Source organism: Tasmannia lanceolata, unplaced genomic scaffold (assembly GCF_043159265.1).
Source record: "Tasmannia lanceolata isolate RefF3 unplaced genomic scaffold, GAP_Taslan_0.1 ptg000005l, whole genome shotgun sequence".
Taxonomy (NCBI): domain Eukaryota; kingdom Viridiplantae; phylum Streptophyta; class Magnoliopsida; order Canellales; family Winteraceae; genus Tasmannia; species Tasmannia lanceolata.
This window is the reverse complement of record NW_027518682.1, coordinates 14,556,024-14,767,002: the sequence shown is the minus strand read 5'-3', so window position 1 is coordinate 14,767,002 and position 210,979 is coordinate 14,556,024. Positions and strand designations below refer to the sequence as shown.

At 39.8% G+C, this 210,979-nt stretch overlaps 11 protein-coding genes across 15 annotated transcripts; 6 read left to right on the top strand and 5 right to left on the bottom strand.

Moving 5' to 3' along the window:
- Positions 1–4,111: 4,111 nt before the first annotated feature.
- LOC143877628 (Phototropic-responsive NPH3 family protein) lies at positions 4,112–15,713 on the top strand. The gene is made up of 4 exons (XM_077379780.1): positions 4,112–4,625; positions 7,006–7,075; positions 9,004–10,212; positions 14,207–15,713. Exons 1-4 carry the CDS (start codon positions 4,576–4,578, stop codon positions 14,783–14,785), a joined length of 1,908 nt encoding a protein of 635 aa, XP_077235895.1. The 5' UTR covers positions 4,112–4,575; the 3' UTR covers positions 14,786–15,713.
- A 1,815-nt stretch (positions 15,714–17,528) lies between these two features.
- LOC143877627 (aspartate/glutamate/uridylate kinase family protein) lies at positions 17,529–30,920 on the top strand. Its single transcript, XM_077379778.1, has 7 exons — positions 17,529–18,530; positions 25,212–25,356; positions 25,503–25,556; positions 25,697–25,788; positions 29,634–29,869; positions 29,975–30,145; positions 30,228–30,920. Exons 1-7 carry the CDS (start codon positions 17,656–17,658, stop codon positions 30,323–30,325), a joined length of 1,671 nt encoding a protein of 556 aa, XP_077235893.1. The 5' UTR covers positions 17,529–17,655; the 3' UTR covers positions 30,326–30,920.
- Positions 30,921–31,871: 951 nt separating this feature from the next.
- On the bottom strand, positions 31,872–35,928 carry LOC143877626 (Leucine-rich repeat protein kinase family protein). The gene is made up of 3 exons (XM_077379777.1): positions 34,855–35,928; positions 33,644–33,991; positions 31,872–32,749 (listed from the first exon to the last, which is right to left on the bottom strand). Exons 1-3 carry the CDS (start codon positions 35,840–35,842, stop codon positions 32,085–32,087), a joined length of 2,001 nt encoding a protein of 666 aa, XP_077235892.1. The 5' UTR covers positions 35,843–35,928; the 3' UTR covers positions 31,872–32,084.
- A 4,151-nt stretch (positions 35,929–40,079) lies between these two features.
- Positions 40,080–82,526, bottom strand: LOC143877625 (phosphatidylinositol-3-phosphatase myotubularin-1-like). Of its 2 annotated transcripts, none has more exons than XM_077379775.1 (19): positions 82,339–82,526; positions 82,153–82,224; positions 70,783–70,857; positions 69,140–69,211; positions 63,653–63,719; positions 62,277–62,326; positions 61,793–62,082; positions 59,104–59,177; positions 58,925–58,988; positions 58,656–58,721; positions 55,991–56,090; positions 55,782–55,895; positions 48,592–48,761; positions 46,317–46,401; positions 45,037–45,246; positions 44,802–44,861; positions 44,625–44,689; positions 42,405–42,684; positions 40,080–41,161 (listed from the first exon to the last, which is right to left on the bottom strand). In XM_077379775.1, the coding sequence occupies exons 1-19, from the start codon at positions 82,384–82,386 to the stop codon at positions 40,643–40,645; spliced, it is 2,481 nt and encodes an 826-aa protein (XP_077235890.1). In that variant the 5' UTR covers positions 82,387–82,526; the 3' UTR covers positions 40,080–40,642. The 2 variants fall into 2 exon arrangements, with proteins under 2 accessions (XP_077235890.1, XP_077235891.1); XM_077379776.1 differs by having other exon boundaries at positions 82,153–82,221.
- A 1,690-nt stretch (positions 82,527–84,216) lies between these two features.
- On the top strand, positions 84,217–123,842 carry LOC143877623 (AP-2 complex subunit alpha-1-like). Its single transcript, XM_077379774.1, has 27 exons — positions 84,217–84,656; positions 90,392–90,523; positions 91,023–91,148; positions 92,307–92,369; positions 92,507–92,604; positions 92,694–92,901; positions 97,296–97,367; positions 97,455–97,547; positions 101,116–101,217; positions 101,369–101,466; positions 102,805–102,886; positions 103,174–103,262; positions 109,901–110,006; positions 110,126–110,191; positions 116,069–116,175; positions 116,266–116,370; positions 116,516–116,636; positions 116,926–117,108; positions 117,214–117,456; positions 119,721–119,801; positions 120,103–120,267; positions 120,374–120,460; positions 120,557–120,682; positions 121,953–122,033; positions 122,112–122,183; positions 123,109–123,188; positions 123,268–123,842. Exons 1-27 carry the CDS (start codon positions 84,525–84,527, stop codon positions 123,401–123,403), a joined length of 3,054 nt encoding a protein of 1,017 aa, XP_077235889.1. The 5' UTR covers positions 84,217–84,524; the 3' UTR covers positions 123,404–123,842.
- A 953-nt stretch (positions 123,843–124,795) lies between these two features.
- On the bottom strand, positions 124,796–140,327 carry KDTA (KDO transferase A). Of its 4 annotated transcripts, none has more exons than XR_013250688.1 (14): positions 139,793–140,327; positions 139,317–139,410; positions 139,144–139,186; positions 138,092–138,214; positions 136,215–136,334; positions 136,023–136,101; positions 135,637–135,753; positions 135,039–135,136; positions 131,267–131,357; positions 129,758–129,877; positions 129,593–129,663; positions 126,017–126,324; positions 125,486–125,622; positions 124,796–125,363 (listed from the first exon to the last, which is right to left on the bottom strand). XR_013250688.1 is itself a non-coding variant. In XM_077379772.1 (12 exons), exons 1-12 carry the CDS (start codon positions 139,995–139,997, stop codon positions 126,136–126,138), a joined length of 1,350 nt encoding a protein of 449 aa, XP_077235887.1. In that variant the 5' UTR covers positions 139,998–140,327; the 3' UTR covers positions 125,811–126,135. The 4 variants fall into 4 exon arrangements, 2 of the variants coding, with proteins under 2 accessions (XP_077235887.1, XP_077235888.1); XR_013250687.1 differs by having other exon boundaries at positions 125,486–125,612; XM_077379772.1 differs by lacking the exons at positions 124,796–125,363; positions 125,486–125,622 and having other exon boundaries at positions 125,811–126,324.
- Positions 140,328–141,824: 1,497 nt separating this feature from the next.
- LOC143877620 (DDT domain-containing protein PTM-like) lies at positions 141,825–171,393 on the bottom strand. The gene is made up of 9 exons (XM_077379771.1): positions 170,286–171,393; positions 169,478–170,182; positions 166,124–167,333; positions 150,090–150,390; positions 149,497–149,621; positions 148,618–149,078; positions 144,473–144,501; positions 143,889–144,365; positions 141,825–143,765 (listed from the first exon to the last, which is right to left on the bottom strand). Exons 1-9 carry the CDS (start codon positions 171,005–171,007, stop codon positions 142,678–142,680), a joined length of 5,118 nt encoding a protein of 1,705 aa, XP_077235886.1. The 5' UTR covers positions 171,008–171,393; the 3' UTR covers positions 141,825–142,677.
- Positions 171,394–185,638: 14,245 nt separating this feature from the next.
- CYP76G1 (cytochrome P450, family 76, subfamily G, polypeptide 1) lies at positions 185,639–188,401 on the top strand. The gene is made up of 2 exons (XM_077378088.1): positions 185,639–186,541; positions 187,766–188,401. The coding sequence occupies exons 1-2, from the start codon at positions 185,639–185,641 to the stop codon at positions 188,399–188,401; spliced, it is 1,539 nt and encodes a 512-aa protein (XP_077234203.1).
- An 8,716-nt stretch (positions 188,402–197,117) lies between these two features.
- Positions 197,118–199,395, top strand: LOC143876379 (protein FAR1-RELATED SEQUENCE 5-like). The gene is made up of 3 exons (XM_077378087.1): positions 197,118–198,029; positions 198,545–198,670; positions 199,279–199,395. Exons 1-3 carry the CDS (start codon positions 197,118–197,120, stop codon positions 199,393–199,395), a joined length of 1,155 nt encoding a protein of 384 aa, XP_077234202.1.
- Positions 199,396–200,459: 1,064 nt separating this feature from the next.
- On the top strand, positions 200,460–202,388 carry LOC143877619 (cytochrome P450 76A1-like). Its single transcript, XM_077379770.1, has 2 exons — positions 200,460–201,588; positions 201,683–202,388. The coding sequence occupies exons 1-2, from the start codon at positions 200,668–200,670 to the stop codon at positions 202,292–202,294; spliced, it is 1,533 nt and encodes a 510-aa protein (XP_077235885.1). The 5' UTR covers positions 200,460–200,667; the 3' UTR covers positions 202,295–202,388.
- A 3,266-nt stretch (positions 202,389–205,654) lies between these two features.
- LOC143876378 (uncharacterized) lies at positions 205,655–207,391 on the bottom strand. Its single transcript, XM_077378086.1, has one exon. The coding sequence runs from the start codon at positions 207,389–207,391 to the stop codon at positions 205,655–205,657; it is 1,737 nt and encodes a 578-aa protein (XP_077234201.1).
- Positions 207,392–210,979: the final 3,588 nt, after the last annotated feature.

The window sequence follows — 210,979 nt, the reverse complement described above, 5'->3', positions numbered from 1 at the left end:
AACCAAGTGTCGAGTACCCTAGTTTTAGTGAACTGGGTTTCCAAGGAGCTTTGGTTTTTGCATCCGGACTGGTCCCGGACCAGGAGTGGGCTCCCGGTCTTTACGGAGACGAGTCGTGGCGAACCAAGTGTCGAGTACCCTAGTTTTAGTGAACTTGGCGGCGGACTTGTCTGGTGGAGCGGTGAGTTCGGTGCTCACCATGGCGTCATGACTCCCCCCGGTGGACATCTGGCCTCTCTTGGGCAGGTCGTGGAGCTTCTGGAGGCGGTTGGGGAGGTGCCTGGAGTAGATGCTGGTACTGCTCGACGAGAGTCGTCATTTGCTGGAAGAGAGCTTGAACTTGCTCTGGAGTGGGCAGGGGGTTCAGGTGCTCCGAGTGAGCAAGGCTCTGCTCGGCCGTAGCGGAGGCCGCCACTACTAGCGAGGCAATTCGCCCGCTCCGGGTCCTGCGGGGCAGCACGTCTTGGGTAGTCCGTGCAGTGGGGATGCGCGCGCTCTTGCGCCCTGCCATTTTTGTTTGTGAGGGATCTGAACAGCTTTTAGTTCTGGAGTCCCACGGATGGCGCCAATCTGTTATGCCCAAAATCGGTTAACAGATATGGCAGTGACGTAAGAGCCGAGCTGGGGGGAACTAGAGTCCGGATGAGCTGTGTGCTGCACAGGAGCAAACGAGGTCAGAATGACCGACCCGGAGTGTACTCCGGACAGGCCCTTCGACACTCAAGTCAGTATGAGCCGGAGTGAAGAGGGTGTTTTTAAGAGTGGTGGGTGAGAATTTCAATACCCTCATTTATGAGCTTTGAAGGCCCCTTTTATAGGGAGAAATTGGGGTAGTTGGGGAGTTAATGCTCCAAGACAGGTGTCGACCAGCTATAGGTTCAAGCTCACCTACTCTGTGTAATTACCAAACTACCCCTGCTGACGCGGGGTCTGCGGTGGGCCCCTCTCGAGACATGTGTCGGCAGCTAATAGGCTGGTCCGCGGCGAGCCCTCCTTTAGCCACTTGTCGGCAGCTAATAGGCTGCTGTGTTTTTACACCCCATCAAGTTTCATCACAAAATACTAGGATATTGAAATCTCAAGTCAACCGATGAGAGCTCGGAACACTTTGGACCTTTGTTCGTGCTGATCCTCCCACTATTATTTTTTGCGGACACCATCTTTTATCTCTTTTCTTTCCTTATCTATCTATTTTTCTTCTCTACAGTTTTCTCTATGTCCTAGAGTTTGCTATTCAAAAACTAGAATCATCCTTATTTTTGTAATTGTATAGATTTTTGTATAAGTAAACTTGTACCTCTTTCTTTTTTTTTCCTCCGTAAACACCTGAATTTTAGTGAAATATTTTTAAAAGTATGTATATATATATATATATATATATATATATATATATATATATATATATATATATATATATACAGTGGGTCCACAATGTTTGGATGATCCAAAGCATTCATTTGATAGGCCCTGACATAGATAGGGTGTGCCCAAAAAATCAGCTCCATAGGACCATCTTAACCCTTCGATTTGTGGAGCTAAAAATTGGGCAAATTAGTGAAGTTTTATACCCATCTATTTTAACCTCCACAAATCGTAGGGTTGGGATGATCCTATGGAGCTGATTTTTTGGGCACACCCTATCCATGTCAGGGCCTATTAAATGAATGCTTCGGATCACACAAAAACTGTGGGCCCGCACTGATTCTTTGGCGGACGGACTAGAAAACTTTTCTAGTCGGCCGACTAGAAACATCAACCCCATATGAGAAAAGTGTCTCTAGTCGGCCGACTAGATACACTTTTCTCATATATATATATATATAAGGAAGTGATATTTACGCCCCTTTTGATCACTAGGGACATCCAGCGTCAGTGTATCAATGGCAAAAAGGGAGCTAATGTACTTTATGTCAGAAAAATCTAGTGGATTTGATTGCAAAGTACACTGACAAAGGGGCGTGAATATCATTTCCCTATAAATAATATTGTCTTATCCTGACTACATATGTTACTTCTTCTTTTTTTTAACTCAAAGCAATATATTTAACAAAAATCAAATTTCTTTCCTTACGTTTCCAGAAGCAAACTAACACTTGCCTCTCCCTTCCATCTTTTTAGATTATTTATGCTATTTTAGCAACTCTGTCTCTCTCTCTCTCTCTAAACAAATCATTCTCTTGCTTCCTCTCCGAGTAAAAAACACGAGATTTTATATGGTGTGCGGCCATATAATCCAATATTTTTTTATCACTTCATTGGATGATCCAAACAGTCCATTTGTTGGGCCACAACGTAAATAGGGTGTGCTGCCACAAAAATCAATTATATAGAAGGACCCTAACCCTCTGATCTTTAAAGGGACTGCACATCAAGGAAACCTTTATGAGATCGAAGCCAAAAAAAAAAAAAATGAAAAAAGGGTGAAATTTTGCTTGGAATTCTTTTTTTTTTCTTTCTCTCTCTCCCTTGGCTCTCTTGTCTCTATATCAGTAATGACACACCCCGATAACTACTCTACGAAGTAGACAACAAAACACTTCTTACCGGTGACGAGCGTTCGAATCCCCCTTCTTACCCGATGCGCGTGGTTTCCGGGTGATTGCACCATCCGTAGAGAAATATAGTCCTACCCCCAAAAAAAAAAAAACACTTCTTGCTACTATTTTATGATGTAAGTTCTAGGTAAATCTGTTGTTTGATTGCTCCATGTTGACTACTTACACAGCTAGTCTACTAGGTAAATTACCTAGAACCAAAACTCCCACCCTTCACGATCATTGATGAAAAGAAATCATGATTGCCCAACATGGCCTTGGTTTCTGGAAAAATCCATGAAAAATAGTGTAGAAAATATTTCACTAGTTCGAAACTTTGTGCTGGTGATCATCAAACAAGCGGCACTCGTAATTTTTTTAAGAAAGCTACTTTCTGAAGCACCTTTTTTCTTTTCTTTTTTTAACCTTTTCTTCTCTCTATTGCAACCATGGGACCCATCATGGATAGGCCCCTGCCTCAAAAAACCACAGCCTGTGATGCTTGACCGTCGGATTGAAGGGCCTATAAGTTGTTGAATGTGGACCACTACTCCCTTTTTATCTCTAATCCCTAAAAATACTCGATTGAACCGTTAAGATTTCCTGATCTATGATGATACCTACCGAATAAACAGTCCACATAGAGATAGAGAGAGAGAGAGAGAGAGTCGGGGTGCAACTCGGGTCGTGTTCAACCCAAAAAAAAAAAGTCGGGTCGGGTCAGGTTGAGTTTGGGTCGAGTTTTACCAACTCGAGTTGAGTTCGGTCGGGTTCAGGTAGGGGTGGACATGGTTCGGTTCGGTTCGGTTCGGTTTTGAGGTATACCCAGAACCGAACCATATATAATCGGTTCCCTGAAATTGGAACCAGAACCGAACCATATATGTTTGGAACCGAACCGAACCAGAACCGTATATGATCGGTTCGGTTCGGTTCGGTTCTGGGTTTACCCAACCTTCATCAAATGTAGATATTTTGCGTAATCGTATTTATAATCGGTTCGGTCCTGTTTATATATGAACTACAAACACTAATATATATGAATTTGGAATAATCAGGCACAAATTTGCACAAATTTGAGCAATGCAAAAATTATATATGACCTACATGCACAAATTTGGAATAATCAAGCACACATTTGGGGGGTGAATTAATATTTTAAAGGGAAAGCGATGTGGCATTAGGTTTTAAGGTGAGGGTCGGTTCTCGGTTTCAGGATCCCAAACCCAAAACCGAACCGAATTTCCATCGGTTCCAGAATATCAGAACCGGAACCGAACCATATAAATATGGAACCGAACCATATGTGCAGGTTCGGTTCGGTTTCTCGGTTCGAACCGGAACCATGTCCACCCCTAGGTTCAGGCAACCTGATCCAACTGAAAATAGGGCTCCTCGGGTCGGATCGGGCCAGGTCGAACTCGGGTCGAGTTGACCCGAGTTGCACCCATTTGAGAGAGAGAGAGAGAGAGAGAGAGAGAGAGATAACGTGAGTGTGATGGGCCCAGCAGCATTAATGGTTGACCAACCCCAAGTCCCCAACCCACGCACTCCTTAGAAAAGCTTTCATTACACGCCACGCTCTCAACCCACATCCACCCATTTCAGATTTTTCAGTGCGTAATATCATCATATACCTTGAGTGCCCAAAAAATTAAAAAGAAAAACAAACCAAACTCACTCTCCAATGCCCCCTAATCTCCCTACTAGCACCCCGGGTATTGTCTACTTGAGCCCGATATCCCCGGCTCCCCACGGTATTTTTTTGTACTCCACTTAGAAAACTCCGAAATTCTAGTTAGAATATTGCTTTTTGTTGGGTTGTCTTCGTCCCCACTCTTTCTTCTTTCGCCGTCCTTGTCCTTTATCCTTCCACTACTTTTTTCATGTCGTTATGGTTGCTGTTGTTATGGGATTTTGCTGGAATTTCCATAGCCAAGGGCAGACCCTCATCTTTGTTACGACCTCCCGATTGAACAAAACATCTCTTCCTATTCCATTAGTGTCATTTTTCCTGCTCTAGATTGATTTATAGAGGAGAATGAGTCTAACTAGGAAAACCTCTGGTTTTTATCGCGAAGGCAAAGATTGGTATGTGGGAACCCTCCTCTCTCTTTTTTTTTGTCATTTTCTTGAAGTTTTGTATCTGGGTTTTAGTATGTACATGTTATTGTGTTATTTTTCTGTGTAATTGAAATGTGTGGTAGAAATAACCTGATTGCGTTTTATGGCTTACTTTTGAGAATATGGTTCACATTTGTCTCAGATTTGTAGAATTGGATATGAAACATATGCTTTTGTACGAGGTTTTTGTTTGTAAAGCTTGATGTTGTATGATTTATCACATATCATGGGAAAGGGAAATTATCACACATATTCAAGGACTGTGGAGAGACAATTTACAACAGTTCATTAGCTGAAGCTATGGGTTGGTGTTAAAAAGCCCTGAAACTGCCTTTGTTGGATTAATTACTGACTTTTTCTTTAAGCATTTTATTGATACTAACTTCCCATACTGATTGTCAACAATCACAATAGGGTCTCTGCAGGAGATTTTGTGGAAAACCAAAACAGAAAATGGGTTCAATGTCATTGGGGTATGGAGAATGAGTCTACCTTCATTCGTTAGCCCCATCCTTGGGGTTAGGCTCATTCAATTATGGTTATTGTGCCCTATAAGCAAAATTCCTGCAAAAAAATGGAAATACGATCCATAACAGAACAATCTTATCATTTCTGGCTAATAATAATTCAGTCCAATCTTGTGACATCATAACACCGATGATGTAGTGCCATACCACATCTTCTTTGTAATATGGCTTCGTAAAAAGAATCTTAGGCATCGAATCTCATCTCTATATCGAAATCTATTATAATTTCCAGCAAAAGAAGTATACATTACTCTCTACAACCCTTGCTTAAGCTATTAATCCTACCCTTTTGATCTTCTAACTCTGAGAGACTTCAAACAAGTTTAGAAAACCCATTTTTAGATACTTCAAATACAAGCAAACCAAAACCTTTGTAAAATTTGTAAGGTTCTTTGTGAAAACAGACCTGAAGATGATGTGGAGAGAAAGAGAGGAAATAGAAGAAGACAACCACTTGTGGGGACAGAATTGTTTCTCTAACTTAAAAAATGACAGCACATTGGTATTTATACAACGGTAGAGGAACTAACTACCCTACATGTTATTTTCTAACAACCGTCAAGCTAAAATATGCCATCGCTTTGATCAAGCTATGATGCTAGTCTGAAATGAGTCTTTTCATTAATATGTTTGCGGGCTGATTTTGACTAGATATATGCAAAGGAAGTACTTTACCATTCTCAACTTTCTCTCTGGTAAAGTGGTAATCGATCTCATTGTGTTTAGTTAATTAGTTCTAGCATGTAACACAGGATTATGAGATATCTTGATTGCACTTTGATCGTCGCACAGAAGAGAATATGCATTTGAATTCAAGGAGGTTAGGATTGTAAATGGAGTAGCCATAGGATTGGAGGAGGGGTAAAAGGGCTGCATTGAAGCCACTAAAACAACAGGGAGGAAAATATAAGGATGAGTAATGGGAATGTGATCAGGGGAAAAATTGATATGGGAAGAAAGAGAAGATCTATTGGGTGATCTCAAGAATGGGGGAGAAGAGTTAGGGTTTCGAAGAGAGGAGGAGATTGGGTTTTAAGGTTTGAATGGAAAAAGGAAGAAGCTGAAAATCATAAGTTTGTTTTTTTTTTTTTGAAAAAATTGTGGAATGATGCTAACTTGCACCTTTTTCTTGAGTTGGGTGCGAACGTGCACCCAACTTAAGCTAATTGGGGTCTTTGTATTTTAGAAAAGTCACTTAAGGCTTTGTCTGGTTGCCACATTTTCACTGGAAAATTGTTGGAAAGTGGCCAATCTCGCATAGGCTTTGTTTGGTTCCCACATCACCTGACTGGGCGATATCATCTCAATGACTGATGCCTTGCTATGTTGATTTATACTGGTTCTGAGTTTTCCCTCTAAAATGGGCTTTGTTGAAGAAGGGATCTGCTGTTTTCAAGCACAGACCACTGCAAGAGTTTGATCAACCCCCCTCTCTATCTCTCTAATTCTGTTGGTTGGAAAACTGAATGAGACAAAGTATGAATCAGACAAGGATATCCCCCATTTTGGTCATTTATGAAGATGGCCTCAAGTATGAATCAAACAAGTAAACTGGGGTGGAATGACTATTAAAGGGGTCGAAATATCATTTCCAATAAAAAAAAAAAGTCAAGTTCAAGTGCTTATAGTATATTACAATATAGATGTTCAGCTTGTAGCTCAGTTGAAATTTTCTTATTATCATTATCTTGAGGCCCCGGTTTGAATCCCATATTTGAAAAATTCAATTATTTTTCTTGAAGATCAATTTCACTCGTTACTATGCATTTCTGCCAAATTTAAGGGGGGAAGGAGATAATGACACTTTTCATGGACAACAGGTTTTGTAATGCAGCTTTGCCCAGTGATATCACCGTTGAAGTAGAGGGAATATTTTTTCATCTTCACAAGGTACGCCGCTTTTTTTTGTTGTTGTTGATTTTGATATCTAGTTAGATAAAGTTTATCTTCTTCATTTAAGTTCAGTCTTGGTTGATGCTTAATATGTGCCCTTTTTGTGCAAAATATTAAATGGATTTGTAAATTCTACTTACTCGCATGCTTTATGGATGGGGATTTTGTTCTTACTTGTTTAGGTTGGTTCTGTTCAGAGCTGTAGACATATGTTCAACTAGAACCTTGCTTTGCATTCAAAATTACTTCTAATGATCAGTCACGAGGCCTAAAACTTCAGGGAGAGGGAAGTTGCATTAACCAAATGAATCTTGTATGTTCCAAATGAGGATAGTTGCAGCCATCTATCAAATATATCTGGTTGATAGTGACTGATTCCCTGAAATAAGTTCGGACTCCCACTGTGGGATATATCTAGGATAAGAAAATGGAATGAGAGAGAAAGCTAGATGCTGATGCTTTCTCCAAAAAAAAAGAAAAGATCACTCGTCAACAAGTGTTTGCAGAGCTAATTGGGGTTATCTAATCCCTCTATAGCTCTTCAATTGATAGCCATAGTTGTGCTCCTAAAATCTCTAGTCATTAGTATTGAGCAGAATCTCTTCTATATGCCATTAATAGACAAACAAACATTAGTTGGAAGCATTTATGGTACTGGCACGAATAAGCAAAGCAAGGGTGGAAAGGGGCTGGAAATATCATTCGCCACCCTCTTTTGAGCATTTTTGTCTCTTCTTATATTGGTACGCACACATAACGGGAAAACTTGGGGGGCCAACCGAGGTTATTTATAACCATATAAATATAAATTCCCATTTAGCTATTCAACACTTTATAAATGTAATTTTTTTTAATAGCTAATAGATATCCTGTAAATATAAATTTCTCTATAGTTATTAAGTATCTTAACTCCCAGGGAAAACCAAAACAAAACATTCAAAAACAATTAATATCTTATAAATATATATAGTTTTGTATAACTATTACATTAAATTCCTTACGTGGCAGAGATTAATTGGAGGAATTTATATAATAATATATACTATTTATAATGTGTTTTAAATGTATGAAAATATTCTACACGTGGCTGCAAATGATCCCCTAAAAAGAAGAAAACTTAGCTATATACAAATAAAAATGAAAAACCTAGCTATCCTACAGTTTAAATCCCAAGATTTTTGGTTACACACAAAAATGGTAAAGAAAAAGAAATAAAGGAAAAAACAAGGGTGGCTCTAGGCCTCGTGCATGATCAAATCCTTTGAACCGATAGCAACCACAAGTCTATCCCATAACAACGGTCCCAGTACAATTGGATGGTTCTAAAACCTTGATCAAATAAAGCATTTTTAGGAGTGCACTTAAAGAAGTTCAACAGTTGATTTTTTGTTGACGACGATCTTAGAGATGGGGCATTCATGTGGTGTGAGACTAGGAGCATGTAGGTCGCCTCATGGGGATTCACCAAATCAGTGGTCTCGATACCACATGCATGCTACCTTGACGATGGTTGTTTCGATAGTGAACCCATAATTTAAGGTCTCGATTCTTACCGTCTCTATTTTTACCTCCTAATAATTTAGTCATAAAGCACATATTTTTGCACAAACAATGTTTGCGGATGGCACGCATTTTTGTTTATCAATAATTGATTTCCCTCAACCTTGACACCCATTTGCATTACTTGCTACAATGTGGCCGTATTCTTTTTACTCATATTTTCTATTGATAGGGCTTGTGTCCCTTTACCCTGGTAGAGCTGGTAAATATCTTCCCTGTTAAGTGCCTTGGTAAATAAATATTTGAAGTGAGATTTTGCCATATTTGATCCCATTTCTTGCTTTACCTTTTGCTTGATTAAGAAAGACTCATAATGGACGTTCCCTAGTGTGTAGTTTGAAACAAATTATTATTTTGTTGTTCAGTTCCCTCTCTTGTCAAAATGTGGGAAGATAGCACATTTGTTAGAAGAATCTCAAAGTATGGATGGAAAGACATCCTATGCCAACTTAGTTGGATGTCCTGGAGGGCCTGATGCATTTTTGTTTGTGGCAAAATTCTGCTACGGACTCAGGGCGGAATTGACACCAAAGAACATTGTGATGATGTATTGCATATCATATTATCTTGAAATGACAGAGGATTATGGGGAAGAAAATTTATTGGCTAAGGCAGAGAGTTTCTTTCATAAGATTATACTTCGTAACTGGAAAGATTGTATTTTGGCTCTTCAAAGTTTGGAGTCTATTTTCGCAGAGGCCGACAGTCTCCAAATCGTGAACAAATCTCTGAACGCTTTATCTATGATGGCCTGTACAGACCCAAGTTTATTTGGATGGCCTATGATGATGTATGGTACCTTACAGAGCCCTGGTGGAAGTATATTATGGAATGGGATAAATACTGGCGCAAGAATCAGAAGCTCGCAATCTGATTGGTGGTTTGAAGATGTCTCATACTTAAGTGTGCCCTTATTTGAGAGACTCATTCAGACTATGAAATCAAGGGGTATGAGACCTGAAAATTTAGTGGGTGGAGTGGTGTACTACGCAAGAAAGTATCTACCTGGCCTTGGTCGATGGCAGGATGGACAAGGAGGCAAACCAAGAAGTGTTGCAAGTTTTAGCATGACACCGGCTGTCGTTGATCAAAGAGTTCTACTTGAAAGCATTGAAAAGCTACTCCCCACAAAAAAAGGAAAATCTTTCTGCCATTTTTTATTGGGACTTTTACGAGTTGCAATGATACTAAGTGTTTGCCAATCATGCAAGGACTCTCTGGAGAGGAGAATAGGCATTCAACTGGAAATGGCAACCCATGATGGTCTTTTACTACCCAACTATTCTGATTCTGATAATCTATATGATACCGATTGTGTTGGACGGATTGTCAGGCATTTTATCTCCTCAGATCCGGGTATATCGGCATTTTCCCCATCATCACCAGAACTGGAACCATCCCCATCGTCTGTTCCTTTAAGAAAAGTTGCAAAGTTAATAGACAGCTATCTTGCCGAGATCGCTCCTGATGTAAATTTGAAACCTGAAAAGATGCGTTATCTTGTGGAGGCCCTTCCAGAATGTTCAAGATTGTTAAATGATGGGCTTTACAGAGCACTGGACATCTATTTTAAGGTTTGAATTGTTCTCTCTTCTTTTCTGTAGCATGGATTGATAACTGCCTTTCCATTCTATAAGTGTTTCGGTTTTGTAAGTTTAACTTAAACAAATATCATGTCTAGGCTTTCTATCTGCTGTAGCTGGATTCCCTAGCATTTTGATTAATGATCTACTGTTAGCTCCAGTAATTAAAGAAATTTTTGTTTGAATCATTCTAAGTGATAATTTTCCATTAGTCGAGATTCTTTCGGTATATTTTATCCGTCGACATATACTTTCAGAATTTGTAACTGATTTGCCCTAGTAAAAGGGGTCATTTATAGTGGAAAAGGCGACGGATTTAAAGCCATTTTGCACTCTTTAGTTTAGCAAATAGAGTGGATTTAAAGCCATTTTGTACTCTTTAGTTTAGCAAGTAAGAGTACTGTGACTTCTGACTTGATTTTGGAAGTTTTTGGATTGAACTTGTGTTGTGTTTCTTTAATGTAGAGTGTTTCCTTGGAAAATAAACAAAGCAATACTAACTTTATCCTCTGAATCTTTTGGTGCTACTATACATCATTGTATTACTTCATTGCAACAGAAGTTTGGAAATGATAGAAATAACCCTGTATTCAACATGAGTTGCGCTTGTTCAACATATAATTCACTCTATATATTACACTTTGTTATCAATAGGGTTTAGTGACTTTAGTCACGCCTAAGTTAATTTTGGTTTTGTGATTTGACTCTCTATTAGCTAATGTCTGAACACTGCTCCTGATGTCAGGAGTATGAGATTTGACTAATAACCTTTCATATTTAATCACTAATAGTTTTTTGGGAAAACTGACACATTCAACTTAACCCCTAATTTTTAAAAAGTTACAAGTAGATCCCCTGTGGTTTCAATTTGTGTAAGGTTGTGGTTTCAATTTGTGTAAGGTAGATCCCCTCAGTTGACGGTTCGTCCACAGATTGAAGGGTTAGGATGATCCTATGGAGCTGATTTTTTGGGCACACCCTATGTATGTCAGGGCCCATCAAATGAACGCTTTGGATCATCCAAACAATGTGGGCCCACTGTGTTTTTGGTAGTGTTTGGATTCCGGTATGGGGTTTGGAGGGGTGTATGGGGTCTTCATTAGCATTGATAGTGTTTCAAAAGAGGGGGCCTACCTTATACAAATTGAAACCACAGGGGGTCTACTTGTAACTTTTTAAACATTAGGGGTTAAGTTGAATGTGTCAGAAACCACAGGGGGTCTAAGTGTATTTTTCCCTAGTTTTTTGGAGGTCAAGAGAATTTTACTCAGACACAGTTTCTAACTTCATGGGAGTGGGGTGCAAATGTGATAACTAGTGTTTTGGGATCGTTCATTGGTGTTGTTTTTCAGTCCTTTCTGTCACACACACATTACATATAATATTTTGTGTATATTTTATGTAGGCCGGGCCAGAAAGAAGGCAATCGCAACTGTATCTCTTTGGAAGCGACCGAGATCGATAGAAGTCCCTGTATGCTTGCCTTTCCCTGCCCTAATTAGGGTTTCAGTTATGACTGACTTGTAGAACCAATCAAACCTCCTTGCTGCATTCCGTCCCCTTACTCTTAGATGCCATGCCTCGCATGACCTGCCTATCAGCAAGGCTTGGAAAACTCGTAAAGCTCACTTAAGGTCCAAACCAGCTGGCTCATTTTTCCTCTATGAGATCTCGGCTTTTATGAATGGTTGGGGAGAGCCCCACCTCCTCTTGTTTGTTAGGCGCCGGGCCCAAGGGTGATGGGACTGGGACTACTTCCTGAAAGATCGTTTCGTTCCGGCCTGTAGGGGGCTTTTATAATAAGTGAGGATAGCTCTTCGATCTCTATATTCTTGCGATAGCGAAGGATCAAAGAGCGGAATTAGAACTGTAGGTGGCGAAACCTTTAGTCTTATTGTTTTGTTCCGAACAACGATCATTCATATATATATATATATATATATATATATATATGTTATATTCTATATTATTATATATAATGTACCTATATTGTGTTAGCTTTTGGTAGAATTAAGCCTAGCAAAGGGAGAAGTTTATAGGGGTTTAGTGTCTTTGACATGGAATTATGGGAAATGGCGTAATTGATAGAAAAAGGCTTAGGAAAATAGCTGTTGGAAATAAACACTTATATGTATTATAATGGTCTAAACGTCATTAATGGAAGATCTAAAACTTATGTGTTTTCTTCCATATAAGGGTGGTAAACATCATTATAATAAAATCTAAACTCTACTACTAGTTTGGTCTCTTCCCTCTCTTTATCTCTAATTGCATCTCAGATTATTGCAGCTTTGGCATGGTATTGGAGACAAGATGATCAAGATTCAAGATGCACAACACTTATTATTATTGTAGGCCACATGCTATGTTGGTGGGTGCTGTCTTGGAAATCTAGGGCTAGCAGTCACAGGCTGATTAATGGGAGATAGTGCAAAGGATAACTAATTTAGCCTTTTCAGGTCCAGTAGGTTTGAAAGATTCCAACAAGGTGAAACCTTTTGCCCTTCAGGAATTAAAAGCTTTTCCCTCCAAAACACCAACCCAATCTTGATGGAAAAAGCAGAAAAAGTTTCATCTTATCGCGACAGTCGAGGTTGAGGATGGCTTGCTTAATGTTATTAGACAAGTGAGAACTTGTTTAAATTTCCACGGAGATTGGCCAATACCATTAGAGTGATTCTTGACTCATGCAGCGGCAAAAATCCAGTACTAGCATTACCAACCTTGGTTTGATTCCATGGGTCTGGGACCGTCTTGCTCTCACTTTCCTTAACCATTAGCATGCTACTAGTGCAAAAAATAGCATTCAAATAACCTAAGGAAGCGATGTTTTCGACATTGATATTTGCATTGGCATTTTAATTGGGGTCACTTGAAGCAAAGGTTATTCCATGTTTCCCATTTAATAATCTAAATTATTTTTCGCCTTACACCAGTATTGACCTGGTAAATAATATACTAGTAATCTGTATAGGGGAACATGTGTCAAACTCAAATTTAGTCATGTACCATTACTGTAAACCACATGCTACTTTGTTATGTAATACTCAAATGCCTGTAATTATTATCTAACAGGAAAACACTACCTTAAAATTTCCTTGTTGGATACTTGGATGCATGCCACAATTAGGAAGAAGCCATGATTTATCTATGGGAATGATATCCGTACTGTGTGTTTCAGTGATGGCACTCCTCTTTTCATTTTGCACTTTTTCTAATTGGCTTTTAAAAGCTGTTACAATTCCCTATAAGATCAACAACCAATTACGAAGTATTTAATAAAGTGATGACTTCCATTGCCAAAGAAAGGGAGTGCAAATATCGTTTCCATTTTATCTATTTTTTTGGGTAATATTTGTCAACTAACTTCATAGGATTAATGTACTTCTAGTCTCTACATATCTGCTCACGTACATTTCTCTGTGCTATTTTTCATCCAACTCTACTTTATATTCATAGATGTGTCTGGTGTCAGGCTTCCAGTATCATTATGTCTGGCACCTCCCGTTCACATCTTACACCGACACGTGTCATTTACACTGTACATAAATAGCTGGGCTACCCGTCTGTTCCAATCTATGTCACAAATATCTCCGATATTTTCAAAATATAGCGTTTTGATCGTGACATTTTGATAAAACGACAAAATCCCAAAATAATCCCAAGATTTAAAAAATATAGCGATATTTTCTTTTTTGTCATAAAATATCACGATATTTTTACGATATTTTTATTTTATATTTTTTTTTCATAAATTTCATATATTTATATATTTTTTAAATAATTTATTTTTATCGTTTTTTTCCCGATATAAACCTGAAAAAAAATAAAAAAATTTAATATATCCCAAGATTTTCCCTTGCCGAGAAAATTCCGAGAATTTGTGACACCGGTTCCAATTTGACATCAGTTTATTTGTTGACAAATTTGATGGCTAATTGATGTGTGTAGCTGATCCAAGCTTTCATTATTTTATGTTGTGAAGGCACATCCTTGGCTTTCGGAAAATGAGAGGGAGCAACTATGCAAGATCATCAATTTCCAAAAGCTCTCCCTTGATGCATGTACTCATGCAGCACAGAACAAGCGCTTGCCACTCCGAGTTGTCGTTCAAGTCCTTTTTTTCGAGCAGTTACAGTTGAGAACGGCTCTTGCCGGCTGTCTCAATGTTTTAGACAGTGACAGCGGCCCTACCGCCGGTGCTACTGCGGGGCCTTCTACTAATGTGATGGCAAGCCAGATCCTACAAAGAGATGGATGGGTTACTGTTGTCCGAGAGAACCAGGTCCTAAGAGTAGACATGGAGAAGATGAGGTCCAAGGTCAGTGAGCTGGAACACGAATTCATTAGCATGAAACAAGAGATACAGAGGGTGACTAAACTGAACGGTTCACTCAGTTCTCCCCGCTTGTTAGCCAGAAAAATGGGGTGCAAGCTAATCGCAAGACCAAATGACACACAATCAGATACCATCGAATGTGTTGGTCCTAGCCCAAGACGGTCAATGGAGCAAAGACACACTCCCCGGAGTTCCACACATCGAAGAAGCTCCTCTTTGTTCTGATTATAGATACCAAAATTTGCCCATTTGTGTGGATTGTATGTTTTTTCTCAAAAATCTGCACTAGGGTTCGCAACATAGGATGCTCTCTACTTGCATTATTTGATTGGGGTATAGCTGAAGAAATCTTCTAGTTAGGGTTTTGCTCTCTCATTGGAATCTCGTGATTCTCAGATGTTTTGGGTACTGAAGTGGTTCATTTCTACTCCCTCTTTTATATCTGCTGTTGGTTCTGATAACCTGATAAGGTCTTGCGGTATAAGAATCTCAATATTTATAGGGTAGACACCGTTCATCACGTGCAATCAAGGGCTTCAATTTGTATAACTGCGTTGTACTTCTTGACGTAAATCTTGGATCACTCTAGATGACAAATTAAAAAAGAAGAAAATATTGCATGGAAGAATGGGAACACAGATTCTAACAAGCACGGCTTATCATTGTTCTCCAAACTTAGAAGTAGCCATCACTAGCAGTTTGAGTTAAAGGGAGAGGCAGCTGAGTTGAAGGGTTGGAAGTGGATCATCACAAAGATACAATTGAAGATTTGAAAATGAGATTGAGGAGTAAGTTACCTTTAAAAAAAAGAGAGATTGGGGAGTAAGTTTGAAGTTCTGCGAGCCATTTTGAATGCATGTGTAGGACAAATTGAACAGGCACTTAGAAGTAGAACAGAGGCAAGCCCTTCATCGAGACCATGCAAATATAAATGGAAGAACAACAGCATGCTGCATAAGATGAAACATTATATACAAGCCTTTGGACTTTACATGACAGTCTCATGCATAACCCTGAGAATTGACATTGGTATCTTCATGGCCTTTTTTGTCAAAATTTTTACTCAATTTAATAGAAAGTACACGGTATGTAACACATTGCTTTTCCACTCATTGGTGGGCTATATCTTAGGCTGGGAAGTGTTTTTAAGCTATACTTACTCCGTCACTGCATACTTCAAGCTCATTAAACTTAAACATTCACCCTCTTTACTGATGGATGAGTCAATCATCAGCTTGCTCTAATCAACTTAGTTTTACCATGGCAGAGTTCAAGTCTGAGTCTGAGTTTTTGCCCGAGCTCCTTGACTCACTCAAGTTAAATAAAAATTGACTATGCCAATCGTTAACTTGCCTGATTTGGCTCCCTTTTACCTTAGCTGAGTTCTCTCCCAAGTTCGAGTCCGAGTTTCTAAACACTGGATGGACGAAACATTCCTCAAAACAGCAATTGTTGAGATGGATTCTAGATTCTGAGTATAAAGGGCGGCCCAGTGCACGAGGCTCCCGCCATTGCAGGGTTTGGAGAGAGCTAGATGTACGCAGCCTTACCCCTGCTTTGCAGATAGGCTGCTTCCGTGACTCTAACCCGTGACTACCATGTCACAAATTCACAATGGAGCAACCTTACCGTATGATGTCAGAAATATCATTCAACAAGTTTGATATTTTTGTCGTTGGAGAAACCGACTTTAAAGCGCAGGATGGTCCATGGTTACCAGGCTACTGAGCAGTTCAAACCAGATTGATAACCTCAAGGTTCTGCCACAGAAGGATGCCAGGAAGTGTTGATGAAGATGCTGGATAGGATTGTGGCTTGCATGTTTGAGAAAACTGATTGCTCTTATCATTTTATTGTCAACCACCATTAGATTTCACCACCTTAGAAGGGTAGCTTAGGTTTTAGAATTTTGTTACATTCTTGTTTTTGAATTGTTGGATGAGATCTAAAATGGAGATTGCCTTGCTAATTAGGATTGAGTGCAGATTATGATATTGGCTTTGTTTGTTCTTTTTGTATAGACAAACTTTGACTCTGAGCGGAGATGAAGGTGATCTGCATCCGCTAAAGTCCTACAATCTTCCAGTAATTAGCTCTGGACTCTAAAGCAATTCTCAAAATCCTAAACAAGCAGGGCCCAAATGATCCGAGTCCCATCCCTTCCATGAACAAGAACCTGCAAATCATAATTTAATGAGTTTTTTTCCCTATAAATTACATGGCCCTGTTCGTTTTGGAATTGATTTTGAGTCCAATAATCAAAATTATATGCAAGACAAGAATCAATTCTCAAAATCCAAAATCAACAGGGGTCATCTTTCAAAGTGTTTTTCTAACGGTGAGAAATGGGTAAAATGTCGAACTTGTTAGTAAATATTTCCAAAGGTTTTTAAATTCTACACCAAATGATTGTTAACAATAATGGCCTTTAATAAAATTTAAAATCAGGATTTTTTTAATTTTTTGGATAAGATTTTGAAGAACTGATTATAATTATGAGAATCTATTATTTTATAATTAATTCGTGAAAAATCAAATTTGGCAAAATTGATTTTGCTTTCAGAATTGATTTTGGAGTTTCAAGAGCTAATTAGGGCTCTTTATTTTGATTTGTGAAATAAATATGAGTGTGGGCATAGAATTTCTCATAGATTTCAATGGCCCTTATCATATGAAACATGTGCAGTGTGAAAAGTCGATGCTAGCAAACAAGAGAAAGGAATCCTTATTTTTTATTTTTATTCTTAAAAGTTAAACCTTCATTTACCTTCATTTAAGTTAATAAACACCAAAACCACGTAATACGCACATTCAGGACCGAGAGAGAGACAGAGGGTGGGGTTTATTATTAATTTATTATACCCTGCGCGGGTCCCACCCACTCATAAATCCCCTATTATTAATTAACGGCACCGTAACGCACCGTGACGGTACACGCTTCAATAAGTAACGCCCGTCACTCACCGTTACACATTTAACCCCTCCACCTCAAACGATCCTCTCCTCATCCCCTAACGTCGTCTACCTCCCGTCCCTTCCGTCTCCTCCAGCTTCGAAAACCCTAACCCTAAAATCCCCCACCCCCCCTTTTTCCCATGGCCTCATGCGATGATGATTTTGCCCTTCTCTCTGACGATCCCCAATCTCACCACCACGACCACCACTCTCACCACAACCCTAACCCTAACCCTAACCCTAATCCTCACTTTCACCTTCACCAACCCTTCCCCCCTCATCGTTTTGCCCCAAAACTCTCTCCTTCTCTTCATCCTCACTCTCTCCTCGCCGGAAGCCCTAAAAAAGTCGTCTCCGTCGCCGGAGTAACTGACGCCGGAGAAGATCCCGACGATTACAGCGACACTGGATTCTGCTCTCAGGCAGACACAAAATGCCCTCCTTCATTCCACAACGTCAATCCTTTCGAACAAGATCCAAATCCTTTCGCGCACGAGGATGAAGAAAACACAGATCAGAAATCCAGATCTCGCGCAGATAAGCGTAAGGATCGCGAAGAGCTCAGTGATGGTGGCACTGATTATTGCTTCAAAAAATCTAAGCCTGGAAATTCAGGAAACCCTAATACTGGTGATTATAAGAAGGATAGGGAGGAATGGAGCGATTCTGCGATCGGATGTCTTTTAGATGCGTATACTGAGAAGTATGTGCAATTGAATAGGGGGAATTTGAGGGGGAGGGATTGGGAGGATGTGGCGGGGATTGTGAGTGAGAGGTGTGAGAAGCAGAAGGCGTGTAAGAGCGTTGAGCAGTGTAAGAATAAGGTGGATAATCTGAAGAAGAGGTATAAGGCAGAGCGACAGAGGCTTAGTAATGGGAGTTTATCGGTTAGTCATTGGCCTTGGTTTAAGAAGATGGAGCAGATTGTTGGGTCTTCAGCTTCTTCAAAGGCGCTTTCGGATGAAGATAAGTCTGTTGGTGGGAGCGGAGGGTCCGTGCTTAGGCAGACCAAGAGGTATTTGTTTTGTTTCTCTGAGAATTTTCTCTTTGAAGGTATATATATATATATATATATATATATATATATATATATATATATATATATATATATAGATTACTGTCTGTTTTTTGCTGGGTATGTGCACTTGCATCTTTCTGTTTGTTAAGAAAATGGGGTGCTTTTTGTGTAATATCTTTTAAGTTATTGATTGTTGGAGATGAAATCTTCTTTATTTGGACGCTCAATTGCTGTATTCTATGTTTGGAGACTAGACAGGTGAATGATCTCTTCTGGGTCTGGAGGGTGTAAGTTGTAGCGTGGGGGATTCATTTAGGTTCTGAGTTCAATGGATCCAATGTTACATTTCAGTTGCGTCTTTTAGATGGGAAATAGTCGCTTGATCAAGTTTTTGGTCTGTGTCGATTTTCTGTTCATCAATTGATGGAGACACTAAGGTTCGAAATTTAACATGGGTTTAGTGGAAGGTGCCTTCCTGTTTAGGAGTTCATGGATCGTTCCCTAGATGTTTACCAATTGGCATATGTTTTTCTTATCGTGAACATGTGAAGATCAGAATAAAAGACCAGTGAAGTCCTCTAGCTGTTTAGTTGAAGTCAAACTTGTGTTATTCTTGGAAAAATCCATAGAGTTGACCCATGGCCAATGAGGCTGTGTTTGAGATTTTGTGCTCAATCTAATAGAGACATGTGAAGGCCTAGTAGGGAGTGCTTGGCCTGCCCATGGTTGAATTGCCTTCTTAGGTGCAAATTAGGATTGTTGAGTCCACATCGTTGCTTATTCATAGGAATGCTGGAGTTGGTGGGTGTATGCAAGATGGTCAGTTTCTTGAAATTGGTCGGTGACAATTGCTGGCTGTTGAGCTTTTACTCGATGAATTCATTACTCCTTGAATAAACACGGAAGCTTATTGAGCTCTCTACGCTGACATTATACTTTTCTCTATTTTCTTTTTGGGAAATTTGATCTTTTTCTTCTGTATTTGCTATCAAAGTCTTATTCCTTTTCCATCTTTGTAGTGACTTAATGAGAAGCGCAACCAGGTTTAAGCATGTATCAATTGGACTATGTTCTTTGCAGGAACCTTGAGGTCGACAGTTCAATCTAGTTTGCATGTTTTATTTGAAATAATTATAGCAGCAATATGGATGGTGATGGTGGAAATATGAGATGTAGAGATGTATCCATGTTTTATATTTCACAAAGCTCTGATTCTCATGGCGACTAAGGATCTCTTGAGCTGTTGGATGTAGTGATGAAAATCCATGAGCTATGCCATTCTTATTAGGCTTGGGTTATGAGTATATGTTTTTTTGGTAGGTACATGTTTCTGCATGGGTGCATTTAAATTGGTTGAAAAACCCAAAATTTAGGGTATGGTGGTACAACCATATACTTGTGCCAGATAGAAGTATGTTGTTTCCTTTGTCCAAAGGTTAGTAAGCCCCATGCATTCATATTTGAAACGTAAATTCTCCCTTACAAAATAAATTAACTTACAAAATTTGGGTATTTCTTCCTTCATTTGTTCCAACAACGAGGAATGTGGTTTGCGTCAAGGAGCACCTATCTACTTGCTAGGAGTCAACTAGATTATTGCTAATATGTTGGTGTTCAGAGTAAGTTCTTTGCCCTCCATGATCTAACTCACAGGCTACATGGTTTCTCGAAAAAAAAAGAAGAAGAAATCCTTTTTTTTAAAGTGATAGCCAATTTTATTGAGAAAAGCGACCGAGGTGGTCAAAATTACAGAAGAGAAACGGGAAAACAAAAATAGTACAATAGATGAAGAAAGGGCTCGGGGGAAGAGAATAAAAAAGAGCTAGGGCATCCTTAGAGGCTTCCTCTCACGCAAGATGGTCAGCACTTGGTTAGCAGAGCGGCAAACATGATGAAAGGACCACGAAAACTAAGCCATCCAATCAAACATTTTGTCAAACAAATTGTCAAACCGCCGTGGTGGATTTTGTGTTTTCTTGAGCCACCTTATGACATTCATAGAATCTCCTTCTACTAGCACATTTGCCACCTGATCTCTAGGTCATTCATTGATGGACTGCCTTCACCTCCGCCTTCGTTGCATCAACGACCCCAATTGGACTCCCAAAAGCCTACAAAACCTATGCACCACTATTTCTTAGGACCCCACCAATGCCAGCCAGGCCCGAGTTGCCAAAGCTTGAGCCATCAAAATTCAATTTTACCGTATTCAAGACCGGTGGAACCTACTCTTGAGCCAGTTTTCGCCTCGTGAGTGCCGATCCTCACCCACGAAATCGGGAGCACTAAAATTGTAATAAATAGGAAGTTCGTGTTTTGAGAAACTCCTTTGAATACTCTAGCATTCCTTTCCTTCCATAGCACCCAGATAGTAGCAGCACCCAAATAGTAGCATGGAAAGACACATTCCAGAGGGTTTTTTCTTTTTGTTTCCATGGAACGAGGGACCAACATTGGAGAAGATCGACCAGCTTTTCAGGGAACACCTAAGATGTACCGAATTTGCCAAGTTACTTGCCCCAAACCGCTCTAGCCACCCATGCAGTGAATAAGGAGATAGTCTGTTGTTTCACCTGCCTCTATACATAAAGCACAATGATCAACAATGATCATCTGCCTTTTACGGAGGAAATCTACCGTTTGGATTCTACTCCTAAGGGCTGCCCACCCAAAAGAACATACTCGAGGAGGAGCTTGGAATGACCAAACTCTACTTACCTTGAAAGAAGCAGGGCAAACCACTAGATTGAAAAAGATGTCCTTCAAAGTAAAATCATTGATGAACATTTTGATCTTGGTGATTTGGTTTGGGTGCAAGGTGCATTGGATTTGATGGGTCTGTTACAACTCAAAAGGCTTAGCACTAAATGTCTATGTTGGAAAACTAGATGATAGAGCTGAGTGGAGTTTTTTTTTTCGCTCCTCAAATGATTTGATGGTGCCTTTGTTAGCATGTATCTACAATTAGTCTTTCTATCTCGATTATTAGATTTTTTGTGATGTCTCCTATCATCTTTAGGGCCTATTTGGTTGGCAGAAGAGCATGGAAATGAAAACCTTTTCCAAGTTTTCACCACTTTGTTTGGTTGTGCAAGGAAAAGCTTTTCAGGGGTGGAAAGACCTTTGTTTCCCCTTGAGAGGAAAACACCCATTTTTTGTCCTGAAGTTTTCCTACTTGAGACCCCGGATGTGGCTTTCCTTTCCGCCTCGAAAGAAATGTTGGGCAGCATTCAGACATGTGGGGTACATTGTTTTTTGGCCATTAGTATATGACTTATTACGAGTCATTCAACAATGTGCATGTGACTTATTACGATGTATGCTGGCCCATTGGTTTTTGGCTGTTGGGCCTTCATTAGTATATCTTTGATTCATATCCTTTGGGGGCCCATTGTTTTTTGGTTATTATTTAGGCCCTCTATGTAGGCCCCATTATTTTATATGGGTCCCATTGGTCTTTTTCTCTTCCTGTTAGACCTCGACAACTTAGATTACTGATAGTATACATGTGGGCTCCATTACTTCTTTGCCCTTTAGTGTCTCTTTGCAAGCCCCACTAATTTATAACTTATTATTATACATGTTGGCCCCATTAGTTTTTGTTCGTCAAGGCTAATTTATATTTCATTATTATCTCATGTGACTATCTGTTGCACCGGCTGATAGGCCAGGTAGACATAGGCAGTGATGCCTGGATCAAAGGTGAAACTCATATGGTCCAGTTGCCCATGGATGAATTGAACATGCTCCCTTAGCCCTCAGTCAGACCTTTTGTAGCCATTTGTTTCTTCGTGGTGCATGATCACCACGTGATTCATCTAGGCCTAGTGATGACCTTTTCAATTGTTTATCCTTGCCGTTATGAGGATGCTTCTTTTGACCATGCTGACCTCGCCAAAGTAACTGAAATTTTATTGAATTTAGATGAAATTGACAGCATGAGGTGTACTTAGCTTAGTTTAATGTTAGAAACTGAGATGAAGAAGAAGATAAGGCCTTCTTGAGCAGGAATTCTCTTCTAACATCAATCTAAGCTTCTCTTACAAGTGTTTTCTCTCTTCCAAGGCAAGAGTACAAGCCCCCCAATTCAAATCTCAGCAAAAAGTCCCTCCAAAATTCAAAAGGGTCTATTTGTATGGGGGGCGATGCGTAGAGTTATCATATTACAAGAATGCCCTCACTACATCTCTCAATTATATGAATGCCCCTCCTATTAAAAGAAAACACATACACCTGTACTACAAGAGAAAATTGCAAATGAAATGACTACTAATGCCTTACTACAACTATAACCCCCTCTTCAACTATTTCCTTCACTTCTTTTCACCTCTTACTAGAAGCCTCAAACCTCGTGCCACATGCCAACGATGGTGATCCTTATCAATTAGCCACTAGTTGGTTTGTGGTCTGTTGGATCTTGGAGTTGGAGATCCTGCCCAATCAACATTACAATATCTCATGACCTTCAGATGCCCATGATTATTGTATTAGCGACCTTTACCTGGTGACACTTTGAGATAATGCACTATGCGGAGTGCAACTTCCTAATGATGAAGGCAGAGGGAATGCATGAATTGAGAGACAGAAAGAGGTTTGCAAGGTCTGCTCTATGGAGTTCCCAGCTTTGCAGTCGGATGTGAAGGTTCCTATGTAGGACTTACATTCTTGTCTAGGTTATGGTGTTAACACTCTCTTGGTGTTGTGGAGGCTTTCAAGAATGTTTATATTGGACCAATGGTGAACCTGTTCCTGTTGGTGCTTGTTATTTTTAAGGAGATATTGCTTCTATTATTGAGGCGGTTACTGTGTCCCATGGGCTGATAAGAGAACCTAGTGTTTGATTACCTTGTCAACAATGGGTTAGAAAGAACTGGATTTGCATCCTGGGGCTTACCCTTCTTTGGATCTCAAATGAAATGCATAGAATTGAGGTTCATTGAGGTATAAATGCAATACTCAACTAAGCCTTTGTCCCAAACTAGTTGGGGTCGGCTAATGAATCCTTTAGAAAATTTTCATGAAGAAACACAACGCAGTTGATAATTATTAGTGTTGGTTGTCTCATTTTGTATAAGCTATTAGTGAGCGTTGATTATTAGATAGGTGGTGTTCGTCATGTGGCACTTCGTTCAACTCTTTGTCCCTGCCCTACCCATATTTTTGGTGCATCAGGTTCTATACCTGTCTATCTGGAAAGAAGAAAACTCAGCGGCCTCCTACTGCCACTGCCAAACAGAAGTCTCCCTGCTTGCATCTGCCATTGGTGTTGCTTCCATTGCCATGCCAGTCCATGATTGTTGCGTTCACCACAACAAATTCCATTAAATAGACTGAAGAATGTTTCCTAGGTAACTACATACAATGTGTACTTCGAACAACATTAATGTTCACCTTTATGTACTTTAAGCTATGATTTGGCCGACACTTTGGATTTGTTGCTGACACACGTGTCGTGTCGTGTCCGACACGACACCCGTGTCCACACGTGTTGACACTCCTTTAGACACTTTTAAATGTATTGCTAGAAGTGTTAGCAACTTTATATGTGTGTGTATGAGTGTGACACTATTTCTAGTTTTTTAGGGGTTTCCATGTTAGATACCTCGTATCTGTGTCGAAACTTGGTCGAAACTCGGCACACGAATCCGTGTCCACAAATCATGAGTATATGTACTCTCTATTTTAGCCGTGTCCCCGTTTCTAAATTTTGGGAGTTTGCCCTGTCCGACACCCCGTGTCCATGTCGAGATGTAACACTCGTGTCCGTGTCCACAAATCATAGACTTTAAAGTTTAAACAACATTTCCTGAGAAGGTACTCTCTTATCTCTTATATCACTCTATTTTTGTATTAAGTATTAGAATTATGAGTATAAATTATCAGCACAGGTATAAGTGATTATAAATTTATGGAGCATTAATAATTAGAGCCTCCATTGTAGTCGGCATTTTGAATTATCAGGTTTATATAATTCTTAGAGTAGAGGTGTTTTGCTCCCAATGCCTCCGTTAAATTAATGGTAAATATTGTAAATGGAGAGTTGATGTTCCATGGGTGTTTTGTTTCATTAAATGTCATCCTATTTTAATGGTTTGAATTTCACTCCAAAATCTTGTCAAATTCTGATCTTCAGCTATAATTTTAAGTGGTTAGGGACCCATGTTGACATAGATGAATTTGGTGTCTGATCCACAGAATTTGGTGTCGGATTCCTCTTGCTAATGTAACAATAGAGTCAAAGAGAAGTTTTTGGTTTTGGGTGTTCTTTTCCTCGAGTTCATTTTTTTTTCCTTGCTTTTCTTCTTTTTTACTTTTCTGTATTTTTGTTTTAATTTTGTACTTTGTTGTTCAGCATTAATTTTTGATTTAGTAATCCATTCACTAATTCAAAAATGAGAAAAGAAGGGCACAGCATAATAAAATATACAAGCGGAAATATTGAATAGTGTCATTCCTACTCCGGATAATACCTTGGAAGCTTTTTTTGTGGCTATCTTGCCCTTTCTTGTAAGTCCTCTTTAACTGTTCATCTCTCCTGGTGACTATATTATAATGATGGCACCTCGCATGATTAAAAGTTATAATGCTATGCTCTTTTGTCCACTGTTTTATGCATGCTGGGAATTGCAAGACATTATTAATTTGTGTTTTAGTTGAATTTATGATCTGTATTGCCAGATATGCGGCTGCCACACCAAGCCCTGTTGGGTTAGCTAATAACCTGAAGACAAAATCACTGTCTAATCCAAGATGGCGGAGAGTTGTCTTCAAAATTAGTGGTGCAGCTTTAGTTGGGAACGGTCCTCAGAATGTTGACCCAAAGGTGCATTGTTTGTTCCGTAGTTAAATGTTATTAAGTATTAAGATGATTTTAGCATGATTCTCAACTAGATAATTGAATTGATTTCCACATATAATATACTGTTCGGAATGGAATCAATAAGTTGGATTGCTTTTGCTTATTATCAGGTGACCTCGCTAATTGCCAGGGAAGTTGCAATGGCCAATCGGCTTGGCGTGGAGGTATGCTGAATAAGCTACTTGAGGTTTATTTAAATGGACAACCAATGACCTCTTGGTTATCCACATTCATTCAATTATCTTTACAACATAAGTGTTAATTTTGCTGTACAGAGTTCTTATTCTGGGTATTTATTAATTAGGTGGCAATTGTTGTTGGAGGTCGTAATTTTTTTTGTGGAGGCACATGGGTAGCTGCAACTGGCCTTGACAGAACTACAGCGTACCAAATAGGGTAATGTGATTATTGATAAATCACTTGTGGAGGTGCATCTTTTTCTTCTTTCTTTCTGTCATGCATTTTTGCTATGAATTTTTATTTTCCTCTGATTGTTTTTGAGCGTCGGTTAAAAAGCTACCACATCAGGAATGCCAATGGATGGGATCTTTTCGTTTTGAATATGAAAAAAAAAAAAAAAAACGCTTTGAGAAAAAGAAGGCGATTTTGGAGCTCCCTCCCTAGGTTGATGGAAACCCTAGGGAGGGAGGTGTTTTCTTCCCTATTTCGTCTCTCTCTCTCTCTCTCTCTCTCTCTCTCTCATCTTTATCTCTTCGATCTATCTCCCTCTCTCCTTTCTCCCCTTCTCCCCCTATCTTCTTTTCTTTCACTTTTCTGATATCTTTCTATTCTCTCTCTTTCTGCTTTTTCTACTCCCCCTCTCTTTCTTCCTCTCTGGTCTCTCTTTCCTATTTTTTTATCTTTCCCTTTCTCTCCCTTGATGGGCAAGGGAGGTGTTAGTGGCCGGATGATGCCCGGAGTTGGGCAGACCTCACAGGGGATGCAGCAATGGTGGCTGGAGGTGTAAAATGGCCGGATCTGGGTCCGAGTGGGCCGGATTTATTGGGGAAAGGATCGGATTTGGGTTGGGTGGATGGAGAAAGTGGGCTGATGAGTTGTCGGAAGTGGTGGAGTGGCAGGAGTGTAAAAAGGGTGGCCGGATTCGGGGAAAAAAGGAAGAGGTTGGATGTGGAGGGTAAAGATGGGGTTTGATCGAGGTGCAAGGTTGGGGCTAAAAAGGTAGGATTAGGGTGAACAATGGCGGGCTCTAGGATTACGTGAAAATAAGGGTAGGATTAGGATTTTCGGTTCTGGTGAAGAAATGGGCGGTGGCGCAAGGTGGAGGTCGCCGATGATCGGATTCGATGGATTGGCTATCGTGCACGGTTAGAGGCGTACAATAGCTTTAGGCCTTTGAGCGGGATTTTTAAAATTTGAATTAGCCGGCTAGAAAGTGGTGGCGCAGTCTGAGTGTCGTGGCAGATCACAGCTATGATTTGATGGGGTCCACAAATATGGCACTTTCAAATGAGACCATTGTGCAATATAAAGGAAAGTGAGGGGGAATGATGAAGGCATTTTCAGCTGCGGTAGTAGATGAAGAATTTGAAAGGGAAGTGAAATAGGTATTTGGCAGAGTGGTAGCGCATGGAAGTGTAGAACTCGTTGAAGTGATTGACCCAGAAGATCTTTTTTGGCTTTTTACTGGTCTAGGAGCATGCTCCTAGCCACGCTTAATTGATTCTATGTAATGCAAGTAGGGACCCTTGGTCCCCAATGTAATCTTCATAGTATCAATGAAATTGTCAATTTTCCAAAAAAAAAGTTACCACATCATGTTCTTTGTTGTAATATGCCTAAAATTCTGATTGTTTGAAGATAGCACTTTAGTTCTTATTATTTATCTTATTCTGTTACTGGGCTTTTCTTTTGTTGATATAGTTCAAATTTCATTTTAGTACCAGTACTGTAGTTGTGGTATCAGTTAATACATTTATAATATGCTTTTGGCCAAAGCTTCCTTGCAATTTGTGTAATTGTTGTCCAAATGGGGTACCCTCCTATCAATGACTTGTTGGAATTGAGGCATCTTTATATGTTCCATAATGTAAAAATTTTGGCACCTTATTAGCAATTCCTTGAACTGAGTTCGAGTATGCTGGGTACTGGTGATTTGCACTCTTGCCTCTATGCACTCCTGAATCTTTAATTTGCTGACAATGTTTTAACAATCCCTTTTAATTCCATAGTCTCTCGATGTTCTTGTTGTAAATCTAGTAAATCTTTCAAACGATAATTGTTTACTTGATTCCTTATTCAGAGAGGAACGGAATTTTACTTTGTCCCTACGACATCTGCAGATTTCATCTTTCTGCGGCATTTGATAAATCTCCTTGGTTGGATGCCAATGTTCTCCTAGGTCATTTGTCACAAATCCCCAATATCCATAGATTTCAGAATGCAACTGATACTAATCTGGTTCACCACAAGTAGAGGTAAAGATTTCCCGCTAGAATTGAGTGGATAAAGAGAAGAATTGATTGGACTGTTTGTGTAGTCTCCAGCAACTAAAGCATACGTAAGGAAATTAAATTGTATATATGAAAACTCTAGTCAGAGTATAGTGACTATTAATCTAACCCACCTACTGTTTGTGGAGAACTTCTTTATCCCGGTTCTTTTTTTTTTTAATTCAAAAACCTGCATCTAATACCATTTTAAAAAAATCTGCATCTAATGCAACATAACCGAAGCATCTTCTAAATCATGGGATCCAACTTTCCTAAAAGTGAACCTACTTAGTCTGATATCCTGGGTCTTCTAAAAAATATGAAAACTAACTGCAAATCACTATATTTGTGAGATAAAAAAATCACTATAGTTGTTAGCAATGTTACCGCCCCCAGGGATTGAGCCTCTAGGTCAACGGTCAAGAATTTGTTCTTCAACCGAGGTCAGCAGTTCGATCCCCCCCCCCCCCCCCCCCCCCCCCAACAAAAAAAAAAAACCCACACACACAAAAAGTTACCGCACACCAAAATTTTAGGCCATTCATACCCCTGTGTGGGTTCTTCTGGGAACAATACCATAATCGTCAATGGGACCGAGTTTCTGGCCTTGTGCTTCTTGCAGTTTGTCTTAAGAGAGAGGAGCTTTGATTTTGTAGGGACTGTGGCTCTCTTGAGCTGCTCATCATGGCAATTGACACCCCCTGAGCTGCTTTTTTTTTTTTTTTTTTTGAAAGTGGTAACTAAATTAAAGGAAAAAAAGGATTACAAGTCCACTTCTGGGGGTAATGGTGGACCCAAATACTAGGATTCCCCTAAGTACTCCCAATTTGGAGAGACGATCGGCCACGACGTTTGCACTTCTAGGGATGAGTGAGAAAGAAAATGATCTATTTTTACACAACTCTCTGATCTCATTTATGACATGGTGTAGTCTCCACGAGCCATCTCCCTTGCCAGATGCCCAAGTCAAATGGTTGGAAAAATCGCCTTCTGGGAGCGATGATATAGCCTATTGGTCTTGCAAAGCACCAGATGATAGAGCCCTTGGAATCACGGATAATGCCCCCTTGCCGCGGTTGCCAAGGGAGCAACCGTCGACATTGAGTTTGAGTGCGCTCTTCAAGGGAGTATTTCCATCTAGCAGTCGCTTTGAATTTTGGTGTAGAGCTGTTGATAATCGTTCCCTTGAGCTCTTGAATTATCCCATAATAAATAAATGTCACTCGGTCTGCTGACAATCATTAAAGAAACTCCCTTAAAACTAATCCACAAAACAGAATTGCTTAATGACACCATGTCTCAATCAACCACTGATCTTGTTATTTTGGGTTTGGGTATTATGTCTGTTCTTTAAGACCCCTCTGGTTTGCATGAGGCATTGCAATCTCAGTTCATATTTTACACCGCATTCAATTCCCATATGTTCATCTAGGATAGCCTGTTGAGACCTTCACTACATTTTGTAGAAAACTTACAAAATTAGTGCTGACATATGTTTCCCTTCAAAAAAGAAGTGTAACATTCCTGACTTGAAAAGCTAAAAGAGTGCTGAGATTGTTTTATTGCTTTTGTTTAGCAAGAGTGCTTTCCCCCAAAAACCACTGGGAACTGGCAGTGGTAAGACAAATTGATAACTTGGTTGGCTTTCTCAAATACACTGAAGATTGGTTGCATGTTTTTTTTTCTTTCTATTACTCCTACTTTTGCCTCGAGATTCCCAAAGTGATATTTCCTATTTATTCCGAGTCGATTTGTTAACCTAACCATATGGTAACATGTAAATGGTATCAGGATGATGGCAACTGTAATGAACTCCATATTGCTTCAGGCTTCTTTAGACAAGTTGGGTGTTCAGACCCGTGTCCAAACTGCTTTCTCGATGCAAGAGATTGCTGAGCCATACATCAGGCGACGGGCTATCCGGCATCTTGAGAAAGGAAGAGTTGTTATATTTGGTGGCATTGGTGCTGGGACGGGAAATCCGCTATTCACAACAGATACAGCAGTTGCCCTAAGAGCATCCGAGAGTAATGCCCCTTCCCTTAATCCAAAAGCATAAAATCTTTCTTTAACCTTGTCAAAAAACCAGAGCCCAGAACGGCAAATTGATTTGTTTATTCATTTTTTTCCAGTTAATGCAGATGCAGTCCTCAAAGGCACCAATGCAGATATTTATGAGTGCCATTCCAGGAACAGCAACGGTGTGGCATTTGAGCACATCTCATATAGGGAGTTTGTTTCCAGAGGCTTCACTGCCATGGACATGACTGCTTTAACATTCTGTGAGGAGAACGGTATCCCTGGTTAGTTTCTTCAATGCTTTTTTCATTCCGACCTTTACCGATGTGGGATTTTTCTTCAAGTGTTATCGTCTTTTTCTTGCAGTTGTCATCTTTAATTTACTGGAGCAGGGTAACATTTCACGGGCATTATGTGGAGACCAAGTTGGTACCCTTATCGATCAGTCTGGGAGGATAAGTTAACAATGACTTGTTTCTTTCAGTTGTTTGTGCTACATGGTGTAAAAACCCGAAACCACAATGGGATGACTTTCAGGAGAACGGGAAGCAAAGTGTCGGTGTTCTCTGTGCATACCTTTTTGGTTGGCCCTTGAGTCTAGCCAAGAAAGGGAATAATAACGTGAGGAAGTGGCGAGGAACCTTCTGATTTTCACAGTGCCTTTTTTAGTCACAGGCTATATAGCTTGATTGGTTATTTGGATATTCAGAACATGTGCTTAGAATACTCATAAGTCATAAGTAAGGGAGGCGCGTCTTGTTCATACAGATGAGTGTTGAGACTTGAAACTGTCTGTCGAACCTTCCCTTTTGTATCTAATGTTTTTTTGTAAAGTATTTATATTGAGCCCTTTAGAAACGGATTTAATGGGGAAGGGTAAGTGAAAGAATTGAATAGAAATTTATGCGGCAGTACAGGATGCTCTGTCTAGAAATGTTTATATGTTTATGATGCGCGTGCTCTGTCTAGAAATGTTTATGATCGATGGGCTTTGTATTGGCAATGGATCAAGAAGTGAAATATACTAAAACCAATTATATAGATTATTCAGATTTCTCATTTGTCTTGTTTTGTTTTTGCTTTTTGTGAATATGGTACCTATGAGAAGCCTTATAATGAGAAAGTGCATCACAAAAAGCCACTCATATGTAAGTCTCGGCCATGATGCGGTGTATAAAGAAAGGGTCTCGACTTCTGTTGTTTTCACTTAGCCTTCCTGGTCTAGGACCTTTTTATTTGATTCTATGTAATGCAGGCTGAGACTCTTGGTCCCTAATGTAATTTTCATAGTATTAACGAAATGTCATCTTTCAAAAAAAAAAAAAGCCACCCATATGACATGAGTGTGATCGATAGCCACAAGAAATTGCACTTATAATCACAATTGCCTGATGAAAAGTGCTAAAACGAGTTGTTAATGGCCCTGGTTGTTAGGATTCTGAGAATAGATTCTTAGTCGAAAACTGATTAATAGACTCAGAATTGTGTTGAATCTTATCATTTTTTTGGACCCCTTATGTGCCACAAGCATGGTTTCAAATTTCGGCCAAAATCCGACGAAACAATAAAAACAATATTTTATCTCATATGAAATTTTGAAAAAATATTAAATAATGAAAAAAACGAGACTTTTTGTTGAATTTCCTTAAATTTCGGGCGAAATAATGTAACGTTCAGGTATTATGGATTTCGAATTCGATCTCCACCGTAATCCGAAATTTCAGATTTCGATCGAAATTTAAAACCATGGCCACTAGGACATGATCGGCTTCATTACTCGTATCAGCTAACACAAGTTCGGGCAATTTAATGTTAGTCCCCAAATTGTTTAGATGATCCTAGCCCCTTGATTTAGCAAACCTTAGGGATTCATTAGAATGGGATGTCTGTTCTGCAAGGTTTCAGGCCCATGTGGGTCACCTCATGATGGGTACCTCTTAAATTAACTCTCTAGCTATTTGAGATGGGTACCTCTTAAATTAAATTAAGTTGCATGGTTAATCCATGGTAGAAAGAGAATCCAAAACATCCAAACTCATCTAGAAAATAACAGCAACTAAACAACAATAAAAAAAAAAAAAACACAAATGGATGATATAGCAAATCATCCCATAAATAGCTTAACAACAATTCAAAATGAGGGAGGGAGGAAGGGAGGGAGAGAGATTCTTCTACTTTTGTCTCCATCTCATTGTAGACAAAGAGATGGGTGACCAATATATATTAGTAGCTAGGACGACCATCTTCAGTTGGGGCAAGAGAAGGAGAAAGAGAGGAACGAGACTCGTCCAAATCCTCAGCCAAAGGAGATTGTTCCACCCTAATCTCTTCAATCATCTTCACTACCTCCAACATAGTAGGCCTCTCCTCTGCCTCCTCTCCCACACATGCGAATCCCACGTGCAACATTGCCACCAACTCCTCCTCAATATTCTTATACCTCAGCAACTCCGCATCGAAAATCTCAGCCGTCCATTCCTCTTTCACAGTCGACCGGACCCACTTGGGCAGATCAATCCCATTCTCATTACAACGGGCCGGGTAATGTAGTGATGGAGCTTTACCAGTGAGGACTTCTAAGAGTAAGACGCCGAAGCCGTATACGTCGGCTTTCTGAGAGAGCCGCTTGGTTTCTAACTGTTCGGGCGCTCTGTAGCCACCGAGCCGAGCTGTGGCGTGAGCTGGATTGAGAAGCAAAGCCAAGCCGAAATCAGCAATGCAAGCCACTCCGTTCTTGTCGAGAAGGACATTGGACGATTTGATGTTGCCGTGTGGGATCTTGGTTGCGCTGTATTCGTCGTGGATCCAAGCTAGCCCTCGAGCTGCTCCCAATACTAAGCCGATCCTTGTCGTCCAATCCAAAGGGGTTCTTCCTGGTCCTCGATTCCCTGATCCATGGAACAGTGTTGAAGTATAAATGATTATATAACACCAATTTTGAGATTATGACAACCGGTTGCCACCCCCAATCCAATTATTGGACCTAAAATTAAATGTAATTTTGGTGAGTGACAGTCTCAGATGAACAGGGCCAAACTCTTTAGGCCCTATTCGTTTAAGATTATGCCAACCGATTATGAGTCCAAATCCAATTATGTTATGCCAATTGATTGTGAGTCCGTTTAAGATTATGCCAACCGATTATGAGTCCAAATCCAATTATGTTATGCCAATTGATTGTGAGTCCAAAACCAATTATTACACAAGTAACAATCTATCGGCATAATTTTTAAAGAACAGCGCCTTCCAACTTAACTTTTGGAATAACTGGTTGTTTCTCATGGCATCACCATATGATGATCTAAACCGTCCATTTCATATGCCATGAGGTAAATATAGATTGTGTCCCATAGGATGACCCAAAACCTCCTATCTGTAGAGGATTTCACTATAGATCGGAGGGCAAGGATCATCCTATGTAAGTGATTTTTTGGTCACAACCTACTTCCGTTGTTGCTCATCAAATGGACAGTCTGGGTCATCCTATGGTGCGAGCCGTAGGGTACTTTTTGAAAAATACCTGGACGATATCCACTTACACCAGATAAAATCTCTGTAGGTCAAAACAAAAAGGAGGCACTCATGTGCCAGGCCAACCCAAAAATAGAGGGGCCACACTTGAGGGGGAGTGTTGAAGTATAAATGATTAAATAACAACAACTCTAAAATTACGCTTTAGGAGTAATTGGTTGTTTCACAAGGATATTTACAAAAAAAAACCATTTCATAATTAAATAGCCGGATTACGAGGAATAGAAGGAGAGATCGATGGTTTAGAGTACCGTGTAGAAGAGAATACAAGCTTCCATTGGGGAGATAGTCATAGACAAGGAGCTTCTCTTCCTTGTTGTAGTAATACGCCCTCAATCGGACCATGTTAGGATGCCGGACCTTCCCAATAATGTCCATGTACCGTTCGAAATCCTTCCTTGAGCAGGGATTTGCATCTTTCAGCCTCTTCACAGCCACAGTAGACCCATCTTCCAAAATCGCTCTATAAACAGTCCCCAAACTCCCTTTCCCAAGCATCTCCGCCGAGGCCTTGAGCAAATCCTCCAGCTCAAAATGCTTCTTCCTATCAAAGAACACCAATTTGCTTCGTTGCTCCATCATCTCCTCGCTCTCTACTCCTGTGTTTATAAATGATTAAACAAAACCAACTCTTAACAACTAACTTAATTCATGAAAATATTCCAAAGGATTCATTCGCCGACCCCAACTAGTTTGGGACAAAGGCTTAGTTGAGTTGAGTAGAACTCTTAACAACTTTAGTGTTACAACCTGCTGTGGCTTTTGGAGTAATCAGTTGTTTCAGTGTTAACCACGTGCAGTGGCTTTGGGAGTAATTAGTTCTTTCATATGGGATCAGACCGCACTTTAAACGCTCGAGTGTTGCAACCTGTGGTGGCTTTTGGAGTAATTAGTTGTTTCTAATACCATAGCTCTGGGAGTAATTAGTTCTTTCACATGGGATCAGAGCGCACTTTTAACAGCTCAAGTGTTGCAAACTATGGTGGCTTTTGGAGTAATTAGTTGTTACAGATGGTATCAGAGAGCACTTTTAACAGATCAAGTGCTGCAGCATGCTGTGGCTTTAGGAGTAATTGGAAGTTTCATATGGCATAAAGAGTATGGAAAAAAGTGTTGAAATATGGAGACCGAGTGTGAATCACGGAACCTAACAAATCCTCACATGCCAGACTGAAAAAGCCAAAAATCAAAGGAAATATTGCTAATGTGTTAACAAGCTATCTGTTCGGTTCCACCTTTACCATGTAATTTCTCTCATTATTAACCTATCTAGCCTTTCTGTGTTTAATGGGCTGTCAAAAGGTTATTACATTTCCATACTTATCATCTCCCTAGGGTCCCTGTAGGATAATCCGCACCCCTGTAAGTTGCCTTTTCACATCAAAGGGATGCGAATTATCCTACAGGTGTGCGGATGTATCATCTCCCTTCCATAATTAAAGAGCAATTAGTTGTTACACACCTCCATTAATTGCCGACTTCTTTTCATTAGAAGAAACACTACTTCCACCCCTTTTCTTCCCGTCGGCATCTTCTTCTTCTCCGGCATACCGGCCACAATAATAAGCTACGAGGAACGAAGTGATGACCAATAAAACAACGGCATCCGCAACCACGATCCCAACAATGGCACCGGTGCTCAGTCCCTTTCCCTTCCCACCCTCAATTTTTCGGTCGACCGAAATCGCCGAACCTCCAGGAATTGAGCTAGGGTTAGACGGAACCACGGTCTGACCTAACGGTGGTATCGGAAGTGAAGAAGAATCTGTAAACGAACATTCCGGCAATGGACCGGACCCACACAACCCCGCATTCCCAACAAAACTCCATTGCCCGAATTTCCGCCATAGACCGTCCGGAACCTTCCCATAAAGCTCATTATTAGACACATTCAGTTCCCGGACTCCAATCAAATCCGGTAAATTACCCGATAAGGCATTGTTTTGGACTCTAAGAGTGACTAAACGGGTTAGTCTGGAGAGTCCAGAGGGAATAGGGCCAGAAAGATTGTTATCTGAAAGATCCAGACGAATGAGGCGTTTCATGAGGGAGAATTCGTCGGGGATTTGGCCGGAGAAATCGTTACCGGAGAGGTAAAGGAGTTTGAGATTGAAGCATCGGGAGAGGGGGAGGAGGGAGCCATTGAGTCTTCGGTTTCCATGGAGGTCTAAAAAGCGGAGCTGGTCGAGGGAAGAGAGAGAGTCGATGGGGCCTCGGAGAGAAAAGGAGGGGAGAGAGAGGGATGTGACTCTGCCGGAGGTACACCGGACGCCGAGCCAGGCGCCGGAGCATGCATCGCTTGAGGTCCAGTTTCCGGCGAGAGTTGAATGGGTGTCGGTTTGAGAGCGAAATATAGAGAGGGTTTGTGTGTCGTTTTGGAGAGAGGAGATTGTGGGAGAAGAGAGTGAGAGGAGGAGGATGATAGTGGTGAGAAGGAAGAAGAAGGGCATTGTGGTTTTTTGGTTGAGAGGGAAAAAGGTTTCAAAATGAGAGAGAGGAGAGTGTGTTTGGGTTCTATATAAGTGGAGATATGTGAATGTTTCTCTTCTCTTTATCTGCTAACTTATGTTATGATAATGTTTCTGATTTCTTTTTCCTTTTCTACTTTCTTACCTACTGACTTATGATTTGTATAAGGCTACTGATATTGGCACTGCCATATTTTGATAATTGCATTAAATCACCTTGTCAATTGCTTCTTAGTTGGCTTAATCTTGAGAGCTTTTGGGGAACTGTAGTAACATTTCACATCTGGTTAAATAATAAAAGACAAGGAAAGGTAAGGAGAAAGAGAAAGAGGACGAGTGTCTTTTAGGAAGGAACGTAACAGTACCTTTGGTTTTACCGTATTGTTATCTGCCAAAGTATGATTAGTATGATTAAAGTGAAGAGTGTTTATGTAAAGGCAAAGGCAAAAGGGAGGGTGCATTTTTGCATTTGCATGTTCTGTAAAATGCGTTGAATGATTGCTGCTCTCCACTGAGTAGAGTGAAATGAGTGAAAAAGGGGTTTCGAAATCAAATCCGCCCCCCCCCCCCTCTTACTTTTTCACCTTTTTTTTTCTACTTTTAATGCAGCGTGATCAAACGCCATTGAGGACCTCTTCCTTCGGTGGGGACCACAACTACCCTCCCCTAATTGTTTCTACAAAGATTCCTCAAATTTATAATGGGAAATGTTAAGGTGACAAGTTCTTCACATGAGTTATAGTTAGAATCTTTGTGATTGGCTCATCACAGGGCATCAAAATGATCTGAACCATTCATTTATCCGGTAGCATCCTGATGGGTCCGAACTCAGCACTGATGGGTCCGAACTCAGCAACCAATTGGCTGTTGACACGTGGCTCTCACAGGGACCGCTGCAAAGCCAACACCTGTCCCTGCTAAGTGTGACATCTGGACCAATCAGGGGCTTCCACCTACCCTTCCTAGGTATGAGACCTGGTCCATACAGAGGCCACCACCTGTCCTGGACAGGTGGCTCAGAACTACCATCTGTCCTGGACAGGTGGCTCAGAACTACCACCTGTCCTCGACAGGTGGCTCAGAATCACTATAAATAGCCTTCACTTGTGCTAAGGTGAGGGATCTGAAAATCAAAACCCTAAGCTTTTGCTTTGACATTGCTCTGCACTCCTGCTCATACTGACTTGAGTGTTGAAAAGCGCCCGTCCGGAGCACCACTCCGGATTGGTCCTTTGACCCTTTATCTTCTTGTCTGTGCCCTTGTGCAGCGCAGGACTCCACCAGCCCTTCAACCGTGGTGTGTCAGATCAGCCTTTCCGGCCCTACCATAACCTGTTACCAATTTTAGACCTAACACATCCCTCTATACTAACCTTCAATGGTGTTAAGAGTCAGCTTATTAATTAAGCCAAGAGAGTCAACCAAGAGATTAATTAAGCCACTAATGTGAGTCTAAAACTTATTTAAACGCAATTTTGAGTCCAATAATCAGTTTTAGACCGACAATCGGTTCTCAAATTCTAAATTTTGTTCTTAGAGTATGACAACTGATTGTGGAGTTCTCAACCTTGGGTGTGATGTTTCTCTGCAGTGGCAAGCCAAAGGCCTGCAAACCTACTACGAAGACTTTTCCTTAGTAGCAAAAAGATGTAACTTTTTTCTGGGTGTACTGCCTTAGACAATTTAGACAGAGAGATTTATTTTGCCTGTCGCGGTTCCCGGAGGGGGAGACTAGGAAAAGAGAGGACATGGGCATATTAGTTATTTACTTCCACTCCAAACCCCTTTCTTTTGGATATATTCACCCCATCACTAGTCATAATCAGTGACCCAGTTGGAATTTGGAAACTGCAGTAGAAAATATGTTTGAGAAAACATCTATCTACAGTCTCTGACACACATCTAAAATACTAGAAAACACCTACTTTATAGGAGTTCTTATAAGATTTTCCCACTTATATGCAGAAATTTTTTTTAAAAAAATAGTGGAGCCCACATTATCTGATGATCCAAACCATTCATTTGTTGGCCCCGACACGAAATGGTCATTCCCTGAAAATAATCTCTATAAGACAGATCCTAACCCTAGGATCTGCAGAGGGTGCTGATCCGAGGATTAAGATCATCCTATGGAGATGATTTTAGGGTGCCCAACAAATGAATGATCAAAAAACCTGTCGAGAACAATTTGGCCTATAGCTAAGAACAACTATTAAACCAAATCAGACCGTTGATTTTGGCTTATATTTTTAAATAATAAAGGATAAAAATAGGGTCTTACGGAAATTATTTAAATGTATAAAGATTTGAATTATCGAGTACCGATTGCAACATAAAACCTATTGGCTCTCAATTACTCGATTATTTGTTTTTTTGTGTAAGAAATAATAGATTTTTTAAGTGTAATTAGAAAGCAAAGCATTTCCCACAAATGATGAGCAATGATAATTCCTTGTCTTAACAGTAAACTAATCATCATTTCTTTGAGATAAGAAAGCAGATAGGCCCACTTTTCTATCAAGCATTAGGTAGGAGTACCAAGGTTAGAAAAGAGGCCCAATAACTGAGTCGACTCGGACTCACAGGCAAAAATTAAGATCATGATCTGAAAGTTGGAAGTTTAAGAAATATTTTCCCTTTTCAAACTTTTCCACAAAATTCCTACAATATAAAGAAAAAGAAGTAGAAACAAGAAACTAAGGAAACACTGGTGTTAAAATCTGCCTTCATGGTGGGCCCATCGTACACCATAATTTCAACACTCTAGAGCTCGGCCTTCACGAGTCACGAGCCATGTCGGAGAGAAAAGAGAAAAGTGGTTTCTTCTTTTCACGCTTTGCTTTGACAAAAGAAAGAGGACAGAGGCAGAAGGAATTGAAGGCGGGATTGACGTTCCAAAATTCTCCAACTTGCTTTCCCAATCGAAGCATTCTGACCATACACTAGAAGTGTTTCACCAGATAAATGGTATCACCACTCCTATGTTTTGCTAATTGGACTCTCGTCTGCATTTTACACTTTTTTTCTAATTGGGTGCTTACACATAGTTATTAAGGTTGGGAAGTCGATGTCTATCTATTCTACAAGAATTCCTGGCCCATGCTATGCATTTCTGCATGGGTGTAAGATGGTGGGCCCCACCCCCATCAAAGCATGAGATGTAAAATGGTGGCCCCATCCTCCTGAAAACATAAGGTGAAAATGGGGGGCCACTCCCCATCAAAACATGAGGTGCAAAATGGAGGTCCCACATATGCTATGTATGATGCGTAAAAACATTTCATTGACAATAGTACATGCATGATGTGTTGCCATTCTTCATATTTTAGATAGATAAGTAGAAAACTGCAATACTTAATACTTATGGAAATCTATCCATCCATGCTATATACAATTGGAAAACTAGGTGCATCATGAGCGATGCCCTCATGTCATTTAGAGCATTACACAAAATCTGACCAAGCTATGGTTAACTATATATACATGGAAAAACTTGGGCAGTTGTGCCCTCCCGTCAAGGTTTTTTTTTTTTTTTTTTGAAAGTTGACATTAATATTCATAAAACATACTTATAGGTAGTACATGAGAAAGGGACCAGGAGTCCCCCATCATGAGGACATCAGAGCAAGCTCTATTGTCAATAAAAAGAAACCTTAACCAGGTCAGGTCAGGAAAGTACTGTATTTCTTATCTCTTGAGCATTCATTAACAAAAGATTCACACAACTCCATTGCAACTCCCCTCAAGTTATTTAAAACCTTATAAATGTAAATATCAATGTAACTATTTAATAAATTATAAGGAATTTGACAGGCAATTTTGCGGAGAGACATTTATAGGCTAACTTTTGCATGAGTGGACAGCCACAGGCTCACTTTTCAGATATGTATTGTGTAAGGGAATTGCTAGCGTCCATCGCAAAAGGCATTTCGCGGCTGGTCTGTCGCATGTGAGACCAGCCACCTCGTGATTTGTCTCCATTCACGAGGTGGCTGGTCTCACGTGCGACAGACAAGCCGTTAAATGCCTTTTGCGACAGACCCTAGCAAACCCCATTGTGTAAATAGGAGGGCCCCAGCCAGCTCAATGGTAGCTAGGAATGTCAGAAGTGGACCAGACCACGTGAGGCCACAATAGAGAAGGCCATATGATCCAAACACATGCATTTGACTCACACAGGAAGCCTAAGCTGCACCCTCTACATTGTCATAAGAGCATCTTTACTTGAACCACTGCCACCAATTTACCACTAATTCATTCATTTTTAAGTTGCCTCTACAAAAAATTAATCATTATTGAGAGGGAAAAAACTTACAATCACAAGCTTCATCACAGTCTCCCGCGTTCAGGCATAAAAGTGGCACTACCTGGGGTAGATTATGTACAGAATATCCCATATCGGGGCTCCAAATCAAAAGCACAAATACCACTGAAAGGACCACCAATGGCAAGTGGCTTTGCCAAAGCCATAAATTTTTATCTCCTTGCTAAGGCTTTTACCATCTGTGCAAGTTTCTCGTCCTTTGAATCATGTATGACAACAATAATTGAATACATTTCTGTGAATCATGGACACTTTCGAGTTCTACCATACTTTGTTTTCCACCCAATTGTAGGGGCACCCACTCCCTGTTGGCTCTGGTAACTGTTAGCCCAAAACTTTTGAGATTCCCATGATGCTCGGATTGATATAACTGATTGGTAAGAGAGTGGTCACCTTAGAATCGAAGGTTTGATCTTGTCTAAGGACCTCTTGATGGTGAATGATAAATCCCAAGATTTCTACTCAGACCCAAAATAACCATCGTAAATTGAAAGCCGATCAAATGCATCAAAGTTTGCCTTCAATCCAACAAATTGGCTTCCAAGCTGTGCACATCCAGCATCTGGCCATTTGCAACCCTCCCTGGTGCGAAATGGGCATAGAGTTTCACACATCTGGTTGTCCGGACTGTAAGATGCAACATTGTCTGCCACAACCGAAATAGACACGGAAAGGTCTGATTTTTCTTCACTCTGCACATCATCATCTGGGTCTTTTCTGGGAGTTTCATATATGAGCTTTTGTTTTATTTCCAACGGTGAGCTTCCCATGTCCAAGGCACAGTCACCACTGCCTGAGAAATGCACCTTGCATCCAAGAGACTGTATCGCCCTCTTTATGGCTAGACTCTCCCTACACGCCCTCTTTGCCAAGTCCATAGCTGAGCTGCTGAGCTTCTTCTCTTTTAATAACTCTACGGTTAGAGACTCCATGCTGGTTATTACATCTCTAGCCTTCACTTCTGCCATGTCTTTTGCCTGCAATTCATCAACCAAAAAAAAAAAGCACGCATATCATGGGCTGTGCAACAAGCACACTCATTTTAAAGAAAAAAAAAAAAAACTTGCAACAAACAAACAAGTGTATCTTTTGGTCTCATAGAGAGAGAGAGAGAGAGAGAGAGAGAGAGAGGAGTTCCTACTCCCTAGAGTAGATAACTTATCTACTCCGTAGCTTAAAATACAGTGGGGGGCACATTGTTTAGGTGATCCAAACCATTCATTTGATGGGCCCCCACATAGATAGGGTGTGCCCAAAAAATCAGCTCCATAGGATCATCCCAACCCTACAATCTGTGGAGGCAAAAAAAATGGGCAGATTTGTAAAGGTTTATAAATGTCAATTTTTACCTCCACAAATCATATGGTTAGGATGATCCTATGGAGCTGAATTTTTGGGCACACCCTATCTATGTGAGGGCCCATCAAATGAATGGTTTGGATCACCCAGACAATGTGGCCCCCACTGTATTTTAAGCTAGAGAGTAGATAAGTTATCTACTCTAGGGAGTAGGAACTCTTTTCTCGAGCTCAGAAACCATTTCCTATATAAAAATGGGCAGATTTGTGGACAAACAGCGTGAGTCCATTTTTCCCTCCACTTTTGGATGGGGGTTAGGTTAGGATGATCCTATGGATCTGATTTTTGGTACACACCCTATCTATGGAAGGGCCTTCCAAATGAATGCTTTGGACCACCCCAAAAATGTGGGACTGTGAGTGTGTGTTTGTATTGTTCTTTACACTTTATTTATCTACGTAGATACAATTGGATTTATCTAATTCATTTATAAACCCATACAATAATCTAAGTTCTGACACTATCCAATAACTTCACACACGTCAACTCCTCAGGTTATGGACAGGTCTTCATGTCTGACACCCAAATATGTTATAATGTATTTAAAGGGAAATGATATCAGCACAATCATGTTTTAATAATTGCACAAACTCAGTTTGTCTTTTCACTTTTAATTGGCTTGTGAGAGCTTTTCAAGAACTGTAATAACCTTTTGGCATCTCTTTAAATAATAAAAAACAAGATGAGTAGTGCCAATATCAAAACAGGGCTGTGGTGCTATAATTTCCCTATTTAAATTATCCAGTGTTTTAAATTAAATGGGACGTGCAAACCAGATAAGAAAGTTTCAAGGTACCCTTCAAAAAAAAACTTTCAAGGTAATTTTAATGCCAAATTTTGAATAGAAAATGAAGATAATACCTTCTGGATTTCAGAAAATCTTCTAGCCATGATGCGACATTGAGCTTCAAGTTCTCCAGCTTGTGCTTCTGAAGGACACGCCCACCGCAGATGAAATTGGGGCCAGAGGGTTGGAGCTAATGCTGCCGCAGGAGGTAATAGTGGACCATCATGTTTTGCAGGGTCATAGAAGAGGTTATAGTGCACATGAGAGCATCCCTCAGAAGTACGTGAATTGGCTAAGTACATCCACATGCACCCACAAGCATCGGAAACACCAGACTGCTGCCTTTCCTTTTCGCTGAGATTCAACATAAACCATCAAAGAAAGTATTGACATGTAATTTCGAAATCTCAACCAGCATAGAAAAATAGGCGGCGACGTAAAAATTTCAAACATCAGCAAAATATCGATCCTCGGATGCAGGGGAGAAAAGTCATGTAAACCATGCACTGATAGGGTGCTCTACCAAAAATGGTATGATAATTTGCTAAGGACTTTTGTAGAAAGGCATTTCGCGGCTGGCTGTTGCATGAGAGAGCGGCCACCTCAGATGAATTACATGAATAAGACAAAAATCTGCTGAAAAGTGTGCCAAGGTGGCTGCTCTCTCATGCAACAGCCAGCAGCGAAACGTCTTTCTGCGAAAGTCCCTACCAAATCCCCTACATTTTAACATCACTATTTTAAGATTATGAAGGCCATCTCAAGCAATTGGACCATAATCCTGTTAACTTCATGCAGCAAGGTGGTCGAGGCATAAATAAAATCGCAGAGACAACCAATGTAGCAGGAGTTTATGTGGATGTAGCAGCTATTTTGATAGATAGTGCAGGTAATTAATTACTCAGTTGACTTGTGCCATGATTGAATGAAAAATGCCATTTACTCAGCAAAAAACTAGTACATGGAAGGTGCAATGGTCACACTGCAAAAGATTCTTTTTTTTCGAGTGAAAATGAGAGAAAAATAAAAAGAAACTAGAAAGTAGAAACCAGTACAGCATAGATATGGTACAAAATGGTGGTCAACATATGTTGGTTTCAACCGGCATATGTCAACATCGGTTTTACTTTACATGAAATCCACAAGTGCATTCGCTACACACTGTCACCTACACAGGGAATCTTCGTTTTAGTGGATAAATTAGTATCCTTGATCAGCTTTCTCATCTTTGCTCTTTTATCCTCTAGTATTGGAGAGGGATTAGTTTTTTTTCCCCATTATTATTAATAAGTGAATCCTGAAGGGGACAACTAATTTTAATAACCCAGAAATCTTCTTCTGTTGCTTGTCTGAAACCACAACTATCATGCACATGGAGCCTTTTATCAGGTGTTAATGAGATCATAAACTTGCCGACATATTAGGCTGTTTTGATCTCTCACAATAACATCCACAATGACAACCGAGTTGGACTCAGGTATCTAATGGAATCGGGGAGGTGAATCAACAATTTAGTACAACTACCTTGATTTGGGCACCTCGGCACAGTCTTGATATCTCTAGATTGTTTTTTCTGCTTATAATCTTTTTTTCGTAGGAAGAAAGGAAACTACAAAAAAGACAGAGATTGCCCGATACATAAAACTGAACAACACCTTGACTACCTAAGAAATCTGCTAATTCATTTGCCTCACATGAAACACAAACAAAGAACACTCTCAACCTTGCATAACTAGCTTCAAGCCTCCAATAACCTTAACTCTTTTAAGAGTCCAAATGTTAGCATTGCTAGAATCCCCCTCAACTACTAAACTTCCTCCAAGATTCTTACTAAAGAACTCACAACCCTTGTAAGAGATCTCATTCAGCTGAACAGTATCCTGAATGGGTTTAATCCCACAGATGAACTGTAACTGTAAGGTCATTTTTGTAGCAACCATGAGGCTGCAGGTTCATTCCAGCTTATCTATGGGAAAGAAGGAAATAAAAAGAAAAGTAATCCACAAACAAGGATGAAATATATTAGCAATGCCATAATGCATTTTAGATAGAAAATAGGCAATCTATCACTGACCACCTCACTTGTCAGTTAGATCTGCATTCATATCAATTGGAAAAGTTTGAAGGGGATAAAAATATGCAACATTTTGCTATTCTCCACAAGGGTAATGACTCAAAATAGCCTGTACAATGGAACTTCTTACATAATGAGAGAATCCAGAGAGACCATGGGCTGTTAGATATGATATATATCATATGATGTATGTCAGGAAAAAGTTGAATGAAGCAAGTACCTGTTGCATAAAAAGTTCCCAAATCGGCAAGACAACATGCAGTCCAAGAACTCAACCAAGAAGGCCTGAACAACCAAATTAAATATAAATTAGCAAAGGGTTTTCCATTGGACAATGAAATAATGAGCAAACTTGCCATCAAAATGAGCAGAAATCTCATGGATTAAGTATACTTACCGAGGAGAACTCAAAAGCACATGGATACATCCGTTGTAACTGTGAAACACAATCAACCCACTGCATACCAACCCATATAAATACAATATCAAATTCTAGATGTGAAGAATGAAATGCAAAAAAATACAAATATAGTACCGTAAATAAAAACGCAATATTAGTTGTGCCTTCAGTGTCACATTCCCTACATGTACTCTAATATAGTCATCTAGCCATGGACTTCTAGCAAACGAACCTGCAAAAATATGGGAGAATAGTTGCCAGATGTCTGTCCATGTGATGAAGCACCAATTGAAGATGTGCGCATGGGTGACGCTGGAATACTCCCTCCGGAAGATTGACGAGATAATTCTGAAGACAAGTTACTAATTCCAGATATTGTTGGAATTCCCATGCGATCTGCAAATGGATGACCAAATGCAAGCCAATCTTTTTCCACCAGTGCCTGTAAGGTGATATAAAGAAACTTTTATGTTCCATGATTTCCATTTATTTTCAGTCAAGATCACTAGTCATATCTTTATTTGATTAAAGTGCAAGCAAATAAGGACATTATCTTTTGGTAATGGAGTTGCCACCCATAAATGTAGGCTTTTCCAATGATGTGGCATTCATGACATTAACCAGCCCCTTTGCTAATTTGTAAAGGGGAATGATATAAGGAGACGTGCTGGAGTGAAAATCCTACACCAGCCCACCCTGATTGGAACAGTTGTCTTGTCCCAGTTTATTTGACACATGCACGCACATACTTGAGAGATAATAATCATGCTCCCCAGTCAAGAAAATTCTAACATTCGCAAGTAAATGTATATTTGTTTGAGAACAAATTTATGAGGTGCTGCCTTTGGCACATTTCAAGTTTCCCAACTCCATTTAATAAAATTCACAAAAGGAAAGATATCTTTCACAGTAACCTATGATTCAGATCATTTGTTGAACGCACAAATAAGCATAAGAATCTAATTATGAATTGTATCAATAACCTAAGCTAAGAGCATCAGAATCAGAATATCATAACTAAAGATCTACAAAAGAATATAATGGCACAAATAAGCAGGGGTTTGTGATGCCAATAAAGCTGAAGCTAGAGCGCTTCTAATCGGACTGAAATGGTATGTGGATCATAATATCGGTCCCTTGATTGTAGAAGGAGATTCTTCGAACTTAATCACTTGGGCCTCTAATTTGTCGGGTGGATTGTGGCATCTCTCCTTTATTCTGTCAGAAATCCGGGACTTGGTATACACTTTACATCCCCAACTAGTTCATTGGAGAAGATCTGCGAACTGTGCGGCAGATATTTTAGCAAAAGAGGGTGTATTATTATCTTCCATGGTTGTGTCCTGTTCGGATTTATTGGATACTTTATTGTAAATTGTAAGCTGGGGTGGGCTACCGTAGCTTCTATTAGTTGGGACCTCTCGTCCCTCTTGTAAGTCTCTCTTTTGGAATAAAAGTTGTTATCTTTCAAAAAAAAAAGAGAATATAATGGCAGTGATTCAAAGTCAATACCTGAAATCCCTTAAACGTCCGATAGTATGGATCAAGCAGCAAACTAGCAAGTGAGACCAACTGAGTTGTTCTATCCCATCCATCACTGCATTAAACAATAAGCTCATAAGAACCTCATACAATATATGACCAAGAAAGTCAACTTGGTCGGGCTCAATGCTGGACAAAACACGCAAAGATCTTTAAATTTGCAACCACCAAGTAAGAATAAGATAGCAATGCTTCACAAAAGGGTAACTCATGGGCTCCAAAAATAAGAAATAAGCATATAGCGAGTGAAAGTGTAGTCCTGTACAGAACTCATCATTTACATAAATAGAAATATGGATAAATGTATCATATGTGGTGTGGTGTTTTCTACAAAAACAATAGACAATTCACTCTCACAACTAATCTGCCCCAACATCACCATGTTAGAAAAGGCTGCATAACCCTCATTGAAGGTGTTAAAGTATAAAAGATTAAATAACACCACATCAAACGGCTTAAGCTTTTGGAGTAATTGGTAGTTTCACATGGTATTAGAGCAAAGGTCAGAGTTCAAACCTCCTTGATGTTAAAAATCCACATGCAATGGCCAACCCAAAAGAGAGGCCACACGTGCCACGTGTAGGCCAACTTTAAAAAAGGGGCCACACCGTGAGGGGGTGTTAAATTATAAAAGATTAAATAACACCATCTCCAACGGCTCAAGCTTTTGGAGTAATTGGTAGTTTCACAGAAGGTATCTTAGTCCATAATCTATTCTAGCTTCCTATCGGATCCCAATTGGTCTGATATGTCAATCGATTTTAACCATAACATTCTTCAGATGGGCCGTCTTCATCGCCAAGGCGGCTCAAGTTACGCATGCAGGGCACGTCCAGAACAAGCTGAAATTCAATTCAGATTGCTTCGCAGCCTAGTGGTAGGCTCACATGATTTATTGTAGATGACCTTCTATTCAAAAGGAGGAACTTCATAGCTATGCATGCCCATCCTCAGCCAGTAAATAATTTGTGGTGAGCCTATATATTTTTCCATTTGGTTTTGCCAGAAACTTTCTTTCTCTACTTGTGCTTGTTCCTTGGATATTGCTAGGCCCTGGAGCAGGGTTCTAGTAATATTTACTCATCAAATCCCCTGATTTTTTTTATGCTGAATCCAATGCTCTTCTAGAAGACCTTGAGAATCAAGTTTACTCATTTTGAAGTTGTTAAAAAAAATTGGAAGTAAATTAGAAAGAGCTTTATTATATGCTCATTTGGAGGTTTGGAGCTATATGATTCCTGAGCTAATAAGCTTCAGGTAGGGATTAGATGCTACTCTGGATCCAATTGAAAGTGAGGCTACATAGCTAATCAAGGCTATGGATATCCAAAAGTTGTATCTTCTGGTCACCTTAAAAAAAATCTCTGTTTAATTTCAAGTAAAAATAAAATGAAATATAATTTCAGTTGATAAGACTAAAAGACCAATAGATAAAATGACTACCATCTAGACATTTTTTACCGAAAATTCCACAAAGGAAACATAGAGTGCGAGTGAATTTTTATTTGAATCAAATTTTGTTGGATCCAGGATGGTCTGATATATGGTCCTAAAGCAAGTGGGTTTAGATTCAAGCATCATGTAAAAAATTAAATTCAAGATCCGATCAGATGAGGGTCTGCATGGATTCCGCACGAGCAGATCTGGCCTCTTGGGACCTCCATCCACAGGCAAAAATTTTGATCTAAGAATATTTTTTGTTATTCCAAGAAATGCAAACTTATACAAAACCACTAGTGGACAGACTGGACAATATGAATGGCAAGAACTATTCCAGCAACTTAGAAGAGTTATAGCTGAATTGAGAAAGAGCTGAGATAACATCCTCTAATTAATGCAAATAAATGTCACTGATAACACATTAATCCTCATAAAACACCTTCACATCAGTAAGCCTACATGAAACATTTGGATAAATCACAATAAAGAGTTCAAACTTCAAACTGCCAAAATTTCTAAGAAAAGCAGTTAACATGGCAAGTCAAATCAGTGATAAGAACGTAATGAACCATTATCAAATGAACAAGTCATGGACATGTTCTTCAACTTATTACAAAAGTTAAATTATTAAGGGCCTGTTCATTTAAGATTATGGCAGCCGATTTTGAGTGCCAAACCATTGTTGGACTCAAGTTTAAACATATTTTGAGTCCAATAATTGGTTTGACACTCACAATCGGTTGTCATAATCTTAAACAAACAGGGCCTAAGGAATGAATAGGAATGCTGCATGGAGACTCCAAACCTGCAATGGACAAGCACCGAGGACGATTCCAAAGCCACTCGCGCGGCAATCCAAGCAGAACCAGCTAGGACACTCTGAACATGGATTAACCACCCACTATCTCCAAGGGTTGAAACAGAAGCGGACATACTGCTTAAGTTCCCCCCTCCCCAGGTCCATCCACCATTCCTCTGCCATTCAAATAACGTCAAGTGTTAAATTCATATGTGTGGCCCCTGAATGTAAGACATCAACAAAACCAAACATGACAGTCCAAAATGAATATATAAAAGCTAAAGTCAAAGAGACCGACATGCAACTCTGCAATACTTACGTCTAATTTTATGCACAAGGCCACAGTTTCTCATGTCACTAATGGTTGGTTTTTATGCTTATCTACGACATGAACACTCATGGAGCACATTTAAAGCAAAAAAGAAACTTACTCTAGAAGAATACTTCCATCCATAGTTGTCAACCCGTGACTCGATTTCTTAATTTTATCACTCGTGACTCATAACTTCGTAAGAGTTTTTGACAAGAACAAAAATTTAGTTGAAAAAAATATAATTATATATCAAAAGATGAAGCATGTGAAAAATATAACCTAATAGCACATAGATGAGGCATGTAAAAAATATAACTCAATAGCACATAGATAAAGCACTAAGCCAAAAATATAAATAATTATATGCTTGTAACTTGCATGCACAAAGATAATTAAGTTCCAACTTCCAACTTCCAAGTTTTCAACCATCAAAACAAGAAAGCCCAAGCCCGGCGACTCAACTCTACTTGTAAGAGTCTTATTTTTCGAGTCGACTCCTAGCGACTTGTGCAAGTCACAAGATGACTTGGACGAGTCTTGCCACCCATGCGACACGCCTCGAAAGCCCAACAACTCGACTAGACTTGGAAGTTGACACATACGAGTCGTAAGAGTTTGACAACTATGCTTCCATCAATTGAACATAAGAGACAACCAGATCCAAACTCTCAATAACTGAAATTATCCGTTAGATAATTGTTAACCCAAGAACCAGGCTTCTCTTGCAACATTATTGATGATGCCTAAAACATCAAGGATCTAAACTTTTATTGCAAAGGTGCCAAGGACATGATAGCCCGGGTATTGCAAGAATGCTCAAGAAACGGGTCAGCCTCTATTCCAAGAACACAGTTTAAGTAGAATAAATGATCTAAGTCCCCAGGTATTACAAGAATGCTCAAGAAAAAGATCAGCCTCAATTCCAAGACCACAGTGTTTAAGCAGAATAAATGATCTAAGTCCCATGGAATTTCAGAAAAACACAGAATTGCTTTCACACGCACTCAGTGATGGAAGTGTTTAACTTTCATCACTTCTTTATCAGTAATTCCACCACATTTAGATCACAAGAAATTTTGAATTATGCTTATTGTCCTCCAACTGTGACCAAAGTTCCTACTACAGTACTTACAGAAAGATCTGCTTCGTACACTGGATTATGATGCACATGGCATGGGTAGATTATGATGCACATGGCATTAAACTAAATGGCCAAGTCTTAAGAATTTTTCAGAAAACCCATATCGCCAAGGAGGAAGATATTCATTTTATGAAGGCTTATCAGTCAGGAATTCATTTTGTCCTTCCATGACAGTCTCTGAGGAGCAAATGAGATTGCAGACTCGTTAGTGAATTTATATCCAGCGGAGTACTGACAATGTTGTACAAATATTACAGTTTGTTGTTCTCTTCTTTTGTATCTCCTTGTATCCATTTCTCCTTTAGAAATAGTGTTGTCATTAAACAGGGGGACACAATGATCATAGCCTTTGGAAATATCGAGACCATGGTGGTTTAAGAAGCAGTAGTTTCAGAAATATAAATTAAAAAACAAAATTGAGAATAGGGACAGTAAAAGTGACTTCCAAGAGTTCAGACAACGAGACCCAGGTGGTTCAAAATGGGTGTTGTACCCAAGTCTAACAATACTATTTTAAGTGCACATGTCGAACCCATGATATGCAAAGCCTACAATTGCAAACACCTTTAAGACGATAGGATTACGAATTGAAAGAAAGGTGCATTATGAAGCCAAACCAAACACTACATCAGACAGCTAGTCAAAAGAGAATTTCCCTAAGAGCACTACCGCTCAACAATCCTTTTTCGCTATTCTTGTGGGAAAGAAGTGATCAACATGTTAAAGAATTGAAAATTGTCTACCCTTGCCAAAATGCTTTGGTTTCACTCCTTAACAAATATGATAAGAAAGTTCGCGCAAAAAGGGAACACTGTAACAAGAATAAGGCCAAAAGAAATCAAAGTCAAGCAATGTCTTAAAACTGAAAACATTATCAATAACTATACCACAGAATTTCTCATCATTATCAAAATCATAGGACGCATGTGCCAAGGCACCGGCAATTGCAAAATTTTGCAACGAATGAGAAGCTTTGGTGATGTGACTAGTTTTACTGTATTTCACCTAAGGGAAATTATCTTTAGAAGTTCTTTAAATGGCAAAAGGTAGGGTAATCACCTACGAAGCACGGGTACTCTCTCGGGGGTCCCGTACCCGTACCCCACACGTATGGGGTGCGGGTACGCTCGGGTACGTCCCGGGTACGCACCCCAGAAATTTTTTTTAAAAAAAGAAACTTTTGTGATTCGGGTGCGTGTCGGGTGCGTTGGGGGTGCGCACCCGACGCACCTGACACGTTTTAAAAAAAAAAACAGTGTGTGTGGAGTAAAAGGGGGGGGGGGGGGTGGTTTAAACTTTAAAAAAAGTATAAATGCACGATTTGGGTTTTTTAAAAACCCTAACATATCTCTCTCTCTCTCTCCCTCTCCCGACGGCTCTCCCTCCGACCCCGACGGCTCCCTCTCCCTCCGGCTCTCTCTCCCTCCGGCTCCGGCTCCCTCTCCCTCCGACGGAACCTCCGGTATTTCTCTCTCTCTCTCTCCCTCTCTACTGCTCTCTCTCTCTCTCTCTACTGCTCTCTCTCTGCCTCTCTCTCTCTCTCTCTCTCTCTCTCTCTCTATTCCTCCCATTTCTTTTTCTTTTTCCTTCCTCAGATTATGGCAACCGATTGTGTTCCCCAAACCTATTTCCTCAGATTAATAGGTTTAGGGCTGACAATCAGTTGTCATAATCTCCAAACTTAGGCCCTTTCGTTTGAGATTTTGCCAACTGATTGTTTTTAAATTTTAATCAAACCTATTTAGGGCTGACAATCAGTTGTCATAATCTCTAAATAGGTTTTGGGCTTTTTCCCTTTTGGGAGCACAATCGGTTGTCAAAATCTGAAACGAACAGGGCCTTAAATCTGTGTATCTCTGTCTCTCTCTCTTTTTTGGGGGATTTTGTGAATCTGTTTTTTTGGGGATTTTGTGAATCGATTTTGAGTCCAAAAACAGATTATTGGGCCCTCTTTCTTTTGGATTTTGAGGACAGATTGTGAGTCCAAAGCAGATTTTTGGACTCAAAGTCTGTTGAATCTAATTTTGAGTCCAAGAATCAGCTTCGGACTCACAATCTGTTCTCAAAATCCAAATCTGATTTTTGGGTGCAATACATGTTGGCTGTTGAGAGTCCAAAACTGAGTTTTGGGTGCAATACCTGTTGGCTGTTGAGAGTCCAAAACTGATTTTTGGGTGCAATACCTATTGGCTGTTGGTTGTTGGCTGTTGAGAGTCCAAAACTGATTTTTTGGTGCAATACCTGTTGGCTGTTGAGAGTCCAAAACAGATTTTTGGGTGGAATACCTGTTGGCTGTTGAGAGTTCAAAACTTATTTTTGGGTGCAAATACCTGTTGTCTGTTACTCTGTTGAGAGTCCAAAACTGATTTTTGGATGCAATACGCCAGTACCTGTTGAGACTTGAGACTTGAGAGTCTAAAATTGCTTCATTATAAATTTATAATTGCATTGCATTGGATTGCCATTTGCCATTTGCCATTTGCCATTTGCCACTTGCCTTTTGAATTTACATGGGTATGTTTGGTTGTGTAATGTGTATACAATTGTTTAATTTACATGGGTATGTTTGGTTGTGTATACAAATTTACAATTGGTGTTGCCTTGTAACCTTGTTTGTTTCAATTTGTGTAATTGAGAATTAGAGTCCCTTGTTTTGTTGGGTTGCAACGTTGCGTACTAAAATTGTTTTTGTTGTTTAATAGATTTTAGAATGTCTTCATCCGGTGCTAGTAGCGCCGCCCAAACCACACATACGTCTTCTACTGATGAAGATTTGTCGAAGCCTTTATGGAAGCATGTCTCTAGATTTGATAAAGATCCTAAGGGTGGAGGGAATGTGAGGTGGCAATGCAATTTTTGCAGTAAGAGCTTCAGTAGCTCCTACACAAGGGTTAGGGCGCACTTGTTGAAGATAGCGGGACAAGGAATCAGACCATGTTCTAAAGTGAAAGCAAGTGATCTACTTACAATGCAAAGGTTTGAGGAAGAATGCAAAGAGATTATGAAGCAAAATGCTCCCAAGAAAGTGCCATTGCCGCCATCGTCGAGTACTGGATCATTGGGTTGCACAAGTATGTTTGTGGTTGAAGAAGAGAAAGACAAGTGGAAATGTGAGTGCACTTGAAAAAGCTTTCAACATGGCGGCCCGTGATCAACTACATGCCGAGATTGCTAGGATGTTTTACTCCGGTGGCTTGCCCTTTCACCTAGCAAGAAACCCATACTATGCTAGTTCCTACACTTTTGCCGCCAACAATGCACTTTCGGGGTATTTGCCTCCGGGGTACAACTTGCTTAGGACAACTCTACTTCAAAGAGAGAGGGCTAATATTGATAGGTTGTTGCAACCTATTAGAGACACGTGGAGGGAGAAAGGCGTGAACATTGTTAGTGATGGATGGAGCGACTCACAGAGGAGGCCTCTCATTAACTTCATGGCGGTATCGGAAGGTAGAGCTATGTTTCTTAAGGAGATAGATTGTTCGGGGGAGACAAAAGACAAGCATTTCATTGCTAACTTATTGAAGGAAGTCATTAATGAGGTTGGACATGATAAGGTTGTCCAGGTAGTTACCGATAATGCTCCAAATTGCAAGGCGGCCGGACAACTTGTTGAAGCTCAAATTCCTTCCATATTTTGGACCCCGTGTGTGGTGCACACACTCAATCTTGCTTTGAAGAACATTTGTGCGGCAAAGAATGTGGAAGTAAATCAAATTGTCTATGGAGAATGTAGTTGGATCTCGGATATTGCGGGAGATGTCATGCTAGTGAAGAATTTCATCATGAATCATTCGATGAGATTGGCCATATTCAACGACTTCAATAGTTTGAAGTTGCTTTCCGTTGCCGAGACTCGCTTTGCGAGTGTTATTGTGATGCTTAAGCGATTTAAACTCTTAAAGCAAGGTCTACAATCGATGGTGATTAGTGACAAATGGAATTGCTATCGAGATGATGATGTAGGAAAATCAAAGTTTGTGAAAGAGAAGGTGTTGGATGACATTTGGTGGGATTCTATCGATTACATACTCTCTTTTACATCTCCTATGTATGACATGCTAAGAGAGTGTGACACGGATAAGCCTTGTCTTCATTTGGTTTATGATATGTGGGACACGATGATTGAGAAAGTGAAGACGGCAATCTATAGGAAGGAAGCAAAGAGAAAAGAAGAGTCTAGCTTTTATGAAGTGGTGCAAGAAATTCTTTTTGATCGTTGGAACAAGAGCAACACTTCGCTTCATTGCTTGGCTCATTCATTGAATCCAAGGTTAGGTGACTTCAAATTTTATTTAGATTAATAGTTATGTTCATTGTGAACTTTATTTCCTACTTTTAACATGAAACTAAATTATTTTTTATATTCTTGAAGGTATTACAGCGAAGAATGGCTTAGTGCCGGTTCAAATCGTGTTCCTCCACATAAGGATACAGAGATTTATGCAGAGAGGGTAAAGTGCCTCAAAAGGTACTTTCCCAATTCAGCAGATCGCACGAAGGCTAATGTGGAGTTTGCCCACTTCTCTATGAAGTCTGGATTATTCAATGACGTTGATTCTATCAAAGACCGAGCTACTTTAGAGCCTCATGATTGGTGGGCTGTCCACGGTACGTGTGCTCCTATGCTTCAAAGCTTAGCTTTGAAGCTTCTTATGCAGCCTTCGTCTTCATCTTGTGCCGAGAGGAATTGGAGCACTTACTCCTTTGTGCATTCTTTGAGAAGGAACAAGATAACTCCACAACGGGCTCAGGACTTGGTTTTTGTTCATAGTAATCTCCGTCTTCTATCAAGACGATCTCCACAGTATGCACAGGGAGAGACGAGGATGTGGGACATAGGTGGAGATTCATTTGACTCTTTTGAGGATGTTGGGGTGCTTGAAGTTGCTAGCCTTTCACTCGATGAGCCGGATTTGGAAGCCATTGTTTTTACCGATGATGTAGATGATGATATTGGAGATGAGGCGACGGACATTGTATCTAATGAATGATGCGATCGTAACATTTTGTACTTAAAGTTGGAACTTATGAAATATGGAGTAATATTAGATTTTGCTATTTTGCTGATGTTAATTGTAATTTGATTGTTCTTTAATTGTTTTTAATTTTTATAAATATATAATAAAATAATAAAAAATATTATTATATTTAACGTACCTGAACGTACCCGCACCCGGGTTTTTTGGAAAATCACGTACCCGCGTACCCGTGTCGTGTCGTACCCGTACCCCGCACCCGTACCCGTGCTTCTTAGGTAATCACTATAAATGGTAAAACGTAGTGAAGAGCGAGATTCTTCCCAAAGCACTTCAATTAAGTACTACAAGTGGCGCCCCTAATAGTAAGGCCCTATTCATTCACCTAATTAGGGTGTTTAAGAAGTTTCAACCCCCCCTCCCGGCCCTATTTATTAGTGCCCCTATTAGCCTGGGATCAGGGTCACCATCCTCAAAACTTGGTTGCTATAACCATGTCCTGTAACTAATGAATTACAGAAATGGTTGCCAAAGTTCATCTTCTCAGACAGCTAGACAAATTAAAAAGCATAACAATTTGAATAATCATCGACAATAAAGTATTCTAATTCTGCATAAATAAAATCATACCACGCCTTCCAAATTCAATAGTTTCACATTTCAAAAGTCAAAATATAAGAGAATCCTGTTTTCAAGAAAATAGTAAAAAGTAGATTATGCTGAGCTGCAATAGTCGAATATGAAGGGCTGTTCAACATCTAACCAAGAATGACGACATTCCATCTGATGAAGTGGCACCATGTGTATCTAGGTAGTCTCGGAGCCGAGCAAGACTGTCTCTCATGGCATGAATATTGTCGATCCCAAAGAAAACAACCTAAATGGCAATTTAACAAAAGTATATCAACAAATAATAAAGATGTCCGTTCTATAAATCCAACTGCAACTGTACAAAACAAATCTTAGACAGACCTCAGATTGGAAATAATTAGAAGATGACTCCGACCCGCCTCCCATTGCCCCATTTGCTAAAGCATTCTTTCTAGGCCTTGCATCAGCTATATAAAGCTTCCTGCAGAAAACATCACTTTTAGCACCACTACATAATGTGAGCATAAGAGGATCAAAAGAATACATGGTTAAAACTCTGTGGAAAGGATAAATCAGAGAACTGGACAAGGCAGTTGTGGTCAAGAAAGGATCATGAATGAAACATAGGTCCATCTGCATGACTCCTAAAAACGATTTAAGTGTACTGTCCAGGCAGAAATCAATAGGGGAGCCAGAGTTTAGTGATGCCGACAACCAGGCCAGGAGCACACACGGAGAACAGAAATTCTTAAAATAACAATAAGAGGAACACCAAGGAATCGTCCGTATGAAAAAAGATCTTAAAAAGATAAAATGTATCTCATAATGAATAAACAAATAGAAATTTAATTCTTCTACTGTGTCTGCTAACAAAAGTACAACAACATAATCAACAAATAGAATTGGGATTATAATGGAATCAATAAATGTTAAAATTGCATATTAGATAAGTGGCAGACTTAAGAGTAGATGATCTTGTTTGTGTTATGAGTTGGTTTCTAGTGTTCTGACCGGGATGGGGCTTTAAAACAGGGTTAGATCATCGAAATGGAAGATTTAGGAAGAATTCGGTTGGAAAAACTAATTTCCTCTCATGTGTATCCCTTTGAGTTTTGAAAGACGAACACGGGAATAATGGAAATATTTGTTTGATCAGAAGGTTATTATAAAATATGACTGGATTCCTGAGGAATTTGGAAATGGAGATATTTTGATTAAAAAATGATTTGCAGAATGATCTAATAAACAATTGATTCAAAGCTTTACTCAATGCCTTAGAAGAGCCTCCCATTCCACTTTTTCCAAACGCGGGACATGGAAGGGCGAACTATCTTACAGAACCACCAGTAGCAGCAGAAGGGAGCACATACTAAGCAATTACCTCCTGAATCAAATAGGAAGTGGGCACCTAATATTAAAGCAGCAAAAGGCATGCCAAAAAACTGGGGGATGCAATCAATGAATTAGGTGATTTGTTATCTCCACATCCTTCAGGGTGTCATGTGTCATAAGATCCAGCTCCTCCTCCACATCAAATCAATCATGAGATACTCTCCTACAACCAACCACAAAAGCAAATTCACTATCTGGACAAAAATGTCATTCCCCACACCACGATAGAAGGAAAATTAGTAGTTCCCTGACAAACAGAGCTTTAAAAGCCATAAGATTACAAGAGAAAATTCCACTAGGACGCTGTACACACGTTAATCAGAAATATTAGCAGGAGCATAAAACAGAATGACCAGCCCGCACTCCCCCAATGCACTAATAGAGTTAAAAGGATATCATGGTCAGATCCAGATGTAAGAGATCCTCTTCCAAACCAGCTAGACATTAACAGGACTCCCATAAGAGTAGACCTGGCCAACGGGTGGGCCGGGCAGGGTTTCACCCAACTTGTATGGGTCCGGGTGGTACGGGCCGGGTCCAAAATGACCCGGAATCTTACGGGTCACTATTTTGTGAACCCAGACCCCACTCGTATGGGCTGGGTGGCCCGCGGGTCACCCAGTTTTTTATACCTGTAAATGTTGCTAGCAACAACTCCGCCTGTGTTTTTCACAAATAAAGGAGGAGGGTTGGCGTCAGGTTGGCAGCCGGACGTAAACCTAGACACTTTTCTATGAAATGAATGCACCAATTGAGGAGAAGATGAGAGAGCACCGCTTAAGATGGTTGGGCATATCCAACGTAGACCTTTGGATGCTCCAATAAGAAGTGACTTATGCCAAGTTGATGGAGTGAAAAGAGGTAGGGGGGCTGAAAAACAACTTGGGTAGAAACAGTGAGGAAAGATTTAAGGGCTAGGAACATAACAGAGAACATGACCTTGGATAGGAAAGAATGGAAGAAAATGATCCATCTAGACGAACCCAACTAGTGTTCGGATTATACTTAGTCAATTTGAGCCGGGTAGATCCTTTCACCTTCTTCATGAAAATTTTCTAAAGGATTCATTAGCCGACCCCAACTAGGTTGGGACAAAGGCTTAGTTGAGTTGAGTTGAGTAAGTGTTGCTAGCAACATCATGTCTTTTTCATGCGGAGTCGGTTAAAGTAATTTTAATTCAGATTCCACTATGTGGAACATTTTGTGGAATGAAGGTGAGGAGGGCATATTCCTACCAGGTGTTGGGACTCACATAGGTTATGGCCTTATCCTTGAGTAAGTGCCTCAAGAATTGGTTGTCAGCATTGTGCTATAAAGAATACATCAAACATATACTCTCTTTTTTAAAAGAATAAAACATATGCTATTCAATTTCAAAGATTTTAAAGCATGTTTCATGCGTACTCGATTCATGGAATCTAGGTTCCATTAAAGGAGTTAAGTGAGTTAAAGTAGCATAATCAGGCCATAATCTAATTTGTAAATGGTTGCTTGAGTAATTCTGATGTCTTGAGCCTAGGCAAATAAGAGTGGTTTCAGATTTCCTGCATATGTTCTCAAATACATTGTATGCTGCCGACCAGCACTGGATCACAGACGTGAACTATGTAGAAAGAAAACAAACTTTTAATTACATCAACAAATAAAAGCATACCTTCGTGGTCCCCTGTCACCAGTGGTTTGAGTGCAAAGCGCAGCAACAAGATTTTCATCAGCATTGCTGCAGCACAATTTACAAACGGGTATATTATGAAAAGTTCATCCAAAGAACCCCCAACATAACAGAAAACTGCATAGCAACTTGATCGACGGTAAATCCACAAAACTTCTGTCCATATATACTCTCAAAGTCATAATAGTTCATGTTCTGTCAAAACTTTCCTATGGGTGACTGATAAGACCCAACTACTTGCATTAATTTACCTTCTTGAATTCATCATGAGGCCAACTAAAGGTTGGGATGAACGTGCAAGAACAGCTCCAGTGCCTACAACAATGACATGATTGCAAATATTGAACCCAGTTTGTAAACCTGACCATATCCTTCAGAGAAGCCAAATACAAAAAGCAAGGCAAAAAATAGAAGGATATTTAGCACACACCTGGATGACACCATGAAATTACAGGCAACCGGCACCTTGCACGAAAGGTAGAAGCCTGTACTACTTCTTCATCACTGGTGCCAGCAATATAGAAAAGGTATCACTTCAGGGTAGCGAATATCATGCATAGTTGTAAGAACCGGTAAAATAGATATATATATATATATATATAAATATAAAAATGGCCTCATAGGTGGGTAATCATCGGCCATTACTCATTTTTCCCAAGTTAATCGGGCATGAGGACATCTGGCATAATGGGGCGTACACGATTCGAACCCAAGTCTAAGCTAAGATTGAACGGCTTCCTACCACTAAGCCACCACCCCAGATGTCAACAAAAACGGAATAAATATATATATATGTTAAAATTTCCAATAGTCACTATTCACAATTACTATTCACAATAGTCACTATGCAAGATTACTATGCAGAAATACTATGCAAGTTCACTATTGAGATACACTATTTAAAAGTATTATTCACAGTAGGACCCACCGAGTACTATTTACAAACGGGTCCCACCATCAGTAGGTCCCACATCAGCGGGCCCCACACCCGCAGGTCCCACATCAGCGGGCCCCACACAAGTAGGTCCCACACAAGCGGGTCCCACATCAGCGGGTCCTACCAACAGTAGGTCCCACAACAAGTAAGTCCCACACAATAATTCAAGTTACTATTCATGCAAATAAAATAATAAATAAAATAATAATATAATAATTCAGGTTAAGGCTATAAATAGAGGCTCGCAGACGAGGAGAAAAAAAAAAGGAGAAAGAGAGAGGAAGAGAAAAAGAAGAAAAAGAAAAAGGAAATCTGAGAGAGAAGAAGGAAAAGGAAATCAGAGAGAAGAAGGAAAAGGAAATCTGAGAGAGGAGAAGGAAAAGGAAATCTGAGAGAGGAGAAGGTAAGTCTGTCAATAGTTATTTATTTACACAGTGAAATATCGGTGATATGGTTGGTTCTACCACCTATGGATAAAGCGTGCATATGAGGCGATAACTCGCTATCGATTATGCAAACTTTATCATCATATTTGAACGGTGAAATGCTCGCATAGTAACCGTAAAGTAAACTGTAAGGAAAGAAAGGCGAAGGTCAATAGTTATTTATTTAAACAGTGAAATATCGGTGATATGGTTGGTTCTACCACCTATGGATAAAGCTTGCATATGAGGCGATAACTCGCTATCGATTATGCAAACTTTATCATCATATTTGAACGGTGAAATGCTCGCATAGTAACCGTAAAGTAAACTGTAAGGAAAGAAAGGCGAAAAAAAAGGCGAACTGCTGAGCATAGTAGCCAAAGAATGGTGGCCCACATGAATAGTAACATGCGGGGCCCACATGAAGTAATATGCGGGCCCACATGAAGGAGTAACATGCGGGGCCCACATGAATAGTAACATACGGGGCCCACATGAATGAGTAACATGCGGGGCCCACATGAATAGTAACATGCGAGGCCCACATGCATAGTAATATGCGGGGCCCACATAAATAGTGCATACTGGACAGAAAGGACATGAATTTGATAAAACTTAGAATTATTTACAGGTTAATCATTCCTATTCTTGTTGGGACTTTTCGGTTACTATCTTCACTCAGAAATTAAAAAGGCAGGTGACAGCTAGACCTTGTCTTGTAATGGTATTCACTATAATTGTCTATGCAATGTAGCTCTGCTTATAAATTGCCTGATAAATACCTGCTTAGTGAATTTATACTCGCTTGCCTGGAATCAAATGAATTGAAATGAATGCAGGAAGAAAGGCAAAGGTAAGTAATTGCATACATGTTGCATACATGGGGAAAGTGAAGGGGAACTTAAGGGTGTGGTGGAATCATCCTGGGACCTAAGGTCCAAAGGCCAACGCGAGAAGCGTGTACTGCCTTTCGTTGGCAAACCAACCAAAAAGGGAAAGTATCCCCGAGGGATAGTATCCCCGGCTCGGCAAATGCGAGACCGTAATCCAAGTCCATAACGTCACTACCTTCAGACAGGGGTAGTGGGTAGCCGTGCGGCAAGGACACCGGCAGAAAAAAATAAAATAAAATGAAAAAGTCAGAAAAGAACTGACAGAAAAATAAATGGGGGAAAAGCCGGATGTACCTGGGGAATGTGCTGTCTCATAATTATTGCATGCATAGCATACATTGAAATTATTGTCATTCCTTTTATTTATATTGCCATGGGCATTGTAATCTTTATTATATTGTTTCTAGACATTATTGAGGATGTGGATTATATTGTATGCACTGTTATTATTGTCTCTTTTACTTTGCTCGGTCTCTGGATGACCCTGCTCTGACGTTGATTCCTCCACCACAGGGGTTGAGGCATTAGATGGCGGAGCATTTGCAAATGAAGGAACCATGGGATAAGGGACTGTGTGATCAGAGAGTTTGTTCCTGAGTTTTTACATTTTGACGCCTTGCGTCATTTACCATGTCTATCAATACTTTGTTATGATAAGACATCTTTCAGTTGTAATAAGATTCTATCGTGGTTGATGCTTGTATAAAAAAAAAAAAAAAAAAATAGTTACATGATTTTTGCTTTCTTTTGCTCGTAGCGACTCGTCGGAAATCGGGTCGTTACAATAGTGCCAGGAATTGAATTAATAGTAGCTATTCTCTAGCCACGTCTTTGTAATAAATTACCGTAAGTATTGAAACATACCTGATACATTTAGGGACAATCAATGAGAACGGATAGGTCGGGCACATCGTATAGTTGGAATTTACCCCACTAATTCTCCACGACTGATTCGATACGGAAAATGATCCATCTTCTATGGCACTACTTGACACGTGATGGGAGCCACTCCCGAGAAGCCGAAGATATTCATTCAATAACCGCACCTTGGGGTTGGTGTTGCTGAATTTAGAGGGTCCACAAGTAAATGTATAAAGATCCCATAAACGACCCGGCCTAGTACACCGGCACAATGCATCAAACACAGCTCGCCTCTGTAAGAGTTACAAGGTTACCACATGAAAACATGTAAGTGGTTCTATTATGATCAACATGGTAACTAGTTACTGAACTTGTACAAAGTACAAACAAACCCAATATAATAATACACATGAATTGTGACAAGCTAAGGACAGTCACATACAAAGCATGAAGCTAATATATATACAGAACAGGACCGTAGACTAACCTGCTTAGTTCGAGGGCGAAATCCAAAGACAATAATTCTCATGTCTTTACCTGCAAAAAAGAGGTATAGCCATGAGATGCATATAATGCAACAACACTAACTAATTCAATGATTATAGTCATTTACACTCCTTCCACTCAATTACGCCATAGATAGCTTCATATGCTTAAAAAGATTCCATTGCATAAAAAATACTTAAGTAGAGGCAAAATTTCATCTTAGGGAAAGGATTTACGACATGCAATTAAATATTCATAAATTTTTTTGTTGTCAACTGTTTGCTAAATTCCCCCAGTGGAAAAGTTGGTTCATTGACCAAGAGGGGAAAAAAAAGAGAGTTTGTAACCCTAATAAAAATAGTGAAACTCTCTTTTCCCATCTTCATGGTCGTAATACATTTCCGAACAATGTAAGTTTTGTGTTCTTGTTTTGTTTGTGTTTCTTGCATGTCATCTTGTTGTTGGCTGCACATCATGTTTGATACTACTTTGAGAGATTAGAGATCTCTTGATTTTCAACAACACAAATAGCAAACTTAGAGTTACATCACGCATGCATATACAAGTAGCCTCAATAAACAAAATTAACTAAATAAAAATAAAAAACGCACCATAACCGGTCAACCCATCAGGCTATTACAACTCGATTTTATTTTCTAAAAAGATACAACCCAAGGTGACCTCAACCATTAGGTTCTGCCTCATAGGAAAAACTAGGTTTGGTCAAAGGAGAAAGAACCATGGAAGCAATCGATTATAGATCTAGCCTAGTAACGACTAGCCATGTGGAAGACTATCTCAAACCTCCAAAGAATTGTTCACCTTTAACCACCAACCAATGTTAGTCAGACATAGTAAAGAGCATTCCTTCAAGATTTAGTCGAGCAGCTTGATGGATATGTTGACAAGTAGCTTCAATAAACCAAAATTAACTATAGCAGAAAAAACCTCCAAAATGATCCTCTGAGCATGTCTAACATGACCACGAATGAATTATTTCTACCAAAATGGAATGATAATAAATTATAGAAGGGGATTCAGTTCTAAATGGGAAAACCAAAAAATGGAATACCACAATGTCAATAATCATGCAAGATTAGCAACTTGATCAATTGATCAATTACTAATCTATGCCTCATTTATTAATTGTGGCATGCTACAATTTCAAAAATATTTACAATCAACAAAAGAGATGAGTATAAAATTGTATTCTTAGACTAAAATTGCTACAACTGTGAATCACAAATAGTCATCAACAATTCAACATGCAACTACGACATAAAATGTGGTAATAACATCATAGTTCGCCAATATATACATTTAAATGAAATGAAAGTAAATTAAATTCAATAAAAAATGATAACTCTAAGAGCATACCTATAACCTGGAGAAGTCGCCGTGGAGTTCTATCAAATTGACGGGGAGCCGGTGCAGGCTTCATAACCTAAATTTCAAGTTGGATGAGTAACAATACATATATAATACCCATGACAGCTCATATCAGCACTAATTAAAAATGAAAATTGATAAAAAATAGCACCAAGAGTAAATATTGGGTGAGCCTCACATGATATGGGGAACTCTCCCTTGTTTTGTCATATATCCCATTATTTGCTCCAATAGGAAGGAGTAGAGGACTATTTAGGACTGCAATGGACCCCTAAATATGCGTAGGGAAAGTCTACAACATTATGCACTTTTTCTTCTTGGTATCAGGCACTCTAGTTTGATACATGTTTTTTAAACAGTAACTAAAAAATTATCAAGCGAAGGATATATTAGGAGGACAAGATCGTCAATAACGACAAAAACAAACAAACACAGCAAAACTGCCAAAACCAAACCATAATCAAACTACAATTGCACATTATACATGTAAATGATCTCTCACGACTAACAACTAACGGCTCACATGTTAACTCCCTTCTTAGCCAAAAGTTTGCGACATCATAAGCCTCCCTCACAATAGGTTGGAAGCTAATCAGAAAGATTTATGCTGAGATCTAAAATCTCCTCTATAGGGTCAACAGAAGAATCAATCCCCTTCCACCACTAGCAGACAACTCGAAGCAGCATCCTACTTCAATACTTGAAAGAGAGCTAAAACCCCAACTTTTCTTGAGTCCTTAACCCCAATAGGACAAAAAAGACCACACAATTTGCCGACCCATGATCTCTGAAAATTGCCAACAATGAGGCAGGGCTGAGATTGGCAAAAGAAGAGTGGACAAAGTTGAACTTGAGATGATCCACAGGAGAAAGCTGCCACTCAGCCGATCTCTTCTTAGTAGGATCCTTACACGTTAATATATCAGCCCAGCACATACCGAAGTCCTCCTGCCTGAAGCCCTTGAATTCTTTCATTGCTTTTGCTCAAGAAGAGATACACATGATGACCATCTCCTTAATTATAGCCGCAGAATTGCTCAACACATACCCAATAGGGAGAACACATCAGTCCACAACCTGAGTGCATAAGGAAGAACAACATAAGGCGGTTCCCTCTCCTCCATACACTGCAAATGATACACTGTCACTGCTTAGAGAGATGACAACCACTGTGAATGAGATGATTCACCATCAAGATCTTCTTCAAGCTTATAATCCAACAGAAAGCACAATCTTGGGACGGCCCGCTCTAAGTCCTTGCAGAAAGATATATCGGGAAAAAAACCCACTGGGATGCCTTTTCCAAACGCAATAATCCTCAACCAATGGACAAAAACTTTATTTAGAAGAGAGAAAAACCTAACACAGAAATTAACTTTAATATCTAAGGAAACAACGAAAAATGGGAGTCCGGATGACCCTACAATCTCTCCACTCAAAACACTCTTGGACCAAAGGCATTTTATTCCTAGTAAACCTGAAGAAAGGCAACAGACTTTTAAAGGTGGCACACCACGCCATGGGTCCTCCTATAACCAAAGTCTATTGCTCACACCCACCCTATACCTTTTTCTATTGTCCACACATATTAAAAAGGAAAAAGAGGTTGAAGCTGTACAAATGCCGACAAAAGAGCACAGGAAAAAGATGCGGCTGAGCCTACACACACCAAGAGAAACAACCAAAACAATCAAGGCCCTGTCAGGCCAAAATTAAAGCAAAGGCATAGACTGCCAAATTTCAAAGAGTAATAAGAAACCCCGTGATTGGCTAATTTGTTCATTAAACCAATTCCTCCTCTAGGGACATGAGAGGTAATGCAATCAATCAAGCCGTTGAGGATAGCTCAAATTTTCATAAAGAAGCGACGAAGTTTTCAAGGAGGTGGGCTAGCACCCTTGAGCCACGCAACAACATTGAGAGTGTCATCTTAAATCCACAACTTTTGAACATCGCGTCGATTCACTATCTCTAGCCCATTCCATATTGCCAAAACCTCTGCATCTATGGCATGACTTTCCCAGCAAGGATCTGCAAGGGCAAGAATAACATTACCAATGTGATTCTAAATACTCCCACCACAACCAGCTCTAATGAGTCATGACCACAGCATTATTCTCAACAAAGACCTTGCTACTTCAAGCAAAATCATGGTTTTAAATTTCCACCGAAACCGACATGAACGACCAAAATGTTTCCATTTCCATCCCCACCGAAACGCATAAAAATAGCAAGTGTATTATTTGTATAATATATCGGTATATGCTAATTAATTATATTTTTATGAATTGCATGTTTATATTAGTTGTGTATGTATTATGTATATATTTATATGAATTGACTGTGATATGGTATGTACTGAATTATTATGCATGTGCACGTCGCACATGTCACTAGTTGTCCGAGGTTGTTAAACCTGTGGATGGTTGTCTTGCTTATGCGATGGCTTATAAGTGTGTATTTGTGCTTATTCTAGCATTTCCTGAAGTTTCATATTAAAATTATATCATTTAAATATGTTTCTATCAGTTTTCATGATTTTATAGGATTTCCACCAAAATTTCCGACCAAAAATGAAATTTTTCCATTTCTTTAGCGACAGAAATCGAAACCAAAATTTAAAACCTTTGATCAAAAGTTAGCTTGAGCTACCCAGGGGGGCTCCAAATGTTTGTGGGTTAAGTATGTGGGCACATAGTCAAATGAAACAAAAACCCATTCATGTATTATATCATGAAAATTTGTGCCCAGAAAATGCGTAGATTTTGGTGCTCGCTGGAAAACTTCAATTGTAATTGCTTTCATATTCTGACCTAAGAAAATTTGTTTTCCATTGAAAAACTGATTATTCTTTGCTTTCCAAATAAGACATATACAATAAGGAAAGAGCATTTTCCAGATGCACTGAAGCTTTTTATTTCCAAAGAGAGCATCCCCACTCCCATAAGGCCAAAATAGAAGGGAAGGAGTTGGGCACAGGGAAACATGAAAAATAGCAAAGAAAAATCCCTTAATCTATATGGTTCAAGGGTTTTTTAGGAGTTGATTTCTGGTGAGAATGTTAATATGCATAGCACTCCAATGAGATGCAATCAGCCTAATAGAGGCCAAAGACTTCCAAATATTTGGAAAAAGGGGGAGAGCAAGAGGCAAATGAGAAGTAGAGTTGTATGACTTCAAAGAGGCATGCCCTGTCGGGATACCAGAGAAGCTCACCCCCCACATCCCTGGGAAGGGAAATGTTTAGTCTCAGATCCGGAAAAAAAGAAGGAATTAACCGAAAGAACGAGACGGCTCCCCCAAAAGCAATGTAGGGGTAATTGATATTGTATCGTGCCATTTTTGTTAAGGTAGAAGGCCAGATAAGCTTTTGGAGTAAGGCCCTAGCAAAGAGATTCAGGAACTCCATAACCATTGTGGAATTGCCACATCAGGTATCAAGCCAAAAGAGGGTGTCCTCCCATTTCCAACATTACAAGATTCCTAGAGAAAATACCAAAGGCATTCACGATACGGGCACCGTCGGACTTTTATTCCCCAAATCTTAGGTTGCCATTATCCCTGTAGTATTATGCAACAATTATACAAGCCCAAAGATCCACTTTGCTGTGAAACAATCTCCACCACCATCTCGCAAAACAGGCAGCATTTTCAGCCTGAATATTCTTGATCCCCAACCCACCCACCATTTTGGGTTGGCAGACTTTGCTGCCAGTTTATTAGATGAACCTTCTTGAAAAGAAGAAGTGGAGTGATCATTCCAAAGGAAGCTCATTTGAATTTTCTCAATGGTTTCAGCAACCAACCCTGGAATGCGAAACATAAATAGAAAGCGGGATATTAGAACAGGATGACTAAAGAAGAGCAATCATGCCAGGTAAGGAAAGATATTGCCTTTGCTAAGACTCCAACATAATGCATATTTTTTCTACCATCGGATCCCGATCATAGGGAGAGAGGAAAGCATTCTTAGGGGGCAAGCCCAGTCATTTAATAGGAAGGGACGCTGTGGGAAAACCCCGGAAAACAAAAGAGGCCTAGAACTTGTCCAAGTTAATGAGACAAATGAGAGATTTTAAGCAATAGGTTTTGAGGCCGAAAATTTATTCAATGAAAGACAGTATAATGTTGAGATTAAAAATTTGGACATGGAATGCATTGTCCAAAACGATCATGCCATCCGTGCATTGGATACGGGTCACAGCAGGCCCACCAGGCAAGACATCAAGCCCCTTTAGGAGGTCATTATCTGAAGCCTTAGAAAGGATGTAGCCAAATGTTTTCAGTTGCAATGGCAAATAGGAAAGGGGAGAAGGGATCACCCTAATGGAGGCCTCTAGAGAGGGAGACGTGGCTTCCCTGGCCACCATTGAAAAGGATGGAAAATGGATTGAAGGGATGCACCGTTCTACCCATTTTCCCCATTTGATTCTCAACCCCATTTTTCGAGTGTCCACAATAAAATATGTGACTCGACCTTATTGTTGGATTTTTCAAGGTCTAGCTTTAAAATCATCCCTTTCTGATCACTAAGTATCACATAATCAATTACTTCATTGTAATAACAATGCTATCAAGGATCTGCCTACCTTTTAGGAACCTATATTGATTTTGAAAAACCGACAAAGCATGTACTTCTTAATCCTCAAGGATAACACCTTCAAAATGATATTATGGATCTCACTGATAAGGTTGATTGGGCGATAATCCTTAATATCATAGGCATTACTGGACTTGGGAATGCCTCAGACGATCCTAATAGCCTTCCAGGTCCCCGAACCCTATAGACCAAGAAACCCATTAGACTCCCAATCCCCAAAGCCAGCCCCAGACTTTTTCCACAGTTATTCACACATTGCAAATGTGACCCAGATTCTTTATTGGATGAACCACTTGCCAAAAGGTTAACCAACTAGACAATCCTAACCATTTAATCAAATGAATTTTCACTTATAGAACATGCATTGTTGGTCAGCTTTTTTAGCCATCTATTTGTAGCCGCTAAAAATCCTCTAATCGAGGGTTATGATTGTTTAATTTATTTGATTTTCAGTCTGTTGCCATTCATGATGGAACTTACCAAAGGAAAAGCCAAGATCATAGACATATGTATTAGAATAAAAAAAGAAAAAGCGAGGTAACATTGGATATTTTCCTGTGTCTGCATATTATTCATATATAGGAGCTGTCAATTCTCACCTCAAGTAGCATTGAATATTTTCCTGAGTGATCTGTCAATTCCCACCCTCAAGGGAGAGACTCATCTCTCGACTAAAGAGAAACCACCCCTTAAATAGGAAAAAGTTAACCCTCAACTTCATTAAATCGCACTAAACCCTCATTAGTTGTGAGCCTCATTAATTTCCACCAAAAATTTATGGATATTATTTGCATCTCCGAATCACCTTATTAAGCTAGGTCAAAGATACCATTTGAACATGAGACAAACTACATTAAAATTTAAGCACCACTTACTTGTTTGTTGAACTTCTCGATAGTTGCCAATGGTATTGTGCCAAGTGCAATGATGTTCCTAGATCCTTCACCCTATAAAAGAAAAAAATAATATTAAATGTGTCAAAAATCTACCTACGCTAATCATTCAAGAAATATATTTACCTACGCAAGAGCTAAGGTATTAAAAAACTATATACTGGCACAAGTACGCACAGAGTACAGACGCATGCAAACACATTAGTGAATGTCACTAGAATGATATGTTTTTGTTACTGTAGCAATGGCAATATAGTGAAACAATGCAAAACCAATGTAACAATTTGTGGTAAAGGCAAGTATTTTATGTAAATTAGAAATGATGGCAAAGGGTGACTTCAATCTTAAAACAGAATAACAATTATGCAGGATAAGTAATGTAAACATGCTGGAAAATGCAAACTTATCATATTTTGTAGATCCTGAACAAAATGTGAGTCCGGCAACCTATACCCATGCATCTAGAGATGTGACACAGCATTGGACATCTAGATACAAGAACAAGAACAAGAACAATCACAATAACAACTGCCTAGGGCCACTTTTGCATTTATGAGATAACCAGAGATCAGAGTCAAAGACAATATCTAACAAGTATTGAGTTAATAATTTGTCACTAACTACACATGGAGTCACTCTAATAACAACCACCTCTCAGAAGGTACCTATTAGGAACCAATTGGATAAAAAACAATGAGCAGGCTTCTCTAGGCATAACGTTTCTTACATAACACTCGCTTTATTTGCACATTGTTCTTCTTGCATGACTGCATAATATCCATTTCGTAAATTCACTGTTATATAGTTAATTTTTTTTAGACATCGCCTACAAAGTATCAACTTGTTATACCGGATAGCCCATGTCCGTCCCAAGACGACATAAGTTAGTTATAAAACTAGAAGTTTACGCTTGGTTGGAATTATAATATGTGCATAATTGTCGGTGTATTCATGTAGATGATGAATCATCTAGGAGGATCCGTCTTACATAAGCAAGGTTTCAGAACAATTGGGAATCATCAGAACAAGACAAGAAGATTGCCAAGGGTTGAATCATTGGGCTTACAATACATGAGTTTAAACTTGTCATGCAAATTAGAAGGTGACTGAACTAAGCCAAGCCACAATCTCAAATTTCAGGTTGTAAGTTGTTTAATAAGCAAAAAATGGCATCATACAATACAACACAGACCAACCAAATCATGGACCAAATCCCGATCCCCAAACTAAGATTATTGGTGCAGGACAGGAGAGGAGATCGGAGAAGCAACGGGATTAGGACTGATCTAAGGACTAAAACTAAGTTGAAAATCCTTTACGAATCACTACGATGGGTATTGAAACTAGAATGGTTGAAATTGGTCCAAAATTAGGATTTCAACCCCGATAATTCAAGGGAAATGGGAATTTGAAAAGAGAAGTAGAAGAAAAAGATAAAAGACAAATAATAAAGAGAGAAATATGATCTTACAATTGGTATAGATACTATTTTTGAAGAATGCAAACACAATAATGTCATAAAGTAGACAATAATTTCACTAGAAAATACATTAGCAATCCAAAAGATAAAAATAAGATTCTATTGAGGGCGTTGGTTCCCTGACAGTCAATATGAAAATGCTTACCACGAAAAGAAGGCGAAAATTGGTCACCAACAGGGTCCCTGCTTCATCGATATTGACAAGAACGACACCATAACCCTAATAAAAAAAAGTTAGAATCAAATGAGATATCAGTACACTAAAATCAAATGAGATATCAGTGCACACTTAAATAAACAGAAGAAAGAAAAAGTAGTTGAATCATCTTAGATGTGTTTCTATTGATAATTAAATGGGGTTTCCAAAAGAAACAAACTACAGCTATTTCACATCATTGACAAGTGTGAATCCACCCACAAATTATTTACCCGTGAAAATGAAACATCATGCAATAAAATCAAATACATGATGCAAACACCGACCAAGGTCTACAAAGGTTGTTGGGGAAACTTTGATTAGTGAGTCAACATTTCTATTTGATCCACTATGGAGATGATGAAAGGAAATTTCAAATTGAACATATCATGTATCTCTTCCACAACATCTGCTTGCCCCAAATTATTTAGTTGTTTCATTGTTGATCCTGACTCTTTACTAGGTTTAGCGTTTGGTGCAAGACTCTGATTAGAAAGACTATTGGTAAATGTCACTATATCAAGGGCCCATTCTAGTTCATATCAATTCATACCCATATTATTCTTTCCATTTATCTAGCCCCCCTCCCCCGCGCGCGCGTATAAATGGATAAAAAGCTCATGACTACCACTTTTGAAGGATAAAAATTAAAAATTGTTGGAACTTGTGATGCAAATGAGGTGGAGGATAAAAATTAAAAATTGTTGGAACTTCATAGGGGCAGATAATTATGACTTTCTCTTGTCCGGTTGGAACTTGTGATGCAAATGAGGCGGAGGTTAGAGCATTACTATTTGGCCTTCGATGGCTTCGCACTAACAATTTGGGATCCTTAATAGTGGAAGGGGACTCTTCAAATGTTATTGCCTGGACATCTAACCGTCGTGGTGGCCCTTGGCGTCTTGCTCCGGAGATTGATGAGATTCGGGATCTAGTGCATCTATTACAGCCGACCCTACAACATAAAAGGCGTTCGGCAAACTCTTTGGCTGATCGTTTAGCGAAAGAAGTGGTGGTCCTTCCGGATAATATTGTTGTATTTAACTCTTTAGTGGCATTGACCACTTGATACTTTTTGTTTTTGGGACATCTTGTCCCTCTTCCTGTATCATAGTTTCTTGGAATATATTGTTACTGTTACCTTTAAGAAAAAAATTTAAAAAAAAATTGTTGTGCTTGCATGTTTCTCACCAGATCAGCATTCTCAAAGTTATACAAGTCCCTCTAGGGCAATGTATGACAGGTATGAGGTAAAAAAACTGCAAACATACAAAAAAATAAGATCTAAGGTAGAATTTTGGAGCAATGGTGCTAATAATTACTTGAGCTAATAATACCAATGTGTCTAGGGAATGCTCCCCCAACATCTTTACGTTAACGGCCCCATTCCATCCATTGGTTATTATTGATGGTTCCTAACATGCTTAGATCAATTCCAGATCACGAGTTTGAATTATAAAGTTCATTCCCAATCATATAATTAAAAATGAATGTGCGGCCACACAAGGTTAGATAGAATTAACAATGAAGACATCCGTAAAAAGGTGGGGGTGGCACCAATTGAGGAGAAGATGAGAGAGCACAGCTTAAGATGGTTTGGACACCGCCAACGTAGGCCTTTCGATGCTTCAATGAGAAGAGGCGACTCGTGCCAAGTTGATGGAGTAACAAGACTCCTTTCACCTTCTTCATGAAATTTTTCTAAAGGATTCATTTAGCCGAACCCAGCTAGTTTGGGACAAAGGCTTTGTTGAGTTGAGTTGAGTTGAGTTGAGTTGAGATTCCCAATCATATAAAGTGTAAGCCTATGACTAAATGTAATACATCCATTAAAACATTGAAACACGATACCAGGATAATGTCGTGGTCCATCACTTCCATGACTTTTGTTACCTCCACCCTCCACGGTACAGTCCATTAAATCTCTCACTCCTCACTCATCTTTAAGAAAAGATAGCCAATATCATAAAAAGGTCCAACATAAACTAGATCTCAAATACGACTGATATTGTGTTTGCATATATGTTCCTCGCAAGATTTTAAATTTCGGTTGCGGTCATCAATGGAACCAAAACATTTCGGTTCCAGTACGGAATTTTGGCAGAAATCTTGTAAAATCACAAAAAAAATGTGGTTGAAATCAAAGCCAAAATGATTTCTCTTTTAATTTTTTGCCCTCTTTTTAGAAATATCTTAAAGGAATCCCGTGGGGTTTTTTTTTTTTTTTAATGGCCCGTGGTTCTTCTCTTTTCTGAGAGTGTAGTTGATTTTTGTCAAAGTTTTTGTTGACATTTCTTGTTTGAAAAGTTTCATGTTTCGCATATTTTGACCGGACCACTAATGAAATACTGAAATTCCAGGCAAAATTCCAAAATTCAAGGCAAAATCTTGTATTTTTTTCCAAATCCACTTGAATTTTGTTTCGGTAGTGTAAATACCCAAAACACCCTGCAAACGAAAATTCGTTTCTCCCTTTAGGGGAGGGATGTTTTTGTCCCTCGAGTTTTTTTCTTAATTAGGGCTTCGGAAAGCCCATAAATATAACTTTTGGAGGAGTTTAATCAAACCCTAAACTCGTTTTCTACAGCCCTAAGAGAGGATTTTCGTGAGAAAGAAAGGGAAGACGAGTTTTAGAATCGGAGAGCGAAGATCAAGGTAAGAACTACGTTGTTTATCGATTTGTCTTTCTAAACCAAGGATTTTGTGATTTTAAAAGACAAAAGTAAAGGTATGATTTCGTTTAAGATTTACAATAATTATGTGTGTCGATTCGAAGCGTGAAATCGGGTTTGGTGAATTCCTTTCGTCGTAAGGAGTCCATCGGATCGACCACGCGCGATTTGGAGTCTGAACGAAGATAAAAAAATTTGAAGTTCTAGGAAAATCGGGTGAAAAACTGGAATTCTCGCAGAATACCCAGCCCCAAGACTCAGACCCCCGACTGAGGGTATTCGGGCGCCCGAAGGGGAGTTCGAACGTCCGACTAGGACGCCTGAATGCATGTGACCCGAGAAACCGAGTGTGAATTTCCTTCGGAAATTCTCAGAGACTTCCAAAGGGGTTTCCGAAGGAGATGTTCGGACGCCCAAAGACCTTAGTCGGGCACCCGAACCCACCAGATTTTGTAAGTTTTGTTAGGGTTGTGGACTTTGGATTCTTTGTTTTAGGCCCACTTCTTGGGGCCCCTTATTGATGGATATGGTCGATGTGAATTAGGTATTGGTCCCTTAAGGTGAATTTGAAAAAGGAAGTGTTAGTCATTGGAGGTACGTAATTTCGTACTACTTTAGTGATATGATTTGTCGTTGAATGATATGCCTTCTTGATTTCAACTCTCTAATCTCTTTGAATATGTAAAACCCAGTGTTTAAAAACGCGGAACGCGGCCAGGAAAAATCCTTGTCGACTCAACGCGGACGCGGCCAAGAATGCGGTTGACGAGGTTGACGCGGTCATAACTTGGGAGAGTCGAAGGAGTTTAATGACTATGTAGGGCAAAACGCGGAATGCGGATGTGGTGCAATGCGGAACGCGGCCAAGGCAAAAAGGAGTCGACTCGGGGGAGTTCCTTGTCGAGTCAAGGAGTTTTTGAACACTGGTAAAACCTATGATTACCTTAGCCTTTGATTTAGGTCTTGCATGCTTATCCTTCATTGCATACGATCTATTGAATTTTGTACTCATTGCAACCTACGATTCTCATATTGAGTATGTGACCCTTTTGCTGTAAGAACCTTTTGCCTTTTTATATGCCCAACTATTCAGAAGAACATATGTGAAATCAATTTGAATCACCATCTTTGGAACTTTGTATATCCTTATGAACTTTGTGTATATATATGGACACCTTTTGTGGAAGCTTGGTATATATGTGAACTACAAGGGCCCGCACCAATGGGGGTTATACGTTGGCTTTGGGTCTCGTCAGTGGGTGCTATTCGTTGACCCTGTCGACGGATAAAATAACATACTTTTTGGGCTAAGCCGGTGACCTTTGGGTGGATCTATACCTTTTGATTACTTTCAGTAATCTCTTTAGACTTTGTGACTTCCCACTATTGGGACCCTCTTTGCTGTGATACTTTGAAATGTGACTTTGTGGGCTTTGTTTTCTCGGTTATTGTATTTGTATTAGTCTTGTTATAATATGTGGGATCCAAGGGTTGGATTGGGTTAAGATCTCACCGTTAGATCATCTTGGAGGTAGATTTGGTAAGTTGGGTAAACGAGGCAACTAGATAAATTAGGCAAGTGGATTATAAGAGGCAAGCAAGAGAGATTAGGAAAGTAGATTTGATTAGGATTATTTCCTTCTATAATTATCTTGATTCCATTCCATGTTTATCATGTAAGTGCTCTCCTCATGTGTATCTTATACGATCTTTGTTTATCTATTGACCCTCTCTATAAAGCAAGCTTTTGACCCCACTTTTGTAGTGCGTCATTATGTACTGAGCTTTTCAGCTGACTGTGGTTTATCATTTTTAGATTTTGACCCTCGTGGTGCGGACGAGGGAGCGAGGGCGGGACTTTTCAATTTTCCTTTTTAGGTGTTTCTTCTAGTTTTATTAGACAGTGAGTATTGTTTAGGCATTATTGAGATTATATTATTTTATTTCATCACTGGTCAGTGGGGAGAGCATAAGAAAGAGTTTAACATTTAATTATTTGGATCATTTATGCAAGTGTGGACCTTATGTATGCTATGATATGAATGGTTTTGTTATCGCTTTGTTAGCCCTGTACTCTTGTCAGGTTTCCTTGCAGGTGTACGGCACTGTTGTGTTCCCAGGCCTTATGCGTGCGGCTTGGGGGTGTGACAGGTAGTAACTGAGTGAATTCAAAATGTTTCAGCCGAAATTTAAAACCATGACTTCCTCAAGCTTCCCCAAGACCTTGACAACTTCAGTCTCATTTACAATGTCAAGAAAAGCGCCACCCCCCCCCCCACCCCCCACACACACACACACCCCCCAAATGAAAACTTGCGTGCACGAACTCACACCCAAACCTGTCTCATACTCTCGAATACAATCACCACATGCAGCTTCCAAAACATTTCCCTCTGGGCTCTTATGTGTTGGGTATATCATATAACCCATGTATGTTCTAATATAAGCCCAATAGGTAATGGACCAGGTGTAGTGGGCCCATTTGGGCTGGAGCCCATTAACCTCTTCTAACCCTAGTGTATCTCTATATATAGGGGCTGGAGGCAACAAACTTGGTATTCCAAACTAGATACCTTGGGTGTAATGCTTCAAGCAACCTCTTGCTTGACCTAATTACTCTAACAATCTTGAAGCATTAAAAATCAAACCCTGATTTTTGATAGTAGTCAATCTCTCCCGCACATACGTACGATTTTTTGGGCGTGGGTTTCTTCCAACAAAAAATCAAGATTTGGGCGTGGGATTCTTTTCTCGAATCAATTTGGGCGTTGGGTTTCCTCTCTCCCTCCTTCCTAAAAAGAACGGTGGGATCTACTGTCCTTCTCCCATCTCGTCTCTTTCTTTGCCTAAGAACCGTTTGAACCTTTTTTGGGTTCTTCCAGGGGCCTCATATTTCTGAGATTAGAATTGGTTTCAAGGCTTTGTCTTGATTGTTCTTCAACGACAGAGCCACAACTGTTGTTGGGCCCTCTATTGCACTGAGTTGAGGAAGAAGCCCGCATGGATTGGTTGAGACAGAAGCTAAATTAGCTTCTTCCAATTTTAGATTTGGAAGGGATCCTTCGATTGAAAATTTTGTTTTTATTGGTCGTGTGTTTCTCCGCAAAAGGCAACTTTCCTATCTCTCTTGTCAAAAAAAGAAAAAAGAAAAAAAAGGGCAACGTTCCTATCTCTATCCTGAACAGGCAACGTTCCTATCTCTCTCCTACAGATTGTCTTTTGATTTGGTGTAGCAGCAACCAACCAAAAAAAAAGAAAAGAAAAGAAAACGATCATTTCTTTTCCTTGCTTAGGGGTTTCATCTCTGACGCTTTGAATATAAAAAAAATTCATCTCTGAAATAGCTGGTCTGGTGGAGGTTGTCTTTTTGTTGGGCTGAAATTCTTGTTGGACGGAATTAGACTTCTGGTGGGGTCGAATTGCTTGGCCGACATTCGATTTTTGCTTGGCTGCAGATCACAAGCTGCTCTGTTGGGGTTTGTCGATTTGCCGAAGCCGAATCGACACTGAAATTTTTGCCGTCAACCTCCTCTTGTCGTCGGCCACTTTCTCGCCGCCGACTAATTGTTGAGCCGCTAGTTCTTATTTTGTTTCTTGGATTCCACTTGGATTGGGTTTTCGCGATTCGTCAATCAGGTGCACGCTTTCTAATTTTCTTTTCATCTTAATTATACAATGGAAAAGAATGGTATGCCTCTTGAGATGGTCAAACTTCAATCCTTTGGTGGATCTGAGTTTAACTCATGGAAGCGAAAGACTCAATTCGGTCTAAAATATATGAATTGTTTTTACACTGTTTTGAGTACCTTTGCTGAGACGGATGAAGACGTTGATGAATCTCAATGGCTTAGGGATGAGGATTTCTGCAAAGACTACTTGTTGAATTGTCTTTCAGATCGTCTTGCAGAAACCTATAGTAAATTTAACACTGCTAAAGCAATATGGGACAACTTAGATGCTCAATTCAAGAAGGAGGAGGAATTGTCCAAGACCCATCTTGTGGACAAATTCATGGATTTCAAGTTTCAAGAAGACAAGGAAATCACTCCTCAAGTTACTGATCTAGAAAATTTGAGATCTAAGCTGAATAATGAAAAAATAGTTGTCTGTGATTCATTTCTTGTGGGTGCAATTATATACAAGTTACCATCTGCATGGCACTCTTTCAAAACCGAGATGTATCGGAAAAAGGTGCAAGTGGGACTGGATGATCTCAAACGATTCATTCGAATCGAAGATGAGAATCGAGCTAGGAATAACTTGGAGATGGTTAGACAGCAACAATCTGCTGCTAACGCGGTAATATATCCCAAGAAATTTTCTCGAAAATCCAAGTCACCTAAAAGTGAACATCCCAAGTTGGAGGCCAAAAAGACTATCTTTCAGAAAAAGAAGGGCAAGTGCCACAACTGTGGGAAATGGGGTCACTTTGCTGCAGAGTGTAAACAACCAAAAAAGGCTAAATCTGACACACCACAAAAGGAAGCCCATATGATGGTGGGCAGTGCTGCGCCTAAGAATTTTATTGCCATGTTAGGCAATGGTAAGGCCAGTACTTCTTCAGACTGGTGGTTAGATACAGGAGCCACCTGCCATGTTTGCAACTCGAAGAAACTACTTACGGATGCTGTTGGCGTGAAAGAGACCGTTACAGTGGCTAGTGGAGCTGAGGCAAAAGTGACTCACACTGGAACTGCGAACCTGGTCCTTTCTTCAGGTAAAATACTAACTTTAAAAAATGTTAAAGTAGTTCCTGCTATTCAAAAGAATTTAATTTCTATTAGTCTTTTGGACAATGTTGGCATGTGGTCATCTTTTTTAGGTGGTAGAGTAACTTTAACTGTTAACTCTTATTATTTTGGCTGTGCTTTCTTAATCGATGGTATGTATAGACTGAGTTTAGCAAATGAAACCGTTAGTCAGGTTAGTTCCACTTTGATTGATCCTAAGTTGTTACACACTAGATTGGGACATGTGAACTATAGAAAAATGGTCAAACTTGCTAACACTTATAATATACCTTTAGATACATCGATTAGATTTGACAGGTGTGAAGTGTGTGCACAAACCAAGATCACTAGAAAACCCTTTCGTTCGGTTTCTAGGAGCACACACCTTCTTGAGTTAATACATTCTGACCTCTGTGACTTTAAAAGTTTCACTATTCGAGGTGGTCGGAAGTATTTAATTACTTTTATAGACGATTTTTCTAGATTTTGTCATATTTATCTCCTAAAATCAAAAGATGAAGCTTTTGATAAATTTAAAATTTTCAAGAATCGTGTTGAAAATCAATTGAACTTAAAAATTAAGCGATTTAGGAGTGATAGAGGAGGAGAATACACTTTGACAGAGTTCAAGGAATTCTGTGCCTCTCAGGGCATAATACTTGAAACTACTGCTCCTTACTCACCTCAATCTAATGGCATAGCTGAACGTAAGAACCGGACGTTAACTGAAATGTTAAACTCTATGTTATTAACAGCTGGCATGCCTACTAGCTATTGGGGAGAAGCAGTTTTAACTGCAAATCACATCCTGAATAGAGTACACCACTCTAAGTTGACCACTACTCCTTATGAGTTATGGCATAAACATCCTTGTAGATATGACACTCTTAAGACTTGGGGCTGTATTGCTTATGTAAGGATACAAGACCCTAGGAGACCTAAGGTAGGACCTAGAACCAACACTTGTGTTTATCTAGGTGGTGCAGAAGATAGTGCTGCTGATCGGTTTTTTGGATCTATCTACCAATTTGGTTATAGAATCTAGAGATGCAGTATTCTTTGAGAATAAATTTCTCAGAGATCATGGTTTGAACCTACCTGGCGATACTGAAATGGTTACAGAATCACATGTAGAGTTTGAACAGAATACTTCTGACACCTGTCCTACACTGATTTCTACATCAGAACCTTTAAGAGTTTCTACAAGAGATAGAGTACCCAAGAACTTTGGTGAGGACTTTGTGACCTACCATGTAGAGAATGATCCATCAACCTATAAGGAAGCGATGAGATCTAGGGACTTTTTGTTGTGGGCAGAAGCCATTGATGATGAAATGAGCTCTCTGCTACAAAATCAAACTTGGCAGCTAGTCGATTTGCCAAAAGGGGCTAAGACTGTGGGCTGTAAGTGGATTTTGAAGAAGAAACTTAATCCTGACGGATCCATAGCTCGGTATAAAGCACGTTTAGTAGCTAAGGGCTATACTCAAGTCAGTGGGATAGACTACTTTGATGTTTACTCACCGGTCTGTCATTTGGCAACGATAAGAATTCTTCTTGCTTTGGCTTCTATTGAGAAGTATGTTGTGCATCAAATGGATGTAAAAACGGCTTTCCTTAATGGAGACCTCACAGAAGAAATCTACATGAACCAACCTGAAGGGTTTGTCATGGAAGGTTTCGAGAACAGAGTTTGTAAGTTACACAAATCTTTGTATGGTCTTAAACAAGCACCTAAATTGTGGCATCAAAAATTTGACAAGGTAGTAAAGAGCTTTGGTTTTCAGACCAGTTACTCAGATAAATGCCTTTACTATCGTTCTGTGTCGAATAAGATTGCGATTATTTGTTTGTATGTAGACGATATGTTGATTCTTGGTTCCGATCTCTCTGCAGTGAGTGACGTGAAAACCACTTTGGCTCAAGAATTCAACATGAAAGATCTTGGTGTGGTTGACACCATTCTTGGTATGAAAGTAAGTTTTGAAAGGCAAGGGATTACTCTTAGCCAAGCCCATTATCTTGAAAAACTACTTTCTACATGGGGATACAGTGAGTGTAAACCGATTGAGACACCATTTGATTATACCAAGAAGCTGATCTCTAATGAAGGAGACAGTGTGAATCAGTTAGATTATTCTAAACTGATTGGTAGTCTCATGTATGCTATGAGTTGCACTAGACCAGACATAGCCTTTACAGTTGGCATGCTGAGTCGTTTCACTAGTAATCCTGGCCATGAGCACTGGGATGCCCTTATGAGGCTGATGAGATACCTTAAGGGTACTCAAGGATATGCTCTATGTTATACTGGCCATCCTCCTATCCTGGAAGGGTATTCTGATGCATCATGGGGATCAGAATTAGGAGACAGTAAATCTACCAGTGGTTATGTTTTTACACTGGGTGGAGCCGCTGTTGCATGGAAGTCAAAGAGACAGACTTGTATTGCTCTGTCATCTATGGAATCGGAACTTTATGCTTTAGCTTCTACAGGAGATGAAGCAGAGTGGATAAGAGATCTGATCCTGGACATTCCATTGACCCATTTAAAGATTAACTCTTTAAGTTTGTTCTGTGATAATCAAGCTACAATTACGATTGTGAAAAACTCACTCTTTAATGGTAAGAGGAGACATGTCAGGCTGAAACATGCCACGCTGAATTATCTTCTAGAACAAGGTATTATCACTTTGGTTGATGTGAGATCGAAGGATAATATGGCCGATGCTCTTACGAAGGGACTGAACAAAGATCGAATATTCAAAACTGTGGGGGAGATGGGGTTAAAGACTGTGTAGACGTGTCTTAACCTACATTCATATTATTTTGAATTTTTCGAATCTCCCTATCTTGGCCAAGATAAGCACTTGATATGTTTCAATGATGTTTACAGTTATCTTTATGTCATTCCACATTTGATGACATGTCCTTCTTGGGAAAGGTTGTTTCATTCCAAACTTGATGATACAGCTTAACTCAATTTGGATATGATGCCTGTAACATTCCAAATGGAAACATGGAATGGTTCTTTGTAAAGAAACTGTTTAGGTCTGGTTCTTGATTGAAACTTGACATTGATGCTTATTGATATTGATATTTACTTTTCAGCCATTATGAAATTGTACTAAGTTCTTCTGGTAGAACTAGATACTTTTAGTAAAATACACAAATGATTGGATTCATTTTTTAATGAAATTCATATTTGATAATTTACAGGAATTGGCGAAATTGGAGAAGATTGCCTCAATTTGGATCTTGATGAGGATGACTTACTTGATGAGTGAATCCTTATAGTGCAGTGGAACTATTATTTTCTTTTCCGTTGATTAAATAGTTCACCTACATATAAAACTGCTTATGTTTGAGTTTAGATTATTTCTAAAACTCTTGGTTATTCTTTAAAGTATTTTTGTTTTCAGTTGGATTACAAATCTTTATTGATATGGTGATATGGATGATTCAATAATTTTGTTTGGACATCACATTATCTATCTATTGGATTGTGCTATATGTAGAACATAGGAGGAGATTGTTGGGTATATCATATAACCCATGTATGTTCTAATATAAGCCCAATAGGTAATGGACCAGGTGTAGTGGGCCCATTTGGGCTGGAGCCCATTAACCTCTTCTAACCCTAGTGTATCTCTATATATAGGGGCTGGAGGCAACAAACTTGGTATTCCAAACTAGATACCTTGGGTGTAATGCTTCAAGCAACCTCTTGCTTGACCTAATTACTCTAACATTATGTTCCCAAAAAAATACATAATTGTGGTATACTACTCTCTATGGTTTGACCCCAAACCCTAATTAGAGCAGGACGAAACAAGAACCAGCAAAGAAGAAAAAAAGTTTTGCTGACCAATCGAGAAAACAAAGCAACAAAATTCACTGGTGAAAATGAAAATTACCTCGACAATAACTTCCTCCGCTTCCAATAGAAACTCCGCCATGCCATGAGATACAGATCTTCGAACAGGCTGCTGAAAATAGAGAAGAAAATGGGGTTTCAAAAAAAATAAGAAACAGAAAGACCTAAAGAAGAAGAAGAAGAAGAAGAACGAAAATAAATAAAAAAAACCCTAGAATTGACGAACCTCGATCTTCGTCCATTCGAGAGCGTCCCAACTCCCCGCGCCCTCCATTATTCTCTTCCTCTGAGCGCTCGATCGAAATGAGATTCGTTTATTGCGAAGCGGAGAAACGGTGAGAACAAATGTCGGTCCCACACTGCCACCCTCCGTTTGTTTCCTACCCCTTTCAAAGCTTCGCGCGGCCCCCACGCGATGCTCGCTAAATCATTTTATAAATCATGTAGAGAGAGTGTGTGTATCAAAAACCCATGTGTGTGCAGAGAAAAACAATTTGATATCCTTAGATCGACGGTGGATCGTTGATTTTTTTGTTGAGCCGCCCATGACACGTGTTCGTTTACTAGATGCGGAGAGAATATACCCCTAGTACTTTCCTCAATGTATTGTTGCCTTCGCGTAGGCCCGGTATTGTAGTATTCGGATACCAAACTTGGTGGGTACATTGACAAAAACACTTTCGGGGATTGGAACTGCCCTTCTCGAGGGCATCCGCTGGTCCATGATCCGAAAAAATTAACTATCATTGTCAAAAGGAGTTAAACATTGTCTTTGACACGTGCGTGATGGCATTTGACATAAATTTAACACTTCAAAAGGGGTAGTTTCGTTGTTTGAAGTATTACATTTATGGGTTTTGTTAACGAGTGCATTTTCAATGTAAATCTACACATTTTTTAAGAAAAAAAACTCAAAAGCCATGTAAAACTCTTAATCCCTGTGTAAATTTAGGGCGATGATATTGTCACCCCCCCTGCGTACGCATTCGCCCCCCTTATTAATGCTTTTTGACGTCAAATCAAGCCAAAAGGGGAGCGAATGCGTAATTTAGGGGGGGTGACAATATCATCGCCCTAAATTTATTGTAAAATCACATTTCCAGTGCACCTTAACTGCAACTTAACGAATGCCCCAGGACACTCGTTAACAAAACCCTACTTTTATTCAATTCAACTCGAACACATTTTCCACGATGTACAAATGCCCGTATAATTGAATGGTGATGACTTGTACAGATGCCCATACAGTTGAATGGTGATGACTCTCGCATTTCTATGATGTACGGACTATGGATCATCCACATTTAAGTGGAATGGAGTCGTTGGATCTTCTCACTGTCATACTTTGATCAACTAATAGTAATCGTGTGGGAAATAACCGTTGTGATTGTAAAAGTATTACGTGTCAGTGTATATACCCTGAGATCGGAATTTATGTAATAAATTATCCATTGATTAGTTGATTTCATGAAGGGAAGTGGTATATCAGCTCCTTTTCATTAGTTGGGACACTCAAATGTAGCGTATCTATGACTGCAAAGAGGCTGTTGTACTTCACATGGGAATGATTCAATGGATTTGATTGCTAACGTACATTGCAGCTGGGGTGTCCCTAGTAATGAAAAGGGGCGGATATATCACCTCATGAATGGAAACAAAAGCTTTTTCTCAATTCACGAGGCGGCTGGTCTGACATGCGACAGATCAGCCACGAAATGACATTTGATCGGGCGGTCCCACAATCTATACCCAAACCCATGCATATGGTAGGGCCACTATCTTGCACCTCATGCTGTGATAACGAGGGACCCAGCATTTTAATCTGTAACTTGATAGTCTGTCCAAATATTTTAAGAGGGATCTTGAATTTGAAAGAAGAGGAAAACAATAATAAAAGGGAATTGATTGAGCTCTACTATGTTTTAATATTTCCGCTGAAGCTTCTTGTTTTTCACTATTTAAAGGGCTTTCAAAAGGTTAATACAGTTCCCAAAATGCTCTTACAAGCCAATTAAAAAAGAAAAGACAGGCTAGGACGGTGCAATTATAAAAACATGGTTGCGCCGATATCATTTCCCTAATAAAAATAACAAGAGGGGAAAAGAAGAAAAAGATAAGAAAAAAACGATCATGGGTGGAAAAAATGATGTAATGGTAAAAGTCGTCCTCTGCAGCGGCCGACGACGGCTTTTCCAAATTTCCCAATCCAGCTAATCCCCCAAACACCACACCCTTCCCTTCATCCTCATCCGAGCTCTCGTTACACCCTTTCATCTCCCTTCGTTCTGTTATAGGGCATCGGATCAGAAATTTTATCTGATCATCCATCCCCCACTTTCTCCCTTTTGGACTTAAAAAAGAATCGTATCCGTCGAATCGTTCCGAGTTCGATCCGTCGCTGAATCTGAGGAGATGGCCTTGTCTGGAATGAGAGGTCTCTCTGTCTTCATAAGCGACGTTCGCAATTGCCAGAACAAGGAGCAAGAGAGGCTTCGAGTCGACAAGGAGCTTGGAAACATCAGGACTCGTTTCAAGAACGAAAAGGTTAGGGTTTCTTTCCTTTTTTTCTATGATTGATCATTTTTATCTGTTTCTTTTTTTATTTTTTGTTCATCACTGCATATACCAATCTCTTGCATTCGCTTTTTGATCTAGCTATACTGCGTGATTGTAGCTGAAGAACAGTTTAATGTTTCGGTTAGGGTTTAAGGTTATGTAGAATGCTCAACTAATGAGTGAAGGAATCTGAAACTCTATTGGTAATACTGCTTCCATGCCATATAACAGGGAATAAGGAGTGGTTGATGGAGAGCAAATTGCCAAGAATGTGGGATAGTCAAAGGAGTTTTTATTGGCTCTGTAGGGCAAAACATGGAATGCATTGGCAAAACACAGAACAAGGCCAAGGGAAAAGGGGATCGGGCGCAGGGGCGATGCCACATGAGAGAAAAGGGGGACAATTGCCCCCCTTAGTATTTTGGAAAAAAAATATATACCTTTATGTTTTAATATTTTTTTATCTTTACCCCCTTTTTTAAAAAATTTGCCCCCCTTTCCAATCCTCCCTAAGATAGAAAATAAGTTTAAAATTTTAATTTTACCATTTTTATCTCCCTTTTTGTGCAAAATTTACTATAATTTTTGCCCCCTCGTGCAAAATTTCAGATAGAAATTTTTTCTATCTTAAGTTTAAGATAGATAAAAAAATTACTATAATTTTTGCCCCCCTTGTGCAAAATTTCTGGCATCGCCCCTGATCGGGCGGGAGACCCAGACACTCATACTTAAATACTCCATGTGCTTGCCAGTAGCCCAGTACTGAACACAAAGAAAATATTGATTTGAAGTTGAATGAATTTATCGATATCTCATTCCAATCTCAGGGATTTGATTCGCGCCTAACTCGCACTGCTTTCAAGAGCTAGCTTAGGGAAAAGGGGTTTGACTCGGGGGAGTCCACGATGACGCGGGGGACTTTTAAAAATATGCTTAGTACGCCTGCCAATAGACAACACACAGCCAACCATTAGGGTCACTGCACCAATTGAATCCCCTCAATTATAGCTTTTCTCTCTCTCTCTTTGAATGGTAGCAAATTCATTAAATGAAAAAAGAAGACCGAGTTGGTCCAGCAAAGAGCACAACAAGAAGAAACGGAAAAGATCAAGGAGGAAGAAAATCAAACATCTCCAAGTCCAATTTTTAAACGCTCTCCCTAGCAAGCTTGTCAGCCACACTGTTAGCGGATCTTTGAACACGATTGAAAATAATAGATGACCTGAGCACCTGATAAAAAATCTCATAAAAGAAAGAGGCAAATCTCCACAGCGGGACTACCGATCTGCAGAGCCACCTAATGACGTTCTTGGGAACTCCTTCCACAATGACCTGATCCAATCACTCTAGGTCCAAACTTTTTATACCCTGTTATACGGCTCTTACCTCTGCGTCACCGGCATCGGCTACCCTAAACTATAGTTTTACAAATCGGCAAACCCAAAATTAGTGTTTCACCAATTCAAAAAACAGAAAATTAGATGTGGGAGTATAATGGTAGTAGCAAAAAAGGAAGGCTTAAAACATGCTAGATTGCTCTGATACCATGTCACAGTCAAGTGTTTGGCACTATGCAAATTATGTTATTTTTTGTAAAAATATGAAACTTACCCAGTAGAGACTGTACTTGGTGTATTAGCAAAAAAGGAAGGCTTAAAACATGTTAGATTGCTATGATACCATGTCACAGTCAAGTGTTTGGCACTACGCATATTATGTCATTTTTTTGTAAAAATCCGTAACTTACCCAGTAGAGACTGTATGGTGGAAGAACCAAGGAAGCAGGATTCTTCCCTAGGAGCCTTCGATTCCCGCTTTCAATTCCTGTTTCGATTCCCGCTTTCGATTCCCGCTCTGGCAACCTTGGGTGGAACCTTCCACCTCTTGGTGTCCTTGAATTCAATTTTGATAGGGCATTAGTAATATGGGCCTTGATATGATTATGGTATGGATTTCATCCATTGGAGAGGGCCTTGTGCCATATTAGAAATTTAGAATCTCTAAGTGTCCTTGTCTCTTCCATGGACTATGGAGATGAGGTAATTTGCACAGTGGACCCAAAATGTCTTTTCTTCCATATGACCATTAGTAGTATACGTTTTCTTGAACCAAATGACCATTTTTACTATCTTCTTTTGTGAGTTATTTTTGTGTCATATTCATAGGAAGCCAACTTGAAGGTATGGTTCTAAATTCCCATAGAAACCGACATGAAACGACAGAAATGTTTCTGTTTCCATCTGCACCGAATAGCATACTGAGAATGAAACACATAGTGCAAGGTCTGCAACTAAAACTGTAAGTGTATTAGTGGTATACTATCGGTAGGGATTTGCTAGCCAATTTCTCAAAAATCCATTTCGAGGCTGGCTTTAGCATGTAAGAACAGCCAACTCAGATGAATTAAATGAATAAGACAAATTATGCCAAAAAGTAAACCCGTGTGGCTGTTATCACATGCAAAAGCCAGCTGCGAAATGGCTTTTTGCGAAATTGGCTAGCAAATCCCATATCAGTATGCGTTACATAATTATGAATTGCATGTGAAATGTGGTGTATGCATTATGTATAAATATTTATACAAATGTGAAATACCGTATGTATTGAATTATTAGACCTGTGTGATAATGCATGTTGCTAGGTGTTCGACGCTGTTAAATTATTATGGATGATTTTCTTGTTTATGTGATGGTTTCTAAGTGTGCCTTTGTTCTTATTCTAGCATTTTCTGAAGTTTCATTTTAAATTCTATAACTTGCTTATGTTTTCATATGTTTATGTGATTTTACAAGATTTCCACCAAGATTCTCATCCGAATTTGAAATGTTTCCATTCACATGGTGACCAAAACCGAAATTTAAAACCTTGCTCCAAGGCAGATCAATTCACATAATTTGGTTTCGGTTGTGTGGATATTGTGTTTTGTATGTAACAATCCTGTTGTTTAGTGGTGCCACTGTTGGGCTTCTTTTCTTTGTGAATTAGTTTTAGAGGCTGTCATCACCCCCCTCTATCTCTTTTTAGGCGACTTATCATTCTTATGCGTCATTCTCTTGCTTTTATTCGATAGTTTGTTCTCTTTATAAAAAATGAAAATATCTAGGGCCAAATGGGATTGATGGTATTATTAGAGATCATGTGGTGAGCGTAGATTGATTTATTCCTGTGATATAGCTGACACTTTGAATTTATTGCTGGCACACGTCATGTTGTGTCCGACACGACATGCGTGTCAACACTAATTTCGACACTCTTAAATGTACTGCCAAGTGTTAGGCTTAATCTGGATGTGTCGACACATTTTTGTACCGTGTTGAGTGTGACGTTCTGTTTTATTATTGAATCATGTGTTTGCCTCTTTTATTATTGACTCTTCTTTTAGCTCTTCTTTAACTAATATTTACTGTTATATCCCCACTCATAAACCTAAAACCCTAAACAATCTCTTAGTCCAATATTATATTCGTTGTACACATTGGAGACGGTAGAGAACTAGATTAAATTGACGAACGCACTGTTATTGGATTATCTCATGTTTGTTTAGATTATTGTTGATTAATCCTAATATGTATTAGTCTGTTAAATGAATACTCTATCTATATTGTTGCAAATTATGATAGTAATAAGTAATTTTATATGTATATACGTGTATAGGCATGTCACAATTTCTAAATTCTCATGGGTTGCCATGTCATATACCTCGTATCCTTGTCGAAACTCAACACACGAATCCGTATCCACAAATCACATATATATATACTAGTAAAAAACCCCGTGCGATGCACGGGCTGACAAAGAACTGTACGGACCACATCACGGGTTGATCCAAACCGTCCATGTGATGGAACACAACATAAATAGGTTGTGCCCCAAAAATCATTTCCATAGGCTGATCCTAGCCCTCCAATCTATAGAGGTTTCCATAATATGTTGTTTATCTTAAATCGGATGGTTAAGATCACCCTATAGATTTTTTATTAAAAAAGCATAAAGGGAGGGGGGGGGTAGGATTGAAATTATTTGGCTTTAATGGGTGCCTTTGTTAAAAAGCATAAAGGAGGGGGTAAGATTGAAAATATGTGTGTTTAATGGGTGCCTTTGTTAAAAAAAAGTAAAAAAGAGTGATGTGTAATTCTACAAAAAATTCTCTTATTTTCTCTTCTACTATATATATATATATATATATGAGGAAAGTGTTGGTGAGCTTAAGCTCACCAAACTTATGGTGAGCTTAAGCGCCCAATCACATTGGGGCCTACTTTGTTAGGATGATCCAAAGCATTCATTTGAAAGGCCCTTACATAGATGGGGTGTGTACCAAAAATCAGCTCCATAGGATCATCCTAACCCATCCATTTGTGGAGGTCAAAATGGACAGACATTATTTGTCCACAAATCTGCCCATTTTTGTCCTCCACAAATGGAGGGGTTAGGATGATCCTATGGAGCTGATTTTTGGTACACACCCTATCTATGATAGGGCCTTGCAAATGAATGGTTTGGATCACCACAGAAAATGTGGGACCCATGTGATTGGGGCGCTTAAGCTCACCAACACTTTCCTCTCTCTCTCTCTCTCTCTCTATATATATATATATATATATATATATATATATATATATATATATATTCTATTTTAGCTGTATCGTGTCGACATGCTACACTCATGTCCATGTCAACAAATCATAGATCTATACAGAGTTGGTAGGGTTGAAGGACTATTGTGAGGCAAAGCTGTTTAATGTTAAGACAAGGGATAAGATCTGTTTGTTACTCACTTTTAAGGCCCTTTCATGGAGAAGGCCTGGAGGCTGATCCATCAAACATGATCAAGTGGATGAACAGTCAGCAGGAATATCCATTAGGGTGGTTTTTTTGGTGTGTGTGTGTGTGTGTTGGGGGGGGGGGGGGGGGGGTTAATATATTCCACGGAGGAGATTCTCGATGTTGTATCAGAGCAACTGGTTTCTTTTCATCATATTCATTTAGGGCCAAATGTGGAATCTGATCCATTGGCTAAAGATGGTGTTGAAAGGCCGGAGTTAGCAGTGAATGATTGTGTGTTCCTATCCTTGATGTTCTCTAGCCATGCTGTTTCTTTTGTCTGTATGATCAGCTCGGTTATTTTCTCCTTGATGTTCCTGTCCTTGATGTTCTCCGTTCTTTTATTTCTTGCCACACTTCGTATCTGCCATCGTTCAATAAGATAAGTTTTAACTATATGTGTTGAAAGCTCCTTGTTCTTTTTTGAAATGCTCATATTTTACAAGGAAGATATTGCCGTTCATTTTGTTTTTTCATTTCTAACATGAAGTTAATTTAGAATCTCATGTAATATTATTAATTTGATTTTTAGGCCCTTTACATTCGTTGATTGAATTGTCTTATTCATAGCCGCCCACCTTTTTTGTTTTTTGGATTTTAGTTTTCTTAAGTGTATAGTTGTACCACTCTACATAATCTTTTTGTTGTTAGTAGAACAATGAGTTCATTCGAAAGACACAGTTTCTTCAATCTTTCTCCCCAAAGTATTTGGTGCTTAGTTAATGATCTCCATATATTGGTCTTGTTGTTGACTCTTGGCTTGCGGAAAAGCCTTCAAAAGAGCTCTGTATTCTTTTGCTTTTGTTCTTAAATTACTAATATAACTCTAATGTACTTCTTCTCTTCTTGATATTAACCTTGTGAAGTTATCAATGATGGGCCTCTTCTATTTTTGACAGGGATTGACACCTTACGAGAAAAAGAAATATGTTTGGAAAATGCTTTACGTTTATATGTTGGGTTATGATGTAGATTTTGGTCATATGGAGACTGTTTCTCTAATATCTGCACCCAAGTATCCTGAGAAGCAGGTTAGTTCTCATTCCACTCTTGAATTGCATTTCTATATCATGTTAGGCTTGTGCTTCATTTGGGCTTAGGCTGCTTGAGAGTGTGGATCCAGGATGTTTCTCTTTTCACCACCATCTAGCTTGAGGGAGTTTCATTTCCTTTGGTGTGACTTTTTGTTTTGTTGTAGCTGCCGGCCTTCTAGGTCATATTGCTCGTATCTTTTCTTTTCTTTTTTTTCTATTTGCTTTGCTTTTCTAATAAATCCCAAATAAGAAAAAAGTGTTAATAGGGAGGTCTTTTTTTTTTGTAAACTTTTAATTATTTATATAAAAAAAGAATTTGATTCCTAGGTCTTTGTCAACTAAGTTTTGATATTTCTAATTTGAGCTCTATAGTTTGATAATATCTGTTGCAGGTGCATTTGATTAATGCACATACAAACCCATTATTTTTTTGAAAATTTGTAGTAGACAGCTCCTATACTAGTTTACCATTAAAGTATGCTAATTGTGGCTGCAGGTTGGATACATAGTGACATCATGCTTGCTGAACGAGAACCATGACTTTCTAAGATTGGTCATAAATACTGTCCGCAGCGACATTATTGGGCGTAATGAGACTTTCCAATGCTTGGCACTGACTATGGTAAGTTTTAAGATCCTTATTCCACCTTTTCTATCAATTGGCCTTCTTGTTCTATATTCTAGTTTCTTTGGACATTCATTGTAATGTTTGCAAAAGGATTCTATTAAACTAAAGCACAGTTTTTTTTCTTCTTCTCTTCTTGTATACATGCATGCGTGGAGTTCATGTAGGGCGATGATATTCATGTCCCCTTCGAGATGATATCCATGTCCCCTTGTTTTGATATTACCACTCCATTCTTTTATTTTGAGCTTCTCTTATCTGTTATTCCTTGCTTGTTGAGAATTGTACCCGCCAATGGGAAAAATGTAAAACAGAGGACTGCCAGTATGAAAATGAGTTCCAATACCATCTCCACACGCACGCACGCACGCTTCCAAAGAATTTTTTTAGCTTGATTCATTATATAAAATGAAACCTCTTACAGGTTTCAGGATTGGAATTTTTTTTGGGTTTGATATCAACAAGAAATACTTTATTATTTTAGGATATTTTGTGGTAGTGTGGAATCTCTCAATTTATAAATCTATTTGCTTTGTGGCATTGCCTGGGCGTAATAGAGTAAAGGAAGACCAATGATATTTGCACTACCATGTTTTGATAATTGCACTAACTCACTTTTTCTTTTACTATTTAACTAGCTGTCAAAGGTTATCACCATTCCCAAAAAGCTCAAAGAAGCCAATTAAAAAAGAAAAGACAAAGTGAGTTAGTGCAATTGTCAAAACAAGGTAGTGCCAATATCAGTAGGATAAAGGAATTGCCTGTCATAAACATATTGATCTCATATTTTGGGGTTGCAGTTATTGATATCTTTTCTTAAGTGCACGATAAACATTTTTTCCAGTTGGACATCATTTGTAAGGTTCATATGATATGATTGTGTCTGTGTGAAAAGTCGCTGGATTGTAATATCTTTTTCAGTTGCTTCTATTCTTGAGCGCCTAATTATTTATGATATCCCAATCATTTCAGCCTCATTCTCTATGGGGTCTTTGGATTTATTCTTCATTTAGTCTGTTTCTTTCACATGCTGTCTAAGTTGTTGCGATTTGACTATTTGATGAATTAATTTAGAAATTCTTGTTGGTACTTTTGTTTATTTCCCTCATACTCATAGATACAGCTTGGTTTTTGTTCCACTTGGTCTCTTTGCAGGTAGGAAACATTGGTGGGAGAGAGTTTGCTGAATCATTAGCACCTGATGTCCAAAAATTGCTTGTAAGGAAAACAAAACTCTTTCATGACTCTTTGGTTTCAAATAAAAGAATGTAAATGATCGGAAGGGAAACAAAACTCTTTAATGACCTTGCTTTTAAATAAAAGATTGTAAATGATGGGAGCTGCATTTTCATCAGATTTCAAGTAGCTGCAGACCACTTGTGAGGAAAAAGGCCGCCTTATGTCTTCTGCGGCTGTATAGGAAAAATCCTGATGTTGTCAATGTAGATGGCTGGTAGGTTGGAATTCTCTTTTCTGAAATGGGTCAATTATTTTGCATGACTTAATTATGTTTCTCTAATTACCCTTTATTTTGATTTTTAGGTCAGACCGCATGACACAACTTCTAGACGAACGCGATCTAGGGGTTTTGACATCCGTTATGAGCCTTCTTGTTTCTTTAGTTTCAAATAACCATGATTCATATTGGAATTGCCTTCCAAAATGTGTTAAGACTTTAGAGAGGCTTGCTCGGAACCAAGATATTCCGCAAGATTACACGTATTATGGGATCCCATCTCCCTGGCTTCAGGTTTGTGTGTTTCTATTATGGAAAGAAATGTAATTGATTACTCTTAAATGCGAACCTTAAAGTTGTAACATTGTAAGAATCCAAATGTGGGTTTTGCTCAACTTGGAGATCATTTCAGCTCCAGTCAAGTAGATTCCTGCGTTTCTGCCTTTCCGGGCAACACCAATCCAAAATTTTCAACCGTGGTTTTTGCATATTTGGATCCATAGATGGGGTTTGTAAATAATTTATCTGAGGTCTTTGCATGTTGAGGTTCCATGTATGCATTTTTCAACTGCAGTATTTGTTGCTTTTGGTGCTTAGTTTTAAAGTTTTGAAGGTCAACTTTTAATTTTTTTCACCATGTACTCTGATCCTTTTTTCTCATTCGTCTAGTTGATCTGCCCTTTATAATCACACTTAAGTGTCTTGATGTATCTTCTATAAGGACTTTTGAACCCTCAACCAAAATGCTGAATGACAGGGATTGGCCCTTGAAAAACCCTTAATGTTTTTGAACACCAAACCTGGGAAAAACTCAATTTGCTGTTACCCTTGTGCTCTGTGTTTTTTTTCAAGTGATTTAACATTTTTTTCCATGAATGTTGCTGCTATGCCTTTTGTTGGCTGACTTCAAGTGACAGTATCAAATGCATTGCGGAGCTTGACTCAAGCTATTTTGATGAGATTTTCATTTTATAAATGATTACGTGTCCAAGTTATTAGCCTTATTGATCTCCTTCTCCCCTCAATATTTGAAACAGTCGTTGTAGGATGCTTCATGCTTTTTAATCTAGTCATATTGTGTTGCTGACTGTATGCTAATTCACAGAAATTATTTTGAAGAAATTTTCATTGCATGAATAATTACGTGTCCAAGTTATTAGCCTTATTGATCACCTTCTCCCATCAATATTTGAAACAGTCGTTGCCGGATGCTTCATTGATGCTTGCACCTCCAGTTTCTGCTGCTTTACACACACACGCGCGCGCACACACACACACACGTACATGGATTCCTGAGTGAAGTGTTGACTCAGATACGAGGTGTCTCACATGGCAACCTCTAAAAAATCTAGAAATGGGGACACGCCGGTGCATGTATTTACATATAAAAATTACTAATCATAATTTACGTATAAAATGAATACAGTATTGGAAGAGCGTGTTTAGTGTTTTAGGTTTAGGGAAGGGGGATAACAACAAATATTAGTTAAAGAAGAGTTAATACTAAAATAATAATTAAGAGGGGATTGAGCCTCTAGCTCAATGGCCAAGGCTTTGTTCTTCAAGCAGGAGGAGGCTTAATCCCAACTTACCTACCCAAAAAATAAAAATAAAAAAAAATGATAAAAGTGGAGATAAACACAATATTTGATAATAAATAGTATTTCACTTGATAGTGACACTGTACATTAACATCTTGACACGCCAAAATCAAGTCTAAATGTTCTAGCATTACGTTTACAGATGTCGAAAGGAGTGCCGATATGTGTTGACACGCATGTCTACTGAAATTTCAAAGTGTCAGCTAAATCATATATATATATATATATGAGGAAAGTGAAGCTACACCACCGGTGTAGCTAACTTAGCTACACCGCCGGCTTAAAATACAATGGGCCCACATTGTTTTGGTGATCCAAAGAATTCATTTGATTGGCCCTCACATAGATAGAGTGTCCACCAAAAATCAGCTCCATAGGATCATCCCAACCCTACGATTTGTGGAGGCAAAAATGAACGTGTAAAAACCTTCACAAATTTGTCCATTTTTGCCTCCACAGTTTGAAGGGTTGGGATGATCGTATGGAGCTGATTTTTGGTGGACACCCTATCTATGTGAGGACCAATCAAATGAATTCTTTGGATCACCAAAACAATGTGGGCCCATTGTATTTTAAGCCGGCGGTGTAGCTAAGTTAGCTACACCGGTGGTGTAGCTTCACTTTCCTCTCTCTCTCTCTCTCTCTATATATATATATATATATATATATATATATATATATATACTCTCTCTCTCTCTCTCTCTATATATATATATATATATATATATATATATATATATATATATATATAGAGAGAGAGAGAGAGAGAGAGAGAGAGAGAGAGAGAGAGAGAGAGAAAACGGTTCCTACACATATGTGTAGAGAGTTCTCTACACGCTAGCTTAAAATACAGTGGGGGCCCACATTGTTTGGGTGATCCAAGCCATCCATTTTAAAGGCCCTCACATAGATAGGGTGTCTACAAAAAATCAGATCCATAGGATCATCCCAACCCTACGATTTGTGGAGGTAAAATGGATGTCTTTAAACCTTCACAAATTACTTCATTTTTTGCCTCCAAAGTTCGAATGGTTAGGATGATCCTATGGATCTGATTTTTTGTGGACACCCTATCTATGTCTATCTACACACTAGCTTAAAAACAATGGGGGCCCACATTGTTTGGGTGATCCAAGCCATTCATTTTAAAGGCCCTCACATAGATAGGGTGTCCACAAAAAATCAGATCCATAGGATCATCCCAACCCTACGATTTGTGGAGGTAAAATGGACGTCTTTAAACCTTCACAAATTAGTTCATTTTTTGCCTCCACAGTTCGAATGGTTAGGATGATCCTATGGATTTGATTTTTTGTGGACACCCTATCTATGTGAGGGCCTTAAAAATGAATGGTTTGGATCACCCAAACAATGTGGGCCTCCACTGGTTTTTAAGCTAGTGTGTAGATAACTTATCTACACAAGTGTGTAGGAACCGTTCTCTCTCTCTCTCTCTATATATATATATATATATATATATATATATATATATATATATATATATATAGAGAGAGAGAGAGAGAGAGAGAGATAGATTTGCTAGGGTCCATCGCAAAAGGCATTTCGCAGCTGGTCTGTCTCATGTCAGACCAGCCACCTCGTGAATGAAGACAACTGCTTTTGTCTCCATTCACGAGGTGGTTGGTCTGACATGCGACAGACCAGCCGTGAAATGCCTTTTGGGATGGACCCTAGCAATTCCCATATATTACACACACACATATACTGTGAGTGTGTGCGGTTCCTTTTTTTTTGTGGAATGATAGCCAATTTTATTGCAACCAAAAGGGACCGAGATGGTCAAAATACATACATGGCAAAAACATATGAAAAAAGAGCTCATCTCTACAACAAGGAAGAAGTAATAAGGGTGGAAGAGAGTCAAACAACGCTAAAATGAAAAATCTCTTTCGAAACCCCTACTCTAGCTAGACTATCCGCCACCGAATTGGCGGATCGGCGAACAAGCTGAAACACTATCGACAAGGATCCCATCCAATCTCGCATCTCATCAAAAAACCTATACCTCCAGGGGTGATTCTGCGAGCCTTTAAGCCAGCAGATAACATTCAAGGAATTGCCTTCTACCACCACATTATCCAATAGCTCTCTCTCCAACAATTTCATACCTTGGTGAACTGCTCGCACCTTTGCCTCTGAAGTATCTGCCTTCCCTATGGGGCCCGCAAAGGCCCAGACTACCTCCCCATGTTCATTTCTCACAATTCCACCAATCCCCGCCGGTTCGAGGTTTCCCATGCTAGAGCTGTCAAAATGGAATTTTAACAAGCCGGGAGGATGAGGAACCCACTGTTGGACAATTTTTTGCATTATCTCGACACTATGGCAGACTTCTCTCCATCGTTCCCAGAGGTCATATGCGGATACAAAGGCAAAACATGGGATGGCTTTCGCTCATGAAATCGTCATGGCAATTACTTTGATGAAGAGGAAAGCTGAACCTTTTGAGACCCCTTTGAAAACTCTTGCATTTCTTTCTTCCATAGGACCCAAATAGTAGCTAAGAACGGCACGTTGCACAAAATTTTTCCTTCTTTCCTCCACGGTACTAACGACCATCCCTGTAGAAAATCAATGAGTTTTTCAGGAAAAACCTAGCTGATGCCAAATCTATTAAGGAGTGTGCTCAAACCTCTCTCGTAAGTCGCAAATTTGCAATGCATGAGTAGATGGTCCACTGTTTCTCCCGCCTCTATGCATAAGGCGCAATAATCAATAATGATCATCTCTCTCTTACATAGGAAATCCGTAGTTTGGAATTTTGGATCCTCTCACGTAAAGCTGCCCATCCAAAGGTACGCACTCTAGGTGGAGCCTAGAATGTCCACACTGATGCAGGGCAAGCCACTAGGTGATGGTAAAAAGACTTTACTGAACTGTGTGTAGTTCTTGTCTCGTTCTTTTTTTATCTTTCTTGTGTAACTAACTGTGTCAACACAGTTCTGTTGATGTTAAGAGCATAAGTCTTAGGTGATAATTCCTACAATGAATTAGTAACTTATAACAGGAAGCTAATGTTTACTTGATCAACTCAATGTATTAACATAGATGGTTTGCTTGGTGCAGGTTAAGACAATGAGGGTTCTCCAATATTTTCCAACAATTGAGGATCCAAATATCAGACGATCGTTGTTTGATGTATGTCTTTTATTGAAATGGAATAAAAGACATTATTATTGTTAATTCAGTTTGTTGATTCTAATTAGACATAATTGTTAATTGTAGGTTTTGCAGCGTATTCTGCTGGGCACAGATGTTGTAAAAAATGTGAACAAAAACAATGCATCACATGCTGTTCTTTTTGAAGCCCTTGCTCTTGTAAGTTTGTTGCATAGGAATTTATTTATTATATAAAAGTTGCAGTCTGAAATCTGTTTCAATTGATTTTGTTCAGTGCCAGTGATCTTTCAGGATCTACCAGGGTACAATGATAGAACAGTCTTCTGGTGGATTTCAAGACAGGCTTATATGTCTTGTCTGAATTTCATTCTGGTCCGAAAAGCGGGACAAAACACCCTTTTTTCCGTTTTGTCCAAAATTCTGGCTCGTTCCGGTTTGTTCCGACCAATTTTCACCATGTTTCGACTGGAACACACTGTTTTTCATATTTTGCTCTTTGACTGTTTTACCCTTATTTTCTGTCTGTTTTTATCGTTTTATAGTTGTTTGAAGGGTATTTTTGTCTTTTTGCCTCAAACAAAAAATAAACCTATATAACCCATCTTAGCCCTCATTTTCACAACTTCTAAACACTATCTTTCTCTTCCATTTCCTTCTAAGTTATACTCATCCCACTTCTTCGGCCCTCATTTTTCGTAACTTCTTCTAAACACCATCTTTCTCTCCCATTTCCTTCTAAGTTATACTCATCTATCTACTCAATTACTTATACTCGTCTCTGCTTATCACTTCTACATACTATCCTTAACTTTTATTAATGTATTGCAATTTGCAATATATTTAATGTTTTAAGTAATAAAATGTGTTTTGTTTTAAATAATAAAATCTACTATTTTGTTAGATTTGGTTGATATAATGATTTCTTATATTTTTAAATAATTTTATATTTTTGTTTTTTTTAATTTTAAACTATTAAAAAAATTTCTCCCGTTGTAGCATCTTTTTCCGAAACATAACACCGAAATGCCCCATTCCATTGATCAAAACAAAACACCGAATGAAACGTAATTGACAACTATGGTGTACGTACATACATACAAAGAGATATGTAGTAACCCTGAATTTATCTAGGGAACCTGGGCTGGCACCTTAAATTTTATGTATATAAGAAAAAGGTACAAGAGGGGGACATACCACCTTACCTTTGAATTCAAAAAAAGACTCAACGAACATTGAATGCTTGCTATACCCAAGGCGTCGCATTTAGCTTCACCTCTTGCTCTTTTAGGAAGATCCCTCCAAAATCTGAAGATATAAATACATTTTTTATCACAGGCATGATTGGCTAAAGAGTCAGCAACTTGATCTGCCACTTTGTGGGCATAAGACATCTGCTGTTTCAGCTCAGATTTAACTATATAAGCGATTTAAGATCATGCCAGTAAAATTTTATGGTCCAGGGAGGGTTTTTTTGTCCTTAAGTAAATCGGCTAACACCTTGCTATCAGACTCGACCCAAGTCTTATAAAATCCCAACGCTTTACAATATCTTAGGCCGGCCAACTTACTTCTTTCTTCTGTGTGCATGTTAGTTGCAGTATTGTTACAATGAGAAAAAGCAAAGACCCACATCAGTTTCTCATAACACCCCACTCCCCCACCCCCCACGGGACACGCCGGCGATATATATATATATATATATATATATATATATATATATATATATATATATATATATATATATATATATATATATATATATCGAGAGAGAGAGAGAGAGAGAGAGAGAGAGAGAGAGAGAGAGGTGTAGCTACACATACGTGTAGCTAACTTAGTTACACCAACGGCTTAAAATACAGTGGGCCCCACATTGTTTGGGTGATGCAAACCATTCATTTGATGGGCCCTCACATAGATAGGGTGTGCCCAAAAAATCAGCTCTATAGGATCATCCCAACCCTACGATTTGCGGAGGCAAAAATGGACGTGTAAAAACCTTCACAAATCTGTCCATTTTCGCCTCCACAGTTTGAAGGGTGGGGATGATCCTATGGAGCTGATTTTTTGGGCACACCCTATCAATGTGAGGGCCTATCAAATGAATGGTTTGGATCACCCAAACAATGTAGGCCCACTGTATTTTAAGCCGTTGGTGTAGTTAAGTTAGCTACACGTATGTGTAGCTTCACTTAACTCATATATATATATATATATATATATATATATATATATATATATATATATATATATATATATATATATTGAGGAAAAAGATTGTGCGGTTGACCGCACCAAGCTTATGGTGCGCTAGAGGGCCCAATCACATGTGGGCCCATTTTGTGTGTGGGTCCATTTTTTAGGATGATCCAAAGCATTCATTTGAAAGGCCCTTACATAGATGGAGTGTGTACAAAAAATCAGCTCCATAGGATCATCCTAACCCATCCAAAAGTGGAGGGCACAATGGACAGACACCGTTTGCCACAAATCTGCCCATTTTTGCCCTCCACTTTTGGAGGGGTTAGGATGATCCAATAGAGCTGATTTTTGTTACACACCCTATCTATGATGGGGCCTTGCGAATGAATGTTTTGGATCACCACAAAAAATGTGGGACCCATGTGATTGGGCCCTCTAGCGCACCATAAGCTTGGTGTGCTTGAGCGCACAATCTTTTTCCTCTCTCTCTCTCTCTCTATATATATATATATATATATATATATATATAGAGAGAGAGAGAGAGAGAGAGAGAGAGAGAGAGGTTTCTACACAGAAGTGTAGATAAGTTATCTACACACTAGCTTAAAATACAGTGGAGGGCATATTGTTTGGGTGATCTAAACCATTCTTTTGATTGGCCCTCACATAGATAGGGTGTCCACCAAAAATCAGCTCCATAGGATCATCCCAACCCTACAATTTGTGGAGGTAAAATGGACGTGTATAAACCTTCGCAAATCTGTCCATTTTTGGCCTCCACGGTTCGAAGGGTTAGGATGATCCTATGAAGCTGATTTTTTGGGCATACCCTATCTATGTGAGGGCCAATCAAATGAATGGTTTGGATCACCCAAACAATGTGGCCCCCCACTGTATTTTAAGCTAGTGTGTAGAAACCGTTTTCTTATATATATATATATATATATATATATGGTAGGCTATATTTTTGTTTCTCTTTATTTAACCTTGGAATTAGTGGCGGATCAGATTGGGGGAAACTCGTCCAATTTATTGTTTGGGTGCTTCAGAGTCGTCTGGGTCCATGGAGATTAGCTTATATAGTGTATGGGGTTCATGATGTGCAGGAGGGGAGATACTTCCCTTTTGCATTTGTTGAGAGGAGGGGGAGGGGGAGGGGGAGGGGGAATGAAATGGTGCTAGACGGGGTGTAAATGGAAACTCTTTGAGAATGAGGCCACCTCTGTCCTTTTCGTAATTTCCCCCTTCTCTTCTCATAAAGTTATCATTATCATTCAAAAAGAAAAGAGAAAACACCTTAGAATCAGTTTTCTGAAAACTATTGATCTCTTTCTCACTCTGCCTTTTTTATTTATTTATTTATTTTAAGTTGATGCTTTTGGTCATTGTATTTAGGACAGAAGGTTTTTTTTTTTTTTCATTTTTCATTTTTCATTTTGTTTAATCTGGTGTTTTGATAGATCTCCCTTAAATTTCATACATGCTGATACCTCGCAAAGTGCTAAAAATTGGATTGTTCATGTGGGAATTCTCTTACAGTACTTACTGTCTGACTGTACTAATGCAGGTCATGCATCTTGATGCTGAGAAGGAGATGATGTCTCAGTGTGTTGCTTTGCTTGGTAAATTTATTGCCGTACGTGAACCAAATATTCGATATCTTGGCCTGGTAAGTTCATTCCGGATTGGCAGTATAATGAAACTATCTGGGATTGCTAATGCCGTTACACATTTATCTTAGTGACTAACCTATGATTAAGGTAGAACAATGATATCTCTCTTATGCCTATGTTCATTCATTAACAAATGCTCATGTGCAGGAGAACATGACCAGGATGTTGATGGTCACAGATGTGCAGGATATTATTAAGCGACACCAAGCACAGATCATCACATCCTTGAAGGACCCTGACATCAGGTAATTATGTAAGGGACCCCACAAACACAATATTCTGATTCCATGTTGAAGCCTCAGAATCCTTGATTTTTAGTTTTGGTTTAGTTTTGTGATTCACACCTTTTCACAATGTAACCTTCTTTCCATGAAGTTTTATGCTATTTCATTTTTTAGTGCGGAAGGGAGTTGATGTTAATCTCATTCTAGAAATGTAGGCTAAACTTATATGGACGATATACCCATGAGAAAATATGATAAAACAAAGTTAAAAATTCTATGTCTGAGCATGCTTGCATGTTTACAATCTGTGGGAATTTCACATTGTAGGTTTCTATGTAAATGGTTTACTATGTTTTATTTCATTGTTCAATGAACTTCAAAGTATACTATTCAGACAACTGGAGCAAACTCTCTTCTTGTCACGACTAGTTTTCTAGAATCAGGCAATCTGTCTGGATTCCAAACGTCAACGTCATTTAAACCTTTTCTGCCTTTTATGTGTTACTGCTTCCTCCCCTAGTATCGTAGTTTACTTTCCCCTTGATATTCCCTAAAAAAACATTTAATAAAAATATGGTCATGATGACTTTTGAGACTTTAGTCTATGAATGTTTTTGACGCTTGGGATCATATCTGTCCGAATGTTGAATCTCTTTGATGTTTCTTGTTTTATCAGTGATTGTCCTCAGCCTCTGTTTGGATTGCAAGAAAAGCATTTCTGAAGAAAATTTTCCTTCTTCCACAATTTATAGGGAAATAATATGATTATGGTTAACTTATAGGGATATTATCATAAATTGAAGGTCCCTCTTAAGTAAAAATTGAATAGGGCTGTTTCAAGTCATCTTTTTACGGATGTAAAAATAGTTGGAAATTTTAGAAATATTTTTCCTTTCCAAACTTTTTCAGAAAATTCCTACAATCCAAACAAGCCCTTATTAAAAAAAAAGAAATAAAAAGAAAAATACCTCGACAATGAGCTTTTAGAGATAGGTTTTTTGCTCACTATCAAAAAAAGTTTCTTCCTCAGATTTTGCATAGGTGGCACTTGGTTATGCTAGTTATACTTGTTTTTTTATTCTAAAGGTTTCATCTGATGCTATTTAAGAAATAATTCTTCTTTTGTGAATACATACTACTTTTTCCTGATAAAAAACAATGTGCTCCTTGTTTGAGTTGGAAGCTTTCTTTCCAAGACTTGTAGGGGTACTGTTATATTTGTTGGTGCATAAAAGCCTAAGACGGTATCGGAGAAACTCTGGTTCTAGGAATTGCTTTATCACGCTTCAAATGTTGATTACTGATGTTTGATGAGAATAGGTAGTGAACTCTCCTCACATAGACAAAATGACTGTGCAGTATTAGAAGGCGTGCCCTTGATTTGCTTTATGGCATGTGTGATGTTACAAATGCAAAGGACATAGTTGAGGAGTTGTTGCAGGTACAACTAATCTATTAGTTGTTTCAGTTTCCAGCATTTGGGAGGACTTCACCTGACATTTCGACTTGATGTAGATGCAGTCATGCTTTTAAATTTCGGCCAAAATTTCGATCTGAAAATTTGGATTTCAGTTTGGATTTCGGCTGAAATTTGGTCATTTTGACCGAAATTTCGGCCAAAATTCGGTAGGGACCGAAACCGAAATTCAAATCCATGGATGCAGTTGGCAGCTAAATAGTGAAACAACTCTACTGTTTATACTCTTTGTTTGTTTGTCTTACTCGCAGTATCTCAGCACAGCAGACTTTGCAATGCGTGAGGAATTGGCATTAAAAGCTGCCATTCTTGCTGAGAAATTTGCTCCAGATCTGTCGTGGTAAGTATAGTTTATTCTCCCCACTGTTCTATGCAGCAAGATCTAAGATTCAGGATAATCACACATGCAAATAGACACACACAAATTTATACTTGCACATGTATACATTTTTCTAGATGTAAATTATAAAAAAATACTTTTACTCAATTTCAGTTCTATTCTTCATAAGACTGACTTATCCATTTTTATATATGGGTTTAATTTTCTTTCAAAATCAGATAAAAAAAATATATTTCAGAAATTATGTGCATCATAGCTCTTTTTCTGGCACAGCTCCTATCTTCATTTGTTTGTTGTGCATATTGGAGTGCAAGTGTTCATAAATGGAAAATTTTAACCTAATTTATGTTCCATTGTTCTGATGATTTCTAGTTTTATGGGAAATCATGCAAGTTTAATGCTTTCATTTAAAACCCTGAGAAGCTTGGATGTAGTAGTTAATTCCGTTTCATGGGTGTTTTTCGTCAATATCAAGTATAACTAGTTATATTATCCATTCAAAGGTTATCTCATATCAAGTCAAGAGGAAAACATAATCTAATTAGAGCGATTGTGGGCCTTGAAGATCCTATTAAGCGTAAAATCACAAATAAAGTTATTCAATTGTCAACACTTGAGACAAATATCTAAAATTCCGTTCAAGATATGAGCAAATCTCCACGAACAGTCATTTCTTTGCAATGTCCAGCCAATCTTGTTTGACAAGCCCCCTCTTCTAGCCATTAAAGAACTGCCTATATCTCTTCTAATGATGTGGTGATCAGCCAAAAGAGACCTTACCTTAGTCTTGAATGAATCAGCAATCCCTATCGGTCTGGAGAAAGCTAAAATTATTTCCCTCATATCATTTCTACAGCCACCACCAATCCTGTTACCGATCCAGCTTGCCAAATGAGCACCCATCAAAGTTTATTTTGTTGACATTGTGTGGGGGAGAGGATTACTTGCCCGTTTTCTTGGCATTCTTAGATCTTATTTTCATCATCCTATTGTTGATATCCCCCAAAAATCTTTCCTCGCCAAAGTCCACCTAATCAACTTATCTTTATCTAAAAAAGAATTCTCCCTACCATTGACTCTTTGCCTTCAAACTTATGATGATTTTTTTTTATTCATATGACCCAGCACACCGCAAATGGGCCCATTATCCAAAGAATATTGCTTCTTTTTCCAAGGTGCCAACATCACTTCGATAAGGTCTCCAACGGACATGGAAGTACCCAAAAACTATGAAACCATCTCAAAGGAATCCCCCATATTTTCCTAGTTACCTTGCAATGAATGAAGATATGGTTCACTGGCTCTCTTCTTCTTTACACAAAGCATCTATTTGCTAACCACAATTTCCTCCTCTCGAGTCCATCCATCGTGTTAGTCTTCTCGAGAACCATTGAATAGGAAACCTTGTCACTCTCGGAGGGGCCATAGCTGTCCTATTCCTCTCGTAGTTTCTTTTCGATTTGTCTTCCTTCAACAATACTTTGAAAACAGATTTTGCTAAGAAGATACCAAGAGGATCAACATCCCACATATGTTTATCCTTCTCAACTTGATAAATGAAAATTTCTTCCAACAATATTAGAAGGGATTTCTTCGATCGAGAGCTTGCTTCCATTGGTAGACTTATGGAGTTGCTTGAGAGGGGCTATATCAAACAGGATGGGGAAGACAAACGAGTTTGGATCTGGAACACATCTGGAGACTTCTTTGTTAAATCATTTTATCATTGCTTAGTGACTAGCCCGGTGCCCTCCAAGGTAGCTAGAGTGTGGACAATTCATGCTCCTCCCACTGTGCACTTTTGGGTGGGCGGCAGTAAGAAAGAGAATTCAAACGGTGGACTTTCTACGCAAGAGAGAGATCCTTTTTATTTATCATTGTTCGCTATCTGTGGATCATCTCCTCAACCATTGTAAAATGGCTCGGGAGATTTGGAGTATAGTGCTTAGTAGCAGTGTTTAAAAACTCGTTGACTCGGCTCGGAACTCGGCCGAGTCAACGCGGAATGGTGGTGACCGCGTCATGGAGTTACTGACTCGGGCGAGTCCGCGCCATCTCAGTCGAGTTCATACCTAGTCAAACAAGAATCCATCCTTTTACTCGATGTGATCGACTTTGGCAACCATTTTTGCCCATCCATGGACCATGACTCCTCGGACCTTTAATCTTTCCAAATACTGCTTGTTATTCAAAAGAAAAAAAGATCTCTGTAAAAAAAATCATACCTATAAATTTGGGTCAATGTTGATTCTCATTCAATCTGTGCAAAAGCTTGACAACTTTTGTTTTATCATCAAACCATTTTTGCTAGTAGGTTACTGATTATCTGAAAGATTGGTGTTAATGTCTCATTTATGGTGTTGCTACTTGGTTTATGTTCTACTGTTTCTTGTTTCACAAAGGGTTGGTTTTTGTTTCTCAAGGTAAGAAGAAGACGATGATCTAAGACCAAAAAATTATACCTTTATTTGTTTAAAAAACAAATAATGGTTAAAAGGTGTTTGAAATCTTAGCCGTTGGATTAACATATGCAAAACCCAAAATTTCTATGGGTGGAAAATGAAATTTAGAAGGTATAGATATGATATGTTATATTCGCCCCTTTGTTACGTGAGACAGCCCCATGTATTATAAAAGAGTAGTAAGAAATACAGTAGAGGAGGCTGTCCTCAGTAAAAATAAGGGTAGAATATATCACTTCTATTGTCCTTTATTATGGCAGACACAGCTAGAGAAATAGATAGAGTGATAAAGCTAGCTATATGACAGCTAGTATGTTGTCTTGTCTTAAAGCTGGCATCTCTCTCTCTCTCTCTCTCTCTCTCTCTCTCTCTCCTGCCAAATTTAACACTTTTTCCATTTGTTAATACTGCAGTGCCCTATTTTGATAATGCCACCCCAAAGTTTGTCTTGCACATTCGAATTTGAATTTGATAGTGCATCGAGTATTGTAAATTAGTAATAGTCATGTGCTGATATCATTTGGCTAAAAGTTTCTTAAAAAAGAGTTATATTGCCCATACCATAGGATGATCCAAACCGTCCATTTGATGGGTCACACCAAGGGCTAGAATCATCCTATTGAAATGTTTTATTAGGCACAACTTGTTTATGTTGTGGCCCATCAAAAGGACGGTTTAGATCATTGGATCATCCTATGTTGTGTGTATCCGGTCTCCTAACTTATACCAATTGTTTTTTTTTAAAGTTAGATAAATCTTTTACTAAAAAAATCTATATTCCGTAAAATATTCAATCTGACTAACATTCACTAAAGTAGTCAATTCATTAAAATTAACTAAAAGAAGTTACATAAATCCTTTTCTTTTTCATTTATTATTTATAAAAATTGCAACTCATCCGACTTAGCCGCATCAACCGCGTTCTCGGCCGCCTCAACCGTGTTCCGTGTCGAGTAGACAAGGATTTTCTCTGGCCGCGTTCCGCGTCGCATCCGCATTTTTAAACACTGCTTAGTAGGTTTGTTGTCAGTTGGGTCTTTCCTGCTAAGCTCTTGGATCTCTTTCTTGGATGGTCTGCGGTGCCGTGGAAGAGAAAAAGAAAAATTCTATGGAATGTTTGCTTCCTAGCTATGAAAGAAAGAAATGGCAGAGTATTTGAAGGGATTTCAAAAAACTCAGCTTTCCTCTTCATCAAAATTATTGCTTTATCGATCTCTTGGGTCAAATCCCTTCCTTGCTTCAAGTTTGTTGCTGCCTATGACTTGTGGGAAAGGTGGAATGATGTTTGTGGTAGTGAGGAGGCGAAGCAGAAAATTATTCAAGTTTGGATCCCCTTGCTTCTGGCATTGTGAAACTGAATTTTGATGGATCTAGCTTGGGGAATCCGATTGGGGGAGTTCTGAGAAATAAGTTGGGGAAGGTTGTATGGGCCTTTGTGGGTCCCATAGGGGAGGCGGATGCTACGGAAGCTGAGGTGCGAGCAATATATCAAGGTTTAAGAATCTTGGCAAGGGATGGCATTGTTAATGCTGTGGTGGAAGGGGACTCATTGAATGTGATTCGATGGCTTAGTGGTCTTCAAAATCTGCCGTGGAGATTTGATAGTCTGTTTGATGAAATGTTTGATTTGGTGAGATCCTCCTCAACAGCTTTCCTACATGTGCGCCCCTCCGCCAATGAGGTGGCCGATAGCCTTGCAAAAGCAGGAGTCTCCATGGAATCTTTGGCGCTTAATGACTCGTCCTCCTTGATCATTCCTTCTTTGTATTGCTTATTATATTTGTTTTGTCTATCTTTGTATGGACCATCTCGGTCTATGTTCATTTTCTCAATAAAATTGGCTACCTCTTTGCAAAAAAATGTTACAAGGGTAAGTAAGCACAAAAACTCACCATATTTTAGGTTTTATGATGCGCTCAACCCAAAACTACCCTTCCCCCACTCTCTCATAACAATCATACATTTTCACCTCTTTATCCCTCTCTAGCCTGTAGAGACTTGCAAAAGCTTGGTACAAAGGAACATAACCTCGGAGTTGAGCCTTTTGCTCTATTGGTCAAAGTTTAGTTCTTCAACCTTGAGGTCAGAGGTTCATTCCCAATGCACCTACTGAAAAAGGAACATAACGCGACCACCTATCTTCCCAAATTTTATCCCCTCCCCCTCCCGCCTTATGCCTAATCCCAACAAGAAATTCCTCGGGAACTTAATGAACTGACCACCAAGCTCTCGACCCTCACCCTCTACCTACCATGGTTTTACTCGGATTTCGGTGAGAAACGAAACGAAACGGTACCGAAACCGAAGTTCATTTCATCGAAACTTATAATAAAATAATACTTTTTTATTGCGTTAAAGAATTTCGAACAAAATTACTGAAATTTTGTCCTAAAAAACCGGGATTTCGTGCGGCAATACCAAATTTCGCCCGAAATCCCGCTGAAATTTCGGTTTCGGAAAAGTCCGAAATTTAAGCCGAAACCAAAATTTAAAACCATGCTACCTACCACTTTACAATCCTACTGACCCCAACCTTAAGGCCAGAAGCTCAATTCCAATGCACCTACCGAAAAAGGAAAAATAACCTGACCACCTATCCTCCCAAATTTTATCCCTTCCCCATCCCACCTTATGCCTAATCCCAACAAGGAATTCCTCCCAAACTTAATGAACTGACCGCCAAGCTCTAGGAGCCTCACCCTCTACCTACATCTTTACAATCCTACATACCCCCTTTTCATTTTTTTTGAATGGTACATACCCCCTTTTCATATCCTGACCTTCATTATCCGTGTACTCATCATCATTGATCTCCCTTCTACTCATCATCATTGCCGTGCCCCTTTTCTTCATGTGCTTGTGGAGTAGGTTTTTTGAAGTGTTGCAGTCCAAGGATTTCGTTATAAAAAAGAAAAGGCTCCTTAGCTACCCACTCTTCCATAATGTTGATGTCTCTAGGTTGATAGGGTTAGTAGCTGATGATCTCTTCTTGCTTGCATCCTTGACGTTTTTGACAGTATTCTTGAATATCTTTAAGGCCTTTTTTTGACATTAATATCTTTAAGGCTTTTTAGCTAAATTTGTTCTTTGTGTCATAGTTAATATTTTGTCTTCCTACTTCTTGTTTTATTCTCCAGATTTTATGTTTTGCGAGCTTCAACCATCATCAACTTTTGGCCGCATATTCTTTCTATAATGGAATTTAGTAACCATTATTTATATTTTTTTGTAAAGACATTCGATAAGATAAACTAAATGGGGATGTCCCCTTAGTTGAAGTGGACAAGGTTGTGTCGCAACCAAGGGGTTGTGGTTCCCTTTTGTTCCAAAAGCTAAAATTATCTTTACTACCAAGCATGCTTTTTAAGTTTCCCCCAAAACCGGTACGAAACGACCGAAATGTTTCCGTTTCCATCCCCACCGAAATGCATATTGAAACCAAAATGCATACTAAAACCAATGCCTTAAGTGTTTTATTGGTATATTATATCAGTGTTTTACATAATTATATTTATATGACTTGCATGTGAAATGTGGGGTATGCATTATGTATAAATATTTATAGGAATTACATATGAAATGTGGTATGCACTGAATTATCATACGTGCACGATAATGCGTGCCATTAGGTTTTTTATGTTTTTAAGCCCTTTTGGATGATTGTCTTTCTTATGTAATGGTTTCTAAGTGTGTATTTGTGCTTATTCTAGCATTTCCCAAAGTTTCGCCTTAAAATTCTATCATTTGCATATGTTTTCACGAAATTCTATCAGGATTTCCACCGAAATTTCCAACCTAAATCGAAATGTTTCCATTTCTGTAGTGACCAAAACCTAATTATGCATTTGCATGCAGATTACTGAATCTCATTGTGTTGCATACCCTTACGTCTGTGCATGAATCCACTACCAACGTAAGGGTCCATGCAACATTGCATCTTACTATGATCTTTTGTAGTTTCAGATGTAGTATATCTGCTTTTTGTTTCCCCACTTCATGTTAAAAATGACCATTGTGACTTTCAAGGTAACCTTTTAGGACCATTGGTGCATTTTTTTTTTGTATAACTTTGAAGGGTTTCTTGTTATTGTGAAATAACAATGCTCCCTAATCTCAATCAGTTAACAGTCTGCATCTAGTGCTAATATCTGAACTCTTATTCTTCTTTCACTATAGGTATGTAGATGTGATTCTTCAGTTGATTGACAAGGCCGGGGATTTTGTTAGCGATGATATATGGTTTCGTGTGGTCCAGTTTGTTACAAACAATGAGGATCTACAGGTGTTTACGTTATTAACATTCATTTGTTTACTTTTTTCCGCCTGCTGCTCTGTGATATCACCTGTTAATGTTTGAAGATTATATTATATACCTCTTTGACATTTATTATGCCTTGTCAGCCTTATGCAGCGGCGAAGGCAAGAGAATATCTCGATAAGCCTGCTTTGCACGAGACAATGGTGAAGGTTTGCATTTGACCCTTAGGATCCTTTTTTTTCCTGATGAAATATCTTTATAGCTGGGAGCATATCATAGGTCCACGGAGGATTGTCCCTGTGAACTTTTTTTCTTCTCTTGGAGCTCTGTTGAGTGTATCCTAACACCTATGAGATTCCGGGGATAACAATTGTTGAATGGCACCTACAGAGGATGTCCTGATCAGATTTTCTGTCTTCTATTTAATCCCACTCTAAAACTAAGTATTCTACTGATACAACTTCCACTAACAAGGAGGATTGCTACTAAAAAGGAGGATTTGATCATATGCAAGCTCCAGAAACATCCTGTCTAGTAAACCACCCGCCATGACATTAACTGAACGTTTAATGAATCAAATAAACACATATCATACGAATATGTTAGCCCCTATCAATTCCTCATCTTCAGTTTATGAACAACACTTTGATTTTTAGTGGGTACTCAGAGCAAAATGAGCTGAACTTGAAGCTCATATTAAGATGATTTGATCGGGACTGAGCATCAGTGTGAGAGAAAGTCTCATGGTGTGTTTTAATATTCTGGAGGGAAGGGTTGCGATTCCTGCTGAGAATTCTGGGTGCAAAACAAAGTAGTTACCAATTTTGTATTTAGATCTTCGGTTGAGGATTGGTATTCCTTCACTGGCTCTACTATAGAGAATGGAGAGGAAGCTTGTGGGGGGGGAAAACAGCCTATCTTCCATTCAGTGGGAGGAGTAATTAAGGCTTTATCATCCAAATTTCCCACATGTTTTATGTCCTTATTTAAGATGCCTCGGGAAATAGCTATGTGCATTGAGCGTCTACAAAGGGACTTCTTGTGGGAAAGTAAGGTGGAGAGGAACAAGGCCTTATTAAGGAAATGGTCTCCTAAAAGCCTATTGTATAAGAGAAGAAGATGCTTTTTGGAGGAAATTCATCTTTGAGATATACTAGGAGGGTTGGGGAGAAGTTGAATGTAAAGTTCTATGTAGAAATAAAGATTCCTGGGCATGGCAATGGTTTGTCAAGTAAGGAAAGAGTTCTTGTCTGGGGTTGGGTATAGGGTGGAAAGGGGATAGGGTTCATTTTGGGTAGACGTAATGGCCATATGGTCGTTCCTTATGCCACGAGTTCCTATACCTTTTTAGGTGAGGGAGGGAAAAAGGAAAGAGCCTAAAATTTGGGAATGTTGTGTGTGTGTCCTTATTTAAGATGCCTTGGGAAATAGCTAGGTGGATAGAGCGTCTACAAAGGGACTTCTTGTGGGCAAGGTTTTAAATTTCGATCGAAATCCGAAATTTCGGATTTCGGTCAACACCGAAATCGAAATTCCCAAAACGTACCAAATTTCGGTCGAAACTTCAATAGAATATTAATATTTTATTCCTTCACGGACTTTCAATTGAAATTTCGGTAATTTCGGTCGAAATTTCAGCAGAAAAATCTGCAATTTTGATAAGCTTTACCAAATTTTGACCGAAATTTCGGGGTTTCGGCTTAAATTTTCGGTTTCGGTGAATCCCGAAATTATAGCCGAAACCGAAATTTAAAACCTTGCTTGTGGGAAAGTAAGGTGGAGAGGAACAAGGCCTTATTAAGGAAATGGTCTCCTAAAAGCTCTATTGTATAAGAGAAGAAGATGCTTTTTGGAGGAAATTCATCTTTGAGAAATACTAGGAGGGTTGGGGAGGAGTTGCATGTAAAGTTCTATGTAGAAATAAAGATTCCTGGGCATGGAAATGGCTTGTCAAGTAGGGGAAGAGTTCTTGTCTGGGGTTGGGTATAGGGTGGAAAGGGGATAGGGTTCGTTTTGGGTAGACGTAGTGGCCATGTGGTCGTTCCTTATGCCACGAGTTCCTAGACCTTTTTAGGCGAGGGAGGGAAAAAGGAAAGGGACTAAAATTTGGGAATGTTGTGTGTGCGCGCGCGCGCGCGTGTGTGTGTGTGTAGCTAGGTGCATAGAGCGGGAAGAGTTCTTGTTTGGGGTTGGGTATAGGGTGGAAAGGGGATAGGGTTCGTTTTGGGTAGACGTAATGGCCATGTGGTCGTTCCTAGACCTTTTTAGGCGAGGGAGGGAAAAAGGAAAGGGACTAAAATTTGGGAATGTTGTGTGTGTGTGTCCTTATTTAAGATGCCTCGGGAAATAGCTAGGTGCATAGAGCGTCTACAAAGGGACTTCTTGTGGGAAGTAAGGTGGAGAGGAACAAGGCCTTATTAAGGAAATGGTCTCCTAAAAGCTCTATTGTATAAGAGAAGAAGATGCTTTTTGGAGGAAATTCATCTTTGAGAAATACTAGGAGGGTTGGGGAGGAGTTGAATGTAAAGTTCTATGTAGAAATAAAGATTCCCGGGCATGGCAATGGTTTGTCAAGTAAGGAAGAGTTTTTGTCTGGGGTTGGGTATAGGGTGGAAAGGTGATAGGGTTCGTTTTGGGTAGACGTAATGGCCATGTGGTCATTCCTTATGCCACGAGCTCCTAGACCTTTTTAGGTGAGGGAGGGAAAAAGGAAAGAGACTAAAATTTGGGGATGTTGTGTCGGGGGTGTGGGGGGGCGGGGGGGGATTCTTTCACAGAAACCTTAAGGTTTCAGAGTTGTCCAACATGTTCCGCCCTCTGGGCATCAACGGTTTATATCACTTCAATAGAGTTTGATTGGAGGAATCTTCGAGGGACTTCTCAATAATCTCCTTCGAATAGCTGATGGCAATCAATGAGTGATGAATTTTGTGTGCATGTGTGTGTTGGGGACTTATTATTATTATTATTTGTGAAACTACTAGTTACGCCAAAAGCTTAAGCTCTTGGAGAAGGATTTATTTAATCTTTTATACTTTTAACACTTCCCCTCATGTGTGGCCCCTCTTTCTTTGAGTTGGCCTACATGTGGCCCCCACTTTTGGGTTTGGCCATTACATGTGGATTTTGCTATCAAGGAGGTTTGAACCCAGAGCAAATTTGCACTGATACCATGTGAAACTACCAGTTACTCCGCAAGCTTAAGCTGTTGGAGAAGGTGTTATTTAATCTTTTATACTTTTAACATTATTATTATTAGTATTATGTGGTGGTTTTTGTGTGTGTGTGTGTGTGTGTGTTTTTTTTTTTTTTTTTTTTTTGGGGGGGGGGGGGGGGGTATGCAATGCTTATATTCCTGTTAGAATCCATTGTTTTTTGGGCGACTACCTTGGGTAAGGTCAACACTTGCAATGTGGTTGAGCAAAAGTTTTCAGCAAGGTTTTAGGTTTCTATTTCGGCATGCGTTTTGTTCATGGTGGAAATGGAAACATGTCAGTTTTGGATGAAAATTCCGGTGAAAATCCTATAAAATTACGGAGACATGTAGAAGCATATGCAAATGATGAACAATTAAGGTGAAACTTCAGGAAGTGCTAGAATTAGTACAAATACACAATGTTTTAACAACATCAAACGCATGGCATTCATTATCATGTATGTCTGATAAATTAGTATAAATGGATGTCTGATAAATTAGTACATTTCACATGTAATTCATATAAATATTTATAAATAATACACACACCACATTTTACATGCAATTCCTATAAATATGATTATATAGCACATTCTGGAATGGTATACGATTTGATTCCGCGATGTGTTTCGGTGGGGTTGGAAACAGAAACATTTTGGTTGCTTTGTTTTGGTTTTAGGAGAATTGAAAACTGTGATTTCTGGTTGGCAAATATATGTGTTATTTGTGGGTTGGGGGAGGAATCAAATTGACCATATTTTCATTCATTTTTCTTTTGCCCATTGTGTTTGGGGTGCGGTTCTTCGTTGGTTCAATGTACTCTGTGTCTTTCCGACCATGTTGATAGGTCTTTTTGATGGATGTCATTGTTTTCATTTTGGGGAGTGGCAGATTTTTTTGGTCATTGATTCTTTTTGCTGTAATTTGGATCTTATGGGACGAATGGAATCATCATACATGGTGGAGTCCTCCCATTATGGTTGATTACCTGGCTAAGGAAGGGGCTAGGATGAATGCTTTAGCCGAGGGGAAAGATCCGCCTCTCCTGCAATTTGTATTTCTTGTTCTTTATCCTCAATAAAGTTCTGTTATCTTTTCAAAAGGAAATTCCCAAGGGGCTGAAATTTTATTTTAATATATTTGGACATTCCAAAAGAGCATGAGTCTGCACTTCATTTGAGTCTCCTTATGCCTAAAATACCGAAATTGGGAAGTAAAATATCTCTATTATCTCTAAAAAACGACCATCTGCACCTGCAAGGTGCAGATTCCACATAAAACTTACGTTAAAATTCAGCTTGACAGAACCCTTCAGAGGCACTTCCATTGAACCACAGCCTCTTCCTCCTTTTGTCCTCTGCAGGGCCACACTAACTTCACTTGCAGTGGAGATCTTGGAAGGTTGTTCTCCAAAAATCCTATCTAGCCAAATTTCACTAGAACACCAAATTTGTCATTCTCTGCACAACGATAACCACTTTTTGACTCGATTTGCGAACATCTTAAGATCGAAGATTACCTGCCTGAAAAGCCAATCATCTTCATTTGTGGAACTTTTAAAGTTTTTAGTCTTCTTTAGATTATTCTTGCAAGTTCTTGAACTTTAGATTTGGAGTGGCAAACCATGCCTGGAGGGAAATAAATATTACTGTCGTTCTATAATTCCTGGGAGTCTTTGGCTTTCTATATCTTCTGTTACCAGAGGATGATTTCGATCTCACTCGGTAGAGTTTGTTTTCGTGGTATATTGTCAAACAGTCTCATGTCTATCCTCTAATGTCACTATAAAGGAGCAGGATTTGCCCTCTCTGAAAGCCAACGTCCGAGAAGCATTGTCATCTAAGCCCTAGTTAAACGAACCGCAGACTCATGCCATAGTAGGAACACCACAACATGGAACTTGGTTGATCAGATAATTTAGAAAAGTTGTATTCTTTCCCCCTAGGGTATGTGGTCACTGGAACACAGGAAGTCAATTACGCTCTTACTTTACCCCACACATTGGAATAACTGAAATTAATTGGAAAGTAAACCAATGTAGGGTACACAAATTACTCTGAAATAGTTTACTCCGAAATGAGTTACCACCTCATATTTACGCTCACTGGATGTATCATTTACAGTTAATATTGTAATTCTTTGGCCTTTAGCTTTTTAACTATTGTGTGTGATCTGCCATTTTGTTTTATAAGACATCTGTGAGGCCAGCCATGCGGTACGGCTCAGAATGTTGGGCCATCAAGAAGCAGCATGTGCATAAGATGAGTTTAGCGGAGATGCGAATGCTTAGATGGATGTGCGGCCACACAAGGTTAGATTGAAATAAAATGAAGACATCCGTAAAAAGGTTGGGGTGGCACCAATTGAGGAGAAGATGAGAGATGGTTTTGGCATATCCAACGTAGGCCTTTGGATGTTCCAGTGAGAAGAAGTGACTCGTGCCAAGTTGATGGAGTAAAAAGAGGTAGGGGTAGACTGAAAACAACTTGGGTAGAAGCAGTGAGGAAAGACTTGAGGGCTAGGAACATAACAGAGAACATGACCTTAGATAGGATAGAATGGAAGAAAATGATCCATGTAGACGAACCCAACTAGTGTCAGGATTAGACTTAGTCAATTTGAACCGGGTAGATCCGTTCACTTTCTTCATGAAAATTTTCTAAAAGATTCATTAGCCGACCCCAACTAGTTTGGGATAAAGGCTTAGTTGAGTTGAGTTGAGTATGTGATCTGCCATTTCATCAACTTCTAAATTCTAATTGGAACATTGGATATTATTTCATCAATTTCTAAAAATAACTATAGTTATTTTTTGCCATTAAAAAAACATTGGAGAGTATTCAATTACTTAGTTAACATGTGGAACTCTTTTTATTGGTCAATGCAACAGGTCAGTGCATATCTTCTTGGAGAGTACAGCCACCTTTTAGCCAGAAGACCTGGTTGTAGTCCTAAGGAGATCTTTACCATCATACACGAGAGGCTCCCTACTGTATCGTAAGATGACCTACGTTTACTTTTTTTCCTTTTCCAGGCAACACCATTCCTTTTATCGCTCCAAGATCCTAAGAATGTCATGTATTTCAGGCCTGCTACTGTTGCTATTCTTCTTTCAACATATGCTAAGATCTTAATGCATGCTCAGCCGCCGGATCCAGAATTACAACACCAGATTTGGGCAATATTCAACAAGTGAGACTGACCCTTATTTCTTTCCTTGTGCTTTCTGGTAAATTTCACTAGTATTTTTCTGTTAAGATGTCATTTGATTAGACATTAGAATGCTATTTCTCCTGGCTAGTGCCTAGATTTCTAACTCAAATGTGCCCCTGTTCAGATATGAGAGTTATATTGACGTTGAGATACAACAACGAGCTGTTGAGTATTTTGAATTAAGTAAGAAAGGCGCGGCTTTGATGGACATATTGGCAGAAATGCCCAAGTTTCCTGAGCGCCAGGTACATGTATGCTGCTTTGAAATTGTATCGACAAAACTATGCAAAAATGTATTGTCATAATAATGCCGGATGGATTTACTGATAAATATAAGGTGGGTAAACAACAATGATGAAAGAAGGGCAAGAACTTCTTGCTCCCAGCACTATCATAGGAACTGATAGTTTTGTAAGAGCAATATCATGTGAACTGATAGTTTGGCAAGGGCACATTTTCAGAATAATGAGTCTAACATTATTGAAGGCTGTTGAATGCTATGTTGTTAACCAATGTATTCTATGTCAAAACTAGTCTGCATTGCTGAAAAGAGTAGAAGACACTGAAGTTGATACTGCGGAGCAAAGTGCCCTCAAATTACGGACCCAACAGCAAACATCAAATGCTTTAGTTGTAACTGACCAACGACCGGCTAATGGATCTGTGCCCGTTGGGCAGCTTAGTCTTGTCAAGATGCCTAGTGCAACTTATAACACGGTGAGGCTGATTCCTCCATGTTTGTTGTCAAACATTGGGTTGCTGATATTGCTGGTATGTTATAATTATATTAGGATTTATATTGAAATTTTGTACCATATACAGGATGCTAACTCAGTAGAAGAAGGGTTGACTAAGGCAAATGGGAGTTCGAGCAAACTAGATTCCCAAACTTCCCTACCTTCAGGGGATCTTCTTGGTGATCTTTTGGGTCCTTTGGCTATTGAAGGTCCTCCTGGTGCGGGTGTGCCAACTGAGAAAAATATGGTCTCTGGACTGGAGGCCTCTCCTAATGCATCGGATGCCTTGGCACTTACGCCCCTTGGCGAGCAATCAAACTCCGTTCAGGTACTATAGTTATCACATACATGCACTTGTTTTGGGTATTTCACAGTTTAGGTAACTTGAAGAAAACTCGCTAGATTATTTGATGTGGCCTAGTGCCATTTAACAACTTTATAAGGGTCTTTCTGGGTAAAAAAAAAAAGCAATCTGGCATTCTTATAATTTTGTGGCCGAGCACTTCTATTCTCCGTCGAAAGCTCGCTTGAATCCCCATGTTTAGCCATGACATTACACGAATGGCATATTATTTTTCACAGAAACACACCATGTCTTCACAAATAAATTGATTTATTAGATCGGTGCGGATTTTCAAAATCTTTTTACTAGAAATTTGAGTCCAATTTCTTGGCTGAAGATAAGGATGCCAACACATAAGAAAACCCATACGAGGGTTTTCTTTATTTTTCAGTTGGAGAATGGATGGCTGTTTTGGTCAGGAAACTACTAATTTATTGTTTCCTCTGGAAATAACTTTCCCCTACTCTCTCTCTCTCTCTCTCTCTCTCTCACACACACACACACACACACACACACACACATATAATATTATATTAGTTTTATCATCCGCATAGATCTGAACTCCGTCGAATGTCTGAATATGAATTCATTCATCAATTCATTCCAATGTTATGAATGATATTATTCAGACTTCAGAGATAGGATAGTTTATGTAGTTTTACATTGTTCTTTAATGTTATTCATGTATAATTATGTTAGATCCCTTCCTAACTACGCATGAATAACGTAAAAGAGCAGTATAAAACCAATGTAGGAGTAGGACTCCTAAAACTACCCTCGCGTGACACTCTCTCCTCGAGCTGAAGCATAAATATCATCGCTGCCCAGCTTGATTGTACATATAGTATCAAACTGATTACGAGCCTTCGTAAATATATCTGCCAGCTGGTCTTTAATCCTGATACATTTTTTTTCATGAACAAAACTGAAATTTACTTCAATTTTCATAGTTCTCTCATGGAATACTGGATTTTACTAGCAATATACGTAGCTGCATGGTTATTATAGAACATCATGATTGGCTTGCCACAAAGCCAGCTTCCATAAGTTTTAACTAAATCAACTCACATGAGCCATCACATGATACCCTGTCTCCGCACTAGAACATGCAACTACATTATGTTTCTTGCTCATCCAAGTAAACTGGATTACCTTTAACAAAGGTGCAATATCCAATACTCGAACATATGTAAAAAGGTGATGCTGCTCAATTTGCATAAAAAAAAAACTTTATCCCCTCGAGTAGTCATTATTCTTAATGATAAGTCCTTTCATGGTGCACACTTTAGATATTTTACAATACGTCGGACTGCAGCCCAATGATAAATAGTCAGAGAATGGATAAAGTTTCTTACTACACTTAAATCAAATTCAATATTAGGAAGTGTAATAATTAATTAAATGAGCTTTCTAAAAGGCAACGATACCTACCATGATCCCCAAACATACCCCCACTGATTCCTTAACAATTTGCTAGGATCCATGGGAGTATTAATAGGTTCCATTAGTGACATACATGTTTATGACAATACGTCAGTAACATACATTGATTCATGGGAGTACTGCCTCTGTGATAGGCTGATACCAAACCTTGATCTTTCTATTTTAATTCTGAGAAAATATCTGCCCCAAATTCTTGGTTTGCAATTACCTCTTCCAAGCATCAATACCCCTCTGATCATTTCTTGAGATAGGGTAGTTTAAGCAGTTTTACTTTGGTTCCTTTATTTTGAAACTCTCTTGGTCTCTTGTTCCATTTGCTTCTTGTGGTTTAATGAAATTACCATAAAAAGCAGTTTTTCATTGGTTTCATCTAGCTCTTTTATTCTATTTATTTATAGTTAGGAGGGACCTCATCATAATTAGTGGCATATTCTTTGAAGCTTATATATAAAGACCTTTATGGAGTGGGGTTAGACTTCACATCCCACAGATTGCCTCCTTTATTTCCTTTCTCCTATCTCTTTCTTTTCTTCTCTTCCTTAATCTATATGACTTGTGTGGTCTTCTCTAAGTATTATCTTCTTTTCTTTTTCTTTAACAGGTATCATTTCTCATGATGCAACCTTTTGTATCCTTGAGTATTTTTTTGGGTATCATGTTGTTTATGTATTTATTTTTCTAGGGAAAGCCAAACACAATTATCCTGGTTTTAATGTCAATTACATAGGCCAGCCATCATACTGTCCATATTTTCTGTTCATAGTTCAGAAATGCTACTAGATAACTCTTATCACTCATGTTTGCAGCCAATCGGAAATATTGCCGAAAGATTTCATGCTCTTTGCCTCAAGGATAGTGGCGTGTTGTACGAGGACCCTTACATTCAGGTTTGCTACCTCTTTAATACTAAAAACATTTTGTTCTCTTCAAGTGTTAATGCTGTACTTGGATACAACCATTGTTTTTAAATTTCGGCCGAAATCCAAAATTTCGGATTATGGTTGGGTTCGAAATCAATAAATTTTGGATTTCGGTTTCAATTTCGCCCGAAATTAGGTCATTTTGACCAATTTCGGCTGAAATGACCGAAATTTGCAAAAAAATCGGTTTCGGTAAGAACCGAAGTTTAAATTCATGGATACGACCACTGTAATTGTGTTTGCCTGATTTTGTTGCCCCCTGGGTCAGATTGGCATAAAAGCAGACTGGCGGGCCCATCATGGCCGTCTTGTCCTTTTCTTGGGCAACAAGAATACCTCCCCTCTGCTCTCAGTTCAGGCTCTGATATTGCCTCCCTCACATTTAAAGATGGAGCTCTCATTGGTTCCTGAAACTATTCCTCCAAGAGCCCAGGTAAAAAAACTACTATATGCTATGGTAGTATTTGTTCTTTGGCTTTAAGATAAAGTCTGTTAGCTTCACCTATTTCTATTCTTTCTTTCCTTTATCTTTTGATTAGGTGCAATGCCCGCTCGAAGTTTTGAATCTTCGCCCTAGCAGAGATGTAGCAGTTCTTGATTTCTCTTATAAGTTTGGAACACCAATGGTACTGTACTAAAAGCAGACAATTATGGGCTTTATCTTGTGGTCTTTTAGGTGGTGGGAAGCTTACTGACTCAAGAATTTGTCTTTTTTTATCTAGGTGAATGTCAAGCTACGGCTTCCTGCTATCTTGAATAAATTTCTCCAACCTATATCAATGTCTGCAGAGGAGTTCTTTCCCCAATGGAGATCATTTTCTGGACCACCTTTGAAACTTCAAGAAGTGGTAAATTTGTTTTGTCCTATCACTGTTATCAAAAAGGAGTAAATTTCTTCATCTGATATATCATTGTGGTTTTCTGTCTTGGCAAGAATCTATTATCAGTTTGTTCTTTTTGCTGTCTCATTATCGGGAAGCAGTTAACATGCTAAAAAGAAAATGATGTATTGGGAATTGGGTTAGGAAATTGATATCTAATGAAAAATGACTTGGCAGATTTGAAGTGGAAAATGTGGGTTTTGGGAGAAAGGATATTGAAAAAATAAGGATATGTGTGTGTGTGTGTGTGTGTGTGTGTGTGTGTGTGTGTGTGTGTGTGTTTAAGAACGTCATTATCTATTGGGATCACTCTGGAAAAGAATCTTGGTCTCTTAGTCCAATATCCTCATCGTAATTGGAAAGTAATTATCAAAGGCCGTCTCGGAGTGGATTGAGTTGCATGAAGCATGATGGATTGCTCTGCCTTGTAACTGCTTGAAACTTAAGTTTAATGGTTGATCTCTTTGGAAATGTGGACCTTGCGAGTGTTGGAGAGAACAAGTGTTGAAAGTGTTCTCTAGCCATATTGGTTTTGAAGATTCTAATTCACTGGCGGCACGAGCACTGTGCCAGTTTATGCTTATTTAGTAATGATTTAGGTGGGAAATTGTTTGTTGAAGGTGATCTCTGAATGTTATTGCTTGGCTTCCTATAGCTCAGGCCTCCAGAGGGCTGCTCGTATTTTAGACAAGATTTTAGATTGAGCTAGAGGGTTTGGTGTATCCAATTTTAAGTGAACCAGACAATGTCTTTCTAGGTTGTTCGGTATATCCAATCTTATATGATTTCCCTTGTAATCTTGTTTCTTTTAATTTTATCTTTCTGACAATGACCAAAAAGAAGGCAGAAAACCCATTGAATGAGTGGACATAAAAAACCAAAGACTAAAAAATGCAGTTATGAAGCGAATAATAGGAAATTAGAAATTGATTGACACAATCATAAAATTGGGACAACACTAGAATTAGATGATAATTACTTATTATTATATATTTATATACTAATGAGCTAATAGTGACATACCATTCAAAAAAAAAGAAAGAGAGCTTACAGTGACAAATAGAAACTTTCATTTGGACTCATGCAACTCAGCAAACAGACCATTTTTTTCTTTTTCCAAGCTATGCTTTTATTAGCTATTTTGTTAATGGACTACAATCAAACTAGTTACTTCTATTATGTAAACTGCTGTTTTGAAAGGTATCTGGCACTTATATCTTCCTATGTGATCTCTCAGGTTAGAGGTGTTAAACCATTATCTCTCCCTGAGATGGCAAACTTGTTCAACAGCTTTCAATTGACGGTTTCTCCTGGACTTGTAAGTTACTGTTTCTGTTTTGCATCGACTGAATTTACCACCCTTTCAAGCTGATTAAGCATCAATGTTGTTTTTCAGGATCCAAATCCAAACAATCTGGTTGCGAGCTCTACCTTCTACTCGGAGAGCACTCGGGCAATGCTTTGTTTGGTGAGTGGTCTTTCTTTTCTTGCTATTGTACTCCATCCTCTGGGTTCCCAATTTGTGGATGTCTGTATCCAAATTGACTTGGTAACATTTGGTTCAACTGTTACTGTTACTGTTTTTTTTTTTTTTTTTTGAATTTCTAATTTGTTTCAAGAATTTTCATGAAAGTCGTTTGGAATCTTTTGAGATTTAAGCAAGGAATTCCTTGATCGTGTTTTTCTAGTTTCTAGCCTTGCCATGTTAAACCCCAGCTGCGGGAAGAGCATGGCTTTAGTCTTAACTGTAGTATCAAAGTTTTGAGTTGGCACACTTGATTATTTATTTACTTTCGTTTTTTTTTTTTTCTGCGCTTTTGGTTTGTTCCACTTCTTGTGCAAGTCTCCCTCAAGTATTTCAAGTTTTAAAGAAGAATTTTCTAGTTCTTGATCAAGTTTTTTTCTTTCGTTTTGGAATGCTAAAGAGACCTTATTTAGCAAAGGATAACTTACAAAAGGATTAAAATTTGCACCACAACAGAAGTGTCTCTTTCTACAAGCACTAGTTAAGGAATTCAGCCTCTTTATTGAGTAGATTTCTTTTACCATCTCAAAATAAAATTTAAATCAGCCACTTCATTAGCATCCTTTCAATTTTGAAAAAAAATAAAAATCTGATATCTGTCCTACTACATAAATCTGAAATTTCGACCAAGCCTTCACAAAGAGCTCAAAAAATTACCCTTGAAATTCACTCACAACTTACGGCTTGCAATTTTTGAGTCCCTAAAGATGAGTTTTAACCCAGTCAAGTTGAAGGCAAATTGTGGGGAAACTTGACTTGCCTTGGCAATGTTTCATGTCAGCCCATCTAGTCTTTGTATGTATGTTTAATGTCATCCTGGAAGTGTGTTTAGGCTCATTATCTGATAAAACTTTGTGATATATTTCAGATTAGAGTTGAAACCGATCCTTCTGACAGAACCCAACTCCGAATGACGGTTGCTTCAGGGGATCCAACTCTAACACTTGAGTAAGTCCCCAACTCCCAGAAATTTACTTCTCATGTTATTCTCTTGGCTAAGAACTTTTCTGTGGGCGCTTCCCTGCAGGTTGAAGGAGTTTATCAAGGAACAGCTGGTAAGCATTCCCACTGCTCCTTCCATTCCACCAGCACCTCAGATGCACCCACCCGTTGCCACTGTTGCATTAACAGATCCCGGTGCCATGCTTGCTGGTTTGCTTTGAGGAAGATGATGGTCAATGTGGTGTGTCAATTTGTTTACTATGGTTGTACCTGAAGGGATACTGCCCCACAAGCTACCCCGCAATTGCAGGGTCAGAGTTGTCTGGGAGAGGATTCGGTACGATGCAAGGGCTGGCGAAATAAAGGTGAGCTCCTTGTTTTCGACATAGTGTTGGGATTGGATTTTTTTTTTGGTGGGTGGCTTTTAGATTCTTTGGGGCATGGAGTCGTGCCCTCTGGCGAGGTATTGGTTTGTTGGGCGATTATCATTTCCGATTTTGCAGGGTCAGTGTCTGTAATATGATATTGAGAATGTATTAGGGCATGGGTGACCGAACTTGTGCAATAGTTTGCATTTGTGTTCAATTCTATTTTTATGTATCTAATAATATGATAAGGCAAAGAGAGAGAAAACTGAAGTGGGCTTTGGCCTTTTGTGTTTCTCTTCTTGTGATATCTTACCCAAACTTTGAATGCCTACAATCTCTTTTAACTTTTGAAACTCTTTAAATCTAGTTATGTGGGTGCTGACTTGTTGCACAACTCTTTAAAGACAGTTGTGCGGCCAGAATGTTGGGCCACCAAGAAGCAGCATGTGCATAAGATGAGTGTAGCAGAGATGCGAATGCTTAGATGGATGTGCGGCCACACAAGGTTGGATTGAATTAAAATGAAGACATCCGTAAAAAGTTGGGGTGGCACCAATTGAGGAGAAGATGAGAGAGCCCCTCTTAAGATGGTTTAGGCATATCCAACATAGGCCTTTGGATATTCCAGTGAGAAGAAGTGACTCATGCCAAGTTGATGGAGTAAAAAGAGGTAGGGGTAGACTGAAAACAACTTGGGTAGAAGCAGTGAGGAAAGACTTGAGGGCTAGGAACATAGCAGAGAACATGACCTTAGATAGGATAGAATGGAAGAAAATGATCCATGTAAACGAATCCAACTAGTGTCAGGATTAGACTTAGTCAATTTGAACCGGGTAGATCCGTTCACTTTCTTCATGAAAATTTTCTAAAAGATTCATTAGCCGACCCAACTAGTTTGGGATAAAGACTTAGTTGAGTTGAGTTGTAGGTCACAAAAGAAATGGTTAGGAACAGTATGGTGAGAGAAGTCTCATGTTATTAATCAAACTCATGCTAGCTTCATGTGGGTGCTCTGGGGCCAGTTTTAGCACAAAAATTGTACCATATTCCCAACACTGCTCCACAACAACAATCAACACAAGAAATCTCTCAAGATCGGCTTTAAGTTAATAGTTACCGGTTTCGAATGATATTATCAAAGCTAGTAAATTTCATTAAGATGTAGATGGCAATTTCAACACTCGAGAGTATGACTTGGTATTGCTCTTGCGCAAAGGAAAAGAGAACAAAACTGAGAACACTGACTCAAGTGAAAAAGACATTTCAAGAAGTAAGAACCAAAACATGTAAATCAGAGATCTGTTTACATTAGCGAAGTAACAAGGGCAATCCTATTGATTATATACCCATTTCCCTTGCGTATCCACTGCTATTTTGAACTGCACAGCAGCCTACAACTTTGCAAGAAAAACTGAACTCAAGCTGCCAAAATATATCCATACACCTTAGTGGAAAAAGACACCGAGCTGTTGAAGTGGTGTCGAGTCCTACATTAAAAAATGGGGCAGCCTAACTCCCATTTAATGCAGACAATCCAACAATTTGCACCCAAAGCCCATAGTAAAAGAGTCAGTCGTCCAAGAACTGTGATACCTTTCAGTCAGCCCCCACAAACTACATCATAAATAAACCCTGCAATCTGCACCTTAATCCTTCAGCCCCACTCTAAATGCTTCCATGTTGGAAATAACAGAGAAGCCTCGTCTCCGACTATCCGAATATATAGTAAACCATATCTCCCAATTCACAGAAAAATGGCAACTGATCGCAGCCATTGGAACAGCCAGGAGTTCCAACACAGTCCCTTCCTAATCTGAACAAGTACAAATTGTAAATAAATAAACCCTCAAAAAAGAAAAGAAAAAGAGGAGCAAGACCCTAGTCAGCCCGACAGCGATTGTTACAGAATTCTTCTTTAGCTATGTGAGCATTTACCTTGTGATCCCTGAATTCTTCTTCAACCATAGAGTTTGGATAGTAAAGCTATCCCTTGGAAGAAATCAAATGACAGGTGATATCTGACAAGGGCTGCTTGACTGTAGTTTCTTCCCAAAACAGTAACCTGAACAAAACTGGCGACGTAAACATGAAGGGAGATTATAAAATGCAAAGAGATTTGAAAAAGTAGTGCATGTTTTTAGAGAACACTTCTGGTCTTAAATTAGAAATCTTGATTTGGTTGTTAATACTCAACTCAACTCAACTAAGCCTTTGTTTCAAACTAGTTGGGGTCAGCTTGATTTGGTTGTTAATAGGAAAGGAAAAAAAAGGTATGCTTTCAATGGGAATACTGTGAGAGGAAACCTCAAGCATCTGTTTAGGGAATGAATACACTGATCAATATAACATGATGGGCGGAGTAAAGTACAAGAGCTATGGTTACATATCCCAAAACTTCAGCGCTTGCCAATCTACAAGTCTTGGGCTTCAGACTTGAGTGATGATTCTAAAAATTGTGCAACGTACCCAGGATTGGATCAATAGATCAACAAGGAGAAGGGCGAGCTCCAACTGTACCAAACATTTGATAACCCATCGAAGATATTGATGCCAGAGAACTACTTCCAAGTTGGCATACATTGGAATCACCCTTCATCAAGGTTGCTAAAAGCTTGCTTTAAGACATGGGTATTAACAAGGTTCCAAACATTTTCAACAACCCCACTCGACAAAGCTAAAAATGCTTGCTTTGCAGCGCGACGACGTGCTTCCAGAACTTCAGGGTTTCCAAGGAGTTCATTGAGGGCTTCTGCGAGCTCTAATTTTCCAGAAACCTGTGTGCAAAGAGACACTTATTGCTCTAAATGCATAACATAATAATATATCAGAAAGTAAATGTTAAACAGAAAAATGACATACAAATATTCTACTACAGAAATGCAATAGATAAGATGAACAAGTCCATCATAATATCCAATTGAAGGAAGCAACTCTTCTTCAAGAAACAGGATGATAGATGGAAGAAGACTCAATTGTGTTTGGAAACATTATTTGTTGAAACTAAAAAGAACCCCAGTCCCTCCCACATGACGAAATTTATTTCTGATACGCCTCATATCATCATGTGTTTTCTCCATCCCATCTAGATTCTTTGACCCAAAGACTGTGATCTGACCCAATTTAAAAAAAAGTGTCCACTCTCTAATCACAATATTTAATTCACGGATTATTAAGGTGCAATCCCACACCGGCTATTATGAGAAGCCTGAATATTAGACCACTATTCTACCAGCATTAGATCTTGACAATCAAACTGTTTTCTGAAAATATACCTTCTACCTTTCACTTCTAAATAAATGAACACTTCAACTACAAGGCAATTTTTACACAGCAATCACTTCAACTACAAGGCATTTTCTACACAGCAAAGCAGCAGCAGTGATCAATTCTTTTTCTACTACGCTTTTCTACTATGATGCCCTTCCTTTCTAGGAAATGGCATCCTGATTTTTTTATCTTGTTTTTCTTTTTTCACTCTAAAATCTAATCAGATGATGAGAGCAGATGGCTTGTCTGGAGCTCAATGGTGACTGGGTAGTTGTCCATGTTCCATGTTGAAGTAATTCTTCTTAGAGGCAGCCTTGATGAGTTTATCATAGGGTCCATCCATGTCATTATGTAGGATGTCAAGTTCAGCCTCGGATTCCGGTCCAAGGAAATCAAAGACACATCTCAACACAAAAGTGTGGTGCGAAGAATCACCAGGTTCTGAGATAGCCGTCTTGACCACCATTTTCCTGATGAACACCTCTTCTTCCATCTCTTTTTCTCTACCTTGGTGGGATTGTCATTTGTCTACTAGGCGCTGGAGATTTGTTTCCTGTTTGACAGAAAATGAGAATGGGTCTTCGTGAAGGGAGATCAAGAGAAAGGAAGAGAGGAGAGGGAAGGAAGACATAGGGCGGAGATCGGAGGGTGGGGTTGGAGGGTTTAGGGTGACGCTGGACCGATTTTCTCTGCCGATTTCATCGTTTTTGTTTTGCTCCTCTCAGAGGGAAAATGAAATCAAGAGAATGGGGTGCCATTTTTCTGGCAAGAACTCAACAATAAGAATCCCTGATTTCGAGAAAATCCTTTCACTGCAACCACACATGTGGTGGACAAAAAATAGACCAAAAAATAGTCAGTTTGTTTGGTTTTTCCGTGGCAAACCAGGCAACCGAACGAGCCGTAAGATTTTATGAAAACTTGGAGAGTTGACTTGAATGATTGAAAAAAAAATGTCAGAAATTGGTAAGAATCAGTAGCATACCAAGCTTTGTGTGAGTTTTGATCCGAATCAATCAGATTTTCACTTGACTCGTTGAAACTGGATTGTGGAAACCTGGCTCAAGTTTATGAAAATTTTATTTTTCTCTTTACTTGTTGGTGGCTTTTGTCCTTTTGAAAAACTTCTCCAACTTTCATGTTAAAATTTAAAATTTCAGGTACTTTAGGGTACTGGCAAATGGCATGTCAAGGATTTTTACGGTGAGTGGTGAAAACTCCAGCCTGATTTTCCATTTTTTTTTAGAAAAGAAAAAATCAAATAAATGTGGTGTTGTTCCATCACAAGTTTGTTCATTAATCTAGGGAGAAGGCATTTAAGAAATCCCTTTTCTGAATATACACCGTGTATACAAAATAATTTATTAATCTTTTCACCTCTGGATTTCAGTTCTTTGATTCTTGTGGACGAGCTATTGTTTTCTTCTTTTATTTCGTAAAACTATTTATAATTTTACATCAGAAAAAAGAGTTTGGGGAAATCCCTCATCACCAATATTATCTTGTGAATTTTACATATCTATCACTATTTAAAAAGTCCCAGAGTCAATCATCAACTTGCCTGAGTCAACTATATTTTACCTTGGCTGTGTTTTTATCCAAGTCGGAGTTTTTCTTACCAAGTCAATCAAGAACTCTTTTCACTCGCCGGAGTTTACGAAAACTCGACCGTGTCAATCATTGACTCGCTCAAGTCAACTCCCTTTTACCTGGGCGGAGCTCTCACCCCGTCTTAGTTTTTACAGTGACATCAATAGCATATATCTTATATGGGATTTGCTAGGGACCAGCACAGAATGCATTTCGCAGACCGGCTGTTGCATGATAGAGCAGCCACATAGGCTCACTTTTCAACCGATTTTGTCTTATTATCAGATGTGGCTGCACTCTCATGCAACAGCCAGTCTGTGAAATGCCTTCTGCGATGGTCCCTAGCAAATTCCATCTTATATATGCTGGACCGGCAGGAATTGATGGAGTCCTAAGGCCTAAGGGATTCTAGAGGTGTGGTCATTTGGGCCTTTTTTGGGCCTATTGGGGTCTCAAATGCTAGCGAGGCGGAGGTTCGTGCTGCACACCATGGATTAAAGAGGATTTTATTTTTGGGTTAAAAAGTAACTCCATGTTCACTCTCAAAACATAGAACCATGGTTTTAAATTTCCACGGAAACCGACACAAAATGACCGAAATGTTTCCGTTTCCATCCCCATAGATACCGAAATGACCAAAATGAATAAACTAAAATTGTGAGTGTCATAGTGGTATACTTTATCTGGATGCATTACATAATTATATTTAGATGAATTACATGCGAAATGTGGTGCATGTATTATATATAAATACTTATGAGTTACATGTGAAATTTGGTATGTACTAAATTATCTGACATGCACGACAGTGCATGTCACTAGACGTTAGATGTTTTTAAACCATTATGGATGGCTGTCTTGCTTGTGTGATGATTTCTAAGTGTGTATTTGTGCTTATTCTAGCATTTCCTGTAAGTTTTCATCTTTAAATTCGATCATTTGCATATGTTTCCATGATTTTACAAGATTTCCACCGAAAATTTCAACCAAAAACCGAAACGTTTCTGTTTCCATGTAGACCTAAACCAAAACCAAAGTTTAAAACCTTGCATAGAACAGATGTTAAAAAGTGACTCAATGTTCACTCTCAAAAGATAGAACAATGATCAATAATCTAGGCACAAAATCCAAAGTTATAATCTCGGTCAAATTTTGGAGAAAAAGAGGGATATAGGTTATCCTTACCTGCAGAATGGATAAAGCATTTGATTGTTGCATTTCCAGTACCATATGAGAGAAGTGACCAACATGAGGACCTGGAAGTTAGCCATTTGGAAAAAAAGATGATAACAATTGCATGAGATGTTTGAAATGTTGAGGTAATAAGCATAAAATGTAACAAATGATTACCAGTCAAAACAGCACAACCGGCTGCTGCAGCCTCGGAAATGTTATGACCGGCTAAACCAGGTAAAAAAGATCCTCCAATCACAGTTATTGCAGTTAACCTGTACAAGCCTCTTAATTCCCCTGCAACACATGTGGGGATACCAGAACATAATGAAACCAAAATACCACTGATGGACCATTTCTTTAAAGGATTTAAGCATTTAAACATGGATTCTTTGGACATAGAGCAAATTCTGTTAAATAACTTCGCTTTACATAAAACATGCCAGGACCTTAGCGGGAAGATTAAGAGTTGTCTGAGAAGGGCCGAACAGGATTCGGTGGATGAGAATGTGGAAGTGGTGGATATGGATAAGCAAGCACTTCTGGAAGAATTTGGTGAAATGTCGAAAATGGGTAAGAGCCTGTCAATTTGAGGAAAACGTGGAGAAGACAAAGGAGATGCTTCTAGATATAGAGAAGCGTGATGCGATAAAGGAAAGACACCGGCTAGCGGGAGCAGCGAGCTAAAGGCTCTTAAGAAGTAAGGAGCCCTTATACCTCTCCGGTGTAAATGTTTTTTGGGGGTTTCTGTGTTTTTGTCTTGGAGGTTTCTGTTTTTTCTGGAAGGGTGGTGACGGTTGTTTGTGGTTTGTCTTTGTCTTGATGGATGGAAGGGGAAGCTGTTGATGGTCACCCTCTACCCTTACTGAGGAAGTGGACGCTTAATGAGATTTTCTGAGCATGCTTGAGGGACCTTTGGTCCTTCGCTGCTCGAGGATTGTTCCTCTCTTAATCTCCATTTTTACTAGGGTAGAAGGGTACATGAAAAGTTTTTTTTATGAAATGTTTTTTACAAGCTTCTGGATGAAGATACTCTCGGTTTGGTGAAGTTGGTAATTGGGGGGATATGTAAATTCTCTTTATAGTTTCTGTAGGTTTTTGGGCATATGAACCTGTTCTATGCCGTTTCTATGCTGTAATCAGGGGGGACTACTGGTCGTTTCTTGTAACGACTTCAGTATATAAATATATTGTCAATTTTCAAAAAAAAAAAAAAAAAAAAAAAAAAAAAAAAAAAACTTCCACGATAGCAGTAGTTATCTAATAATGTAGTAATTTAAATTTGATATTCACCGAAAGATGGATTCTTGATGCGACCAAGTCCTTGATTTGATTTATGAATCATCTTCCATGGGAATCAAACCAAACCATTGTTTCTAAAAAAAAAAATGTTCGATTTTAAAAACAGATGTTATTGAATAATATAGTAAGTTAATTTTTTTGGGTAGCCTATATAGTAAGTTAACTTTGACTCACAGAAAGATGGGTTCTTGATGCTATTCCACAGAACTGATCTTGCAAACTGCAACTTCATTTGAATAGAAACTCAAGAACTAAGTAGAAAATGAATTGGCAATGCAGAGTAAAACTTAAAAGAAAGAAGGGCGAATATATAATCTTGTCAAACTCAAGGCTCCAAAGGTTTAAAGCCTAAAAATTGAAAGCTAAACCCCAGAAGATACCAACCTAGTGTGTCCACCAAATAAAAATTTGTGCTTGGCAAGATTTTTTCACTTTGAGACCTTAATACAACATTCTGTCCTTCTCTGCACAGAGCCTACACAGATAAGATGAGATGAGACATTTCTTAAGGAATTTTAATATTTATGTAGATATTTCCCGTTAAGAATTGCTAACAACCCATCGCATTGACAACAATGACAACCCAAGCACACACACACCAACATGCAAAATAATTGGAACATAAAAAAATATGCACAACATAGTATAACTTGGAAAGGGCATATGATATATAGACACGCTACCCATGCAACTCATGAGGGATCCGACATATGCAAATGCATTGGTAACAAATACAATTGCATGTATTGGAGGAGTGGGATAAATATACCTTGCAGGGACATAGTGCAATTGGAAAGGATGTGGAGTTAGTGAAGGCCGAAGGGTTAAGACTAAAATAATATTAATTTCAAAGGGTTTTCACAGTAACATCGGACATTTAGTTGTATTATGGTGGCTCTACTGGTAGGCCATCTAGTCTAACCAAAAACTTATTATGCCTATGCATGAAAACAAAGAAACCAACTCTATACGAGAAAGATGTGGGCTTCAGCTGTATTTGAATGCATATATAGACCGGCCAAGTACGTGAGAGAAAGATTCTTGATTGCTCCCTGATTGCTAATGAAGTTGTGGATTACTATCAAAAGGTTGGTCGTAGTGGTGTTCTCTGCAAACTGGATATGGAGAAGGCTTGTGATATGGTGGAATGGAAGTGTTTGGATTACTTCATGAGCAGAATGCGATTTGGAACTAGATGGAGATCTTGGATTGTGAGATGCATATCATCTACTTGGTTCTCAGTCCTCATTAATGGCTCTCCCAAAGGTTTTTTTCAATCTTCTCGAGCCTTAAGGCAAGAGGATCCCTTATCTCCCTTCTTTGTTATTGTAGCGGAGACTCTAAGCGGGCTTATCGAGAAAGAGAAAACATGTGGTTTAATTGAAGGTTTCAAGATAGGTGAGAACGAGGTTGAAGTTTCCCAGTTACAATTTGCAAATAACACTCCTGTTTAGCTCTTCTGATGTGATGAAAGTTATGAATATAAAAGGTATCCTGCATTGCTATGGAGCTATAATGGGGCAAAGGTCTAATTTTCATAAATCCAGAGTTTTTAGCATTCCACTTGGTGGAGGGTGTGATTCAAGGCTTGGCTGGCATTACGGGGGGTGCAAGGTAGATACTCTCCCTACCTCTTATCTTGGGCTGCTTCTTGGTAGGTAGAGCAAAAAAGATGAGCTGGGGACATATTGTAGAAAGAGTGGAAAAAAGATTGGACACATGGAAAAGAAACCCAGTTTCCAGGGGAGGTAGAATCACTCTTATTAAAGTGGTACTCGTCAATATTCCGATCTATCAAATGTCGGTATTTAAATGCCCTATGAGTGTTGTAAAAAGAATTGAACGAATCCAAAGGCGCTTTCTTTCTTTTTTTCCCTTTTTTTCTCTTTTTTTTTGGGAAAGGGGGGGGTGGGGGTGGCTGATGATAAGCGTGGCATTCCTTCGATTTGGTAAGGAGGAGTCTCAACTTTGGGTTAGAGTTATCGAAGGTAAATATGGTGCTTCGTCAGGGTCATTGGGTGTAGGAAGATAACTTCAGATGTCCAGGGGTGACGATATGGATAGACATCATGCGATTTAGCCATTTGTTCGCAGCCAGTATCAGATACAGAGTCTATTCAGGGGATAGAATACGGTTTGGGTTAGATAAATGGTGCTCAGATCAGCCTCTTAAAGAAACATTCCTGGATTTGTTTGTCATTGCAGTGCTCAACGACAGTTTTGTAATGGATAATATGGAAAGAAAGAATGAAAGTGTAGTTTGGAAGCCTCGGTTCAAAAGGAATTTCTTTGATCAGGAGCTTCCTTCCACTGTTAGGCTTTTGGGGATGCTTGAAGAGGAATACATTAAGCAGGATGGGGAAGATAAAATGGTTTGGATTTGGAATTAATCTGAAGATTTCTCTCTTAAGCCGTTCTATCAAAATCTATTGGCTGGCCCTGTGTCTTCCAAGGTGGCTAGAGTGAGGACATTCCAGGCTCTGCCTAAAGTGTGCACCTTTGGTTGGACGGCTTTACTAGAAAGGGTTCAAACTGTGGATTTTCTACGAGAGTGGGAAATACCCATCATTGACCATTGTGCTTTATGTATTGAGGCGGGGGAAACATTGGATCATTTACTCACGCATTGCAAAATCGCAAAGGAGATTTGGGGCGAACTCTAAGTAGATTTGGCATTGATTGGGTTTTCCCAGCAAAACTCATTGATCTTCTTCGGAAGGTTGTGTGTCCCGTCGAAGAAAAAAGGGGAAATCTTATGGAATGTTTCTTTCTTAGGTACCATTTGGGTGCTATGCGAAGAAATAAATGAAGGGTTTTTAAAGGGGTTTCAAAAAGCTCCGCTTTCCTTTTAATTAAAGTGATAGCCCTGACGATCTCATGGGTCAAGTATCTTCCATGTTTCAAATTCGTCCCCGATTATGATTCATCGGAAGGTTGGAGAGAAGTGTGTTGTAGTGTGGAGATTAAGCAAAAAATAGTGCAAGAGTGGGTCCCCCCTGCGCCTGGCTTTTTAAAGTTCAACTTTGATGACACCAGCTTGGGGAATCCCGGTCCGGCTAGGATTGGAGGTGTCCTGAGAAACGAACTTGAGGAGGTGATTTGGGCCTTTGAGGGTCCCATAGGGGTGGCGGATGCAATGGAGGCAGATGTGCGTGCAATTCACCAAGGTTTAAAATTGTTGGGTAGAGATCAAATGGATAATGTGGTGGTAGAAGGGGATTCCATGAATGTCATTCAGTGGCTCAATGGTTTGCAAAATCCCCCTTGGAGATTCGATAGGCTTTTCGATGAGATGCTAGATTGGGTTGGATCTTCTTCTGTTGTGTTTCAGCACGTTCGACACCCACCAATAAGGTAGCAGACAGTCTTGCTAGAGAAGAAGTTACTAAAGAAGCTTTGGCGTTGTTTGACTCTCTTCCGCGTTGACTTTTTTCTTCTTTATTGTACTGATTAGCTTTGTCCGCATATGTTTTTGGCTTTTATTTGTATCGACCATCTCGGTCCTCCTTGTTTGTAATAAAATTTGGATACCATTCAAAAAAGAAGATCAAACACGATTTGCAGCAAACAACAAGAAGATGAAAGAAACACAATCAAACAAAGGAGACAAGATTTAGGTGCTTTGGCAGTGTGCCTACGTCCACTAGAAAAGAGTTTCACTATTTCGGTTTAAAGTTACAAAAATCCTCCTCTTGGCCAAGGAAAAAAAAAAACCTTACATTCGTAACACTAATAAGAGGCTTACATATCAATGCCGCTACATCAAGAAAATTACTGAAATACCCTTGACGCAAAGATGGAAATTAAATTTTCCTTCCGTCGCACACATTAGTCCGTCAGTAAACTGGCGTGGCCAAACCAGGCTAAAGTGACCAGTTCTATTCATTTATTAAAACAACAAAATAATAACCAGGATCCTTACACTTCCAAGCCCCAAATAGATTCCAAGGCAGCGAAAAATGATACAGTTCCATGCCCTAAATAGATTCCAAAGCAGCAAAAAAATATTACAGTAAGATAGGAAGATGACCATTTACCTTGGCACATCTAACAAGAAATAGATGGCTCAAGAGGTATGAAGTAATTAACCAATGAATACCAAGCACAGGAAAATCATTATACTGTAGCATCATGAAGAAAAGCATTGGATGCGTACTAGGGCAATCTGTTGTCCTTGTTGTGGATGTCGAGGCACGATAATAGTAACCATGTTAGGATATATTTGCATTAGTGCTTTGTGGACCCATAGCATGACTGCAATTCAAATTTTTAGCTATTTCAATTAATAACGCTAAGGTTTACTGTCACAACAAACTGGAAAGATATCTATAGGATGGAAAAAGGATTGCCACAAAACAAGCCTTGGGACATGATAATACGTAAGAATTGCCATGATTAGTCAATATTAGAGGTGTGCATTGATCACAAAAGGAGAAAATGCAATCTTATACAAGATATTTTAGAGCATGAAGTGATCTGATAATGAACAAGTCAGCCATGGCGTTTAAACGGTATGCTTGTCATATCTCATAAACATAAAAAAAAATGTGGTATCAGTCTCAAGAAAAAAATAAGTGTTATACATATGTAGACACACACGTCATATATCATCAAAGATCATAGTGTTCGGAGAAGAAATAATTTCCATTCATCAAATTTATAGGGAAAACAGGAGGAGACTGTGATGATGAAATTTCACCCAACTCTACACAGAGAGATAGGGTGATAATAAAGACTAAGAGCCAGGTAATGACCTTCTTCTTCTCCCTTATGTAAAGAAGAAGCCATCCAAAAAGGCCTATGGGTGAGTTGCATCTGAAGATCTTCCATATTTGTATTCTCTTTCTCCGGAACATCAACGTTTCCTACAGCTAGAAAAAAAAAAGAAAAATGTATTAAATGGAAGGTCAATACAAGAAGGCAAAGAGACTTCCATTATTTTCTATAACATTGGGGCTGTAAGCTCTCTATAATGCCTATATTAGGAGAACTATCAAAAAGTGGTAATGCTTCTCATATGCATTTAAGATAATTAGTTTTCTTCACCAATGATTTGTAAGTTTGTATATGTCTCACACAACTAAGAATTTCAAGTAGCAATATACATGAGCTTACCATATTTCAATATACATGAGCTTACCATATTTCAAGTCACCAGCAAAGTTGATAATAAATGGCGGTGCTTGTAGCAGCTGAAAACGGATCGCCTCTACTGTGCTCTACCACATACAATAAGATCAGTTTTTTTTTTTTTTTTGAATGGCACATACAATAAGACCAGTATGATGCCAAAAGATGTAAAATTGCATTAATAAGGATGATAGATCCATACCAATGGGGAAATCAAGGAAAATTTCGATAACATCAATGAAACCAAGGGCAGTGCTACTGGTCCTGACCAGAGTCTGAAGGATTTGGCAGAAACCCGAGCATTTAATAGCGCCACTGCAATCTGAAGAGAACTCAGGGGATGGAAATATGTAGAATCACTATGATAAAATATGTTTCCAAGAAAAATGATAAAAAGAAATCCATTGAAAGAGTTGCAAAATCAAGCAAGTATGCAATGGAGAAGAAGCTTATAGGAGGAGAAATAACAATTAACAAAGAATCGCTCAATGGCAGTAGCATCGATAAAATTCAAATATATATATATATATATATATATATATATATATATATATATATATATATATATATGAGAAAAGTGTAGCTACACATACGTGTAGCTAACTTAGCTACACCAACGGCTTAAAATACAGTGGGCCCCACACTGTTTGGGTGATGCAAACCATTCATTTGATGGGCCCTCATATAGATAGGGTGTGCCCAAAAAATCAGCTCTATAGGATCATCCCAACCCTACGATTTGTGGAGGCAAAAATGGACGCCTAACAACCTTCACAAATCTGTCCATTTTTGCCTCCAAGTTTGAAGGGTGGGGATGATCCTATGGAGCTGATTTTTTGGGCACACCCTATCAATGTGAGGGTCTATCAAATGAATGGTTTGGATCACCCAAACAATGTGGGCCCACTGTATTTTAAGCCGTTGGTGTAGCTAAGTTAGCTACACGTATGTGTAGCTTCACTTAACTCTATATATATATATATATATATATAGAGAGAGAGAGAGAGAGAGAGAGGAAATGGTTTCTACGCTCGAGCGCAGATAAGCTTATCTGCGCTCGAGCACAGAAATAGGAGGAAAGGGGGGGGGGGTGTGATCCAAACCATTCATTTGGAAGGCCCCATCATGGATGGGGGGGTCTACAAAAATTCAGCTCCATTGGATCACCATAGGGTGTCCATTTGTGGGGCCAAAAATGGACAGATACTGTTTGTCCACAAATCTGTCCATTTTTTGCCCCACAAATGGACACCCTAAGGTGATCCAATGGAGCTGATTTTTGGTGGACACCCTATCCATGAAAGGGCCCATCAAATGAATGCTTTGGATCCCATAAAAAATGTGGCCCCACCCTGTTTCTGTGCTCGAGCGCAGAAACCATTTCCTCATATATATATATAGGGGAAAGTGATTGTGAGCGGCCCCTTATATAAGCTTATATGAGGTGACCGCTAAAAACATGGCGGGCCCACATTTCTGGGGTGATCCGAACCGGTCATTTGATAGGCCCTGACATAGATAAGGGGTGCCCAAAAAATCAGCTCCATAGGATCATCCCAACCCTTAGAACTATAGAGGTGAAAGAGGGGAAAATGGGTGGGTATAAATTTGCCCACTTACCCGTCCAATTTCCCCTCTTTCACCTCCACAGTACGAAGGGTTGGGATGATCCTATGGAGCTGAGTTTTTGGGCACCCCCTATCTATGTCAGGGCCTATCAAATGACCGGTTCGGATCACCCAAAAAATGTGGGCCCACCATGTTTTTAGCGGTCACCACATATAAGCTTATATGAGGGGCCGCTCACAATCACTTTCCCATATATATATATATATATATATATATATATATATTCAGGCAATTCTTTGACAGACACTCGAGGAACCAACACTAGGAAATTTCCCAGAGTATAAAGCACAAGTACTACTCATATTTGATTCTTATATTGGTATCCAAAAGGTTAAATCCAGCACATAGACATGTTCATCAGAAATCAAAAAGAGTTAAATTGAATCCAACACATACATGTTCATCATAAATAAAAAAGAGGTAAATTATTATAGAGAAGGGATCACTTACTCCATTTCCAGAAGCAGACAAGATAAGGTTCGGCCACAGTTCACTTTCCATTAGAAAGATCGCAGTAGGATGCCAGAACCCAAGGAAAGCATCAACTGCGGCAGGAGTGTCAATTGGAGCAAACTGCAACACATAAAGACACTATGAGTCACCAAAACAAAATGATCACACCAACCAAAATTGGAAACAGGGATCCTTGAAGTATAAACAACAAGATGAAGGAATCAAATTCTTTCAATAAAAAGCTAAATTCTGGTTGGATGATGGTCATAAACAAGCTATGAAATGTGTTAGACACATCATTGGAGATGAGCAATCCACTGAGTTCTGGTTGGGGAAGCTGTCTTTATGATTTACTTCGGAAATGGGAGATCTATAATTCAGGTGTAAGAATGATGCTTTTGTATCTCCTTTCCGACAAAAATCTCATCAACTGATGCAGACAAAAAATGAATCAGAAAAAATGATCTTTCTTCCTTTGTGATTAAAAAAAATGATCTTCCTTCTTCACCAATATGGGTTGCCAATAAAGGAAAATATTCTTTCGAACGTGCTAGGGAACCATCAGAAAGAAACACTTAAAACCACCTTGGTATAGGATTATTTGGTTGAGGGGACACATACCTTGACATGCTCAGTGTGGGAAGATATTCAAGAGAAGTTGGATACCAAAGAGAAGCTCATACTGAAAAGTATTAGAGTTGATTTGATATAGTCTATGTATATTTGAATCTAAAACTTCTAACCATCTTTCGTTTGGGCTTTATTATTAATTATGGATTTGGAAGTCAATTTTTTTCAGATTTCTACGAAGAGAAAAGCCCCACCTTTCCCTGTTGAAAGAAGCTGAAAATTATTTTGGATGACTGTAATGGGAAGTTCTATCCAAGGATGCAACTCATATTTTCTTTTAATATCCACCAAAACCAAGCTTATCCACCGCGAAGAACAAAGTAATACAATAGCTAAAGTCTAGAAATAAGCTGAATTCACCCATTTTCACAATGATTGTAATCTAAAAAAAAAAAAAACCAAATGCATACACCAAATACCTGATATATAACATTATTCGGAAGCCGGTCTTTGATCACTTCACTACAGAAAACCAACAATTCATTAGGCCTTAACTATATTTACTACAGAAAACCAACAATTCATTAGGAATTAACTATATTTACTACAATTAAAAAAGAATGGAAAGAAATTGGGCGTTTTTCCAACTTACAATGCCGAAGTTGTTGTACTAGTCATCAAGATTGTAAAATTAGGGTTTTGCTGAGCACAACGCTTGATAACAGGAATCACTGCCATTCCTTCACCTGATAACAGAGTGGCGCACAATCATTCTTAAACCCTCTTCAGATTGCAAGAATTTTTTGCAAAAGATTTGTAAAGGAAAAACATTTCTAAAATCTCTTAATTTTTTTCACAGAAGAACAAAGATAACTCGAACCAACCCTATCCAATTCTTATTTAGAGGTGTCTTCAATTCATGATGATATCCTCTAAATCAACCATAATCATATTATTTCCCTCTAAATTGCAGAAAGAAAAGTTATCTTTAGACAAAATTTCCATCAAAAAAGTTTTTTATTGGAATCCAAACAGGGCGGATGCTCAAACCCTAGCAGACAAAATTCTCAAAACCCTCTACTGAAGAATATGAAAGAAAAGAAACAAAGAGAGATGTGAAATAGAAACCTAAAGAGACAGCATGGAACCAAAGGAGAAGACCGTCAGGGCGTGGGGAAGAAGGACGGCCAAGGCGCTCTTTCCACCTGAGAGGGTGTTCGAGGCCTTGAAATCTACGCCACTGGAGATGAAGAAAGAGAAATGGAGACAAAGCAGTGGTAACTGCTCTGTATATTCTGTATACTACTTTCCCTTTCTCTCCTCCCATTTTCATTTCAATCCAACTCACTAATTGTCCTTCCTCCCTCCTGCACTTTCAATAGGAACTACAACAGGCTTCTGCTCCAATTTTTTAAGTAGCTTTCTTTGCCCTAATTTCTGGGTTTTCTTTATTTTCTTCGCCCTAATTTTCTTCATTTGGTAGTACAACTCTGCATTTTTCTTTTCTTTCCAAAGTAACCTTTTTCAAAAACAAATTAAAAAGAACTTCAGAGTGGATGAGTATCTCTCCAATTCACAATTTGCGTTCTTCTTTCCTTTTCCCTTTTATTTAGGTTCTTCTCGTCTGATGTAATTCATTAAGCACAAGAAAAGGGTTCCTACTGGGCCTGTGGTCTAATTCCATTCTTATAATAAAGTGCTTCATGCGTACTATAAAATTGGGATTATTACTTCATCTTAACTAGTGTAGGGCTAACATTAAGATGCTTTTGCCTAGGGCTGCAACTCGAGGGGTTTTACCCGACCCGCATCGACCAGACCCGAAAATAGCCTTGGTTGGGTTCAGGTTTCATGGGTTTCGGGTCGAGCAGGGTTGAGCATTCAAAAACCCGCATGAATCTCGGGTCGAGCCGGGTTTGAAGGAGCCCGACCCGACCCGACCCGAGTTACATAAGTTATAGTATGTACATTTTTTTCAATTGTTAGTTAAAAGTTAAAAGTTAAAAGTGAAAACCCACTCACCCACTGTTACTGTATGTGAGTGTAATTTCTGCTTCTATGAGTTGAGTTGATTCAAGTGTAATGTGAGTGTAATTTCTGCTTCTATGAGTTGAGTTGCCTTGCCAAACAAGAATTTTCCTTAAAAAATTGCGTCAACGTGGAAAAATCCGACCCGACCCGAACCGACCCGAGATTCATCATGGGTAGGGCCGGGTTTGGGAATCGTGGGTTTTCCGAAAAAAAACCCGACCCGACCCGACCCGAGTTGCAGCCCTACTTTTGCCCATATGAATACTCCATAATACTCTTATAAATCTTCAAATATTTTAATTTCTTGGAAAAACTACATTGGCAAAACTCCCAACACACCAACTTTTCGGCCTTTTTTTTTCTTTTTCCTGTCCCATTTTTTTAGGGAAGAATAATGAGGAGAAGAAATAAAACATAGACAAAATCCTAAAAAGGGGAGAAAAGGAAGAAGATAGAAAATTTTAAAAAAAAACATCTAAATATGAGCAACACCTAGTTAGGAAATATGATTAACCTGTTAGGATTTGCCTATTTACAAGGAAATAGACAATCCTGATGAGGGATTTGCTAGGGACCATCACAGAAAGGCATTTCGTAGCTGGTTGTTGCTTGTGAGAGCAACCACCTCAGATGAATTAAATGAATAAGACAAAATTTGCTGAAAAGTGAGCCTTTGAGGCTGCTCTCACATGCAACAGCCAGCCGAGAAATGTCTTTCTGTGATGGTCCAAAGCATATCCCTCCAGATAATAATAGATACTGACGAATGATAAATAGACTTCCAACGTAATTAGTAACAGAGTCTCCGCACACATCATCTTTCTTCTTTATGTTTTTTCTTTTCCCCTAAACAAATCTAAAAAATCAGGGAAGAAGAAGAAGAAGAAGAAGAAAAGAAGAGAGGGCAATATGTAGTGCTGTTTAAAACCATGAAACCAATTCTAAAAAGAGGTATTTCAATCTAAAAGCTCTATTGCGAGGAGACCATGAACCAAATAATTCATTCTATTGCAAGAAACTGTGGACAACATCCAAGATTTCACGTCTCTGCATTTCAAAAGTAAAAGAACCACAACAGAGAAGTGATCTAAAACCTTCATTTTCAGAACCCAGCCAGATAAGAACTAGATACAAGGCAAAATCAATATAAGTAGCATGATATCAAAATATATAAACAAACAGTTCAATTTAAACAGCTAAAAAAAGACTACCAAAAACACCATAGTATCAAATCAATATAGACTTTCCATTTGAAAGCTAAAGAACTCTTCATTCTGACTGGCCTCAAAACTGTGTATTCATTTACACCTGCGGGCCAACAGGACAAGCATGAAAAACCAGCTTTATCCTTCAATACAAAAAAAATCTAAGTATCAAAAAGTTGGCTCCAAACCACTACAAAAAACTACGAATAGATCTAGTGAAATAATTGACAAATCTACGTTCAAGATAACAGACTTATCAAAAGGGAAACTTAGAGCACACCCATTTCAACTATTTGCATACAATGCAGCAGTACCATCTCAGCAGGGCAATATCCGGGCACACCCATTTTTAAATCCGTTGAGAGAGTGCTAAATGCCCTTATCATCTATTAGGAGAAGGGAATGCTTAAAATGAGCACTCTTGTGACTCAATGATACTCTCTCCATGAGAGCATTGCTTCAACTTCTGATCCTCTCCTCAAATAAAGCAAGCAAATGAACCTGATATTGTCGCTATCCTCCCAGTAATATACAATTCCAACTCTGGCCAACTCCCTTTTTTCTGGTAGGTAAGCTGGATTGAACCTCTGACTTCAAGGTTGCAGAACAAAGGCTTGACAAACTGAGCTAAAGGCTCTCAACCTATGGCTAACTCCCCTGTTCAGAAGTAAACACCCCAAGCTCAAAAGGGTCTCTCCAAGCTTTTTTAAAGTCCCACTTGCTTTTTCAAAAGAAACTGTCAAAAGAAACAACATCTAATTTCAGAAACTAAGTAAACTATCGCCAATCCCGGCAGTATCCACATCGCCACCTATAATCCTGAGTAGGCTGTTCGCAGTCCCACGGTGAACACTGAAAATGTATTTGTAATGAGCAAACTTCACAGGACAGATCTGGGGTGGGCTCACTATGTTTACACATATGGCATGGTACTGGGTCAACAATCGCAACACCTGATTCCTGGAAACCTTTTTCCGTGCATACTTGGTCCGGTTCAAAAGAGTTATTGGAAGACATAGTCTGGAAGACCGTTCCAACATCATTGCAACTGGGGGAAAAGTGCCAATTCTCTGATGTATCCATGGGCGCATCAAATAGCCCATCCAACTGGCCATGGTCAAATTCTACCAATTCATTTAAAGAAAAATAGGTTTGAGGTTCAAACTGAATGTCTTCAATATTCCCACCTTCATAGTCAACCAGCTCACCATCAATTGGCAACCCCCACTCTGCTCCAGGTGATAATGCTTTCTCAGTAGCATTCGGGGGTACAACATATGGATTCACTGGAAATCTATCATCCTTTTCGTGCTTTACATGCTGCCTTCTGACCGGAAGTTTTTGGAGGCTCTGGTATGATGCTCCATGAGTATCACGCTCGGGTTTTATATCTCGTGCATGCTCCATGACGGGCACAACATATGGATTCACTGGAAATCCATCATCCTTTTCGTGCTTTACATGCTGCCTTCTGACCGGAAGTTTTTGGAGGCTCTGGTATGATGCTCCATGAGTACCACACTCGGGTTTTATCTCTGGTGCATGCTCCATGACGGGCACAACATTTTCCAGCGAAAAAACAAAGTCATCCTCTTCTATGACCCAATCCTCCCTCTCTGCATGTAAACCTTGAGTAGCCAGCTCTCCCAACTCAGTTTCTTTGCACATAGTTTGAGATATAGGGGGGTATTGGTTCGTTTCCATGCTGCCCGGCTTCTTTGAAACCTTCTTGTGCCTTTTATTGCTATCTGGATTGGTGTAGGGGCATATAGGTGAGGCTTTCCTGCGGCACTTACAGCACTTGAACCCCTCCAAGTCGGAAATCTGGTCTTCCTTGAGTTGGACAGCATCCGCATGAAACCATTCTAAAGATTTACAGAAAGGACAAATAGATAAACAAGACCGAGAGAAGATATATATTTTTTTGAACGGTAAGAAAGAGAGAGAAGACAGTCTAAAACATTCTAAGTAATTTTTTTAAAACTTACTTGCGCAAATTTCACAGCATATATAAATCAGATCTGAATTGTATGGCTCCAAGCAGAGGTTACAAAGGGGTGTCAACGACAGGTCCTTGTCTGCATTACCTCTATGAAGAACGTTCCTGACACAGAAATCATTACTGGACATTTTTTTGTTCTTCTTGAATATAAGACCATAAGAAATAGGTTTTGCTTTTTGTGTTGAATCGGGGGTAGAAGTTGGTGGTTTCGGCTTCATCTCTGAGTGCATTTCTATATTTCCAAACAGTGGTATGTATCGATAAGCACCTTTCTTTGTGCTTTTAGTGCTCAATACAATCTTGTCTTGCTCTTGCAAGGAAAACTTAACTTTCAAATCCTTCCTACAGTTGTCGTTGATTGAAGAAAATCCAATGCGGTAACATTTGTTGCAGGCGAGCGTGAATTCCAATTTATCTTTCGTGTCAGGTGTAGATGGTACCATGCAACCTCTATGACAATATCCTGAAAAAAAAAAGGCAGCAAACAGAACCATTTTAGACCACTCAGAAACGGAACAGCTTATCCATTACATGGATGCTCTATTGTCAGAGGGCTTGATGTTTCTATACCTTCACAGGCCTTGCACTTGACAGCATCCCTGGAAATCACGAGAAAACCCATTAGATGAAACCAGCGGCAAATTAGTGAAACATAACTAAACAGTGGAGTCAGCGGGTAAGAGGAGAATTATAAAAAAGGCACCTCAGTAGAGGGCTTCATCAGCTACTCATTGTGATGTATAACCAAATGACAGATCAATGAGAGATTTTAGATAGAGCTCCATACGATTAGACACGGTGTGCAGTCTTGATGCTTGGTAAATTGGGCTAAAAGTGTCCAATATCAACACTCCAATAGAGGACTGGGGGGAATCATTAGGTGCAGGGGCAGGAAGACTTACAAATTTACGAGAAAGATTTGGGTTCTGAAAGCAAAGATTAAAGAAAGGAATATGATTTGGTTGGGTAAGAATGTGAAAACATAAAATTCTTCAAAAACCTGCTGGGTTCTCGTTGTTTGGGCAGTGAAGAGAAAATCAGGTTCTTGTTAAAAACAGGACATTAGAAGAATTCAAAAAGGATCTTGAAGAAATCATTAAAATGGGGGAAACATGCTGGAAGCCTGGAAGAGCAAATCATGAGTGAGTTATTTAAAGGAGGATAATACAAACATTTTAATGTTTTTTTCCCTAATAGTTCTCAGTTTTATGGGTAACGAGCAAGGATGCCACCAGAGATATGTAGGACTCTATGACTCTCTTTCTTTCTTTCTTTCCTTTTTTTTTGAATGGCAGCCTATACTCCATTTTACTTCACTGTTTGAAACGTTGGGGCAAACAAAGCCAACCTGAGGCTGAACCGAACTTCATAATAGATGTCAGATTGCAGGTCCATGTTAATTTCTTCCTTCCTAATCTTGAAATTAGCTGCCTTCTTATCTTACAAAATAAGTTCTTGCAATATTCCATATATCACTAAGAGAAGACACGCGATGTGCATGCCAGCATGTGCACATGCAATTTTATTAGGGGTTGAGATGGTTGATCCATCCCTTCCATCCACAACTTAGGAAATCAATTTTAATTAGCCCCCTTAAAATGTAAGAGGGGAGCTTCACTTATACATAATATAGATTTTTTTTGTGCCGTATCACCTCCTTGATTAAGTCCAAATCTAAAGTTTTCCACAAGGGGCAAACATTGTGACAAATCATTCATATGTGACACTAAAGGGGGCATGGAATGAAATAAATTCCACTTATAAATGTGAATTAATTCTGTCCAGAAGTTGGTGCTAGAGACCAAGAGTTCAGGTCAACACATGTGATTTAGTAGGATAGGAGCTTTCAGGAACCACAAAGCCTAGAATGCAAGACATACAACAAAGATGGAAGGAGGTCACTATAAGAAGGCCAAGGGTTGACTAGATAGTGGCTAGATGGATGGCACCATCGGCACCGTCAGCAAACCCCTGAGCTCAATTTTGACGTTAGTACTTTGGAAACCCAAGACAATGATTTAGATGAAATTTTTAGAAATACAAGTGGAATGGCGAAAGTGAGATAATTTGAGTCAATTAGAAAGCAAAGATTCTAAAAGTCAGGTCAGAAGGTCTTCTTATTGGCGTCAGAATTGTTTTAAGTTACTTCTCCACAGAGGTTTTGGTGGAGTGATTCATCTGGTCTATTGTTTGGTTTATAATTGAAGGCTGGGTAATTGGAGGATGATACCTAAATCTGAAAACACTCAGATTAAAATAGAGGTGAAAAGCTGTCATTTATGCAACAGTGGATTCACTAGGAAATGAGGGTGTACCAAGACACTAGGAAAGATCCGTCTCTATTAAAACTTATTACGTGACCCCAAAAATCATAACAAACTTGGCTTTGGCATGAGGAGGTATCTTTGGCAAGGTTGGCAAGATTAACATGTCAAAAAAAAGGTGCCTAACAGTTTTTTTTTTTGTAAGAAAAGAAAAGTGTCTAAAGGTTAAATAATAAGTAAAACAGGCTAATTAGAGCATGTCTGGGTGGTCCATCTGGTGATAGTGGGCAAATTCTATTAGACAGTCATCCCACACTAGTCTTATGGTTCCATCCCACACTAGTCTTATGGGTTCCTAAGAGGAGAGGAATGAAAAATAATTAGAGAACAAGTTGCATCGATACGGATATTATTGAAGAGAGTCAAAATCTTGGTTTTTATTATGCTTGGGTTAGAAGGAAATTTAAGGGTTCAACATCAAAGATCTGAATTGCAGTTGGTAGTTAGTGGTTGGGAGATGCTATTTTCACTCCCCCTGCATTCCGCGCACGCTCCCCTTATCACGTGATTTGACGTCAAAAAGCGTTAAAGTTGCCCACTTTTCACGTCAAATCACGCTACAAGGGGGGCATCGCGTAATGCAGGGGGGAGTGAAAATATCATCGCCCTTAGTGGTTTAATAAAGCCAAATTTTTTTTTGGAAAGTTGACAAATATATTCATACTACGAAATTTACATTGGGGACCAGAGGTCCCAACTTGCATTGCATAGTATGGCTGGTCAGGAGCACACTACTAGACCATAAGAGACTAGAATAAAAACTAACACATCTTCTTCTGGGTCCTAGCCGAATGGATTTAACCATTCGATCATTCCGTTTACATTCCAAAAATATACCATCCAAACAAACGAACCATCGAGCTTCCAAAGATACACTTGCAAGAACCTCACTACACAAATCTCCTCGAGGAAGAGTAATGATCAAAGCAACAAAATGCCTCCCGAAGCGAAAAATCGAGGTCTCTCAAGCTGGTGAGGATCTACTTCGTTTCGTTCGCTCCTCTGCTTCAATGATTAGAACAATAAAATGCCTCAAGAAGCAAAAGACCAAAGTCTTTCAACTTGATGAGGATCTGCATCGTTTCATTCGCCCCCACAATCTCCTCTGGAAAATTTTAATGAACCAACTAAAACAGGCATCCCGCCAAAGAGACAACTACCCATAATCCTTCTGCCAACAACATAAACAACCAACCCAACTACCCATAATCATCCTCCCACCTAACAACTTATCCTACTTCCAGAAACTGATACAAACATCTTGCTTGACTGAAGTTAACATCAACTTAAACCCTAGGCCCACTCCCTAAACAGCTAACAACAACTAGCTTCACAACAGACTCTTCCCAGCATCTAATTGCTAATAACAAACCTAGTTCCAATATCATATACTTAATCCAATGACCCAGACGCAAGAAGAGAAAAGGAAACGGAAGAAGAGAGACCCAAGAACAAAAACCCTAATCACAGTCTATTTACATTAGGGAAGATGGCCTTCCATTTCCTGAGAGCATTCAGGTCTCGCTTCCCTTTTTCCCACTGCTTTTCCTTTTTCTGTCTTCTCGCACCAATCCCTTTCTTCCATTCCTAAAAGATTTTCTTTGTTTCAACAAGGTTTTCATCATATCCTATCCCAAAGACATCTCCAATCGACAACAACTCATCGAACTCGTCAGAAGCGATCTCCTTCTCCTTTGGGACTTTGGCCTCCTCCGAATTCACCTCGATCTCCTTCCCATTAGAATCTTCCATATTTACAAGATGAGAGCGAACCAAATGGCTGACCTCCATATTCAGAGTATCTCTAGAAGTCTTCGACTCCTCATTTGGAGCCCCCGCAGGCTGTACCTTTTCTAAATTCTCATGGAAAGAAACGGAAATGTGCCAAAATGGAAAGAACCTTTACATAGCTCTCGCTAAAACTTAACTTTGATGGGAGAACCAATAGCCATGCCTGAGACAACAGATGGAAGAAATGTTTGGACTTTGGAGTTTTGACACAATAAAGGTGACCTAAATTAGCATTTTCAGAGCCTTAATGGAATTAAGAATTTAAATGACGTAAGGAGCAATTTTGGGAGGCATAAAGATGGTTTTCATTGTCAGATAAGCTCTCGATTGAAGGGATCAGTGCCACCTCGGGGGGATTGAAGAGGGTTGCAGGCCATAAAATTAGCATGCAGCATCTATGACATTTTAAACTTCTCGTGGGCCAGATGTCCCCTAGCTATACCTAATGGGAGAGCCAACATTCCTGCCAAAGTGTATAAAACAGGCTCTTTGTATTGGGACTGTTATGCCCATATTATAATCATGGATATCATTATTAATTATGTTGGCATGTACCACAAGAAAAAAAAAGGCATTTTATTAGTAAAAGAGCAACAATACCTAAGTAAAACATCCTGTTGACATGAAGCACAATAGCACTTCTCGAGCTTCTCGCCCTTATCCATGAGATAAGAGAATATATCCTTCCTACTAGCTTTCAACTGCATCCTCTGCAACTTCGACAAACAAGGTGATGCCTTTTTAGATGATGGAAAGGAAACATTCTCAACCTTCTCGTATTCTTTAATCAGGTACAGAGGAATGTGATTTTCAGAAATCCACAACTTTTCCTTCCCATCCTGGTTCACTTCTTCTATAATATTCTTCATTACACGTGAAGGACGATGCTTCTGATTACCAAAATCCAATGCATATCTTATCTTCCTTTCCACAATCCTTTTATCACAAATGACAGCATTTCTGAAAGCAGAGGTGTCAGTGTCTAACCCTTTCCCATCCTGAGAAACTTGTTCTGGATGAACAAGATCACCCCATCTTATATGAGCATCAAGATACCTGACCTGAACAGAATGCAAGTGACATGCATCAATTTGATGGCATGGCTGTTAGAATATTGTTCCAATAAACCAGAAATAGTTTTACATCCCAAAAGATAAAAACAATTGCCTCAGACCAGGCTAGCAATAACCAAGGTTTAAAATTTCGGTTTCAGTTTCAGTTTTGTACCTAGCCGAAACCGAAATTTAGGGTGAAATTTTGGAATTTGGTAAAAAAAAAAAAGCAAATTTCATTAATGTGCCAAAAAATTCAGCCGAAATTTTTGGCACTGGCCCAAATTTCGGATTTTGGTGGTTTTGGTTTCTGTCCCAACGAAATCTTTGGGTATTTCGGCCAAAATTTAAGACCATGGCAATAACTGACATCACCAAAAGAAAGAGAAATGCATGCTTGTAGCATATAGACAGGATAAGAAAAAACCTGAAGAGCAAGGTGTGATGCGTTCTTGCTCATTTCTACTGCAGCTCTCCATGCAAACCGACGGCTTCTTCTAGGAATTTCAGAACTTTCGGCATAGTTAATACCAAAGATCCTTCTAGAACCACCTGTGGAAGCAATGATGCCTTTATTTTAAAACATAAGAACAAAGCGAGAAGTGGTTTTCGCTATAGTTTAGGATCTTTATTGTTAACTTACCAACTTCTCCAAAAGCTTAAGCTGTTGGAGAAAGGCATTATTTATCTTTTATACTTTAACACTCCCCCACACGTGTGGAATTCCTTTTAGCTTCTTCATGAATTTTTTCTAAAGGATTCATTTAGCCGACCCCAACTAGTTTGGGACAAAGGCTTTGTTGAATTGAGTTTAACACTCCCCCGCACTTGTGGCCCACTTGGCAAACACGTGGCACATGTAGTCCCACTTTAGGCCGACCATCGCATGTGGATTTTTGCTATCCGGGAGGTTTGAACTCGAGACCTTTGGCTCTGATACCATGTTAACTAACCAACTTCTCCAAAAGCTTAAGCTGTTGGAGAAAGGCATTATTTATCTTTTATACTTTAACATTTTACCTTGGCGAGCTGCTTTCTTAACCACTGATCTTGGCAAAATCCCTTTCTGATATACCAGCTTTGAAAGTTTACCACCTCGCCACCAGCGGACTTTCATTTGATCTAAAGTTATTTGAGAAGTGTTAGATGTGATTTCGGGAGTTGAGGATTGTTTTTTGCTCCGCCTCGTACCAGGCCCACGCTTTTGTGCTGGTGCAACAGAGTGAGTGCCAATCTGAGCTGTAGAAAATCCAACCGACCAATCATCCACCGGTTTAACCCATGCTCCAGAAAGAGCAATTATGCGAATATTCTCCTCAAGCTGCAAAGAACACTCAAAAGGTCACATGGTGCATGACTATTCCAATAGACACAAAACATTTACAGCATAACTACGTGTGTACATGTATGTATGTATGTATGCAAGCATGCATGTGCATCAGTATAAATACATTAAGTGTAAAAAAATGCTCCGACTCAGCCAAAAAACTAAAATCAGAAAACAGGAAATATAGGAGCAAGGCATTCTCATGACACAAGGCAAATATGAACTTAAGAAAACATCAAATACAGGTGCATACTAGAGTTACCTCAGGGGATTTTCAGATACAAGAAATCCTGATTCTGGAAGGTAATATCACGAAACGGTCTATATTACTCTCTCCACAAATGGAACCAGAATTAGAGAACACAAAAGAATTAACTTTGACATTTTGTGATGTTTGTATTCGCATTTTCAATAACAATGCGAAGATGCTACAATATATTATTAGACCAAATAGTGAAATCAAAATGGATTTATTGTCAATAAGAACCCCAATTTCTTACCAAAATAACGCTAAAAGTTTTTCGCTTGATCAGAGTAGATACCTGACCCATAAAGTTGTTGCAAAGATTGTTACATGCATCTAAATTAGGAATTCACACAATATTTTGATTTATGAAGTTGATACAGATACCATGAAAATACAGGAAAAAGCCAACAATCTCCCATTTTGCCTTACCAAAGGAATTTCAAACACTTACTACAATCAGAGTGGAAAATTGGAAAGAATAATCTCTTGCGATAAATTCTGATATAAAATTACAAACAAATATTCATGCACTTTCCACAAATTGCAATATATGCAATTGCAATTTAGTGAATAACTAACCCCCACAAACACATGTCACCACTTTTTCAGATCAATCAAGATTTTATACAGCAATAAATCCTTCCAAAAAAGGGATCAAGGCCAAAATACTTAGCTATCTATGACAGAACCACTCCACTATCAGTTCTGACACATCAGCAAGCATTTGCTACCTATATGGAAAAGTTTAATTGAATCTACACTAGTCACTACGCACAACCAAGGTTTTAAATTTCGGTTTCGGAACCTATTTCGGACCCCACCGAAATCCGAAATTTTGGACCAAAATTCTGAAATTTCGGACCGAAATTCTGAAATTTCAGCCGAAATTTTGTAACATTTATTTTTATTTTTTTTTAAAAAGCCATTTTCTCGAAATTTCGGGAAATTTCAGTTTTGGTCTCGGTCCGAAATTTCGGATTTTGGTCGAAATTTAAAACCATGCCCACAACAATAAAATGCAGAACCTCACAAAATGTTCCAATGGTCCCTCGGCTCAAATACCATCATTCCTAGTAGTAGACTAGACAATAGCATTGAAAGGATCTTAAAAAAAAACGTGTCATTCTTGAGTGAATCGAAAGTAGTAATGCTAAGGATTTTGTCGTGCAACAGGTTTGGTTCATAACTCCCTACTAGCTAACAATGGCAGTGATGTAGAGAGACGGTAGAAACTTGAGTGCGCCAGGAGGATCAATCGGAAGGGGAGCTTAGATACAGTAGAGTAAATCATTTCTAGGGAGGTTTGGAAGGGGAGATTGAGAGGGTGGAAATGGAAAAATCAGCACACGCCCGATAGATTCATTTGAGGTTGTGATCACTCCTCCGACAGACAAACTTGGAAGATTTGATTCGAACTTGGAGGAACAAAGTCAGAAACCCGGGTCCCCTTTTGAAAATTTAGTACCATGGTCCTCAAAGATGCTCGTCCCAGTTACAAGATGTGTGGTGGGAAATAATAAGGGTCCCACTGCACAATTGGCGTGCAGATAATTTCTACAAGATCGGGAATAGGCTCGGTTAGAAAACACCGTTGGACCAATCATGACATCCTGGTTACGGACATAGCATAGGAAGAACATGCACCAAATCTTTGAAGTTGTGTCTGGAATCCCTGGTGATCCTGGTATGGAGCAAGAACCTCTCCAGCCTTGGTTGTTTCCAAGTAGATCTTTGGAATCTCACTGGAGTGTGGACGACGACGATTCTCATCTTGGCGCGGCCGACGACGGCTTCGGGGAAGCCGAGCACTACATGGTCCATCAGCGGGACAATAGCCAAGGCTTCTGTGAATGAACACATATTGTTAAGGGGCCCAGAGAGGGAGAGAGAGAGAGAGAGAGAGAGAGAGAGAGAGAGAGAGAGAGAGAGAGAGAGAGAGAGAGAGAGAGGATATGCAGGGGTTCAATTAGAAGATTGGAATCATCTAGAAGTATTTCAAATTTATACTAACCAGCTCCCAACCCTAGACCAACTTGCAGGGTTGATCCTTGGAAAAGTAGAACTGACGGGCGACATGGAAGTACTCCCCTCCCTTGAAATGGCAACAACTAGAATCTTAGCCTTTTCAGCAGGCCAATTATCAAATTTTCAGCCACAAAAACAGAAAGTCGCAGGGGCGCAATAATTGAAAATGGGTTTCTTAAATCGGTCGATGGTTCGAGACACTTGTAAATCTCTTTTATCTGTTTTTTTTCTGAATATTGCTACTACAACTTCACAATTACTGCATATTTTGAGTTTTAGCCATCATGATAGTAAGTTTCTTAAATGAAAATAAAATATTATATCTATTTTGAGTTTTAGCTTCCTAATAGTTTCTTAAATGAAAACAAAGTATTATATCTACTTAATGTATTAAAATTTTCAATATATATATATATATATTTTGAAATGGCAATATATTACGTGTCATAACCATATTATTATGAAAAGAACAATTAAGAATTGATTAAAATATTTTGGTGAATCCATGAATCGTTCTTTTTGAGGTTTGCCGATTCTGACACTCGATGCCCGTGTCGGATTCCAACACTCGTATCCATATTGGTGCAACATAGGTTTCAGCAGCTTCCTGCAGGAAGCATTGCGACATTCCAAAACTCCTACTTCAGTAACTCCCCACAGTCAGGTTCCTACCTTCTGAGCTCAGCTTAACTAGCTGCTTCCTGGCAGTCTGGATGAGCTCATAAGTGTCCTTCGAGTCAAATATGACCCATAGGCCAGACCTTTCAATCTTTTCGATCTTCTGAGAGCCTTGGGGTGCTCCAAGCTCTTAAGAACAACAATTTTAATTTGCTCAGTTGAATCAATGTCCTCATCAATCTCCCCCCCTGATTAGAGCTTTTCCTCCAACTCGCATTGATGGGGATCGTAGGTGCTCATTTGAAACTTACTTTAGCCACGGTCGCAAAACCTTGGGGGGGCAATAAGTAAGCATATTTGCCCTTTAGATTTTATCTTCATTTTATTTTATTTTATTTTATTTGTGGATTTTCGAATGCCCATGTATATGGGGATGATGCATTGGACATTTTAGCTTTTGGAATAATACACTACGTCAATTTTCTCCTCTTATTATCTCTCTTCCCTCCTATTTCTCTTCCTTTTCTTTCATCCTTCGTCTTCCCCTTCTTCCCTTTCTTTCTTCCCTTCCCTTTCTTATTTTCCTCTTCCAGTCCTATGTCAAGTGGTATCATAGCAAAGGATAGATCAAAGGAGAAGTCGGCCCAGTTGACTCACTGGTCAACTCGATCATCTTCAACCTTTGGATCGCCTGTGTTTGAAGATCTCTTCCGTGTTGACATTTAACACAAGTTGTTGCCCACATCCGCAACACTATCTACCTCTTTTCCCATCGACGGATCCATCGCAATCCAGCAAGTCAGTCGTGAGAACTAACCCCAAGCTGTAAGCTAACTGACCTGACCCAAGCACTATCAGACAGAAACTGTGACCGGACAGTCGCTCCAGCCAACAAGTAGGGGTCCAACTTGGGTCGGGCTCAACCCGAACCTGATGGGTTCAACCCGATTTTGGTTTGGGTTGGGTTGGCATTTTCTCGGGTTGGGTTGGGTTGGGTTGGGTTGGGTTAAGGTTGGGAAAAGCCAACCCGATTTAATTTCGGGTTGGGTTAGGGTTGAGGCCTTGGCAACCCGACCCGACCCGACCCGAACCCGACCTCCGTCCTCTAATTTTTTCATGATTTTCTTAGGATTATGTTTTTTCCTTATATTTTTCTGTTTGACCCTAGATGAACCCGAACCCAACCCGACCCGATTTGGACGCAGGTTGGGTTAGGGTTGAACATCCTCAACCCGAGGCCCGGGTTGGGTCGGGTTAGGGTTGAAGGAATGCTATCTTGGGTTGGGTTAGTGTTGGCCTCAACCCGACCCGAGATGCACCCCTACCTGCAAGTAGGTCTCAAAGCTTCCAGAAATCTGGAGGCCGCTAGTCGCCCCTCCATCTCCCACACAATATATTGTTTTTTTTTTTGTTTGAAAATCGACTATATTATTGATACTACGAAAAGTACATTGGGGACCAAGGGTCCCAACTTCGCATTACATAGAATCAATTCAGGCTGGCCAGGAGTATACTCCTAGGCCAGAAAAATTATCTGGAGCAAGGATACCCTATACTATGACCACAAATACTAGAAACTTCCTCCAAACCTTGACATGTATATTTCAGTCCCCCAAAAACTAAACTTCTAGCAATGTCCCAAAAGGCTACAGAAGCCTCCCGAAAATCAGGAAATTTCATCTGTGCCACACCTTACTTAGCTCACCTAAGCCGAGCACTTCTCCAATTCCTCCAAAATGTGCTGAATCTGAAAATCCGGCATTTCAATGAGAAGTTCCTCTGGAACCCGATCCAGGCGACTAGGACTTCTTCTGTCATCGATCCTTTCTTCCACGAGCCGCATGCCTACCACCTTATTAGCTTCCCAATTCAATCTCCTCTCAGCCCTTTCTTCAGCCAAAAGAAATTTGAAGGGTGTTTAAATAACGGCGAGTTATCTATGACCTCGCTTGGCCCACTGAGCCTGTAAAAGGTGAAAGGGCAATCCTGAGCTTCTAGCTTAAAATTTTTCCATTGCTTCCGGAGAAGATCTCCCGCCACTTCTTTGGGTGTCGGGTCAATAATGAAAGACCTCTTTTCATCATAATTCATCGACTTCATCCTCTTAAGAATATTTTCTAAAATCATAATCTCCGTAAGCAACCGTCTACTCCTCCCACCTGAGCATGCGGAAGAATCACGAGAGTCACCTTGATTATCCATTCCTGCTAGATGCCTTGATTGTCCAGAGCAAGAGGGATAATCGCCCAAAATACCGAGAAAATCCAATAGATCCCTTGGGCTTCTAACTTTTCATCAAGGTGATGTGCTCATGATGCCCTATAGTTCCAGAACAAAGACCTTACAGCTTCCCTCTCCTCGATAAAGGAGGTGATTATTTGATTGGCGCTAAAATTAATAAGGTCCGCTCCCCAAAGTCCAAACAACTAAGGGGAGTCCCATACCTAACAGCCAAAATATTCTAGAAGCTGGGGGAAAAAGCCTAATGGCTTATCCCAAAGCAGGATCTACTCTAGGCATATGGGATAGGGAGTTGAAACGGCTACAAGTTTTCTCCCTCACCCTAACTAAAATGATTCCAGAGGATGTCTTCAGGCTGCTTGTCAGCTCTTCAGATACCACCCTAGCCCCAAGATTTAAACCGATATGGTTTCTCGTCGGCTAGCCCCATAATTTTCCCCTTAGGGACAAGGGGGAAATTGGATCAGGCTCCACAGACAGGCTAGATTGATCTAAACGCCTGCATCCAGGACCCATCAAACCAATCTCCGGACTTATCTCATAGTCCTTGGGCAGAGCACCAAGGAGATTTGATTGGTTGAGTTTGAAATTTGAAATTTGAAATTTGAAATTTGAAATTTGAAATCAGACGGGGGTTCGGGGAGCACCGCAACACCAACTCTGAGCAATAGGGGAACCGACAACCGGAGCCGAAATTGGGACCCCCAAATCACCAGGAACCGAAGGGGAGCACCGATCCAAGGAGGAGGATGTCCCAGAGTTGGTAGAACAATCAATATTTTCCGGGATTTCAATCCCAATGCTGTAGACTTGGTTCAAGATCCTAATTTTAGAAAAGGAGCCTGAAAAATTCCTTCGGGGGGCTAGAATTTTTACCGAGACAAACCTCATACAATGTTGATGATTTCCTTCCATCTTTGTTTCTAGGACCTTTCCAAATAGACTCCATAAAGCTTCCACAGTTGATATGGCCCAAGCATGTAAAGGAATACCATAGAAGTTAACCCATAGAGGTTTCTTGCCTTGAAGGAATTCCCTATTCCATGGTGCAAGAGAGTGCAAGTGAGACCCCAAAGCTTCAGGACCCTTATTGAGGACCTTAAAGGCTTGCAGTTCTGATTCAAACATAAAGAGGAGTTCATCTTTTGACAAAATACAGGAACATTGTAAAGATGGAATATCCCACATCTTTTGTGCCCATGACCAAAGGTCCTCTAACGATCCATCGGGGCTTTTCTTTTTCTCTATCAGACAGGCTTTTAAGGTATCCATTCGAACATCCACTGCCCTTCCCGAAATGGACAAGATCGAGGGGTTTCTACACCGTCGACAATTTTCTCGCCACTTGAAATTGAGATACCAACAGGGAGGACAAATTCAGCTCCCATTACCTACCCCTTGCTTAGGTCTTCCTTTGAGATCCTCCCTCCCCCCCCCCCCCTCGATTTCACTATATTTTGGTTGCAGATTCTGCATTTTTTCCGCCAACTGAAATTGTGATAATGGCAATGGACACATTGCCAATCCTATGGTATCCCCTATCTGAGCCCTCTACAAATTCTGAGTTCTGATCACACTGCCGGCTACCTTCCTCGCTTATGGATTTGCACCGTCGCCAATATCGGCAAAACGACCATCAGTCGCAGCCCACCTCATCATGACCACAAAAACCAGCATGGCGATCAAACCGGTTCTGGCACCTTTGTTCATTGCCAGCCACCCCACTGCATGTAGCTAACCACCGGGAATCTCACCCGTCACTGTGATCTCCGTTAGGGGTGGACATGGTTCGGTTAAAACCGAAGAACCGAACCGGGTGCTTCGGTTCGGTTCGGCATCCAGGGCGGTTCGGTTCTGGTTCCCAGATCTGGGAACCGGTGGCTTTCGGTTCGGTTTTGGGTTTGGGGACCTGGAACCGAGAACCGAACCGAACCGAAAAGAAAACCATATGCGTGTTCTGTGTCGCATTTAAATTCCGTGAAATACCAAAAAAGTGGGGATTGTGGGGGTGTTAATATCATTCTTGAGGGCTGATTTTTTAAAGACAAAAAATTAAATAAAGGAAATAACTAAGAAACCCTAGTTTCTTCATCTACTTTGCATTTTTGCAAACCCCTCATGAGTCACGACTCAGCGCCTCCACTCTTCGTCTTTGCCGGCCTCGATTTCTGCCGTCAAGAAGAAGAACCACAAAGGTATTCTTGGTTATTTAATCTCTCTCTCTCTTTCTCTCTCTCTCTCTCTCTGAGTGTGTGTGGCTGTGTGATCGAAACTTGGATTTTTCTATTGTGGGTTTACACTTTACAGACCCTGTTTGTTTCGGTAAGAGGAAGGAAAGCCTTGTCTGAGATTACTTGTCCTCTCTTGTTTGTGATGATAAAGCCTTTTTTTCTTTTTTCTACTTTGACTTTGCCAAAATCAAATATTTTTCCCACATACAGGAAAGCCTGAGATTACTTGGGCCTGTTTGTTTGATTTTGTTAGCAGATTGGGAGCCTAAAATTGATTATGGGACTCAAATTTACGTTTTCAATTTTGAATCCAATAATCAGCAGCTTTGGGCTCACAAATTTTGAATATAATAATCAGCTATGGGCCAACCATTTTTTTACTGTTGCAAACCCCAAACCGAACCGAACCGATTAAATTCAATTCTGGTTCGGTTCGGTTCCATTCCAGGTCCCCTCGGTTCGGTTCTGGTTCCGGATTTTTGGAACCGACAGTAGGTGGTTTGGTTCTGGGTTTACCCCAGAACCGAACCGAACCATGTCCACCCCTAATCTCCGTCCTCCGTATCCGACTGATTGAATTGGCGTCGAATCCAGCAAATCCCTGAAGGTTATGTCCCCAAAATCTTCACATCCAGCAACCTAAGCAAACCGGATAAGGGTTTCTGAAAAGTAGCTTTTAAAAGCTAATCCAAAAATAAAAAGGGCAATTTTTTGGGAAATTAGAAAGGAACCCCAAAATTTTGAATTTATGGAAAGACCCATATTACTTAACTGGATCGGAGGTTTATTCGGTGAAATTGACCAAGAGTTTTGGAAAGTTCTTCCATACGTCATCATATGGAATGTTTGAAAGGAAAGGAACAATCGTATCTTTGGTGAAAAAGAGAATAGCGGTGAGAGGGTTGCTATGAATGTCAAGGTGGATCTCATCAGCTGGGTAAAAGGAAAAAGTGGTATTAGCTATGGTTTGGGGGAAATTATGAGCTGGAAACAAATCTTTCCATTTTCCAATTCGATCCGATCCATTCGTCCGTAGAGCTATTTACTCGATCGCAGACATTTCTGGAACACCTCTAACAGAGGAAGAAATATGATAAGGGAGAGGAAGATAGTGAACAAGCCTATTCCGAAATGGAAGGCGCCACCGGAGGGATGGATAGAGCTAAACTTTGATGGGAGTTCAATTGATAATCCTGGAAAAGCGAGGATTGGAGGTATAATACGGGATGCTACTGGAAAAAAGATTATGACCTTTACGGGTCCGGTGGGGAATTGTGATGCAAATGAGGCGGAAGTGAGGGCCATGCTATTCGGTCTCAAATGATATAAAAGTAATTTGTCACATCCTCTAATCATTGAAGGAGATTCAACTAATGCTATTGCGTGGGCACTGGAGAAGTCGAAAGGCTCCAGAATGTAATTGCCGAAGTAAGAGACTTGGTAAACCCCAAGATTGAGCATAGAGGGCGTTCCGCAAACGAAGAGGCGGACAAATTGGCAAAAGTGGGAGTCACGCTAGAGGCTATGATCATCTGGCGAAGTACAGAGGAACGGGATAATGGGGAAACTATAGTTATTCCTCCTTGATCAAACTATGTAACTTTGTTTCAAGTGTTATGGGTAGGGCTTGCCCCTTTATGTAACTGGGAACATCTTGTCCCCTTTTGGGTTTTTGCTATTAATAAAAGTCATCTTTGAAAAAAAAAAAAAGGAAAGACCCATGTACTGTGAGAGGCCAAAAAACGTTTGAGGAAAAAAAGGTTTTAGAAAAAAAAAAAGTATAGAAAACAAAAAAAGATGGAAAAGGGGGAAAAAAAGCAACAAAAAAAATGAAAGAGAGGAGACGTGTCCTCTCTCTCCCTCTTGTTGCACTACCAGAGAGACGTCTCTCTCTTCTGTCACTCTCTCCCCTCCCTCCCTCCCCTCCAGACATCACTCCCAAGACATCTCTCTCTCTCTCTCTCTCTCTCTCTCTCTCTCTCTCTCTCTCTCTCTCTCTCTCTCTCTCTCCGCCCAATGACCAAAATACATGGAGAAGATCACCACCAGTCGCGTCCTCCTTGTCTGGCCAAACAACCCAAAGCAAAGCTTCAATTTCGCTGCCGCATACGCCCACTAACCCTCATCGTCCAGCCAATGTCAGTCTGATGATGCCACCATTGCCAAGATGCCCCACCCCACCTCGCCAGCGATATGAATGGCTGCAGAATCGGGCACAAGACAGTCGTCGCCCCCTTATCGCCCGATCTTCTTCAGCCGTTCCGAGTCAAAGATCTTTTCAAACCAGTTATCTTGTTAATTTCGGGTCGCCATCCAACCTTCCATCGTCACAACCATCAACACTTCATGTTTTCCCAACACTTCTTTCATCTTTCTTTAACAAAGCTGACCTTTTATCTGAGTGCAAGCTTTCCTTGTCGCAACTTCCAACTCCTCTTCTATCCTTTTCTTGATAAACCACTCCCTCTAGTTCTATCTGCAGTTCTGCAACATTGAGTCCCATCTCTTTGAAACTTGGATTGTGATCCATCCGGTGATTGCCTTAGCTGCTGAGATACTTTCTGTACATCCAACGGTCTACTTCTAGTATCCTCCAAAGCAACCAAACTCTACCACCCATCATCTGTATGTTTGCCAACCTGCTCCGAGCACATTTTCAGGTGCTCCTCGATTCATGCATCTTTCAAGTTACTCTAATCCAGAGATGTGTTGGCTTGCAACATCTCCTTTTCCATCATTTGTTTTTCAATACGCAGAGAATCACGCAGCTGCCTTGCCTCTGCCACTCTCCTTTCCCTTCGTGTCAGCCACAACTTTGCACTTCTGTGCAGCCGACAACCACCTCCCAGCCACTTTTTCAACCCTTGTGCACCCTTGGACCTGCAAACCTTGCTGATTGTCAATTTAAAAAGCAGCTAAAATTGGAGCAGATTTTGAATCTGATGATTTTGATTTGGAATTTGCAACAACACTGAGCATTATTGGATTTCATTGTCATTTCTAGAAGGGATTGGGTTGACAGGTATCGGACAGTGGACACAATTCCGGTGTTGAGCATTGGCCCATGAGACGTTGATCCGCCCCATAATGGTTGCACCATTTGTTCCTTATTTTAATGGCTACGATCCCTATGGTCGAACTTACATGGCCGATAGACCTTTTACAAGAGTTTCGCTCAAGATCATGAGAACATATGCTTTACTGTGATAACCAGAGTGACATCAAACCATTTCAAAAGCCAGTCTTTCGTGCCAGGACAAAACGTGCTGAGATAGGATACCATTTCCACATTAAAAGGTAAAGGATGGTGAGATATACCAAGTTGTGCCTCTAAAAAGAAAAATAACAAAATACTCATAAAGGGCCTCATAGCAAATCTGATGCAGATAGTAGGCCAATAAGTAGCATATTTGCCCATTAAGATTTATTTCCATGTTATTTAGTTTCTAGGTTTCTTATTTACATGTTATTTAGTTTCTAGGATTTTATTTTCCTTGCTTTTTTTATTTCTAGCTCGCAACAGATTTCATGGAACAGATGATTCAATGGAATATGTTCCAAAGCCAATTAATATAGAAAGGGGGTTGTCCTAGGGAAAAGGTGGGTCGGATAATAGTGAAACACTTAATAGAAAGGGGTGCCCAGGGGGAAAAGGGGGATAGAGCTTACCTTAGCAAAGTAAAGTACTGATTTACATTAAGTTGGGGGTGGTCCAAAGGAAAAAGGGAGGGTGGGGAAATTACATTTTTTATGTTTTCCAAGGTGGTCACGTGAACCACTTTGAAAATGCAACCATTACCTTGGATTACCTACAACTGTAGGTTACCAAGTTAGCATCAAAAGATGGTAACCTTGATAGCTAACCTGATGACTATCAAATAAACCCCTTTATTATTTTCTTTGTTTGAATGACACGTATATCACATGCAATAATAGGCAAGTTGCTAGGCAAAGTTATCTTACTGTGTAAAAAAAGAAACCCGCTGTGTCACATAGCTTCTTTTGAAAGAAAGTTACTTTTTTTTAATGTTTATTTCTAAAGTAAGGGCAGACTTACGGTGCAAGTCACGGAACCTCTTGTGACTGCACTTCCCAAACTGATGCCGACTACTTCAACTGGTGCTCCCTACCACCCATGGATTTGTATGGCCCGCAGGCTACCAAACCACTTTAAGGCTTTGGTGATATCACCCCCTTCAAAAAGAGTCCAGATCAAATACGATAACTGGAGTTTCGATGTGGCTGCTAGGCGGGTGTGGATTTTCCAAACTTTCCAAGACACTGGGCAGAGAACAAATTTCTAAGTTACAGATTCCTAGTTGGATTGGAGATGAACGAGTCAACTGGCGAGGTGACTTGCAAGCAAGAAGAAAGGCCCGGTTGCAATCCTTCTTCAGATTTATGCGCATTGTATTCCTGATTTATTTCCATGTTATTAATGATGCAAATAGAAGGCCAATAAGTCACATATTTGCCCATTAGGATTTATTTCCATGTTATTTAGTTTCTAGGTTTCTTATTTACATGTTATTTAGTTTCTAGGATTTTTTATTTTTTTTCGGAGAAAAAAGGTCATAACTCACATGACACTTGTGACATTAGCAAGATCAAGAAGACTCCAAATAGATTTTCTAAATAATCCCAAGTGACACTATCAAGGTCATTATCGTGAAACCAAATCCCGTTGTTTATTTCGCATTCAACCAATGAACAGAGGGGTACACACTCATCCAAAATAGGCTTAGCGTACCAGCTGTTGGTTGTAGTGGTTCTTCTCTTTCTTCTTTGCTGCAGCAAGCTTGGCACTCCTTGCAGTGGCTTTGGCGGCAGCATCCATCTCTTTATTTGATTTCTTTTTCTTCGCGGCAGCCACTTTCTTTAGCCGCTCTTTCACATCTATACTAGATGTGTCTTCCTCCGCCGCCGGTTCAGCTCCTGCTGCTTCATTATTGTCAGAACCATTTGGCTGGTCTTCTGGATCCTTAACCTCCTTGGATGACTTTTCCTTCTTTGCTTTCTTTTTTTCGCAATTTTGCTCTCCGCAAGGACCGGATGATTCTCCTTCTTTTCTGCATCTCCATTGGGCCCATCTGATTTCTTCTCATCTCCAGTACTGTGTGATTCATCTTGACCATTGGTCTCCTTTTTGGAGATTCCTAGCTCAGTCAAAAGATCGTCGAGCTCTGCAAGCTCCTTTTTCTTCAATTCCTTCTTTGAAAGCTGCCTTTCTGTATCTTTGGGTGCCAAAGAAGCTGCAGGCGGATTCTTTGGCAGTGGCATATTTGCCCATTAGGATTTATATCCATATTATTAATCTTTGTCTCCTCTATGTGAGCTATATTATCAGTAGATGTAGCACTCTTCCAACCATTTATAACTTGTTCTTGATCCCCATTAGACTTTTTCCTAGTTCCGTCATTAAATAAGTTAACACCCTCGTTAAAAGTAAATTTCCCCTACTTACCCTCTTCTTTCTTCTTTTTTTAGGTTTTCCCTCACTTTCAACACCAACCTTACTACATAGTATTGAGGAATCACACTGCTGGTCACCTTCCCTGGCTGAGTCATCATCTTGATCAATAGCATCGACCTTCCTTTTTAAGCATGTGACACGATGGCTCTCATCTTTTGCCTTCTTCTCCGTCATGCATTCTCATCTGTCTTCTTATCTAGTTTTTCCTTTGCTTTGGCATTTTTAACATCATGTTTTTTGAAAATGGAAGAAATTAGAAAATCATCTCCATCTTCGTTTTCCAAAACTGGAGTGTTGAAACTCTTAATAATTTGCTTCTCTAAACCACCATCACCATCTTAAGTCCCAGTTTTGCTTGCTTTTCACATGCCAATCTCTCTCTCTCTCTCTCTCTCTCTCTCTCTCTCTCTCTCTCTCTCCTGAGTCCTTGACTCTTTTTTTCTGTTCTTTTAGCTCTCTTTTGGATGCCATAAGGTCCTCTTCTTCTAGTGGGATTCTCTTTGTTTTGGGAATTATACTATAAGTTGTAATCAGCATAAATCCACATCATATTCGGACATAATTGCACTATATCCAAGAAAGAGTATTACAAATTGTAGAACTTAGCTGTCTACAAGTATTCTAGGGCACTCTTGCTGAAAATCACATTGATGATGATGATCTTGAAATGTTCGATGCCTCTCCTAAGCCAAAAAACGGAGCTGAAATTGAGGAGATAGTAGACGATAAAAAATCTGCAAATGGTAGTGGTACTCGCAGACGTCTTAAGAAGTTTCAAATCAGCGACTCTGATGGTGATGGTGGTTCAGAGAAGCAAACTATCAAGAGTTCCAACACTCCAGTTTTGGAAAGCGAAGATGAAGATGATTTTCCTATTTCTTCCATCTTCAAAAAACATGATGTTAAGAATGCCAAAGCAAAGAAAAAACTGGATAAGAAGACTAATGAGGAATGCATGACGAAGAAGAAGGCAAAAAATGGGAGCCATCGTGTCACATGCTTAAAAAGGAAGGTCGATGTTGTTGATCAAGATGGTGACTCGGCCAGTGAAGGTGACCAGCTGTGTGATTCCTTAGTACCATGTAGTAAGATTGGTGTTGAAAGTGGGAGGAAACCTAAGAAAAAGAAGAAAGAAGAGGGTAAGCAGGGAAAATTTACCCTTAAAGGAGGTGTTAACTTATTTAGTGACGGAACTGGGAAAAAATCTAATGGGGATCAAGAACAACTTATAGATGGTTGGAAGAGTGCTAGATTTACTGATAATATAGCTCAAATAGAAGAGACAAAGATCAATAACACGGAAATAAATCTTAATGGGCAAATATGCCACTTATTGGCCTCCTATCTGCATCAAAATCACCATAAGCCCATAACTATCTGGTTGATCAGCTGAACTTATTCTGCAGAACATGTCAGCTTGAGGGGGGAGAGTTGAATAGACAAATTGTCTATGTAGGGGTAGTTTGGTTGACATAATTTGTATAAAAGACAATGTAATCATTATTTTCGAAATTAGTGAAAAAAAGATCAGTTTCAGACTTCATCTCTCTCCTGTTCTCTATATTCTACTTAGTATTTGTGTTAATCTTAAAGCAATTTTTACATGAGATACAAGCCAAATCCCGCAACCTTATAAGTTTATCTTCTTAAACTAATTGTCCACATCACCATTTATCGCCTGTGTAACTGGTTTTAAAACAAAAATAACAAGCAACCAACTGCTAATAGCCTAATACTCCATACAACAGAAAGAACCAAAAGCAAGTGGGATGCAAGTTATAATCAAGTGGTACACTTCAAAAGTAACAAATGAATAGAGAACAAATCATTTTCCTAATAACTATTGGTATTGATTTTACACTAGTGCGGCAAAAGTTTCACAGAAAACAAAGCATATGTTTCTGTTGCAATGTTGTAGCGACCAGTGTTAATTGTTATGTTAAAGATAAACAATAAAGAGATGATGTACCAGAAAACATGAAAAGCAAAAAAAATCAGATCTATATACAACACAACATGCCAAATACCTATGAAGCACGGGTACGGGTGCGGGGTGCGGGTACGACACGACACGGGTACGTGGGTACGTGATTTGCCAAAAAAACCAGGTGCGGGTACGTTCGGGTACGCCGAATATAATAATATATTTTATTATTTTATTATATATTTATAAAAAATTTAAAAAAAATTGTAGAGCAATTAAATAACAATAACATCACCAAAATGAAAAATTCTAATATTACACTTCATTTCATAAGTGATTAAGTTCCATATTTCATAACATGAGGCATCAATACATCATTCATTAGAAAAAAAAGTTTGTCACCAGTGTGTTGACCAGTGCCTGACAAGATGAATAATTTTTAGAGACCAAATTATGAGATTTTTTTTACCGGACTTTTGGGATTTAATAATGTTTGGACACGATAGATTTTATGAATTTTTAAAATTTGAAAAATACCCCACTGTTTGGAAGTTAAGAAAGTTAAAATTTTGACCCGACCCTTTTTCTTTGAATTTTGTACTAGAACTGGAGAATTGACTTTTTTTCCTTTTAGATTTGGGTGTTGAAACTATTTTTAATAAATCCAAAAGGGGGGTATTCCGTTATTTACATGTAAATCTTAAGTAAATGGACAATAAAATAGTAAAGACATTTAGAGAAGCAGCAGGAAGAAGCAGGACGTGTCGGGTACGCGTGGTGCGCACCCGACACGCACCCAACCACCAAAAACTAGGTTTTTTTAAAAAAAAAAATGGGTACGCACCCCGGACGTACCCGGGGCGTACCCGCACCCCATACGTGTCGGGTGCGGGTGCGGGAGCCCCGGGAGAGTACCCGTGCTTCCTAGCCAAATACTATAGCCAAGTAATTATCAAGAAAAAACTTACTTCGAGCAAGAGGAACTTTAGAGACTGGCAGGTACAAGCTTGCTCTACTTGTTTACGCCATTGCCTTCTATAGTTTACAGCCAACAATGGGCCAACTATTAGACCACGTAAACTCTCCTCCATGAATAAGATATATGCTCCAATAGAAGAAACTTGGCCCTCCCCATTCTTTATGTAACGAATACCACCAATGACCCTTGCGGCTCCTTTCATAGCATTCAAGGCAGCTGAATTTAACAAGCATCCTCTTCTATTAGTTACTGGACCCTTGCATGAAATACACCAACCACATTTTTCCCTTGGCATCTCCTGGAGCTTCCTTTCAGAACCTAGCCATATAAAATGCATGGGTGCTCCGGCAAAGGCTTTCACTTGCAGAGATATGTTTGCGGATATAATTTTCCTAGGGTTGGAAGAAACATGAGCCTCGGAAATTTTACTATTTTCAGATGAAAGAATAGCCAGATTAGCAGCTGCGGATGCAGCAACATCGCCAAGGATGTAATGATTCAAGTAAGCTTGTGGCTCAAAAAGAGATCCCACGTATGAGATGTCATCAATCATATTTCCTTCATTTCTCCTACAACCAGATATTGTAGGAATAACATTCTTGGTGGGCAAAACCATACTATCCGCATCTTCCCTACCAGTGTTGTTCACATCTCCTGATCCACAGGTAGCAAATTCCGATCCAATTGATCTTTCTCCAGAGCTTTGGTGGATTAAATCAGAAGGATCAGTGGGGGAGATGTGTGAACTACCAGATATGGCAGATTCTGGTCCAAATTGCCCGTGGAACTTTGTATTTTCGAGTCCCTGGAGCTGTTGGGATGTCAGATCAGCATGTCCAGAAGAAAAATTCCCACTATTCATGTTACAAATAGCATCATTCTTAGTATCGGATTTATTTTCACTTGCATAATTCTCCTCGACAGTATTTGAAGGCAAATGGGTTTCATGAACAGAAGAGGCGAGAGTAGAATCCACTGCGTCTTCCTTCTTATCCAATGGACATCTATCAGGTTCAGTTCTCGTAGGATGTGAAAATCTTGCATCTCCTGAGAGTTCCCAGTATTGTGAAATCCCCTTGCAAATCTGAGAATACAATGGTGCATGCTGTGCAGATGAACAAAGCACTTGCAGGACATTCGGGACGTCATTTTGACTATAGTACCAAGAAATTGGTTCTGCATCTATTGAGGCCTGGAGCCTGCAAACATACATGTCAAAGATAATAAAACAAGAAGCATAATAATACGTTTTCAAATATAGAAACCCACATATCTAAGAAAGATGATAGATAGAGGCTTTATAGACATCTAGAGAGGTGAATGAGTAGCATGGAAGCTGAGATGGCAGATTCAAGAATCCATATGTAAACTGTGAATGGCTTGCATAAATTTGGATGGGCCCCATGGCCAACTTAGTTTTTCCCTATGAGTAATTTAAAAGAAAAGAAAATTAAGAGCATCTGTAAGCTCGAAAAAAAAATGCCAGGTAACAAACAAGAACATGAGATGTTAGACATGACAACCATGGACAACCCAAAAAAGCTGACATGGCCCATAAGTGATGCAATAATATATTTTTTTGAATGGTAAGTGATGCAATAATATTGAAAGATACTATTATAAAGATTACAGCACGCACCTTAAAAATATACAACTACATTAATTGACGTAGGACGAATCACCAAGGAATAATATTTCTCTCTGATAACAAACTGATGGAGGACGGATGTATGAAAGGGATGTTGTGGATGAAAAAGATGGCCCAAAATTAAGGTTTTGGGTTCTTAAATACGTGAAAAGATTAGAAAAATATTTCTACTAAGTTTAAGGAGGGTCTAGAAGAGTGCAAACGTAGGTCAGGAATGTACAGACGAATGCCGAGAATATGCAGACATGTGCCGAGAAGGTGCAGACAATGGCTTTGGCAAGACTTTAGGACTAAGGGTTTAGCCCTTAGGGTGAAACGGGATGGGTAAAACAAGAAGAAACATTAGGGTTTTAAGGTTTTAGGCAAAGGGAAAGAATGTTTTCGATTTTCGATTCTCAGACAGATTGTCTTTGTAGAGGAAACCAAGAAAAGAAGAGAGAAAATATCAAAAAAATTTATTGCAAGTGATAAAGAAACAAGAAACTTATCCAAGAGTTTTCCTTAGCATCTCATCGAAGAAGTTTTGCCATCGCAGCAAAGAAGAAGATTATGCTAGAATCACAGTAGTAATCCCGAGGCTCCGCACCAAAGAAACCCTAGGCATTTCACTAAGGGGATCAAGGCATCGCATCTTAAAGAACAAACATTGCATCCATACAAATTATCCATTCCATCATGGTATCATCCATAATAGCAAACTGCCTTGAGGCTCGCTCCCACGCGCACACACGAGCGCACACATACATATAAGAAGAGAACCAAAACAGTTCTAAAACCATAAACCAAAAACCTAACATTGTTGGACTAAAATGCCTTCTAATGTCTTAAAGATTCCCATTTAAAAAAAAAAAATCATAATACAGGTGTAGGTCCTATTTCAAACGCTTATAATTCAAACAAGAAAAGTGCCCTAAGGCTTACAATATAAATATAAAGAAGAGAATAAAAAAGTTCTAAAACCAAAAAACATAAACCCAACATTGTTGGACTAAAATGCCCTCTAATGACTTAAAGACGACCCACTTAAAAAATTTCATAATAAATGTGTAGGGCCTATTTAAAACAATCATAACTGTAAAAAACTTAGGTGATTTTGATGGAAAAAGAATATTCTCCCGATCATTAATACTAGATAATAGTACAAAAATATACTAAAATATAATATGAAACCGAGTGTTTTTCATTCGCCAGTAGGTTCATCTGCATCAAAAGTTCAAAAACACATGTCTAACACATGCACCTACCACAACATTTTTTTTTAAAAGTTGGTGCCATAGTGCCACTATTACAGGCGGGGTAATAAAACGCGAGCATATAAAACCCGGTAACTATATAATAGTGTTAAACGATATATTATTATAATAATATTAGTTCAAAGAGTAAAATGTACCTACATAAAGAAAAATATGTTTAATCAATGTATAGAAACCATGATTCAAAAAAAAATTACACACACAACACTAACACAAAAAGAGTTTAATTCAGGTTTTATGTTATAGCCATGTCAACATGATCAACTTGACACATTTTAGAAAGGAATACAGTGGCATTGTGCGTTAGGAAGCCTACATGTTGGTTGTAATATAAAAAAAAAAAACTCCAAAAATAGCTAATAACTGCTTCATATTCAGGTAACATCGCAAGACAACAATAGAATACCAATAGAGAAGTTAGATATGAAGGAGAAAGTCTTACACGAGTAAGTAATTGCAAGTACCCAAAAATACCCTCTCGTATGGATCAATTCCAAAGAACTCTGCTCCTCTCAATCCCATTCCTATTCGGGATGAGGTCGGCCCAATCTTATTGACAGTACATTCCGGACAAAACCACGACCCTTCGGGTAAAAGCGCCCTAGTCAAACCAGTACATCTTGAATGGTATGCTGAAGGGCACCCATCACAACAAAGCAAGGTCCCATCCATTCCACAAAGCCTGCATTCGTCGGTGTTCCCATCATCTGCAACATCCGGTGCATCCAATTCTGTAACTTTCGAGCCCACAGAGCTTTGGTCACAAGGTGATTTTGACTCGGAGTGCTCGATAAGGTTCTCCATAGATTCTAGGTCTTTGCAAGCTGAGGTCTTGGAATTTCTGGGATGTACCCTTCTCGGCCCATTCTCAGGAGGAAGGCTAGCATCAAAATCACTGTTTGTTTCCACATCCGTGCTTTCCCGCATGTTGATTTCTGCTCTAAGCTCCGCAGACTCTACAACATCATCACACAAAACTTGCAAAATCCTCAGCTTCATAGGCACGGATAAGCTATAGTATTCCTTGTCCAATACATGGTTGAAAAATCCAGTCCAGTCCCGACCTTTTGCATACCCCATTACCAGAAGATATTCAACTAAGTAAACAGGCCAAGTCAGTGTATCCAATAAACTCCAATCTAGACGTCTGCACATAAAGCCAAGTACATTGGTAACATGCCCTAAGATCACAAGAGAAAACAAGAACACAAGCATACCAAAAGACAAAAAAAAAAAAAAAAAACACTTACCTCAAGCATTTTACAGCAAGCTCAGCGCCATCAGAAGAAAGCACCTCTAGATGACGTCTCAAAGCCCGCAAGAGGCAGACATGAACAGCATCCAAAAGGGAGTTCTGTTTATCGCACTTAACAGATCCAACAAAATCATCAAAACCAAAGGGGCTCAAGAATAGCCGGTAACTAAACGATCTCAAGAAATTATACACAGAGAACAGATAAGCGATAGATTCCTCAGGAACGCCCACATTGCCTGAGGATTTAGGCAATTGCAGTGGCAAAAGCTGAGGACTTTTTGAAGCTAAAACCCTAACAGATTCACACGAATCACTCGACGAGTCCGCATCGCCCTTAAATTGATCATCAGAACTCAACTTACTAACAATTGAAGAATCTTCAACCCTATCCAAACCATCCCCTAAAATCAACTCCTCTAATTTCCCCTTCGCAACAGAATCGATTTCCTCAGTCGTGAGGATATCACAGATCTCTCGGTAATTCAAATCCTCGGAATCCCCATCCTCGTATTTGATTCTATACAATCCGCGATTGTAATTCACAACCTTCCCAAGGAAAACTCCATTACCAGGGAATTCCTTCTTCACAAAACTTCCAACCAAATCGTTCCCCTTTCTGAAAACCCTAACCTTATTCTCTGATACCTCAAATCTATCCGAGCTCCTTTCTCTCCTCTTCCTACTCCGATTCTCAGACCTAGTTTCCACAGGCTCCATGAAACATAGAATGAAAAGAAACCCTAGACCGCTAAAAATCTAGGTTTCCTAATAATCGTCCGAAGGGAAAGAAAAATCCCCAAAGATCTAACCTGAATGCAGTTCTGACAATCGAATCGGAAATTTCTAGGGTTTTATCGATGTGAAATAGAAAGTAGAGAAAAAAAGAAAGCGAGAGAGATTGAGAAAGAAAAAACTGTGATGCTACGGTTTGAGAACGGCCATTGGAAATGCCCAGAAAGAGATAAAAAGAGAAGGAGTGAATAGGGCAAAAGGGGGGCGAAATCGCATTTACATGAATTTTTTTTTGGAAGGTGGGAGTTTATGGGTGTTACCCTAATGAGAAAGAGAAAGAGAGACCCATCGGCCTCTTCCACTTCCCTAACACGGACACGAACGCGTAAATCCCAACTACCGCCGATAAAAGGGTTTAAAACACTATGACTCGGCCGAGTTGGACTCAATTATGATATTTTGGCGACTGATATTGGCACTACTCTTTTATTATTTATTCAGCTGTCAATAGCTATTCTCAAAAAAAATCTCAACAGACAAATAAAACAGAATGGACAAGATGAGTTCCGCTCATTATCAGGCCATCGTAGCCCAAATATCAGTAACTTTATTTTGGGAAGTGATAAATCCGCCACTTTTGATTACTAGACACCTAGCAGCAGTGTATCAATGACTGGAGAGGGGCTGATGTACTTAACATCATAAGGATTTAACGGGGCTGATCGGCACGTACACTGCTGTTGGGTGTCCCTACTAATCAAAAGGGGCAGATATATCACTCCCTTTTTCTTTGGTGTGGTCTTGAGTCCTATGAGGCCAAAATCAACCATTTAGACTGTCCATCTAGTGTGCCCACACTGAAATGATGACTCTACAATGTTGCAGAAGAAAGACTCGCTTAAACAAAGGGAAATGTTATCGGCACAACCATGTTTTGATATCTGCATTAGGGATTTGTTAGCGTCCATCGCAAAAGGCATTTCGTAGATGGTATGTTGCATGTCAGAGCAGCCACAATTTGTGAGATAATGTGATTCGTTAAAGATTGAAATTACAATTTTCCTAGCTTGGTAATTTTGAAATTAGTAGAAAATATAAATTGAACTAAATAAATAAACAACTCTTACAATTTTTTTGAAGAGATGTTTTCAAGCCTATTGATTCAAAATTAGAAAGACAATCAAAAGAAGCAAGGGATTTGCTAGGGACAGTCGCATAAGGCATTCCGGGGACCAGCTGTTGCATGAGATAGCAGCCACATAGCAACAGATCTTGGCTTACTCGTTTTATTCATCGTATGTGTGTGCTCTCTTCTATTAAAGGGGAAATACTTTACAATTTTAGAAGAGGGGGAAAGAAAATTGAAATGGACTATTTTGAAAGAATATGAGAATAATGCCTAAATTATTCAATTTTTTACATATTTTATGCGAAAAAATAATAAATTAGCCACCTATTTATGGCAAGTAAATGTCAAGAGATTCACTAAGAGCAAAAGCAAACGTTGTTGCTGTACATAATTTAATGCTTTCTTCAAAATAGGAAATGAGAAAAATGATACATTGCATCATTTTCTTGTGAAGTTGAGTTGATTCGGAAGTCTGTGAGTCAACTCGGCGAGTTTTCTAAACTTGGAGCAGTGGCAGACCCGCGGTTAAAATAGATAATTTCTTTACATACTTTTAATCATATGGTGTACGGCTAATTGGCGGGAAAGCGTTTGTCTACTTTTGTCCCCCGCCAGCTCATCTTTTTAAAGTTCAAATTTAGGATGGAATGTACTTATGCAACGGTCAGAGTTCCTACCCTCATTTCATGTGTTATTACGAGTACAACTATTTTTAGGGGTGCAACTTGGGTCGGGCTCAGACAGGACCCGACGGGTCCAATCCAATTTTGGCTTGGGTTTGGTTGGCATTCCTCAGGTTGGGCTGGGTTAGGGTTGGGAAAATCCAACCAGATTTAATCCCGGGCAGGGTTAGGATTGAGGCCTTGGGCAACCCGACCACCTTCCTCTAATTTCATTATGATTTCTTGGGGTTAAGTCCTTTTTTTTATATTTTTCTGTTTGACCCTAGGTTAACGTGAACCCAAACCAACTCAACCCGACTCGATTTGGAAAATGCAGGTTAGACGGGTTGGTTAGGGTTGAGAAATTTAGAGGCGGGTCTTGTTAGGCTTTACCATCCTCGACCGGGTTGGCTTGGGTTGGGTTCATGGTTTCAAATTTCGGTTTCGGAACATGTTTCGGTCCTCACCGAAACCAAAATTTTAGCCGACATTTAGAAATTTCGAACAAAATCCATTGAAATCAAATTAATGTAAACTTTATGTCGTAAATAATTTCGCCGAAATTACCGAAATTTCAGGATAATATTCAATAATTATCCAAAAGAGAGAATATTGGATGAAATTTATGGGATTTCACCCGAAATTTAGGGATAAGCAAAATTTCGACTGAAATTTTGAAATTTCGGTCGAAATAAAGTAACGTTTCGGGTAAATGGCATTTCAGTTTCGCACTCAACCGAAACCCAAAATTCCGGATTTCGGTCGAAATTTAAAACCGTGGTTTTGTTATGGTTGAGGCAGGGGCGGAGGGGACATATAGTGTGGGGGTGCCCCCCACCACACACACAGACTTGCAAAACCCCTTTTACACTATAAATAAAAAGGTTTTACCGGCATTCACGAACGCCGCTAAAAGTAAAAATATACGCCGGTAATATGCACTGCGGGAATTATTATAGAAAGTTAGTAAGAGCGCACCCCCCTGTGTAAATTCCTGGCTTCACCCCTAGGTTGAGGGGATGCTATCTCGGGTTGGGCTAGGGTTGGCCTCAACCTGAACCAACCCGACCCAAGTTGCACTCCTGCTATTTTAAGCATCATTTTTCATACACCTTATTTCATAACTAACATGTGGGTTTGGTTGTAATCATCGAGGGGAACCAATGACAGCCCTTGGTGGTCCGTTTGGATGCACCAAAAAGTATGAAAATCAAAGTAAAATGAGTTATTTTCTACTTACAAGCTTTGTTCTGTTGTTGTTGCGCCTCAAATCTGGCTCTCATATAAAGGAGTCCCGCCTTCGGTCACAAATCCTCATTTACTAGGTTCGGTCCTATGGGCACTACTGGCCGTGTGGGCCCACCCAAGGTATAACCAATCTAACAGCCTGGGCTTGCAAATAACTATGCAAATTCCTTTGAAAACACACAATTGTTTTCGAAAATATTTTGATAACTACTTTACCAAATTGCCTGGCCAAACTTATTTCTGAGGGCCTATGCTGAGATTAAAACCGTAAATGACCTTACTCTTTAATCAGGGTGAAGGATTCCATGTTGGGCATCCCTATTGACCTCATAGGTTATCCTATGCCCAGAATTACCCTCAAGTGACTCTAATAGCAGAACCATCATTGGAGAGCCTAAAGCCATGGGGTGGGCCCATGGACCAATCTGATCTCTCAAGTCTAAGGACATATAAACTGACAGAATAGCCTTATCCATATCCCTTTCTAAAGCTATTCTATTGTGATCCATTTAGTGTGCAAACCATTTGTCGCACCCATTTTGCCTTCTTATGGTCCACTACCCCAGTGAGCGAGATAGGCTACCCCAATTCATATATGGAGGCAAAGTCCGATGCTAATTGTGTACGGGAGGAGATGTCCAGTCTCAAATCCAACCAAAAACTTTTAGGTTCGCAGAAAATAAAATATCATATCTCCCCGCCCCTTAGGATCTGTGAATCAATGGGCATGAGATTCCTATGATGCTACCTAAGGACAGACGTGTGAAAAAAGAAGAAGCAGGTCACACACTCCAAGATTGACCCAATGAATGTCATGAAATGAAACTTTATTGATGAATAAAAGAGTTCAATTCATCAAACTACTAGATTTTAGGGCATATATGCTAGCATTTACCGTATCACCATGCAAGGGTATGCATTGATTGATGATGTTGTAACAATGTTTAGGAAATACGAGGAAGATTGGTAAATAAAATGAATGATTACTACATATACTTCATCTTCATGCATGGTCGAACATTCATGGAGGCTCGAAAGGGCCATTCAGGGTTAACTATTATTTAAGGATTTCTATTTCTCGAAGGGACTGCCCCCGCGTGAATTTGATCTACCTTGAACCAATAACTTATTTTTCATTATAGGACTGAGTAGGGGATTAGATAAGAATTAAATCACTGATCTTAGACTTTTTAATGTCATCACCTGTACTTTTTATGCAAGAATGAATCCATATGGTCACACGAGGTTCTCTTAGATTACTTATAATTTTAGAAAGACCCAACGGTCAAGAGTCTTGCCATTGTTAAATTTTACGGAATGAGCCAAATCTAGTGCTATAAACCATCTTTTTCGTCTCTACTAATACTCTTCTTGCTCAAATTGTGTTAAAATAAAAAAAACATATATATATATATATATATATATATATATATATATATATATATATATATATATATATATATAGACGGAGACAAAAAGGAGGAGCTAAATTTTGTGTTGTGTAAAGTAGAAGAGCTTATAGCAAGAAAAATTAGTACACACTATCGTCTTGCCACAAATACATGCAACTTGAATGATCACGCCTCTTTCACTATCTCTGACCTTCAATGTTAATTGTTGCCCTCTATTTTGGGGGTCGTTTGTCCCTCTATTTTCAGAAATAATCTAGTCTCCAAAGGCTGGATGGATAGGGCTTCGGCATCATCCACACACCGAGGACCATTACCACAGCGTATGACAGTCCGGACTGATTATCCATCTATCTATCTCTTCTCGATCGTTGAAAAAGATCCTTGTATTTCTTCTTTGGAATTTCGTATAAAGTAAGTAACTTACACCTATGCTAGTGATGGGGTGTGAAAACACCAGCCTCTCACAGGCTGCCACCTGTCCCAGGGTAGGTGAGACCCAGCCTCTCACAGGCTGCCACCTGTCCCAGAGTAGGTGAGACCCAGCCTCTCACAGGCTGCCACCTGTCCCAGAGTAGGTGAGACCCAGCCTCTCACAGGCTGCCACCTGTTCAGAGTAGGTGAGATCCAGCCTCTCACAGGCCGCCACCTGTCCTGGACACCTGTCCAGGACACCTCAACAGATTTTCCTTATAAATAGGGGACTAAAGCTCAGACTAATGGGGAATGAAAAAAAAACCCTCTTCTCCCTAAACTCTCTGACATTTCCCTTCACTCTTGCTCATACTGACTTGAGTGTCGAAGGACCTGTCCGGAGTAAAATCCGGTCTGGTCTTCTGACCTCGTTTGCCTTGTGCAGGACTAAGCACTCAGGACTAAGCACTCAGGTCTCATACTCAATCTCCCTCATCACTCGCTCTCTGTTCTTACGCCACTGCTGTACCTGTTACCGATTTTCGGTCTAACAGATTGGCGCCATCCGTGGGACCCCAGAACTAAAAGCTGTTCTTACGCATCTCACAAAAAATGGCAGGGCGCAAGAGCGCGCGGATCCCTACTACACGGACTGATCAAGCCGTGCTACCTCGCAGAACCTGGAGCGAGCGAATTGCCTCGCTAGTAGTAGCAGCTTCTGCTACCGCCGAGCAGAGCCCTGCTCGCTCAGAACATCTTAACCCTCTGCCCACTCCGGAGCAAGTTCAAGCTCTATTTCAGCAGATGACAGCCCTCGTCGGGCAGTACCAGCAGCTACTGCAGGCGTCTCCCCAACCTCCTCCAGAAGCTCTACGATCTGGCCAGGAAAGGCCAGATGTCCACAGGGGAGAGTCATCACGCCATGGGGAGGGCCAAACTCACCACTCCGCCAGACAAGTTCATCACTCCGCAGCTAGGCACGCACAGACGGAGCCTCATCGCCGCCAAAGGTCGAGGTCCCGCTCTGCACAGAAGCCCCGAGCTCACGAAGAGCATGCACCACAAGTAAAGTCCCGGCCTCGTCGTAGGAGTCCGGAGAGTCAGTCCGGCTCCGCGGCAAGCCGATCTGTGGGAAGAATCAGGTCCCGGGACCACAGAACGGATCCCCTGCTACAGAGAATGGAGGACATGGACCATAGAATAGAGGAACTGGCGAAGGACCAGAGCCGGCCCGCCTCCAGGGCGTTCTCAAGTAGAACGCCGTTCACTAATGATGTTCTGGGTGCCCCAGCACCCAGAGGGTTTAAAATGCCAGCCGTCCCCCAGTACGACGGCACCACAGACCCCGTGGATCACTTGGAGACATTCAGAACAATGATGCTCCTTCACGGAGCTTCTGATGTCTTCATCTGCAGAGCGTTTCCAACAACGTTAACTGGCGCGGCAAGAGACTGGTACTCCAGGATTAAACCAAACTCCATCAACAATTTTGACGATTTTGGAGAGGACCTCGTCCGCCACTTCATGAGCAGCCGCAGGCCAAAGAAAACAACAGCTTCCCTGATGGCCTTGCGACAGAAAGACAACGAGCCTCTGAAGGTGTTCGTCCGCCGATTCAACAGGGAGGCACTTCAAGTGCCAAATTTAGATCCCTCAGCAGCAATGAATGCGCTCCTCGCAGGCGCCCGGTCCAACGATTTCCGTCGAGCTGTGGCTCGACAAAATCCGCATTCACTGGCGGATCTCATGGCCGGGGCGGAGGAGTACATAACGGTAGAAGAAACACTAGCAGCTCTTAACTCAAATCGGAGGATAACCTCTGAAGAGAAGAATCTGCCTAAATAGCGCATGGAGGATAAACCTCCCAGAAAAGAGAAGTCTCCACCCCCTCAGAGAAGAGAAGAGAACTTCACGCCTCTCAATACCTCCAGAAAGCTCATACTGGCGGCAATCAGTGAGGAGGAGTTCGTGAAGTGGCCACCTAGAATGATCTCCAAAGGAAACAGGAGAGATCCTTCGAAGTACTGTCGGTTCCACAAAGACCACGGCCACGACACAGATGATTGTTGGCAACTCAAGGAGGAAATTGAGTAGCTCATCAGCCGGGGTTATTTAAAAAAAAGTATATCCGGACTGACAATCGCAACCAAGAGCGTAGAGGAAAGAGCCCCCAGGGCCGTAGCCCTCCGAAATCACAACAGCCCCCTGCTCGGGACAAAACCCCTCAGCTGCCCAATGCACAACCTGAGGCACCCCGATCTCAGCCAAGGGGGTTCATTGGTACAATTATGGGTGGGCCTGCCGCTGGGGGCACCTCCTCTACCGCTCGCAAAGCATATGCAAGGCGAGTTAACGCCGTGCACACTACCAGCAAAAAGTCGAGAACGGAGAATGAGATCTCCTTCTCGGATGCAGATCTGGACAACCTTATCCTCCCCCACGACGATGCACTGGTTCTAACCATGCTCGTTGCCAACTGGGAGGTGAAGAAAATCCTCGTGGACAACGGAAGCTCAGCAGACATTCTATACTACCACGCCTTTGAAAAAATGATGATAGGCGACGACCGTCTAAAGCCGGCGAACTCAGATTTATTTGGCTTCTCCGGAGAGGTCGTGAAAGTGGTGGGGCAGATCGAGCTCCCTGTCCTAGTCGGAGACTCACCTTGTCAAGCATTCGCCATGGTCAACTTTCTGGTAGTAAAGGCCACCTCGGTCTACAACGCTATCTTAGGACGGCCTGGCCAGAACTTGATCCGTGGAGTCGCCTCAGCCTACCACCAAAAAATGAAGTTCATAACCCCCAATGGTGTGGGTGAAGTTCGAGGAGATCAACCTCAGTCCAGGGAGTGCTATGCAATGGCACTCAAAAGCAAAAATGCAGTGGAATCACTGCTAATCGAACTACTCGATGTAAGGGACGAACTGGAAACCTGGTTCTTAAACTTGGGTACGCTCTGGAAACCCAGTTCACAAAACTTGGGTACTCACTAGAAACCCAGTTCACAAAACTTGGGTACTCACTGGAAACCCGGTTCTTAAACTTGGGTACGCACTGGAAACCCGGTTCTTAAACTTGGGTACGCACTGGAAACCCAGTTCACAAAACTTGGGTACTCACTGGAAACCCGGTTCTTAAACTTGGGTACGCACTGGAAACCCAGTTCACAAAACTTGGGTACTCACTGGAAACCCGGTTCTTAAACTTGGGTACGCACTGGAAACCCAGTTCACAAAACTTGGGTACTCACTGGAAACCCAGTTCACAAAACTTGGGTATTTATATCTGGAAACCCAGTTCTTAAACTTGGGTATTTATATCTGGAAACCCAGTTCTTAAACTTGGGTATTTATATCTGGAAACCCAGTTCTTAAACTTGGGTATTTATATCTGGAAACCCAGTTCACAAAACTTGGGTATTTATATCTGGAAACCCAGTTCACAAAACTTGGGTATTTATATCTGGAAATCCAGTTCGCTAAAACTGGGTACTCGCTACTTGGTTCGCCACGGCTCGCCTCCACAAAGATCGGAAGCGCACTTCTAGTCAGAAACGGGCCTGGGCAGAAAACCAAACCCTTGCAAAAACCCAAGTTCAATAAACTTGGTCATCTCCGGCCAGACTGATATAACGCGTGGGTAAAACTCAACCTGAAGAAGGTTCATCCGTTCCCCAAGCCGGACAGGATATCGCGCGACAAAAATAAGACCGGCCCAAGCCGGACAGGATATAGCGCAGCAAAATCCAGCTCATCTCAAGCCGAACTGGAGCTCCATACACCGGACTGGAGCTCCGTACTCCGAACTGGATATGGCGCAAAGCGCTACAGGACAAAATCCAGTTCATCTCAAGCCGAACTGGATATGACGCAAAGCGCTACAGGACAAAATCCAGTTCATTTCAGGCCGACCAGGACTCGGTGAGATTCGCTACAAGACAAAATTCAATTTCGTCTTTTAGCTGATTGCGCTATATTCAGTTCATCAAAATCCGAACTGGATATAGCGCAAAGCGCTACAAGACAAAATTCAGTTCATCAAAATCCGAACTGGATATAGCGCAAAGCGCTACAAGACAAAATTCAGTTCTTCTCAAGCCGAACTGGATATGGCGCAAAGCGCTACAGGACAAAATCCAGTTCATCTCAAGCCGAACTGGATATGGCGCAAAGCGCTACAGGACAAAATCCAGTTCATCTCAAGCCGAACTGGATATGGCGCAAAGCGCTACAGGACAAAATCCAGCTCATCTCAAGCCGAACTGGAGCTCCATACACCGGACTGGAGCTCCGTACTCCGAACTGGATATGGCGCAAAACGCTACAGGACAAAATCCAGTTCATCTCAAGCCGAACTGGATATGACGCAAAGCGCTACAGGACAAAATCCAGTTCATCTCAAGCCGAACTGGATATGGCGCAAAGCGCTACAGGACAAAATCCAGCTCATCTCAAGCCGAACTGGAACTCCGGACTGGAGCTCCGTACTCCGGACTGGATATGACGCGTTCTACAAAACGACAAAAAGCAGTCCGGTCCGAGCCGGACTCCACTTCCAGCCGAACTGGAACTCCGAACTGGAGCTCCGTACTCCGGACTGGATATGACGCGTTCTACAAAACTCCAGCTCATCTCAAGCCGAACTGGAGCTCCGTACTCCGGACTGGATATGACGCGTTCTACAAAACGACAAAAAGCAGTCCGGTCCGAACCGGACTCCACTTCCAGCCGAACTCCGGACTGGATATGGCGCATTCTGTAAAGCATCAGAACCCAGTCCGGTTGAAGCCGTACTCCGGACTCCGAACTCCGGACTGCGAACTCCGAACTCCGGATTCGGATATTGAGCATTCTGTAAAGCATCAGAATCCAGTCCGGTTGAAGCCGTACTCCGGACTGCGAACTCCGGACTCCGAACTCCGAACTCCGAACTCCGGACTCCGGATATTGAGCATTCTGTAAAGCATCAGAACCCAGTCCGGTTGAAGCCGTACTCCGGACTGCGAACTCCGGACTGCGGACTGCGAACTCCGGACTCCGAACTGCGAACTCCGGACTCTGGATATTGAGCATTCTGTAAAGCATCAGAACCCAGTCCGGTTGAAGCCGTACTCCGGACTGCGAACTCCGGACTGCGGACTGCGAACTCCGAAATCCGGACTGCGAACTCCGGACTCCGAACTGCGAACTCCGGACTCCGAACTCCGAACTCCGAACTCCGAACTCCGGATATTGAGCATTCTGTAAAGCATCAGAACCCAGTCCGGTTGAAGCCGTACTCCGGACTGCGAACTCCGAACTCCGGACTGCGAAATCCGGACTGCGAACTCCGGACTCCGTGCTAAATTCTTCGATTCACCCCCGAACAACGTCTCCCCATCCAGAAAAACGAGTGATCACACTTTCCCAAGTCCTTCAATGACTTGGAAAACTGGGGGGCAACTGATGGGGTGTGAAAACACCAGCCTCTCACAGGCTGCCACCTGTCCCAGGGTAGGTGAGACCCAGCCTCTCACAGGCTGCCACCTGTCCCAGAGTAGGTGAGACCCAGCCTCTCACAGGCTGCCACCTGTCCCAGAGTAGGTGAGACCCAGCCTCTCACAGGCTGCCACCTGTTCAGAGTAGGTGAGATCCAGCCTCTCACAGGCCGCCACCTGTCCTGGACACCTGTCCAGGACACCTCAACAGATTTTCCTTATAAATAGGGGACTAAAGCTCAGACTAATGGGGAATGAAAAAAAAACCCTCTTCTCCCTAAACTCTCTGACATTTCCCTTCACTCTTGCTCATACTGACTTGAGTGTCGAAGGACCTGTCCGGAGTAAAATCCGGTCTGGTCTTCTGACCTCGTTTGCCTTGTGCAGGACTAAGCACTCAGGACTAAGCACTCAGGTCTCATACTCAATCTCCCTCATCACTCGCTCTCTGTTCTTACGCCACTGCTGTACCTGTTACCGATTTTCGGTCTAACAGCTAGTATTTTTTAAAATTATTAATATTTTCAATGTGTTATTTCAAGTAAGTGACCTTTCCCTATACCAGTGCTTTTATCCTTGTTATTTATGTGTTTTTTTGGATTAATTAGTTGAAGTCAATGAATAATTTGAAGCATGCCATTATTCCTGAAAACCTTGCTTTGGAAAATCAAAACAATTATTCTGAACATGTCATATTTATTTGAAAATCCTGCTTTGGAAAATTTGATGGAATTGTTTTTGTTAGGGAGAAATACAGATACACCCCCTCTAGTTTCTCACACATTCAACTCTAATCCTGACTTTCAAAACGTGACAAGTACACCCCCTGAAGTTTTTTTAACGTGGGGGAGTAGACAGCGAGGCGGAAATGACCAAAATGCCATCGTCTTCCCCAACTGAAAATTAGGGTTTTCAGACTTGAAAAATTGAAAATTAGGGTTTGATTCAAACCCTTGTTTATTTATCAACATAAACCCTCACTTCAGGAGTTTTATTTGTCTTCATTCACACCATTATTATGATTTGCACATAAACCCTAATATTTTAGGGCTTTTTTGTTTTGTTTTTTATCAATGTTTTTTCTTGAAATGTGGGTTTGATGTAGCCATAGGGTGGATTTTCATTGTCTGTGGTGGAAGCGACGGCGGCGGTGGCCGGAGGTGCGACAGCTGCGGTGGAAATGGCGTAACCCTAATCCCTCTGCAAAGGAGCGTATTTCTGTCCTCAAAATATTAACCATGGTTAGTTTCAGACTGACGGACCGTTGACGGAGGGGGTGTACTTGTCACGTTTTGAATGTGTCAGAAACTAGAGGGGGTGTAAATGTAATTTTCCCTTCTTTTTTTTAATATATGGTTTTTATGGACAATTCTTGGAAGATTAAATAAATATTTTAAACTATTGTGATGATGTTTTCGAAAAATTTAACCCTCGATTAAGTATGAAAAATTGTTTGTTGAGAAATACCAATTTTTTGCTTCAAACCAAATGCAATTAATTTGAATTACCTATTGGAATAATTTGTTGTGGTATTTAGTGTAGTCTAAACTGATGAGCATAAATTAAATTATGTTTTTAGCATTGGCAGAAATTTTCATTTACAAAGATTATTTTTTCATAATGTTTCATAATTTTTTTACAATATGTAAATAAATGCGTGATCCAACTGTTACTCCCGACCCTTCTCCCTCCCTCTTTTTACAAGGGAGACTTGGATTTTACGGGTAGTCTGTCAACGGTGAGCTGCCAAGCTCTCTTCCATGCATGCATGAGCATTTCTCTCCACTGATTTTTGCTATTTTTTTCAGGAAATTTTGACATGGTTTCAATAGATCCCCTCTGGGCCCCTTGATCAAATAGGGATGGTGGTCTATTTATGGACCAAAACATGTAATTTCAAAGGTAAACTTAGAAAGTCCAGGAGTTTAAAATTAAGTGGTAGAAACCAGGGGTAAAAAGGTAATTTTACATAATTTATCCTGTGTAAGTGCTCAATTTTTCTAGGTCGTGCAAATTGAGGGGTACGTTTGGAGTTTTGGAAATGCCCCGGTTTGATTGGCTCAATTTAAGGGTTTTTTAGTTTTATTTATTTTCTCTTTGATGAATCCAAGCCCTTGATTGATACTCTTATCAATGACTGCCAATGACCATCCAGGAATTGGAGCTTGAAACGATTTGTCATGGAGCCTTCCTGGCTTTCTCCCTTAATATTGATTGCCTTTGGATTGAGTCGGACTCTCTATTGGCAGTGAATGTAATCGAAGGTTCTGTCCCATGCCCGTGGAAGAAAAGACTACCATTAGCTCATCTGAAGAACACTCTCTTAAAATTCGTTTCTTGAAAGGTGTCTCACACCTGGAGGGAAGTAAATCGACCTGCTGATTTTCTTTCAAAAGCTGATTGCCCTTTAAAAGGTTCTTGTATTCAAGGGGTGTCCCTCCCTCATCTTCTTTATGACTATGTCAAAGAGGATGATGAAGGAACCCTCTATTATAGATTGTAATATCTTTTCTTTTCTTTTCTCTGTTCTCTGGTCTTGGGGTTTGCCTAACCCCGATTACTAATAAATAAATAAATGTTCGAAAGAGATTTTTTTTTTTTTTTTTGAATGGCCTTGAAAGAGAGATCTTTCTCCATCAACACTTGGATTTATCCTTGGAAACTACGTGATGTCATTATCTCATTGGTTTAAAGCAAGGGCTTATGGGTCCTTTTACATGGATGAATCTTGGCCCTTGGATCAAAACTGGTTCAAGGATTAGGTTCATCCCAGCTGATAGAGGATTACAAAGACTTATTGATTGGATATTAGTCGTTGATCCAAGCTTATCTGTTCGGTCCGATGATTCTTTGTCAATCTGGTGCATTCATTATTTTGATTCCCGATCGAACGGTTTATGAGGCTCTGAAGATGTAATCGAGACCTTCTTTGCCATTCTGATAATGGATTGGATTCATCCATGTGAGTGGATGAACTCAATTTGACACAGATAGAAAGGTATTAGCTATATTGATCACAAGTAGGAGTGTTCTAATGCTCAATTTGATCACTAAGACCTAATTGCAAGTACAGGTGACGATCCGGGTTCATCTGTACCGTTGGATTGGATTGTTATTGAGTGATTTGTGGGAATTGCACCATCAACTTCTCTAATTAGCACTTGTGGGCCCATAAATATTCCCATTTTTGCAATTCTTGAGTGTGTGCTAATTGGCTATCATCTATCGAGGTTGGATTACTTAATTGGGGAGCATGACAATGTAGGCCCCACCACCGTTGAAAATCACAATTTCCTTTATCTTGCCATACAAAAGGGAAATAGGCCATCAGATGCTAAATGAAAGACGCTACACACCAGTAAATGATCTCGTTATTACACTAAAAATTTGCCCCTGTTATTTACATGGGACAGCTCCATGTACGTGGCAATCAGGCCCGTTGAATCTTTCCTACCTAAAGTACATCAGCCCCTCTGCCGTCCTGGAGCTAGCTTGCCCAAGTAAAAAAAGGGGTGGATATATCACTTCCCCTTTTTATTATTACGAGATTTTATATGATGTGAATTGTGGCCCTACAAATGAGCGGTTTGGATATGGTAAGAAGTGGCATTATGAAAATACAACACTCATGAAGAGGATTGGGAAGAAAGAAACATCAATATACATAGGCATACAGACAGAAAACCGCATTAAAAAATCTATGCTCATCTGAATTTGAGATGCTTATGATTTTTAGTTCCATGAAACAAAGAAGAAGCGACGTTCCTTGCTACTCTAGCCTGCTATTAATCAAAAAAAATACATGTTTTACAAGCCTTTTGTTGTTGTTAAGTTTCTAAATTGTGGGTTTTTTTCTTTAGTTTTCGTCCATTACCTTTTATCACGATGCGTTTAGTTTTTCTTTCTGTTCATATAGAAAAGATATACAGTGAACAACACATGTTGGTAAGTGTGTTGTGAACTTGTGGGCCATGCTAGATATATTGCCTAGGCATGCAAATATCAACGGTAGAAATTAATTTTTCAGTAAGGCATTGTTTCTTTCAAAGTAAAATGGGAGTATTTTACCCATTTCAAGTGGAAAAAATGGGTGTAAAATTTGTTTAGATCCCATTTGACATTGGACCAGGCATCCTACAAGGTGGCCCACAAATGTTAGTTTCCCGGTCAGCGTTAACAAATGCCAGGTGAGGCTCAAATATTACCTTTTCTTTGTACAGCTATTTATAGAGAACAAGTTATGAAGAGAAAAAAGTTCCAGGTGATCGAAAGAGGAGGATGGTGTTTGAGACATGGAGCTTGCTAGTAGCTCTGGTGCTATGTGTCTGGGCCCTGGTTATGGAATGGTGCCACCGGCGCAGTTTAGCACTCGGACAATTGCCACCCGGGCCAAGAGCGTGGCCCGTTGTGGGCAATCTCTTCCAATTGGGTTTTGGCCATCCTCTTGAATCCTTTGCGCGATTAGCCCAAGAACATGGTCCGATCATGTTCTTGAGGCTTGGGTCAATGAATACAGTGGTTGTGTCCACGGCCCAAGCCGCGCAAGACATGTTCGTGAACCATGACATGGCACTCGCAGGTCGAAAGATCTACGAGGCCATGAAAGGGAAACATGGCAATGATGGGTCCCTTATCACGGCCCAATATGGGTCACATTGGCGCATGTTAAGGCGCATTTGCACATTGGAGTTCTTCACGAAGAGCCGCCTAGATGAAATGTGTGGGGTCCGGCAACGATGTGTGGATCACTTGGTTCGAGATATCGAGGAGAAGGGAGGTGTGGTGGATTTGGGACAGTTGCTCTTTTCTATGGCGTTCAATCTTATAGGAAACCTTATGTTTTCTAGGGATGTCTTAGACCCCGGTTCGAAGAAGGGGGCCGAATTCTTTTACCATGCTAGATCAGCAATGGAGATAGCGGCGATACCTAATGTTGCAGACTTTCTTCCATTGCTTAGATGGTTTGATCCTCAGAGGATAAGGAAGAAGATGGACTATCATGTCGAGCGAGCGCTCAACATAGCTGAGGGGTTTATCGAGGAACGAATGGAGAGGAATGGGAGTGAAGGTGGAGAGAGCAACGGGAAGATGGACTACTTGACTGTGTTGTTAGAGTTCGAAGGGAATGGTGTGGAGGAGCCTGCGAAGTTCTCCTCTTGGATCATCAATCATCTCATCTTCGTAAGCTATTTTCATCTATGAGAAATTATATGGTGCCCAGCTGTCAAGTCCCGGGTAGGTGGTATGATGGAAGTACCATCCTTATATTTTGATCAAACACCAGCCTCTTGAAAAGTGGGTTGCTGTTGGATCAAATATCAAGGGAGGTCCTGCTCACACGGTACTTGACCTCAGGCACCATATAAAAACTCTCTCGGAGAAATTATATGGCGCCCGACCATCAGGTCCCGTGTGGGGCAACCTTGATGTTTGATACTTTGATCCAACAGCGCTAACATCAAGCGTGGTACCCCCCACATGGGCCCTGACGGTTGGGCACCATATAAAAGCTCTCATTGTCATTCCCACTTTGATTGATTGTGTCTCCATAATTTGATTTTACATCATGCCAATTTTATCCCGCAATTGCGGGAGCCTCGTTCACTTGGCCGGCCTATCTCTCTCTAACATGAAAAGATAAGCTAGGAAGGTCATAAAATGGCGGTCATGTTCTATCACATGAATAGATAATGGTCATGTTCTATCATATATAAAGAGAATGATGTAGTACTCATAAAAAAAAGGTTGTGTAGCATCAGGACCTTTTTACATAGATTTTTCAAATTTTTTTTTTTTTTTGGCTCTTTCCTTTTCACTGACGGATAGGAAAGTATTTTCAGGTATAGAATAGGCAAAAATCCCTATAAATTATTGACACCAACTTTTACTTTAGGCCACGTTTGGATACTAGCAAGATTTAGATTTGGATTTAGTTGATATTTTGAGCTGATCAGATCCTTAGATTTCTAAATCAGCTACAAAAGTGCAAAAAAAAAAACAGATTTTCAAATCTTTTCTGCGAGACATTATTTGGAAATCAATATTTGTGGCAACTTCCGTCACCATCGCTGCTCCTCGATATTGCTCCGGCAGCAGCGAGACATCCGTCCCTCCCTCTCTCTCTCTCTCTCTCTCTCTCTCTCTCTCTTAAAACGTGATCATGAAGATGATTGATGTGTTTTGTATCAAAAACTCAAATCCGAATCAAAATACAAATGCATGAGGTAACCAAACGGGCCCTTAATTGATTTAATTGAATTGTAGTCAATTTAGACATTTACATAATGCAGTATTTTCCAATATTTTGGATATTGTACAATACATCATTTTTAAATATTTTCAACAATTGTATTTTATTAACTTGTGTAATTTACTAATTTCTCGTTGATAATTGTTCATCACCAGGAAATGTTTGTAGCGGCTACAGACACGACCACGAGCACCTTGGAATGGGCAATGGCCGAACTCCTCCGCAACCCCCAAACCCTAATCAAGGTCCAAGCCGAGCTGCGCCGAGTCGTGGGGCTGGATAGAAAGATGGAAGAGAAAGATGCAGAGGACCTCCCATACTTAAAAGCAGTCGTTAAGGAGACTCTAAGGCTCCATCCTCCACTCCCATTCTTAGTCCCCCACAAGGCAATGAGCCCTTGTAAGATGCTAGGCTACTACATACCTCAAGAAACTCAAATTCTCGTTAATGTTTGGGCTATGGGAAGAGACCCCAAGTCATGGGAAGACCCATTGGCCTTCAAGCCAGAGAGGTTCATGCAATTGAGTCACATAGACTTTAAGGGTCACCATTTTGAGTTCTTACCATTTGGGTCCGGTCGGCGCATGTGCCCCGCGGTCCCACTCGCCTCTCGTCTTCTCCCGTTGGCTTTGGGTTCTCTCCTTCACTCTTTTGACTGGGTCTTGGCTGATAATCTTAGGCCAGAGGCTATGGACATGAGCAAAAGGATGGGGATGACACTCAAGAAGGCCGTTCCACTGCGAGTTTTAGCTAAACCCTACAAAGGTTGCACAACCCATGGCTCCACCTAGAGAAGTACCATGTCACACAACCCAGCTTATGTAAAAGTTTTTTCATATAGAAAATGTAGATATTAAATACTTTTGAGTTCTTATATGCATGTACTTGCACATATTTTTTTTTAAAATGTAATGGTGCTCACATAGTTCGATGATCCAAACCATTCATTTGTTGGGCCACAACTTAAATACGTTGCGTCCAGAAAATCATTCCCATAGAATGATCCTAACCCTCCGATCTGTTTAGAAAGTACACATTAAGAGAAACCCCTTTCAGATCAGAGAGGTTAGGATCATCCTACAAATGAATAGTTTGGAGCACAACTTATAATTTATAACAAAATTAGCACTATTATAGAAAGGGATTTGCTATAAGAAATTTTTTGTTTGATATTGAATTATACTAAACGAAATTAAATGAAATACAAAAGAAGTAGACTCGGCTAATATGATCAAGTAGGATATATTATGACGAGTTTGTGCCATTATCAAATTTTAAGTTGCTTTGCTCCAGGACTTTTAGTTGCACCTTATAATTACATTTATTATTAAAACTTTATGTAAGAAACAAATAATATTTTGTGGTAAAAAGGCTCTTTTCAATTACACCTTCAATATTTTCAAATTGTCCGTCACTTTACAATCATAATCTATTCCTACGTCTAGATCTTATTTTTAGCACTGAAATGTTGTATTTTTGTTTGATTTCCTATGCCGCGAGCCATTATTAAAAAATATTGAAATATATATAAATGAGATATGGATGGAAAACAAGAAAACAAAGAAATAGGTCATTGGACACTTGAGACATTTTACTTTGTGCCACTAAGGAGATACTTAGTTATTTTTCTTTGGCAATTTGGTTTGGTAATTATCCTCGTATATTACTACATAATAAATTCTTTTGTCCTGTTTTCTATGTTGACAATGGATTAGGAGTTTGGTTATCTACATAATGACTTTGGGGTTTTCAAGGTCTCCTAGTTTAACTAGGACTGGAGTTAGGTTTTGTGAAAAACTTAATATATTCAGTTTTATAAAATGTAGAATTTTGGATATCCGAATTTCATTTCTTAGAAGAGAATAACGTAGCTATTACAAATGTATCTGTTGCATACATAATTTACAATTGAGTAAAATCCCTGATTTAGTAGTGATAGACAATAATAGATAGTGGAAGTAACAAACGAGATGGGCTCTTGGAACAAGAGACACATCCACACACGGAACTGATTGTAGTTATCTTATCCAGGGGATAAGATAACCGTAATACTCCCCCTCAAGTTGGAGCTTGAAGGTCACGAATACCCAATTTGGAAAGTAGTGCATGAAATTGATCATGGCCAAGCGCTTTGGTGAAGATATCTGCTAATTGACAGCGAGAAGGAACATAAGCAGTTTTGATGACCCAGATTGAAGTCGTTCACGAACAATATGACAATCAATTTCAATGTGCTTTGTACGTTCATGAAATACCGAATTGGCAGCAATATGAAGAGCTACTTGATTGTCACAGTACAAGCACATCAGTTGCAATTGGGGCACTCCAAGATCCTTTAAAAGTGCTTTAAGCCAGACGAGCTCACAAGTGGCAGAAGCCATAGATCGGTATTCTGCTTCAACATAGGAGATGGAAACAATATTCTGCTTCTTGGACTTCCAAGATAGTGGGCTATCACCAAGAAAAGTAACGTAGCCGACGACGGGTCCGCGGGTGTTAGGACAAGAACCCTAGTCGGAATCTGAGAAGGCAGACAGGTCCAACGAACTCCGATCTGAGAAGAAGAGGCCTTGACCGGGTCTAGATTTCAAATAGCGCAAAACACGTAAAGCAGCATCCGTGTGAGGTTTTTGTTGGGTCTGCATAAATTGGTTAAGATTATTGACAGAGAATTGGATATCTGGACGGGTGATTGAGAGATAAAGTAGACGCCCAATAAGTCGACGGAATTGTGATGGATCAGCTAATAAATCACAAGAATCAGCACTCAATCGTTTTGCTCCATTGGAAAAGCAACTGGCTTGGCACCCAGTAGACCAGCTTCAGAGAGAATATCTAGTGTATATTTTCATTGATTAATGAAAATTCCATCTTTGTTGCATGCAACTTCAATGCCAAGAAAGTATTTGAGCGTCCCCAGGTCCTTGATATGAAATCGACATTGGAGAAAAGAAAGCAGTTCTTGGTTGGCTAGCTGATTATTTTCGGTCACAATAATATCATCGACGTGTATAAGAACAGCAGTATAACTGGATCTAGTAGACTTCGTGAAAAGTGAATAATCGGCAAGAGACTGACGATAACCGGCATCTTTGAGAGCACGAGAAAGTGTAGCGAACCAATTCCGAGAGGCCTGCTTCAAGCCATATAAAGATTTATTCAATTTGCATACACGAGTCTCCCCCTGCATGTCAAATCCAGGTGGTACTCACATGTATATCTCTTCCTGAAGATCACCATTTAGGAAGGCATTGTGTACGTCTAGTTGGTGTAGATGCCAACCTTTAATAGCAGCTACAACTAGGAGACATCGAACAGTGACAAGTTTTGCTACTGGGGCAAAAGTGTCTGTGTAATCACGGCCTTCTTGTTGGGTATATCCTTTGGCAACTAAGCGAGCCTTGTATCGTTCAATCGTACGATCGTCCTTGTGTTTGATCTTATAGAACCATTTACACCCAATAGGCTGTTTGCCTGGTGGAAGTGATTGTAAAGACCAAGTGTGGTTTTGTTCCAGTGCTTGGATCTCATCTTCCATGGCCTTGTGCCATTGTGGATGCTTCACTGCTTGAGAAAAGGTAGTTGGCTCATCTTCGGAGGAGATGGCCGTGAGAAAAGCAAAATGGGATGGTGAAAACTTGGAATAAGAGAGATGGTCTGAAATGGGATAAGGAGTACCGGTCGAAGTCGGGGTCATGGAACAATGAGATGGTGATGATGTTGTAGTGGAGCAAATATAGTCTTGAAGATTGCGGGGGGGGGGGGGGGGAGGGGGGAGTGGAACACGGGGTGGAGGTGGTAAAGATGTTGGGGGTGGAGGTGATGGAGATGGTGATGACGATGGTGGTGGTGTTGAAGGTGTCAAATCCGGTATGGGTAAGGGGATGACAGCATGTTGATCATTATCAGAATGATGTTTAACAGTGGAGAAAGGAAAAAAATCAAAGAGACATCACAGCTTACGAAAATGGTTTTAGTTTCAAGATCAAATACTCGGTATCCCTTTTGAGCATAGGGGTATCCGACAAACACACCATGAATGGCTCGAGGATCAAATTTGCGACGGTGAGGTTCATGATTATGAGCATAGCAAAGACATCCAAAAACCCGTAGATGGTCATAACCGGCCTTTCTGCCAAACAAGACTTCATGGGGAGATTTCCCATCAAGGACGGGTAGGAATGCGATTGATGAGGTAGGCAGCAGTTAAAATACACTCACCCCAAAATGAAATGGGTAAGTGAGCATGGAATCGTAAGGCACGAGCAACTTCCAAAATGTGTCTATGCTTTCTTTCGGCCACCCCATTTTGTTGGGGAGTGCCGACACATGTTTGTTGACGAATAATTCCATTGTTGGAGAAAAAAGGATTGCATATGGTGAGAGAGAAACTCAGTTCCATTGTCAGTACGAATTTGTTGTACTTGACAATTGAATTGAGTTTTAATAATAGTGCAAAATGAAACGAACAGATGATAAGTATCGGACTTGTGGCGCATCTTATAAACCCATAAGCAACGAGAACAGTCATCGACAATAGTAAGGAAATAATGTGCACCAGTGTTGGAAGGAGTGAGATATCCCCCCCATATATCACAATGAATAAGAGTAAAAGGTCTTAAGCTTCGATTATTACTCAACTGAAATGGCAAACGAGTCTGTTTTGCTAAATGGCAAGCATCACAATGTTGATCCAAGACATTAAATTTTTTAGGAAATTCTGAAACAATAGATGACATACGATGACTAGATGGATGACCAAGACGTTGGTGCCATAGCTTGGATTGAGAACCACGTGTGGCTGGAGATGCCGTGGGATTACTTGTAGAAGACTGAAAACAATAAAGTCCATCACGCATCTCACCTGCCCCAATCACCTTCCTAGTTGAAAGGTCTTGAAGAACACAAAAGGAAGGAAAGAAGGTAATCGCACAATTCAAGGAACCAGTTAGTTTGCTTACTGACAATAAATTAAAATTAAAAGATGGGACATGCAATACATCAGATAAAGAGATATGAGGAATGAGAAAAGTGTTGCCTTGATGGGTTACGGGGAGTGTATCACCGTTGGGAAGACGAACTGGTTTAGAGTGAGGGGTAGGAGCAGGATTTTGTAACGAAGAGAGGAATGGAGTCATATGATCGGAAGCACCACTATCTATTATCCATGAGTTAGAGTTTAAGAAGAGACTGAGTTACAGGTGACAACACCTGCTAGATTGTCAGTAGATCGATCTGGATTGATTAGTGTCAAGCGAAGAGAGAAATTGTTGGTATTGCTCTATGGTGAGAGAATGTAAGGAAGGTTCACCTGAAGGTGGCATGGTAGAAGCTTGAGTGGGGACAAGAAGTGCATCACTAGCCATTGAGATTGAAGGACTGAAGCGGCGATTGCAAACAACAACCAATGAGATGCTGAAAGCCCGTTGTGGATGTAAGAGAGGCAGCGGACAACAATAAAGGAAAACTTGCAACAGACGCTGTGAATGATCAAAGGAGAAGAAAAGTATACATGAAATCCTGAAGAAGCTTTGATAGCATGTAGAATTTTGGATATCCGAATTTCATTTCTTAGAAGAGAAAAACGTAGCTATTACAAATGTATCTGTTGCATACATACTTTACAATTGAGTGTAAAATCCCTGATCTGTAGTGATAGACACATCCACACACGGAACTGATTGTAGTTATCTTATCCAGGAGATGAGATAACTGTAATATAAAAAACATGAAGGGTGCATAAGTGGAAATCTTTCACATATTGTGTGAGAAAGTGAGAGCCTTGCAGTTAAGGAGGCTGACTATTTTCCTTGTAATTATGAATTTTATTTTCTCAAGATCGGTTCTCGCGCGTGTAAGTGGGCATGATTTTCGAATCATGTTCTAATCATGGTTTAAAATTTCGACCGAAATCCGAAATTTCGGACTGAAATTTCTGATACCGGTGGGGACCGAAACCGAAAATTTCCGAAAATCCATTTTTCGACCGAAACCGAAAATTTCCGAAAATCCATTTTTCACCCTTTCGGATTTTGGTCCAAAATTTCGGTTTAATGACATTTTTTTTTTTTTTTTTTAAAGTGTTACAAAATTTCGGAATGTTGGTCCAAAATTTCGAACCAAATTACCAAATTTCGGACCGAAATTTTGGTTTTTGGTGGGGTCCGAAGCGGTTACCGAAACCGAAATTTTAAACCTTGGTTCTAATCACGTAATTTTATAGTGTTATTGTGTAGGTAATATTTCATCTTTGTTTTTTCGTAATATGCGCGTGTGGGTTTTCATTGTAAAATCTTAATAACTTGTATCAGAGCTCAAGGTTGGCAACTTGGGCAGAGGAAGAAGAATAATCATGTATTTTTCAAGGATTCAGTCTTTAGGTAGTGTTTTATTGTGGGTGGAGCATTGCTTCTCTTTGCTTTTGTACTTGGAAACGAGAGAATGTGATTTGGAGGAAGTTCAACTCAATTAGAGGTGATTTGGATTTAGTTTTATTTGAACTTGTGAATTTAAAAAAAATTGACAATTAAAAAGCACCGATCTTCTTGTCAGTTGCGGCTGGTATTTCTAAACAGTGTATCGATGGATGTTGCCTAGATGATTAGGGGGTTTAACAAGTGATCAACACTTCTGAGTTTGACTGGGTCGGCAGGTAGCTTTTATGATCTAGACTAAAAGTTAGTGATCAATTCATAGATTTGTGTTTGGGGTTCTGCGATTGGTGTGATGATTGAAGGATAGATTATCGATCATCATTTTTAGACCGTCAATCAATGATGGGTTCTACGAGCATAACTTTAGTTTGTATCGGTCAAATGGGGAATGCAATGTCTACTAATATTCCTATGACCCTTACAAATGGTTTAAAAAGGAGTGAATAGATTAACAAGCGCCTCTGTAGCATCATCTCTTTCGCAATTGGGGCAGAGATATGTGTAACCGATATTTTATATTTAGGTTACAAACAATGTTAAAGTGGTGATGGTGATTCCTGTGGACGTGTTGGGGGAGGACATATCGAGGTCCTTCAAAAGAGTTGACTTGGGATAGTGTATTGGCGTGTTGATCAAGTCAAGTAGAGTCGTGACTGGTTGATTGGTGATGTGTGTAGATGATACTTTCTAAGACCAACAGCTATTTTAATGATCAAACTTGCTCTTTATTATGGTTGTTCCATATATGCCTGCTTGCTTGCCTAATTCTATAGGCCACAGCACAGCACAGCGGCATTACCAACAGAACGGGTGAAATAGAATCTGACATGATTTGCTCGAATGAACGATCCAAAGAAACTTCGCTTATATTAAAAGTAAAAGGGGATTCAAGAGATGCCAATGGGATATCTTCAATGTGAGTGTACAAGAAGCCAAGGTGGAGATTGTTGGATTTTATTTTGTTTTCTATAATGTCTAGGAGTTAGGTTTTGTGAAAGTCCTATTATATATAGTTTTTTTAAAATCATATTTCCTGTGTAATTTTGCTTTTTCTTTTATCATACTGTGGAATATTAAAAGTTTGGAAAGGGAACTTTTTTTGAGGCATAATTGCCGAATCATGTAAATTCTTAAGACCTGTTTGGATTGCAGGAATTTTCTAAAAAAAAAAAAGTTTGGAAAGGGAAAATATTTCCTAAATTTCCTACCATTTTTACGCATCAACAAATATAAGTTAAACCAACCTTATTCAATTTTTATTTAGAAGGATCTTGGATTTATGATGATATCTCTCTAAATTAACCACAATCATATTATTTCCATCTAAATTGTGAAACCAAGAAAATGTTTTCCATGAGAAATATTTGCCTTGGTGTTCTTTGACATATTGCATTTCTTCTTATGTTTCTTGCTATATTTGGGCAGTGATAAATCGACTCCTTTACGTTTTACGTTAAGGGGTCTCTTTTACAGCCGGTTACACTATGACTTATTACCAGGAACTCGTAAAATCTCAACTTTGAAAGTTTTTGGGCGCGAGTATGTCTGCTCAATGCTCACCATTCCTTCCTCAGCCCAGCCCACCTCGTTCCTCATCATCTCTGGAGAAGAACTTTGAAGGTAATCTCTCTCTGCAAAGCCTCTTCCCTCTGCAACGCCTCTAGCAAAGAAAGCCCTGATTTTTTTAAGGAAAACCCTAGCAAAGAAAACGAAACCCTAACTTGTTTTCGGTTTTTGTTAGTTTTAGGTTATGATTTTGGCAAAAAATGGGAGGGTTTTTGTAGGGTTTGGGGAAAATGAAGGACACATTTCACTCCATACCATTTCCCCCAATATGTATCCATGCAATTTTCCCTGATCTGTGTTCTTCATTTCCCCCAATCTGGGTCCATTTGATTTTCCCCAATCATTGTCCCAGTAGACAAAGCAATATTTACCATATCATTCCATACGATTTTCTTTCTTTTAATGGTGGCTACGGTTGGAATACCAACAGCAACAATGCAAGGGTTTTGGTTTATCTTGCTTTGGCTATTGGGTGAGTAATTTAGAAGTAGAACTTATGGATTAGAGATTTAAAAGCATGATTTTTGGTGAACACCCTTTCCTTCATTTGACCAAGCCAAGTGGGTAGTTTTGGAGCATCAGCAGTATACAAATGTAATATCAATTATTAGTAACGACTGAAATGACTGATATAGCTTGTTATCGATTTGTTGTGTTCTCTAATTTATGATACTTCATATTGATGTTCAATATTTTACAGAACAAGAACCAATGTGAATATACTTGTTTTTAAATTGGAATATATATATGATCTTGAGCTTGTTTCTTTATATACCCACAAAACAAATGTATGAAATAGATGTACATTATTAAACCCACTAAAGCAAAACAGAGTGATGTCACTATCTATGGTTAATAAAGTACGTACTCGAAAATACTGAGTGGCCATTGATTTTCCTTATTAGTATTTGGATGATGTTGGCATTCAACATGTTCCCCACTCAAAGGTGCATTCATCACAGCAGCCTACACATCTAGGCCTACTTGAGAAGATGAAGAAGATGAATTTCTCAAGCCTTATGATGGGAGTGGCACTATAGTAAGAATGGAATGGATGCCTTCTGTTTAGAACTTGGCATCTCATTTTGCTATAGGGAATGTATACCTTCTCTTGAGAACTTGAAGTTGGGGAACTGGGAGACAGAAATCTAGAATTCAAAACAACAATAGCAATGATAAACTTTATTAGCAATATAGTATGGACTATGGACTATGGCATCTACACTTCAAATTATAACTGGACAAATCAAGGAAGTCAAGGGGCACATCTCATTTATGAATGCACATGTTCAGTTGTCTCTATTTCTCTTAAGAACTAAAATTTGTCGCTAATTTTCACCACTCACATTCTGTAATGGGGCAATAGTTAAGGGTGTCTCATACATGAATGCCCATTTTCATTTGCTGTAGTAGGTATATTAGGTGCATGCATGACTTGACTAAATGCATATTTTTTTTAAATGATGCTTCGGTAACTTATTACAGGTTATAAAGTTCCACACCTTTGATGGACATGCAAAGTCAAGAAGAATCCCTTGAGCACAAGGAGATGCTTCCACCTCCAATTACATACTTTCAAAGTCGAGAAGAGCTTATTGAACATGTTAGTAGCTTTGCAAGGTCCCAAGGATACATAATAACTATTATGAGATCAAAAGAAGAAAAGAAACGTGTCCTTAAGTGTGATAGGGGAGGTGTTTACCAGGATACTCGTAAGGCCATCACGAATCAAGGTAAGAAGAAAACATGCTCACGTCTTACAAATTGTCCGTTTAGAATTGACGATAGAAGGAAAAGTTGTGGTTCATGGATATTGATGATAAAAAATCTAGACCACAACCATAAAGCTTCAACAGACATATCTGGTCATCCTTCTAGCCGGCGTCTTTCAAAGGAAGAGGTCTTACGGATTAAAGAAATGACTACCGCTGGTATACAACCACATCAAATGCTTACTTCTCTTAGGCGAAGTAACCCACAACTTTTAGCCATATCAAGAGATGTTTACAATTGCACAGTCAAGATTCGTAAAGATATCCTTGCATGTCACACCCCAATCCAAGCTTTACTAGATGAGCTTGCTGATGGTGGATTCTACTATTCTGTTGAATATGATGAAGGTCGTTTGACACATCTATTCTTCGCTCACCCTAAGTCGATAGCATTAAGCAGGAGCTATTCGAATGTTTTTGTGATGGATTGCACTTATAAGACTAATAAGTACAAGATGCCATTACTCGATGTTGTTGGCATGACAAGCTTTAATTCTTCTTTCTATTCATGCTTTGCTTTTTTACAGAAAGAGGAAACTGAAGATTATGTATGGGCCTTGAAAATGTTCCACGACATGTTGGACAATGTTTCCAAACCTACAATAATTGTTACTGATAGGGAGTTGGCCTTAATGAGAGCCATACAGGTAGTCTTTCCAAGACCCATGAATCTTTTGTGTATGTGGCATATTGAGAAGAATATTTTATCAAAATGCAAACGTCATTTTCAAGATGAAGACATTTGGGATAGATTCTTTTCTTCTTGGAGTACTTTGATAAAATCTCCAACTGAAATGGCATATCATAAAGCTTGGCAAGATTTTCAAGATGAGTTTAAAGACAAAGTGATTGCTCTTAACTACATCTCTTCCACTTGGCTTCCTTTTAAAGAATGCTTCATAAAGGCATGGACAGAGAAGTATCTTCATTTTGGTAATCGTGCTACATCAAGGGTAGAAGGAGCGCATTCCATGCTTAAAATATACTTGCAACTTTCAACTGGTGACTTTTATTTGGTTAAAACTAAAATATGCCTGGCAATTGAAAATCAATTTGAAGAAATCAAGACCAAGCTTTCAGCTGAAAAAATTACGGTTCCTAGCGACTTGCGTATCTCGTTTTTTTATGAGCTTATTAATCATGTATCAATTTTTGCATTAAGAGAGCTTTCAAGCAATATAAGTTGGCTACAAGTAATCCAAATTTGCCTACATGCAAGAATCATTTTACTGCAATTATGGGACTTCCTTGCACACACAAGATGAGAAGCTTGTTGGATGAAGGCAAGGTACTACATCTAGGTGATATTCACTCACAGTGGAGGATAGATGATCGAACGTTCAGTGATATTGAAGTTGTAAAAAATAATAAAGAAAAAATGAAAATGATACTTGATGACTTCTAGGAGGAATATACATAATGACCTTCTTCTCAACAAGAAGTTGCCTTAAATCAACTTTCTCATCTAATAGGTACTTCGATGCCTATGCTTCGTGAGCCTAGCATTCAAAATCCTAGAGGACGTCCGCCGACATCCAAGAATAAAAAATCAATGAGTAGCACAACAAGAGAACCTTCAGAATTTGAGATTGTGGGAGCAAGAAAATGTAGTACATGCAATGGCATTGGGCACAATAGACGAACATGACCACAAAATGATATGACCAGAATGACAACACCTCAGTTTTCTCCCCTCATCCCCGCTAGTGCTGGTAGTGAAATTAACATTTCAGATTTCAATATTTATCCTAATGGGACTGCTAGCTTTTGCTAGACTTTAGATGTACCTCCAAAAATTTGTTATACGGTTCTTTATCGTATTTCCAATTGGTACATGTTTTTTTATTTTTTGTTTTTCATTAAGACATTGATTTGTTTCTCTTAATTATTTTGCAGGAATATTGGTTCATCAAAGTTACCATTTGCACCATAGGACTCCATCGTTTATGTCGTTCATTTTGTTGTTTTTTTATGAAGTCTAGTTCTGTAAATGAACCATTGGGTTGTTATTAGTTAATGAAACTTGATTTGAGTTTTTTGAATTTTTTTTAATGGAATGTCAATCAAGTAATTTAGTATTCTGGGTCTGCACTTGGAATACGTAGTTGGAGAAGCAAAATAAGACCATAGGATGATCCAAACCGTGATTCCTAAATCATTATAGTCTAGGATTTTTCAAAAAGCAATGTACGGCTCAATCCATAGGATGATCCAAACCGTCCATTTGTTGGGCCACAACGTAAATCGGTTGTGCCCCCAAAATCATTTCCATAGGATTATCCTAACCCTCTGATCTATGGGGGTTTCCATAATGTGTGGTTCCTCATTAGATTGGAGGGCTAGGATCATTCTACGGAAATGATTTTTGAGGGAAACCCTATAAGTGGGTGCTTTTTTCAAATACGGCCCCACACCATATAAAGTCTCTCATTTCGGTTTCATGTCTTACACGTCTTTTCAATGGGGACACAAGAGCTGACCTATTTTTGAGCTTGATCAATGCTGCCAACCATACAGTCGATTTCTCATTTTTATTTTCAAACTCGGTGTTGAATTTTCTATCTTCTTATCTCATTGTAAACATAGTAATCTTTTAAAACTATGTATTAGAGTCTAACGTCAACAAAGAGGAAAGGAGAATTATTATTTAAACAACCGTGTCAAATCACGTGGGCTGAAAGAGGATTTTGTTTATTTAAAAAAAAAAAACATTTTGAAAGAAAACCTTTGGTGGGGCCGGCATCTTTTCCCTCAGGATTTGTTCTCATCCTCTTTTGTTCCTTTCCTTCCTATTTCTTATTTTTCTTTCTTGAGTTTGGCCTCTTCCTGTCAATGAAATTTACTAAGATAAATGAAATTACAAGGTTCTTTACTTCTTTAGAGCATGCAACCATAAAAAATTCCATGGAATTTTATTTACACAATGTGGGGAAGGGCATGTTTGGCAACAGTCAGCAGCCCTTGTTAAACCAATATTCCATGGAAAAAACTTTCTTGAAAAGACAATCAATACCAACCCTTTCTCTAGGGGAGACTCTAGTATTTATCTATTTTATCCGACACACCCTCCCCTTCTTTTAATTCATCTAACCGAATGAAGACAATTCCAAAGAAAATAGACAGAAGATGAGGACAGAAACAAACCGCTGGAATCAGGGAATCTCCACTACGCTGGCGTAAAAAATGTCAAGTTGGCCTCAACAGGAGGTCGATATAATAAGATGCATTGGGCATGAGCTTTGTAATATCAGTGAATTGTTGAAGAGGTGAGAGATCTCTAAAACCATGGAGTGGACATCTGAAATATGCCTTTGGTCTACCTTCTTCTCCTTATCAGCAGCTCTGCTCCTCCTCTTTGCCCTAGGGAGGCACAAGAGCCACCTTGGTTCTATGAAATTACCACCAGGGCCCCGAGGCTGGCCTATAGTGGGCAACATGTTTGATCTGGGAGCAGCTCCCCTCCACACCCTTGCCGGCCTTGGCCAAAAATACGGCCCCATCGTCCAGCTCCGGTTAGGCGCAGTGAACACTGTTGTTATACTGTCAACCGAAGCTGCCACAGAATTTTTCAAGAACCACGACTTATCTTTCGTAAATCGCACCATAACAGAAGCCATGAAGTCCTGTTGTTATGACCAAGGCTCCTTGGCCCTTGCAGAATATGGGCCTTACTGGCGCATGCTGAGGAGACTCTGTGCCCAGGAGCTCTTTGTTACTGGGCGCCTTAATGAAACCGTGGATATACGAGAGAGGTGTGTCGATGACATGATTAGATGGATAGCAGAGGAAGCTGGTAACACGGGTGGTGTTGAAGTGGCGCACTTTGTCTTCCTCATGAGCTTCAACTTGCTGGGCAATCTCATCTTTTCTCGCGACCTTTTGGACCCGAATTCCAGTGAAGGTGCCAAATTTTTCCGCTTGACCGAACGAGTAATGCAGTGGGGAGGCAAGCCCAACTTGGCTGACTTCTTCCCTTCACTGAGATGGCTCGATCCGCAGGGTATAAGGAAGAAAATGGAGCGGGATCTCGGAGGTGTTCTGGATATTGCTGCTGGCTTTGTAAAGGAACATATTGAAAATCGAAGGTTGGGCTTGGGCCAAGAGAATAGGAAGAAGAACTTCTTGGATGTGTTGTTGGAATCCAAAGGAGACGGGAAGGACGAGCCTGCAAAAATCTCCAACAGAGACCTGAATATACTGATACTGGTGAGCCTCTAAATCTCTTTTTCCAGGTACCCAACTGAAATTATTTCTGATTTCTTCCACTTGAGGCGCTAAATTAACTACCTGGGAGTTGCAGGAAATATTCATGGCTGCCACAGACACGACAACCAGTACCATAGAATGGGCAATGACGGAGCTTCTTTGTAACCCTGGATCGATGAGCAAGGTCCAGGACGAGCTTGCCCGTGTTGTCGGCCGGAACAGAAAGGTTGAAGAGAGGGACATTGAAGAACTGAGATATCTGCAGGCTGTGGTGAAGGAGACCCTACGGTTGCATCCTCCGATTCCTTTCCTGGTACCACGTAAGGCGTTAAAAGACACTAACTTAATGGGGTACACCATCCGCAAAGACACACAGGTGTTCATGCATGTTTGGGCTATTGGAAGGGATCCAGCTTCTTGGGATGATCCATTGTGCTTCAAGCCGGAGAGGTTCCTAGACTCGGATATAGATTATCGAGGACACAATTTTCAGTTCATGCCATTCGGAGCAGGGCGGAGGATGTGTGCAGGAGTTCCGCTGGCCAACAGAGTGCTTCCGCTTGTTCTCGGCTCACTGCTTCACTGTTTTGACTGGGTTCTTGCTGGTAATATCACACCGGAGACGATGGATATGGAAGAGAGGATGGGGATCACCTTGCGGAAGGCCACTCCCTTAAAAGTATTACCTAAACCTCATACAGTATAAGCTGTGATACAACCATGTACGTGGCATTGTCTGGAAATTCTTCTTATTCTAGGCATCATGTGAAGTTAATCAGTTATTCTTAGCAGCTAATAAAGCTCCGAAGTGGCTAGATAGGAAAAACACATAAACAGGTATTAAATTGAGGTCCACTAACACAGAAAACCCTCTTTTTTTTTAACTATAAGCCGAAATACATCTAAGGGGACAAGGCACACCCCAGGGCAGTGGTGTACAGTACAGTCCCACAAACCCCAGAGACTCCCTCACGATTAGATACAGTCTTCGTGACTGTTAGTCTGTTACCCATGTTTGCTCTACTTGGTAACAATGGTTAATATTAACCAAGCTGACCAAAGTTCAAATCTTGGGTGGTTCAAAGAACCAGAGTTCAAACAGTCTCAGTTACTGTTGATACATTCCTTCATATATGGCTTAGATATAGCCAAAGGGGCTTAACGCAAACAGCACCTACAACCCACCCTACCGCCCACAGCTCCATTAATCCTCAAGCCTCACCTGCAGCAGTATCTCATCTTCCCAATTAAGTCTGAGGATTATCAGCCACGATCCTGCGGCTCAATTGATCAACAATTCCATCCCAGAAGTCATTGATCCAAGAAGAGGAAACTGTAACCCAGCATTGCTCCTCCTCCTCTTCTTCTTCTTGTTTTTTTATTTTTTGAAAAAAGATAACGATTTTATTAATGATGTAACTGGAATACAGAAAGGCGGCGAGTCATCCCAGACATGCAAACCGCAGTTACATTAACTAAAAAGTAACTCCAAATAATATTCTCATATTCCCTATAGAAAGAGAAGTCTCCTATGTGTTTCCCACTTGCGAAGCCTTACACCTGCATATCACAGTAAAACATTTGCAGTAGCACGAATTTTCGCCTCCGTGAAAGTCCTCGGTTGCAGCCAAAGCATCGCATCCAATCTCGCTCTAGCTGTGTTATGGTGAAAGTTTGCCCGCACCCTCCTTCGCAAGTCGATCTTCCATGTCATTTGCCAACCGCCTCATGTATCATCCTGAGAACTTGAAGAAGGGATGAAAAACAGACCCATTCCCATTCGAAATCTTGAGTAATCTCCTCTAATTGCCATCTACCAATATTAGCAGCTCTTCCCTATCTGCTCCAACTTTGGCCAGTTCATCAGCGTCCTCAATTGCTGACCCCCCGCTTTATGCTGGACATTTGGTGTAATCACTTCAACTAGGTCTCTGATTTCATAAATTATTGAAGCCATCTTGCACGGTTCTGCAGATTTATTACAGGCCCATTGTATAACATTGGATGAATTACCCTCACCAGCAGAGGTCCATGGCCATTAGCAGCATACCCTCTCAGCCCCCATAACAAAGCCTTTGCCCCAGCTTCGTTAGTGTCACATATCTCTGTTGGGCCTGAAAACAACATTAGTTTTTGCCCGTTATAGTCCCGAATCAGGCCACCAATCCCTGCTCGAACCGGGTTGCCCTTTGAACTTTCGTCACAATTCAGTTTGCTCCACCCAGAGGGAGGAGACCATCTCGGTGTCACTAGTCTTTTTCTCTCTTTTTTCAGCCGTGTTCACTTCCCAATTTCTAAGAATTTCACCAATGCTATTCCATGGCATATCTTTTGCAAACCTGATCCAAAGAATTAAGATCGATCGGGGACTAATTTTCCCCATCCCACTTTGTCATTGAATATGCAGTTGTTCCCTTCTGTCCACATATGTCATATCATGAATATGCTGGTGTTCCTCTTCCTCTTACTTTTCTTCTTATTCTTCCTCCTCTTCGTAGAAGTTGCAAAAATGAAAAACTGAAAAAATGAGAGGAGGAGAAGATGGTGGTATGCTTTATTTGCACTTGAGAGAAAAACAGTCCTTTGGACTTGAAAAGACTAATGACACCACTTTTCAATCATGTTGATTTTGGGTGCTACTCACAAATTTCAGAATTTTTACGCAACCCAAGAGTCTTTTATCCATTTCAAAAAAAAAACCCAAGAGTCTTTCATCAATCATGAAATCTATTAACAGCCCCCAGAAAACGCCCATGAGCATATAATAAGTAAACAATGCTTAAGATGAATGAATCATGAAATTTATTAACAGTTTCAGAATGACCACAAAAATCTGGCCCCAGCTTTGGTCATTAGAAGATTGTGACTGAACAGGCCTCTGATGTGGATAGCTAAATTTATCTTTGACAACATTTGGCTTCTCCTTACCTTAAGGCCATGTCTTGCAGCAAGGAATTTTTTTTCATGATAAATTAGTGTCTCCGGGTGGAGAGAGATGGGTAGCGTGGGCGGGAGAAGGAGAGAAAATTGAGAGAACGTGATTGCGATGAGGGTGAGAAGTGGGTAAAAACAGGAAAAAGTTGATCTATTTTGAGTTGAGTTTTTTTATTCCAGATTTTTAGCCACTTCTTACCACTTGGAGACACTAGTTTCCTGATTTTTAGCCACTTCACCCGCCCTACCCCTCTGGCCCCTCTCTCACCGCCTGGATACACTAGTTTATCATTACAAAAAATTCACGGTAGCCAAACATGCCCTAGATGATTGGATTTAAAGCCTTAACAGAATTTTTCGCAAAGGAATATCAGGAACAACAGACAGTGCAAATCAGGTTGCTTTAGATGCTATGAAATGCATGATATGCATATGGGCTTCTGTCATTAATAGACCACCTCCAATGTTATTAGCATTTTCTCATTAGAACAATAGTTACTAGTTACTGAATGTAATCAACCAGACTTTGATGGTTAACAAACTCATAGCAGTCCACAAATACTAAGCTAAACACATCCACATCAGCTGCTAAATCCCATTAAGGTTCACCCACAATACATCCATAAAATTCAGTACTATAGAAGATACACGACACCAAATCTATCAAATTTCCTATAGGAAAGCTTTCATATGATAAATTTTTACACACAGTGTGAAGTATGAATATACATCTATCGAAGGGAGATGGAGAGCTTAATAATTAAGGAAGATAATATGCCTTATACAGTGAAATGGCATGGACGCCAATTTCAATGGCCAAAAAAGCAAAAGCTGCAGTTTTACTAAAAAAGAGGACAAAATCAGATACTCAACCAGTACCTGAACTGATGGAATTGAAAATCCTCCTTGGTATTAAATAATTCAAGCGAAATAAAAGCTCCACAACTCCCTTGACCAAGCAGACAACTCAGATTCCACAATTATATCCAAGAAATATATCATCACTTCCTGGACAATCATCACCGTTCATCCTGGTGAGTTGGCAAACCAAATACATCTAAAGTCTCGAATGGATAGATCGAAACACTAGCCAAAGGATTGTTAGGCACCAACCCTGAGCAGATAACAGAGGTCATCCATTTCCATCCAAGTAATCATAAAAGTCTAAACCATTTGTGGTTTCCAATAAAGTTTTCCGATTAAATTCTCCATGGTACCTACAAATGTAATTCAGGCCAACAAGAAGCTCCGTAATCACTGCTTCAGTTTTTGCCTGATTCGCAAAGAAAAGAGTCTGCAAAAGAAGCACATTTGTCTTTGAAACCAAGTGCTGCTGCTCGAAAGTCCGCTCAGATTGCCACCTTATCATGTTATGGGCCAGTGGTGCCAACCACTCCAACATTCTTCTCAGTGCATCACTCCAATCTGCCACAAGACTGGAGTCGTAAATAGACGAGGCCAAATTCTTGGTGTAGGACTTCAGCCGTGCTCTAAGGGCTGCTCTTATAGCCAAGGGTAACATATTGTACAGGTCATCTCTTGCATCTGGAGCAATCAGATGGGGACACATCGCGAACTTCTCAATTATGATGATAATGTTTGCATAGTGCAGAGCTAAAGCAGCAGCTCCAAGAGTCAAAGGAGGAGCATTTAACAACAACCCCCTCTTGGAACTAAAGAGGGAAGCTAGATTCATACTGAGAATGCTGCTCCCATCAACAAAACTTTCCACATTGGGCTCTTCCGTTCCATTAACGATTTCTAAAATAACACCATTTGACGGATAGCCACGACCAACTGGCGTGTAACTCTGCACCTCTGGTGTCTCAAATCCACCACCACTCACGCACCCTATGAAAGGCCTTCCATGAGTAGACCTCTTAGTTTTCGATCGCAATTGCCCACTGTTCTTCGGAATAGGGCCTGAGCTTGTAACAGTTACTCTTCCATTCATAGGAAGCGGGCCCGATCTTGTAACAGACATTCTTCTATTCATAGGAAGCGGGCCCGATTTCGCAATGAATCCTCCAAGAGGACCTGAGGCAAACCTCCCAACATTACTACTCCCCGATGGATGAACTAACGATTGCCCCAATGTAGAGATAGACTGACTGCGAGGAATATGATTCAGAACTCTCGACTCGTTACCATTTCCCCCACCCATCAGATTTAAACCAAAGACATACTTGATTCTTCTAAATATCGTGAAGAGTGACCTTGCCAAAAGCCTAACAACATAATCGTAACTCCGAATCCACAGCGAATTCTCTCTAAGATACTTAACCTCCCGCGTCTGCCACACCACCTTCCTCTGGAACTCAACCAAGTTCCCCCGGCTAAGATCATCGCGGCTCCCTTGCAGCCTCCGCAATGACTGTTCTAGCTCAGCCAGAACTTCCAATTCCTGGTACAAATTTGCACTCGCTGAAACAAATCTCTCCATCTTCTTAACTTTCCTTCTCATCTTCTTCCAATTAAACTCCCATCCATACACATCGGCGCTCCCTTGGTTCTTGATCAGATCTTTGAAGATGTGCTCTAATCCCTGCAACACCGGGTCGGAGCACCGCTGCCCTAGCCGCGTAACGGACCTGACGGCAAACCCTAAATTGTCAATAATCTCTGCAACGGCTAATCCTAGGAGGAAATCCTCATCATCTGAGACGAGCTTCCTCACGCCCACCGAATTCACAACCTCGTCTCTTAATCGGATCACCTGCTCGTCACTCAGCGAGTTCCAGAGGTGGACGATCTTCGACATCAAGCTCGAAACTTCGAACGCCAAAACTCCGATCGTCGCCTTGTCGGACTCCGACGAGGCCGACGATCGGCGGCCCCACATACGACTAAACCACGACTCCGTCACCATTCTGCCCTAAGAGATTGAAAATTCGAAACCCTAACCCTAATTCTGTTATGGATCTCGTGATTTTAAAACAGCTGGGAGGGAAAAACAGTTGTGGAAGGGATTATGAGATTAGTCACCATTCTTCCCTAAAAGATAGAAAACCCAAAACCCTAACCCTAATCTTAAGACAGGTGAAAGGGAAAAAGCAGTTGTAGAAAGGATGGTGAGATTACCAGTTTATGACACCGACATTTTCGATCGCACGCGTTTTGAGAAGAAATCCGACGTAGGCTGTTCAACCACGACTCCATAGAGTGAAAAGTAAGAAGGAAAAGGAAAAGATAATAGAAGAGAAAGGGGTTTTGGAAAGTTGGGGTTTTGAGGAAGGAGAGAGGAAGCTGAGATACGGCAGAGAGATTTAGTAAGAGAAGTAAAAAGGTTGAAAAATAGAGAGAAATACGCTACCGGCGTCGAATAGCCAAGGGCAAGGTGGACGGAGACAATATGCGCCGAATTCGGCGAGAGAGAGATACGCAGATATAAGGGTAACATTTGGTCATTGGGAAGTCCGTTTCGGTATATTTGTACGATATTCTTTTTTACGTTCAGTCCGAGAAATGTTTTTTTCGAGAGATAGTTGTTTGACTAAGTACTAAAAAGCATATGTGGGGAACATACTTCGTGCTTAAATGGGAAGTGATATATTCGGGCCTTTTCTACGAGCCACCCCACTTTAATGTATTTATGACTACTTTTTCACACTAGAAGGGGCATCCCAGCGAAGAAAAGGGGATGAATATCCGGACTGAGTTATATATGCTCTGGTGACACATGTTTTTTTTTTTGGAGGTACTGGAGCCTCGTTGGATGACACCAATGTTAGTCCTTACTTGCTATTAGAAAAGAGAAGTGATGTATTCACCCTTTTTTTTTTACCTGGGGACAGCCCCCTCTAGTGTATTCATGAGTCATGACCATGACTAGTTACACTATGGCTCTGTTCACTTGCGTTCCCGGGAAAGCAAATCCCTGGAAACAGACTCCTTTTAGCTTGACAAGACATATTTCTAGTGTTCACTTGCTTTCCTAAGAAATTAACAAGCCTGGGTGGAATATGTCAAATAATGACATGGAATTGCCAAAAATGACGTGGAAATGTCTTTTTTCTCACTAGTGTGGGAAACCAAATCCCATTATTTTGGTCGGATTTGCTTTCCCGGAAAAACTAGTAATAAAGGGTGGGCAAGCAGTTTCTCGGGAAACATTTTTCTGCATAGATCCTGCGCACGTGAACAGGCGCGGGAAACCTTTTCCTACACAGTTTCCCTGGATTTCTTTTCCTAATGCCACGTCAGAATCCCGGTAAATCTTTTCTTTTCCTTTTCCGGGAAAACAAGTGAACAGAGCCTCTAGGTGGCTGTAAAAAGGGTGGCCCACTGCACGAGGCTCCCGCCATTGCAGTACGGGGAGGGCTATAGATGTACGCAGCAGTACCCTTGCTTTGCTGAGAGGTTGTTTCCGTGACTCGAACCTATGACCACCACGAGCAACCTTACCGTTGTGCCAAGGCTCGCACTATAGAGGTGGCTCTCCTTAGTTTTTTTTAAAATAAAATAGGGTGAATATAATTTCACTTAAATATTCCTTAGAATAAAATCACTCTTATGATCCTTCCTAAAAGACACTTTTGGGCCCCACTTCATCCTTTTCATGATCGGATCAACGTTGATCCGAACGGCAGCCATACGGCCACCCATATGCTAATATGAAAACCTTGATCCGATGATCTATGCCATGGATCCATCAAGTCTCAATCAAGGTTTAGTAGGGTTTCCCCCCAGTAAAAGTTAAGCTGTTGATTTATGTATTATTTTATTTTATACATGGGATGTCCGTCCCACACGTAACCATGATCATGTGGGTATCATGATACTCTACCAGATCTAATGGTTTTGATCTCTTTGCTCCACTTGTGGCCTTGTGGGAGCTAAAAATTGCTTTTACCAATGATTGTAAAAGTGACTTTCTTCACAGTATCTCCAATTAATGTACCTGATCAGTCATATAAGAGGCCCACCTCAGTTGACTGTCTATTGCTTTGGGGACCCGCATTAAGTATGGGGCGTACTATGTGTAGGTCCCACAACAGCTGTGAATGGCCAATGCGTTGGCAAATTAATGTATGTGGCCGTCACACATATTTAGGGCCTTCATTAGCTGAGGGGTGATGTTTTTGGGGTATACAGTGCCTGGATCCCACGACGGGTATGGAGATCCAAAGCGTTAAACAATGTGAGCCTCGTACTCGATGGACTTTGCATTAGGCCCCAAGGCCTTATGTTCGATGTACTCGTGATGCAGGCTGATCATGAGTGTGGGTATCTAGAAGCGCATGTCAAGATCTGAGCCAAGTAGCCTGTTGAACAGCTTAGAGTTTGTATGCACATTTGAAGCATCAAGGGGTGGTGGCGTGCAGGGCCTTTAAAGGCTTGCACGATTGAAGGCTGGCCCTAGCATTCGTACATGTTGGGGCGCCGCACGGGTTATTCCGTTGCTCAAATATTTGGCCCATGACAGTTGGTATCAGAGCCCACTATGTTTTTGGTAGTGTTTGGATGATCCAAAGCGTTCATTTGATGGGCCCTGATATAGATAGAGTGTGCCAAAAAAATCAGCTCCATAAGATCATCTTAACTCTTCAATCTATGGACGAACCGTCAACTAAAGGGCCTACCTTACACAAATTGAAACCACAGGGGTCTACCTGTAACTTTTTAAACATTGGGGTTAAGTTGAATGTGTCAGAACCACCATGGGTCTAAGTGTATTTTTCCCTTATTATTATGATTGGCTACCAATTTTATCTACATCTTCTAGCCTTTTCTCATTTCATGCATCTGCCACTGTCGAGATCGATCAAGTATTGGGGACATTTACATGCAATTCAGCTGTTGAACTTGTACAACATGATGGGACAACCGAAGTCCTCTTAGTCCCATGCGAATCGAATCTGATGCAGAAGATAAAGAACTATGAAAGTCAACAATTGCTGCTTCTGTTTGCAAAAAAAATTATTGGATCATAGACTTGGCTATGTTGGGATGCCAGATGCCTGGCGTCCTCGAGTATTTCCCAAGCAAAAATAATGCACTTTCTTTGACTTTGTGGTTCTTGATTGCCAATTTATAGAGGTACAACTCGGGTTGAGTTTAACCCCAAAAAAAAGGTCGGGTCGGGGTCGGTTGAGGGTTTATGCAACATGACTCGTGTGAAACCCGCTAAAAAACTCGGGTCGGGTTCGGGTTCAAGTTGGAAAAAGGGTTCTTCGGGTCGGGTTGAGTTGGCCTTAACCCGACCCAACCTGCATCCCTACCAATTTAGCACCAAAATCCTTAGAGACTACTTAGACAAATTTTAGAGGTAATAATTGCAAGTCTGATCACATGGCATCAATGTCGCATCCTCGTACTTTCGCAAAAATTTAAAAGAGAGGAATTTGGCTTGGAAAATTATGCTTTTTCTCTTTTGCTCAACTCTGCCTTCCTTCTCTCTCCCCTTTCTATATTGGTAATGGCATCCTCTCCCACTGCTCTAGGAGGTTGGCAACCA

Bases quoted from the DNA above. Each gene is read 5' to 3' on its own strand.
- LOC143877623 (XM_077379774.1), top strand. From the start codon at position 84,525: ATGGCCTTGTCTGGAATGAGAGGTCTCTCTGTCTTCATAAGCGACGTT. The intron at 120,461-120,556 runs GTACTGTACTAA...TTTTTTATCTAG, and splicing joins ATAAGTTTGGAACACCAATG to GTGAATGTCAAGCTACGGCT. The intron at 120,683-121,952 runs GTAAATTTGTTT...GTGATCTCTCAG, and splicing joins CTTTGAAACTTCAAGAAGTG to GTTAGAGGTGTTAAACCATT.
- LOC143877628 (XM_077379780.1), top strand. From the start codon at position 4,576: ATGAGTCTAACTAGGAAAACCTCTGGTTTTTATCGCGAAGGCAAAGAT. The intron at 4,626-7,005 runs GTATGTGGGAAC...CATGGACAACAG, and splicing joins TATCGCGAAGGCAAAGATTG to GTTTTGTAATGCAGCTTTGC. The intron at 10,213-14,206 runs GTTTGAATTGTT...TATGTTGTGAAG, and splicing joins CACTGGACATCTATTTTAAG to GCACATCCTTGGCTTTCGGA.
- CYP76G1 (XM_077378088.1), top strand. From the start codon at position 185,639: ATGGTGTTTGAGACATGGAGCTTGCTAGTAGCTCTGGTGCTATGTGTC. The intron at 186,542-187,765 runs GTAAGCTATTTT...GTTCATCACCAG, and splicing joins TCATCAATCATCTCATCTTC to GAAATGTTTGTAGCGGCTAC.
- KDTA (XM_077379772.1), bottom strand. From the start codon at position 139,997: ATGAAAATGGGAGGAGAGAAAGGGAAAGTAGTATACAGAATATACAGA. The intron at 139,411-139,792 runs GTTTCTATTTCA...CTCTGTTATCAG, and splicing joins GTTCCATGCTGTCTCTTTAG to GTGAAGGAATGGCAGTGATT. The intron at 129,878-131,266 runs GTTGGTATCTTC...CATGTGTTGCAG, and splicing joins TTATTTGGTGGACACACTAG to GGGAATTAAGAGGCTTGTAC.
- LOC143876378 (XM_077378086.1), bottom strand. From the start codon at position 207,391: ATGGTGACGGAGTCGTGGTTTAGTCGTATGTGGGGCCGCCGATCGTCG.
- LOC143877627 (XM_077379778.1), top strand. From the start codon at position 17,656: ATGGCCTCATGCGATGATGATTTTGCCCTTCTCTCTGACGATCCCCAA. The intron at 25,357-25,502 runs GTGCATTGTTTG...GCTTATTATCAG, and splicing joins CTCAGAATGTTGACCCAAAG to GTGACCTCGCTAATTGCCAG. The intron at 25,557-25,696 runs GTATGCTGAATA...TTTATTAATTAG, and splicing joins CCAATCGGCTTGGCGTGGAG to GTGGCAATTGTTGTTGGAGG.
- LOC143877626 (XM_077379777.1), bottom strand. From the start codon at position 35,842: ATGCCCTTCTTCTTCCTTCTCACCACTATCATCCTCCTCCTCTCACTC. The intron at 33,992-34,854 runs GTGTGTAACAAC...TTATAAACACAG, and splicing joins GAAGTCGGCAATTAATGGAG to GAGTAGAGAGCGAGGAGATG. The intron at 32,750-33,643 runs GTACTCTAAACC...TCCATGGATCAG, and splicing joins CTTGTATTCTCTTCTACACG to GGAATCGAGGACCAGGAAGA.
- LOC143876379 (XM_077378087.1), top strand. From the start codon at position 197,118: ATGGACATGCAAAGTCAAGAAGAATCCCTTGAGCACAAGGAGATGCTT. The intron at 198,030-198,544 runs GTAGTCTTTCCA...TTTTGCATTAAG, and splicing joins CCTTAATGAGAGCCATACAG to AGAGCTTTCAAGCAATATAA. The intron at 198,671-199,278 runs GTACTACATCTA...ATTATTTTGCAG, and splicing joins GCTTGTTGGATGAAGGCAAG to GAATATTGGTTCATCAAAGT.
- LOC143877619 (XM_077379770.1), top strand. From the start codon at position 200,668: ATGGAGTGGACATCTGAAATATGCCTTTGGTCTACCTTCTTCTCCTTA. The intron at 201,589-201,682 runs GTGAGCCTCTAA...TGGGAGTTGCAG, and splicing joins ACCTGAATATACTGATACTG to GAAATATTCATGGCTGCCAC.
- LOC143877625 (XM_077379775.1), bottom strand. From the start codon at position 82,386: ATGGAGGGCGCGGGGAGTTGGGACGCTCTCGAATGGACGAAGATCGAG. The intron at 59,178-61,792 runs GTATGTTTCAAT...TGCTGGCACCAG, and splicing joins ATTGTCCCTAAATGTATCAG to TGATGAAGAAGTAGTACAGG. The intron at 41,162-42,404 runs GTATTATCTTCA...GATGAATTGCAG, and splicing joins GATTTTCTGAAATCCAGAAG to GCAAAAGACATGGCAGAAGT.
- LOC143877620 (XM_077379771.1), bottom strand. From the start codon at position 171,007: ATGGAGCCTGTGGAAACTAGGTCTGAGAATCGGAGTAGGAAGAGGAGA. The intron at 150,391-166,123 runs GTAAGTTTTTTC...TGTTCTTTGCAG, and splicing joins TAAAGTTCCTCTTGCTCGAA to CTTGAGGAGAATATTCGCAT. The intron at 143,766-143,888 runs GTAAGTTTTAAA...GTAAATCTTTAG, and splicing joins ATGCTGTGAAATTTGCGCAA to AATGGTTTCATGCGGATGCT.